This window comes from Marmota monax, unplaced genomic scaffold, assembly GCF_021218885.2.
Source record: "Marmota monax isolate L192 unplaced genomic scaffold, Marmota_monax_Labrador192_F-V1.1 WCK01_AAM20220418_F8-fsc00004, whole genome shotgun sequence".
NCBI classification, from domain to species: Eukaryota; Metazoa; Chordata; class Mammalia; order Rodentia; family Sciuridae; genus Marmota; species Marmota monax.
In genome coordinates this window covers 13,055,739-13,344,096 of record NW_026692881.1, presented here as the reverse complement: position 1 = coordinate 13,344,096, position 288,358 = coordinate 13,055,739, and the positions used below count along the sequence as shown (strand labels likewise).

At 42.8% G+C, this 288,358-nt stretch overlaps 4 protein-coding genes and 1 non-coding gene across 5 annotated transcripts in view; 4 read left to right on the top strand and 1 right to left on the bottom strand.

Annotated features, from left to right (window-relative positions):
- The window catches only part of Pik3ap1 (phosphoinositide-3-kinase adaptor protein 1), a 116,043-nt gene extending 24,016 nt beyond the window's left edge, over positions 1 to 92,027 (top strand). The window contains exons 3-17 of the mRNA XM_046450545.2: positions 29,203 to 29,339; positions 32,568 to 32,712; positions 33,418 to 33,560; positions 33,686 to 33,818; positions 36,106 to 36,302; positions 38,804 to 38,999; positions 52,488 to 52,583; positions 57,017 to 57,214; positions 62,894 to 62,959; positions 64,710 to 64,915; positions 68,096 to 68,168; positions 74,035 to 74,190; positions 81,114 to 81,184; positions 82,465 to 82,583; positions 89,029 to 92,027. Coding sequence (XP_046306501.1) covers positions 29,203 to 29,339; positions 32,568 to 32,712; positions 33,418 to 33,560; positions 33,686 to 33,818; positions 36,106 to 36,302; positions 38,804 to 38,999; positions 52,488 to 52,583; positions 57,017 to 57,214; positions 62,894 to 62,959; positions 64,710 to 64,915; positions 68,096 to 68,168; positions 74,035 to 74,190; positions 81,114 to 81,184; positions 82,465 to 82,583; positions 89,029 to 89,086 — 1,994 coding nt within the window. The 3' untranslated portion in view covers positions 89,087 to 92,027. The remainder of the gene's footprint in view (positions 1 to 29,202; positions 29,340 to 32,567; positions 32,713 to 33,417; positions 33,561 to 33,685; positions 33,819 to 36,105; positions 36,303 to 38,803; positions 39,000 to 52,487; positions 52,584 to 57,016; positions 57,215 to 62,893; positions 62,960 to 64,709; positions 64,916 to 68,095; positions 68,169 to 74,034; positions 74,191 to 81,113; positions 81,185 to 82,464; positions 82,584 to 89,028) is intronic.
- A 3,882-nt stretch (positions 92,028 to 95,909) lies between these two features.
- Tm9sf3 (transmembrane 9 superfamily member 3) lies at positions 95,910 to 160,964 on the top strand. The gene is made up of 15 exons (XM_046450547.2): positions 95,910 to 96,094; positions 105,797 to 105,992; positions 114,229 to 114,351; positions 116,742 to 116,902; positions 117,980 to 118,057; positions 124,097 to 124,228; positions 125,372 to 125,538; positions 128,561 to 128,655; positions 133,104 to 133,234; positions 145,195 to 145,334; positions 148,064 to 148,132; positions 151,694 to 151,840; positions 152,364 to 152,447; positions 152,564 to 152,640; positions 156,862 to 160,964. Exons 1-15 carry the CDS (start codon positions 95,999 to 96,001, stop codon positions 156,927 to 156,929), a joined length of 1,764 nt encoding a protein of 587 aa, XP_046306503.1. The 5' UTR covers positions 95,910 to 95,998; the 3' UTR covers positions 156,930 to 160,964.
- Positions 160,965 to 161,108: 144 nt separating this feature from the next.
- Positions 161,109 to 287,179, top strand: Tll2 (tolloid like 2). Its single transcript, XM_046450269.2, has 21 exons — positions 161,109 to 165,542; positions 191,933 to 192,043; positions 222,797 to 222,874; positions 236,697 to 236,852; positions 239,259 to 239,376; positions 243,021 to 243,199; positions 244,179 to 244,284; positions 250,998 to 251,122; positions 253,608 to 253,723; positions 257,867 to 257,969; positions 265,728 to 265,844; positions 266,885 to 267,030; positions 267,480 to 267,675; positions 272,161 to 272,286; positions 272,787 to 272,947; positions 274,134 to 274,314; positions 274,860 to 274,985; positions 276,390 to 276,517; positions 279,294 to 279,507; positions 281,618 to 281,868; positions 283,350 to 287,179. The coding sequence occupies exons 1-21, from the start codon at positions 164,846 to 164,848 to the stop codon at positions 283,482 to 283,484; spliced, it is 3,570 nt and encodes a 1,189-aa protein (XP_046306225.2). The 5' UTR covers positions 161,109 to 164,845; the 3' UTR covers positions 283,485 to 287,179.
- On the top strand, positions 232,230 to 233,551 carry LOC124096419 (superoxide dismutase [Cu-Zn]-like). The gene has a single exon (XM_046450271.2). The coding sequence runs from the start codon at positions 232,490 to 232,492 to the stop codon at positions 232,946 to 232,948; it is 459 nt and encodes a 152-aa protein (XP_046306227.1). The 5' UTR covers positions 232,230 to 232,489; the 3' UTR covers positions 232,949 to 233,551.
- On the bottom strand, positions 235,680 to 235,752 carry Trnaa-ugc (transfer RNA alanine (anticodon UGC)). The gene has a single exon. It is a non-coding gene; the product is annotated as a tRNA-Ala (tRNA).
- Positions 287,180 to 288,358: the final 1,179 nt, after the last annotated feature.

Below are 288,358 nucleotides of genomic sequence, written 5' to 3'. Positions count from 1 at the left end.
CTCCACCTCACTTCCTCCAGCTCCGGCCCTAAGAGGAAGCTAATGTCATTCTTTCTGGTTCAAAAATTTTAAATCTCAGGACAGGACTAATTGGTCCACCCAAGAGACTTGGGTAGTCTCTAGGCTGATTAACAGCGACCAGGAGATTAGAGGACTGTGACTGGCCTGCTTTGGGAACCTGGGGCATGAGATTTCTACAAAGTTCACAGCCTCCATTCAAAACACTTGGTGAATGCAGAGGGATCAAGAGTTTTCCTGAAGGGGATCACTGTTTTTATCAAGCAATGCAAGAGATGTCCGCCACACTGAGGGACCGGTATCCTGATCTCGGTCTGAGGATGGAAGAAAGAATTCGGGCTGCTGAACCACAGAATTGGGGACTTTGGGGCTGGAATGTGACTAAAGCTCAGCATGGTCAGATGGCTTGCCCAGAAACACTCAATTGGCCAGAAGCTTAGGCCTCTGACACTGAACTCAAGAGTCCCATATTACTTTGCTGTCCCTTTTTTTTTTTCTTTCTTCTTTCTTTTTTGGTACTAGAGATTGAACCTAGGGGTGCTTAACCACTGAGCAACATTCCCAGCCCTTTTTATTTTTTATTTTTATTTTGCGAAGTTGCCAAGGCTGGCTTTGATATTTCAATCCTTATGCCTCAACTTCCTGAGCCGCTGGGATTACAGGTGTGTGCCACCGGGCTCAGCACTTTGATGTCTTGAAGAAGAAGAAGAAGAAGAGGAGGAGGAGGAGGAGGAGGAAGAAAACAGACATGATAATCGCCTTCAAGCATTTGCAGGATTCTGATGTGGAAACAGGTGTAGTGTTGTTTGATGAGGCTCCAAAGGGCAGGTTAGGATTCATGGATGGTGGCACCTGAGAGCAGAATTCTGCTAGATTTCCGGGAGAATGTTAACACCTGGAATGGCTTCGTTGTGGAGCAGGTGTCTCAGGAGGAGATGACCAGAGCCGTATAAGCTAAAAGTTAGGCAACCATCTGCCAAAGATGCTGAAGAAGGAGTTCCTAATGTCCTTCCAATGCAGAGATAATGTACATTAAAGGGCGGCTCATGTTGCTGTTTTCCTTCAGTTTCTTTCCCAGTAATATTAGTAACAATAGTAGCAGCAGCAGCTGTCGCCAGCTGTGGAATGTTTGCAGTGCTAAGTGCCGTGCCACCCTATTCTAGTGATTATCTCATTCAGCTTTAACTTAGAAGCCATTGCTATGTTTGTCTCCATTTTGCAAATGAGGCTGGGAAACAGTCACTTTGCCAAAGGCATGTGGGAGCACCGGGTTTGCTCCTCTTCACCTCTAAGCTCAATGGACTCTCAGAAATTATTTCCAGAGGCCATTGGGAGGCTGAGGCAAGGAGGATCACTTGAGCCCAGGAGTTTGAGGCCAGCCTCAGCAACATGGCAAGACCCCCATCTCAAAAAAAAAAAAAATTTTCCAGCCCCATTTTTAGCAGTCTCAAAGTGTGATCCTTGGGATTCCTGCTTCAGAAATCATGTATTTTTGAGTTTGATGTAAAGCCAAATGTTTGGAACCCCACATTTTTTGTTAACATTCATGATGTTGGCCTCTACCCGTTCCCCTGTGAGCTAGAACGTCTTTTTGGAGTCTACTGGGAATTCATAGTTTTTAACAAATATCTTTGATGATTTTGATGGGCACTAAAGTTTGAGGACCCCTGGCCTCGGGCTTGCAGGGGAGACCCTGGAAAGCTTAACAGTCTCATGTTTCTTTAAGCAGCTTAGACTTCACTCTGAATACCCCTGAGAGCAATCGAAGGGCTGAATGTGGGTCTGACCTCATTAGAACTGATTTTCACAAGGTCGTCTGGTGGCTGTGGGGGGACAGGGCTGCCTGATCTGAGCAGAGGCTGAGCTGTGGAGAGGGAGGGACGCTGTGGAGGGGTGGCAGGCCCAGCAGGACTTGGTGAGTGGTTGTGGGGAGAAGGGAGGAAGCAATTACGTGGGTGAGTTCAGCTCATAAAACTGAGGCTGTCTGCTAGGAAACTGGTATGCACCCAGAATTCAGAAGGCAAGAAGGCATTTTTGATTGGGTGGTCAGTTGGAGGGTTGGATTTTAAGAGGCATGGTTGTCAAGAGTGAGAGGCAAAGGGGTCTGGGTCAGGGGAACTCAGTGGGTGAGGCAGAGGGGCAGGAAAGGATAGGGCCTGTTTGAATGGAGGGCTGGGAGGGAAGGTGGGGAAAATGATTCTGAAGGTCATAGTGAGTCCGTGGGAGATGGGCCTTCAAATCAAGGAGCCTTGCCCACCCTATCTCAGAGGGCTTTCTTTGGCTCCGGCAGCAAGGTGAATAACAAGGCATTGGGAAAAATTGTTGAAGCAGCCCAACTAAAGGATAGACCCAGGTTCTCAAGCCTTTTTCCAGAAGATCAGTTGGATGTAGAACTAAATGTGCATACAGATCCAGCTTAGAGGAGAAGTGGGTGAGGTAATGCATGTTAACTAGCTGGATTCAGCCACTGTACAGTGTATACATATTCCAAAGATTGTGTTGATTCTGATAACTCTCTACAACTTTTGTCAATTAAAGATAATTAAAAAGGAATGGAATCCATATCGGATTTTTCTGATGCAATATTATAGCACATTTTCATGGGCTCATGAGTATTTTGTTGAGATAGCATCAAATGCAAAGTTCCTCTGACATCTTATTCTTGCCCTGTGATTCTTATCACCACCCCCCTTTACCACCAGGGTTTGTATATGGTTCAGATCTTGTGTTTACGCCTTGTCTCCAGAGTGGGTGGGGAACGGGGTTGACTGGAAGGAGCAAAAGCCCCTGACAAAGTTGCCTTGTTGAATAAACACTGGAAATGTGAAAGGGCATCTGCGGGTGGGTGGGTGAGTTGTGTGTTCCTGAATCCATGGCAGTAGGCCCTTGGCAGGTCAACGTAAAGAGAGAAAGAGTGTGTGTGTTTCCGCAGCAAAGGCTTCGTCAAGATCAGTTCCCTACCTCCAGCCCCTCCTGTCTTCCAGGCAGAGAGTCAGGATTGCTCTGAATCCAGCCTTGTGAATAAGTCACCTCTCATTAGCTGCCCAACCATTGCCTACACAGACCTGCAGATCTGTCTCCAGGCCCAAGACTTAGGATAAAGCAGCACAGAGATGGGGAAGGGGCGAGGGGTAGGCACAAGAGGAAGGTTGACCAGGAATGCAAGGAGGCTTGGCTCTGGTTTCCACATCCTACCTGTGGAGGGAGATGGTGCATTACGTCTTGGATGTAGGCACAAGCGTAGTTAGAGCCTGAAGGAATGGTGGCCATGGATTTTTTTTTTTTTTTTGGTATCAGGGATTGAACCCAGGCATGCTTGACCACTGAGCCACATCCCCAGCCTTTTTAATATTTTATTTAGAGACAGGGTCTCACTGAGTTGCTTAGCGCCTCACTGAGGGGCTGAGGCTGGTTTTGAACTCTTGATCCTCTTGCCTCAGCCTCTTGAGCTGCTGGTATTACAGGCGTGCACCACTGTGTCCTTCTTTTTTTTTTTTTCTTCAATTGTTGTAGGCCACTGATGTTCTGTGATTTTTAAAATTTATTTATTTATTTTTTAGATATACATGACAGTAGAGTGTATTTTGACATATTATACATACATGGAGTATAACTTCCCATTCTTCTGGTTGAACATGATGTGGAGTTATACTGGTCGTGTATTCATATATGCACGTAAGAAAGTTATGTCCCATTCATTCTACTGTCTTTCCTATTCCTATCTCTCTCCCTTCCCTTCATTCCCCTTTGTCTAATCCAGTGAATGTCTTCCCCCACCCCACCGCCCCTTATTGTGAATTAGCTTCTGCATTTCAGAGAGAACGTTTCACCTTTGGTTTTGGGGGGATTGGCTTATTTCACTTAACATGATAGCCTCCAATTCCATCCATTTATTGGCAAATGCCATGATTTCATTTTTCTTTATGGCCTAGTAATATTCCATTGTGTATATATACCACATTTTTAAAAAACCCATTTATCTGTTGAAGAGCACGTAGGCTGAATCCATAGCTTAGCTATTATGAATTGAGCTGCTGTAAACACTGATGATGGCCGTGGGGTTCCTAAGTGAGGGATGTGTGTGCTAGCTTTAGGTGGGAGATTGAATGAGGAAAGAAAGAGCAGGCAAGGAGACAAGGTTCTGGGCCTGCGTAGCTAGAAAAAGGGTGTCTCGGAGATCACAGTGGGGAAGCCAGTCTGGGGGAAGATGGCGCATCTGTGCTCAGATGCTCAAATCTTCTTCTGGTACAACTAAAAGCCACTGTGGAGGGTTTATTTGCAGCTGTGGGACCAGCCCTCAGGGGAGGGGCCCAGACAGATGGATTTGTCCCTTCATTCACTATTTATCGAACACCCACCACGGACCAGGTCCTGTGCCGGGGACACAAAAACTAAAGGAGGTGCTGACGCTTCTTCGAAAGGAGGGAATCTTGGAGGCCTCTAATAGAGATTAAGAGACCAGTTTCCAAAGCACAGAGGGACAAGGTGGTGGTTCTCTTTGGCATCTGCCGCAGTCTGGCTGGGCACACAATCACGAGCCACCACACAGCTTGTAGATTCAAACAGCAACTCTTTATTCCCAAACTCACACCAGCCGTCTACAATCACGTTCTGGGGAAATCCACGTTGTCTGCCCAAATCCACCTCCACTGGGCTTCTGTCTCCCAAAAAATACTGTCTGAATCCCGTGAGAACTCAAGGGGAACTCAGGCAGCAGGATACGCCCTATTCCCAGCAGGAATAACCTTAAACCTGGAACACCCTAAACTGGGAACGCCCTAAACCCTATTTCCTAAACCAGGAACACCCTAAACCCGGATCCGCCCTGGTCCTTGAGCAAGGTCACCTACATGCAATGTCACTGCAAAATGTCCTATTTCCACGAGTCCTTCCACTAAGCAACATGGGGTACGCTGGCAAGGAAATTGTCATACCTACTTGGCTAATGGCTCCCAGCAGGCATCGTGTGGACACACCCAGACGTATCCACCTAACCCCTCACAGGGCACAGGGGGCCGATTTGGGATCCGTGGTGAACTTCTATTTGCTAAATGTTCATGAACCACGTTGGTTTAGGTTTGTGTTCCAGGTACTGTGTGGGGCAGGAAGGAAGCACAAACACACACCACATCTCTGTGAGAATGCTGGCTGTGGTGTTTGAGAGAGAGTGGTCAGGCCGTCCAGTAGCGCTGGTTGAGCAGCCACACAGGGCTGGGGGTGACGAGGTGAACAGCACAAAAGCTATGGCTGCCTTTCTCAATACTGTAAAATGCCATCGTGTTCCTTAGAGACTGGGGGAATCCCTATCTTTCCTGGCTCTGTCCATCACCACACGGTCCAAACCCGTTAAATTCTAGCACATGTGGTTTCTCATTTCCCTGGACTCCTGTGCTCATCAGCAGGGCATCCACAGCGCACACTGGTTCATTGAATCACCTCCTGAATTCCAGCTAGATCGTGTGCTCCTCAGGAGCAGGACAGACATATGTTCTTTGGGTCTATCCATTGGGCCCAGTCCAGTGTGGGCGCAGAAGTCTCAGCTATTTGGTTGGTTGGCCGGTTGGTTGAAGTCCTGGAGCCCAGATATTACAGTTATTTTTCAGCTGAAGTAGCTTTAGAACAGAGCGAGTAAATTAATCTCATTAGGGTCACAGTCATTATGTGTCATAAATGTGCATTGACTGCCTACGTCCTGAATTGTTGAAGAAAAAAAAAATGCTCTCGGAACATTCATGATCTAAATAAAGAACCAAAGGCAGATTCACATTTGCTTCAGGCGATCCAGCAGCCCTCCCATTAATATATATTTATTAAACACCCACTCAGAGACTTCAGTGAGGCCCTGGTGCTGTGTTCCACGAGGCAGGGGGATTAGAGATTCTGCAGCAGACATGTAGGTCCTGCTGGCAAGAATCCTGGGGAGCTAAGCTGGCATGGGGCATCTGTGTGGTAATGGCCAGTTTAAGCACCAGGCCCTACCTCAGCAGGGATGGGTTCAGATTTCATCTCCATGGTGTCCCCACTTGCTGCTGTATGTTGTCACAACGAGTGCCCTACTGCTGCTTTGGATCAGGACTGGCCACAGAAAAGGCAGTAAAGCAGCCCTGGCTATGAAGGGAGAGAGAGTGGTCAGGCCGTCCAGTGAGCTGAGGCCCAAGTTCAGACCAGGAGGCTAGGACTCTGGCTGAAGTACCCGGCTCTGGTCCTGGGGAGGTCTCTCAGAGGCTCCTCTTCAGTCATCTGGAGACTGGGGGGACCAGTTTTGGAGAGCTCACTCTGATCACTCTTCTGAACAAGGGCAACTTAGCAAGGCCCTATGCAACTTAGCAAGACCCTATTTCAAAAAACAAAACAAAACAAATAAAAGGGGCTGGGGATGTGTTTCAGTGGTTAAGCATCCCTGGATTCAATCCATGGTACAAAAAAAAAATTATTGGGTCATAGACCCATGAGCAGGACAGGTATGGAATTTTGAGGGGATAGGGAAGAGCAAAGTAGGACCTTGAGCAGCTGGGATCCAGAGGCCACCAAAGATTCACAATACCCTACAGGAAGGAGTTATACATTTGCCTGTATAATATGCTGGTGATGTATGGTTTTGTTCTGGACAAAAATGTCTCTGCTACTAACAACAACAAAAAATAATCTAAGGGCTGGGGATGTGGCTCAAGCTGTAGCGTGCTCCCCTGGCATGCGTGCGGCCCGGGTTCGATCCTCAGCACCACATACAAACACAGATGTGTCCGCCGAAAACTGAAAAATAAATATTAATAAAAAATTCTCTCTCTCTCTCTCTCTCTCTCTCTCTCTCTCTCTCTCTCTCTCTATCTTTCTCACTCTCTCTTTAAAAAAAATAATAATCTAAGAAATACTCTAATAAAATTGCAGGCATCTCAGGGGCTAGATGATATTGGGCTTTGAACTGTCACATTAGGAACCTGGACTTTACCCTATAGTCAGTGGCTCCCTGTTTGGGTTTTAGGAAACTCATCCTGCAACCTGGTAGAAGCTGGAAAGGTATGAGATAGAAAAAAGAAGACCATTTAGAAGACAGTCATCCATGAGCTAGGAGAGAAACAGCTTGTTCCAAAAGAAAATGCGTGCAATCATCCACTAAAACAATTCTGCAAGTGTTTGTGTTATAAATTCAGAGAAGAGGATCAATCAACTTTTTAGAAGTTGCAGAATAATAACTTCACAATGATTCTAGTTATAATGAAAAACTTCTGTGCTGGTGTGTGTTTTATAAATTGCTAAGAATGGGAAGATACACACCAAACTGTTCATGATAGTTCTCTCCACGGAGGAGAATGAGGATTAAGATAAACTGATGAATATTTTCACTTTTTTTTCTATAGACTTCTGTTAGAAAATTGGTTTTGTGTTTTTTTTTTTTTTGTAACAAGTACATATTACCTTTATAATTAAAAAAAAACATTTCTAAGACTTAAGAAATTCAAAGATTACCATAAAATCAAAAAATATTTCTATGATGAAAAATGATTGGGGTCTACAACAAAACCAGTAGCTATGAGAACGGAAGGTGGAGGATAGGGCCTCGCAGACGGATGCTGAGGCACAGCAGGCAGGGGCCTGGCGGGAGGAGGTGTGGCCAGAGGTAGTGGACATCTCAGCTACATTTCCCTGCATCCTGGGAAGTGAGCATTGTTGCTCTTTTCTCTTTACATTGAAGCTTTTCTGATGTTTAAATCACTGTGACCCAAAAGACTGTGAAGTCCTTGAAGACAGAAGTAAGAAGACCAGTTAGAGGACAATTGTCCATGAATAAGATAAAAAAGCAAACTGCAAAACAAAATCTATCCTTCTGGGTCTTACCAGTATCTAGCTCCACGCTTGACACATGTAAATGCTCAGTGATCTTTTCTTCCCTGGAATGCATGTGAGGTGTGGCAGTTCCTTCTGTGATTTTTACTGTAGGAGACATGAAGCCAACTGTTTGCTGCCAGCCCAGCTATGGAGGTGGCAAAGGGGCCAGCAGGAGCTATGGACAGGTACAGATAGTCACCATCCTTTCTTGCTGAACCACACCTGGCTGTCTCTTCTATGAGCTGCATGACCCTGAACAAGGCCTCATATGGGAGAGATTTAGGGGTGCTGTCTCTTTGCTTGGCTCTTTTCAGTGATAGGTTTGTGTATCTTGAATTTAGTGACTATTGGAATGATCACCATATGAGGGTCATTTTAGATATGACCTTGTCATCTAAGACACTCTGGGGGGAAAAAAGATGTAAACAACTCACAAGCTGAATTTTGTGGCTTTTGTGGATATATTTGTATTTTTTAAAAGTAGAAAGTCTACAGCCCTAACATACTCAAATTGATATTCTTTGCTTCTTTTGACCACAAAAGCCACAAGTCTGCATCATTGCCAGGAGGCTGTGATGGGGAGATTATGATCTTCCTATTGATCTTCTTTTTTTTTTTTCTTTTTTTGGTGTTGGGGATGGAACCCAGGGCCTTGTGCATGCCAGGCAAATGCTCTACCACTGAGCTATGTACCCAACCCCCTATTGATCTTTTTTAAAAGCAAGCAATAGCCAGGCATGGTGGTACACACCTGTAGTCCCAGCAACCCAGGAAGCTGGGGCAGGAGTATCACAAGTTCAAGGTCAGCCTAGGCAACTTACTGAAATTCTATCTCAAAATATTAAAAAAAAAAAGAGAGAGAGAGAGACTGGGATGTATTTCAGAGGTAAGTGCTTGCCTGGTGTGTGTGAGGCCCTAGGTTCAATCCCCAGAATCACAAACAAAAACAAAAAGCTGAACTTGTGTGTTGGTTTAATGGTGTGTTGGTCAGGCTTCTCAACTCTTGCAAAAGGCTTACCTTATCCACAGCTTGTCTTCTTCACTGGCAACATGAGATACCTGAGTGTTACCCAAGATGCCCTCATCTCTGATTTTTCCCACTTGATCCATTTTTTTTTAAATGCTTCTTGGTGCATTTTTTTCTAATATGGACTGTGTCTGATGGGCTCTTGTTTTTTTCACAGCAATTTGGAAAGTACTTGTTGTATCTTGAATTCTGCCTACTGTGCCTCATAGTTTTTCTTAAGATTGTCCTTAAGACATAACTTCATTGATCTTTGAATGCACTGGGATTTTCTTTCTGATTATTTGTGTACATGCTCCCTGGTAGCTCAGTGGCTTTTATTTCCCTTTTCCCAGACTGTCTTGTACAGTGAGGCACATTGTAAGATACAGGCTCCCTGATCCCCCATCAGCATCCTTTTTCACTGAGCTGGGAATAAATGCATTTTGCATTGTGATATGGACATGAGGTTTTAGGGGCCAGGGAGAGAATATGGTATGAATACCGATGGATATTGGATATGAGGTGTCCCCCAGAAGCTCCTGTTACTGCAGGAATATTCAGAGGTGAAATGATGATATTATGAAAGCTGTAACCCTATTCAGCCCATCCTAGTTTGAATGGACTGATAGACGGTAACTGTAGGCAGGTGGGGCATGCTGGAGAAGGTGGGTCACTGGGGGCATCCCTGGGAGATTGCATCTTTAGCTTGGCCCTTCCAGCCCCCTTCTGCTTCCCGACCCCACCATGAACTGAGCAGTTTCCTCCACTGGGCCCTTCCCGCATGATGTGCTGCCTCCAGAGCAGATTCAGCCATCTGTGGGCTGAGTCCTCTGAAATCCTGAGCCCCCAATAAAATTTTCCTCCTCTAAGTTATTCTTGTTGGGTACTTTGATACAATGCAAAAGCTGACTAAAATGTGGTATCTGAGCGGAAACCAGTTTCCCATTCTGACATACACTCTTTCACTAAATATGTGAGATTTTTCACTTTGCCTACTGGAAGTTATTGGGAAATAACTTTTTTTTTTTTTTTTTTTTTGCTTACATCGTCCAACCAGCTATGTCAGTGGTCTTGCATAGAAAATAAGGAGAAGCTGTATGAACTGTCTTGCTTTGACTTTCATAATGCTTAACTTACGAGCATTTGGAGGATCTTTATTTGCCTCTGGAGTGGAAATCAGTCATTTCTCTTAAGTGGAAGAGGAACACAAGGAACAAGTCAGGGTCTTTTTGGAAATCTCAAAATAAATATCCTCTGGTGAGGTCTAAGTCTTAACAATAAAAGTGGTAATTATTTGCCGTTAGTCTTGTTCTGGTATCCAGACTGGGGTCATTAAAATGAGTGGCACAGCCACTCACATGACTGGTATTAGCTCCTGTATATAGACATAACCTTGAAGGATTGGAAGATGGGTTTAAATTTCCCTATGTTTTGTATAAAACATCCGTCATACTGTGAATTACAAAAGTGATGAGGTTTTGGATAAAACCTCACTTATTTTTATTAGATGCATCTTTCAGCATTTGGTAGCATCTAGTGCTCGGTATATACCTTATGAATAAATAAATGAACAGTTGGGATACAGTACATGATAGTTTGACTTATAAGTAAACGATCAAATTACTTGGTTTATGGAAGACAATAATTTCATTATCTTAATTTTCAGTGCATATTGGATTGCCCAATTTCTGGCGCTGTGAGTAGTGAGAGGATGAGCTCTCCAGGAGTGATGAGAGGTTGGGTACTCATTATTTTGTCTGTGTGGTTAGTGTTGCCTAAGAACATTTTTTTATTATCTTAGTAAAATTTCTGAAAGACATCTTTTCTGACTTTTTTCTAACTTTAAAATATACATTTCCAAATCTGCAAGTACCCAAGTCGTCCCTTGAACTCATAGAATAATAAAAAACTAGAGATCTGGGGAGGGAGTGGTCTCTGGCTTACTCTCCATTACCTGTGTATTCTCACTATCCTTGAGCCACAATAGCTGTTGAATAGCTCCTCTTTAGCCAGCAGGTGAATTCTAGAAATTTCAAGGGCTTTGCCCACTGTACATTGAATAGTCCAACTGAACCTTGATGTATTTTTGTTTTTTAAAAAACAATAAAGATATCTTTTTGAAATTAGCAGAATTTTCTGCCCTAGCCTGGAGTTATTATCTTTGGGGCACCTATCAAGGGATGATTGTCACACTTAGGAGCCAGGCCTTTTGATTTGGACAATTCTTAGTGGCAGGCCAAATCCTTGAAACTTCAGCAATGTATGGCCACCAGTTGAAGCAATAAGTGATTGGTGCTGAGTGTGTAGAAACCACTTTCCATGTCTGTTTTTGGAACCTTGTTACAGTCTGTTTAAATGTAGTTTCTTCCCAAATAGGTTTGTAATGGTTATTTTCTGAATAGCTTGGATTGCAACTGAAGAGAAATGCAGCTCTTAAAAAAAAAAAAAGATTCTATTAGAGGGGAAAAAGTTGTATCTAATTCTGTGTGATGGTTGCTATGGTGATGATTGAATGTAAATTTCAGTTAATGTAAAACCCTGCTAAGATTTTGATTGGAGACCAAGGCGAGGCTTGGTGTCAGTTGGGCAAAATGGCAAGAAAAAGCATCCATTAATTGGGCAAAAAAAGAAGAGCGGGGTGGGGGGGGGGTCATACAGCTCCATCCGCACTTGGGTATCATGTCTGCACAGACTGATCCCGTCATGGAAAGACAGTACAAAGCAGGGCAGGGAATGAAAAAAGAGGCTCCTCTTCTCCCTTGACAGTTTTTTCCTTGAGGAAATTGAAGAAGGTACTTTCAGAGACAAGGCAGTTCTTGCAAAGGTGATGTCCCATGTGCCGAGACCCATTTTTTCGGTAGGCATTTGGTTTGTGGGAAAAGGAGATTCAAGCATGGGATGTAGGAGCAGTGGCGAGTGGTCTTTACAGACCCTCCAGCCCTTGAGTACCTGCTCTCTCTGGCAAGAAGGCGGAAGCCAGTGAGTGGGCCAGTAGCATCCTCACTGCGCAGCTTCACGCTCTAGAATGATAAATCCACACAGAGAACAGACTTCTAAGGTTAAGCAGTTTAATCTAAGGAGGAACTGTTAAGGATCAAGAATAACTTATCTAATTATGGAAGATGTTTGTCTCACTCTTACTCTTTAGCCCTATTGACTTAATTCTTTAGTATTTATATGTGGTTGCTCTATAGTACATCCGTGTGTGTGTGTGTGTGTGTGTATCCATATTTCTATAGTATATGAAAAGAACATATATAGAACATACAAGTATATTCGTGTGTGTATATTTTTTAAAGATGGTAAAGGGAGAAATTATAGACATTGCTTTCCATTAACCACATCTATAGAAACCTGAGTCTTTAAGTCCCTGGGAAAAATCATTGCCCACCTGGCTAAGTACAGACCAGGGTACTGAAGAGAGACATAACCAATCTATGATATGGGTACTCAGGATAACTTTCAGAGTCCCCAAAATGCAGTGCCACTGCCTGTGTCCCAGGGAAAATTGGAAGCAGTGGGTTTGCCTTCTGATAACCTACTGGCTCTCTTCCTTTAACCTTTGCCATCCTGGCTCATCTCCTGCAGGAGTCCCCAACTGAACACCTTCCTGTCCAGCACCACCCACTGGGACTGTGAAAACACCTCTTTTTGTTCACCTAAAAGTGGTGCCCAGTTTCCAGAATGATCTTTCTTATCAGCATTCTCCCAAACCAGTCAAAATGATCTCAGCATAGCTTCAGGTCGTCAGTTGGCCATCCTGGAAGGAATGTCCAGAGGAAAGCCACAAGCTGTGGTCTTACACTTTGTGTCCAGTCTTTCTCTGCCTTTAAAGGCAAACACAGAAGTCAGACATCACGTTTGTTATGGTCTGAATTGTCCCTTTCACATGCATATGCTGAAGTCACAACACTCAAAGTGTGACTGTGTTTGGAGACAGCATTCCATTCTGGGTGCCCCCAGGAAACTGACCAATTCTAGAATACACCAGAGAAGACAATGAGAAAGGAGGGAACAGTTTCCTATTCCATGCTTGTGGGAGTATTTTTCTCTTTTTCCTCTGGACCTTGTTGTGTGAAGCAAGCCTGCAGGTGCCACAGACATCTGGCTGCCTGCCTGAGAGCGAAGCTCATGCTGGAGAAGAGGGAAGAGAAAAATAGAAGGAACCTGGGGCCTTGGTGATGGTTCAGAGGAACCCTTACCACCTCAAGCCCTGGTTTGGAATAGAGAATGCCAGACTCTATTCTAGGAGGTGAACTTCTTTAATATGTAAGATATCTTGAGTGGGTTTTCCTTTACTTGCAGAAGAACCACTTTAACAGATTGGAATCTTAAGGAATGAGCTTTCAGAGACTGCAAAATGCCCATTGGTAGGGTAGGTCCTTTTCTCAAAGGGCACCCTTGTCACTGTCATATTCAAATAGATGTTGGCCATGATTTTTAAAAATCCTTTATTGAGTGTGATTTTGCTCTAAATGATTCTCTCCAGGCTGATCATCTAAGATGAGAAATAATTCTCACTAAGGTGTGAATGACGGTGAGGCTGAACCTCTCTGCAGAGCATTTGCATTAGCCCCAGCATGATCATTCAGATGAAGCTTTTATTAGTAGAATGTGGAGGTGGGGGAGGTTTTTGTGCCTGAGAACTTTCCAGGTGCTCCATGCCTACTGTGTATGAGTAGGCTACTCTGCTCTTCCTGTTCAGGGGTCTGTGTCTGGTGCTCCTACTTTTGGAAGGTTTCTGAACCCTGACCAAAAAGGAAATAAACTGTAATGTGACTTCTGGGTTGACAAAACATGACGCAAAAAGGACTGCAGTATCATAGCGAGGTAAAGTGGAAAAGACCAAGGTCCTGTGGCCAGTGGGCACAGAGGCTGACGGGAGTGGCAGACAGATGGACAAAGGTCACAATAATTCCAGGGGAAGCAGTGTTTTTTTTTTTTTAAACCTAGAGTCCATGCTTCCCTTTGACACATCTCTTTCCAGATCCTATCTTATAAAAGTAATATTTTTCGCTTTAAAATATAAATTATAATATCAGCCATGCTTTTAAATGCTGCAGACTTTCTCATTCATCATGTTGGCAGGACCTTTGGAAATATCTCCCCTCCCTCTGAGATGAGAACCACAGTGGGTAGATGTTTCTGATCCTGATTCCGGCACCGATCAGGTTCCTGGTGGTTCTTATGATTATGATAAAACAATGGTAGAAACTATACTTTGTCCTCATGCCTGTGACCCCAAACAGGAACATGTGTTCTCTCACTTCATATCTTGAACTTCAACACAACCCAGCTGGACTACCGGGAGAGACATTTGCAGAAGGTCAAAGGGCTGCGTTTTTGTGCTCAGTGAGAACATAGTCAGCAAGGCTGATGGACTCCCAGAGTGTCAGCTGGACAGGGCCTCAGATCAAATTGATTTGTTCACCTTAGAGGAGGACAAGGGCTCTGCCAGGGGAAGTGACTCACCAAGGCCAAGTGGTTAATGGTGGTTAGTGCATAGCTGACCTTGTGGTAAGAGTGTGAGAAGCCCAGGTTTTGCTTTGGGGTATCATTTCTTAAAGAATTTGCATTTACAAAGAAACTAAGCATAGTTGGTTTTTCCATTATGAGAGAGAGAAATGCAAACAGGAGACAAAGAAAGGTGTTGTGACCAGCCCAACTACTAAGTTTATAAATATTGCTCTGTCATGGGTGCAGGAGGTGGCTTAGCCAGTGTTTCTCCCTGAGGCTGCAATTCTGTCTTGCAGACATGAGGCACATCAGGTGCCAGGTTAGCCCAGCACTTCCCTGGTTCTGGCTTGGAGGACCAGAGGAGAAAAGAAGCCGCATCCAGAGCTGAACCATGCTAGGGTTGGAGGCCGTGTGGCAGGTGGTCAGCCTGTTCTGCTGCTCCAGGGAGTGGCCTCCTCTTTCCTCACATGGGAAGACCCAGCTAGGCCTGGTTGGGAGGGCTCAACTAGTCCTTCATGTTGTGCCCTCTGCTGCCTAACCTCAGGCTGAGACAAGGAGGATCCAGCTCCATCACCCAAACTTAAAACTCCCTGGAAAAGTCTCTGTGAAATGGAGATCATTATGGAAGGTGCAGTTGGGTCAGCTTTGTTAAGCTGTTAATCATTAAACAAAATCAATGTCTTTTTTAAGTTTAATTTGGTTACTTTTGGTTAGAAAAACTGAAGGTCGTTCCTCTAAAGATAAAACCCAGGAAGTTTCAGTGTGTGTTTTTGGTGACATTCTGGGAAATGGGGACTGGAAAAAAGGCAGTGGTAGAGGAGGCAAGTGCAGTGTGGGGGCTCTTTCCTGGTCAGATCTTGATCATTACTGCCACCAAGGCACAAGGGGCAGCAAGGTTGGAAGAGGCCTGAGCCAGTTCAACTGGGGCCATGAAACCTCTAAGGACTTCAGGCCCTCGCCAGCCCAACAAGGGGATACTGCGTGACTCCAGTAAGCTGCAGGGGCCAGAGCCAGCAATATTCAGGCTGTGAAAGCTGGCCATGTTTAAAACAAACAATAACAACAAGCCAATTAAGGTTGAAAGAGAACAAGGTAAGCAAGGAGTCCCCAAACAGGTACTTATGACATACACAGCATGACAGAGCCTTGTCTTGCAGGCCCCAGGGATGATCCTGTCTGGTGGGAAGGTTTCCTAACCATGTTTTCTTTTAAAGACAGAAAGTGGTTTCAAAGCCGGCAGGGGACAGACTGGGGACATTGCAGATGAACCACAAGCAAGCAAAAGAGAGGAGGTTGTGACTATAGGTAGATTCTGGCACAGTACAACCCATCCTGGTGGCCCTTCCAGGAAATAGCCGAACTGGGAAAGTCCCTCTGACCTTTCATTTGTAGACAAACTGGTTTGGTTGTTTGAACTGCCAAACCTATGGTTTTAGGCTATGTACCATGTCCCTGTGGTGGCCTCATAAAGCTCCAAAACAAGTTGTGCAATAATGGGGCTATTCTTGGGTCCTAATTGTTAATAGAAGTACTTCATTAATAATAATGATCAGAGAAATGGCAGCTGCCTTTTATTGAGCACTTACTACTGGCAGCCACAGTGCTCAATGTTAACAATTCCGAGAGGTAGGAATTAGAGTCTCCATCATATAAATAAGGAAAATGAGGCTCTAAGAGGGTGAGTAACTTGTTCAAAGTAACCAGCTGGTAAGAGGCAGAGTGACTCCTGATTGTTTAGATCCTAAAGCCATGCTCTTAGGTACTGCCATGTATATGGCAGACATGAGAATGTGCCTCCGAGACCTCCGGCTGCCAGGAGTGGAATTGCCCCAGGACCCACTGCCTCACTCCACATCCATTCTGGAGTTTGAGAAAGCCGCTCTTGCTTCTCATGGGCTGCTTCAGCAGGCCCTCTCCTGAAAGACACAGGACTTCAATGGCCAGAGCCAGTTTGATGAGTTCCTGGTCGATTTGCAAAACTTTCCTTAGCCTGTTCTGTGGTCTAGGACACTTCCCCTCAGCCCTCCTTCCCCATCTTGTTCTTTTGGGCTCAGATGGTCTCAAGGTTCTCCCAGCTTCTCTCCCCATTTTCTATTCCAGGTACTTTGCATAATTAAATTCTCATATGCTTAAATCTCATTTCAGCCTTTATTCCAAGTCTTCTGGAACCATGGGGTACCATGTGAATTTTCAGGGCAGCGTGGTTTGGCCTGTTGCACAAACTGGGGGTTATAAAGTCTCCTGTTTCTCTTCCAGTTCCATGCTAAAAGCCTCCATGCACAAGGCCGTGTAGTGGTCTTCCCCAAGATGGAGGCGGTGTTTTCCCTCTTACTAATTTAGGTGGTTGGTCTTATCTCATCCATTGATTCATCCATTCATGCAAGAAGCATTTATTGGTTTCTCGATATATTGTAGGCTCTGGGGATACAAAGATGAATGAACATCAGGGAATCTGCTCTCCAAGAAACCGCAGTCTAGTAGAAGAACAATTTGGCCAACGGATAAACAACATTAATTGCTTTAATTTTGTCTAGCACTTTTCAATTTTTAGAGGGCTTCTGCATGTTTATCATTTAATCCCGATAAGCCTGTGCAACAGGCCAGGCGGGTATAAATATTCTCATTTTAAAGGAGAGGAAATTGATGCTTGGGAAGTTCACAATTATCCAGTAAATGGCAGAAATGGAATTGAATCCAGTTTTCTGTGGCTTGGATGAATCTCTCAGTAACTTCATTTATGATGCTAGAAAATATTACAGAAGGTGTTCAGATCCTTGGCCTCAGTAGCCCAGGTTTTATCATCAGACCAGTCAGCAATGCCTGGGTTAAAAGAGTTTTAATTTTGAGCTTAATCATTGAAACAGAAGTGCCATTTTGTCACTTCATGTTTCCTTAAGTCCCTCACCAAGGAGTATCATGCCACATCCGACTTGACCAGGCCTGGAAGCCAGCACAGCGTTTTTCTGGAGAGGAGTGAAAGAGTACTGCCCCGAATGTGGAAAGTGAAACAGATCAGCCACTTTCCTGGTTTCGGCTGGTCAGGAGACTAAGGGTCAGTAGCGTGGGAGAAAGTAAATACCCTGGGAGCCATTTGGAGAAGTTGGAGGATGGGGTTGGAGAGCTACAGAGGGAATGAGATTTTCTTCTGAACTTCCTACCTTGGTTTTATTATCACCGGATGCCTTCAAGCCTCCCAGTTCTTGGCTGGGTTGAAAAATAAACCATATTTACGTGGCCTGCCCTCAAACAAAGCCCATTTGTCTGTCCTTACACCTGCAAATCCAGACATCATTGTCTGTTTGGATTAGAATTGATTCCTGAATCAGGAAACCAAGAAGAGCCTGTTAAAAAGACCAGTTATTAATGGCCTCATTACAAGCCTGCATTGTGCCATTCGAGACAAATTTACATAGAGAGAGGAAGCACATTTATAAGTGTCGGAAACAGATGAAGAAAGAGGAAACCTTTCACGGGGGCCGTGGCACCTCCTGCTTTGTTAGCAACACTGGGGTTTCCTGAATAAGCAAACAGGGGCCTGCAAGCCTCCAGACCAGGTGCTCCATGGCTGGGCTTTCTCCCAGCGCTGGCCGTTGGGACAGTGCCTCTTAAGGACTTTGATGAACTCGACCAGGGAAGCTTTCCTGGGCGCCTTTGGTTGCCTGGGGTTGGCCGAAGTAGCCCCAGAAATTCTGAGTCCAGGACAGAAGTGGCTCTGGTGTCCTGTTTGCCATGGTGGGGAAGCAGATTTCCCCTCAACCCTTTCTAGGCTTCTCTCCCGGAATCTGTGGTTAGGAAGCAGCCCACCCAGCAGGATCTTCCCCCAACGGTGGGTCAGCTACCCCATCTGCTAACCAGGTCTGGGGTCAAGAACCCTGATTTCTAAATGCCTACCTACCATTCCACTAACAGTGGAGGAGCCAGGGCCAGTCAGTTCCCATTCCCCTGCCTCCCTGGTTCCACCTGGTAAACGGGGATAGTCGCCTTTGTCACCTGAACCTAGGGATCCTGAAAGAAACAACGGAGAACAAATCAAGAAGTTCTGAAGCTCTGGGTGGAGAGAAACTCCAAATAACCCTTTGCTCTTGGGTGAGGGGGAAGCAACTTGATTACTACTCAGGAGGTTGGAGGGCTTTAGCCAAGCCCCAGCTGAGAGAGGGCAGGGAGAGCCACAGCAGACTTTATCCCCAGTGGACAAGGGGGAGCACACTCTATTGGTTGTCATGGCAGCCTCAGCTGCAGTGCTATTTTTGTTCAAGCTGAAGAGCAGGTAGGGTGGGTTGGGGAGGGGAAGGGAAGAGCTGTCATCCTCTGCTTCAAAACAAAACAAAACAAAAAAACCCTAACACTGAACAGTTCATTCAGAGCGGCGGGGCAGGGTAAAGGTCATAGAGGCCTGATGAACTCTCACCTCCTGTCCTGCCCCCTTTATCCTGAAACTTAAGACCTTGAGGAGGGCCAGGTGAATTACCTGGTGAATGCAGAACAAAAGGTTCTTTGTTCATGTGAACTGGAAAAAAAACGTGGATGGATGGACTGCAGATTCTTGACCAACACCTGCCCGGTGCTTCGGGTCCACTATGTGTTGTGAAGCCAGAGCACCTCAGGAATCTGCAGCTGGCGCAGAACACCTGGATGGCAAGGCAGGTTGGATGTGATAGGTGAGTCAGCCCCAGTTCCAAAAGCCAGCAGCACTCTGCTGGCCTCTGGAAGTCAGCACAGGACTGCAGGGGTGGCTCCCTTCTTTCTTCCTCCCCCTCCTTTCTCCTTGCTTCTGAGGAGGCAGAGTGGCCACCAGAAGTTTACTTAAGTCTGAACTGGGAATGTGTCCTAAGGATTCTGCCTTATGTTTTTGGCATCCTGAAGATGTTGGGGATGATGAAGATAATGAGGATGATGGTTGATATCACTGCAAGTAGTTTACTCTAATGTCACTAAATTATCACCTCCTCCCTTCCTTGATATTCATGCCAGTAAGTTATTTGGTGGGTCAGAGCCTGGCAATTTCACTTACTCTTTTACCTTCAGTTTGATGACTGTATGTGACTTTGGGGACATCAGGTGACTTGGCAGGCTGGGTATACTTGTTACTCTGTTTTAGAGCTTTGTATGTGAAAGGGGTTAGTTGGACAGGAAATTCAATGCCCCTTAACCAAAGTAGGGTGAACAAGGGCGGAGGATGAACTGTGGGCGATGACTGAAATGGAAAAGAAGTTTTGCTGCTTGCCAGGAAGCCAGGGGAGGCAGGGGTGTTGAAACCCAAGATCTGAACCCCACCATCGCAAGCTGTTCCCCTCCACCTGGTGTTACCTGCATCTATTTACAGTGTAGCAAAGGATCCTTCATTTGTGGACTGGGCCAGACTCGAGGTCTCCCTTTTTGCTTTCTAAGGACACAACAGTAGCCAGGACATGAATTTCTAAACCACTAGCCAATACAAACAAGATGAACATGGTGCAAACAGGAGAAATGTTTATGATCTAATTAAGACTCATTTTCTAAGCATTTTATAAACCAGGCTTGTGGTACATTTTCAGACATCAGTTAATTATAGTATCTCACTTGTTCCTGAAAGCAGATAGAGCAGGATGTTGGCTTGGTAACACTTTGGTCACCACCAGTTCATGTTGTTTTAAAGGCAGAGCTTGCTCAGGGTGTGATGGGGTGGTCAGCTGCTCCTCAGTTCTAACGCGACTTTGCAAAAGAGCTGATATGCTCAGCTGGAGTGCCTAGAATTATTTTGAAACTGAATCTTCAATCTGTATTTGACACAATTTCCTTTTCTCATGAAGTCCTTTTGCTAACAGGTCTTCAATATGGAGACCCCCCCCCGCCATTTGCATGACTTTCCAGGGTCGTCTCAGACACCCAAGCTCCCTTCCCCTCTGACACAGCATCCTCCAGTTGATGCATCACTACCTGGCTTCCCAAATCCCCAGTGCATCATTGACTGTCATGTCTTTAACCATGGTTTGCCCCTGTCAGGGAAGTCCTTCCAGCTCTTCCCAATGGTGGTCTCCCCAATACCAGAAGGGACAGAAATTTTCTCACTCTTACCTTTCTTGGGGGGCTTTGGATAGACTTTGAATATTTGTTATTCATTGATGGGCAATGAGTGTTAGAAGAATAAGAGTATGAATGATAAATTATTTTATTAATTTAAATAGAAAATATCATACCTTTCTATTTCAGTTTGATGCCCAGCATCAAATTGCTCTTTGACTTAAGGTAACCAGGCATGTCCTCTTTATCCGCCACAGTTTTTCTCAGCTTTTTCAAACTTCTGTCATATTTTTTCATGTGGCTACACTTTTCAGAACACTTAGGAACATCCATTCACCTAGTTTAGTTATATTTATAGTCTCTTCGTACAGATTTGTGTTTGATGATAAGGTATCACGTGTTCTCTCCATTTCTCCTGTTGGAACCCCATCTTCCCAATTCAGTTAAGTTCCTTATGGGACAAGACTAGGGAGGCTTCATTCTTGGGATTCCCCCAGGGCTGGTGCTGGAGCTTGAGGGATGTGTATATTTATTATGTGGGTATTCATCATGTGATTAGGAAACGTAAAAAACAGATGTTATTACATTTTACTCAGGACTTAGAGAAATCACTGTCTCGGTATCTTGTCTTCATTTGGGTAGTTACGGTTGAGCATCCTAACTGCTAAGAAACCTCATCCTGAGTAGAAAAGCCCCCAGAAGTTTCTCTCTGTATCCTGACCCATTTGCATGGTGGCTAAATTTGGGTCCCAGACTTGGGATGCAGACACAGAAGGAACACAGCCCTCTCTTCTGGGGACCCCAATACTTAGGCTGCTTGGCTACTTATTTCTTCTGTATTCTTCCAAGGAATCTTTGAGTCTTCTCTACTCCTTTCATCAGCCACACTGGAAACCTTGGGTGTGAACTGGTAACCCCCTCAGGCTTCATCTAGCATGGACACACACATTGCCTGCTGGATGGCCGTTTCAGTTCCATTCCTGCTTTGACTAGATTGATGGAAAACTACTAATTCTCATTCAGAAGTTATCGCCCAGATTCCTTCTCTGTTCACTTTCTTTTCTCTTTTCATCTGTAATTTAGAGAAAGTAATTCAACATGCTTACACTACAGGCCTTCCTGTCTTTCTATCTTTGCTTTATCTTATTTAAAAATTAAAAAAATTTTTTTTTTGTTTGTCCAAATGGAAGCAGTTCAGCAAAATGCAGCTTTCCCCAATCTTCAGTCATTTGCAAACCAACAACATGGTTTGGGGCTCATTTTTGAACCATAATCCTATTATTTTTAAAAAACAGCTTATTGAGATATAATCATGTACTATACAATTCCTCAGTTAAGGAGTATAATTCAGGAGCTGGGGGTATAGCTCAGTGGTAAAGCATTTGCCTAGTGGGTCCTGAGTTTGTTTCCCAGCACTGCAAAAAACAAAGTATATATTTCTGGTATACCAGGTTGGTAATTTTTTTTAATTGTGGTAAAATATATGTAACACAGTATTTGTATTTAAACCAATTTTGAGTATAACATTCAACAGCATTGATTACATTTACAATATTGTGCCACCATCATCATATCTACCTACAAAGTTTTCTTATTCTACTATTAGTATTTTCTTTGTCGACTCCTATTTATAATCTAAGTGCATTTACTGTAAAAGGAAACTGCCCCTGTAATTGAAAAAACAGCATTTCTCAATGTAGATAGGAGGTGATTTTAAAATTTAGACAATAAAAACTGAACATTGGTATTACATTCTACAAGATCTGGATGCTTACAGAGGCTACAGACTCAAGGCCTTCTTCCCACCATCAAGTTGTCTTGTTGTAAGTGGGACTGAAAGAATGGAAAGGACTGCTGTCTTAATATGAAGGCCAGTGTAGTTGAGCATTTGTTGTCCACTGAAGACTCATCCTTGTAGCATCTGAGTGTGTGGCTCATGGTGGGCAGAACCCTGGCAGATGGATAGAAATGTGCATTTGGAGGTTAAATTTCCATACAGCACGCACTGCGTGACTTGGAAACTTCCTTAAATTTCGTCTGTGAAATGGGTAGAATCATACCAATCTCCCATGGATAAAGTGGAATCATCTATGCTGTGTTTTGCATGGTCCCTGGCATAACATAAACGTGCAATGAGCGGCAATTGTGGTTGTTTTCAGGAACAGTATCTGTTTATACCTTCTCCAAGAGTAAACATTACCTTAAAGAGAAGTCAGCTTGTGTATTTCAAAAAAAGCTCTCAAGATCAGCAGAGCCATTCTCCCCTACCTCTGCCTTCAGGAGTGCCAGCTGAGAAGCAGGTGCCCTGCAGTACGAGAGGGTCAGAGGCTGCTAGGGCGCTCGGGACCCTGCCTGGCATTAAGTGTGTCTTGACTTACACCCCATACTTGGAATGTGCCCATTCGCCCTGGTGCTGGGTCATAACCCACCTAAGCACAGCAGCAGCGGCAGAACCAGGCAGCAGGCCTCGGTGGCAGTGAAAGCTTCCTTTGTGCAGAGTCACAAGCCCAGACCAGGAACAGCAAGTGACTCTGCCTTCCACTGCCAGGACCACATCCAGAGAGGAGGCAGGGGAGAGGCCAGAGGTACCCTGGGGGTGCAGTGGGGGTGCTGGGTCTGCCCCTTGCCTGTTGCTTGACTCAACTCAGCTATTTCATTCCTTCCAGGCCCAGAACTTCTATCTATAAGATGAGAACAGGTTAGTGACTCTTGTCTGACCACATATTTGGGAGGATCCAGGGAGATGGAGAATATGGAGCAGTCATCACAGTATTCAGCACGTGGTCACTTTCTTTGTTCCCATGATTAGTAATGATAATGTGTCACCAGCCCTCCTGCCTCATAGGGGCTGCTGCATGTGGCTTAGGGGTGGAGTAGGTGCATGTGTGGTTACATTAAAATTAATTGTTTCCAAACCTGAACAGTGTGTAGCCTCTCATAAAGGAAACAACAACAACAACAAAAACCATTACAAACCTTTCGTGTTGACAGATTAATTATTTTGATGTTGTTTAGACAAGTATCAAAATATTTAGTTCCTTCTGCTTACTGTTATTTCCCAACTCTGAAAGCAAAGCAGGTAAACAAGACAAATACAGGCATAAAATAAATAAAAGGCAATGGAGTTCGTTCGTCTTGTTGAAGACAGGGCTGGTTTTCTTGAGCAGTGTTGTGGGCTTGTGCTTCTGGGGGAGGGGGGCTGTCGCAGCTTCCCTGTGGCATTTCCAGATCTTGGATCTCTCGCCACGTTTCTCTATTTAAAGTGGTGCGCAGGGAAACCTTGTGTTCACTAGCAGAATGCCTCATTTACGTATCATCCTGCCCCCTCTCCTTTCCTCATCAGACGCCCGCATTTAGTGTAGCATGATCTAGCCACAAAGTGGTTGCAAAGACACACACAAAGATCGGCTTCCAAAATTCTGATTGTAATGTGACAGCCACGCAGGCAATCTGAAATACTCTTGGGTTGCATTTTAAAGGCGTTATCTAGATGAAGAGCTCAAACACAAATCCCTGTGAGGAATATATCTGAGGGCTTGGGTCAGTCACTGGTTTGAGAAACAGTAATTCACATGGGAACAGATCCCCAGAACATTTGAGGCAGCCTCCAAGATTCGAACCCAATATCAAAAAAGAGAAATAGGCAAAACTAAGGAAGTGGAAAGAGTGTAAAAGAGGTTAAGAACTGAATTTGTCACTGAGCTGCCTGGCAGCAAGGGCAAGAGATGAAACATGCCTTATTAGCTTATTCTTGTTGTCTTATAAGAGAAAGCAAGTGAATTCTCTGCCACTGAATTCAGGTATTTGTCATTTGGCCCTTTATAGGGGCACTGGATGCCCGAAGAGGTATTTCTGTATTTTCTCCAGCAGTTCTCTAGATCTGATAGGAGCCGAGTAGATTTTGTTATATTTTAAGGCAACAAAGTTACTGTTGGCATCTTAATAACATTTTACACTGTGGAGGAGCCATTGGGATTTCCAGGGTGGCTTCACTCAAAGCATTTAGTATTTGAGTCACTGGCAGCAAAGATGGTATTGTCTTCAAAGGGTGGGGTAGGATACAAGAGGGGTCTCCACATTCAAGTGGGAAAGTTTGGGATCATCTGCTTTGTCAGGTGGGTTTCAATGGTGCTCATGTCCGAATTGGCTTTTCCTCCAAAGGAAGCTTTTCATCTGCCGAACTGTTCGGACCCTGGCCCCTTGAGACACCTGGCTTCTCTGTAGTAAGAGGCCACTGTGACTTGTCAGCCGGCGGCGCCATCAGCATCACTCTACGGAGTGAATGACATCCTGCCTGATTTCCTGAAATGAGTGAGCTGCTGGTAGCTATCTAAAGTGATTCCCTGAGTGGACCCGCTGGAAGGAAGTGTTTACATGGCCCAGCTGAACACTGGGGAGTAGCTGCCAAGTGCCGCACTATTAGGATCAATCTCATTTATGTCAAGCTGGGCTCTGCTGGCACAGTGATTAGCCCAGGGATTCAGTTGTTACTTTTCTCATCACCCCACCCCCACAACCAAAGCAAGGCTTTCTCACTGTGGAAAATATGAGAAATGCACAAAAGGTGGGAAGGAGGGAAAATAGGAGGCGGGAGGAAAGGAGTCATGCAGAATCCAGCCACACAATTTCTTCTGACCTTTTAAAATGCATTTTGGAAACACAGTTGAAATCCTGAGGTATAGGAGATATATGATTTTATATTTGCTTTTTTTTTTTTTTTTTTGCTTTATATGTTGCAAGCTTTTACCTGTGTCACTTGAAACTCTACAAAAAGAATGTTTTAATGTTCTTCCAGACAGGCTGCTTTGAGTTTTTTCACTGTTGCAAAGGCATCTTAGTTCATTATCTTTGACTACACTTTGCACAGTTATTCTCCTTCTTAAGAGAGACTTCTGGAAGTAGAAATATGTGACAAAAAAGTGTAGACATTCTAAAGCATTTCTCTCCTGTGGATTGGATGCGTGGCTTTCCAGAAAGCTTACCCTTGCACAGTGTCAAGCCAGAGCATCTGCCCCATGGTGACCTTCAAACAGCACAAGGAGAAAACCTGGATCTGTTTTATAATTTGAAGAGGTAAAAGAACAATGCATTATTTTTACTTGCATCTTGGTGATGACGAGTGAGAATGAGTGATATTTTATTTTACTTTATTTTTTGAATTGGGGAGAGAATTTATACATTTTTTTTTTCCTTTGGGAAATTACCTACTTCCTGGTTATTGGGTGTTTAAAGAGATTCTTATGACCTCCTCTAACATGAAAGAGATTAGCCCCATGTCATATTTATTTCATTTTTTTTTTGGGGGGTAACGGAGGATTGAACTTGGGGGCACTTGACCACTGAGCCACATCCCCAGCCCTATTTTGTATTTTATTTAGAGACAGGGTCTCTAAGCGAGTTGCTTAGTGCCTTGCTTTTACTGAGGCTGGCTTTGAACTCTTGATCCTCCTGCTTCAGCCTCCCTAGCCACTGGGATTACAGACATGTGCCATCACACCTGGCTTATTTCAAATGTTTAACTAATTTGAAATTTTCCATTGGATTTTTTGGGGGTAACACCTTTATTGAGATAAAATTCATATACCATACAATTCACCCATCTAAAGTATACAGTTCAGGGCTGAGGGTAGAGCTCAGTTGGTGGAGTGCTTGCCTTGCATGCACAAGGCCCTGGGTTCAATCCCCAACACCAAAAAAAAAAAAAAAAAAAAAAAAACCACACAGTTCAGTGTTTTTTTGTTTTTTTTTTAGCATATGTACAGATTTGTGCGATGATCACTACACTCCAGTATCAGTACTTTATTTATTTTTATTGCTGAATAATATTTAGTTGTATGGATATACCACATTTTGCTTATCTGTTCATTGATTGATGGAAATTTGGAATTTTTTCCATCTGTTTTGTTTGTTTACCAAGTTTTAAATTCATATCTTCAAGTCTGTGGCTTATTTAGATGGTGATTTCTTTAGTTGTTTGATTAACAAAGCTTCTCCCAAATCAATGACAACATATTTGCCTTGTATTTTTATCCTTTTAATTTTTAAAATTTGTTTTATTTTTGTTTCACGTTTCAATTGGCAATCCACCTAAATTTCATTTTGGAGTTATGAGAATTAGGAAAAGTTTAAATAATACTCCATGGTGCCCCATCTCCCCCAGGAGCCGATAATTTCCAGATGTGTCTGCCAAGTCATCTTCTCACTGACCATTTCCTTTTTTTTTTTTTTTTGATACTGATTTATTTTTTAAAAGACTTCATTTTTTTAGAGGAATTTGAGGCTCACAGAAAATCGAGTGGAAGGGACAGAGATTTTGCACACACTCCCTGCCCCTGCATATAAGCAGCATCCAATGCTGACAGCATCCAGCCCCAGAATGGTAACTTGTTACAATAGATGAACCTCTTGGACCCATCCTCATCCTTCAGGGTCCAAGGCTTATACTAGAGCTCCCTCTCGGTGTCTATATTCTGTGTATTTGGACAGATGTGTAATGACATGTATCCATCTCAAAATATCATGCAGATTATTTTATCTGCCTAAACATCTTCTGTGCTCTGCCTGTTCATCTCTTCCTCCTTCCCGACCCCTGGCAACCACTGATCTTTTTATTGTCTTCATTTTGCATTTTTGTAGTACGTCATATAGCTGGAGTCACATGGTATGTCGCCTTTTAATCCTTCTTTCATTTATTAATGTGCATTTAAGTTTCCTCCAGATCTGTTTGCAGCTTGAGGGGCTCGTTCCTTTTGAGTGCTGAATAATATTGCATCGTTTGGTTGTACAATAGTTTATTTGACCATTCACACGTCTTGGTTGCTTCCAGGATTTGGCACTTACAAATAAAGGTGCTGTAAACATCTGTGTGTAGGTTTGTGTGTAAGTTTTTAACTGACTTGGGTAAACCAAGGGGCGTGATTGCTGGATTGAATGGTAAAAATATACTTAGTCTTGTAAGAAATTGCCAAACGGTCTTTCTAAAGTGGCTGTACCATTTTGCGTTTGCCCCAGCAATGAAAGAAAGTCTCTGGTATTCCATGTCCTTGTCAGCATTTGGTGTTGTCAGTGTTCTGAATTTTGGCCATTCTGCTAAATATGTATTGGTATGATGTCATATATTTTTTTAGGGGGGGTATTGGGGATTGAACCCAGAGGCACTTTACTATGAAGCCACATCCACAGCGTCGCCTCCCACCCCTGCTTTTTGAAATCTTTTAGTTGTAGATGGTCAAAATACCTTTATTTTATTTATTTATTTTTATGTGGTGCTGAGGATCGAGCACAGTGCCTCACATGTGCTAGGCAAGTGCTCTGCCACTGCGCTACAGCCCCAGCTCCCCCAGCCCTTTTTATTTTTTACTTGGAGATAGGATCTCACTAAGAAGCTTAGTAATTTGCTTGCTTAGTAATGAGCTTGCTAATTTGCTGAGGCTGGCCCCAAACTTTCAATCCTCCTGTCTCAGCCTCTGCGTCACTGGGATTACAGGTATGCCTCAGTGTGCCCAGCACACTGTTTTTTTTGGCAGGGGATGGGGTACTGAGGATTGAACTGAACTCAGAGGCACTCGACCACTGAGCCACATCCCTGGTCCTATTTTGTATTTTATTTAGAGACAGGGCCTCACTGAGTTGCTTAGCAGTACACAGATGTTTTAACTTGCATTTCCCTGATGACCCAATATGTGGAGCATCTTTTTGTGCACTTATTTGCCATTGGTATATAGGTGCACGCACACACAATCTTGCACATAACTTCACAGGGAAACCTGTCAATCAGTGAATCCTGATTAAGAGCCCCTGCTTGGGATCTCTGGTAGGTTCTTGGCATCGTCTCCTCTATGCCATGCCTCACATGTCTACATGCCCCTGCTCACTTTCTCTGAACCTGTGCATGCCCTACTTTTCCAGGACAGGTGTTGGCTATAGTATTGATCTGGAACCCGGTTAGACTGACCTAAGGTTTTTTTGAAAATGATTACTTCTCACTGTGGCTTCCAGACGGGAAGACATTGGCCAAACTTGACTCTGAGGTCTCATGACTTTTTGGACATCACAGGTTTCACTCTGTGTTCCAAGGATGACCTTTAAGTAGTATCACCAGCTGGCCGAGCTGGCGATATGAACTGGGTTCAAAGGGGTGGCTGTATCAATAACCAATAAAACGGCGAAGAAACCACGCAGCACACGAACATAAGTTTCTAAGGCAGGACGGCTAGGCTCGGTGACCCCAAGGGTCAGCTCCAGTGCTGGAAGGAGCAAGAGAGAAGGAGCACGTCCTGAACCCTGGTATTTGTTGGGGAGAAAGACATTTGAGAAAGTTCCACCCAAATAAGGCAAGGGATTGGATTTTGGAGGGTGGAGTCTTGCTTGGTGATGTCTTGTGGTCAGCAGATTGACTGACATGTTGGAAAGACACACCCACCTCAGGTGCTGTGTGGGATCAAAGGCAGAGAGAGAGAAAAGGACACATACGTCGCACAGCCCAGTCAGGCAGCAACGTCAGGCCAGTCCCCTCATACGCTCAAATGTGCATAGCTCATACACAGAGCCATGGCTGGCTCGCGACAAAGTAGGCAGTTCCTTTTTGACCCCTCTCCTCACAACCATTTTGACCTTGCAGAAGACCTCGGTGAAGCTTCTGGAAACATGCTGATTGAGCCTAGACTTGACCTTCCCCTCCACTTTTGCTGTCACCCTACTTTGGGGCCGACGTGGTGGTTGACTTTTCCCCACTGGATCCTCTTTTATAACTTCCTGCGTTATTCCCTTCAGCTTGAATTTGCTCGACATTCAGAGCCTTTTCCTATGCGGTAATAATTGGGGTTCTTGTGGGGTGGAACACGCCCACTAGTTCTTTCTTCTGTTCCCATTCAGTGGTGTCCTGTGTTCTGTAGATTCTGGCTGTGACTCAGTCACTGACACAGAGCCTGAGGACGAGAAGGTCCTTCCCTACTTGAAGCAGCAGAACTTGCCAACGGAGACTTCACCTGGGAACCTGATGGTGGTGCAGCCGGACCGCATTCGCTGTGGGGTAAGCACTCCTGGGGGTCTGGGAGATCCATGTCAGAATGTGGGCTTTTCAAATGGATGCTTTTGTTATGGTAAAGGGAGGGGGTCTCATGTTGCACCTCAGTATAATCTCAGCCTTCCCTTGGGATTTCCCTTGGGACCCCCATGACCTAGGCTTTGGACACATCTTGTCCTGTAAGTCAATGAGGAATGTATGTATCATTCATGTAAAACTTCCATTTTATGGGTCATTTACATAGAACATGCAGGACACCAGTAAATATGAATTCTTTCAGATATTGTGCTGTCCTTGGAGTTAGAGGCCTGTGTCTGTTCCTGCTGGTCTGGCACTGGACCAGGAGGTGAGGCGTGCTGAGAGCTTGCTTTTTTTGTCACCTGGCCACTGGTCTGGCCCAATAGACTGCCTTAAAGCTTGATGGATGAAACTCAATAGCCAATACAGCTTAATAAAAAGGTGGATGAATGCCTTAGTATCTTGTGATTGGCACTTTCAGTACAGAGAATATATTAACAGGTGACTCAACTGTGACGGCCTAACAGATGAGGCACTCCATTCATCAACAGATGAGCAATGAACATGGTAGTGATAGTTTTCATTATCTTTCTATTCTTGATGGAAAATATATAGCTTTCTTTTTTTCTTTTTTTGCAGTGCTGGGAATCAAATGCAGGGCAGGCCTTGTGCATGCTGGGCCAGCACTCCACCTCTGAGCCACTCCCAAGTCCCCAAAATGTGTAGCATTTATGACAGTTTGGGGCAGTGAAATGCATTCTTCTTGGTTACTAGCTCATAGTTAAGCTTGCCACTGTGGTCTCCTTGAGATGACAGGGTGTGAGAGTCTTGGTGATAGAATACATGGGCACCAGCTTCCTTGCACTTGGAAGTGGGTTTCTGTGCAGCCATAGCCCCGAGACAGTGGGCCAGGGTTCCTTCTGTGGGGTTGCAATCTGCTCCTTCGGACTCGGTTGGGTGTTTGACTCATAGACATGTTTGGTTTGAACTTCACAGTGTTTTTAAAATTAGCCATAATAATCTGTGCTTCAAGCTTCCTTTGAATCAGAAGCGGGTAATATTAGTCCTGCGGTGACCAGCTGGGGCTGAGCAGCCTTTGCGTGGGATGTGCATCCTCTGGCTGGTGCCTACCACTTCCTATTCATTATACTAACTTCACTCCCTTCCCCTACTGACTGGACCTGGCTGGGCATTTTAGTTTCAGTTTCCCATACTGCTTCCTGACGTCAGAGGGTCATGGGGAAGGGTGCATGTGGGTGCCTGTGTGTGTCTGGAACTCAAGCACGTTTCCCTTCCCTTGCCTCTCTGATTTTCTGGGTTCTCATTGCTTTTCCCATCTGGGCTGCCTATGATCTCGGGACTCTATTTGTTGCATTCTCTAGGTCTCTGGGTCCACGGGTGGCTGGGTCTTGACTATCAACAGGACGGACACACATTATCTTTGGCTTCTTACTTCTGTGGGGTAAGGTGCATGTAGGACAGGGCTCAGCCTGCAGCAGGAGTAACCACAACCACAGTGTGTGTGTGTGTGTGTGTGTGTGTGTGTGCGCGTGCTTAGCCTTCACACCTAGAATTTGCCCCTTCCTCCATCTGCTCTGAAATCCAAGCTTGCTGTACTTTTCTTGTGGCCCTTGTCAGGAAGGTCTATGTGAGGACCTTATGGCAGGACCTTAGAATGAACATTTGGATTAGCTGTGACCAGAAATTTCTTTTTCCCCCTGTTATTTTGGAGCCTAATCTTACCAGATCAGTCTGAAGTGAGCATTTTCCAGTTTAACCAGCACAGTTAAAAAAAAAAAAATACAGCTTGAGTATCCCCTAATCTGAAATGTTGGGGATAGAAATATCTTGTATTTCAAATTTTTTTTGGATTTTGGATTATCTGTAGATACATAGTAAAATATGTTGAGGAAGGGAACCAAGTCTAAATATAAAATCCATTTATTTCATTCATTATGAACATTCATTGGACATCACATGGACATTCATTCATCATGTGTATACACATAGGCTGAAGGTAATTTTATATAATACTTTCAGTGTAGCTGTGTTTAGGCTGCAACCTGTCATGTGAAGTCAGGCGAGGAATTTTCAACTTGTGGCCCCATGTTGGTGCTCCAAAAACTTTCAGATTTTGGAGCATTTCATATTTCGGATTTTTTGTATTAGGGATTCTCAACCCTTAATTCCTTTTGGCAGACTCAGTGTGAGATATTTTTTTCATTTGTCCTTTTTAGTTACACATGGTAGTAGAATGTATTTTGATAGATCATACATGCATGGAGTATGACTTCCCATTCTTGTGGTTGTACATGGTGTGGGGTTTCACTGGTTGTGTATTCATATATAAACATAGGAAATTAATGTCCGATTCATTCTACTCCCTTTCCCCTTCCCATCTCCCCTCCCTTCCCTTCATCCCCCCACCCCAATCTGGTGAACTGCTACTCCTCCCTCCCCCCAGCCTATTCTGAGTCAGAATCAGTGTGAGATCTTACAACAAAGTTAAAAAGAGCTGTTTAAGTTGCTTGATACCTTGGAAAAATTACTGCCCCCCATCCCCTGCCACCCGCCAATGAGTTATTTTTGGCCCTCTAGGAACAGCATGAGGAGCAGAGCCCTGTCCAGGCCAGGGCCTCTCACTCCTCAAGGTGCAGAGGAGTCACCTGAGCATCTTGTTAAAATGCAGACTCTTGGTCAGTGGTCCAGGAGGGACCTGGCAGTCTGCTTTTCTACCTAGCTTCAGGGGTGCCAATGCTGCTGGTCCCTTGGCTGTACTTGGAATAATAAGACTAGTCTAGAACAGCGCTTCTCAAACTACCATGGGGAAGAACTTTCTTTAAAAAAAAAGTCCAATTTTACAATGATGCAGTGATTTTCTAAAAACAATAATAAAAGAATCCTATAAAATGAAATTAAAAGACAATGACGTACAAGCTCCAGTCTTTAAAAATTTATTATTACATTGAACAGACATAAAATAACTCCATAAAATTGCTATAAGGGATTATAAATGTTTACTATTGTCTTTGGCAACTTGTCTTATTGGGGCAGTATCCCAGAGTTCCCTGCCTGGCCCTGGACTGCTGAGCCCATGGTGCTCTGGAGCACCCTCACCAGAGAGAGCTGGGACTCAGGAAGCTAGGGAGACCCTCAGCCCAGCACCCTAAGGAGACCCAGAAGGGAGAGGGGACCATGACCTGTCTCCCATTCCAGGCAGAAACCACTGTCTACGTCATTGTGAGATGTAAGTTGGATGACAAGGTGGCAACAGAAGCAGAATTTTCTCCTGAGGATTCTCCGTCCGTAAGGGTGGAAGCCACTCTGGAGAATGAGTACACAGTGTCTGTGAAGGCTCCTCGTAAGTAGCCCCAAGGTGACAGGTCAACAGTGCTTAACTGTCTTCGGGAATATTATCACTCTCCAGCTTATTTGCCGTTCCAGCACCCACGCGGACACTGGCACTTTGAATAAATAATTTCACATGTTTTTAAAAAGCAGTATTAATTTTAATTTTAATTTGCAGTTTTAATTTGTATTTCCTTGATTACTAATGAAGCTGAACATTTTTCCATGTCCTCTATTTGCAAGCATTTCCTCTTTTGTGAATTGAATCTTTGTGGTTGGTGTATTTTTAGTTTTTTTCTTTCCCCTCAAAACCCCTTCCGGTCTCACCAGCCCAGAGTGGCAGGAACAGTGTCACCTCCCAGGATCCTCCACCTTCTGCAACCACTGGCTTTTGTATCAAGTGCCTCAAACCCAGCTTTTCTTCCTGGTCATTGGCGCACTAGGTCTACAGTAGGAAGTAAAACAGACGAAAATCCTTCCAAATTTAAATCGCATACCCAGTGAGGACATTTGCTCTGACACAGCCCTGCCACTTTGGGCCTACTCCTTTTCCACTTCCATCCTTCCCCCGGTTCCCCTCTCCAGCTGGCCTCTGAGATCTTTCTCCCAACCCTCAATTAGTATTTTCACCATTCGGTGAAGCATCCACTATCTGTATGCTTTTCCCTGGATCCTTGTTCTCCCTGGGCATTTTCACACTAACTTTTCCTCTGTTTAGACCTTTCATCTGGGAACGTTTGTCTGAAGATATATTCTGGGGACTTAGTGGTGTGTGAAACCATTATAAGCTATTATACTGACATGGAAGAAATCGGGAATTTATTGTCCAATGCTGCAAATCCTGTGGAGTTCATGTGTCAGGTAAGGACAGGAAGCCTGAGCTCTCTTGGACGTGTAATTTCTGCTTATGGTTTTTTAGCCTCTTATCTGCTGGGCAGGAGATAGCTGGACATCTTTAAAATCTGACCGCCTTCACTTTTTTTCAGGCCTTTAAAATTGTGCCCTACAACACAGAGACCCTGGATAAACTGCTCACCGAGTCCCTGAAGAACAACATCCCTGCAAGCGGACTGCACCTCTTTGGAATCAACCAGCTGGAAGAAGAAGATATGATGACAAGTAAGTCTACAGTCAGACCCCCGGACCAGCAGCCTGCTGGTTTCAGCATCTAGCAGGTTCTTTCTGCTGATCCCTGCTCTACAGCCCACCCTAGGAGAAGGACTCTTGCTTCCCTGGGTGGCCGAGATTCTTCTCAGTTGCACATCTGAATCAGGTCATGCGTCAGTCACCTAGCCATGGGGATACCTTCTGAGAATTGCAGTCAGATGATTTAATCCTTGTGTGGGGCTTCTAGGGGGCACTCACACAAACCCAGCCAGCATGGCCTGCTCCACACCCAGCCTTTGTGGCTCACATATACCTGTGGGCCAAGATGAGCAGAAAGACTCAAGGATAAATCAGGCACAAGAGAAGATGGTACAAAAAGAAACACAGTAGGCACAACATGTGCGGGGCTGCTGCTGGGGTAACACAGCAGAATATTTTACAGTAATTTTTTAATAAGTATAATCTAAAGTAACAAAAACCGTGGTATAGTGAATACACAAGCCATTTATCATTTGCTGTCATCAAGTGTTATATACTGTGCATAACTGTGCCGTGCTTTTACACAACTGACCATGTAGCAGGTTTGTTCACACCAGCGTCATCACAAACATGGTAATGCCTTGTGCTATGATGTTAGATGGCCATGTGTCACTAGGGGATGGAGTTTTTTAGTGGCATCCTAATCTTACAGGACCTCTGCTGTTGTCATGAGGGACATGACTGCGCTTCACCCCCTTCTAGGAACACATGGTAGTTCCCACTCGCCTTCTGGGTGAAGTTCAAAGCCTCAGCCTGCTAACAAGCCCTTCCCCAGGGCTGCTGCCCTCACCTCTCTCTGCCCGTCCCTTGGCTTCTAGGTCCTGCTCTAAGGATGGGATGACCTTCTGTCACCCGTGTCTTGCCACTCCACTCATGGGAACAGTTTCTTGGTCCCCGCCTTGGTTGCCCCTTGCGTGGCTCGCTTCTCCTCATCTCCCCACAGCAGTTCAGGCGGTGCTTCCCTCTAAGAGGCCTTCTCCAGACGTCCACCTGTTGCACCACCTGCTGCGGGCTCCCCAGCATGCTGGGGCCTCTGTCCTCGAGCTTGCCAGCTGAGTCTGACTTTTCTTTGCTAGGTTCTTAGCTCAGCAATGAGTGGAAATGTTTCCAGGAGGCCAGCTCCTTATAGACCTAAACCAGTGTCTGTCCTGTGAGGGAGGAGCAGGCCTTGTACACTGTGGGACAGTCACACCACTCACACGAGGATGGTGCCCAGTGCTCTGGACAGGATGCCTTTGCAGTTTTCTTGTGGACACCATTCTTCTGTCATACCACGGTGGCCCTGCCCAAATGGAACCAAGTCCCATGGCTTCCCTCTGCCTGCGTCACAGCCTTCCATAGCCTGAGGACCATAGGTTGGAGCTACCTTAACTTCAAAGCCTGGTCCTGAGGGTGTTCTTTCTTGTTACCTCCCCTCACTTTTCTGCTGTGGAATGTTCTTTCATCATGTCTGGTAGATGTTACTACTCTATATGCCTCAACTCAGGGCTCAGGAGAGAATATTTCATGGCCTGACAGTCGGGGAACCTGGGGATGGTTTTAGACCCTTCTTCCCAAGTATCATGACCTGGTGAATAGGAAGCTGGGTTTGCTATTATATCATATATGTATATATACATCTATATAATGGTATATAATATAAATTGTTAGTCCCACAAATCAACTTTAAGGAGAAAAAAGATTTTCCTTCCAACTCCACAACACAATCATATCTACTTTTTTGGTATTCTTATTATGAAATTGGGAATAAGAATTAAAAGGATGGGCTTCTTTCTCTTAGCACAAAACAATAGTTTCAAAGCACTCTGAACTTTGCGGAGAAGGTCAAAATATGATCTTTGCTGCAACTTGTGGTGGATATTTAAGTCCCTAGAAATCATCATCTTGTAGGGCTGGGGTGGAGTTCAGCAGTACAGCCCTTGCCAAGTTTGCATGAGGCCCTGGGTACCATCCCTAGCACTGCAAAGAACGAAATCAGCACCTTCTGAATTGGTACTATTTCTAAGTTTTTCCAATATTTTTGGAGCAAGAAGGTAGGCTATTAATTATTGGTATGCTAATTAATTAAAATTTTATTTTTCTCTGTCATATGAATACATGATCTTCAGGGGTACCCCAAAGGAAGCATGTCAGATGATATGCCAATCAACTAGTAAGTAATAATTCAGTGTCTACTGGGTGTCATGCTAGACTTGGCAGCTTCATCTCCTGTGCCTTCATTGTTATCTGTCAATTAAGTTCTCCTTGACCCTTTTTTCAGATCAGAGGGACGAAGAGCTGCCCACCTTGTTGCATTTTGCTGCAAAGTATGGGCTGAAGAACCTGACCGCCTTGCTGCTCACATGCCCAGGAGCCGTGCAGGCATACAGTGTGGCCAACAAGCATGGCCACTACCCCAATACCATCGCTGAGAAGCATGGCTTCAGGGACCTGCGGCAGTTCATCGATGAGTATGTGGTAAGATCAAGGCGAGGGGACCCCAAGATTGGAAGTGCATCATGTGGCTATGTCTTCCTCTTTACAAAGATACAGACAGATTCCATCCCTGGAATGTCCTTTGGGCCTCTTCTGGCTGTGGGCAGTATGGGGGGTGGACTTGAAATGAGCCCTGAAGTCACATGGGTCCAAATTCCTATATACACTTGGTAGACATGTGACTTCATGGACAGAAGGGAGATCATAACAGTTCTACTCATAGAGTTGTTTTGAGGATAAAATGAAATAATGCAAGCTCTGAGAAGCACCCTCAAAGAATTTAGAGAAGCATTTATAGGGTGGATTGGCTAAAGATTGTTGCTGATTCTCTTCATCACCTACCTACCTCCCCACCTACCTCCAGATCTTCCCAATTACCTGGTCCAGCTTCAGCCCCAGGTGAACTGTGTTAGGATTAATTAGCAGATACCACAAAAAGGTTCAGCACCTGAGGCGGGCAGTGAGGTTCTGACTCTCTGCCTGGATCTGAACTTAAGACAGGCAGATGCACCCAGTTTATCTGCTCATCTGGTTTTGGGACCCCTTTCCTCCTTGATCATTGGCTTCTGTGTCTTTCCCTGAGTCTGATCTCACCCCTTGCCTACATTTTTCCTGCGCGCAATATTGCCACTATTGTCCTGGAGGCAGTTGCTCTTCCTGACTCCACTCATTCCTGCTTTACCGTCTCCTTCACAGACCCTCAGAGGGCACCCAAGAATGGCTCAGTCTTTCACATGGGGCTGTGACCCCCAAGAGAAGCCATGAACACTGACTGTCCAGGCTGGCTGTCTACCTCCAGAAGGGAGTGAGCCTGACAGCTTTCCAGACTCTTAACTCTGCTCCGTATTGGAAAATCTATAAGGCAGGGACCCACCAAGGCACACGGAGGGGCCTTCCTCAGCATTTTTGAATGAACAGAATGGTATAAATCCTGATTTTGGGTCTCACTGACATAAATGGATCTAAGAGGCCCTTGTAGTCTCAGAATATTTCATTTCACTTTCTTGTCAGTTATTTTTACTAAGGACATATGGTATTCATGGTAGTAATATTTATTGAGTTTATTTAATTGGCAAATGCATTATCTCGTTTAATCCTCATCACAATCCTTTGAAGTTGACAGCATTGTGATCCCTGGTTTGTGAATGAGAAAAAAGACCTAGAAAGGCAAAGTGGTTGTGCCTGGAGCCATGCACATGGAAAGTGTGGAGATGGGATTGGAACCTAGTTTGATCCTAAAGCCAGGGCTTATTATCATGCTTTATATAACAGGGAAGTTTATTGACTTATTTATTTCTGCAGTACTGGGGATTGAACCTAGGACCTCAAGCATGCTAAGCAAGCTACACCCCTGAGCTACACCCTTGTCCCACACAGGGAAGTTTAAATATGCACTTTTAGTGTGCATTGAAGTTAATCTGGTTCACATTTCTTGAATCATCTTTGCTATGTCGTCACCTTCCACCAATGTGTCTTCAACCTTGCTGCCAAAAGGTTATCCCCGCATGTTGCTTATGGCCCCTAAAAATCAACCCACCTTTTTTCCCCACCACCTCAAAATCAAATGCCCAACCTGGAATCTCCAATACTGTGTAGCTGTCACCAGTCCACTCAGTCCTACCAGGAAACCAATGCAAAGAATCAGTGAAAGAGCAACTTTCTTGGGCAGTGATGATGAAAATGAGGATTTTCTGTGGGTGGAAATAAGGATTGTGACACACCTAAGTTTCTTACCAGAAAAGATTGTTGCAGCGGTTTCAGAGAAGTGGGCTCTCTAGCTTCACAACCACCTAGAGGCAGAATGACTGCGAGCATCTTTACTGACTCCAGGGCTCTTCCACTAGGACCAGCTCTCTCCTTGGGCATACAACATGAAGCTCTGGAAACCACCAGGCACCTTGAAGAAGCCTGCCAGAAGGGATGGGGTCTGAGGGAGTCACTCTGGGACCCAGAAGCAAGGCTCAGTTGGGCCAGCTTGCATTTCTCTGTGGCCTCTTGTGTCATTTGCTCCCTATTGAGAAACCACTAGGATGAAGTAGAAAGGTCAGAATCCAGGACTGTAACCCCTAAAGTAAAGCACCACGATTTTTCTGAGCTTTGTTTGTAAACTAGGAAATAATAACTTTCTCAAGCAGCGTGGAAAGAATAGCCTGCATCTAGTTATACAACCAGCATCGCACTGACCCATGAGAGGTGCTCATGAGAAAGTAATTTCTTATTTGTATCCTCTAGCTGTTGAATATTTAATCAGTGTCTCTTAAGAGCATAACCTTGATTAGTGTTAGGGGAAGATATGATGATTAAAGCAAAGAACACAATGTAAGGAAAGAAAAAATAACGCCTAAAGCTTGGCCCCAGGGAGAACACAGGTTCCCCAGGCAAATGCAATCCTGACTCCTGCGAATGCCTGCTTCAGGCCCCCTGGGGACCGAAATGCGCCTGGCTCAGTGTCATTGTGCCTGTGGGCCCGTCTTCTCTTGCAGGAGACTGTAGACATGCTGAAGAGTCATATCAAAGAGGAGCTGATGCACGGGGAGGAGGCCGAGGCTGACGCCGTGTACGAGTCCATGGCCCACCTGTCCACAGACCTGCTCATGAAATGCTCCCTCAACCCCGGCTGTGACGAAGAGCTGTATGAGTCCATGGCTGCCTTCGCCCCTGCGGCCACTGAAGACCTCTGTAAGTAGCCCGGCCAGTTCTGGTTGCATGTTTCTGCTGAGAAATGACTTTCTTCATTCTGGTCTGTTTGGGGAAGTCCCTGCTTACCCCTGCCCCACTCAGACAAATGAAGATCCTGTGTTCGTTTTAGGCCTGCAGTCATGTGCTGTGGCACGTAGAACCTTTCCCCACACTTCCCCTGTTGTGGCTGCTGTGAGGGTTTGCCTGGAAGTCACAACTCACAAAGGCATTGTCTTGTGATCCGAGAAGCTCCAGTCCCCCTGCCTGGTCCAACAGCCCCCTTTTTTTTTTAATTGTGTTGGACACAATACCTTTATTTTATTTATTTATTTTTATGTGGTGCTGAGGATCAAACCCGGTGCCTCGCACATGCTAGGCGAACGCTTTACCACTGAGCCACAACCCCAGCCCTGCAACAGCCTCTTTTTATAACTAACATTTCGTAAAGCCCCCTTTGCTACCCTGCATGACATTCATGTATAATATAGCGTACCTACACATGAAACCCTGAGACACTCAGTGTCCTGCCCTATTTGAAATGTTAAATAGAAATTAAGGGAGAGGACATGGCCAGGCATGCCTGCCCATGAAGACACTTGAAACAGTTCCAGGTAGACACCTGTCAATGTCATGGCCTCAGATGGAGATTGACACGCATCCAATATCTTGCTGACTCAAAGGCTACGAGGAATGTTGACATCAATGCCTGGATTTTCTGAAATTGTGAACTTCTCTTCACAATTTCCTAATAAATGAGTTCCTGGAAAATTCAGAGCATGCAAAAATAAAAGGTATTTACATATGAAAGAGTTAGGTTCTAGGCTCAGAAAATAAGCAGGTTTTTTTTTTTTTTTTTTTTTTTTTTTTTTTTTTTTTTTTTGCGGGGGGATAACCTGATTTTACTGTGTTAATACACAGTAAACTTATTTCTAAAATATCATGCTGCAGGACGTGATTTTTTTTCTTATAAATTTCTTAACTAATTTTGACCATTTGGGAGTAAGTATGTTGTTTTTATTTTATTTTTCCACTTTCAAAAGTAATAACATTTTTACAAACACTTGAAATAAAATAGAAATGTACAACTGAGTTGATAAAAGTCTATATGACCCCCCCCCAGTCAATGTAGCATTAATAATAGTTTGGTATTACATCTTTTCCTTATATTTGTTGATATTAAATTTAAAATTTTGCACACACACACGTATATGTGTGTGTATATATATATATGTACACAGATATGCACAAATGTACACATATGTATAAATATGTATTATAAGCTTTTTTTAACTTATATATGTGTAATGGGATAACGAAAGTCATGGGGGACACCAACACTTCATTTTGCAAGGCTGTCCCACACATTGCAGGGTGTCTGGCTTCCTTGCCCCTTCTATTGAATGCCCTTGGTGTCCCTAGTCTTGGTGACAACCCTAAATACTCTTCTAGATCTTCAAAATGCCCCCTAGGGGGCAGTGTGCCACCCTTGAGAATTGCTGATCTAATTAGCATCGGATTGCAATGCATGTACTGGTTGGTGGTGAAGCAGGAGAACCACACAACAGGCCGTCTAAGAGGATTCTTAATGTCTTTACCATCATTTGCTATCAAGTGCTAAGCACTGTCCAAGACTTAGCCCTCCTTTCCTCTGAGTCTAATTAGTAGATTCAGGAAACATGACACAGACCAGGGATGTAGCCAGTGGTAGAACACTTTCCTAGCATGCGTGACACCCTGGATTTAATTCCCAGCACTGTGGGGAAAAAGAGAGAGAAAGAAAGAAAGAAAGATAAAGACAGATACCCAGAAATGTATCAGCTTTATGGGCAGAGGACTTTCTGGATTGGGCTAGCTTGGATGTTGTCACCCTTCCAGGGACTGCAAGGAGGCAGTTCTAAGTTTCTCATGCACAAACTCCCGTAAAGCAGGCACCATGAATGTGCCTTGGAGCAATAGGCATAGGTTCGTTGGGGACTTGGGGTGTCCCTGACACCAGCAAAGTCTTTGACTCTGACCCCAGCACCTGCAAGATGTGGGCCAGTGATTGTTAGGCCTTTGCCATTGAGATCAGCTGCTTCTCTGGGGTAGAGGGTAGTAGAAGCCCCCTTCCAGCACCTAATTGGGAGAACTGGAAGCACTAGTGTGTGCTTTTCCCAAATAGCTATGGCCTGTCAGGCACATGAGAATGGAAGGCATCATTCCTACCATCCACATCCTTTGTCTCATTGAATCCTTAAAGCATCCAGACAGGGCCACTTCATTATCTGCACCTTAAAAGTGGGGAAACTGAGGCACTGAGAAGTTAAACAACTTTCCCAAAGTGCCCCAACTGATAAGTGGGAGAGCCTATATTTGAATCCAGGCCTTTCTCTAGGATCATATTTTTTATTCCAGGCTAGAAATTTTCCTCGAACATTGTAAATTTTAGTCCATTTCATTTAAAGAAACCCTTAACCTCTGTACTCATGCTTCCCCTATCTGTACTTCAGACATCAGATAACCAGACAGCCTCTGGCACCCCTGCACTTGCACATCTGTTCGCCTACATACCCAACAAGCATTCTGGAGCATCTGTGTATTCTAGCTCCTTGCCTCTCCTGGGCGCTGGAGATACAAGATGGACCAAGACCAGTCCTTCCCACTGTGGAACAGGGACCCATTCACAAAAGAACACTTGGAGAACCACGGGAACCCCTTGGGAATCCAGAGACTATGCATCATTTCTGCCCTGTCCCCTAGTTATAGGACTGTCCCACAATGAAAAAACTCCCCACTTTCCTGGCACTTTGTGTTGACATAGTCTTAACCCTTGTTATCCCCCTGGATGCTCCAGTACATGGAGCTCCCTACTGTATCACTGGACTCCTGCAGGGAATGCTAAAGGCATCCATCCCATTACTCCTTGTCTGTTGGGCCCTTCACAGTGGAAATTCTGAGGTTCCCCAGCTCTTCCCACAGCAACGTGTGCTGGGCACCTAGGCTGGTTTGTGGCTGATTGGCAATTTGTAAAGTCCCATGGTGCCTGGGGGTGGGGAGATTTGGTCATTGTGGAGCTGGAAGGGGGCTACCAGGAGAGAGGCAGGCTATAGAATGTGGCTCCATTTTGAGCGAGAAATGGAAACCCACCACATTTTTCATTTGCTAGATCATATAATCTCTGAAATTTGGGATTTTAGACATGTTTGGTTTGTTTCTGTCTCTGCAATTATTAGATTTAACCTTGAGAACGGTCCCTTCCCTACTGACTCAGAAGATGCAGCAACTTGGACCTGGGAAGAGTCATTCATTTTACTGGTGTTGACTATCTGAGTGAGAAGGCAGCTTGGTTCCTAAACAAGTAGGATAGAGACCATACTGATAAATCTAAAATGCTTATTGCAGCACTAGCCAGGAAGGCCATAATTCAGTATCTGGCAGCCCTTTGAAGTCCACTGACTGCTTTCATCTCTGTCATCTTATCTGATGGTCCTTAGGCTTGGTGGATAGAATGATCTCCCTTTTCCAGAGCTCCAAGAGTTAGTAATTAATCTAAGTTCCATCAAGGAAGAACTTGGATCAGGAATCTGGGCGTTTGGATGGGGTTGAGGGCTTTCCTGGTGTGCCCTTCTGGGATCTGCATTTGCCAACCCTGGGATAGGCAAATCAGAGGAAGTGTTTTCCAATGTCTAAATAGCCAGGGTTGTCTATCCCCTTCCTGTGTGGCTGTTTGTGATGGTTACCCTAAATGCCGAAAATAAACACATTACAAAATTGGGCTGTGTTCCTTCACTCACTTGCTCATTCATTCACCTGCTTGCTGGACCAGTATTGTGGACCAGTGGCCTTTAGACCAGTTTGCAGAACTACTTTGGAGATGCTCTAACTGTTTTGGAGACAGATCTGTCTCTTTCTGACTTGAGTGGGGGGAAAGAGATGTGATGAGCTCCCCTTTACCAAAGGAGATTCTAAAACAACAACTGAGTAGAAAGATCGACAAGGGAAATTCCCGGTATTGAGTAAAGGGGAACTGGGAGCTGAACCTGAGATTTTATGATCCTGCTCTAGGCTCTCTTTCCCTGAAACTTTTGTGTATACACACACACATACACACACACACACACACTCACACACACATACACACACACACACACACACACACACACACACCCCTCGCAGTCTTTAGTTTAGATATGCTGCCACCAGGTGGCAACTGCATGTCTTTATTATTAGACCTACTTTGCTGTCAATCCTCTTGAGAATTTTTTGATCAAGACTCCACAGACTTAAATCATCAACTTCCACACTTTACTATGTAAGAAATAAATGTCTTTACGGATAAGCTTATGGAAACACTGATTAAAAATCAAACTAAGCATGTCTGTAGGTGTTTTCACTATCTCCTAATCTTTTCTCCTTTAGTTCTGTTGCCTCTCTCCTTCCCTTCAGAGAATGATGTGATAGTACTGGCGGTCCTTTGATGTTGGTCATTAATTTTATTATGAAAACTTTGCCTAGTGACTAGTCACTTCCCTGAAGCTCTAGGTATGAAGGCCTCAGGAGCTAGTTCTGGGAGGCCCTTGTCAGTCTCCAAGGGAATCACTTGGTGGATTTTGTCTTTGCTTACATATCTCAGAGGCTTGTGCTTCTTCCATAAGAGAAAGGAGCCAAAGAGAAAGGTATAGTGTCTTGTTACTAGAAATTACAGACTCACAAGGGTCTCTCTAATCTAATCTCTAATTTAATAGTCATTCCAGATAGCTATTCTACTTCACAGTAACCTGTTAGAGTTCCTTTGAACTCTAATCCCTTCTTTACCATCTGTGTCAGCTTGAGTTTGTAGATGGCCAGAGCTGCTGTGGCCCTAGCTGAGAACTGGCATCATGTGACCGATCAGTTTGTGTTTTCTTTACTTGAGCTTCCTGATTGCATGCCCGCCCACAACTGGGTTCCCTCCATAATGGAGGGCATGGTTGAGCAGCTCAGCCCTGTAGATCTGAGTGAAGCCAAAGGACAATTCCTAAGCAAAATTACTAAGTTACTTGTTCGCTTCTGCAGCCTGCCTTATCTGCACCCTTTTCCCTCAGGAGCCTCCTTTCCTGCAGCTGCAGAGGCTATCATCCTCTTGCTCTCCCTTTTGGGAAGATTCTGACCCATAGAGACAAGAGATGCTTCAGTGCAGTGGTGCTGGAGGGGGCCCCCATGGTGTTACCAGCTGGGATGGAACACTGCAGAGACAGTGCTGTGAGCACAGTGCACTTTGTAATTTCCTAAGCGTAAGAACTGTGTTGAGATTTACGCACTTAGAAAAGCACTGGATTGATGGTTCTAAAGTTAATAAGTTAATAAGATTGTTGCAGCAGCAGCAGCAGCAGCAACAATCTCCTTCCTCTCTATTTTTACATGCTTGCTTGCGGAGCACTGCATACAAATCCCCTTGGGCTCTGGTTATTCACCTGTTTCTTGGGCTCCTGGCCTCTGTGGGAAGTGTGTCTTGTGACTTTATATCCTCCCCAGGGCTCAATACAATGCCGTGCACAACAGATGTCCAACCAGTTCTTGAATTTGAAGTGCTGGGAAACAAAACGTCATCCCAGACTTCCTGGGAGTCTAAGTGTGAGAGAGTTAGCAGCATTCCAATGCAAAGACTTTGCTTTCTTGACAGGTGGTGGCCAGACATCTGTCAGATGCCCCTTTGTGAGGGATCAGTGGGGGCAGCAGTAACTCTTCCAGCCTCTGCCAGCTGCCTTTGCAGTCATGGCTTTCGTTTTCCTGTGCTGTCCTTCCTGCCTGAATTGCCCTTCTCTTTTCTTAGCTCAGGAAATGCCCAGGTTCCTTCCCAAAGCTCGATGCCTCTGTATGCGTGTCTTCCTTGTTCCTTCACTAGTTTGTTTGCTCAGTCATTCATTCATTCAACAGATATTTATGGAACCCTTTGTGTGTCCGAGTCACTTGGTGCCAGGTGAGGAGCAGTCAATGAACACCTGGCACAGTCCCTGACTTCCAGAACTTGTGTTCTGCTGGGAGACCTGGATACTAAACAAAAACACCATGTAACTAAACGCATCCCTCGAATGGACCCCTGTGTGGCAGAGGGGCTTCGTGCCTGCCCAACAGAGGGACCGCAGAGAGCCCTTGTGCTTCTCCTAACCTTTTCACTCTTAGCCCTTCTTTTTTATCTCCAATGCCAGCCATCACTGCCCAGCGCCTCTGATTTCAGACTGTCATTCTTCTCTGCGCATATGTGTCTGTCTGTCTGTCTCTCCTTCCCATCACTTCTCCATTAGGGCATGAAAAAGTTGGGCTTCCTTATTGACGTGGTCAGTCAAACCATTTGGTGCAAACGAAACTGAGCTGGTTTCAGGTTATCTTCAGATGTTTTACCGTGGGATTCCTGCTCTGAGCCTCTTTTCTTGGCCACACAAGGTGCTTTCTGCAGGGAGAAAAGTCCTTTTGGCTTCCTGTGGGGTTGGAGAGCCTTTCTCCAAGAATAGTCTGTCAGCAACTGACATTTTATTGTATTACATTCTCAGGCTTGATTTTATATTAAATTAACAACATATAATCTGCGTGGAGTGTCCACTCAGCTAAGTGGTATAGATTTACGTCACCCGGGGAGTATCAGAGACATCTTTACTGGGAATTCACTGCTGCTCTTGATTCAGTTCTTAATTAAGTGCCTGCTGGGGTGTTCTCTCATTGGAAAGCTCCTTACATTCCAGGAATGGATTCTTGCTGATTGACTCCTTAAAATATGGTATAAATCAGCAGCTGGCTCTTCTAGAAGGGAACTGTGCCCCACAGTCTCCTTGTTGCTGTCATTATTGTCTTTGCTGAAATGAAATGACTTTGCACTTCTCCTTAGACCAACAAGCTTCGTCGGTGCATTTCCGTTTATTTTTACCTGGCAAGGGGTGAAGCTTATGTGCTTGGAATCTGCAGTACAAACTCTGATCATCCAGGAATGCAAGGATTGTTGTTTTGCTTCCTTTACAAAATACCCTGAAAACAGATTCCCTTTGCCTGAAGAATCTTCTTATGCATTTCAGTCACACCTGTGCTACTGTCTGTAGGCTCGGGTCATATACACACAAACAGTTGTCAAACTTCGACTACGAGAGGGTATTATGGATTATTAACTCCCAACATCTAGGTATCTTTTATTTATTATTATGAAAATAATAGCTGCCACCACCATAAGTTTAGTGCCTAATATAGGTATGACAAATAGTGTTTAAAAAATAATTTTATGTGCCACTGCTAGTTTCCTGGTATTGAGTGCCTGGGTGCTGTGTTGAAAAGGATTATGAGTTCAGAGAGAATGTTTGCCGTAGATATACAATAGGAGGGTGGGGGCCCATACATGTATTTGTTGTTCATGGTCTAATTCAAAGATATTTATGTGCAATTAAATATAAGATTGGCCTTTACCCATGATCCTGGCTGCTTGAAGCAGGGCCAGACTGCAGAGCTGCTATGATTGTCCCAGAGTTTCATTGCTGCAGCCACTAATAAAGCGTGTGATGGGCCTAGGAAGACCCAGGCAAGTGGACAGGGGCTTCATGTCTGGTCTGTACTGCAGCAGCTCAGCCTTGGCCAAGGAGGCTAGAAAACATGGTCTTCAGGGGCCATGAAAAAGAAAATGTCTGGCACATCTTTTCTGTGAGTCAGACTCCTATAAATAAGTCTTCTGTAAAGAATTGGCCTTGTGGGCTGGGGATGTGGCTCAAGTGGTAATGCGCTCGCCTGGCATGTGTGGGGCGCTGGGTTCGATCCTCAGCACCACATACAAAATAAAATAAAGATGCTGTGCCCACCGAAAATTAAAAATAAATATTAAAAAATTCTTTCTCTCTCTTTCTTAAAAAAAATAAGAATTAGCCTTGTGTTAAGATCCCTCATGCTTTAACTATGTTCAGATATTAAAATATCAATTGGGTATAAATCTTTACTAAGGAATATATAACGTGGTATTTCAGACTGTGAATACATGCAGAAAGATTAGAAGACTCGAGTTAAAACAAACTTACGATGAAACAGTGCAAATTCAAGCAACAGGAGCAAAAATAGATAAATGGGGTTGTAGCAAGCTAAGGAACTTCTGACCCCACCCCAAGGGGGGAGGGACAGAGTAAAGAGACAAATGGGAGAAAATATTCACCCAGTAAGGGATTAATGGCCAAAGTATATAAAGAACTCAATAGCAAAAAATCCCAATAATTTGATTAAAAAATGTGAAAATCTGAGTAGACACTTCTCAAAAGAAGATATGCAAATGTCCAACACATATATGAAAAGCACTCAACATCATTAACCATCAGGGAAATGCAAATCAAAACTACAATGAGGTTCCATTTCACCCCAGTTGGAGTAACTATGATCAAAAACATAAAAAAAAAATGCTAGTGAGGATTCTGAGAAGGAGAGCTCTTATATACTGTTTGTAGGATGTAAGCTAGTTACAGCCATAGTGGAAAACAGAATGGGGGTTCCTTAGAAAACTAGAACAGAACTACCCTGCAATCCAGCAAAATCCCACGCCTGGGTGTATATCCAAAAGAAGCGAAATCAGTATGTCTATGAGACTTCTGCATTTCCATGTCCTTGACCCAAGATAATTGTGGGCAAAGAGTTAATATGAGAATCTGAAATTTGATTATCATTATCCATGATAAGCAAGATATGGAATCAACTGAAGTATCCATTGGTGGATGAATGGATGAAGAAAATGTGATGTGTGGGCATGCATGCACACACACACACACATACACACCCACAATGGAATATTATCTAGTCATAAAAATGAATGGAACCATGTCATTTGTAGCAGCATGAATGAACTGAAGGACATTGTGCTAAGTGAACCTAGCTAGGCACAGAAGATAAATGGCACATGTTCTCACTTATATGTAGAAGATAAAAATATTGATCTCTTAGAAGTACTGTCCAAGCTCTATAGGTTAGGAAAGGGTAGTGGGGAGAGGAGATAATGGGAGCTTAGGCAGTAGTACCAAAATACAGTTACATAGGAAGAGTAAATTCTAGTGTTCAGTAGGGTGACTATAGTTCACAATGATTATGTATTTATAAAAAACTAAAAGGGAGGTGTTCAAAGGTCCCCAACACACAAAAAAAGACAAATGTTTAAAGAGATAGGAATGCTGATTACCCTGCTTTTATCATTATGCAATGTATAAATATACTAAATTATCACCCTGTACCCCATAAATATATACAATTGTTATTTGTCAATTTGAACTTTTTTTTTTTGTGGTGCTAGGGATTGAACCAAGAACTTTGAACATGCCAGGTAACTGCTTTTCCACTGAGCTTCATTCCCAGTGTTAAAAATTTTCAAATGATTCTTCCTTTTTCAATTGTTCTCTGCTTAAGACGTTAGCCTCTGTATAGGGATTACTAATAACAAATAACAGTAATAATAATAGTCACAAGCATTCATATATGTGAAGCACTGTTCTTTTTTTTATTGTTCTGGGGATTGAAAACCCAGGGCCTCACACATGCTAGGCGAGCTCTGCATCACTGAGCCCCAGCCCCAGCCCTGCTACGCACTATCCTATGCTCTTGGCAAGCTTCTCATTTAATATTCAGGACAACCCTATGAGATATGTACAATTATCATCACCATTTTACAGACAGGAAAAGAGAAGCTGAGCGGATTAAGCAATTTGACCCAAGATAATTATGGGCAAAGAGTTACTATAACAGCTATCATTTCTCTTTCTGCATGAGAATTTGACCTTTGGTTGACTTCCTAGCTCTGTTACCCTGGTAACCTGATAAGAGCCAAATGTCAGCTGTGTTTCTAGGCAACATTACCTATGATAAAAATGACCCCTGATTGGTTAATTATATCTAGACCTGGGAGGAGCTATACATAAACTATAAATACCCGAAAGGGACCCATACCCAGGGCTTCTCTGAGGGCAATGACTGGAAGCTCAGCCTCTGGGGGTGCTATGGGAAAATGGTGCTCCTGCAATACAGAGGCTTTGCACCAGGGCAGCTCCTACACCTGCCTGTTGGGGATCTCATGGCCTTTCCTCTGGACTTATGGCCTGGCACACCTAGTCAATGAACGCTTCTTAACATTGTGATGGTGGCCTGCATCCTGCATTCTTTTGAGTAGACGGATGCCAGTCATGGTCATTTTGTGAGTCTGAACATTCTGATAGACCTGTAAATATTAGTTGGTGTTGGTCTGGTGGCTGTGTAGTCGTACAACCAGGAGAATGAAAGAGGTAGAAAATTAAAATTGGAACCTGGGAATTCTGATATGCTGCTCAAGCCTCTAACCATTCGGCTAGACGCTCTCAGGGAGGCTCAAGGAGGTTGGTAACTCTGCTAAGGTCACAGAGCACAGGTTTAGCAGAGTCTAGTTTGTCTACTTCCAGAATCATGCGGTTAAGGTATGACTTTAAAGTGAAAAGATTTGTTTCTCACAGGAGGCGTGTTGAGTGCCACTTTGATCCCTGTACCCAAATGTGCATGTGTCATCGGAAGGTGCTTGCCTTGACAGTGTGGGTGGGTGGGACAGAAGCTCAGCACAGGGCCACCAGTGAGTTATGTTTCTTTACTTCTTGTTACAGTTCCTCCCCTCCTCGTCTCGTCTATTTTTCTTCTTTAAAAAAAAATATTCTGAGCAAACTTTTAGCCTTAGAGAAACGTTACAAATATACTAGAGCTCCCGCATACCTTTTACCCAGGTTACTTGATATTAGCATCTGAGTTAGCCACAGTACAAAGGTCACAGTGAGGGGCTTCCGTTGTCTGGGACAGCCTCCTACACTGCAGACCTTGTTCAGCTTTCACTGGTTTCCCTGCTAATGTCCCTTTGCTGTCCTGGTATCCTGCCTAGGATCTTACAACGCATTAGTTATTTCCCTTTAGTCTCCTCCAGTTTGAAACAGTTCCTCAGTCTTTCTCTGTCTAGGTACTTTGAAAAGTGCTGATCCCCTATCTGATAGATCATCCCCCAGGCTGGCTGGGTCAGTGTTTTTTGTGATTGTACTGAGGTTATGAGCTTTGGGTAAGAATGCAGTAAGAATACTGTTATGTCCTCGTCAATGCATAGCGCATCAAGGGCTCGTGGTGTTGATAATGTCTGATTACTGATGTGCCTTCTTTTTTTCTTTTTCTTCTCTTTTGTTTTAATTCATTCTTTAAGTCCTCCCCCCACCCCCACATTCAGCTCACTAAGATGGGGCTGGTGATCCAGGGTAGTTATTATTAGCATGTCAGCTCCAGCCAGGCAGGTCTTGCTGCTACTGTATTCTAACATATTATATTTTGCTAATTTTCTTTGTAGTCAGTTCTGCAGCCACCTCTCAGACATGGAAAACAGTTCTCTCATATTGAACTTTGCTTGTGAAAGTGGTTGGGCTGTCTCATGACCCTTTCACCACCCTGTCAACAGGGATGACAGATTGTGTAAGTGAGGTCTGTGTTCTGCTGTTACCAACCTGAAGAATTTGGTTATAGTGATTGAAACTGTCCTGAGGTTGCTGGGCCCTGGGCCAGGTTCTTGGAGACACTAGGGCCGGAGCCAGCTGTGGGTTTCTAGAGGGTTTTGTGACTTATAGTTTGAAGCTCAGCGATAGGCCTGCAGAGTTTCCCCCATCCTGCGTTTCTGGGGGTATCTGACCCAAGCAGGTCTTTCCTTGGTCCTCTGTGATTTGTTGTTGGGTAAATGAAGTTTCAAAATGAAGAATTTCAAAAGTTGAGCCGGATCAGGGTCAAGGTCAGGCTGTGGAGGTTGCACTATGGACCGGGAGGGGATAGTAACACAGGGTTTTGGTCAATTAGATGAGGGTTCTGCTCCCAGCAGGGCACACACCTGTAGGATACGTCTTCCCAGTATTCTAACTCCATGGGGGAAATGCTCCATAAAACTGTAATTAAATGGACTAAACTGAAAATCTCATAAGTAGAAATTCTGTGGTCTCGAATTTTGCTGGTCTTGAATTAAGAATAAGTTCTTGTCAGAAAACATTTTGGAAAATTAACCAACCCCTAGGTGTGCACTCCAATCTCACTACAGCCTCAGTTGTAGAATTCAGAGGTTCAAAGAGGGGATAGTGACTTACTAATTGGTTCCTTGTTTGGAATCTCAGGGCTTTTGCACTCGAGGGTGTCAAGGCCTATGATAGTCCATGCAATGTGTCCACTAAGAAAGGTAGAGATGAGAAATTGGTTTTGTTTTGTACCTTTGTGATAATAAGGTGACACAAACAATGGTCAGAGCACTGCATTTCTTTCTTCCTCTTCCTCCTCCTCCTCCTCCTCCTCCTCCTCCTTCTTTTATGTTTTTTGAATAGGGAAAGAAAATACTAAAATACCAGTGGAATAACTTTCTCCATTTCTTGTCTTCATCTTTTCAGTTCCCAGGAAACCACTGATTCCAATTTCTTACATCTCCTTCCAGAGTTTTTTTTTTTTTTTTACATATACAAGCAAATACAAAAAAAGAATCTTATTTTTCCCCTTTGGGTAACATATTAATTATTTAAAATATATGTTTTGGAAGATTCTGATTCTTCAGATTTATCAGAATCTTCAAGAATATGTATTTTCTTTGTTTTTGTTTTTTTGGTCTCAGATTTTTTTAAATTAAATATTGTGGTCTCAGGTGCAATCCCTGTTAACGCCTACTGGAATCTAGCTGTCCTTTTTCCCTCTCCAGAGCTAACCACTATGAGGAATTTAATGTTACCATTCTCAGCATATTTATATGTGTACTACATTTTTATGAATTTAGAAACAATTTATAACACTATTTAAAGGCCTTCAGACATTATATAAACACAACATACTGTAGTCACCTGTCTGTAACTTTTTCACCCAACTGCTAGGTTTTTGAGATATCTATGTTGATAGATGTGAATCCAATCCATTCTTTTTAGCTGTTGCATAATGTTCCATTGTTTGAATAACCCACAGTTTATCTATTTTCTATTGTTTCTACATCCATTTTGGTTGTGCTATAGTGAACAAAGCTGTGGTGTATATATTTCAAAATTCAACCTGTTCTTTCAAATGCATATGAGTAACTATACCTTCTGGGGTCTGTGACTGAAAAAAGGGTCAGGGATGGTGAATGTTGCTTTCTTTTATGCTCATACTCACTGCATGTTCTTACTGAGTAGATGATTGGATGAAAGGATGCATGAGATGAATGCTTAAATCTTTTTTATTTTATTTTGTTTTCTGTTGCTGGGAAGTGAACCCAGGGCCTCATGCGTGCTAGTCAAGTGCTCTACCACTGAGCTACACCTCCAGCCCTTTTTTTTTAGTTTTTATTTGGGCCCCAAACTTGTGATATTCCTACCTCAGCCTCCTGAGCTGCTGGGATTACAGGTGTGTTCTGCCATGCCCAGCTCTGAATACCTGGATCTTTTAAGAAAGTTGCTAAATGTTGTAAATCCATGTATAAAGTCACCTTGCCTGTGTGGAAGAACGACACATCAATGCCTAGTCTCCCTTTCCTTCTAGATGTTGAAATGCTTCAGGCCAGTACATCTAAACCTGTCCCTGGAGATGGCTTCTCTCGACCCACTAAGGACTCTATGATCCGCAAGTTTTTAGAAGGTAAGTTGTAACTGTGAACACGGAAGCAAAAACAGAGAAACAGACAGTGCCTGATTCCGTATGAAGGTTGTCCCACTCAAGGAACAGGCTGCCACATAATAGCATCTGATGTGGTGATAGGTACTCCTCCTCCCCACTCATCTCTGCCACCTATTCCTCCTGCCCGGTACCCATGGGCCAGAAGCTCCTGCCACTGAAACCACTCATTTGGTAGACCAGTTGCCTCTAGTAAGAAGTCTTTTAAAATATATGTTTTTATTTTTATTTGATAGATATTTATGTAGTATCTACTACGTGCAGAGCACTATTCTGGAGGTGAGTCTGAGGACATAAGGAAAAGTAAGATGTGATTACTTTTTGGTGGAGGAGGAGAATATCTACAAGTTTGACTAAGTCAAGACTATTTTGATGGTGGACTCTGATCTGTACTCACTTCCTCATTTGGTTAGCTGGGACACCTCAGGCCAGTTACTCATCTCTTCTGGGCCTCAGTTTCCTTAGCTATAAATGTTGTGAGGATTCAATGAGTTATTGTACATTAGGCTTCAGAGCAGGGCCAGGCACATAACACAGGTTTATAATGTTGTCGTTATTAGAATTGAGGATTTCATAGGTGAAAAGTATTGCATTGTGTAAATAATTCCTTAACCCTATCCAGTGATTTATAACTTATAGTGTGCCTGTTGATCAAGTAGATAGATACAGAAAGCAGAATGCTGAAAGGATGAGGCTCAGGAGGGACAGGTGACACATTGTAGGTGTTCAGTACATACTAGCTGCCAGAGCAAAGCTTTCTAACATTTTTTCCTTTAGCAGAGGTTCTCAAACTTGAATGTGCATCAGACCCACCTGGAGGGCTTGTCAAAACCCAGATTTCTGGGTATCTGATTCAATAGGTTGGGGTGCGACCTGAGATTCATCTTCCTGACAAGTTCCTGGGTTATGGTGCTGCTGGTCCGAGGACCCACTTTGAGAATCTCAGGTCTAGAGCAGTGCTTTCCTTTCCTTTCTTTCTTTTTTAAACAGTGGAATCCTCTTTTGATTCCCCTTTGTTTCTCACTGGTTGCTGTTGTTTTTTAATATTGTAAAATATGCAAACAGTAAAAATTCAAGTGATACAAAAAGTTAAGCAATGAAAATAAGTCTCCCACTATAGATTCTCCAAAAAAACTCCTGAACATGTTCATTTGCACATGAATGTATCCTCTTTTCTTTTCATTCACAAGAAATATCACATAAGCACAAACATTCATTTTTAACAGCTAGTGTTCCATTATATATAATATTACCTAACCAGTTTCCTGTTGAGATTATTTAGGTCATCTTCAGCTTTTTGCTTTTATAAACCTTTGCACAATAATAGCTTTGTTGTGTGTACTATCTTTTCACATGTTTGGGTCTGTGTGTACTATAAATTACTAGAAATGGAACTGCTGGAGCCAGGAGTGGTGGCATGCCCCTGTAATTCTAGCAACTTGGCTTGGGAGACTGAGGTAGGAGGATTGCAAATCTGAGGCCAGCCTCTGCAACTTGGCGAGGCCCTGCCCCAATATAAGTAAAGAAATAAGTAAAATGAAAGAGCTGGGTATGTAACTCAGTGATAAAGTGTCCATGGATTTAATTTCCAGTGCTGGGGAAAAAAGAGAGAGAGAGAGAGATAGCGAGCAAGTGAGAGAGCACGCGCACATGCAAGCACACATGTGCAGCTCAGGCAGGGGAGAAATAAAATTGCTGGGTCTAAGGAAGTGCATATTTATGAGTTTGACAGATCACTTTCCTTTGTGATATTCTACCAAGCTTTTATTCCCACCAGGGGTGTCTTGAATATTGTTTTCAAATAAAATTTTACATGGAGGCTTAGTGTACAATGCAGACAAAACTGGAACTGTTCCCCAACTCTCTGCTCAGCCTCTCATTTCTATCTAATGTGATCTCTTAGATTCTGCAGAGAGGAAAGAATGCAGCTTTGAGGAATTTGTTTGGTAACAACAGACCTGGTGTCTATGAAGGGTGGGAAGGGAAGCGTAGAGATAAGGCTGGGACAGGTGACCTGGGGCAAGGCTTTGAGAACTTGTCCCCTCACTTCATTCATGAGGCCAGCAGCCAGTCAGAATCAGAAAGTTGTGAAGAGTTCTAGGCAGGGATTAACTTTCTGTCCCCAATAAAATACAGTCCCTGGCACTAAGCAGTACCTGGACTATATTGGCAAATGTTTGTTGTTTAATTCATTAGTTAATTGTTTTAAATGGCTTGATCTGATCAAGATGAGAGTGATGAGAAACAGGCTCAGAATTCATTCTGGCAGGGACTCCAGTAGCACAGAATTCAGTTCCTTTGAGGTGACCTTCTCCCTAGGGCAGCAAATCTCTTACAATTTTTCTCTTTTGCTTCCCTAGCATTTGTTGGTCCCAGGGAGCCTGGCAGCTGGGGTGGCCTGCAGATTCTTCCTTCAGACGTCTCTAGTTTGCCTAGCAGGAGCCAAGGGAGTAGTTGGGGTGCTTATCTGTAGCTGCTGATAGAATGAAGGAGGAGCAGGATGCACAGTCCAGTAAAAGTGCTTCTTCCTGGCACTTGCAACAAACGTTCCACCTGTAGACAGACGTTGCTAAGGAAGTAGCTGTTATTGGTCCCTAGGCTCCTGACTTTCTTCTATGACTTCTAAAACCATAAATATTTCTCTGCCATGGAGAAAAAGGCCTCCTCTTACCCTGATAGTATAGTATCCTGAGATCTGCCTGAGGGTCCCTCAGAGTCTACCCAGATCAGATCAGGAAGATGTTGGGAAGGAGAGCAGTTCCGGTACGAAGGCTGTTGTGTAGGCTCAAACCTGATGCATGGATCTCTGCTTGTCCCAGAGAGCACGTTCCACCCAGAATTTATTCATCCATTCATTCTAAGGATGTTCCTGAACACCTGCCATGGGAAAGGCCCTGAATTTGACTGGAAGACATTGCAGGGAGCCAGGGGCAGGAGCTGTCCTCCTGTAGCTGACAGTCCAGGAAGGGAGAGAGGCAGGAACAGCCCGAGCACTAAGACAAAGGGTGAAGCACGGTGAGGATAAACCACAGGGTGGACTCAGTTTGGACTGGATGGTCAGTGAGACCTCTTAGAGAAGGCGGCAGTTCAGATGAGACTTGGGGAAGTCACTCAGTTGGCCTGGCACCATGTGGAGGGAAGAAGGTTCTAAGCAGAGGAACAACAGGCCTGAGGCAGGAAAGAGTTTCGCTGGATGAACTGAAGCAAAACCAATGTATCTGGGGACTGTGTGAAAGAGAGAGAGAGAGAGAGAGAGAGAGAGAGAGAGAGAGAGAGACAGGGGCTATGGGATTCACTGTCACCCCATAGGGTGGCCAGCAGCTCTTCCAGGACATCTCATTGTGTTAATATCAGACAACACCCCCCCCCCACCCTGAGTTCCTTATGCCCTTGCACAATATGTTCAAAGATGGGCAGATAAATAGAAATATATCTTGAGGGCAGTGCCCTATGAACTAGAGCCCTCTAATAAGTTGGAACTAGCCTGGTCAATCCCCTGGACCATGATGCCAGAAAGCCAAGAGCAATCTCCCTGCAGCACAGAAACAAATGCAACAAACCAAAAGTCCCCAATAAGTCTCCTAAAGGCCCCGTCTCTATTCATTCCTGTATCTCAAATGGCCATTTAATAATGCCCATTATTAAATGCTAGGGAGAAGAAACTGAACACTGCAGAAAAAACTTGAGGGCTGTTGGCCCCTGGTGGGCAGAGGGTGGGAAGCGTGTTTCCATTTTCAATCTTTTTGGTCAGCGGGGAGCAGCGTTGGGATTAGAGGTTGCAAAAGAAGCAAGAGATTATGGGGGTTAAGAGTACAGCTGTGGTATGTTTCCTGGGTGCCAACCTGGCTCCAAGTAGCTTTGGGCAAGTTACTTACAGGCCCAGTTTATTCATCTGCAAAGTGAGATTAATAAAAATAACTGTGCCACAGCATTATTATAAAATCAAAGGAGATAATGATGAGGCGATACACCTGGGGTAATGCTTGGCATGGAGGAAGTCCTCAGAAGCTATTTCTTGGAACCATTTTGAGGAGGACAAGGAGGATGCTGGAGAACTTGGTGGCAGGTCTTCAGGAATCCTCACACTGGGGATGGACCCACATGACCTTGACCTGTCAGGGTTGTGCTCTCTTTCCCCCAGTTCTAATGGGATAAGTAACAGTAGTTAATTTGATGTATTAGAGCCTGATGCTCACTTCTCCGGCTGCACTGATGGGTGGCAAATGAAGGAGACATTGGGTTTCTCTGAGAAGATGATGCAGAAGGTGATGCAGGAAAGCCCTTTGCCCAAGGCCAGAACTGTATTGATAAGAATGGTCATTTTCTCTGCTCTCATGACTGGCTGTTACCCAATTTGTTTGACCATTGCTTTCAGATACCTTTCTCTGTGTTTCTAGGGAACAGCATGGAAAGGGCTAATTGGAAGAGAGAGCAGCACCATCCTGGTGGGGAAGAAGATGTTTATCACATAGTGGATGAGGACGAAGCCTTTTCTGTGGACCTGGCCAGCAGGCCCCCTGTCCCAGTGCCCAGGCCAGAGGCCAGTGCTCTTGGCACTCATCAGTTGCCGGACAATGAACCGTACATTTCTAAAGGTAAGTGTGGCAGAGAACCATGCCCAGAGGGGTCTTAAGAGTATCCCAGGAATTTCCTGGGTCCCCTGGCTTTCTGAACCATTGTTCAGAGGCTGTTCTCTCCTGAATGGTCTCTAGCCAGCCCTAGGAGCCTGGGTCATAGCTTGGAACAAGTTCTGGAACTAGACCAGAGGCAATGGTGGAACTCAGTGCCAACCTTCCCGAGTGCTGGCATTCATGTGCAATTGCAAAGACAGGCAAATAGAACCTCAATCAGTTCTTATCTTCTGAAACCCTTCTGGGTATTATTGATAATTTTAATAGCTATCATTTATTGAAATCTACTAAGGGTACTCTATCTGGAAGATGACATTTAATCTGTATGATGATATTTTAGATAAGGACCACTAACCCTATTTTACAGATAAGGAATTGGAGGCTTACAAAGGTCACTCAACTACCATGCAGCAGAGCCAGGATTTGAACCCAGAGACTCTGACTCCCCAGCCTTGATTTTTAGCCTCTATGCTAGGCTGTCTACCAACCTACACTAATAAAAATTGGTGAGACTGGTGTTATAACTGTCCCTGGGTCACCAGTTAAATACTGATGGCATTGTCAGTTTTACTTCTTTCAGAACTTGATTGATTAATATGGTTTCAAGTACTATAAGAGTAGAAGAATCACCAGATCTGTGCTCCTGACTTATATTCCACTTTTAATAGTTATAAGTATGCTGTGGAAGTGTGCTAAAAAGAGATTGTAAATTGGGCACGGTAGTGTTCAACCAGAGTGCCCTGTAACTGGGTTGGGGTTGCCAGACAAAATACAGGATGCCCAATTTGAATGAAAGATAAACAGCCAATGAATTTTTAATGTATGTCCCAACTAGGTCCCTTCTTTGGTTTTGTTTTGCTCAATCTGGTAATCCTAAATTGTGTTGCAATACAATTTGGGGATTTTCTGTACTGGCAAATGCCAACAATACTCACATTTCTTATTTCCTTGGGTGTGTCTCCTTTGACATATCCAGCAGAAACTGTTGGTGCCCTGCCCATGTCCCCTTAGCTCTTTATATTTTTGTCCCTACTGGCTGGATTCCACCTGTGTGCACTGGTTCTCTTAGCCTGACTTTCTCTGTGGTCTGGAGCTTCCTCTGTCCTGTTGTGGGACAGTCTGGAGTCACTGGAGAATTAGCACACAGGGTCCTTCCCCCAAACAGTAGAGAAGTTGGTGGAGGAATATCCTTGCTTACCTGCCCTGCTGGTAGGAGAACTCTGAATTGCATATTCTACGTTGCTTTTCAGGGATCCCTGTATTGCTCAGTGTGGCAACTTGCTTGATAATCCAACATTTCTTGCTTCATCTACTTCTTATCTTGCCTTTATCACCTCCTGAATAGTCTACTTGCCCTTGAATTGTCTCAGGGTCTGCTTCCGAAAGAGCTCACATGAAGAAGCATGCAGATATATATTGGTAATTCCTTAACTATACAGGGGCTGGGGGCAGTGTTGATGGCACAGCTCATACAGGGAGGCAGTTGTGAGAGGGGCACCATTGATTCCCAAAGAGCTCTGATGGACTTGCTAGGAAATTGTGGAGAAGGAAAGGAAAGGACAAAGGCTTGAGGTGACAAAAATGGCAGTGGGTTGGAGGCTGGAATACCTGTGTTCAACCCTCAACTCTTGTATTTTCAAGCTGTATGGCATAGGACATTAGATAATCCATTTCAACCTTTTTAACTTTCTTTTTTCATCTATAAAATAGGTACCACAATGATACATGTCTACACTAATACATATGTCATAATAATGCATGATTATACCCTGTCATAACCTAGTTGTGGGGGTCAAGTGAAATACTACATGAAGAACTACTTTCAAACTTGTAAGATACTAGATAAACATCAGTTAGATTATCTAGTGTTTTTTCACTGCCTTGTCTATTGTCAGATTTTGCTTATCATTTTTTTTGGAGGGGGGGTATGGGGTTGAACCCAGGCATACTTTACCATTGAGCTACATTCCATCTTTTTTTAATATTAATTTTTTTGAGGCAGTTGTCTCATTAAGTTGCCAAGACTTGTCTCAAATTTGCAATCCTTCTGCCTCAGACTCTCGAATCACTAGGATTGCAGAGTAGTAGCCACTCTCATATCTGATAAAGAAGACCATAAACCAAAATTAATCAGAAAAGACACAGAAAATCACTGTTAAAATGAAAAATTCCAACAAGAAGATATAAAGATAGTAAATATTTATGCCCCAAAGTTCAGTGCACCTAAGTACATAAAATAGACACGGCTCAATTAAAGACTCAGCTAGACCTCAGTACAATTATACTGAGTTGTTTCAATATACCTCTCTCACCAATAGATAGGTCATCCACAAATAAAGTTAGACTAAATAAACTTAAAAAGTATTATAAACCAAGTGGACTTCATGGACATCTGTAGAATATTTCATCCAACAACAGCCAAATTCATTTCTCAATTGCTCATAGATCTTCACCAAAATAGACCATACTTTAGGCCACAAAGCCACTCTTAGAAAATATTTAAAAAATTGATAAAATTCTTTGCATCTTATCAGATCATAATGGAATGAAATTAGAAATCAACACCAAGAAAAACTACAGAAACAATATAAACACATGAAGATTGAGTTAGCCACCTTTGAACTATGAATACGTAAAAGAAGAAATCAGGAGAGAGATTTAAAAATTCTTAGAATTAAAAAAAAAAAAAGTAGTGGTACAACATACCAGAACTTTTGGGATACTATGAAGGCAGTTCTAAAGGAAAGTTTATAGCTATGAGTGCCTATATAAAAATATCAGAAAAAGCTCAAATAAACAAACTAATGATGCTTCTCAAGGCCCCAGAGAAAGTAAGAACAAACCAATTCCAAAACCCGAAGGAAATAATTAAGATCAGAGTTGAAATAAATGAAATAGAGAATAAAAAATACCAAGAATCCATGAAACAGTCGGTTCTTTGAAAAGACAAATAAAATTGATAACCCCTTAGCCAAACTAACCAAAAGAAAAAAAGACTCATATTAATAAAATGAGTGATGAAAAAGAAGAAATCACCACAGACATCACAGAAATATAAAGTATCATTAGGGACTATTTTGAAAACTTATACTCCAATAAATTGGAAAACCTGGAAGAAATCTCTAGATACATTTGACCTGCAAAACTGAACCAAAAGCATACAGAAAACTAAAATAGGCCAATAAGAAGCAATGAGAATGAGGCAGTAATAAAAAGTCTTCTAACAAAGAAAAGCCCAGAACCAGATGGATTCTTAGCTGAATTCTATCAGAGCTTTAAAGAACTAATGCCAACTCTTCTCAAATTATTCTATGAAATAGAAAAGGGTGGAACACTTCCAGATTTCATTCTATGAAGCCACCATCACCCTGATATCAAAACCAGATAAGGACACATTAAGGAAAGAAAATTATCTCTGATGAACACAGATGCAAAAATCCTTAATAAGATATTAGCAAATCATACTCAGCAAAATATTAAAAGATTATATACCAAGAACAAATTGGTTTCACCAGGGATGCAAGGAGGGTTCAAATCCACAAATTGATAAATGTGCATTTATTGATAAATTAATAGAAGTAAAGACAAAAATCATGTAGGTATCTCAACAGAAGCAGAGAAAGCTTTCAACAAAATTCATATTAACTAGTAGTGCCAAGGCACTATTGTGTTATTGGCATTGATCTTGAAGTTTAAATATGCATGATGATAATGAAATCTAACATTGAACATGTGCTGGACACTGTTCTAAGCACTTTCCTAGTATTAACTCCCTTAATCCTGATGACAACCCAATGAAGACGCCCTTATCACCCTCATTCTACAGGTAAGAAGTGGAGACAGGGAGAGGTCAAGCCTCTTGTGCAAGATCATATGGCTCATACGTGGCAGAGCCAGGATTTGAAACCAGGGAGTCTTATTGAGACCCCAGGGAACTGTAATACCTACTGAGGGAATATTTGTCATTTCCAGATTTTCTCTGTTGTTCTTTATGGGTCTATCCCATGTGAGTGTCTTCATCTTAGTCCCTTTGGAGCTGTGCACATACTTCACCTGCTCCACTGCTTAGAGTTCTGTCTTGTGGCACTTGTTGGCCACAAGAAGGTAGGTACTCCCTTTTATTCTCAAACTACAAGGTCTTCCATGGCTAGTTTCAGGTGTTCTGGGATCTGGGTACATCTCCTTGTTCCCATGATCCTTTTCGTCTTCTTCTTTTTTCAACTCAAAACTGTTTTTTTTTTTTTAGAGTTTATAGTTATACTGGTAGTTGGGTTCATCCAACAAACTCTTACATGCATGCACTTTTATTTCAGTTCATGATTCCCCCCCTTTTCCCTCCGCTTTTCCCTCCTGCCCTCCCTCCTCTCTCCCATTCTCTTTGCTCTACTTTACTAGACTTCCTTTCACTCATCTATTAATTTATATTCGATTGCTTCTTTCTACCTGTGCATAAATGTGAGGTTCCCTATTGTGCAGCTATACATGCACGTAGCATGATTTTCTAAGAATTTATTCTGCACTGCCTCCCCTTACCCACCCCTCTACTCTGCCTCTTGATCTCCTTCTTCTCTATTACTGATCCTTTATCTTTATGTTATCTTATCCTTCCCTCCCTCTTTCCTTAATTTATGTACACACACACACACACACACACACACACAGTTAGTTGTAGTTGGACACAGTACCTTTATTTTATTTATTTATTTTCATGTGGTGCTGAGGATTGAACCCAGTGCCTCACACATGCTAGATGAGCACTCCACTGCTGAGCCACAACCCCAACCCCCTCTTTCCTTAATTTTTTTCTCTAGCTTCTACATCTGAGAGAAATAGTTGACCTTTGAGTTTCTGAGTTTGGATTATCTCACTTGGCATGATAGTCTCTGTTCTCATCCACTTAACCAGCAAAAAACTTAATTTCATTCTTTTTTTATGGCTGAGTAGAACTCCATTTTATATATAATGTATGTATATATACACCACAATTTTTAATCTATTCATCTATTAATGGGCATCTGGGTTGATTTCATAATTTAGCTATTGTGAATTGTGCTGCTATAAACATCGAGGTGGCTATATCACTGTAGTATGCCGATTTTTGATCTTCTGGAAAAATACCAAGGAGTGGAATAGCTGGATTATATATGGTGGTTCCATTCCTAGTTTCTTTGAGTAATCTCCATATGATTTCCAGAGTGGTTTTACTAGTTTGTAGACCCACCAACAATGTACAAGTGTTCCTTTCCTCCCACAACCTTTCCAGCATTTATTATTGCCTGTTACCTTGATCATTGCCATTCTGACTGCAGTGAGATGAGATCTCAATTTAGTTTTGATTGGCATCTCACGATCCTTTTATTTAATGATCTTGTAAATGCTGACCTGTCCTCTGGCTGGCTCTGTCTTTCTAAGTTTGAGATCTTGTCTGTTTGACCTGTCTTTTTTTGACCATCTCTACTGCTTCTCTTCAGTTTTCTCCTTTTGGAGTCTTGGCTTACACAACTAGAAATGGTGGTCTTACATCTTCAGTTTTTTCCCATAAGGTTTTAATACATTTTTTTTTTTTGCAAAAGTTATAGAGTCCTGAAGAAAGAAAAAAGAAAAATGTTTTTTCTTTTACTCAGAATATTATTTCTCTCACAGTTTTTGCAGAAAAAAGTCAAGAGAGGCCTGGAAATCTCTATGTTTCCTCAGAGAGCATCAGAAAAGGTAAGCCAGCTCTGTCCTCACATCCCTTGGATAAATTGAGGAGAGAGGAGAGAGGTGTTCACATCTCAGGGGGGTGGGTTTCCAAGTATAACAACAGTTCCTTGGCATTGCCAAATAGAGAAACCCAAGAGGAGGAGCTGTCTGAAAATCCTGTACTGGAGGTAACGGATGAGGGGGAAGAAGCAGGTTCCCTAGGCTCTTGTACAAATTGATCATACAGAGGACACTTGAAAGTGTCCATTCAGCACATAAAAGCACAATCTAAACATTGAGACTGATGCCAACAGAATGCAAGTGGTGACCCGGCACCCGGTCTTTCCTGTGATACATACCTTTCAGTTACCTGTTTATCCTGTCTATACTAGTTCAACTGTGCTTTGATTCAACTTTGTTTTGAAAGACATTTTTTTTTTCCTGTCGAGTAATAACTTGGACATGTCATTTTTCTAAAAACTTGTAGTGGAAGTTTGAGGAACTAAGTGCTGCCTCTGCATTCCTTCCTGGAGGGTCTCTACTGGAGAATCTGTCTCTTTGCTCGTTCACATTGTTTTCAGAATTTGTTCTCTGTGATTGTAAACCTGAGATCCCCTTCTCCCGCTGGCTGCTAGTGGAGGGCCAGGCCATCCCTAGCTTCTGGTGACCAGCCAGCCATGTTTAGTTCATAACCTTCTTCCTCGATCTTTTTTTCCTCTTGATTAATTTGCATGTGCTACATAGAAGCACATGCAAGATCCCTTCAAGTCTTTTTTAGTACCCACTGGTGAAGCCATCTCTCTATTTCCTTCTTGCTATGTCCCGAAATCACAGTGTCCAAATGGGGTTGTGCTGAAGGAATTTGGAATCAAGTAGCCCTACATGAATTGAGAAGTAAAATGTCAAGTTGTCCTTACATGTCCCAGTGGCCCCATTCTCTCTGCAAGTAGCTCATTTCCCCACAGAACTGAGGTCATAGCCTGGTCAGTGGGGTGGCTGGCTTCATATTTCCCTAGAATCTCCAAAGCAGAGAGCTGTGCATTTGTAATATGGAAAAGAGGTGGGCACAGAACAACCCAAGGATGTAACCCAGCACTTCATTTATACCTGGAGGTATTGGACCTGGGCCACGATTCCATTGGCATTTCAGTCTCCTTTGGCATTTCATGGCTGTCTGTCCACAATTGTTGCTCAGAGACAGGGTGGGAATGAAGCTGGGAGATGCATCCTAGATAGACTCTTACTGTATATTCTCGAAGTGCACTGGAGTCTAAAGAAGTGGTTCTCAAATGGGGGTGACTTTGCCCTTCTTTACCCAAAGGATGTTTGGCAATATCTGGGGACATATTTGGTTGTCACAACTGGGGAAAGGAGTGCTACTGGCACCCAGTAGGTAGTAGAGGCTCGGAATGCTGCTGAGCATCCTCCAATGCACACGACAACACTGCAATAAAGAATCATCTAGCCCCAAATGTCAATAGTGTCAGGGTTGTGGTCCAAAGGCGCCTCGATAATTAAGGCTTGGAAGATCAAGTGACTTCACGCCTCCCTTTAATGTTGCAGCCTCGTCTGCTTTCAGATGACAAACTTTGAAATTATTAGCTGCTTCCCTCTCACCTGATTTTGTGTCACATTTCCCCCTTGTTGGTTCTGCCTGTAATTGTTCCTTTGGGCCATGTCCTCTCGAGCCTGTGACCAGCCTCATTACCCCACCCTCTTCCTCGGGTGTGCTCTGCCTAGTGAGGAACTTGAAGCTGAGTTCTGCCATCTTTTCCAGAGCCACCCGTCAGGCCATGGAGGGACAGGCCCCAGTCGAGCATCTACGACCCATTTGCCGGGATGAAAACACCAGGCCAGCGGCAGCTCATTACCCTGCAGGAGCAGGTGAAGCTGGGCATCGTCAACGTGGATGAGGCCGTGCTGCACTTCAAAGAGTGGCAGCTCAACCAGAAGAGGCGATCCGAGTCCTTTCGCTTCCAGCAGGTAGCCAGCTCCCTCTGCATGCTCATGTCACTTCTCCGCTGGACAGTGGAGTGGGGGCCATGGCCGTCTTATGCGAATCTATACTGAGCACCTACAGCTGTGCCTCTGAACATCTGCATGGGTGTCCCTTTGAGTCAGGAGCCTCGCGTCTGTGTTCCCTTGTCTGGAACCCCACAGCTCCCTGGCTGAGAGCTGGATGGCTTTTGGGGGTGCTGTAGCTGGAGGTTAGGAACAAAGACTCCTCTGTATACCCTAATTCTGTTACTCTGCACTTGGCCCTTAACTTCTGCTTGTGTTTTTTTTTTTTAAATATTATTTTTTCTCCCTCTCCCTATGTCCATCTCTCTATTTCTTACTTTGTTTTGACAAGGTTTTACTAAATTGCCCAGACTGGTCTTGAACTCATAGTCCTCCTGCCTCACCTCCCGGTGGCTGGGATTACAGGCCCCACCGCGCCCAGCTCAGCCAGCTTTCTTCTTTACAGTCTTTCCCTACTCTCAGAGCCAAACCTCTCACAGAAGGATCCCTTTTTAGGACTCAAAGAGAACTTGGAAGGCTCCCAAGAAATATGATTAAATGAACAAAACAAGTTACAAATACAAAACCACTCGAGTTAAAACAACTCCTACACCAACAGGCTGCGTTTCTCCAGGCGCCCGGGCTGCACAGGCAGAGCCCTGGAAAGGGTCAGTGCATGCCTATCCCAGTGGTTACCTATGGGAGGCACTGAGATTAGAGGACAGGGTGTCACAGACTCTTGCTTTAGCTATGTGGTTTGGTTTTTCATGAGAATAGATAATTCCACATGTTTTAAATTATACTCCATGGATATGCTAAAAAGGAAGATATGGGACCCATGAGGCTAAGAGACAGTCCACTTCCCTACTAAGTGACTGAGTCAGGATTAGAACCATTGCCTTTTAATCTACCTCCTGCTGTGTATATTCTAAGTCCTGTTCTCACAGCATCTGAGACACCAGCTACTGGGGCAGGGGAGCTTGTGGCAGCCACCCAGCAGTGACCCTGGTCTTCTGGGGTGGATGAGGTGGTGAGAAGGCCACAGCAGTGTAGCTCTGAGAGCAGAGTGTGGGCGCTGTGCTAGTGTGGAATAGACCTGCTCTTCCTCGCCCCATAGCATGCCTTTAAAGTAATCATCACACCCATTTTACAGAAAACTGAGGCTTGGAGAGGTGATTCCATCCAGCTCCAGCTCCCTCCAACCCTCCACCTTCCTCCTCTTAGTGCTCCTTAAAATGGGGCACCCTCCATGCCCGGCTCTCCCTCCCTCCCTGACTCTCCCTCCCTCCCTCTGGGCTCTGAAGGGTGGAGGGCACCCTGCAGGGCTGAGGGCAGGAATCCAGGCCCCTCCTCACTCAGGATCCCCAAGGTCGTTGCAGGTCTGCAGAAAAAAGACTGGCCCTGGCCAAACAATGATTCCCCCCGCACCCCGTGTCTGTGACCACGTGGCACAGTAGATACCAGCAGCCAGGCTCTGGAGCCATCAGCCTAAGTTTACACCCTTATTCTGTCACTTGCAACCGGAGGACGTTGGCCTTGCTGTGCCCCCATTTCCCCACCTCTGAAGTATGAGGACGGAGATTAGATGTTGTAAACCACGGAAATCCCTCACGTGCCTGGCGCAGAGTAAACACATACTGAATGGAGCTGTTTCTGTGCCTCTCCATCCAAGAGCATCTTTCTTTCCCATGAACTTGCCCAGAACTCCTGGGTAGAGGGGACAACTGAAGTTCAGGTTCAACACATCAGAGAACCCCAGTCCATGCGAGCACACCCTACTCTGTGCCTCTACAGCCTCCTGGTGCATCCCGAGACTGGTGGGGTGGAGGCTGTTCTGAGGCCCCCGCCCCTGTTCTATTTCCTCTGCCTTTCTGTCTGCCCCCCCATCTTCTTCATCTCCCATTTCTACCAGAGGTTCCCTTCAGCTTCTCTGTGCAGGTGACTGTTGATTCTGTGTCTCCAGTGCCACAGTTCCAGCCACCAGCAGGATGTGTCCTTCTGAGGTGCCCTAGACCTGCTGCGTGTCCAACAACAAACCGTCCTTCCAGGCTGCTTCCCTTTTCCCACTCCCTCTTCCTGTTTACTGCTCTGCCATCTCCCAGAGACCTCAGGCCAGATTCCAGGATTCTATGGCTCTTGACCCATGTCCCTTGTGTCTGGTCGTGTTCTGTGGCATTTTTCCTCTCATATCTGCTCCTGTATTTCCATTACCCCAGCTGCATCCCACTGTCAGCTCTGTCACCTGCATCTGGTCTGTTACCTGGTCTCCCGTGAGGCTCCTTATCTTCAGCTCCTCCCCTCATTTCACCAGAACCTTAAAGCCATGACCCCTGCACAACTTCCAGTGTTTCCGGGCTGCTTCTGGACAAGGCTTATTCTACTCATCCTGCAGTTATGAACTTTCTAGTTTTTCCACCTGGGATTCCCTAACAGGGACCTTCTTCTTCAGCCAGATTGTCTGGACATACCCTCCAGGGCATTGAATGCTTAGATGCTTAGCTTCCCTAGAATGCTCAGATGCTGTTGTTGTTGATTAACTAAAATAGAAGCAAATCTTGAGCCTCAAGTATCTTTCCAAAATTTATTGAATGGCTACAGTAGACCAGATGGCAGGATTATAAAAAGGTACAACACCTGGCCTCTCGCCCTTGGAGAGTACACAGTGTCCCTGAAGAGACAAGGCACACACACAGGCAGGAGCACATGCACACACATACACACACACACACACTTGCAAGTCAGCATATCCCCAAGTGCTGTCAGGGTGGACACCAAGGCCCAGAGCAGTCTGGGGAAGCTTCAGGGAGAAGGTGAGTCTTGACCCAGGCCCAGAACAGACTTGTGGAGAGAAATCAGCATCCTTCAAGGTCAGGGTGATAGTGGGAGGACACAGTCTCAGAGGCAGGTGTATGAGGAGTGTTTGTGAGCAGATCAGAGACCAGCTTATCTCTGGGGTGTCTGTGGAGGAGGGCAGTGGGTTATAGGGCTGAAAATGCTGCTGAGAGCCAGAGAGGAGGGAAGAGACTTTATTGTGGAAGAAATGTCTTCTCTTTAGGTACAAATGTGAAAATGTTTTAGGCCTTGCCTATAGCTTAAAATCAGAAGGAAGCTCTCTAGTATTCAAAGAGTGTAATTCTGGAATATACTTACTTTTTTTCCCAGGAAAATCTTAAACGGCTAAGAGATAGCATTACCCGAAGACAGAGGGAAAAGCAAAAATCAGGAAAGCAAACAGGTATGTGGCTTTCTGGGACGCTGCATAGAGGAACAGTTGTCCTAACTGTCGTGGCCTGAATGAGCAGACTGCTTGCCCAGCACCTGTCTCTCACTCTGTTTACAGATCTGGGTCCTCTACTAGACTGTGAGGGTCTTTCAGACAATGATTCTGTCTTGTTGATTCTCTAAACAATCTAGTACCCAGCACACTGGAAACACATGCCCGTAAATGAATGAACGGAGGGAACTCTGCACTGTTCCACTCTCCTGCTCAGAGAGGATGGCAGTCTCTTCTCCTGAGGCACGCCACTCTACCCTTGGCACTTAGGAAGACACATGTTCTTTGAACACAGAAAGCAAAAAGCCCATTCGATAAAGCCCATTCCTGTCTTGAGGGAGACTGATGTCATCAGAGTCCACACTATACATTGCTTCTCGAGGACCTGCTATAGCAAGGCTCCTCTGTGCAGCCCCAGGGCTGTGCATTTCAGCTGTGCACACTGAAGACTGGGCCTCTCTGCTCCCCTTGACTCCCCCTCCCCGAGGCCACCCTGTGGCACCACCACCCTGAGCAAGTACCTGGTGTATTCACACTGCATCTTGTCACCGAGAGCCTCCAGCCTGCAGAGCTTTGATGCTTTTCCCTGGCTGGGCTTCTAGAGAGAGGATCTGGTGAGAAAAGGCTTTCAGAGGCCCTCAGTCCTGAATGGAGCCCCCTTCCCTGAAGAGCTAAGTTGAAACCTAGCCTTGCTTTTGTGCGGCTTCATAGTCTGCACCCAGCTGCCATCAACCCCCGACTCCTCACTAGCTTCCTCAGGCTGGTGCTACCCTGGTCCCCAGCAGGACACTTTCCCACCACAGGCCCCTTGCTCATGCCTCTTCCTTCACACCTGTATTCTTATAACTGGGTTGCGAGACCCCACCTGGCAGCCTGTCTTCCGGGCCCACTGCAGGGCACCAGGTTCCACCCTCATTCCAGCATCTATAGGACCTGCTGGCTCTTCCATTCGTCTGGCACTTCTGTTTTGCTGCTCTGATTGCTCTGACTTCATTCCTTCATTCAAACCACCAGCAATCCCCAGGGGTTCTGCCTCCAAACTGCACCCTAAATCTGGCCATTTCTTTTTTTTTTAAATTTTTTTCTTAGTTGTAGTTGGGCACAATATCTTTATTTTATTTATTTACTTTTATGTGGTGCTGAGGATTGAACCCAGCGCCTTGCACATGCTAGGTGAGTGCTCTACCGCTGAGCCACAATCCTAGCCCCTGGCCATTTCTGACCATCTTCTGTGCCACAATTGCAACCTAACCACCATCATCTCTTGCTGAGACTGTTGCAGTAGCCTCTTCAGTTGTCCCCCCATGTCCACTCTTGCCCCTTTACAGTTAATCCTCCAACTGCAGCCAATGCCTTTTTAAAAGTAACAAATCAGATGATGCCACTCCCTTGCTCTAAGCCTTTCAGGGGCTCCTGTGCCACTCAGTTGACAGCAAACTCATCATGTGGCCTGCAGAGGCCCACATGAAGTAATCCCTGAGTTCATCCTCCATTTTCCTCCCACCTTGTATCCCACTCCACTCCCCCATGGACTCTTTTATGTTGCTGTAACCAGGCAAGATCATTTCTCCCTCAGGGCCTTTGCACTTGCTGTTCTGCCATCTTTCCTGCTGGCTCTTTTTCATCCCCAAAGAAGACTTTTCTGCCATTCCTCCATGATTCACTTCCTGTTGCCTTGCTTTCCCCACTTTTGTGTAGTACAGGCCAGAATTGCCTTGTGGTTATGGCCTAGAACCCTGCCTCCCTCCTGCAGTAAGCTCCATGAGGGCAAGTATAAGTCTGTTTTGTGCTCTGCTGAATCCCCAGTGTGCAGTACAGTGCAATGACGGAGCTCATGAAGTCTCTGTTGGAATGATTGGTGTCAATAAAATGTGACACCATTCATTCATTCCACAAACACTTATTGAGCAGTAGGCCTCCAGCCAAATAAAGAAACCCATGGAACCCTGTCTTTGCCTTCTGGTAGCTCATGAGTTAGTTGTCTTTTTATTCATATAAGTCTGAGTTTCCCTGCAAGCTTCTGTCCTCTGATGCCTAATATAGTGTATTGTGGAAAATCATAGCCTAGTGAATGTTCATGATTTTGACTGTCAGATGGAAGAGGGGTTAAATGTTATAACTGTGGCAGAATCAGAGAGCTCAGCTAAGGCTTCTGCCTCTGTGTCCAGATTTTAAATTTATGATACCACTACAGATTGTTATGTGCTCTCCTGGTGGAGAGGAAGAGAAAGCAGAGATGGCAGAAAGTCTGGCTCAAGGTCTGGTCTGCACAGTCGTCTGAGGGTCAGATAATAGGGCTCTAGGTGGTAAAAGGGCTGAGGTGCATTTTAAAACTAGAGTTCATGAACCCAAAGATAGAAGCCTTGATTAAATGAAACATTGCAAGTTTTTAAATATAGGCAGCACCAAGAAACCTGTGATTTGGTGGTGCTCCCAGTGTCTGAAGCCCAGGAGTTGTAGCGTTGGAGTCACGTGTGCTCAGCAGTCTGAGCCTTCTGAGTGTCATCACATCTTTACCCCGCTTGGTTCCATCTGGCGCCACAGGAGATATTGAAGCAAGAGAAGTTTCCACGCAGGAGAGCAAGGGTCAGATTTTTGCTCACTGCCAGCTAGGAAGCATGGGTAAGATGCATCACAATCTAGTAGCCTCTGTCCCTGTCTGCATAATGGCAAAAGCAAAAAGTGCCCACCTGTTAGGGTTGCTATAAGTAAGCCAGGGTATCACCCGTGCCTAGCATAGTGCCTGGCACGTGGAAGCACTCTAAACCCAGCTGCCCCTGTGATTACACATGCCCACTCACGGGCTGGTATCCTCTCAGGCAGGGCCTTCCACATTGAGTGTACTTCTCTTGGACTTACCATCCAGGAGTGGGCCCAAGACTAATCAGGCTCCAGATGAGTGATTTCTATCTATTAGTCGTAATAGTCTAAATCAGAATGGTCAATATCTAAAATTTTCTAATGAAGCATGTCTTAATTCCCTCCAGCTGCTCCCCAAGAAGCAGACCCTTTGATAAGAAATTTCTTGTTAATTTTTAAAAAATTTTTAATATCAGGTGATTTAATTAAGCATAATAACTATTAAGTATTAGGCTATATATAATTGGACACTTTATTAGTCAGTATTCCATCTCTGTAAAAAAATACCTGAGATAATCAACTTATAAAGAGAAAAGGTTCATTTTGACTCACAGTTTTGGAGGTTTTAGTTCTTAATCAATTGGGCCCATTGCTTCAGACCTGTGGCTGGAGCATCTGGCAGAACAAAAATACCTCATGGCTAGAAAGTAAAAAAGAGAAAGAGGGAAGGGATGAGGTCTGATTATCCTCTTTAAGGGCATACTCCCAATGACCTAAAGACCTCCCACTAGGCCCCTCCTCTTAAAGGTTCCACCACCTCCCACTAGTGCCAAGTTGGGGGCCAAGGCTTTAACACATGGGCCTATGGGGAGGATTCCAGATCCAAACTTGAACAGGCACTGAATATTAATGACTAGGGATGGCAGCAGTCCACATGGGAGAATGTTCTACCCCTAGGCCCCAAAATGCCTCCTTGTTTTGCATTTTTATTATATTAAAATATGCATAACACCAAATTTACCACTTGAACCGTTTTTGAGTACAGTCCCATGGTGCACAGTGCTTTCCCCAGGCTGTGCAGCCAGCAGCACTTCCGTTTTTAGAATATTTCCCTTCTCTGGCAAGGAATTGAGAGCAGATAGCCCGAATGGAAGGTGATCCCAGGGGACAGAGCAGGGGGTGGGGAAGTGACACAGGGAAGGAGTCGAAGGAGAACACCTGCTCAGCGTTACCCTACCTGAGGAGCAAGCATTTATATACCAGCTCCCGCCTGTCATTGGTTGAGGCCTGCTGGGAGGGGGCACTCATAATTTGGCTATCTTAGATAGTTGGAAGTTGGACCCTGGACTGCAGGATGAAGCCCAGGGGCGTCAGAGCATTTGCCAAAGAGAAGGTATCATTTATGGCTGAGTAGATATGATTTATTAGTTAGCTCTGTAAACCTTGATTGTGTACTTACATGCTAGCTTGAAGTTACCTGTTCTGTGGCTTTTTCACATTGAGCTCCTTGAGGGGCCTTGGGGCTGCAGTATGTGTGTTTGTGGGGGTGGGGGTAGGAACTGGGCTGAAGGAATGGATTAGGGTCCTGGGGCTGGGGCCACTTAACTCTGCTTTGATCATGCAGCTTTTTAAAAATCTGTTTTCTGTGTTGAGCTTCTGTTGTCACTAAAGGAAAGAATTCTGTTTCACCGAAAACAAAAACCATTTGAAAATAATTGGCACGCAATCATTGTTCTACAGGAACATTTGGGTTGATGAGTGGCATTTCTGCCTAAAGGGCCTTTTCTAAGAATGTAACCCACTTTCCACACAAAGACTCAGTCTTAAATAGGCAACTTCATTTGTCTTAGCAAAATTGTTATTATTTTCTTTAACTGGGGTTGGAATACTAAGGATAATTGAAAACGGAGCCTCTGCTCACGATGGTGTGCTGGTTTTTCTTCAGCCTCAGAGAGTAGCTTTGCTCTTACTGGGCTGGGGCTGGTGGCAAAGGAAATCAGCCAAGGCTGATGTGACTTGGACCTTGGTGAATGCCAGGCCCCACAGAGAAGACAATTCATATCTATGTTCTGGGTGTATCCTGTGACACAGAGGAGCAGCTGAGTCCCAGGGAACCCACATTTGTGCCCCCTCTTTGTCACTGAATTACTGTGCAATCCAGGACCGTTCCCTTTAACCACTCTGTGCCTCGGTTTCCTCACTGGAGTTACACCTGACTTACCTACTTAGTGGAGAAGTCATGGCGCCCCGGGGGGAATACAAGTGCCAATGAAGACACTTTGGGAAAGTGCTATACCAGATAATAATGATGATTATTCTTGACATTGTACCTTTATTCAAGGAATGTCAGGATTTTGTAAGCATGTAGACTGGCTCTACCTGATTTTTTTGAACTTTTGACTCCCATTTTCTTTTCCCCTGTGTGTTTTACTTTCCTTCCTCATACAACCGGTTGAGGGTAGAAAATTGCCACCTTGAAGTTAATTAAGCAGACAGGAACCTCCCTTTAAAAGATGATTTTTAAAAATGTAGGACAAAGCTAAGATGGAAAAAAAATAATGTGACATCAGTGTGGTCCCTGGGACCCTGGGGCTCATGCCTGGATGCCTGGCTCTTCTCTGCCCAAGTGGCTCCAGACCTGGTTGGGTGCTTCCACTGGACCCTTGTAACCAAGAGAGCCTCAGGAGTGTAAGATTCTACAGCACACCAACAGCTGAGAAGCTGCTTGACACGAGGCCCAGATGGTGCCCCTGGACCCAGAGTTCTGCTGGACCGATGATAATACCATTGATTTCTTGGGTGTTGTAGGGATTCAGTGACCTACAAATATGGAGCCCCTTAGAACTGAGCCCTGTGCATAGGATGGCCTGTCATTACTGCCAATCCCTACATAACCCCCACCTCAGACAAGGGGAGTAACTCAAGAGAGATTGACTGACTTGCGTGATGCACTGCACAGCTGCTATGCGTCAGGGCTGGGATGCCACGGCATGTTCTGTCCACTCCCTGCTGAGGAAGTGCTTCTCTGCCTCTCTCAAGTCTGACTACCCCGCCCTTCTGTCTCCCAGCTTGGCCACTTAGCATTCCCTGGAAGTCCAGTGCTGAAGTAGGCGGGGAGAACAACCCATGGCCCCAGCCCCTCCTCTGGGCACCCCCAGGCTCAGGCATGGGAGGCAGGTGGCCATGAGCAGTTTGGCAAGTGACAGACTGCCCTCTGGAAGCTCATCTCTCTTTCCTCTGATTCCAGACTTGGAGATCACAGTCCCCATTCGGCACTCACAGCACCTGCCTGGAAAAGTGGAGTTTGGAGTCTATGAGAGCGGCCCCAGGAAAAGCGTCTTCCCCCCAAGGACAGAGCTGAGACGAGGAGACTGGAAAACGGACAGTACCTCCAGCACAGCGAGTAAGCAGCCCACCCAGCTGGACTCCAGCCGGAGCCACGGCACCTTCGGAGACATTCCGTTATGAGCCCAGAGATCTCAGTTGGGGCCTGATATGTTTTTTTTTTTTTAATGTATTTTTCATTGTTGATGGGCTTCATTTTATTCATTTATTTACATGCAATGCTGAGAATCAAACCCCAGAGCCTCACACATACTGGACAAGCATTACACCACTGAGCCACAATCCCAGCCCCCTCATATGGTTTTGAGAGGTGTAAAATATGGGGCATGGTTAGCCTGTGAGGTTTCTTCTTATCTTGTGAAGCCAGGTTGCATGATATTCTTCTTCTTCTTTTGGTAGTTGGAGATGGACAGAATGCCTTTATTTTATTTGTTTATTTTTATGTGGTGCTGAGGATCGAACCTACGGCCTCACAAGTGCAAGGCAAGCACTCTGTCACTGAGCTACAGTCTCAGCCTTACTCTTCCTTTTTATAAATGGCAAAACCTAACTATAATAGTTAACATTTATTGAGCATTGGCCATATGTGAAGCATTTTTGTAGATTATTTCATTCTCACAAAACCTCTATAAGATAGGTACTTCGACCTCTGTTTAATGAGGAGAAACTTCTAGGCTTGGTGTCTGTCCTGGGTTGAGAAGCTAATGGGGTCAAGCTGGAATTTGAACTCCCATCTGGATCCAGAGCCAAGATTCTTGACCCCTATTTTGCTGCTTCTCCAGCTATGCTAAGGGGAAGGCAAGGGTGCAAGATCAGAAGCATTAGAGAACAATGGACTCAAATTCAAGAATTCCAGCTTTACTGGTGGTTGAGAATCTCATTAGGAAATGTCTTCTTTTGGCTTGAAAGCTTGAATAGGAGTCTAATTGCAGCAGACATTGCCTGCCAGCAGGCGGGCAGGGGTTGGGAGCTTTGTTTTCTCATCCAGGACTGTGTTAGCCTACGCCAGACACACTGGCTTCACAAGCCCAATAGGTTGGGCTTCTCTCGTTTTATACATTTCCATGTTATTAAAATAGCTAGAAAAGCAATGAAAGAGCCAGCGAGAAGCTGAATTTCAGAACTCATGTCTCCTTAGATGTGAGTCAGAGAACCCCCAAATGAATGTTGGAGCAGGAAGGTCATGTAATTTGAGGTTCTTAATCCTTTCTACATCACAACCCCCTTCAGAATCCAATATGTGTTATGGATCTGTTCTCCAGAGAAATCCACACATCTGTACACACACACATATACACACACACACACAAACACATACACACACACTCACAATCCTAATTTTGCCCATCCGTGGACCTACATCAAGAATCTCTGAACTAGTTGCCCTCTTTATTCCATAGATGGGTTATTTGTGACCCAGAAAAGAAAAAATTTTTGTTCAAGGCCACACAGCTAGAGAGCATCAAAAGTGGGAGTAGAGGGCTGGGGTTGTGGCTCAACGGTAGAGCACTTGCCTAGCACATTCGAGGCCCTGGGTTCGATTCTCAGCACAACATAAAAATTAAACAAAATAAAATTATTGTGTCCAACTAAAAAATAAATATTTAAAAAATAAATAAATAAATAAAAGTGGGAGTAGAACCCAGCCCTTGGTCTCTTTCAGGTTAAGGTTCCTGCCACCATTACCTGTCCAAATAGACCCAAAACTTAAACACTACCACATGGGAAGTCTAGATTGTACAGAGGAGAAAATCTCTCTATTAACAGTGGGGGTGATAATGTGTAGTCACCCCTCCCCATCCCCACCAGGCCATTTGGGAATTCCAACAACTTCAGAAATGGGAAAGAGTTTCCTAGCAATCTCAGGTGGCAGAGGAAGCAAGGGGCAGAGAGTGCTGCTCTGGACACATGGGAGAAGAAAAATGTTAGAGCAAGCTCTGGTGAGGACAGTGTATTCCAGAGTTGGGGAGGGGACTGACAGCTGGAAATTTGACAAGACAAATGCAAAGTCCCCATTTCATATGAAGGGTACTATAATTGAAAAGAGGTTATGTACATGTTTTACTTTGAAATTGGTTGGGGTTAGGACAAGATGGAAAGAATAGACTGTAGTTTTTACTTTGTGTAGTGGTTTATTGTCCAGGGATGGCTACTCATCAGTTAGAAAATGTTACTAAATGACAGACTAATGGATTGTATGCTATTTTGTGGCTATTCGTGACACTCAGTTCCTTTTTTATAGTTTCCATTATCTACTGCTATGTAACAAACCACGCCCAAACTTAGTTGCTTGAAACATAATCACTTATTTATGCCTGATTCCATAGCTTGAGCATATTTGGAGAGAATGGCTCATACCTCCTCTGTGTGGCATTGGCTGGGGTCACTCATGTGACTGCAATCCGCTGGAACATCCAAGATGGCCTCTTATCCTCCAGGGCCTCCCTCCACATAGCCTTTAATTCAATAGCCTGGATTTCTTACAGGGCAACACAATCTGGAAAGGGAACATTCCAAGAGGAGGAGTCCCATTTGTGCAAGTGCTTATCAGGCTTTGGCTTGCATCAGTTGCACTTGCTAATGTTACATTGGCCAAAGCCCACAGTGAGGAGGAATGGGGCACACAGAGGCATGGATACCGTGAGGCGAGTTTCACTGGGGTTCCTACAGGTTGGCCTGTTACCTTGAAATTGAAGACGATGAGGAAAAATATTGCCATGAATCAAATGCTTGCTTTTTGTAGGCATTACCACATGATCTAATTCATCCTATACCACAATGTCATGAGTTTCTACATAAGAAAATTGACTTAGAGAGGTTAGGCAACTTGTCCTGGGTCTCTGTGCAAGAATGTGGAGGTATCTCTGGGGACTTAAAGAACCCAGGGGTGCTTTACTGCTGAGCTACATCCCCAGCCCTTTTTATTTTTTATTTTGAGACAGGGTCTTGCTAAGTTGCAGAGATATTTTTGAACTTTAATCATATTTACCCTTTCTTGATTTCTTTTTTTGGGAGGGTAGGAGGTAGCTAGGGATTGAACCCAGGGGCCCTCAATCACTGAGCTACATCCCTGGGCCTTTTGATTTTACTTTTTGAAAACAGGGTCTTGCTAAGTTGCTTAGGGCCTCACTAAGTTGCCGAGGCTGACTTTGAACTCTCAATTCTCCTGCCTCAGCCTCCCAAGCCACTTGGTTTACATGAGTCTTGTTTTGACTTTTCTTTCTAGCACAGGGGATTGAATCCAGAGACACTCTACCACTTGGCAACATCCTCAGCCCTTTTTTATTTTATTTTGAGACTATGTTTCCCAAGATGGCCTTGAATTTGTAGTCCTCCTGCCTTAGTCTCCTGAGTTGCTGGGATTATAGGCATGTGCCACTGTGCTTGGCTCTCTTGTTATTTGGTTCAGGGGACTGAACCCAGGGGTGCTTTACCACTGAGCTACATCCCCAACCCCTTTTATTTTTAATTTTGAGACAGGGTCATGCTGAGTTGCAAAGCTATTTTGAACTGGCAATCATCCTGACTCAGCCTCCCTAATCACTGGGATTACAGGTGTGCATCACCATGCCCAGTGTGCCTGGCTCTTCCTGTGCTCCAATCTTGGGGAAACCCTGTCTTCCAGATGAAAATAACTCCCAGGGCAGAGAGGAAGTATGAGGGTGTCTGGACTCTGATCCATCAACTATCTCCACAGTCACATCCTGAAACTAGCTCTATTTTTAGAGCTAAATAACTGCCATCTTTGGGAACTACAGAAAAACATTTGCAGATTAATTCTGGTTAGAACTGAAAATTTAGGCCCGAGATATTAGTGTTATGTCTAAGAGAACAAAAGTTCCATTGCAGAGAGTCTTTCTCCTAGACTTTTTGGTCCAGGTTTCGTAAGAGTTGCACTGTATGTATTTCCTTTTCCTCCTCATTCATTCATCCACCAAATAGTGAGCAGAGCTCTATGCAAACTGAGCTGACTGCATGCTGGAGACACAAAGATGAAAACAGAACCAGATCCTGTCTTTAGGGGTTTGTAATAGAGGAGAGAAAATACAGAAACAACACAAGTTAGATGCTCATCTGATCCTTCTTCCCTGATGACGGGACCCGGTAAGGGGTGGCACTGCTCTCCTAACCCCTGGCAAGACTGAAAATGATGGGGGGGTGGGGCCAGGGCCTCCTACTAACTGTTCAACTCAGGGCAGATATGGGCCAGAGTCATCAGCCTAGAGAGGGGACAGGGCTGGGCAGTTGAATCCGGGGGCTGAGGTTTGGAACTAAACATTGGGGTTAAAGATTTAAAGATGCCAAGGGAGTGGACAGTGGGAGCACATATGTATGAATTTCCAGAATTATGGGGCCAGTAGCCATGATTGCTTTTTACTTCCTGCTAGCTAACAGATAACCTTCACAACAACAGTCTGGTTCTTTGGGGAGAAATGTGATGCTCAATCATGAATGACCTGGGGAGATGGCAGGCAGATGGCAGCCCAGGGCCCAGGAGTTGCATTTAGCTGGAGGAATCTGGGGGAGGTTTTGATGACATTTGTCAGTGATGAGGAGGTTTTAGACTTGTGGACAGCAATGAGCCAGGGGGAATGGGGATATAAAGACATTCTGGCCAGGTGGACAGTGTTCTGGTAGATAGGGACAGGATCCCATGTTCTTCGTTTTTTTAGATCCCATGTTCTTTAATAAACAAATTTTAATTTCCTAGTTTACAGATATATTTTGCCACATTATTTGAAATTTAAAAATCCCACATATAAAGAACTCAAAAAACTTAACACCAAGAAAACCAAATAACCCAATCAATAAATGGGCTGAAGAACTAAACAAACACTTCACAGAAGAAGAAATACAATTGATCAAGAAAGATATGAAAAAAATATTCAACATCTCTAGCAACTAGAGAAATGCAAATCAAAACTACTCTAAAATTTCATCTCACTCCAGTCAGAATGACAATTATCAAGAATACAAGCAATAATAAATGTTAATGAGGATGTGAAGAAAGAGGTACACTCAGACATTGCTGGTGGGACCGCAAATTGGTGCAACCATTATGGAAAGCGGTAAGGAGATTCCTCAGAAAACTTGGAATGGAACCACCATTTGACCCAGCTATCCCACTTCTCAGTTTATACCCAAAGGACTTAAAATCAGCATACTACAGTGACACAGCCACATCAATGTATATAGCAGCTCAATTCACAATAGCTAAACTATGGAACCAACCTAGATATACAGATATATGGATAAAGAAAATGTGGTGTATATACACAATGGAATATTACTCATCCTTAAAGAAGAATGAAATTGTGGCACTTGCCAGTAAATGGATAGAGCTGGAGAATATCATGCTAGATGAAATAAGCCAATTCCCCAAAACCAAAGGCTGAATGTTTTCTCGGATATGTGGATGCTAATTCACGATGGCGGGGCATTGGGAAAGAATAGAGTTACTTTGGATTAGGTGGTAGAGGGGAGAGAAAGGAGGGGAGGGGGTATGGTGGTAGGAAAGATAATAGAGTGAATCAGACATTATTACCTTATGTACATATATAACTACACAACTGATGTGATTCTACATCACTTACAACCAGAAGAATGAGAAATTATACTCCACTTATGTATGATGTGTCAAAGTGCATATACTGTCATGTATAATTAATTAAAACAAATTTTAAAAATCCTAAGAAGCAATCCAAAATTACAACTAACCAACTCTTTTCCAGCTAACATCTAAATAAATTAGGTTGAAGTTGATACCATAAGCAGGTCAAAATTAAGACTACTTACCTGCATACTAAAATGATTTGGACCTATTTTAAGAGGAAACTCAGCAAACCTAAGATCTGGTGATATGATCAGTGGCATTATTGGTAAATCAAAGTTAAAATCTTCTTGCAAAATAGTTGATTAACTCTTACTCTTCCTTCTTCACTGCTAGATCACCATGTGATTAGGCAGCTTCTAATGCTGTACTAGACAGTACAGTAGCCACTGGCCACATGTGGGTATTTATAGTGAAGTTAATTACAACTAAATAAAATTTAAAATTCATCTCCTCAGATGCATTAGTCATGTTTCACACTGGCTACCATTTTGGATAGCCCACAATGGAACATTTCTAGAAAGTTCTATTGGGTAGTGCTATCTAATGACAGAGTTGTGATAAATTCCCAACTCAAAAACCTAAACACGTAAACACACATAGTCACAGTTTCTACCATGAGCTTAGATTATACTTTTGAATTTGTGTTTTGCATTTTTTTTCTGTTTGTTTTTATGGTGTAGGGGTTTGAACCCAAGGCCTTGCACATGACAGAAAAGTGCTCTACCACTGACCTACATCCCCATCCCCCCCCCCTTTTTTTTTTCATCCAGGTGTCTCTCCCCTAATTAGCGTGGTATGTGGGGCTGGGGCTCTAGCTCAGTGGTGGAATGCTTGCCTAGCATGTGTGAGATTTGATCGGTTTGATCCCCCAGAACCACAATGAAACTAAACAAAAAAACTAATACAAGGGGTGTATGCATGTGAGATTCATGCACTCATTTCCTGGACTTTCTCAATGAGCACTGCAGCAATAAAACTAGCTTGCAGATTTCAAGAGATACTGAGCAACTTAGAATGAGACCACCTCTACTTCCCTGCCTGTCAAATCAAAGCTCTCTTATCAAATAGGATTTTCAAGGGAATTAAATGGCAATCATGTTTCTGAAGCACTTAACATGTGGTAAGCCCTCAGTCAATGGCAGCTATTAAGCCAAGAGTGGTCGTCAAAAAGTGAACCATTTCATGTCCTGCTGAAAGAAAAACTGAACTCTGATAAAAGGGCATACGATGGACACATTTGGAAGAATCCTGTGTTCACAGCTTATGTATTGTTTCTCTCCATAAAAATAAATAAATGCTAGAGCTCTGCATTTCCTTTCCTCCCGAGAGAATCCAACCGTCTGGCTGATTTTGTTTTTACCCTCTAGGTAGCACAAGTAACCGATCCAGCACACGGAGCCTCCTGAGTGTGAGCAGCGGGATGGAGGGTGACAACGAGGTGAGAACGGGGACTCCCACCCATCTATCTGTGCTAGGTGTTGTTTCATTGCAAGAGACTGAAATCCAGGTGAAGAAGCCAGACACAAAAGGTCTTATATTAGAGGATTCATTTTATATGAAATCTTAGAAGAGGCAAATCCAGAGAGACAGAAGGACCACCGGGGGTTGGTAGGGGTGGTGGGAATGGGGACAAACTGCTTAATGGGCACTAATGGTTACACGATTTCCTTTTGGGGTGATAAAATTTTTTTCTTCCCATGTTGGGGATTGAACCCAGGGCCTCATGCATGCTAGGTGAGCTCTATACTGAGCTACATCCCCAGCCTTTTTTATTCCTATTTTTGAGATACAGTCCTACTAAGTTGCTCAGGCTGGCCTTGAACTTGCCATCTTCCTGCCTCAGCCTCCTGATTTTCTGGGATTACAGATGTGTGTCACCATGCCTGGCTCTGAAATGTCTTGAAACTAGACAGACAGCAAAATTGTTCACTGTAAAATGGTTGGTTTTCTGTTATGTGAATTTTCCCACAATTTAAAACGAAGGAAGGGATGATGGAAGGAAGAGAAGAGGGAGGAGTGGAAGGAAGGAAGAGGACAGAAACATTCAGACTAATTAAGCCAAAAGGGGTATCTGTGGGAAGCAGCTGGGGAGTCTCAGGAGATTCAGGGGCAGGGATCATGCAGGGGCCTAGATCAGGAGCTGCAAGGCCTGCCAGAGGGACAGGGCCAAATGTGTGTGTCCTGTGTGTCCCAGAGCCAAATGCTCTTTGGTCTCTGCCTCTTTGTGCAAATTGGCTTTCTTCTCTCCTGTACTCTGGCTTTTCCTGCTTCTCCATATGTGCAGTGTCGCAGTCCCCAGAAAGCCTCTGGGCAGTGAGGAATTTTAGGCTGAGGCCACACTCCAAGTTGGCCCAATTTGGGTCAGGTTGTGTACCCTGATCTAGTGACCGGTGGCTGGGAGGAGCAGCTGGAACCACTTGCGTCACCACCAACTCTGAAATCTCCTGAGAACAGGTCAAAGGAGGCCATTTCTGGCCTCCTTTAAGCAATGAGGATTTAAAGTCTAGGAGTTTGTGATAATTTGGGCCAGATTATCTTTTTCAGTTACTCCAGGAAGACATAAAAAGCTGCCTGGTGTTTTGGGGTTGATTACCAGTTTATAGACACCTGTACAGTCAAAGCCCAAGAAGGGCTGATGGGTGGTGGGGATATGGGTGTCCAGCTATGTGGGTGGTTTAATGTAATTTTCACCTGTCTTTCTCATTTTCTTTGCTGTAGGACAATGAAGTCCTCGAAGTTACTAGAAGTCGTAGTCCGGGCCCCACACAAATGGATGGACCACTTACTATTCCCCTTGAGAGGCCTCCCAGGGTGCCTCCTCGAGCTGCCTCCCAGAGGTAACATTGAAGCTGATATGAAATATCAGGGAAGGGTAGGATTCAGGGAACAGAGCTACCTGGAATGCCAGCTTTTTCGGCAGTGGGTTTTTCATTAACTTAGGTGATACTTTATTTAGTTGCAGATACTTTAAGTAGCAAATGTACTACTTCATAAATGAAATTCATTGACAGATGTCAACTCTTAAAATAAAGTTTATGTTTGGCTAGAATCCAAGTCCTTAATATCGAACTCACTTGACTGTATTGTGGGGACAGTGCCTTTGGGAACAGGAGATAAGAAGGACTTGGAAATGAAATGAAGGAGGAAGCAGACTGGCCTGTTAGGCGTGCACATGGCTCCGGAGCTACCCTCCTGGGGCCAGGTGTCCAGCTGATGAATTCAGTGCTTGGATGAATTTTTGCACTTTTATGTGGCTCAATATTCTTTTCTATAAAATGTGGTCACTATCAGAAGTCTCTCACTGAGTTATAAGGATCGAGTTCATGGCCTATGTTAAGAGTTCAAAAATATGAATAGTATGTCTTATGCAGAAGAGCAAACACCTGGAGATTTGAAGATGAGCATTAGCATAAAGAGTGTGACTAATATACTAGGCTCTGATGTATGTCTTCCTGCATTTGGTACTGGACCTCTGGTAGGAATCTTCTTATATAGTCTTTGTGGAGTAACAGAAAAAGTGGTCAAAGCTAGCTAGTGTGTCCACCAATACAGAAAGGAGCCATTGGGAATAAAAGTCTTTAATTGTCTTAGGAATTTAATTCTTTGATGTTTAAAATATAATATGCTAGGTGCAGGGGATAAGAAAGGAGGAACCCCCCCCCACACACACACACACAAACCCAGGATGTTTTTGTACATTCTGAAACTTTAACATAAAGCTCATTAGTGGAATTTGTAGGGAAGTGTAACCAGGAGGCTTTTCTTCTAATTTTCTGAAAAGAGAGGCCAATTTTGTGCTTTTCCATTTCTCCTTTGCTATTTACCACTTTTGCAACATTTATGAACTGACACCTGCCTCTCAAACATCCTACAGCCCCAAGCCGCACCACATTCGACAGGTGTATTTCTCTGGTGTGGACGAGAGGGCACATATTAGAATATCACCACTCAACAAGGAACCTGAGTGATAATCTAGTCCAGTCTCTTGAATTTGTATTATGTTCTATTGGTTGAAAATTTAGCTGGTGATTGTGGAAGCACCTTATTAAGAGCCATTATGGTAATAAATGCCATTATTTATTGTGGCAGGTTTTATATCAAACACAGTAGATACATTATCTTGTTTAATTCTCTCCACAGCCCTAAGAGATGGATATTTAATGTTATCACATTTTGCAGATGCAGAAACTGGGGCTTGAAGTTGGGTGGAGACTTGGTCTGTGTGACATACCTGAGCATAACTGACTCTGGGACAGTTTTTTTTGGGGGGAGGGGGTAAATGGGGGTTGAACTCAGGGGCACTTGACCACTGAGCCACATCCACAACCCTGTTTTGTATTTTATTTAGAGACAGAGTCTCATTGAGTTGCTTAGTGCCTTGCTTTTGCTGAGGTTACTGAACTCATGATCCTCCTGCTTCAGCCTCCCAAGTTGCTGGGATTACAGATATGTGCCAACACACCCAGTTTAGGACACAGTTTTTTAGTCACTGTGTCAAGAAAGTCTCCATGTCAGGGGAGGAGACCCAAGATCCAAAACCTTTTATTCCTGAAGGCTGAGGACTTTGGGGGCAGTTGTCTAATTGTGTTAAAACAAAAGAGTTGGGCTGGGGTTGTGGCTCAGTGGTAGAGCACTTGCCTAGCATGTGTGAAGTCCTGGGTTGGATCCTTAGCACCACATATAAATAAATAAAGTAAAGGTATTGTGTCCATCTACAACTAAAAAAAAAAGAGAGAGAGAGAGAGAAAAAGAGTTGTCAAGCTTGAAACTATAGCTATAAAAGATTGTAGGATTTTGTTTATGGAAGAGAAAAAGAGAGTGATCAAGGTTCCAGAAACTAGAGACTGGAAACTGGGATGCACTTAAAACCTAAAAAGCGATGGCAGATGAATTATATTTGGGGAGTTTGAAAGAATGTTGTGAAAATGATGGGAGGAAAAGGGGAAAAATACTCTTTGTTAAAGAGACAGCATTTGCAAAGAAACCTGTAATTGATGGAAGTTGGGGTTTCCACGCATTTTTTTTTTGGTGTGAAATAACATTTGCAAATATGCAATTATATTGTAAGCATGTATTTTCATAATAAAATGAGGCAAACTTTGAGCAGGGAATAAAGTGAGCTCCTCTCCTGAATGGCTTGGATGACTGACCTTCTGGCAGGCTGCAGAGGCTGACTGTATGTCCCCATCTCACTCTCAGATCTGGGAATGGGCGACTGCTCTCAGCCCTTGTTCTCCTGAACCACCATTCCCACTCAAGCTGCACTGTCCAGTACAGCCTTGATCCCACACTATCCCAGATCTGGTCCAATCCTGGGCTCACTCCACGTTTTATCCCCAGAGCCTGAATTGCCATCAGCAGATAGCCTCCATACCTCCATTGTCATCTCCATCTTCATCTCCTGATGTTGACTGGGGATCTCCACCCAGATGCCCCACAGGGATGTCAGACACTGCCTGTGCAAAACTGAGCTCACCAGCCTACCAAACATTCTGGGCCCAAGCTGCCTCCTTCTCATGCATTCCCAGTCTGGGATTGTGGTGTCATTCTTTCTCTTCTCTAAGCCCCAAACCCAAGAGTCCTCCTCAAGATTCCCCACTCCAGACTTTGCCCATTCTGCTACTCTGTCAGCTCTCAGAGCCACCCTCTCCTTCCCATCTGCCAGTGCCTAAGTTCATCTTGTAGGCCCACACCTACCTCCCTGCCTCTCGTCAGTCCCTCCTCCACATGCAACCAGCATGCACTTTCTAGAACAGAAATAGCTGATGATGTCATTTCCTGGCTTAAGAGCCTTCGGATTTAAGTCTGTGTATTAAGTCCCACTCCTCTCCTATATTCACCTATGCTCCAACCCATTAGGAAATCTGTGTTATTTTGTACTGTTTTCTTTCTTCAATCTGTTCCTTTTGCCTGGGAAGCTGTCTTTCTAGTCCCTTCCAGTCTCTGCTTATGCATCCTTTAGGACTCAGTCCAAACATTACCTCCTCTAGGAAGCCTTCCCTGATATTTCCATGCAGAGTGTTTCTACTTTTGTTTCCCCAAATACCTCTATTCTAATACATTCCACATTGCAACCCTTATTACATCCCTGTCTCCTCAAGTGGATGGTGAACCTTGCGAGAGGAAAAACTACTTTTGATTTAATTTTTTAGATGTTTCCCCTGGTGCCCGACACAGGGGAAACTGGGATGCACTTAAATACCTAAAAATACACTGGCGTGTATTAGGAACTTAGTAAATATTTATTGTGTAAATGGATGGATGGATTGTAACAGCTTGGGTTGGACTTCCTAAGCCCTTAAAACAGCCATCAAGCCACCCACCATGGTGCTGGTGGTTTACAGACAGTAGAAGGAGCTTCTGCTCTCACCTACTGTGAGTTCCCAGTACATTTATTTGAAGAGACAAAGAAAAGAAGGAAGATGGTGGTGAGGATTGGAGCAGGTGTGGTGTAACATTGCCTGGTATTTCCCTTGCTCCTTAGACCCCTTAGGGTGGGACAGTGTCAGCTCTGCGTAGGTAATGTCCTGTCACAGTTGAGGGGAAAAAGGAAAACTTTCACTAAGTATTTCCCTTTTGTTTTGAACTTATTTGGCCATTCACTAGTGAGTTGCCATCACTAACCAACACTTGGATTTAAGGAAAAGCCTGTGACCTATATAACCAGAACCTGCTTCTGGAGGCCTCCTACAGCCCCATGAGTTAATCCTTTAGTTTCTGACTGAACAAGGTCTGTGGAAATCCAACGAGGGACTGGAGAGGTCAGGAAATGAGTGGACTTGGGACACAGCTACATATTAACTAATAGGGAAGTTAAAAATTATGTTAAATAGAGTAAATGACCACACAAAGGCATACCAGAAAGGAGCCCTATTTTAAAAGAACATTAACCGACCTCAGGACTGAGTGCTGACGATGTGTGAACCAAAGTCTTCATAAGTGACCTGTCACCCTGAACAGGGAGGAGAAAGAGGCCAATGCCTACATGTCTCTGATCAGTCAACTCCAACTTCAGCTTCCCAGTGTTCTGGAGAGGCAGGCTCTCCACAGACCACTCCCCCATTTGGATCTAGAACCTTTCTACCCCCCAGGTTCCAATACGTGTACAAGTCCCTTTCTCCAAGATGGGGTTTCCAGTCTGTTCCAGGAGTTGCTCATCAGAATGAAACACAGTAGATGAGCATGGAAGCTCTGCAAGCATGATATGGCATGCTCGCAGGTCCACCCAACTGCGGCGTGTGGCAGCAGAACGAGAGAGAGGCATTGGGAGGGAACTGTGTCTTGTAGAGGGAGATAAAAGTACCAGTCTTCCGGGGAAAAGATCTTAGACTAACCTTTCATCCTCATAGTGAAATTTTTAGCTTTACTTCTCAAGTGCCTACTCCAAGCCCCAAACTGTGCTGTCTGCTTCCAGTTGTCATTGCTATGCCACACATACTCTAACGTAGGTGTCATTAACTCTGTTTGCCAGATGAGAAGACAGTCTCAGAGAAGTTGAATTTGCATACACACAGGTGTGCATAAATGTCTCCACTAGATGTTCCTGTATGTTCTTACCTTCCCCTATCAAAACACTCAACAGAGTATCTGAGTTGGGCTATTGTCTGTCTCATCTACACATTTACAGTATCTTAAGGGCCAGATTCATGCCCATTTTACTTGTTGCTACATACCACATGCAGGAGTACATGCATGGTAGGCAAATGTTTGTAAAGAGAGGAAGGAAGGCAGGGAGGGAGGGAGGGAAGATGTTTGGGGAGGGAGGGTTTCTCAACCTTCATTGTTCTCTTATAACACACAGTTTATAGGGCAGGCTGGGGAGAATGGGAGCAGACCACCCTTTCACTTTCACTGGATAAAGTTCAGTTACTCAGCGACAAAAAACACAAAACCATCTATCTCAGGGAGCAGGGCAGGAAGAGGTCCTTCTGTGGTTATTCATTGCTACTTCTACCTTGTTCCTGAAGTGGCCCTGCACTTCCCAGCTCCGTTTTCATTTCCTTGACCTACGTAAAACTAATATTCAGGAGACATTTAGTAAATATTTACTCATTGATTCATTCAGTCCTCGAGTATGCAACTCCCGGGTAGTACAGTTCAATTACAGCATCTGACAAAGCTCTCTTTCTGGACTTATTGACTTGCTTCCAAGAGAATTAAATATTGGTTTTACAGCACACATGTGGAAATGCCATTTGTAATCATTGAACCTGTCTGTAAATAGACTCGCCCTGGTCTACCTGGAGTGTCATTTAGGACCTTACAAAAACCTTCCAGCATAACACGGAGAGAGGCTTTAGGAAAGCAAATGCAGAGTTGAAATAAGACCTAATGGTCCCACAGGAGGTGGTTCTGAGCAGCAGACTAAGTTCTCAATTCCTCTCTCAGCAGGCCTCCCTACCACACGTGGGCTCCTGCCTGGCTGCCTATTTGAATCACTGGTGTTTTAAGATCTAGGTTTCATTATTATTTAGGTGTGGTAAGGTCAACATATCAGGAGAAAATGGCCACTGAAAAAACATAGTTCCCAAGAGCAGGGAACATGTCACAGCATGGCGGGGGGGGGGGGGGTGTGTGCTCACACCAAGAAGCACCAGAGTTGGTTGGGAAGCAGAGGGAATGAAGGGAAGACTTGGGCAGGAGCTTTCATTATGGTTTCCATAGGAAGAAATGAGTGAGATAGGGTTGCTGTTTTAGGATCTGCTAGTGGGATCTGGAGCATTGGCTCTCCCTAATTATCTCATATCTGACCCTGGGGAAAATCCAGATTGGATAATGACCCCAAGGAAATGGATGGATATGGGTGTGGATGAGGTGGTTTGTAATAAAAGTGTGCTTGGTGCTTGCAGATGGGTATCTTGTTTGTGAATCAGTCAGGACCAGCTAACCCTGGAAAACAGTTCCTCCAAGGGCGACAAGACTCCAAGAGGGAAAACATCAGAAAATAAAAGATGTAGTTAATACAGGTGGTTACAGAAGGGACACTATTAAAATGTTTCAATGCTTGAGCCATGTCCTCCAGAGATTATGATGGGATGCATCTCGGATGGAACCTGGGAATTGGTATTGTTAAAAGCTCCACTGGTGATTCTAATGTGCAGCCAGGATTGTGAGCCACCGCTGGCATGCATGTCACTCAGACACTTTCAGGGTGGATCCAGTTTCATTAATTGAGGGATCTGTCCTTTGTATATTACACAAAGTTTACCACAAATCATGGATGCCTAAGAGCTATTTAATCATGTTACTTCTAAAATAGAGTTGCTTTATCTTTCATTTCAGACCTCCAGCCAGAGAGAACTTTCTTCCTCCTCCACCTGTTCCACCCAGAGGTCGCTGATTCCATCTCCTAAGACCTGCCTTGCTGCCGGACTTTTAAGACTTGCAATTTCCAGCCTGTTAATGATGACTTCATGTTGAGTTTTCTGGCATGACTGCTGACTTTAAGATCCAGTCTCATTGCTGACATTGTTGCAACCCTGCTGGCTTGGGTTATCCTTGAAGAGGAATGAAGAAGTGAAAACCAAGGACTTGATTCACCATCATCAAGTATTTTGATCCTCTTTCTTGTTTGCCAAAAGGATGAAGACTCAATCAGGACACTTATCTCAAATCTCTCATATCAGAAATCTAACAAGAGTGATCAGAAATGTACTTTATAAGTGATTATATGGCAGTGCACTTGTATTAGTCCCTATGTATTTGCTAGTCCAGTCTAATTTCTAGAAGGGAGTATAAGACTTTCAGTATTCAAGTAAGAAAAGAAGTGACCTAATTTAAAATAATTCTTCTACTTTCCTGTATGTTCAGGAGTGTGTTTGAGTGGTAGAACTAGTCATATACAAATAACCCGAAAAAGACTTTGGAAAAAAATTAGTCCTAATTCTTCTTATACAGAAGGCAAATCTGGGGTCCCCTACAAGTCTAGAACCAAGAGTGCTTGGTTGGTTAGAAGAAGAGGAAGGTTTAGAATCTGGGTCTGCTGATTCTAGGTTACTACACTCTCCATCCAAAAGGACAGTCCCTCTTTCCTTCAAGAAATGCCTAAATGTAGAAATTCACCAGCAACTGATTATTGGCATTCTAGAAGCTTTTCTCTTCCATATCTTCAAGGCATGGAACTACCAAGTAGCTCTTTCAGTTTAGAAATTTATATTTTCAAAACAGTGATATTTGCCAGGGAACCACTGAAAGTGGTTAGAACCAGAAGCTTGGGATTCCAGGGAGCCCATTTCTTGTTCTCTTGTCTTCCTAAGTCTTAGTTCTGGCTATAAAGAGATAGGAAGAGCCTTGGCTTCCCCCCCGCCCCCCCCCACACTGCTGAAGAGTCTAAAGAGGGAGAAAGAATCTAAAATAGTAATAGTTGTCTATTTTCTTCCAGACTTATTAAACCAGGCTTGGTAAATCTGTTTGTGCAGAGACTTTGTGTAGAGACTTAAATATGTCATGAGTTTTGAGTCCCCATCAAACAAGTATACCTTTAAAGCTCACATCCTTAATGATGCTTAAACATTTAGTAAAATCAGTATCTTAACTGTTGCTTTAAAAATATCAGAAATCTGGTGGTTTCAGACCAGACCAGAGAATAGACTTATTCTCCAATCCCTCACAGATATATAAAAAACACATCATTAATGGGCCATTTAAATACAGTTTTATCAGATCCTTTTCTAATAATTAAAGGTTCTTTCTCAATCTCATTCTTCAGCACAGCAAACAAGAACTCTTATTGAAGTTGGGAGCTTCTGGAGGAGTCTTAGGTTTTGTTTGGTTTTGATATAAAATACAATATTGGCCACACCATATTGAAAATGTTTGCACCGATTATCTTGTGTAGCGCCTGGCACATGGTAGCCATTCTGTGAATGGGCCCTCAAAGGTCCCTTTGCTTTCTTTATCACTTCTTGGGGAGAAACAGAAGTATGTGAGATAAAAAGAATAAGAAATTACAATATCGATACGGTTGTTCTTCCTGTTTTTTATAGACAGTCTTTTATCTAAAAAATATTTGATTTTGATAAGAGATACTTTTTAAATATTCAGTACCTCTAAACCTCTTTTTGAATGCCAAATAACATGGTAAAATCTATATCGGCCAATGGTGTTAGCATCACTGTGCAATATTTTATTATTTATTGTGTTTTGTTATATTAAAATAAGTAGAAGACACAAAATGAAAATGCTGATGAGAAGCCTGTGTCTCATGAATGTGGCCCACTTTAGACATGGTTGGAACTGATCAGAGGTACCCAGTCATAAGTGACAAGTCTTAGGCTCTCAGTGGATCCTCATTGAATATCCAAACTGGTTAGCTGCATATAAAAGAAGGAAGTATCTAGATTAAAAAATGGTAGTGTGTTATCAAAGAATTTTGCTAATGTTGAGGAGAAAATTTTATTTTCTAAAAAGAAAACTGCACATTATAACATAAACTTATTTAATTTCCACATACTCAAAGCATTTGTATACCTTTTTAGGAATACATTATGTGACAAAACCATAGACTGTGAATATCATGAGGATCAGAAACTAAACTATAAGCAGTATCTAAGTAGACTGTTCCAGAGTATTCTCTATGATGCTTTCGGAGACAGCTCTGCTTCCACCGTTCTTCTGCAAGATTTTACAGACTGGCTTAATAGAAAGGGAAGGAATTGGTCATATTCACTGCTATTACTTTTGCCCCTGTTTAGAAGGTAGACTGGCCTCCAATTACTAGGCCAGCACTGTTCCTTCATGTTATGTTAAAAGCCAGGAGCAGATAACCCAACTAAATAAGCCATAAAGTATAAGACTGAGAGATTCTGAACAAGAGGTTGTGTTGCTGTCAAATAATTTAACTTGACTTATTTAATGATGTGAATAAACCCTTATGCTTTGCCATAATTACACAAAGTGATGGAATGTAGATGACTTTAATGAATATTTTTACAAGTCATGTTACCCAACCCTCATTTTTTTCTTTGCTTTGTTATTAACAAAAAAGATCCTAATCAGTCCAGTATCATTTTAATAGCTGGGATTTTTAGATACCTCTCCCACATTCCAGGAAGTAAAAGTTGTTTTTTCCTGCTCCTCCTTCAGCGAATAGTGTGTAGTTTTACAGCTGCGTGGTGGAGGAAGCATTAGTAATATTTATTTTTGAGAAAGACAAGTAGTTAATTTGGATAATTCTAAGATTTATCCTAAACATCAATCCCTAATTTTAAGAAATCTGCTTATATAAATATTTTCTTTGATTGGATAAATAAATTTTGTTTGGTTCATTTCCAAGCAAGTTATTAAGAGTGTGAAATGGTCTTCATTCATTCCTGCTGGCCAGATTCTGTGTTCACCAGGGTGGTAAAAGGAGGAGTGGGAGGTTGAAATGCATATTTTGAGATACAACTTGGAATTCATTTTCTCATAGAATCAGCAAAAAATAGATGTCTAGGCTAGCCCTCCAAAGCTCATTGAACCCCATGGTGTGGGAGAAGTGTCTTATTCATGGACATAGTATGAGCATGGTGTAGGGAAGAGAATGTGGGCTTGGAAGTCTGGAAGCCTAGTTTTGATTTTAGTCTGTTCCTAACTTGATGGCTTCACATGACTCACCTATGTGGCTCTGTGTTTTATCATCATAAAGTGGAGAGATATAAGTCCATGAAACTCTGTAAGCTCAAGTCTAAGGCAAAAGATGAGGAATCTCTCATTCTGAAGAAGCATGGAGATAGTCTTATTTAACTGGCAAGGATTTCCTTATTTAACTGGTGAGGATGCTGAGGATCAAACCAAGGTACTTACACATGGTCAGCAAGGTCTCTACCTCTGAACTACATCCCCAGCCCAAGGATCTTTTTATTATGTGAATGCTGCTGTTGTGGCTTTCTGGATTATTTTACCTGTCATAAGCTCTTTAACCAAAACTGAGTCTTACTAAAATTACAAGTGGCTGTACAGCCATTTCACTGCCATTCCCTCCTTCCCTATTTTGGCATGAGGGAGTTCATTTATTTAGATGAAAAATCTTGTGGAATAAGATATATTGATGTTTTTTACTACCTACTTTGGCAAAACAATCCTAATTTTGATGGTGCTCCTGAGCCCCCTTTTTAGCTATGAAATCATCAGGTTCTAAGGATCTCTGAAGCCACACTTCATTTCCTCTAACCAGTTCCTTTATTTCCTATTCCTGTTTTCCACACTTGCTGCTATCAGACTTATTATCACCTTATGCCATTTATCAACATCATTTCCCTGATAACCTACCAGAGTTCCTGACACATAGTAGAGGCTCAATAGCTAATGACCTTACAAGCCCTGCCCTCTATTATACTTTCCCAAATACACCACTAGTCTCCCCTTTTCTCATGGTCATTGCTCTTAATGCTCATGTAACATCTGTTGGCTACATATTGTGCACATCCTTTTTTGTACTATTACTCTTGTTCTCTGTTGTATGTAAAGTTTCCTGGTTTTAAGTCTATCTTTCTTGGATGAATACTTTATACTTTTTACTTATAATATTTATACTTTTTCTTGTGTCCTCTACACCTCCAAGCATTTGCCAACCCAATTTCCCCCACAAAACCCAGCAAGAGCTATGGCTCAGATCTGTGGAAGCTGGTGATGGATGTTTAAGAAACTACTCATCCATCTTAATGCAGCACTTGCACTGCTTGTTCTTCAATTGCCCATTATCACTTCATTCAAAGGCTCTGTGATTATTCATTCACACAGCATTTACCAAACTTCCCCTATGAGCAAGTCACCAGCTAGGTGCTCGGAAGATATACAAAGATGAATAAGATGCCTTCTCTGATTTCTATAGCAATTACTGATGTACGAGTCATACAGCAATTAATCTTGTACTGCCTTGTGATGTCTCTTATGCTATCTAGAAAGCATTCTTTAAATCCTGCTAGGCTATTTGACTTTTCACTTGTTAATGTCTTCACTCATTCATTCAGCAAATAATTGTTGAATGTATATGGTGTGTCCAGCACTATCCTAGTAGCTGGGGCAGATAGATAAATGAGTGGGTGTGCTGGTACATACCTACAATCCCATCTACTCAAGAGGCTGAGGCAGAAGGACTGAAAGTTTGAGTCCAGCCTGCACAACTTAGACAATGTTTCAAAATAAAATTTTAAAAGGGACTTGGGATGTAGTGCATGATTGCATACTATGTGCAAGTCTCTTCTGAGTTCAATCTTTAGTACAGGGTGGGAGGGGAGGTGGTAACAAAGACAAAGATCAACCAAAAAAAAGTTCCTACCATCAAAAAAAGGTCTGACTACAGTATAGAAGAGGAAATGGAAATAGACCAGTAATTATGACATAATATGCCAAATGCTTCTAGAATCCCAAAGAGGGGATGCTCAAATTCCTAAGGGCATTATGCAAGGTCTCACTGAAGAGGTGATCATTCAACTAGGCCTAGAAGAGTAGTGTCAAATGACAAGGCAAAGCAGAAGATTCTAGATTAAGAGAATATCCAAAACAAAGGCACAGACTATAAAGAACATGTTCTTCACATGGATGAAGACTGGTGGGAAATAAAGTTGGGGAGATGAATTAGGGTCTGATTGTGCAGGTGCATTTTAACAGACTATGGAAGTTGGATTTTATCCTTTAAGCAAGAAACTCCTCCCCTTCCCTGGTTACCTACACAGTCATGCACACTGTAAAAAACATACTAACATTTACAGGCATGTACAAAGTAGAACATTAACCACTTGTGGTTTGGGTCATAATCTTTCAGCTTGTTTTCTACAGGTAAACAAACATACTACCATTTAAAATAAAATCATGCTCTATTTTTTTCTTGATGTAAGTACCTGTTAGATACCAGTCCATGCCAATCCATGCAGGTAATATTTCACTTTTTTAAATGGCGTATAATTCATAATCCATTAGCAGAAAAAGACTGATTATGGGATCAGACTTCATAGTCTGGTCTTGCAGCAAGCCCACTTAACTTGTGCTTGTTAATGCCTCTGTAATGTGAATATAGTAAAGGTACTTGTTGCATAGGATTTTTTGAGGATCAAATCAATCAATATGTGAAGAGTTCAGAATAGTGTCTGGCAGATGAAAACCTTAGTGGTGATTCCATAATTTATTCAATATTCAAGTAGTGTTTTAAGCAAGAGAGTGATATAATCTGGCTTCCTTTTAGAAAGATCACTCTGGTACCTTTGGTGAATGATCAACAGGGAAGGAAGAAGATTGGTGGCGGGGAGCTTATTGAGAGACTATTGCAAAGAATGGCGATTTGGAGTATTAGCTGTTACTGGCCGAGGAATGAGCAAACAAACTATCGAGATATTTTTAAGACACCAAATACTATGATTTGTTGACTACTGACGGCTGAGAAGAGACAACTACAAGTTCCCCATTTTTAGCTCCGAGGACAGTGTAGATAGAAGGCGGTGCCATATTCCTGTGTTCCCTTGACAGGTACTTTTTGAGTCCCTACTCCGGGTTTAGGTACAGAAAATAGGCAACAGGATCTCTGCTTTGAGAAGCTTAAGTTCCAAGAGACATTTATGACTGAAGCTGGGAGACCAACAAATACTTGGACAATAAATGAACAAGAATTTCAGCGTAGCCCACAACTGATTGAATAGCAGAGATCCAATAAATATTCAATGACTTTTAAACACATCTCCAATCCTGAAAAAGTTTTAACAGTCTGCCCTATATGATGATTATGGAGTCAGTGACTTATTCAAAGCGGTAGAGGAGAGCCCGGAATGAAAGGGTTATTTTGAGCTGGTTCCCCAAGCTCGAGGAGCGGCAGGTCAGACGACCAGTCCCGTTTCACAGCCAGGGAGAATTACGCGTTTGGGCCAAGGTCACACAAGCCCTAGCGCCGGGGCGCGTCCGGGAGGTCCCGGCCGGGCCACCGCGAGGGGCTGGGGCCGAGGCCAAGGCCAAGCGGCACCGGCGCAAGTGCCCGCGGCTCCCGGGCTCTAAGTTGTTGCCTGCGGGGCCGGCGCGCGGCCCAGCGGCGGTTGCGGCTCCGCGTCGCGAGGCACTTCCGGCGTGTGCCGGGGTGGCCGGATGACGTGGCTGAGTCAGAGGAAGAGGCTAAGGCCGGGGGGGCGGAGGAGGCTCGGGAGCGGGCGGTGACGGCGGCGGCGGAGGCAGCGGCTGGGCCCGGGCCCCGTGCGTCTGTCCGCGCCCCGTGGATGCGAATCGGCCGCGGCACAAGCGGCGGCGGCGGAGGAGTCGGTGGGCCGGCGCCGGGCCGGCGCGAGCGCGGAGGATGAGGCCGCTGCCGGGCGCTCCTGGCGTGGCGGCGGCCGCCGCGCTGTTGCTGCTACTGCTGCCCCGGGTCCGGGCGGACGAGCACGAGCACACGGTGAGGCGCCCCGGCAGGCGCGGTCGCCCCCACCCGCTTCCCCGGCCGCCGCCCCAGCGGGCTCCGCGCGGCCTGGAGGGTAGGGGGCCCCGGTGCAGCCCGGCGGCCGTCCGAGAGCTCCTTCCGGTCGGGCCTGGCTGAGCAGGAACCGCGGGAGCAGGGAGGAGGCATTTCCGTGCGTTCCCGGGACGGGGCTCCCCTCCCGAGTGTCTGGGCCTCCCATTCCCGCCCCGACCTGGGTGGCGCCGCGCCCCCACGTCTGGGGGCCCTGGGGGACCCGACGGAGCCTGGGGAGTCTCTAGGTTCACTTTCCTGCGGGAGCTAGGCCCGCAGGCCGGTGTGTTCGGGGGTCGTGTCCCCGGGGAAGGGGCTGCTCTATGACTGTGGGGAGCTACGACGATAGCAGAAGATGGATGCATTACAGTTACCCCTCATACAGGAAATACCCACCACTTATGATTCTCTCAAGCCTTCTTTTTTTCTTCCCCCTCTTCCTCCTGCCCAAACCGGATTAAAACCCCGGGGTGGGGACAGCCTTGATAAACTCTAGGTGAGAGCGGTTTACACGTGTGTATGCTCTCACCCTGTACGCACTCAATTGTGAGGCCTTTCTTGTAACTTTCTCCTCTTAAGTCCCCAGCAGCGGCTCCATCCCGGTGGTCTCCAACTTGGGCCACTTCTGATCATAAAGTTTCCCAGTCTAAGGCCTGGCCCCGGAACAATCTCTTGCATTTGGTCTAAAGTTGATTGGCGGTTTAATTGCATTTTCACATTAAAGCATGGATGTTAACGACTCTAGGAGTGGCTTTCACTTAGGACTGTAACTTGATGGTTTTCAGAATGGTGGACGGGAGCAAGGCAGGAAACTCAGGTAAATGGAGAAGGTTGCTTGGTCAGTAATTGTTTTTATACCATTACCCATTAAGTTATGATTTTGCGTGAGAGTTTGTGTACATACTAAATTTTAAAAATTGGGGGAGTTTTCTGTCATTGCTGTTAGATGAGGAAGTGAAGTAATTTGTATCTATTTAATGGACCCGGTTTTAGGTTTTATCTGACAATAGCAAAATTTTTCTCAAGTCTTTGAGTTAGCTGGACTCTTATTTTAGATAAAGAAGGCTCTAAATTTGGCTATTTTACCTTCAGACTCAGCCAGAATCGTCTTACCTGTATATGTAGAATTTTTTTTTTTTTTAAAGTCAAAAGTCCCTAATTGGTGACATATTTTTGTGGTATCCTGTGCTTTTCACGTTAAGATAATTTTGTCTATCAAAATTAGTTTGGGATCATTGATTGCTTTCTATTTTCCACTGGACATCCTTTTAGTTGGTGGTATTTTAAGATTTTTCCAATTTTGTTGACACATAAGAAAAGTTATCATGTAAAACCCGGAACTCAACTATAGTTCTACCACATACACATACAAACTTGAGAGTAGTAGTCTACTTTTCAATACTTGAGGAAGAAATTCTACTTTTTAATTTTGTTTCATAAGGCTGTAAATTGGTATAACTATTAATGAAACCATAGGGACTGGGGATATAGTTCAGTTGGTAGAGTGCTTGCCTTGCATGTACAAGGCCGTGGGTTCAATCCCCAGCAACACACACACACACACACACACACACACAATAAGTAATAAGTTAGGGGTGTATAAAGGCTTTAGAATACTTTACAAATTTAAGAAGTAGATGCCAGTTTCAATGAAATTTTATTGCTAAATTGTCTTTTACGTTTTTATTAGTAAATACAAAATACTTGTGAAAAGGTTTTTGTTTTCTGCCCTAAAGAGAATATGGTATTTATGAAATAGTTATTGTACAAAAATTTAGAATCCATGTCATTTTATGTTTACATTACTCTTACTTGATTACCCATTATTACATACGAAGGCAAGAGTTATATGAAGAATAGCATTAAGATACAAGCATAAAATTCAAATAAATGTCATTTTATTCCCGATGTTTGCTATTAGCCAAAATATTTTACTTTTTCTAAGTTTCATGAAAATATTTCTTGAAAACTAGGAATTCACCTTATCCAGATTATACTGGAAGAGGGCTATGATCAAGTGAACATTTTTTTTTTCCTTTCTACCAAGAAGACAGAAAGTAGCTAGTGAAGAGAGAATGGTACTGAAGAAGGAGGAGACAAATTGCCAAGGGAAGGTTGCTGAGTGTGTGTTTAATAAATACCTGTAGAATTGGATTATCAATTAAAGAACAGCTTTCAGAAGCTATAGAGCTTGCCCTTTAGATTAACTTTCAGTGAAGACTATTTCAGATAGAAATAAAACTAATGATTTTTATAGCAAAATGTGCTAGGTTCTCTTTTAAGTGCTTTACTCACATTAATTCATGTTGAACTTACATTAATAACTATGAATTGCATGATATTATGCCCTTTTTATAGATGAGGAAGCCGAGGCCAGCATAGTTAGGTCACTTGCATGAGGCCACACCCAGTGTAGGAGTAGAGGTGGGATTTGACCCTGGGCATTCTGAGTTAATAGTAGGTACTCTCAACTGATATGCTTTAAAGCCCTTTGCCCTAACAATTGAACAATAAAATCCTTGGTATTAAATTGAGTAGGTCTGTATATTGATAGTATGTTTAAGTGCTTAAGGAAACATTTGGGTGAGTCTAGCTCTATAATGGGTTAGCATTAAAAAGAGACAGGGCTTAAATTCCTGGGCCACAGTGGATGCATGACCTGAGCAGTAACATGCTGGACTGTTCTTGTTTAATATGCAGCTGAAATTTTTATCTTTGAACAAACAGTTTTGCATTTTTGTTTCGTTCTGGGCTCTACAAGTTATGTAGTTGGTCATAACGGATAACTACTTCCTGCTGTTCCAAAAAAATGCTTTTTTCTGCCTTTTTTACTGTACCTGCTGAATTAGGATTCAATTGATCATGTGACCCACAGTATTTTTTTATGTGCTTATTTTTCCAGAGTTTTTGTATATTCTCAGAGTGATGAAAATGAAATATATACTTGTATATACACATCTAGACTATATAAAGATATGTTCATTTTAATTCTTGAATCAGAACTGAGTATGGTAGGTCAGTGGTAGAGTACTTGCTTAGCATGGGTGAGGCCCTGGGCTCAATCCCTAGCACTTCATAAATAAGTAAATAAATAGAAGCTGAATCATATATGGATTATAGGATATATTTTTTGAAATCAAAAGGCTCCTAATTAGTGATTAGAAGGGTTATTAAAAGGCCTCTTGAGAGTAAGTGAAAAGTAGGTGTGTAGGGTTGATTGCACTCCTCTCTTGGTTGAAGCACAAGGAAGCATCTGGAATTAAATGATAACATATCCTAAGATTCCAAATGATTCTATTAAAAAAACTATTTCAAATTGAAACTCAGAATTTTAGAACTGGAAAGACTGGAGATCATTTCATCCAAACTTACTTTACAAATTGCCTATAGAGCTCCAATGACTGGCTCAAGAGAGAATTGGGGAGATTCTGGGCTTTCTGATCCCTAGGCTTTCCTTTTTCTACCTGTCTATATATCTGATTTTCATAACAGCAATATGGAAATATGCCAGCACTAAAACACCAATAATCCAGGGTAAAGAAATCTTAGAGCATTTGTATTTGGAGGTTTGCATTGTAGCATTGTATTTTTGTCATTTTTCAGTGCTTTGGATTAGCCTTGCATTTTTATGAGTTGATTTACTCTACATGATCACAAAGTCACCCCCCCTTGCCCTGCTCCAGTGTGTTAGATATCCCAAGCACTGTGCTCTGCATAACTAGTAATATTTTTTAAATTTGTTGTTATTACATACACATGACAGTAGAATATATTTTGACATTTTATACATATAACTTCCTATTCTTCTGGTTGTATATGATGTGGAATCCCATCCGTCGTGTATTCTTATATACCTATAGGAAAGTAATGTCCAATTCGTTTTACTATCTTTCCTATTCCCATTCCCCCTCCCTTCCCTTAACTAGTAATATTTGACAGTGCTTTGCTGAGTGACTTGAGTAATTAGGGAGCTACTAGGGACAAGGATTTGCAATATTTGAAGCATGAAACTGTTGCTTAAGGCACAGTGAACAAGCCCAGGCCATTGTTAGTTTAAAGTGCATCATCTTGGGTATGACTCTTATGGTTTAGGTGTCCCTACCTAGGCCCAAATCCCATTTCCTTGTGGCCCCTTGTTCTGGTAATGTTGGGACATGTAATGTTGGAAGCACCCCATCTGTGCCTGGGATAGCTTGCTTGGCTTCTGTCGTAAACTGTGTTGTACCACTGCATGATGTTTACTTTGACAACTTTTCTTCTTTGTTGGGTGTATAGGACCTCTTGAAACTTATTTGAAGATTTATAAAGGGAATAAAATATTTACTACAGGTGAGTTTGTGAGTGCTGTAATGCAGGTTTAGTTTTTAGGAAATGCCATAATCATTGATTGCCCTATTTTCAGTGGCAGTCAGCGATAGACTAAACGTTTATTTAAGTACAAAGTTATTTTGAGAGAGAACAGTTTATCTCAAGAGACTATTCAAAAATATACTTCTAATTTGATTGTATTAGAATTCAGATGTGTATTTGAAATAGTTGAAAAACTTTGAAATTATGACTTCTAAAGTATTCTCAAAACTGAATTTTGCTTTCTCTGATACGTATTTAAAGTAAATATGTCCCTTTCCCATGAAAATGGAAGATAGTATTTGGGTGGTTAGTCTTGGCTCTCTGTATCTTGCTGGTCAGTATAAATTCTAATTTCTTAATTCATATTTTTCAAAGAGTATGTCAGCAACATTGTCTACTAAAGTGTAAGTAGATTCTTTCTCTCTCTCTCTTTAGGTACTGGAGATTCAACCCAGGGTGCTTTACCACTGAGCCATGTCCCCACCCCTTTTTATTTTTTATTTTGAGACAGGTTTTGATGAGTGGCTTAGGGCTGTGTCAAGTTGCTGAGGCCGGCTTTGAACTTGTGATCCTCCTGCCTTAGCCTCCTGAGTTGTTGGGAATACAGGCATGAGCTACCATGCCTGGCACAAATAGATTCTTAAGATTTTTTTCCCCCCTTTAGGGCAGATTAAAAGCTCAAATGGAACAGTTCACTATTCAGTGTCATCTTTATTTGCTTTGTACACTTTTTCATATTTCCTTGATTTTGTTTTTGCCCTTTGATTAATGAAGCTCACTAGGAGTTAGCAAAAGCATTCCTAAACTGATAAACTTGGTACTGCTTAGTTATGTATTCTTGGACAAATTATTTAACATCTATTTTTTTGTTTTTGTTTTTAGTCTGTAAAATGAGGGAAATAATAGAACCTATCTTACAGAAATTTGAGAAGATTAAATGTTCATATAAAGACCTTACAACATTAGATGAACCTATGAAGTGTTGCTGACGAGATTTTGTTGCCCAGGCTGTTGTGGTCATGTTATGTTAGGCATTGGTCAGCAAAGCTTCATATGGGGATATGAGAAAGGAAGACTTGAGCACTTCCGAAGATTAAGTGGAATTTGACCAAGTGAAGAAAAGAGGGCATTGTAAATTTGGGGGAATTACAAAAGAAACAAGGTGAAGCATAAAAGGAAAGGAAGACAGTGTTGTAACTGTTTTGGCTGGAGTGGACAGTTCATAAATTGAGAATAACAGTGAAATTCTTCTGGGGTTTGGAAACTGAGTAGGTGAAGAATGCAGGTACCTGAACTGGTCTGCTTTCATGTGGCCAATTTCCCCTGAAGCCTTAGATGAAAAGAATTATTGCCATCCATGCTCAGAGGTTTCCATATCCATGCTGTGCTCACTTGCCACTTCCCCCCACTGGCTACACTTTTTAGGTAAGTTATAAAACTCCATCTTGCTCAGTGTCATTGGCAAGTCTGAAGTTTTTCCAAGGAAAGTATTTTAAAAGAGCTTGATAGGATTTCCTGGAATTTTGGAAAGGAATTAGATTACCTTTCTACCATAGGTTCCTAAGAAATAGGTTGGTCAGGAAGGAGCCCTATTTAGTGATCTCTCAGCCCAGAGTTGTGGGGGCTGAGGGACTTTGTCTATAGCTTTAGGGAAAGGCAATTAAAAAAATAAAATTTTTCTTAAAAAGCTATGTGAAGTTTTCCTTTTTATATTTTCTAACTTCAAGATATTTTAGAACATATTTTCTCTGTGGAGAAAGAACTCTTGTCTTTGGCTTGGGAGCATTTATTTTTTAGGGACAATCAAGATCTGAGCTGGAAAGTAAATGTTTAAATTCATTGTATTTGACCGTAGTCTGTGTGAAAAGGAGAAATAGAAAAGAAGCATAATTTTTGCCTTAATATTCACCCTAAGGCCCTGAATTTGTTTCAGTCCTTTTCCCAGAAAGATCCTTAGACTACAAGGCTGTGTAAGTTTTGTTATAATACTTGCATTGTGTCATCACACCTCTAGCTGCCTATTAAGATTTTTTGGTGTTTAAAATGAGTAACTTAAGAATGTGTAGTGTAATACACCCTGCAGCCCTTAGATTACTTTAATCCTGTGTCTCAGTTTGTATAAAATAAATGAATGCTATATTTTAAAGAAATATTTATGTTCAAAGTTTTGTTTATTTTTTAAAGGAACATGTACATTGATTTACAGAAAAAAATGTCTTTGTATTATTTTCCAAGTTATATAATATTTCTACAAATTCAGAGAATTAATGGCAAGGATCTCATTAATGGGTACTCTCATTCAATGTCTAATCTCTAGAACACTTTTCTTGTTTCTCATTTCTCTAAAGTACTGTTGCAGTCAGTGCACCTACCAGTCAGTGTATATGCTTCAAGCTTTTATTAAGTTGCCAGTAAACTTTACATTTTAGTATTTCTTCAAAATTTTCCCATTTTATTTATCAAATACTTATGTACATTGTACTATGCAGAGAGAGCATTTTGTGTTGTTGAACAGATTTTATTTCTAATATCAGTTCCGGTTAGTTAGTAGTGGTTGGCTTAGAGCATGGTTTTGAGAAGAATTCTGAGGCTGTATATATATTTAGCAGAAAGGAGTACTTGGACTGATAAGTGCTCTAAGACCATGAGCATTGGTTGGAAGAGTGGAGACATATTATCAATCCTCACAAAATTAAAAGAAGAATGAAGAATGGGGGTGTATGAATATATTAACATTCACATCTTTGATTCCTAACTTTACGCATGAAGATTATACGCACTTTTTTTGTACTCACTTGAAGCTGTTTGTTTTTCTGTATTGTTACCCATTTTGACCCTTCTTTGCCAAAGCAGAATTAATCATTGCTACAGTAGTTCTTTATTACCTTAATTATAACACTTATTGCTCCAATGTTAATCATTTGCTTTTTTGGCTCCACAGTGGATTATGAACTTCTTAAGAGAAAGGAGAATATTTACTTTTATATCCTTTGTGTGTGTGTGTGTGTGTGTGTGTGGTGTGTGCTGGGGATTGAACCCATGGCCTTGTGCATGTGAGACAAGCACTCTCCAGCTGAGCTATATCCCTAGCCCTACTTTTATATCTTTAATGCCTAAAACTTGCTTGGTCCATATTTCACATGTTTGAAAAGTGAGATTGTTTGCTCTTTCCTTGATGACCTGGATGATGTCTTACATGAACAGTGACACATTTATTATGACACATTTATTATGTTTGGAGATGATGAAATTGGAGTCTTAGGGTGGTAGTGATGATGTGAATCAAAATGAGGAGGCAAATGCCTTGGGTAAGAGTAGGCAAGTTAATGTTTTTTTTCTGAAATGCAGAAGATCTTGAGGTTTGAGTGTCCGAGTCTGAGAGAATGATAGTACCAGTAGGAAAATAAGTTGAGGAGAGTAGATTCAGGTAGGATGAATTTAGGAAGACAGGAGATAAGGGTTTCATAGTGGACTCATTGGGTAGCTTTCTTTATTGCATGCTCCATAGCAGCCTTCCTTAAATTATAATTGCTTGTTCAATGTCTGTCTTTCCCTTTAGACATCAGTAGAGCAAGGAACACATTCAAAGCTAAACCCTCGGTTATAGACACAGTTGTTGGCGCGTGCTGGGCAATCAGTAAATAATTGTTCAGTGGATAACTAATGCACTATTAAATTATAATATTGTCAGTTAATATTTCTAATTACAAGTACTGGTTTTGAAATTATCCTGGTAATCTGTTTTCACAGAATCATGTTTTAGTCAACTTTTTGTTGCTATGACTAAAATACCAGACAAGAATAATGTAGAGGAGGAAAAGTTTTTCATTGCTCACAGTTTAGAGGTCTCAGTCTGTAGACAGTGGAATCCATAGCTCTGGGACCAAGGTAAGGCAAAACATCCTAGTGAAAAGGTGTGGCCGAGGAAAGTAGTTCATGATATGGCAAGCAGGAAGGGGGGGAGGGGGGGAGAGAGAGAGAGCCAGTGATAGCAAGCACACTTGCATGCACTCCACTTACCAGGGACAAAATACAAACTCAGACTTACCACCACACCATACCTGCTTACAGTTACCACTCAGTTTATCCATATCCATGGATTAACCCATGGATTAGGTCACAACTCATATGATCTAATCATTTTACCTCTGGGCATTCTTGCATTGTTCACACATGAGCTTTTGGGAACATCTCATATCTAAAACATAACATTAGGATTTTAAACATGTAGGCATCTTATAAATCTTGGGCAGACCCCACAGACCCTGGGAAGGTGAAGTCAGCTACCCCCATATCTTTGAACTGCTATCTCTATTTGGCAGTAGTTTTTTTCTTTGGTATTGGGAATTGAACCCAGGGGTACTCTATCACTGCACTACATACATACCCAGCCCTTTTTTTTGTTGTTTTATTTTGAGACAATTTAAGTTTTCTCTCAAACCTGAGACATCCTATCTCAGGCTCCTTAGTAGCTGGGATTATAAGTTTGTGCCAGCTATATGTAGTATTCACTGATGGGTAAAACCATAATTATTCAAAGAAATATGCATATAATATGTCTTTCAGGCTGATAACAGATGGCATGATGACTTGAATGGACTTGGGGTTTCATAGTATGGCTTTTCTTCCTTTTAGTTATTTTTCTCCTTTTAATGCTTTGACTAGTGGTTGTGTGAAAGACTAGAAGGGAGATGAGGTTTTATTTATGTGCGCTGGCAACTTTAGTTTTTGGGGGGTATATGATGATGAGCATGAAGTTCTGGATAAACTGTTGGTTTTGGTTCCTCCTCCCTTGTCCATGTTAACCTGGTGAATTATATTGGTTCAGTGTTTACTGTTCTTTAATAGTATAAATAGTAATTATAAACATACTCTTCTGAGCTGTTGGACTTCATTTAAAACTATCTTCTGTAAAACAAAGTTTGGAAAAGGTGGATCCTGAGACCACAATGAGAGCTTTTTTTTTTTTTTTTTTTGTAGATGGACACAATACCTTTATTTTGTTTGTTTATTTTTATGTGGGACTGAGGATTGAACTCAGTGCCCCACCCTTGCTAGGCAAGTGCTCAAACACTGAGCTATAGCCCCAGCCCAATAGGGTATATTTTTGATATTTAAGTGTGGACATTGATTATGAGATTGAAATAAGCTTCCAGTATTCTAGTTTCCTGAACACCAAAAGTATACTTTTATTTGGAACAGATAACAAATATCCCCTTAATTTGAATTAGATTTAACTATATAAATACACACATACATACATGTAAACATATATAAAATTTGCTTTTCTTGTTTCAGTATCAAGATAAAGAAGAAGTTGTCTTATGGATGAATACTGTTGGGCCCTACCATAATCGCCAAGAAACATATAAGTACTTTTCACTTCCGTTCTGTGTGGGGTCAAAAAAAAGTATCAGTCATTACCATGAAACTCTGGGAGAAGCACTTCAAGGAGTTGAATTGGAATTTAGTGGTCTGGATATTAAATTTAAAGGTAAGTAAATCTTAGTAGTCCCTATGATATGAGTTAGACTATAGACCAGAACTTCTTAACTTTGGACCTATTGACATTGGGGCCAGATAATTTTGTGTAGAACTATCATGTACATTGTAGGATACTTAGCAGAGTAATTAGTAATAAAAATTATGTTTTCTTGACTTTTTCTGAAAAATTTTTCTAGTAAACCCTCTAGTGATTAGACATGTGGGTGGGGAAGGCCTTCATAGATTCATAATAAAGTAATTTCTGGAGGTTTGAGACTGTAATGGGATATGTGATTACTTAAATAATTTTATGTAAATTCTTAAATTCAGACTTGTACCATTGACTTATTGTGTATTTATCAGCGTTGTATTAATTTACCTTCTCAACACCTAAAGGATATTTAAATTATGAGTCAAAAGATTTGTTAAACTTGGTAAAAAAAAAAAAATCATCCTTAGCTGTTTACTATTGTAGTTACCTGTTTATTTGGTCCTTTGAGTGTGTTTATACTTTGTTTTTCTCGGTGAAGTTTGTCAGAGTATATTTCCTGCATAGGCAATTTTTGTGTTCTGAACTAAAGCTTGAGTAATTGAATATTTGCAGGATCTTTAATTGGGTGTCTTGCTTTTTTGAATAGGGTATGGATTTTGTAATCAGGAACTTTGAATTTTAATTCCATTTATTTTATTATATTGATTTTAATAAAGTTTTTTTTTTTTTTTTTTTGGTGCTGGGGGTCGACCCCAGGGCTTTGTGCATGCAGGCAAGCACTCTACTGAGCCTCAATTTTAGTAAAGTTGTTTACTCCATTTTTGACTTCATTGTTTCTTTGTGTAAAATGAATAATAACTGCTTTCTTAGTACTTTAGAGAAGAGGATGTGAAATGAAATATTGTAAAGACAATTTTACTTTAATTTTAATTTGCTAAATTTTATTCTTGTCTTTATAGTTTTTTGTTACTTTTATTGAAAATGAGAATGTATATTTACTTCTTTTCCCCCCATAATGTTCCTTTGGGCTTAATAATTAAGTTCTAAATTTAAGCCATAGTAGTGTGGCCTATAATTTTTGTGAATCATTATAAACATGCCCCATGGCATGTATTTTAATTTAGGTAATTTAAATATTTAATCACAAATTAGGAGGAAATTCAAGCTAGAATATGTAATCTTTGGAAACCTGAATACTATATTTATCTCTTTTTTCATTTTTCATATTTGATAGACATTTCTAGTTTGTTAGAAAGGAACCAGCAAGAGAGAATAGGCGAAATCCTAGAATCCTACTTTGCTAATATGATTTCATCAATTTAAAAAAAAATTCTCGCCTGTACTTGAATTGAAGAGTACTGTTGATTCAGCAGTCTTAACCTTTCTTCTTTATTAGTTCCTTGAGACTGAGATGGAGAGATTGTTTAAATAGAGGCAGATAGCCCTCATGGTCTAGAAAAGTGGAATTTATTTTCTTTTCAGATTAAGCTAAGCACCTTTAGACTGAAAGAAGAGCTAGCCAGGTGTTGTTCCCTGATTGTTCCCTGTTCCTCGGGGTCTTGTCAGCTCTGCAGTGAGTCAAGTGGTCTAGATGAAATAGTAAATATTGATTAGGTTTCTCTTTCCCCTCTCCTGTAAATTTTGCCTTCTCTGTTCAAGGACAAAATTGATCATGCTTTGAAATGGTTCTGGTTGTTACTTATAGTATCAAAGAATTTTAATGTAATGATGCCCCTTGGAGATTGTATCAGCCAGTTCCCTCTCACAGAAGCCCAGAGATGAAGGGATTTGCTTGGGGTATATCATATATACTAATTATGTAATAGAAACTAGAACATCCTGTCTCTGAATGAAATACAGAAATATTTATATTGTTAATTTTTCATCCCTTAAATATTTGATATTTGAAGATTCTTAAGAAGGCATATTCAGTTATAATAAAATTTTGGAAATATTTTGAAAACAGAATAAGCCATATGCACACATGCATGTATGGATACGTATGCCCCACATACGCGCGCGCACACACACACTTTTTTTTAGTCTAGCAGATTTTGTCAGGCTAGATGGATTGTCTAATGTAGGATGCCTCTCAAAATTTTACAGCTTTTTTTCTTATATGTTAGTTCTAGACAAAAATGCTAATTGAGACCATTTAGAGAAAATACATTAATTATAGAAGGGCAGGCTTAAATTAGGCATCTTTGAACCAGGCCTGAATTTATTATCCTCTAATTTTACAGGGTATGTTTTAGAACCTTACCATTACAGAGTAGAAAAAACATGTGCTTTAGGGTCAGAGAGATTGGTGCATCCCAGCTCTGCTTCTACTCACCTGTGTGGTTGGAGGCAAATTATTTAGCTCCTTTGGGAAATTATATCTATTTGATAGAATTGTTGTTACATTTAAGTGAGCTAATTCATTTAACAAAGTTCCTGGTATATAGTTTTATGTTCAAGAATTGGTAGAGATGGTAATTGCTATCATTACTAATTGCATATAGTATGGGTCTGTAGTTCCAACTTAATTTTGCCAGTAATTATGAAACATTAAAGTTGATTGATAATAGGATTTGATTATAAGCTGTTGTGCTAGCCTGTTGGTTTTGCCAGGGTAGGGACAGTGCATTCTTGTTCACCACTCCAGCGATTTAAGAGAAAGTAAGCTTGCTTTATTATATTTTTTTATTTATGATACTGAGAATTGAACCCAGAGTTGCTTTACCACTGATCTATATATCCCCAACTCTTTTTAATTTATTTTTTATTTTGAGACAGGGTCTTTGCTAAGAATCTCCCTAAATTGACGAGGCTAGTCTTGACCTTTCAATCCTCCTGCTTCAGCTTCTTGAATTGCCAGGATTACAGGTGTGAGTCATCATACCTGGTTTAAGAGACAGTAAGGTCTATTTTTTTTTTTTTTTTTGGTACCAGGGATTGAACTCAAAAGACACTTGAGACCATTTAGAGAAAATACATTAATTATAGAAGGGCAGACATCCCCAGCCCTATTTTGTATTTTATTTAGAGATAAGGTTTCAGTGAGTTGCTTAGCACCTCACTTTTGCTGAGGCTGGCTTTGAACTTGTGTTCCTCTTATCTCAAGCCACCTGAGCCTCTGGGATTACAAGCATGTTGTCACCACACCTGGTGAAATAGTAAGGGCTTAATAAATTGTCTTGAACCGGGGTGGTTTGTGCCTACTTCTTACAATAATTGGTTCATTTTAATTATTAATTGATCTGGAGTAATAAATTTTTTGGGGGGCATACTGGGGGTTGAACCCAAGGGCACTTAACCACTGAACCACATCTCTATCCCCTTTTTAAACAATTTATTGCTAAATTGTTTAGGGCCTTGCTAAGTTGCTGAGGCTGGCCTTGAACTTGGGATCTTCTTTCCTCAGCCTCCTGAGTTGCTGGGATTACAGGCATGTGCCACCATGCCCAGCTGGAATAATAATTCTTAACCAGGTGAAGTCACTGCACAGCCCTTCTATTGATAATCCTGTAGTATAATGAAGAATGTTAATTGTTGACAGTTATTGTGCTAGCCTGTTCGTTCTGTCAGGGTAGGGATAGTACATTCTTGTTCACCACTCATCTTAAATAGGTGATTTATAGAGGATTCCTTTCTGTTTTTAGTTGATCTTCCCTTAATTTTCTCTTCCTTGAATATCTCAACTTTGTAGAGGGAAGAAGTTATTCTACAGTATTTCTTCTTATCTAAAGTGAATTGCTAAGTTGAGAGTACTGCAAATAGGGAAAAATATCAAAGATTGCTTAAAGCCTTATGTACTTCTAGTTAAATGATTCTGTCTTGGCTATTCTGATCCTTACTATGCAGAATTTCCACCCAGATATCTGCTTGTGTGGTATAGAATTGACTGCCAAAGGATAGAGAAGAGGTCTTCAGGGTGCAAGACATGCCAGGCCCTCTAATTCAGCAGCAAGATTTACCTAAGGTCATCCCCACTTTGTTTTCAGTTCATAACTTCCACTGTTCCTGCTCAATCCTGTTTCTGTAGGATTTTTTAAAGCCTCTAGAAATTCTCTAGAGGAAGGTCTGCCTCTGTTCTACCACAGAGAATAGAGGGTATTTATCTTGTTGTTTGGTGGGTGGTGGGTGGAGACGGGGACTTGAGCATCCTACCTCTTCATATACACTTGTTTATCCTTGCACATAGTAGTTTAAACATCTCTGAGTGTTTTATTAGAATAAATTTTTAGAAGTGGAATTACTAATTACACACACACACACACACAAAAAAAAAAAAACACCCAAAGGCTATATACATTTTTAATGCAATATGTGATACATTTTACCAAATAGCCAGCCAAAAAAATTGCAGTTTATGATGCTTGTAGGTTGGTCAAAGTTAATCAGTAGTCAATATACCAGTTTGGTCTGTGTTTTCTTTTAATTCTTTTGACAGTTATCAAATTCTTAATTGCATTCTAGCTCTGTGGTAAACTCTGGGTATAAAGAGTTCAACCAGGAGTTTTCACTTCATGGGTCCATGGGCCTTCTGAAGTTATGCCCTTAGTTTGTGTGAATGTGCATTTTGTGGGGACAAGGAGATGTTACTTTCATCAGATTCTCAGAGATGTGCGACCAAGGACACTTAAGAACACTATGAAGAAAACATTGGTACTATCATTTCTTAAAATATCTCTGAGAAAGAGCTAGAACAGATGTTTTCTGTTTCACAGTTGAGGGAACTGAGGTTTACAGAGGTTCAGTGACTTCCTTTTATTCACATAGCTAATAAGTAGCAGAGCTCAGAATAAAACTCACATTTCTGCTCATTTCACTATAGTGATTTCTTGAAACTTTGCCAAGTGCTGCTGTATTTGAGGTAGAGTATTTCTGATTTTCTAGTTTAGTAATGTTATCAAAAGAGAAACTAAACGAAGTGTGATAGCATGATGTATTCTTAAAGAGCTCATAAATAATTATCATATTCTTTTCTCAGAGCTTTCACTGTGCAGTATTAGTCAGGGGTATTATTGGGAATTGACAGACCAGACGGATGGGGCTTGGTTTTTAGATGCTACCTAACCTTGCCTTCTGTTTGAAAAATCAGTGTTAATGTTTGCCACTTTACAACTTGAGCTTTTTGCCCCTTCCTGTGTAAAGTATTTATACTGGTATATTTTCAAGTTTATTTTCTTCAAAATTTATAAGTTTGTGTTTTATCTGAGAAAAATATAAATTTAAATTATTGTAATTTAAAACTGATTTAAGGTGATTTTCCAGATTGTTTTCTGGTTATATAGAATGCTGAATAATGATTTGGCATATTCATACACATTGCATTAGTTGCCTTCAGAGCAGCTTGCTCCTGAGAGAAGTGCTGTTTTGGTTAGGCAACCCGGCTCTTCAGTTATTTGTGTTTGTATTTGCCTACATTCCAGGAAGAAGAATTTTGTTAAAATATGACTAACCAGTGCCCTTTTCACAGCCTGCCATGATGGGTTTTCTCTTTTACCACATTTAATTTAGATTTTACACCAGTGAAAGATAATCTGTAAGACCACTTTGCCAATCCTGTGAGAGACTGCTCAGAAGTTTCGTTTGTTTATATTGACATTTACTTTTTTTACACACACACACACACACACACACATAAATTTATACACATTCATATGCATTTGTGCCTAATATATTTAGAAATTTCATTTGCCAAGTAAATGGCAAATCATATTCTTAAAATTTGTTAGAATGTTTTGTTTGTAGTTCTTACTCTGCAAGGTACTGAAGCAGGTATAGCTGGGGGTAAAAGAATGTAATCAGTCATGGATATTACTCTCCAGGCCTCATGGTGTTTGTTTGTTTTTTTTTAATTTTTACTTGTAGTCAGACACGATACCTTTATTTGTTTATTTTTATATGGTACTGTCGATCAAACCCAGGGTCTCGCACGTGCAAGGCAGTGCTCTACCACTGAGCCACAACCTCTCATGGTGTTTTAATAAGGCATTAAGATGCTGGTCTTGGGTGAAGAATGGTACATCCTATGTACCATAAAGGAAGTATGGAGAGGAAGCCATGGGACTTCAGAGAAATGAAAATGTTGGGGTGTCTACTCTGGAGGAAAGGATAGGGGATGGGAAAGATTTTTAGGTGGACTTTGAATTGGAGTTAATAGAAGGAGCCAAAAAAATCCAGAGGCCAAGAGAATACCAGGTATGTGGAAACTGCAGGTAGTTGAGTTAGGTTAGAATGTAAGGAGAGAGGGTGATAACAGACAGAGCTGAAGTTGAGTTCAGACTGGGAGGAACATTTAAAAAGCTTTACACAGGTAATTGTCATATTGTGTATCTTAGAACTCCATACTTTAAAACTACCACATTGTTAAAGACCATTATCAATGAATGTCTTGTAGTAACAGCAAGAAATTTCATGCTTTGCAGAGGTAGCTATGAGGTCTCCAGCCATTTGTTGCCCTCCAAAGGACTTCTTTGTTTCTGAATGTCCGCTCTGTAGCTACAGCTGCCTGCTGCCCTTAGTTTGTTATCACACTCCATGGAGATCCCATTTGGGAATGTCTTGCCCATGGTTCTCCTAGCTCCTGCTGTAGGAATCCTTTATAGCAATCTCATTTCCTAACTCTCCCTTTCTTCACTGCTCAGCTTCAGTTTTTTACCATTATAAAAATCGTAAATGCCTTGCTGCCCTGAAAGGGTTTGGGTAGAAAGGAAACCTGTGTGGGAGTCATTGCTGGAAGATAAAGTTATTTTCTTCTCCTACTTTAAAGGAAGGGGTATTTTCCTGCTTCCTTCCATGGGACTTTATTGTTTTTCATTATTTTGAGGGTAATACCCACTCTGAGCTGATCTATAAGTAGAAGCTGTTCTCTTGAGGGTTGGGGAGACATGTTGTGGAGCATCTTAAATTATAACTGATTGCTATTTCTTATAGAAATAATGTTATAGGCAGTCATGGTTCAACTAGTTTTTCTGTAAGAAATTTTAATAGATATTTCAGAAATTTAATGTTTTGGGAAAACTGCATTTCAGATGCTAAATATATCCGGTATTACAGTATGAGAGAACTTAAATCTGTGCTTCCTTATCTTAAGATTTATTTATTTATTTTTCTAATTGTTTAATTAATATATGGAAACAGTTTAATTCTTTTGATTGACATCTGGAGACTTGTAGTTCTTCTAGATTTTATTAGAAACATAAGCACATTTTTAAAAAAATATTTATTTTTTAGTTTTAGGTGGACACATATATTTATTTTTATTTGGTGGTGAGGCTCAAACTCAATGCCTCACGCATGCCAGGCGAGTGTACTACCACTTGAGCCACATCCTGAGTCCCATAAGCACATTTTTGAAACACGTGCATTATAAGTTAGAGACCATCTGAACAGAATTGTGACAGTAGTGTTTTTACAAACAGTCAAGAGTGGAAATCAGTCATTTGGTAGAGTGCTTGCCTTGCATGTACAGGGCCTTGAGTTCAATCTCCAGCACAAACACACAAAAGAGTGGAAATGATTCCTTTTTTGGGGTAACTTTTTGGGTATTTTATAAATAGAGATGCCTGCTGGATAGAGGTTTGATTTTTAATCTTCCTAATTATGAAGAGTCACTGGGATTCATCATAGAATCTGTGACTTCTGGTATATCAAAGAATGTTAAAATGCATGTTTATTTCAGAGCTCTTATCTTACAGCTAGACATTGTTTTCTGTCTCCCTTCACCCTACCCATGTACTGGGGATTGAACCCAGGGATATTCCCGCTGAGCAGTATCCCCCGCTCTTTTTTTTTTTTTTTTTTTAAGTTTTTTTGAGACTGAGTCATAGTAAGTTGCCCAATCTGGCCCAGAATTTGGGATCCTGATGCCTCAGTTTCTTGAGTGGTTGGTATTTCATATCATATTATTAAATGGAATCTTTCCTATGTGCTTAAACTTTTTTTTGCTTTCTAAGTCAATATTAATTTTAAAGTTACTTTGTTAATGTTCTTGTAGTTTTTTTTATATGAGGGATTTCTTCCATTAGTGACGTAATCTTTGATTATAAAGATGATTAAAGTACTTTTCCCATAAAAAATTTAAGATATGCAAAGGAAACAATAGTATACTGAACTCCTATATATTTGTCACCCAGATTCAACAAATATGAATAGAAATTTTAACTTCAGGAAATGTTGGGTTTTTTTTAATATATATATATACTATTTTCCCTGCAACTATTTTTGTAAACCAGGGCTAATTGGCTATTTTTATTTTATGCAGATGATGTGATGCCAGCCACTTACTGTGAAATTGATTTAGATAAAGAAAAGAGAGATGCCTTTGTTTATGCTATTAAAAATCACTACTGGTACCAGATGTACATAGATGACTTACCAATATGGGGTAAGTATTGCATGTTATATTTAAGGTTTGGGAATATTTGTACAATAAGCAAGAGTTATGTAATGACTATTAAGGTGATTGCAAACTAGATCATGATATAAATGTGTTTTTACTATTGCACAGGACGATTTTTGTACTGATTTTATGACTCCTCCAGATGATTTTTATACTGATTTTATGGCTCCCCATTTCTTGAGGGATTTTTGATATTGCCAAACCTTACATGAAACTCCTTCAGAGTGTAAATTTTATACGGTGTAACTTTTCAAATTCAAGGAATCAAAAGATCAAAAGGTTCTTGGAACAATCTGAAATATCCTTTTCCTCTTTTTTTTTTTTCTCTTTTTGGTAATGGGGATTGAACTCAGGTGCTCAACCTCTGAGCCACATGCCAGCCTTTTTATTTAGAGACAGAATTTCACTGAATTATACTAAGTTGCTAAGGCAGTTTTGAACTAGCCATCCTCCTGCCCTCAGCCTTCTAAGATGCTGGGATTACAGGTGTGTTTTTTTGCATTTTTAAAAAATCTTTAACTTGTTCTTTTAAGTATAGTTAGGAGGTGCTAAGTCGAATTTTGGAATTTAACTCTGTCTTTCTCTCATGTGGTACTTTGGAAGTGTGGTTGTTGGGTATGATAGTTTCTTGAATGGCTTGCTGTGTTATTTTCCAAAAGCTCTTGCTTGTCCATACTGATGGAGAAGAGCTATGGCATAGTTAATACAAACTTATGCATAATCTAAAAGTCATTTGTGTTAGACTTGATTGAATTATTTAAAATGAAAAGCATAGCCAGCTATTGTAGTCAACATGTTTGATCACATTTTTCTTTTAGTGATTTTTCTTTTTTGTTCCCAGACATTTTGTTCTTATATATAATTAATGTTTCTTCTAATTCTTAAAATTGTTAGCAGACTGTTATGTTCATGAATGGCAAATTATGAATGACTAAGCATTATCAGATCAGATGTAATATTGTACTAAGATAAAATTTGTAAGAAAGTTAATCTTAAGAGATAATTGCGTGAATTATCACCAATGTGTCACATGTTAATTAGGTATATATAGTAAAGAGTTCATATAAATGATGGTAATTAGTGTTACAGTAACACATATGTGATCCGCTCTAAGGGAAGCAGGAAGATGTGTTGAATATTCACTCAAGATTTCTGAGTCTGTAGTTCAGAAGAATCTGTTAGGCTAGGCTTTCTTCATTTCTCCATCTTCCCTTCTAGTCATTGCTGTGGACTTCTTTAGCAACAGTGACAACTGTGCTTTCTTGTCTCAAATAATTTTTAACCCTGGAATTTCAGAGTCCACCATATTTGGGGGATGCTTTTATATATCCTTGAATGTCTGAACCATGGAAAATTCTCATCAGGGGAAAAAAAATCCAGTCTGACTTTTCTTGTGGTAATAATTTCAGAATCTTTAAAAAGCTTTTTAGAGAAGAGCTGCTTATCAGGTATAATTGTGACTTTACCCCCAAGTCTGGTTTCCAGAGTACATAGTTAAATAAATTATAATGAAATTAATTGTTAGAAGGATTTTATTATCTTCTACAACCCCAAACAAAACAACTATATTCCTTGAATTTGTACTAATCAATTAGATTCACTTCAGTTTAATAAGCAAATATTCCTGAATAAGAAATAATCATATTTTCCCCTAATATTTGAATGAGATGCTTTAAACATAGGGGGAAGGCCGAAGGAATAGTTTCTAGAGCATAAGGCTCTTGGGAAGTGTGTAGGCTTAGGTGGAGAACATGGACAAATAACTGGCAGTTTGAGGCATAAAAGATGGGTCTCCAGCTATCACCTGTTGCCTCACATTGTTTAGCTCTTCCCCATCTAATATCCCAAATTATGATCAGTGGTCATTTTAAATTATTGCCTTATTGTCATTTATCTATAACATTCCTTTAATTTGATGACTTACCCAGTGATAGTTTTCATACTTGAGGCATAAAGAGAGGTATTTTAAGTTTTGGTACATTTTATACGCATACACATACAAACATATCTTTCCAGAGATGGTTATTAAAGAAAGTACTGGATTGGGCCTCTGGAAACCTTTGTTTTAATTTTGCCTTTATCACTAGAAGCTGGGTAACCTTGACAGATTGTGACATATTATGAACTTTATTAAAAATTTGAAATGTTAGAGAATATGCACACGTAAGGTGATAATTGCCTGAACTTTGAGGATTAAATGAGTGATCAGTTATGCTGAGCTATTATCAGTTTTTCAGCATGATCTGACCATTGTGTGTTTATTAAGAAGTGCATTTGCTTCTTTGTATTTAAAAAAGTGTAATGAACTTTTAGCTTCTGGTGTGTTTTAAATGCTAAGTAGTATTACCTTGTATAAAGTGTTTTTTCTTTTGTAGGTATTGTTGGTGAAGCAGATGAAAATGGAGAAGATTATTACCTTTGGACCTACAAAAAGCTTGAAATAGGTTTTAATGGAAATCGAATTGTTGATGTTAATCTAACTAGTGAAGGAAAGGTGAAACTGGTTCCCAATACCAAAATACAGATGTCATATTCAGTAAGTATTAAAATAATTGTAAGTAGGAAGAAATGTTTGTGATTGTGTTTTAAACATTAAAATTAGATGCAACAGAAAATTATTAAAGTTGTATTTACTTATGGTATTTGAGTAAGCCTTCTAAAAGCAGGGAGTAGATGAATTTCAGGTCTGTTGTATTAGATACCCATTATGCATTGGCAAGACCTATGTACCATTTGCCTTAGAAGAGTTTACTGTTGTATTTGGGTAGGTCAGTTAACCCAGCCATGTATTTTCATGGTTACATTTTTTAGACTACAGTAATTTATGCTGTTTTTCCTTCCATTTTACTGATGTAGATAGAATTGATACTGTATTGGGGGGCCGGGGTTGTGGCTCAGTGGTAGAGCGCTTACCTAGCATGCGTGAGGCACTGGGTTTGATCCCTGGCACCATAAGAAAATAAACAAATAAAATAAAGGTATTATGTCCATTTGTAACTAAAAAAAAAAAAAAAAAAAATTGAAAAAAAAAGAATTAATGCCTGTGTTTAATCCCCAGCACCCCCAAAATCAAAACAGAACAAAAAGCCCTTTTTCATTCTGTTGTTTAAATCAATAAAGAGGAATACAGTACATGGGAAGACAAAATGCCACTTTTATTATTATTGATGCCAATATTGGAGAATGTGGCTTATAGTCATGGTCAAGTGGGCTTCTTACTACTGAAACTCTGAATTAGACTTAACCCAGCCAGTGCTGTACAACTGCAAGCTACAGATTCTTATTTTAATTGATTTAAAAACTTGTGACATGAGCTTGTATTTATTCAGTTCTTAACACATTTATCAGGTGAGTCAACATCAGTAAATAGTCCTTTAAAACTGAAATGACTTTGTTAAGAAAAATTTTAAGATTTATTAATACACAGAGAAGAAAAGTGTAGTTTTGTGATACTGTTTCAACTTTTTAAATGTCAGTAACTTTACACCATTTCTCTAGTTAATTTTAATTAACTAAGTGTGTAAAATATTTCTAAATTTTGTTCAATTTTGTTATCATATTTTAATGTATTTAATTGGTCTTGGTTTTCAAATGAAAAAAAAATTTTTTTCAGGTAAAATGGAAAAAGTCAGATGTAAAATTTGAAGATCGATTTGACAAATATCTTGATCCGTCCTTTTTTCAACATAGGGTAGGTAAATTTTAAGACATTGTATGTGTACACAAATCAGTTTCACAAATATTGAGTGTTTACCCTATGTAGGGCACTGTGCTAAGGCTGTGATTACAAGATTTAGATAATGGTGATTTCAAATGTGTGCTTGGAGTAATAAGGGTGATAGGTAGTTTTAGAGGAGCAATTGAAAGCTCTCTCTTGCTGGATGTGGTGGCATACGCCTGTAATCCCAGCTACTTGAGAGGCTGATCAAGTTCAAGGCCAGTCTGAGTAACTTAGACCTGTTTCAAAATAAAATAAAATGAACTTAGGATGTAGCTTAGTGATGGAGCACTTGCCTAGCATCCCGAATTAGACTTAACCCAGCCAGTGCTGTACAGTTGCAGGCTTCTGTACAACTTATGGTGTGGAGAAACAGCAGAATGAGTACATCCTCTTGGAAAGGATTGGATTGGAAAATGGAATGAGGCCAGGAGTTTTTTCTAGTGGAACCCTTCCACATAGAAAGAAATACCAAGAATGGGAAGAAATGCTTCCCCCATTCCTCATCCCCCACTAGCAGATAAAAGCCAGGTCTTGGTTCATAAGACCAGTGGGTGGCATTGATACTGGTTTTGTTCAGGTAGTTTTGGTTCTTTATAACAAAAAAATAGACTTTATTTTGTGACTTCTTTCTTTAACCGAATAGACATAAAAATATGACAAAGCATGAGGGGATATATATATTCTTAGAGTCTCTTCCTAACTTGCCTTTTCATTCTTTTCATCTAATCTTTTGGACTGGAATTTTGAAGTTTATTAGTCACCTCTTTTTGAGATGGCCCATAAATTTTTGTGGTCTCAGATTTATATCATCACTGCTAGGTTCCACCCTTAGGCTACATTAGAATCTATCACTACTTCTTCCTTGGGGTCCTAGGACTTAAAAAAAAAAAAAAAGAAAAAAAAAAAAGCTTTGGGGGGATTTAGACCTCACTGAGGGATTTGGCACACTGCCCCTGGAGCTACACTACTTCTTCCTCTTCCCACCATGTGTTCTGAGGTATAATGTTCAGGCAGTCCTAAACATGGGAGTCCAGTTACAGGTGTGGCCACAGAATACTTCAAGGTTTAATAACATTTAAGAATATGAGAGCTGTCGACTAGCACTCCCTGCTGTAACTCATAAGTCTGCCTTGTTTCCCATTGGATATTAATGACTTGGGGAAAGATTGCCTTCTAGCATTTTTTTTTTTTTTTAACTGCAGAGCAGTATAGCTTGTTTATTTTTTCAACATATGTTAATCGAGCATCTGCTGTGTGCCACAAAATATCCTAGATAAATAGGACACTAAAAAATAAAAGCAAAAAGCTTACATTCTATTCTAGTAAATAAAAAGTAAGATGTATATTGTGGTGGTAGTCCACTGGGAGGCAAAAGAAAAGAGGAGAGCTGCTGAGCAAGAGTGTCACAGGCAAAGTGAGTTGCAATTTTAAATATGGCAGTCAGGGTAAACCTCTGAGAGAGACTTGTGATCAAAATCTTGAAGGAGTTGAAGGAAACAGTGTGGATATCTGAAGGAAAGGTGTTCTAGGTATAGCAACACCATTGAAACACCTGTAAAAGTGGGAACATGCTTGTTGATTTGAAGAATAAGCAAGAAAATGAAATTAGGGAGATAACAGGGACTAGATAATCCATCTAGGAGTTTGAATTTTACTCTTAAAGGCAAAGGGTAGGGTAACATTGTAGTTTTCAGCAGGGGAGTGACAAAAGAACTGAGCCCTTTGTCTTATTATCACCTTAGAGTTTAGGGAGAATGGGAGAATCTAAGGGCTTTGAGGGGAAAAAATAAGAATGTATTGTGGAAGCCAAGGGAAGAAAGTGTGTCATGGGGGACAGAGAGATTAATTCTAAGTTGTAGCTGATGGTTCATACAAGATACCTTTGTCAGCTTTCTTTCACTGTAACAAAATATTGGAGATTTTCAATTTATCAAAAGAAAAGATATATTTTGGCTCACCATTTCAGCATTTAGTCTATGGTTGGCTTTGTTGCTTGAACCCCATGGCAAAGCAGCACATCACAGTGGGGAGCATGTAGTGCAGCAAAATGCTCACCCCATGGCCCAGAATTGAGAGAGAGAGAAGAAGGAGCTCCAGTAACACTATTCCCTTTGAGGGTGTGCCCCCAGTGACCTAAGACCTCCCACGAGGCCATCTCTCTCATAGTTTTCACCATCTCCAAGCCAAGCTGGGGACTAAGCCTTTAGTTTACGCGGACCTTTACAGGATATTCCAGACCCAAACTTGATGGACTATTGGATTCATTTAGAGTTACTGGTGAACTTGAAAAGGAGTTGTTTTTAGTGTAGTGATGGGGCAAAATATGAACGGAACTATTCTAAAAGCAAATGGGAGGAGATGAACTGAAATAGCAAATATAGTCTGTGGGCAGTTTACCTGTTACAGGGAGCAAAGAAATGGCACAGTAACCAGTAGAGAAGATGGAGCCAGGTTTCCTCCCCCAAACCCCCGGTGCTGGAGCTTAAACCCAGAATCTCATCCATGCTAAGCACTCTGTTTCCCCAGTCATTTTAAAAATTTATTTTGAGGGAAGGTCTCACTAAGTTGCTGAGGCTGGGCTTGAATTTTTCCTGTCTCAAACTCTGGAGTAGCTGGGAGTATAGGCCTGTGCCAATGCCCAGTTTTGTACACACACACACACACACACACACACACACAGTTTGCCTGTAAGAGTTAAAACTACCCACAGACTATACTTCTTTTTAAGATGGACATACAATAACTTTATTTATTTTTTTATGTGGTGCTGAGGATCGAACCCCGTGCCTTGCACTTGCTAGTGGCTTTACCACTGAGCCACAACACCAGCCCTAGATCTATATTTTAAAGAATAAGTGGAGAGAGGGTCAGCAGAGAGAGGAATTACTACAATGTTTTCTAAAAGTCAGTGGGAGGGGATGGGATCTGCTGTGTAGGGCTTGTATAGAGTTTGTGTCTAACTCATTGAGTAAAAGCACTGAATAGATGCTAGAGCTGAATCCAGCAGTGGCTCTGGTATCCCCATAACCTTAGTTAAATGACTCCGTTCTTGAGCTTCTTTTTCCTGAAGGTGTGGAGCGGGGATTATAATATCTTGCAAGGTTGCTGGGCAGTTAAATGTTTCTAAAACATTCATTTGGTGTTTGGCATGCAGCAGATGCAGTGTGAGGTTAATTGTTATTTCCAGCCAAATTTTCGTGACAAATTTGTATGGCTTTAGGTTTCTCAACACTAGGGGGTGCTGGAGTGCAGTAGTTAGTAGGGTCAGTAACCTCTTTGTGATACCAGAATTTTTATTATTTTTAAGAAATTTTCCCCCTGGTATGAAAATTTAAAAATCAAACCATATTTCATAATTTTGGAAGAAATATTATAAATATCAGGTTATTGGTAGTACATTATAACAGGTATAAGTTTAAAGTTTATATCATAAGTTGTATATGTCTTAGATTAGAAAATAGCAGAAAATCTTGTTAGAAATTTTGAATTTTTTTTTGTTGTTTAATCCAAATTTGTGTGTGTGTGTGTGGTGCTGGGGATTGAACCCAGGGCCTTATGCATACTAGGCAAGTACTCTACCAACTGAGCTATATCCCCTTAAATTTAAATTTTTTAAACTGATACATAAAAACATAAAATTATACATATTTATGGGGTGCCATATTATATTTTATACATGTAAACATTGTGTAATATTTAAATTCAGTCAAACCTCTGTCCTCATCATTTCTTCATGGTGAAATCATTAAAAATTCTTTGTTCTAGTTTTTTGAAATGTATATTATTGTTACCTTTAGTCACCACTCTGCCGTGGCACATCAGTAACTGGGCATTCATTGCTCACTGTTTCCTCTTCCTTCTCTCCTCACCTTCTGATGGCCACCATTCAACTCTCAACTTCTACAAGATCAACCTTTTTATATTCCACATATGAATGAGGTCCTGATACTTGTTTGTCTGTGATTAGCTTATTCACTTAACCTAATGCTCCTAGTTCCATCCAAATGTATCTGTATAAAATTTCTTTTCTCTTGACCTTTTCTGGGTTATTAATTTCTTATAAGTAGGAATAAAATCAAATCTTTGGAAAAGTCTGTCACAGACTGCTTTTATAAATCTTAAGCAACACATTTATAATAAATTTAAACTTTTAATATAGTCTTTTGGGGACAAAATTTCAAAATATAATGGGATCATTGTTTCCTTTATGATTTTAGTAAGTACTTAGTAAGTAAGCTGTTGAATGAAGGAAGGAATGATCTTATGCAGAGGCAGAACAGTTGGCTGTCTCTTGCTTTTCAGGAAAAGCCATAGTGTGTCCTCTCCCTGAAACGTCAAGGTGGGTAACAGCCAGTACTGCCCTTCACCTTAGTGTACATCCTTAGCACATTAGCCAAAGTTAAAATTTTCCTAATTGTATAAGACAGTACATCTGTATGTTAAATTTTCTCTGGATTTACCTGTAGAAATTTAGAGCAGGAGGATTTCTAAGGAAAATTGTAACATGGAAGATGGAAAGTTCTATAGATGAGAGGATACTGCTTGAGTTGGAATTTAAAGACTAGGTAGAATTTACAAAGGAAAATAGAAGCAGATCCCATGTGAGAAGAAATTAGGAAAAAAAACAAAAACAAAAGTGGAATTGAGTATGCTGTACTTGTGGGTCATTGAGCAAGGGTGGGCCTATTTGAAGTCTAGGATGTAATAGAAAGGTGACTATGGAATATGGGGTGGCCATATTACAGAGAATATAGAATATTAGGAAAATATTTTAGGTTTGGTATGAAAAAAAGAGAATATGATGCTCTTAAATTTTAGAATATAGGAATGATATATGAACATGAAGTTTCAAAAAAGATTTGTTTGGTAACTTTTTATAGGATACATTGGAAAGAAGGAAAGTGATCAAAAAAGAAAAATCCAAAAGCATACCACCAACCTTACAAAATACTTAAAATTATTACCTGTGAAAGATTGAGAAGGAAAAGCCAGAGATAGCTCTGAGTTTTCCAAGCAATATATTAGTACCATTAGCAGAAGTTAAAAGAATCAGAAGTGATTATATGTGAAGGAAGATTATGAGTTTAAGGTAATCTGAATCTGAAAGTTCAGCAAGACATTCAAGTGGAAATCATGGTGTTTAGCGAAAGTCTGAATCATGAGTGAGAATCAAGACTGGAAACTTGGAGCAGGGCGGAGCAAGGGGTGTGTCACCAGCTTCACTGGAATGCTAGTGAAAGGTTCTGAAAGCCCAAGAAGTTATAGTACAGTACCCCAAACTGGAGCACTTGGAAAAGTTCACACAGGGGTAGGAGGAGCAATGTGGAAGATGAAAGAGGAGATATGGGATGGGAGAGTGTCAGAGAGGTTAGAAGTGGTGGAGAGGTCAAGGAGAGTGGACAGAAAATTGACTGCTGAATCTGTTTAGAAGTTCATTTAAGAAGAAGACCTGAGTCGATGACAGCAAAGTGTGATAGTGGACTTTTGTGTTTTAAGGAGCTTTTCAGGTTGTTGCTCAGTTGTGGGGAAGAGAAGAGAGCTAACATTTATTGAGTACCTACTTTGCCAGACATGGTGCCATTATTTTTAATATATGTTGTTAAACCTTACAAAGCAGTCAAGAAATAAGGGTTATTTCCTCTATTTTTTTTTTTTTTCAGATAAGAAAACTGAGGCCACATAGCTAGAAATTGGCAGAGCTTGGGTTAAAACCTAGGCCTATTTGACAGGAAAGCCCATGTTCTTTCTGTGCAATGCTGAATATGCCATGTGGCCAAATTGCCCTTTATTGGTACAATAAAATTGTGAAAATCTGTATAGATGATAGCATATTTTCAATGTATGGAAGCTTACTTTAAAGAAAGCCAATCCCTTGGCATAGTAAATACTCAGCCCCTATGTGTTTGGCTTTTTATGTAAGAGATTTTAAGACTTTTTTGTTAACATCTTGAAACTTGTGGATCTTGTGTCTCTCTCATGTTGGTGACATTTTGTTTTCTGTTATTTTAGATTCATTGGTTTTCAATCTTCAACTCCTTCATGATGGTGATCTTCTTGGTAGGCTTAGTTTCAATGATTTTAATGAGAACGTTAAGAAAAGATTATGCCCGGTACAGTAAAGAAGAAGAAATGGATGACATGGTAAGCAAACAGTTTACATTGTATTTATAAAACCCATTTATCTCAGTGTTATTTTGAATTTTGAAATGGTCACAGTTTCTTACCTGAAGTTCTGAAGCCAGAGGAGTTTTCAAAATTCAGACTTTTTAGGTTTTAGAGAAGTGTAAAATTCCAAGTGGGATTCAGGACTATGCCCAATAATCAAATAACTGAATGTTTTTTCCACAAAACAGAGAAGTGTAAGTGAGATAAATAAGCAGTATAAATAACCTCTTGTTTGATGTCACAAAATTAGGACACATCAGACTACGTAAATAGTTTCGAGAGCATTTGATTTCAGAAGTGCACTGGGAAGTTGTAGACCTGTATTGTCTCTCTCTAATACTGTTAAATATTGCATAAAATTCAGGTAGTGGATGGAAATATTATATTTGATTTCGTGGGTTAACTTAGTGGGTTCATATTTGTTTTCTATATGCTTTTAGTAAATTGTAGAACAAAAACTGTATTCCATAGAATATTAATAGCTATTCTACATAGGTACACCTTATCTTTGAACAAATTTGGGAACCAGTTTAAAAATTTAAATTTTAATATGCCCAGCTACATTGTGAAGTGTCAGAGGTTAGATAAAATATTTGGTCCTTTCTCAAAACATTATCTTCACCCCAAAACCTATTAAACATACCCACATCTGACATTTTCCCCATAATTCTTACAGAATTCTACAGTCCTTAGATTGTAGGCTATAAAGGATGTTTCTTCATTTTTACAACAAGCTCTGTTCAAATGCATGTTCTTTTTTGTTGTCTACCCTGGTTACTTATGAGCCAGTCATGAAAGTAAGGGTGTAAAAGTAACGGTAAGAGAGTCAGTACCCTGTTCTCCCGATTTCTTTTTGCATTTCTTTTTGCTCCCTCTTTCTTTTCCTGTTGAGATTCTCTGAACACAATCAGGCGTTTCCTTCCTGAATCTCTTCACTTCTACATTATAAGTGACTGTTTTAAATTTGAAATGTCTTTTTCTCAGTGTTTTGAACCCCTTTAAAAAGCTGTAAGTTTGTGGGGAGGGAACTTAATAACTATTTTTTTTTAACCTGTCTACCATGTTTTAATTTGATTCTGAATTGTTTTGTTCTTTCTGTACATATGTATTTGTACATAGGATAGAGACCTAGGAGATGAATATGGATGGAAGCAGGTGCATGGAGATGTATTTAGACCATCAAGTCACCCGCTAATATTTTCCTCTCTCATTGGTTCTGGATGTCAGATATTTGCTGTATCTCTCATTGTTATTATTGTTGCAATGATAGAAGATTTATATACAGAGTAAGTGCTTATACTTTTATTACTTTTTTGTTCTTTGAATAGTTTTGATAATTGAAAGCTTTGAAGGCAATCATAATTAAATATTTGCTTATTTCCCTTATCTTAGAATTTAATATAAATGTCATTATTACAGACAAATAATCTTAATCTATGAGTACCTTCCTCTGCTCATACTAAAATATGCTAACATTACTGAACAGTTTGGATGGTTACAAAGGTTACATTTCATTAGAAATGAGCAGAGGTTACTTTCATTCTAGAGTTGAATGAACAGGCTTTTTTTTTTTTTTATGTTGAAGATTCAATTATCTTCATGAAGAAATATCAGTATTTCATAGTTACTAAGTTATTACTTCACATTTTCCTCCAAAACTGGGAGCCTCTTTTAAGAAGAAAAGAAAGCATTGGAAATAATGGCAAAAAGAGTGACAAAAAATATCACCTGGGTTAGAAAGATAATTTGATAACTTTTTAAAAAAATTCTTAGGCCAGTATCCTCTCTTTACATGATTTTTGGCACATTTTTTTCTTTTGCCAATAAAGACGGTTTGCAAGAAATTCTTGATTTGAGGTCTTTGAATTGTTTAAAAAAAAAAAAGTTGTATACATTCACATAGATCTGAAGTCCCTGTTTAGGGTTTAATATATTTTTAGATGAACTGAATCCTAAATATTAGAAAAGCATTTCGAATTTGCCAAGAAGACACAATTTACATTAAATACTGTCTTTAAGTTCATTACTTTTGAATTGACATTGAATGTACTATCACAGTTTTATGAACCACTAGAGAGTAACCTTTCCTAGAATTTAAGTTTTTGCTTTGTTAATCTGTTTTTGGTTTGCTTTTCAAAATGTTAGTGTTACAATTTAGCAACTTACTTTTTAATGCAGAAGCTCTTCTATATTCATTAAATTTCATTTCATAAAGACCTTAAATCTCAAATAGATGGTAGTAGCAGGCAAGTCATGGATTTAAAATAAATGGTTGTTCTATGTTGTGTTTATTTGAAGCAAATATAATTAATTGCAAGCACTAAGTCAGTAAATAATACTATGATATAAAAGAGTCTAATAGTATTGAGGTTCCGTGTTTTGTGCTTTATGCATATTAGCACCTTTAATCTTCACATGAACTTTGTAAAGTATTTACATACTGTAGACAAAGTAAAGCTCAGAGAGGTAAAGTAATTTGACTGTTATCATACAGCTACTACTGAAGGGTATTAATAAGCTGGGATTTGAAGTTAGGCAATCTTACTTCAGAATTCTTAAGTTGCCTTGTTGCAGAAATGAAAATAGCTATAATAATAAATTGAAGTGGTGAGAAAATAAAAAATGTACACGTAAAATTGGGATGAATCACTCCAGAGAAGGAATGATCCTAAAGAATAAAGAGTAGCTAATGTGACACATGAAATTTACTTTGTCTTGGGATCACCATAAGAATCAGAGAGGAAAATGTATTTTGCAGGTGTGGGTAGAGGATCTGTATCACCATGGGTACCTGTTAATGTGTGGTATTAATTCTTGAGAAGTCATAGTGTTTGAAAAGTGTTGGTGAGCCTGGTAATGCCACTGCTGCTGCTACTCTGAAACTTTCAGGAGAGAGTGGTAGGGTAGGGGCAAGTGTAGGCAAAGCTGCACCAGAATGGTTCCCCTTTATAGTCATGGGATTGGAGGCTCCCCCAGCAGATTTTTCAATGTAGATGAAAATGTTTTATTTTGGGGGGTGAGGATGAAATGCCCATAGAATAGTTATGAACAATGAAGTGGAGAGTATGTCTGCTTTTTAAAACTTTGACAGATGTCATATTTTCATTTAGTAGAAATGTCTTTGGGGACTGTAACTTTAAATACTTTGGTAGTCATTTTGTACTCCTTTCTGCTGGTATTAGGAACTTCTGACGGGTATTGGACTGGTCTTACACTGAAAGTAGCCTTGCTGTTTTCAGCATTGTTAGGTCTTTGTCTGCCGTAACACACACATTTATAACAGAGAATGGGTCAAAGTCATCAGCAGTGGTCCGAAAGGAGTAAATTAGTGCTTGCAGTGTTTAATTGGGTACTTGAAATAACAAATTTGGCTTTTGAAACTGATTAACTTTGGGACTCATGATCTTTTAAATTTGAGAATGACAAATCTTTATAATATACTTACATTTAGCTGTGTACTGGTGAGAATGAAATATTGCCATGTTTCCACTGTTACTCATCTACTTTAGGAAGGTGAGCATAGGTGTTTGGGTAGTAGAGTGCTACATATTGCAAGGCTCAGGCATTGAAATATGTAATGGGTTAATAAGTCCATTTCTATATTATGGAAAATGATACTGCTATTTATCATTGTAATATTTCTCTTTGCATCTAGCCTTTTAAAAATGTTTTTTCCCTCAGTTTGCTGAACAGAAAGGTTGGTCTGAAATTCCTAGATATCATTATTGGAAGGGGAGGTTAAAGATTGTTAATCTGAGTTAATGTTGACATGTGGACCTGTACATTTTTTAAAATCATCTTTAACAGCATAAGGAAAAGTAGATCAAGAAAGTTCAGTGTTACACCACTTAAAGTCATAGTGCTTAATATAAATTGTCCTACTTCCATTTTATTTCTGCTAGCAGGCAAGAATCTTAAGCAGTTGATTCAGGTTATCAAAGGAATGTTCTAGTCATTTTTTTTTTTTTTAAACAGATGAATATCCTGTTCCATATGATGGGATTGGTTTACAGGGTTGCAAAACAGTTTTGGTGCCAGCCTGCTATTTTTGCCAGAAACATGTGAAATATTTATTGAGAGTTGATTATGAGATTTAACTGCAGACCAGAAAAAAAATAGTACTAGCCTGATACAGTTTTAACTAGAAATTCGTTCACTAGAGATAATCTTTTGAGGCTTTTTGCAGTCCAGGATGTGATATTTTGTGTTTCTGTCAAAATTTATCTTTGAAATTAAGTTAATGCTAATAGGATGATAATATGATATTTTCTTTAAATTTTCAGTTTTACATGTTTTTACTCTTTTTAGGAGGGGATCAATGCTCAGTACAGCCATATTTGTCTATGCTGCTACATCTCCAGTAAATGGGTATTTTGGAGGAAGTCTGTATGCTAGACAAGGAGGTAACTTATGAGTTAATACTGTGTATTTTAAATTATAGACATTATTATTTTGCCATGGGTTATTTGGAATTTAAAATAGGTAGTACAGCTATTGTGAAATCCTCTGTTATTTCATTTCACATAAACTCCAATAAACCTATTATGTGCTCTATCCTGTTTTATGGAATCCTTATATTTTATTTCTTCAATTATGAATAATTAATAGATTATTCCATTGTGAAATTAGCCCTGTAGGAGTGTGCATTTAAGTTGTTGAAATTATTGCATTGTGATACCAGCTTCCTAGATGTGCCCCATATGGGGACCCCATGAGGCTATAACTGTATAGTGAATATGAAGACCTGTTTAATGGCTTGTGGGTAAACCTTCTGGACAGAGGAAGGAGAAATTTATGTTTCTGTTGTCTTAATATTTATCAAAGGACTGTTTGCAAAGATTTCTGTTATTCAGTGTCACAATCTCTTGTTGAGAGCATTTCATCCTCGGTATCCCCTTGCTTTTCTAATGTGACTGGAAATGATGGGAATAATACATAGATAACATTATGGTACTGCTCCTTGATTTCTCCCCCTCCCGCAATGGAATTTGGGGGTCTTTGAGTTCTTTTATTTTCCTGTAAATAGTCTGGGGTTCAAAAAGTGCTGAAAATAGTAGATTTGTATATTTTGGTTTATGAATGAAGAGTCGTTAAAAGATCTTAAAATTATAGCCCCAAGGATGGAGACTTTCTAATGTGATTTTCCACAACCTGTCCTAAGCATTAAGGGATCCTGCCTTCCTTTAGGAGATGAGAGAGAGTTATAGGTTATAAGAAATCAGAGTATGTGATCATTAAAAATTTCAAGATATTCTGGTTTACCTTTGCTTTTTTTCAATAGGTCCTACTAGACTATTCTCAGTATAGATACTACTTTTATGTAGATAATTCTTGGGATTGTCTGAGGGAGTAGCATTATGGATTCCTGATTATTCTAGTTAGGTGTTTAGCTTCTAAATTCTATTTCCAGTTTTAGGAAACAAAATCCTATCATATAGGACTAAATCCTTAAGGAAATAAGGATATCTAAGATAATGTCTAAGATACATCCACTTCTACTTTGAAGTTGACTTGTAAGTTAGTTAGACTAAAAATTTTATAGTTTATGGACTCCCCAAGAAAAGTCTCCATAGCAGAAACAAATTTATGTAAAACAGGAAATTTATTCCTACTTGGACAAAATTTTTTTAATCTGATTGCAAAGTTAAGAGCATTCAGCCACACTTTTCTTTACTATATTTGATTTTGAAAGCTGACAGCATTCAAGTTCAAGTCTAGGATTATCAGGTTTTAGAAAGTATCATCTGAAATTTTATTTTGATTAATAGAGACCTTAGAAATTAAGAATTTCTAAGCTCAGGATATTCAAATCCTGTAGTTCAATATAGTGGGACTCAAGATACCTTGAGTTCACTGTCCCCAATAATGCTCTAGACCCAATGTGAAGCCAGGGATAACCTGGAACTTGATTAGAGTCTCCATGAGTGTGGGGAGCAGTAGAAAGTACAGCATAGATAACTGGGCTACTGATTGTACCCATTGGAATGTACATGGAATTCTTTCTATTAGAAGGAAAGGGAGAAATAGAGTTGGATAAAGAGCTTTATTGTTACAGGTCTGAATCTGAGAAGATATGAAAAGTGCAGGAAAGGAAAGTGCTAGGAAGGAGTTGGAAGAAATATTTTAGTTGCCACCCTTTTTGTGGTAATGTTGAAGTGCTCAATATTATTGGGAAGAAGGGGTTCTTGAAAAAGAAATAGAGGAGAAGGTTCCGAATCAACGAGTTTTTCTGGAGGAATGTTAAAACTTGGGGGTGGTAATTCTGGGAGATGAATGTTTAAAAAGGGTTTTATAGAGAGAAAAACAAAAGTTAGAATATTAGTTGTTCCTCCTGTGGCATTTTCTGTTTGGGGCCCTATTGCTTATGATTGTGGGTTTGAATTTTCATAATGATGTGGTGTTAGATCTTTACATTCTGTCCCTAAGTTGTATGAAGATGTTTTCCATTGGCAGTACACTTGTTTGTTCACTCTGCCGTATTAGAAAGACAGCTAGCTCCCTGTGTTGTTTTCCTTGTTGATATGAACATGATTTAAAGTTTGTTTGTTTTTCCCCCCTGGGTATTGGGGATTGAACTCGGGGGCACTCAGCCACTGAGCAACATCCCCAGCCCTATTTTTGTATTTTATTTAGAGACAGGGTCTCACTGAATTGCATAGCACCTCACTGTTGCTGAGGCTGGCTTTGAACTCATAATCCTCCTGTCTAAGCCTCCTGAGCTGCTGGGATTACAGGTGTACACCACCGCACCTGGCTGATTTAAAGTTTTTTTTTTTTTTTTTTTTTTTTTATTGGTTGTTCAAAACATTACAAAGCTCTTGACATATCATATTTCATACACTAGATTCAAGTGGGTTATGAACTCCCATTTTTACCCCAAATACAGATTGCAGAATCACATCGGTTACACATCCACATTTTTACATGATGCCATATTAGTGACTGTTGTATTCTGCTACCTTTCCTATCCTCTACTATCCCCCCTCCCCTCCCCTCCCATCTTCTCTCTCTACCCCATCTACTGTAATTCATTTCTCTCCTTGTTTTTTTTCCCATTCCCCTCACAACCTCTTATATGTAATTTTGTATAACAATGAGGGTCTCCTTCCATTTCCATGCAATTTCCCTTTTCTCTCCCTTTCCCTTCCACCTCATATCTCTGTTTAATGTTAATCTTTTCTTCCTGCTCTTCCTCCCTTCTCTGTTCTTAGTTGCTCTCATTGTATCAAAGAAGACATTTGGCATTTGTTTTTTAGGGATTGGCTAGTTTCACTTAGCATAATCTGTTCTAATGCCATCCATTTCCCTGCAAATTCCATGATTTTGTCATTTTTTAGTGCTGCATAATACTGCATTGTGTATAAATGCCACATTTTTTTAATCCATTCATCTATTGAAGGGCATCTGGGTTGGTTCTACAGTCTAGCTATTGTGAATTGTGCTGCTATGAACATCGATGTGGCAGTATCCCTGTAGTACGCTCTTTTAAGGTCTTCAGGGAATAGTCCAAGAAGGGCAATAGCTGGGTCAAATGGTGGTTCCATTCCCAGCTTTCCCAGGAATCTCCATACTGCTTTCCAAATTGGCCGCACCAATTTGCAATCTCACCAGCAATGTACAAGTGTACCCTTTTCCCCACATCCTCGCCAGCACTTGTTGTTGTTTGACTTCATAATGGCTGCTAATCTTACTGGAGTGAGATGGTATCTTAGGGTGGTTTTGATTTGCATTTCTCTGACTGCTAGAGATGGTGAGCATTTTTTCATGTACTTGTTGATTGATTGTATGTCCTCCTCTGAGAAGTGTCTGTTCAGGTCTTTCTTTGGCCCATTTGTTGATTGGGTTATTTGTTTTCTTATTGTTTAATTTTTTGAGTTCTTTGTATACTCTGGATATTTTGATTATAGTTAAATATTTCTTCCCTTGGTTACTTGAATAATATGTGCTGTGTGAATTTTGGCAGTACACAGAGGCACAAAAGTAGTGAAACTTTTGTAGTTATTGCTGAGAGTGGGATCATGAAACATTTCTTTTTTTCCCCCTTTTAAACATAGAAATGCATTTAAATACATATTTACGTATAATGGTAGAGCTAAAAGTGAAGTTAGAGGTCATCTAACCCAGGGATTTAAAGACATTTTTTTAAAGTGGTGTGAAACTCCCTTTTCAAATAAAAACTTATGCGAAACTCCATTGTGCAAAACTGAAAATTAAAGTGTGATTGAAGCAGGGCCAGGGGACCTGGGGTTTTCCTTTGTCATGGACCTCATGGGCAAGTCGAAAGCTCCATAGCTCTAATAGTTTAAAAACTCCTATCTAGGCCAATTTAAAACCCAGAGAGATGGAGTGACTTACCAAAGTTCATAGCATTTCATTGGCAGAATTAGAACAAAATAGGGTTTTTTTGTTTTTGTTTCTTTTCTTTTTTGGTACTACATGCTTTACCACTGAATTATATCCCCCACCCTCTTTAATTTTTTAAATTTTGAGACAGGATCTCACTAAGTTGCCAAGGCTGGCCTCAACTTGTGATCCTGCTGCCTCAGTCTCCTGAGCATCTGAGATTTTAGGTGTGTGCCACTGCACCTAGCAAAACAGGATCTTTTACTATAGGTCTTTGCTGTTTTCCAGTACACCGGCTTCAAAAGCTGTGATTCCATTTCACATACTTGAAGAGCGGGACTGGTCTTTATTATAAAGTAGTTATTGTTTTGAACCAATTTAGGATGTAAGAGTTTATGATCTTTATGTTAAAATTTTAAGTAAATAACTTTTCTAAATAGTTACATTTTAACATTAATATGCTTTTGTCTGTCTAGCTCTAATTTTTATAGTTTCCCTTCTCTTTTAGGAAGGAGATGGATAAAACAGATGTTCATTGGGGCATTCCTTATCCCAGCTATGGTGTGTGGCACAGCCTTCTTCATCAATTTTATAGCCATTTATTACCATGCTTCAAGAGCTATTCCATTTGGAACAATGGTAAGTTGCTTCAGTATTACTTTTTAAACTGCTAATATGAGGTCTGCTGTCTTTTCAGAGTATCTTATCTTTTCTTGGATGTTTTGATAGTTTGAGCCAGTCCCTATTCAGTCCTGAAAAGTTGGGTGAACAGAAAACTATTATTGTTGATCTCTGTAAAGTTTTAATTAAGTTTAAGCCTATAGTTGCCCCTGCCCCCTTTTCTTGATTCTGTAAGCCAGTGAAGTGAAAAGTTTAACACAAGAGAACACTATAGCTTTTTACCAGATATGGGAGAAATTGGTGAATATGCTTTCAAGAAAAAACTGACATATCAAAAAACTTGAATATTTAAGGTTAATAGGAGAGTATAGTGGTAGAAAATAAAGCTTCTACCTAACGTATTTTGTATTAACATGCTATTTTTAGAACTTCGTTAAGCATTTATACTGATAACATATTGCTATAGATATTAAAATTCTTTTACATGTCTTAGTTGTAATCACAGACTTTGAAATATTTTAAATAATTTAAAACCAGAACACAGATATAATGGTACTTTATATGATTAACCCAGTCTCCTAACCATCCTGTTGGTTTTTATTAGAAACAGAATTTTAGACCTGGGTTAGATTTCAGTCTTAACATATACTTGGGCATAAGTATACAAATGTATGAAGTCATATAAACATGTGTATAAGAGCTCAACGATTTGAGCAAGGTCACACAAGTAGTTTATGGTAGAATTACAACTAGCATCCACATCTGTTTTATCTTGTTGAGGTTTTTTTTTCCTGTTATATGGGAATTATCAAATGGTTTCACAGTAATTCCCGATGACTTTAGTTGTTTAAAATCCATGTTTTTCAAAGACACATTGAATATGAAATTTTTACTAAATCTTTAATACATTTTAGTCAAAGGTTAGGAATATTTTAAAACTTGCTTTAAAATTGAATATTTTATTTTTAAGCCAAAGAAAGTGATACTGGTTAGAAAAGGATAAAGTAGTTAATTGCATGTAGATTAAAAGAATTTGCTTCCATAGTAGTTCCAGGGTATCAGAAAGTACATGTGAGGAGTCAAGTTACTTCTTAAAGATGTTCATATTTTTTGCTTGCTGAATAAATTATTTTCATAGTGCTTTAAAAATTAGGAGTCTGATTTTGTTATAATGTTTCTCAAAAGTTTTTTTGAATTTAATAAAAATTAATTTTAATGTTGCTTTGTCTCACTAAAATATTATAAATTTAACTGCTTTGTAATGGGGTTTTGTTTTTTTTTTAATACTTTTTTAGTTATAGATGGACATAAGATCTTTATCTTTTAGGGATGGGGCTATAGATCAGTGGTAGAGTGCCCACCTTGCACGTGTGAGGCACTGGGTTCGATCCTCAGCACCACATAAAAAGTAATAAAGATATTGTGTCCATCTATAACTAAAACATAAAATTAAAAAAAAAAAAAGATCTTTATTTTATTTATGAGGGTCAAACCCAGTACCTCACATGTGCTAGGCTCTTGCTCTACCACTGAGCTACAACCCCAGCCCCTGCAATGGTATTTTAAATGATGAGATGTGTAAACCCTTTACTGAAGTTGTAGTGTTCTGGCAGAGGTGCTTGAAATTAGATTGATTCTAAGAACATAAAACCTTTTGTGAATTTGTACAATAGTGATATAGGTGTAACACCCAGAGGTTCTGGTCCTATTAGTTACTTGGGAATGGATTTGCCTGGATATTCTGAAGAAAGATTTTGGGCATGAAATCTTTCCTGAGCTCTAAAATTCAGATCCTGAATTTGATGTTTTGTAGACTTTCAAAGGTCAAAGAAATAAGTTGTAAAGTTTTAAAACTCAGAAGCAAGGTAGCATGGGAATGAATCACTTTTATGCTCTTAACATTATTCACCTGAACATGCATTCATAAATTGACTTACTGTATGCTTTTGTCTCTCGGTAGAAAAATTGATAAAGGAGAGCTAACAGGTGTTATGGGTGAGCCATGTTGTATTGTCATCTTATGGCTTTTTTCAGTGTGAGAGGGGAATCTTGACCTTAATCAGAAATAAGCCATAGACTTTAGAAACCAGATTGCACAGAAATTTAGGGAAATGCTTTCTCATAACTTAAGACTTGAGCAGTAGTGGGAAAATGACATGAGAATTGGATATCAAAATGAAGTGCATGATATGAAATGAGAAATAACCACAGTGAGGAAAAAATGGAGACCAAGATTAGGAACTACGTATTACTTTTTGATGCAGACTTCAGAGTGCTGTCTCTCGGTGGTCAGAAGAGTACAGCATATCCAAACATAAAAGAATAATGAAGCTTTATTAAAGTAATGTTAGAAAAACTCCTCTACTTGAGCTGAACTGTTGACAGATGCTAAGGCAAATGAGGATTTTGTGAAGATATTTTCACAGCAAAGCCTCCTTAATGAGATCAGCGACAATATCAGCATCAGTATTGTGTAAAAGTTCCAGTTGCTTCATACCAGTGCCAAGACTTGATTTTAACCATTTTAGTAAGTGTGTAGTGGTATCTCATGGGTTTCATTCCTAGTGACTAATCAGTCATGTTGAAGATATTCTTGTTTGCTTATTTGCCATTTATATATCTTCTCTGATGTCCAAATTTTTTTGCTTTTTTTTAAAAAATAGGTTGCTTGGGCTGGTGCTGTAGCTTAGTGGTAGAGCGCATGTCTTGTACGTGTGAGGAACTGGGTTTGATCCTCAGCACCACATAACAATAAATAAATAAAGATTTTGTGTCCATCAACAACTAAAAAAATATTTTAAAAAAATAGGTTGCTCATCTTAGTGGAGTTTTTTAATATATTGTAGACACAGTCCTTTGTCTTACATAGTTTTACCTCTTAAATTAGGTCCATGATCCATTTTTGGCTAATTTAGTATGCAGTGTGAATTAAAGGTCAAGGGATTTTGTTCTGTTTTATTTTGCATATGGCTATTTACTTGTTTAAGCTGCACTTATGGAAAAATTATCCTTTTTCTATTGAGTTGCTTTAGCATCTTTATTGATAACCAATTTATATATGCAGATATATAAATTGTATGTACATATGTATAAATTGGTTTTGGAGTTTTCTTTTCTGTTTTATTAATCAGATTGTCTCTTTATACCACTGTCATACTCTCTTGATTTTTTTTTTTTTTTTTAATAAATCTTGAATCAGTTCCTTTTCAAAGTTTTGGGTTTTTTATACTCGATGCATCTCCATATAAAGTTTAGAATCAGCTTGTTAATTTCTACAAAAAGCCTGCAGAAACCGCATTCAGAAGCACATCAAGGGGTTGGGGATGTGGCTCAAGCAGTAGCGCGCTCACCTGGCATGCGTGTGGCACGGGTTCGATCCTCAACACCACATACAAACAAAGATGTTGTGTCCGCCGAAAACTGAAAAATAAATATTAAAAAATTCTCTCTCTCTCTCTTTTAAAAAAAAAAAAGCACATCCAGAAGATAATACAACCAATATCTCTAATGAACATAGATGCAAAAATTCTCAATAAAATTCTGGCAAATTGAATATAAAAACATATCAAAAAGATTGTGCACCATGATCAAGTGGGATTCATCCCAGGTATGCAAGGTTGATCCAACATAAGGAAATCAATAAACGTAATTCATCTCATCAATAGACTCAAAGATAAGAATCATATGATCATCTCAATAGACACAGAAAAAGCATTTGACAAAATACAGCACCCCTTCATGCTCAAAACACTAGAAAAACTAGGGATAACAGGAACATATTTCAACATCGTAAAAGGCTATCTACTCTAAGCCCCAGGCCAACATCATTCTAAATGGAGAAAAATTGAAGGCATTCCCTCTAAAAACTGGAACAGGACAGGAATGCCCTCTTTCACCACTTCTGTTTAACATAGTCCTTGAAACACTGGCCAGAGCAATTAGCACTATTTGCTGATGATATGATTCTATACCTAGAAGACCCCAAAAGCTCCACCAGAAAACTTCTAGAACTAGTAAATGAATTCAGCAAAGTAGCACGTTATAAAACCAACACCCATAAATCAAAGGCATTTCTGTATGTCAGTGACAATGAGAGGGAAATGAAGAAAACTAAGCCATTTACAATAGCCTCAAAAAAAAAAATAAATAAATAAAATACTTGGGAATCAACTTAACGAAAGAGGTACCATTGGTCTACCAGTCTGTTTTGGTGCCAAAACCATGCTGTTTTTGTTACTATTGCTCTGTATTATAGTTTAAGGTCTGGTATAGTGATGCCACCTGCTTCACTCTTCCTACTAAGGATTGCTTTAGCTATTCTGGGTCTCTTATTTTTTCCAGACGAATTTCATGATTGCTTTTTCTATTTCTAAGCTAAGAATAGAAGGAATTAGCCTCAACATTATAAAGGCTATCTGTATCTGGAGAAGATAATGCTAAGTGAAGTTAGCCAATCCCAAAAAAATAAATGGTGAATGTTTTCTCTGATAAAAGGTGACTGACTCATACTGGGGTAGGGAGAGAGGGAGTATAGGAGGAATAGACAAACTCTAGATAGGGCAGAGGGGTGGGGGAGGAAGGGAGGGGGCAGGGGATTAGCAATGATGGTGGAATGTGATGGACATTATTATCCAAAGTACATATATGAAGACATGAATTGGTGTTCATACTTTATATACAAACAGAGATACGAAAAATTGTGTTCTATATGTGTCATAAGAATTGTGATGCATTCCGATGTCATGTATTTAAAAAATAAAAGCAATTAAAAAGAGTATTCAAGTTATCATCAAAAAGAAAGAAGAAGAAGGTTATACACCATGATCAAGTGGCTTATATCCCAGGGATGCAAGGTTGGTTCCACATACATAAATTAATGAATACAATTCACCACTTATATAGAATTAAGGACAAGAATTACATGATTGGGGCTGGGGTTTGTGGCTTAATGGTAGAGCACTTGCCTAGCACATATGAGGCACTGGATTCGATTCTCAGCACTGCATATAAAATAAAATAAATAAAATAAAGGTCCATCAACAACTGAAAAAAAAATATATATATATATATAAAAAAGAATTACAGGATCATCTAAATAGATACGGAAAAGGCCTTTGATAAAATATAGCACCCATTTATGTTAAAAACGCTGAAGAAGCTAAGAATAGAAGAAATTTGCCTCAACATTATAAAGGCTATCTGTAACAAACCCAAAGCCCATATCATACTGAAAGGAGAAAAACTGAAAGCGTTTCCTTTAAAATCAGGAAGAAGACAAAGATGGCCACTTTCACCATTATATTCAATATAGTTCTGAAAATACTAACCAGAGCTATCAGGCAAAAGAAGGAAATCAAAGTGGGGGGGATACAAATAGGAAAAGAAGAAGTCAAATTGTCTCTGTTTGTGATGATATGATTCTATATCTAGAAGACCCCAAAAAACCCCACCAGAAGACTTATAGAGCTGATAGAGGATTCAGCAAAGTAGTAGAATACAAAATCAGCACCCATAAATCAGTAGCTTTCCTGTACTACAACTGTGATTCTGGTGAGGATGAAATCAGGAAAACCATCCCATTCACAATCATCTAAGCAAACAACAAAAAACCAAAGAAATAAAATGCTTCAGAATTAATATAACCAAGAAAGTGAAAGATTTCCACAATGAAAATTATAAAACACTGAAAAAAAAAACAACGAAGGAGACTTTAGAAAATGAAAAGACCTCTCATGTTCTTGGATTGGCTAGGATAGGTAGCATTAATATTGTCAAAATGGCCATACTACCAAAATCAGTACACAGATTCAGTTTAGTCTCCTTCAAAATACCAACACCATTTTTCGCAGAATTAGAAAAAAACAATCCTTAAATTCATTTGGAAGAATAAGAGACCCAAAATAGCCAAAACAATCCTGAGCAGGAAGAGTGATGCAGAAAGCATCACAATACCTGATCTGAAATTATACTACAGAACATGTTATTGGCATCACAATAGGCATGAAGACCATTGGAATAGAATAGAAGATACAGAGGCAAACACACATACTTAGAGCTATCTTATACTTGACAAATGCCAAAAATGTATATTGGAGAAAAGATAGCCTTTTAAACAAATGGTGCATGGAAAACCAGAAAGCCATATGTAGAAGAATGAAACTAGATCCCTATCTATCACCGTGCACAAAGGGCAAATAAAAATGGATCAAAGACATAGGAATTAGACCCCAAACCTTGCAACTGCTAGTAAAAAGCATAGGGTCAACATTTCATTATACATGTGGTGGCACCAACTTCCTTAGCAAAGACCCCTAAAGTGCAAGAAATAAAGCCAAGAATCAATAAGCGGGATGCCATCAAATGACAAAGCTTCTGAGTATGAAGAGAGAACCTACAGAATGGGAGAAAATCTTTGCCAGCTGCTTTTCTGACAGAGGATTAATATCCAGAATATATACAGAAGACCCTGTCTCAAAATAAAAAGGACTGGGGATGTGATTCAGTGATATATACCCCTGGATTCAGTCCCCAGTACAAGAAGAAGAAGGGAAAAAAAAAAAAAAAAGAAACACAAATGTTCAACATGAAAAAATTAAAAGTCTAACATCTCTAGCAATCAGGGAAATGCAAATCAAAATCCCTTTCCAGTTATAATGGCAATCATCAAGAACACAAACAATAAAAAAATAATAAATGCTGGCAAAGATGATGGGGGGGGGGGAGTATACATTGCTGGTGGGACTGCAGACTAGTTTAACCACTCTGGAAAGCAATATGGAGATTCCTCAAAACACTAGGAATGGAACTGCCATATGATCCAGCTATCCCACTCCTTGCTATTTATTAGAAAGAACTAAAATCAACCTACTATGGGGATATAACCACCTTGTTATTTATAGCAGCACAATTCACAATAGCCAAATTATGGAATCAGTCCAGATGAATGGGTCAAAAAAAATGTTATACACACACACAAAATAAAGTTTTACTCAGCCATAAAGAAGAATGAAATTATGGCATTTGCTGGTAAATGGATGGAAATGGAGAACATAATGCTAAGTGAAATAAGCCGTTGCAGAAAATCAAGGGTTGAATGTTTTCTTTCACATGTGGAAGCTAAAGCAAAATAAAGGAAAGAAGGGAGGGAAGGATCAGATATAGGGAAGATCAGTAGAGTAGGAGGAGACTGAGAAGGAGAGAGGAGGGATGGGAAAGTGGAGGAAATGGGGAATAAATTTTTTAAAATCATACTATGCATATAAATATACCACAGAGAATTTCACCTTTATAAGTAGAAAGAACCAATCAAAAATAAATAAATTGATGAGTGAAAAGATCAGTTAGAGTAAAGAACATAGGAGGAGGGACGAGGGGTCGGAAAAGTGGGGGGAGCATGAGCTGAAATCAAATCCCATGCATGGGTGAATTTCTTTGGATGAGCCCAACTACTATTTATAACTATAATGTTCTCATAAAATAGATAAGTAAAACCAAAAGCCCACTGGGATTTTAATTGGTATTACATTGAATCTCTAGCTCAATTTGGGAAGAATTGATCTTTCTTTTTTATTTTTAAGTTGTAGATGGATACAGTATCTTTATTTTCTTCATTTAGTTTTTTGAATGTGGTACTGGGGATTGAACCCAGTGCCTCATTCATGCTAGGCAATTGCTGTACAACTGAATCACAACCCCAGCCCAAGCAATGACATCTTAATGATATTTGAGTCTTTTGATTCATGAACACAGTATATGTCTCAGTTTTTGTATCTTTAATTTTTCTCAGTAACATTCTTTAGATGTTAGTGTTCCAGTTTTATACATCTTTTGCTGAATTTCCCCAAGTTTTTCATATTTTATGCTGTTTTTCAAATTTCAAATTCTAATCATTTATTGCCAGTTTATAGGGAAAAAATTTATATTGTTTTGCATATGACAACCTTGCTTAAATTCACTTGTTAGTCTTAGCTGCTTTATTGTAAAATTTGTTGTTAGATCATCTGTAAATAATTATCTGCAAATAAAGATAATTTTACCTCTTTTTTTCTAATCAGTATGCCTTTTTTCTTCCTTCCTGTCTTCCTGCCTTCCCATCTCCTGCCCTCCTCCCTCTCATTGCACTGGGCTAATTCCAGTACAGTGTTGAGTAAGAGTGGTAAGAGCAGACATCTTTGCCTTGATTCCAGTCATGCAGGAAACATTCAGTTTTGTGCTTGTTAAGATCTGAACTACAGTTTTTTTCCAGATGCCTTTTGTCAAATTGATTGTTTCCTTCTATTTGTAGTTTGCTGAAAGTTTTTATTGGGGATGGATGTTGGATTTTGCAGCAGCTTTTTCTCTATCCTTTTGAGATGATGATGAATAGCATTAGTTGATTTGTCTAATTATAACAATTTGCATTCATTTGATAAACCTCAGTTTGTTGTGATGTGTTATCGGTTTCATATTTTATTGGATTTCATTTGCTAAAATTATTGCAAATAGAATGATTTATGAGAGAAATTGGTCTACAGTGTACTTATAATTTTTTTCTGGTCAGGCTGGGTTTATAGAACAAATAATTCATGTAAAATCTGGTGTTTCTTCCACTATAGTATTGAAGTACAACCTAAGGAAGAGAATGATGAGTGATATATTAATATATTATCTCTGGATAAAATAAATGGGCTTCTTAGATGCTTTTGTGTTTGAGTTGGTAATGCCCTAACCAGTATCATCCCATTTGTCCCTCAGGGTGGTGGCTGAAATGCTTAAATCAATGCTAAGCCCTTCTGATAGAATCATAAAATGTTTGAGTTAGAAAATGGATGGTAAAAATCATCTTTGAGCAGATGTTGAAGAAATACTTAACCATACTTGCTGTCAAGAATGATGTATTTTCTGAGAATCTTACCAATAAGTAGTTGCTATCTATTACCTTAAAAAAATAATAATCTTTTCTATAGCATTCCAAAATAGTCCATCTTAGGCCATCTTTTCCCTTTCCAACCCATTCATACCAACGGCCAGTCTGTAGAACAAGTAATACTCATATTCATGGTTTCCAGTTGGTAGATCTTTAGGGTATTAATACTTAGGTTTTTTTGTTTTTTTTTTAGAGAGAGAGAGAGAATATGAATCTTTTTTGTAGATGGACACAACACAATGCCTTTATTTTTATGTGGTGCTGAGAATGGGACCCAGGTCGAGCCCGTGCTAGGCGAGCGCTCTACCGCTGAGCCACAATCCCAGCCCCAAGTACTTAGTATTTTTTTATAACTTCTTTTTATGTAGATAGGAGAGATCCTCCATGTGAAGTCTTTCCTCCCACCCCTGCCCACTTAAACTGTCTTTCTAGGGGCATGGGAAAGACCTGTATTGGTTTGAATTCCAGAGTTTCAACAGTGTATTAGACCAATAGTTTTTGCATTCTTAGCTGCTAAATTTCATTTTAAAATGTAATAGTGTGGAAGCTCAATAAAGAAAACAGATATAACATGACTCCTATTGTTGTAAATATATTTTAACACTTTAAATTTAATGAGAGCAATAAAGTTGTGATGAATACAAATTTGTTAATTAGGGGTATGAATAACAGGTTAATCCTATCTCCTTCAATAACCAGTTTATTTAGTTGAATGTCAGTAACTTCACAAGTGAGTTAATTCCATGTGATTTTTTAACAGCTTTCCCTGAAATCTCAAGATATTCTTCAGATAAACTCATCTAGAACTTGAAATAAATTGGTTTCAGAGATTAATCACTACAATTTTTAACAAACTGCTCTATTTTAAAATCATGTATTAAAAGTCAGAAGAGGAAAAATTTTAAATGCTAAACATTGATAATGTCTTGATGAGACTGTGTGTAGGTTACTTGATTTGATTCTTGCTCTAGGTACAGAAGATCCTCCTTCATCTGCCACTCAATTATCTGTGCCACTAAGAGGTTGTAGTAGTGCCTCTCTGCTTGTACAACTTCAAGGAGAGCAAATCTGTAGAGGCCTGAACTGGGATGGGAGGGGGAGATAGAATAAAAGATATAAAGTGTAGCATCACAAACCATCCTAATTGATGACATTTACCAGAAGTTCAAATATATACAGATACAACAGGAGAAACTTTATTCTGAGTTTTGTGTAAAAATGAGTCAGTCGGGCTGAGGTATCCCTAATTCATTAAAATTGGTGTAGAACTCATTTGATATTCTGTATATTTTTAATTATGGTTAAGAATTTTTAAAAAAACTTTGTCCTTTAAAATATTTAGTTTGTTTCAGATTGCATATTAAAACAACAACAAAAATGAAAGAAAACAATGCCACTGCTATTCTACCAATCTATTTATTTTTCAGTATTTCTTCCTATGAGCTGTTTTTATAAGAAATACTGAAAACATGTTTCTATATTCTTAAGTTGAAGCTAATAAAACCAGGAAAACCAAACAAGAAATTCAGTTTTAAAATTGAAATTAAATTCATCTTATTTGTAGAGGTTTTCTTAGTTGACTCGTGAATATTGTAACAGATTCAGAAAGAGACTTTTCTCTCAGTAAAAATAACTAACATAGAACAAAATAACATCAAAGTTCCTAATGATTTTTTTCATTTTTTCATGCAGTTTGATGACATATAGAAATTTCACAAAGTTCTTAGTACTAGCTACAGTGAAGCTTTAATAATTTCCTGTCTTTTTTTTTAAATTTATTTTTTAGGTGTAATTGGACACAATATCTTCATTTTATTTATTTATTTTTATGTGGTGCTGAGGATCAAACCCAGGGCCTCACATGTCCTAGGCAAGTGCTGTAGTGCTGAGCCACAATCCCAGTCCCAATAATTTCCTATGTCTTAAAAATACTTCCCATCATTAAAATTTATTATAGCCATTTTCAGGGATTTTTTTTTAATGTTGCTTCAAAAGCAGTTCTTTCCTTTTCATGTAATCACTGGATTTTCCACCCTATACTTGTTCATTTCTCTCAGTTTCTTCAGTTTTCATGCAGCTGTTTTCTCACTGTTGCTGCTGTTTATTAGAATTCCAAAATGTATAATTAAAAGAGATTTTAGAGGTGATTCAATTCTACTCCATTTTATAGAATTTCAGTGAAGTTATCTGTACTAGATATTAGCCAGAGAAGAGTTTGCATGTCCTTGTATACCCAGATTTCATAAAAACCACAAAAATAAATTTATTTTCCTAATTATCCACTTTGGTAATAGAATCTGTAGATGACCTTCTCTATAATTATCAGGCTGGGATTGTGGCTCAGCGGTAGAGTGCCTGCCTAGCATGGGCGGGACCCGGGTTCGATTCTCAGCGCCACATAAAAAATAAAGGCATTGTGTTGTGTCCATCTACCAAAAAAAAAAAAAAAAAAAAAAAAAAGATTCTCTCCCCGCCCCCCCCCCTTTGAAAAAGAAAAAGAAAAGAAAAATATTTATCTTACTTTTGTAAAGGCATATATATAGAGAGATGCTTTTATTGTTAGGATTCCAACTAAGGTATTGTAGGACAGAAAAGGACATGGGCTTTGAGGTTAGCAGATCTGAATTGAAATTCTAGACTTTATATCTACTAGCTGTGTGATCATGGGAAGTTAGTAATTTTGCCTCTCGGTCTCATGTACTTCATCTGTAAGATAGTAAAATTAGTACTTGAACCTCCATGTGCAGTAAACTATAGCTAAATAAGTTGGTTATAATGATGAAAGAGTGAGGTTAGATAAGTTAAAAGCAGACAGCTGAGAAGAAGAGAAAAAGAATTCTATCTGGGACAGTATGGAAGAATAGGAAAAATAGGAAACTAAGTGGATTAAAAACAGTTCACCTTGTTTGGTTCGATTCTAACATTTTTCCTATTTTCATTTGTGTATATCTTGTATAATTTTAGCCCATTTTGAACTAAAACATTTTCTTCTGTGATCAAATTATGAAACTTAAATTTTTAAGTCTTTTATTTGTTTTTATTGTAATCATACACGTTTTTGTTTAATTTGCAGGTGGCTGTTTGTTGCATCTGTTTTTTTGTTATTCTTCCTCTAAATCTTGTTGGTACAATACTTGGCCGAAATCTGTCAGGTCAGCCCAACTTCCCTTGTCGTGTCAATGCTGTGCCTCGTCCTATACCGGAGAAAAAATGGTAAAGTGAATGTTAAATCTTATGTGATTGTTTATCATAATATGAGTTCTTAAGACTGTTGTATACATATAACTTTAGAATTGGTATGTATTTATGAGAATGTCTTAAATTCGAGAGCTTAAGAATGTGTTTGACTTTTCTGTCAGTCTACATTGTTTGAGTGATGATGTTATATCTTTATTTCATTTTCTGACTATTGTGCCATTTACAGATATGCCAAATACTTTGCTATACTAGTGTGTACAGGTGGGAGGGAAGTAAAGCTGGAATTATGAAGGCTTACTGCCCAATTTTGTAAATAAGGTTTTATTGAACACAGCCGTGTCTAATTGTCCATTTACTCTCTTTGGCTGCTTATACTTTACAGCATCAGAGTTGACAGACCAGTAGTTATGTCAGAGATCATATTACCTGCAAAACCCAAAATATTTACTATCTGAACCTTTACAGAAAAAGTATGCCAACTCCTGGCTTATAATTTCTTTTTTCTTTCCATGTATCTTATTATCATAGACAATATTGACACACATTTATAGACATATACATCCTTTTGAGAGATGAATTAAGACTGAAACCGTTAAAATTATCTGACAGTTATATTGTTTATCTTTATTCTGGGATTGTATAAAGTCTCTCAAATTCATTTTTGTCACATTTTATGCACAGAATATATTCTTAAGGACTTCCGATGATTCACAATTAATCCTGACAAGGGATGGCAAGCATTTTTGTTTAACAGCTGAACAGATGCCTCTCTGGCAATAGTATAAATATAGTACACATTCTGTTTGACCATTAGGTTTGAAATTATGATTCTTGATGGATTTTTGAGATAGTTTGTCTTTTTTCAAAATTTGCACATAAAGTATTAATATATTTATATTCCAAATTTTATGCAAATTTGAATAAAATATAGTATGTATTTTACCTTTTAAAATTAGCACATTAAATATTTGCTGATTTCTGCTAGTCTGATTCCCCCCCACCCCCAGTATAAAATAGAACAGTCTTACTGTACTTTTATTTCATCTCATAACAATAAGTAAACAGTAGATTTTTGATTTTATAAGAATAGCTGAACTGACTACATCTTTACAATAATGATTATATAATGAAAAGCCTTTGTTCTTAGCTATTTTACCACATTATAAATATAACTTGTATGTAAGATACTTATACAAATAGATTATAATTACTCTTTGATCTTTTCTAGGTGTGAAAGCATATAGCTATATGTAGAAATGGAGGTTGAATAAAATAGCCCCTGTAGTTTAAAGGAGAGCAGTTAATTCTAGTCTCAGGAATTGGCCAGGTTCTTTTCTTTCCTTAGATTTGTGCTTGTGAGGGACTTTGGATGAAATTATTTTTATTAGTTATATGATTTATATAAAATCACATAATTACATAGAATAATGGGTTTCACTCATGCAAATAACATACCCTTCCTAATTTTCCCTTCATGCTTCCTCATCCTCCTCAGCCCCTCTTCTTTTTCAGTAGCTAGCTAGAAATTTTTTTGAGTTTTATTTTTTTTCAACTATTTTTTTCTAAATTAATATTAGACTATTTAGGTTCAATAATATCCAGTGTTCGCCTCATCACTAGAGGGTAAGGTTAAAGCCAGAAGTCACAAAAGTTCTTCTAGTTCCCTCCCTAGGACTAGTGAAGGAGAACCATAGGTGACCATCCTCACAAGAGAGGTGTCACGTTTAGATGTAGGAACATGGGAAAAAATATCAATACTGTGTCTGACTTTCACTGATTGTGTAACCTTGGGAAGATCACTTTTAGCTTTTGTATTTGTTTCCTCTAAAAAAATGAAAGACTAGATTAAATGATCTTTAAGTTATTTATTTTTTTTAGCTATCAATTTTTAAAATTTTCTTCTCAGTGTTTTAGTTTGTTCATCCTAGTACTATTAGTTTAATGTCTTTTCTATTCCAGATGCTGTGTAGGGACTGAAATCCCTAGATGAATAGTTTCTGTCTGCTAGAGTTTATAATCTAGTGAAGTCTGATGTGTGTAATTAGTTACAGAATAGTGTAGCAAGTGCAGCAGTGGACTTAAGTTCACGAGGTGATGGAAGAACAGGAGAAAGGGCCACCTCTTCTTGAGAGGCTCAGGAGAGGCTATAAAGGGCATCACTTGAGCCAGTGCTTGCAGGGAGAGAAGTGTGAGAGGAGAGGTGTTCCAGGTGGGGAATTACAGATTGCAGTCAGTAAACATTTGTTGAACAAATAAGTGAAGTTTGAATTTTTTTTATTCTTTGACCCATTGCAGATCAGAACTTCTAATAGCTTAATTGTATAATTTGTTGGGGGAAAAAAAATTACAGAGCCAAGGAGAAAGTGAATACGTGACAAAGCCACAGTTTAGGACCTTCCTTCAGATGGGAGATCTGAAGACTCTCTCCTTCCCTATGGCTCTCTGTGTAGGTGCCTATAGAGTCTTAGAAGTTATTGAAAAGAAGTAACAAAGTAGAAGTAAACACGTAGTCCTGGGGTTTTGCCAGTGCCAAAGATTTTGTTCCTTAAATACTACCTCAGGCTTTAATGTTGAAGGAAAATTAATTATAACCTATGGCTAATATGAAGTCTTACCTACGTATTTTGTGCCTCTTTGGAGTTTGGTTTTTCTTTTACTTTTTTTTTTTTTTTAAAGTATTAAACATCACCTCTCTATTATCAGGATCATATTAGAAGTTTACTGTTAATTTTAATATTTTCCAGGTTTATGGAGCCTGCAGTTATCGTTTGCCTGGGAGGAATTTTACCTTTTGGCTCTATCTTTATTGAAATGTAAGTTTGGCCATTTGCTTATATTTTGAGGGATTTGATTGTAATGAGAATTTAGTGGATAGGATAGGTATAGAATCTTTAGATGAGTTGGCATCTGTATTAGTCCACTTGTGTCACTATAATGAACTACCTGAGGCAGCTAATTTAGTTCCCAGTTTGTGAGGTTCAGAGTTCAAGATCAATCAGGTGAACTCATTGAATTGGCCCCTGATCTGGGCAGCAAATGATGATACATCATGATGTGTGTGGGAAGAGAAAAAAGGAGAGAGAGAGACTGTGTGTGTGTGTGTGTGTTTTTAAGAGCACACCCCCAGTAACCTAAAGACCTTCTCCCAAACCTAGGCCTCCATCTCCCACATCTTCCACCATCCTGGAGACTAAGACCTTTAATCACAATGGATCCTTAGGGGACACCCAGTCTACACCCATGCCATTGTAGCATCTAACAGTCTGTTAATTCTATGCCTTCCAGAAAGGGGTCTGCATAGGCTGTCTAAAGGTGTTTGCCCTGTTTTCAGATATTCAGGTGAAGTGCATACTTTTTGTTTTGTATTCTAGGCCTCTCTCACTTAACAGGAGAGCTAAAAATTCAAAGCATATATGCTAGAGAATGGTAGGCCTGCTTTTGATCACATGTATGATGGAAGGAATTTCTGATTTTTATTGTATTTTTGAATATTTTTGAAAATCCAAGGAACTAGATAAACTATTACCTATTAGTCTAGATCCTGAGATCATTTGATGTCACTCTGAGGTTTCTTCCCTACAGACCTCAGGAGTGCTGGGAAGGTAGTAGTATATGTGTTTGGGGATGAAGGTTTGTGCCCACTTATTATGCTTCATGTCTGCATCCTTCACCATTGCAAAATATAGGCCTTTATTTTCTCTGTGGCCCTGTATTCCTTGATGGCAACGTTCTGTTTATTTTAGGCAAGGTATTTCTTTGTATAGGACTTTCTCAAATACTACACTTGGCTCCAGCCCAATAAATTCCAGTCTAAGTACCCTTACAGGTTTTCAGATGCCACTGAGTACAGTAGAAGTTCCATAACAGACATGATTGGTTTGGTAGTGGTTAATTTAAAAGGTTGGTTTATGTAAGAGAAATATTTAAAAAGATAACATCTATAATATTTTAAAATAATTAAATGTACATCTATCCGTTGATTTTTTTTTTTAATATATAGAACCAAGATCTTACTTTGCTTATTGGTTGCAGTTTCAACCGTTTTTTTTTTTTCTATGACATTCATAATATAACTTCTGTGTTTTTGAGTCTTAAAGTAGAACAAGAACATAAAGAACCATCTGAAGCATTCTAGATTTGTCTATTTGTCTCACAGTCTTTTTTATTTTATTTATTTATTTTTGGGGGGGTAGATGGACGCAATACCTTTATTTCTATTTATTTATTTTTATGTGGTGCCGAGGATCGAACCCAGTGCCTCACCTGGGCTGGGCAAGCGCTCTGCCACTAAGCTACAACTCCAGCCCTGTCCTTAAGTCTTTTATAGCCATCTCACCTATACTTAATTTTATAGCTTTTTTAAAAAAAGTTCACCTTATTAAATCTTTCCAAAACATTCAACACACTTCATAGCAGCGACGCATCCTTTTTATAAATGCTCTAATGTTTATTGGTTCGTGTAACATTTAACTAAATTGTCTCTGTTAGTCAGTATTCTAACACTTGACAAATGCCTGAGATGAATCTACTTATAAGGAACCAAAGCTCATGGTTTCAGTCCATAGTTTCTTGCTCCCCTTGCTTGCCGAGGCAGCTCATCATAGTGGAAGCACGTGGCAGAAGAAACTTCTTTACCTCGTGGTAGCCAGGAAGCAGAAAGAGAGAAAGAGGACTGGGCTGGAGTTCCACTGTCCCCTTTAAGGGCATCCTTGGTGTAACCTAACTTCCTTCTACTAGGCCCCACTTTCTAAAAGTTTCATAGCACTACAGACTGGCCACTAAGTAATCAACACATGGTGTTTGGGGGATTTTTAAGTTCCATATCATAATATTGCTTAATGATACTATGAGTACAACTAAATAATACATATGGTTGTCAGCTACCAGCTGCGAGTACACTGAGCATTAGTTAGTACTTTAGAGGAAAACTAGAATGTGTGTCACTAACTTATGGTTTCATTGCACAAGTTTTAGGAACTACCTTTGTACTTCTAATCTGGTACTGCTTTGTGTTCTCACTCTGACTTGACCTCTGTGTTGTTCCTCTTCTGCCCTTGACACCATATTTTCTGGATAATGTCACTTTCTTCTTTCCTAGGTACTCTGTTCCATTAGATAGCTTCTCTGTTCTTTCTTTAAAGTTGCCTCTATTTTGAACACCCTCAAATTTATTCTCATAGCCAAGGGATCTTTTTAACCTATCAGTCTGTTTGTGTTGCTTCTTTGTTAAAAACTTTTCATTTTTATTGAGATGGGGTCCGAACTCTATAGCATGGCTTTCATAATATGAGCTGATCCTGTTCACTGACTTAGCTCTTGCCTCTTCATTTAAAGTTCTGGCTATACTGAATTCTTTTGAGTTTTTCAAAACACAGGGGATTCTTTTATTTATAAAGTCCTCTGCCTTTTCTGTTGTGTTCTTTTCTGTTTTCTTTTCCTGTGTCTAGATCATTCTGCTGGCTTTCCCCACTCCATGCATGCCCTATCCGGATCTTCTTACTGACTCCCACAGTGTGCACCCAACCAAAACTAGGAGATGCCCTCTTGTGTCCATTGGGGTACTGCGTATCACAGTGGGTAGTGATTGTCCTGTTCTGATGTTTTCCGATTAGCCAGGAAATGTCCCTGAGGGTAGAGATATTGTTTTCACAGTGCTATTTTTACAATATTTTTCCTACCTTCCTAGCTGATATGTGGTGTAGGGCTCTTGTAAATATTTGTTGCAAGAATGAATGACCATCAGATTAACCAACAAACAGAAGAGAAAAAAAAGAGGCCAAGCTAAAAGGCCCCGTTCTGATTTAGTGATGACTTGAGTAATAGATTTAGAGTAAAAAGTCTTTTTTTCTAATGAAAAATCTTTCTGTTTTCCCTTACTGTTGTCTGAAGACAGGGTAGATCTTCTTTGAATTTTCTCTTCCTAATCTTACATCATACTATTATTCTACCAAACTTATTTTACATACTACTATATTACTCTACCAAACTTATTTTTCTATTTGATAGGATGTTTATAAGATACCCTGGATAGTGTATCTACAGGCAAATGACAGAATGAAAGAATTGACTTCATTTTATAAGTACAGATTTTTCACTGTTTTCATTTGTTCTTTTCCACATTTAACTCCTTTAAGCTTCTAGTTTATTCAGTTTGCTTAGAGATGAATACCTTATTGAAGAATCTTGAAAAACTATAAAAAATATTTTTAAGATAATTTTCAAAAATTTGATAAGAAAGGGTAAGGGAGACTGTTGGAAGTTACTAAAAGAAAGATATTGATATAAGTGAGGTGAAAATGAGAACTAAGATGTGAGAGCAGAGTTAGCTTCAAGAATGAAGACTAGAAACCTGTGTCTATATTGCATTTTCTTAGGTATTTCATCTTCACGTCTTTCTGGGCATATAAGATCTATTATGTCTATGGCTTCATGATGCTGGTGCTGGTCATCCTGTGCATTGTGACCGTCTGTGTGACCATTGTGTGCACATACTTCTTGCTAAATGCAGAGGATTATAGGTGGTAAGTACTTGTGAGCAGAAACCCTTAGGTTCATAATATTTTATGATGAGTTTGCCTGTGAAGTGTATCAAACAGAGGAAAAGATCTGGATAAAAATATTGTTACTTAAGATAGCATAGAGATTTTTCTTTTTTTTTTTTTGGTTATAAAAATAAGGAAGATTTTAGAGGAAAAATAATATCAATCAGATTTTTTTGTGCTAATGTTAGAGAGGAAATATTTTTGTAAAGTGCTTAATGTGGAAGGGTTTTATGAGGAAGCATCTTTTCATTTTAAGCAGGAATAGCATTAAGTCTGAAAAAGGAAATTTTTTTATATTTCATGTCACTTACAATAGGGAAAGTGAGAAAATTCATGATCTCCCCTAATTTTTAGGCTCTCTTCTTATTGACTTTAAGCACTATGTACAAACATTTGTTTTTTTAACATATAGAATTTTAAAGGATTTTTTTAAATAAAATTCTTTGCTTTAAAATTCTTTTTAGTGCCGTTCATTTAAAAGTGTTCTCTCTTCTTTTTCCAGGCAATGGACAAGTTTTCTCTCTGCTGCATCAACTGCAATCTATGTTTACATGTATTCCTTTTACTACTATTTTTTCAAAACAAAGTAAGTGGAGACATTTTCTTATTTTTTCTTTTCAGTTAGAAAACTAAGGAATAAGACCTTATGTCGAAAGCAAAAAAATATGTATACTATATGTAGTTATTTTTGTTTTATTGCAGGATGTATGGCTTATTTCAAACATCATTTTACTTTGGATATATGGCGGTATTTAGCACAGCCTTGGGGATAATGTGTGGTAAGTTCTGAAATTCTTGGAACATTATGAGTAAAAGTTTAAGTGTTCAAAATTAGAAAAAATAGTAATTAGAAATTAAGAAAGTATTCTGTTGCTTTATCAGGACACCAAAATAAATGACCTTCAGTTCTTTTTACTCTTCCTCCAAACCTATTTTATCACCTTAATTTCTATTTTCATAGAAATTTTTAATAATTCCATACCACAATTAGTTTTTTATTCATGTTAAGAATTGGAATTTTTAAAGTTTTGGTTCGTTGGAAAAAATCATGTGTAGGCAGGTTAAGGTGTTGCCCAGATGATTTCTGTTTGGAAGATCCTCAGACTGTAGATAAGAGGTACCAGTGTGTCGAAGGCAGCATGGTTTACTGACCGTGACAACATGGTTGTCTGCAGACTGGGCTTCACTTCTGACTGTGCCACATGTATGCTCTGCACCTTTATCTGGTGCTCCCTAGCTCTCCAAGCCTCTATAAAATGAGAATAATGCTACTTGTTTCATGGGTCTTATCACAGTCTTCTACCAAAAGGAAGAATAGTTGTCACTACATGATACAGTCCCTATCAAGTGTGAAATACCTAGAAAATAAAGAACTTTTGGAAGCAGCATGTTGAATGGAAAGGGCATGAACTTTCCAAAAGTCCAAAAGGCCTAAATGAGTTTCCATGCTGCTGCTCACCTTTTTTGTGGTCTTGGAAATTACATTGACCTACGACCCCTTCTCATCTGTAAAATGAACATATCTTTCAGAGTGGTTGAGAGGAATAGTGTCATGTGCAGGCAGCATCAGAGGTAGTGCCTGGACTGTTACTATAAGAGAGAGCTGGTTTCACAGGAGAGACATGGTGAGGAAGGGGAAAAGCTGAGCTGAGGCTTCTGGGGTCAGTCAGCCCTGAGTATGAATCCTGTTATCCCTACTTAACAGCTGTGCTTTTTAACTGTTCTTCCTCACCTTTCCTCATTTACAAAATTTACAAAATAGAAATAAAACCTACCTCTTTGAGTTGTCAGAGAATTCAGTAACTGAGTATGGGTGGTAAGTAGAGTTCTTACCTAGCAGATGAGAGGCCCTGGATTTGACCCCCAGATCTGGGGGGAAGAAAGCACCCCCCCCAAAAAAAAAAAAAAAAAAACTAGATGATGTCACGTACAAGCATCTTAATATCCTCAGGCAGTTAGATGATTCCTTTAGTGTTATTGGCTATCCTTTCTTCAGAATATTGCTCATTGGACTCCTCTTTATTTGAGCTCTTTCTTGATTGTCATCAGCATTCAAGGAGGTATAGAATTAGGTGATTCTGAAGTGTGTGAAAGTTTTTTTGGCCTTGACTTTTTCTATATGTGATCGTTGGAAGACCTAGAGAAGTATTAGCTTGTCATTTACAAAGAAAATGGAATAAATCTAGCTAAAATTTTTTTTTAGTGCTTTTCCCAGTGAAATTTCATCTTGCTTCCTAGAAATCTTGGCAGTTCCCTGCCACTTTGGCAGTGTACCAGTGTTCATTCTTGAATGGGTTTTGTATGCCTTTGGAGCTAGGTGAGGGGGTAGAGATTACTATTCAGACTGGAACTGATCATCATCATACAAAAATTATGCATACCCATCAATTTATGTTGCTGTAATGTTTAATTCAGTAATTAAAAGAAAGCTATGTGTTTATTAAAATGTAGAAAAAAGAAACGACTACATCAAGTTGTTATTTGTTTAGATTGTTATAGTTTGTATATAATGAGCATAGCATTTCTATTTTAAGGAAATTAAAAGTGCATCTCTCTTATTCCTAAGACATTTGCTTTTCTAGAGGGCATATTCAACATCCTTTATAATAACGTTTTATAAAGTTATACTTTTATGAGTTTATTCTTGAGATACTCGTAAAATTAGGAAAAATGATTCTCTAGGTCTATAATATTTTGATTTTAAGCATATCTGTTCAAAAGGGAACAATATTTTGTACATCTAGAAAATTAGATTTGGTTATTGAATTTGTGTTTTATTTTTCCAGTGAAGTTTTTTTGATGGTAATTAAAATTTTATAGATATTTTTATGTTCTAAGAATCCAGGTTTATTTTTATAAAATTGAATGATTTTTATCTTACATTAAGAATTTTATTAGAACTTTTTAAATGCATTATCAGTATTTTGAAGTGTAATATCATTATTTCATATTATAAAAGAAATATCTGTCATTGCAAAAATATAGGTTTATATTGTCATTTTGGTGGACTTTTTGCATTTTTAATATTTCATTATAAGAAAATTTTCAAACATACAGAAAGAGGGACAATAATGTATACAATGAGACCCCATGTACCCAATACCCAATATCAGTAATTATTGTCTCATGGCCAATCCAGTTTTATTTATATCCTCATTGCACTCCTTTTATTCTGATATTGATCTCAGGTTTTATGTCATTTTAGCTGTAAATATTTCAATGTATCTATCTCTCTAAGCATAATTTTTTTCTTTTAAATGAACCTTTATTTTATTTATTTATTAAGACCTTTATTTATTTATTTTTATGTGGTGTTGAGGATCGAACTCAGTGCCTTGTGCATGCAAAGCAAGCACTCTACCAACTGAGCTATATCCCCAGCCCTCTAAGCATTATTTCTTAATATGACAAAATATTCAGTGAGTATTCAAATTTACCCAGCCTGTCCCCACTTGCTTTTTAGTGCAGTTTGTTTGCATAATAAGCCAATTAAGTCTCATCCATTGCTTGGTTTAAATGTCTCTTGGTGAGCTGGGGATATAGCTTAGTTGGTAGAGTGCTTGCCTCACATGCACAAGACCCTGGGTTCAATCCCCAGCAACATACACACACACACCCACACACACACACAAAATACACAAATGTCTCTCGGCTCTTCTGATTATATATGGTCCTTTTCTTTTCTCTTGCTGTTTATTTTCAAAGTATTTATTTATTTAAGTTTTCCATATTCTGGTTATATCCCTGCTGATTGTATCTGTGAGGTGTCATTTAATGTTTTACCATGAGTGTCCCCCAACCCATAATTCCTATTAAGTACTAGTTAGAGCTTTAACCATTATAATCCCCAGTACTCGTTCAAGAATACTTAACAGCTTAACAGGTGGTTTGTAAACTTTCATTACATCGTGTATGTCGTGTCTGGGCCTCTCTGTATGTGAGGTTAGCAGCCATTGACAAATATTGCCTACCTGAAATAATTAATTAGTGGTCATAATAATCTAATTCTGTTGTTACTTTTGTATTTATTAGGTGGGATACTCCTATATGGAGAGCCTGCCTTCATCAGCCATTTGGTTACCTTGAGGGTACAGTTCATGTATAGGAGATGCAGGGTAGATACATGTTTGTTTCTTTGCTTTCATTCACCAGTTGGGTGAATAAAAGATGGTTCAAAAGTGACCAATTAGGCACATGTGTGTGTACCATTTTTAACTCATGGACAGTTTACCTTAAAACTAAGAAAACTGAGCTAGGTAGTGAATTCCTAAATCTAGTAGAGAATTTTCTCTGACACTTATTCTAAAGAATCCCAAGTATTTGTAGTAAGGAACTATCCAATTTGTTCATTCGTTCAACAAATACTTATTGAGTACTTTTTCATGTACCAGTCACTACTTTAGACGTGGGAGGTAGATACTTTATTAATAAAATGACAGATATCACTGCTTTCAAAACTGCTGATTTACTTACCTATATCTCTTGTCCATTTCTTCAAATATATTATCCTTTCTACCACAGACACACAGCTTCTAACTTAAGAAGATGTCAGAAAGTACCTTTTCTCTAGAGCTATAGAAGCCACTGGGCCAGGGTTCTATGTTCCTCTTCACTTCTTACTTTTTTTTTTTTTTTAATGTTTTGTTTTAGTTGGACATAATACCTTTATTTTATTTTTATGTGGTGCTGAGGATGGAACCCAGCACTTGCTAGGCGAACATTCTACCGCTGAGCCACAACCCCTAGGTTCCCCCCACTCTCGTGATGTATCAGTTTCATAGTTACTGATTATACAAGTAATAATTGCTATTTGATCAAAAAAATTACATTAGTTCAGACTTGGTATCTGATGGTAACAGATACTTTGCAAAGCAAATGATATATAGTTCAGTAAGTTCAAAGAGAATGCTAATGTAAAGACATTATCTTAGAATAATGTTTGTGTAAATAATGGATACTGCTCTATGTTTGTTTTAAAACATCTTATTTTATTTTTGCAGGAGCAATTGGTTACATGGGAACAAGTGCCTTTGTCCGAAAAATCTATACTAATGTGAAAATTGACTAGAGACCCAAGAAAACCTGGAACTTCGGATCAATTTCTCTTTCATAGGGGTGGAACTTGCACAGCAAAAAAAGCGCAAGAAGAGATTTGGGCTTAACACTGGGTACTTTGTGGGTCTCTTTCGTGGATGGCTTAAAGTAACATCTATTTCCATTGATCCTAGGTTCGTACTGACTGCTTTCTCCAACTGTTCACAGCAAATGCTTGGATTTTATGCAGTAGGCATTACTACAGTACATGGCTAATCTTCCCAAAAACTAGCTCATTAAAGATGAAATAGACCAGCTCTCTTCAGTGAAGAGGACAAATAGTTTATTTAAAGCATTTGTTCCAATAAAATAAGTAGAGGGAAACTTGGATGCTAAAATTACATGAGTAGAAATCTTCCTGGCACTTAGTGTTTCTACATTATTGAAAAATGATGTTCCAGAAAGATTACTTTTTTTTTCTCTTATTTTTACTGCCATCGTTGACCTATTGTGGGACATTTTTATATATTGAATCTGGGTTCTTTTTTGACCTGTTATAGGTTTTTTTCTCCTCCAGTTCAACTGCATCCTTTTTTTTTTTTTAAAAAAAAGAGAATTAAAAAATATTAAATTCTGCATGTAATATATCTGCTGTCATCTTAGTTGGACCAGCTTCCCATTTATTTATCTTAAAATTTTCCAGTTATATCTTAATTCCATCCAAAGAAGATACAGTCTGAAGATAGAGGTGTACTCTCTACAATGCAATTTACTGTACAGTTAGAAAGCCAAGTGTTAAATGGAGAAGATAAGTTGTTTTTATTAAACATTTTGAGATTTAGATAAACTACATTTTAACTGAATGTCTAAAGTGATTATCTTTTTCCCCCAAGGTTAGTCTTAAAATCTTTTTTTGAGTTTGAATGAAGGCTTTACATAAGAAATTATTAAAAGCAAGGGGGGTGGGTAATAAATGTACATAACATTAAATAATGTAACGTAGGTGTAGATTCCCAGATGCGTTTGGATGTACAGATGGACTATGGAGTACTTTTTTCTGATGATGATTGGTGTAGAAATGTGTGAATTTGGGTGGCTTTTTACATCTTGCCTACCATTGCATGAAACATTGGGGTTTCTTCAAAATGTGTGTGTCATACTTCTTTTGGGAGGGGTGTTGTTTTCTTCTGTTTCTTTTCTGAGACTCCTACAGGAGCTAAATTTGTAATTTAGAAACATTTAATTTTGTTAATCCTGTCTGGGACACTTAAGTAACATCTAAAGCATTACTGCTTTAGAATGTTCAAATAAAATTTCCTGACCAAATTGTTTTGTGGAAATAGATGTGTTTGCAATTTGAAAGATAACTGTTCAAAAGGCAATATTACTTAATGCCAGTTATTTTTTAATAGATTATAAAATATGCCTTTCTAATACAGAGGACTCTCACTTCAAAATCCCCAAACTGTCGTACATCTAGATTATCCAGTATAGTCACAAAGTGAATGACAAACCTTTTGAATGAAACTATGGTGCAAAATCTGTTAGGTTGGTATACCCTGTAAAGTTGGGTGGGGTATAAGTGGTTAGCAAATATAGGTTACAGTTTTCTAAGAGATCTTAATTTTGATTACATTTTTCCCAGAACTATCCATAATGTAAAGTTTTCCTAGAACCACTGAGTTTCTAGTTTAATGGTTTGCTATGCAAATGACCACCTAAAACAATACTGTATATTGGTATTTTTAGAAAGTCTCAAATCAATTGTATTAAACCTTAATGTGAAAATCATGTCAATAATAATTACATTAGATGTTTTCATTACAAAAATATATTTCTATAAAGTAATGGACTCCATATCCTATGTTGTGGCATATAAGACCTATGAAGAGTGAATTTTTCACCTCAAGTGTGGTTGATATAAACAAACAGAAACTGTAGGTAGAACTTCTTTTTCAAGACAGAATGTGATATTAAATGTAATCTACTGGTTCTTCCACTTTGTCTTCTCACCTGCCTTTATGATCTTGTAAGAAAAGAAACTAAAAGGCAATATTTAATTGCTTATATTGTGTAATTTTTTAACATGTTAGAGCACTTTTAGTATAAGAACATAGGCTATCTGATGGAGTATAAACTGAGTGGCAAACTTGTCTTAATCAAAATGCAGTTTATTTTTGTGATATGATTCTTGCAGGTAAGATATAAGGTTGAGAATATGTTTAGCTGCTTTCATTTGCACCAACTCTACTAAGTTGAGCTGTATTTGACATTCTTTGGAATCTGAAAAGTGATTTTCTAGTTTCCAAATACATTAAGAACATCAACATTAACATAAATCACTTTGAAAAGTCCTTTAGGAAAAAGGCTCATTGGTTTGTTGCTTCATAGAGAGGTAAATATATATGTGAGTCTTGAAAAAGATAGTTTACAAATGGTTTAGCTCCCTAACACTCATCAGTTGTAGAATAGTAAAGTAGAATATTATTTAAGTTAATTGAAAGGTGGGGTTTTTCTACACTCCATCAATGCTGCATATGTCTTCAATTTGCTAATGTTGGCTCAACTGACACTTTGGACACTATCAAAAACTAAGGATAAACTTTCTCTGTCTTTAAGCATGCTTCTCCTGAAATTTAACTACATTAGTAGTTTACATTGCTTCATATATCTGCTCATCCAAGGGTAGGATAAAGTAGAACTGTAACAAAAGGAAGGTGGTAAAGTTTTCTTCAGTATGTACCATGTTGGGTTCTTAGATGGTACTGGGTTTGCCCATAAATCAAATCCCATACTCTTAAAATTAATTTATTGTGGTGGTGTCTGAACCTAGTGAATGGTATACTTGGGTATTTTCCTCTGAAAGTGGATAGACCTCTTTATAAAGGTGGTTGCTGCAAATTCCAGTTCTTCCAAAAGCCACTTTTAGGGTTTATTCACAAATTATATTCATTTTGATATAGCTTTTGTTTCCCAAATGTTTACCAACCACCATATGCCAAATGTCTTGCAAATAAATATTATTTTAAAGTGTCCTCAATTTTTACAAATGTAAAAAGATACAGCATATTAATGTAACTTGTTCAGGAAAAGCTACATACTGAAGGGCTTCTGTATATGAATTCTAAGGGGGAAAGGCCTGTTTGTAAAAATCTATACACCGCAGTTCCATCTGGGTTTTAAGTTTAGATTTCAGTGTGTCTTAGTGCTTCATTCTATTGGTTTATTGGAACATACAATAAGTAGGAGTAGTGCTGTATAAAAACAAATATTCATTAATATTTTATAAAAGATCTTCATTAAAGTTCTATAATTATGAAGCTATGTTTTAATAATCAAGAGTTAATCAGAGAAGTGGAAATTTAGGAAGATTGTTTGAAAATGTGTACAGAAATAGACTAGATTTGCAGATAGAGTAGATCAGAGTTAACATTATACCTGCAGAAATTTTGTAAGATTTAAATTCAGTCTGAGTAATAAGTCTAGTTCTCTCCTTTGAGCATTCCCTAAAAGGTATCTGATTTGACATTCTTAGAGCTGCAGATAGAAATATACAAAGACAAAAATAAAATTAAGTTCTCATTCACTGTTAGAAAATGGCAACAAGAAACTTGTGAAACTGACTTATAATGAAGTATTGGTGAACTAGGCTCGTAGTAACTGACCAACTAAGCATAGTTTGTGTTTACCCTAGTTCTTCAGTTTAGGTTATTTGAGAGTTATAAAGGTTATTAAGAGCTTAAGGCAAGGAAGAAAACATGGAATTCTGTTGGAAGGACAACAGAGCATTCTTGGAAAAGCAATCTCACTTGGGCTTTTCATCTGTGTTAAACTGGAACCTATAAATCCCCACAGAGCATGGACAATCGACAGAGTTGGAAGGAAACAATTTTTGCCCGATGATCACTTCCATTTTGTATACACCCTTGGTTTGTGTAGGCCATATTCTAGCTGGCTTTTCAGTCATAAAAATCCAGTATATAATGTATCAGATACAATTGAGGTTCTAATCTAGTCTGTTAATTTATCTGAAGTTGGATTTTTAAAAAGTAATAAAAAGTTAAATGTACTTCCCTTGGATGCTTTGTTTCTTTCCTTTTTGAAACAGGTGAACCAAGTGTAAGGGATCACCAACTAAATTGGCACACATATTAAGAGATTACTGATAGCTTTCCGCAGTTAAATAGAGCAGGAGTCAGAAACTGTTGAGAGCCAGGTAGTAAATAATTTAGTTATTAAAGGTCCTGCGGCCTGTCACAAGTATTCTGTCACAAAGCATCTATCACAGGTAGTACATACATAAACCAGCACTACTGTATTCCATTGAATGTACAAAAGAAACACTCTGGCCATAGTTTGCTGGCCCATGAAATAAAGATTTAAAATTTAGGGTGTGGGTTTTTTTCCCCAAGATTTATATTTTGGAAAAAAAAAAAAGTCAATGTACTGAAAAGTTGGAAGAATAGTTTTGTTCCTTTAAAAAGATGATCTTTTTTTCCTTCTATTACTATTTCCTTTGACTATAAGCTTTGGATCCTGTACTCAAGCCCCTCACCCCTGTCCTGATTTTGTCCCTCTCCTGATTGATAACACACTGCCTTTTGTCTACTACTTTTTACTTCTTCAAAGACGTTTCATGTGTATCCTTAACCATCTAGGAAGCTGGAAGGGTACATTAGAGTCTAAGTCGCCTAAAGAGGCTCTTATTTTTAGTCCAAAAATAATCAAGATCAAGGTCCTGTTGTCTTGGTGATTGTAACAGTAAAATGGAGGTGTCAGCTTCCCAGCCTAAAGCAATGGATAATTCCTGGAAAGTCACATTGAATATTAGTGTCCCTGCAAATAGAAGGGATTATTTGTAATGTGCTAAGGTCTATTTTTACTTTTTTCTTTTCATATTTTTAACTAGTTTTCAAGATCTTTATTAACTTATTTCGTTCTTTTCTCCCTCTAATTTTATTAGCTGCCTTTATGTTCGGCAATTTCTGTTAGCCAGATTATTAGTACAAACTTGGATTACTTCTGATTTTTAATGAACATTATGTCTGGTTGGAAGACTAAAGGTAGAGGGATCTACTATGCAGTCAACTTCTCCATTTCAAAATTTAAGTTGTTAAGTCTATGATATAACATTAGAAAAGGAGGAAATAGACCTACACTGGGACCCATGGAGTCAACAAATCTAAAAATGTATTTAAAGTCATTTGATTGTTTTAAATGATTTTCCTTTTCAAAGTCTGCATACTTTATGGTGAAAGGAGTTTCAAATGAAAACAAATGGAGGTAGTTGTAGGGAGAAGTTAAGTCATTTTAACTGGCCAGTGTTAACTCCATATAATAACAATCTAAGTCACTGAGGTTACTTGACTTGATTCTGAAGGTTGTTGAAGGAAGGTGAAGGTCTAGAGAGTGAGACATGGAAGGTGACTCCTAGCTGGATTTGGTCAGAGAGGTGTGCTACATACAGTTAGAGACCAGTAGGGTAGGGCAACCCTGTTGAATAGGCAAGGACTGTGGATGTAATAGTTGCTATATTCAATGCTGGATGTAGGGTCTGTGGCTATCAATCTTTCCCAGGCAGAGACTTGGAGATATGAGATGGCAGGACCCCATTAGGATGACTAGGTGTTTACAGGGGCAAGAGCATTGTGGGAGATGGCAGGAGCCAGTGCTGGGAAGGTAAGAGAAAGGCCTGAAGGTGAATTCAGGGCCTGGTTTGTTACCTCCAGCAAGGACAAAGGTTTTGAAGAGCTACAAAGGGTCTTAAGTACTTGCTAAAAATATTAACAATTATTTTAATTGCCTTCTGTAAAGAGCATAGCTCCTTTTCAGTGGTCAGCAGTGTAAAGGAAGAAATGAGCTGGTAGGGGAAAGTGCCCACTTCATTGTGGAAATTCTACCCTCTATGCTGAAGGAGATTTTGATATATAGTGATCTGGAAAGGTAAAATGATAAGTGGCCAAGATGATATAACTACAGAGGATCAATTCAGTTGTCTGGAAGGGGTCTGAGAGCACTGAAATGAACCTAGTTACTTTGGGCATAGGGGTACAGATGGAAGAAGCTGGCAGGGTAAGACATCTCACCAAGCAACGAAAATCCACTTGCAGGTTTTCTACTGGACCTGGAGGTAATGGGGAGGAAACTCTCACATAATTAGGAATGTAAAATGGAACTAAATTGATCAGCTTTAGGTCATAGAGCCTTTTATTTTAAATTTACTCAGGTTTTTTTTTTTTCATGGGATTTAAATTAAAAATGTATTTTTAAAATTATTCAAACCCAGAATTTATTGTAAAAATGATGAGTGAAATCAGGAGCTGTAGAATTGAAAATATTGACCCTCCCTGTTATTCCTAACAATATAAATATTTTATTGCTGTTTATTGATAGAGCAAAGTAGCATCTAAACATGCCTTCTGACATAAAACTGTACAGTTTGCTCATCCAGGAGCACCAGCCTTCAAAATATTTGGACAAAAGGTGTTGATGAGAAGATCTGGTAGCTCCTCACTAGGTGGGTTGCAGAGGCAATAAAAGCTCACAACCTCAGTGCATCACAAGAGGTGGTCTCTCATCTATTTTCCTCTATTTAGAGGAATTCCCTGCTAATGAGGAAGCCAGTTGGCTGTTTGCCTAGTGCCATCTGGAGACCTGCAAGTGTCACAGAAGTTTGTTAGGCCTTTTAGATGTTGACTTTGTGGACTTGTCTACTGACAGGTGGTGACCTTCACTGGGGTGAACTCAGAGAACTATGGCGTTGGGTTTGACTCCTTTCAGCATTCAAGCAGAAATGCTGTTCAGTTGCCTCCCACACCTATTGCCTATTTAGTGGCCACTTGGCCTTCCCTGCCATTTGGTGGCATTGCCCCTCCCCCCTCTGCATTCCCTCCTCCCACCTGCCAGTTTCTAAACAGATCTTGCCCAATCTGGCTCCATTCTATGTGTACCCATTTGAAAAGAACTTGGGTAACAGGCAGAGATAGAGGAGGCTCTGCATTTCTTTGAAGATTCAGGACAAAATAATCCTACAGTACCTTCCAGTGGTTATGCTTTTACCTTTTCCTGGTTTGAAGGAATTATCTAGTTAATAGGTGAGAAAACATAAGAAATTGAGAATCTGGTGTAAAGCCCAGCTCAGTGTCTCATGTGAACTATTTTGTCATTAGTGGTTGTAAAACCATATGGAAACTCCAAAGAAAAGTTCAGTCTAATTTTCTGCTTTCAGTCTGAATTCAAGAAGATTCTACTGGTGTGTTGATAAAAGCCTCTGCGTGTACACATTGCTGTGTTATACTTAAGGCAATTCTGCTTGCATAAAAAGATTTTTGAAAAGCAAATGATAATGTCTCTAAATCAAGATGGCTCAGTTCTGACAATTTTTACACATAAGGTACAACATTCAAAACATAGGTTTCAATTTTTTTTTTTATTGTGCTCCTAAGCTATCTGGGCATATGTTTTTCATTGGGGGAAAAAATTCCAGAAATTGATCATTTTTATTCCACTAAATTAATGGTGAGGAACTAATTTGATAAAACATGTCTGTAATTCAACACAAAAAGCACATTCATTTGTTCTTTTTGCCTGTAGGAAACATCTTAAGACTATTTTACTAAAGGATAGGGTCACCTAGAGGGGAAATCTGTCGTCTTAAATCGTTCTTCTTTACACGTCATCAGCCAATACATGAGCTTGGGTGGGTGCTGCAACAACTGGAGGAGGGGATGTTGAGAGAGCTCAGAGAATCCTTGCTTTTTCCTGCGGTGAGAGGGACTTTATCTCTTCAGAGAAGCGATGGTCTGAAAACACACTGCGAGTTGGTAGAGACGCGAACCGCTCAAATAGGGCTGCTGGCCGTGTTCCTGCCTTCGTCCACGTGTGCCTCGGGGAGTTGTAAAGTGAGTTTTGAGAATAAGGCGGGAAGCCCAGGTTTGATATCCTGGAGCTATGTTCCCGAGGGCCGAAGGCCAAGGTGGCATCCGACCAAGGGCGCCTTCCACTGGGTGGGCGCGCCGCTGGTCCCCGGCCCTTGCCTTCAGCATCTTCACCTTGCTCCCCTTCCTCCGAAGTTGCGGAGGTGCCGGGAAGAGGAGGGGCCTCGTCTCGGGCGCCCGAGTGATTGGTTGTCCGGGGTCCTTGGCGAGGGCTCTGTGGTCCAGCCCTGGTGGAGAGGGGCGGAGCGGCCACTGCTCCAACCACCGCCGCCACCGCTACAGTCGCAGCCGCCGCAGCCCCGGCCGCTGGGGAAGTCACTCCGAGCGGCTGCTTTCCGGGTGCCCCGACACGGACAGGGAGCGCCGCGCTCAGCTCGTTTTGCGCCAGAGCCATGCCCCGCAGCCGCGTGTAACCGCCGAGCTTCGACCGCCGCGAGCCCACCTCGTGCACCGTCCCTCGCCCGAGCCGAGCTTTCTGTGCACGCAACTCCCTCGGCCCCCGCCGCCCCGCAGAACCATGCTCCGGGCGACTGCCTTTGGGGCCCCGGTGTCACTGCTGCTGCCGCCCCTGCTGCTGCTGCTGTTGCCGCTGCCCCGCGGCACTGGGGGGCTGGAGGAGCGCTTGGACGTCGCCTCGGACTATTCGGCTCTGGAAGGCGAGGAGGGCGCGGAGCAGCAGCTGGAGCATTACCACGACCCGTGCAAAGCCGGTAGGTGCCGTCGCCTCCGGGGAAGTCCGGCAGAAGTTTGCCTTTGAAATGCAAATGAGTGGTGGGCAAGCCTGCGCTGCAGTCTGTGGGGCTGGTCTCCCCTCCCCTCCCTGGAGATGCCCCGGGTTCCCCGGGAAAACAATGCTTACTAGGAGCTGCTTAAACACCCCTCTGAGCCCTGGACGTTCCGGCAGGTTTGCTGCGCTCACCGGGTGGTGGCCGCAGGGACGTTCCCAAAGCGAATCGGGTTGAGTACCCGAGGCCGAGAGGGCGCTGAGGGTCCGAGGCTGCCTGTCAGCCGAGGGTTCAGCACCAGCCGCCGCCGGACGCTTTGGGCTGTAGCAGAGCAACCGGCTGGGCGCGGCGCTCCGGGGCTCAGATGGAGTTGCTGGCTCTAGCTTCACAGCATTTGTAAGTTTTGCTCAAAGTTTCCCAAGATCTGTAGGTACTCTTGGGAAGAAATTTTAAGAAGAAAGAGAAAAGCTTCACGGTCTGTAGAAGGAAGGGTCGCCTAGGAAGAATGCGCAGGACTTGAATTGCGGCAACTTCCCGGTAGTCCCCTCACCATCGTCCCGGCCCGGAGTTGCCCTGGGCGTGCGGAGATGGAAACCAGCAGGTGCTCTAATCCCGCCAGGAAGCGGCGCCCTGGACGCACGGCTTCTGCTTCCCGCTAACTACCATCTAGCTGGGGGTTCTCTGGGTAGTGGCTTCTGAGCAGGAATCCTTGAGTTGTCAGCCCCAGAAGGACCCAAGCGCAGGTTCCAAAGATAGCTGAAGGGGCAGTTCCCAGCCAGGCCAGGGGGTTGCTCTCCTCCCGGGGAGGTGCTGGGCTCAGAGGACCCCACTCCTGCTCTGTGGCCAGGGGCCCGTGGGTAGTGGTGTTTATCTCTGAGCATTGTCTAGCCAGTGTCACTTAGCGGCCAGCTGAGAGGAGCAGAAAGAGGTAAGCCCTCACCCTCAGAAGGCTGGTTGTGTCTTCCAGGTCTGTGCCAGTGTCATGGTCCAGAGCTGCATTCTCTCCTTCCTCTTTCAGCCTCGTTTCCTCATCTCTAAATTGGGGAACAAATAGGAAGGCTCAGATGATTTATGGAAAAATTCTTTTCCAATGGAATGACGATGATAGCATTTTAGTTATTTTTATTGTTACTGCAGTGGCTCTGGTATAGCCTGGGTGGAAACCAGAGGAAGTCAGGAAAGAAAGGGTTCCTAAGAGGCTAGAGGACCTAGGGAATTTGTGGGACCTCAAGATTACATAAAGGTTGAAGATCAAACCAGGCATGAGGAGCCTGGTTTTACCACAGGGAAGATTCTTGCAGAATATCCACCTAGTGCTATGTCTTGTGGGTCTTCTAAGTTCGGAAGGTGGGCAGAAGTAATTCAAGAGAATGTCAGCAGGTAGCATGCAGTGCCTCAGGGGACATCACTCATAGCCAAGGGAGAAGGGTATCCAGAGTGCTGTTGGGATGGCGGTCTGGCCCTGAAAAGAGGGTACTGAGTTTGGGAGAATGGGGCAGAGGGGATCAGCCACCAGCAACACCTGTCAGGTACTGGTCTCTGCCAGGTGGGAGCTGGCACTTGCGGAAGGCAGTACAGCAGCTGGTGCTCAGGAATAGGTTGCACCTGCAGTATGTTGGATGCTGGCCTGGACACCGCAAATCCAGAGGTAAAAAAGACACAGTGCTGTCTGTGAGAGCTTCCCAGCCTTGTCTCAGCCTTGAGGGAGATCCCTGAGGCAGTGTAGCCTGATGGGACCTCATTTTCTCTAGCAGTTTTGGAGAGAATGTTGGATAACCAGGGGCAGGCATGTTCTGCAACTGTTGCCCACAGGATGGGATGGGCTGGCAGGGCGAAAACGTGGAGGATCCTGGGAGTGTGGTTTCTGTTAGCTCTGCATCCTCCCAACCCTCTGGCCTCTCGGGGCTATGTGATGCTAAGAGCGGCCAGAAGAGGGCAATGGCAGGGGAGACCTAGGGAGAAGGAAACAATCTCATTCTACCCAATCTCATGGAAATTCCTTGATCTAGGGAACAGCCATATGGAAGGGTAACAAGCAGTTCAGAGGGCACTGAAGTCTCTCAATGAAAGGATTTGCCTTTGGGCTCAGCTGAAGGGAACTGCACTTCCTGGTTGGTATTTAAAGCAAACTTTTAAGAGCAGCTCATTCCTGTCTCAGCCAGAAGCCCTTCTCCTAGGATCTGCTTCAGGGTTTCTAGTCTAAAATAGTTCCCACTTGTCTCTTCTCCATTGTTGGTCTCCATTCTCTGTGTATCCCGCATGCAGAGGGGAGAGACTTGGATCTGTTCCTGGCCTCTCAGTAGCTGTGTCACCTTGGACGCATCCCCTGTGGAAGGAAGATTTTGGTCTTGTTAAGAATGACAGTTCTGGGGTGCTTTCCTCTTGGTTCTCATCAGCCATCTTGCCCTGGGACCACTTCACACCTAACAGGCATTTGAGCCCCCCCAGTTCCTTCCTATTCAGTGTTTTATGGTTTTGTGACCTTTGATTCCAGCCAGGCTTTCAGAGGCTGAGCAAACTTGCAAGTGTTATATGTACTGTTTACAATGTTAATGTTTATAGTTCATCACTTTTTCAATTTACTTTTTACCATTTTTACCAGTTTACCATTTATTTTACCATTTGCTCTGCCTTTATAAATTGCATGACCTTGAACAAGTCATTTGATTTATAATTTCTGACAGATGGAAGTGCTTAGAACAGTGGTTGGACACATTGTTAGGTACTTTATAAATAGATTTTCTAGAAATATGTGGAAAGAACATCTTCATGCAGATCTTTTGAAGCAGATTTTAAGCTGTAAATTCTATATTTACTAATAGACAGTCTTTGATGCTGTGAAGGGGGATGACTTTTATATCAGATGATTATGGAGTGGGACTGAATCTGTGAAGCACTCCTGGCCTGGGGCTGGTGAGGGACGTTGGGTTTCTGGGGTACATATTTTTGTCCAGTGGTTTATAGCTCTGCTGTTTTGCTTTTCCTCTGATTCAGACAGAACAACCCTGTACTATACAGTAAATCATAACACCCTCCCACCACCAGGCCTCTGAGAGCAAAGCTTGGTGCGCCTTCTGCTGCTGCCTGACCTCATCCATAGCTCTTTAAGTAGATTCAAGCCAGAAGGCCTGGATCCTTATCAGACCTTGCCTCTTACTCTCTGTGTGACTGTTAACAAGTCATTTTACTTCTCCATGCCTCATTCTCCCCATCTGCAAAATGGAGATGAGAGCAAAAATACTTGTATTGTAGGCTAGATATAAGGCTAGTTTTATTTGAATTCCTCAGAGAGCAAGGCCTTATACGAGGACTTGTGTGTAGACAGTGTGTTTGGAAAGCAATCCCAGGAACCAGAGGGGAGGGAGCAGGAAGGGTGAGATAGAGAAGGAAATTCCATGTAGGGAGTGGGATTGAGGTAGCTGTTTTATGTGATGGGATTTTGACCCCAATGGGACCTCAGAGAAGCTTACAGAATATTTCCTAGAATTATCTGCCAAAGGATAGGAGGCTGAAGCATTTATCCAGAGGCTGCTCCCTTCGTTGTTTGCTCCCTGATCCAGTCTCTATTCCTGCACAAGAGACCACCCCCAACTCAGTGGTGTAGAACAATCACCATGTTCTTATATCTGGAGTCTGTGGATTAGGAATTTGGAAAGGACCCAGCAGCATGGCTTTTGTCTGTTCCATGTTGTCTGAGCCTCACCTAGGAAGATTTGCAGGCTGGAGTGACTCACCAGCTAGGGGCTAGAATCCTCTGGAGGCTCGTTCACTCACATGTCTGGCAGTTAAGATTGGCTGTTGCCTGGTACCTCAGTTGGACTGTTGGATAAAACATCTGCAAATGGCCTCTTGTGGTTTCTCTGTGAGTGCTAGTTGGGCTTCCTCATAGCATGGCCACTGGACTCTAAGTGAATCCATGAGAACCAGATGGAAGCTATAGTGCCTTTGATGGTCTTGCCTTGGGCTTATGAATCATCACTTCCACTGTGGTCACAAACCCTCCCAGACTCAAGGGAAGGGAACAGAGACTCACCTGTCCAATGGGAAGAATGTCACAGTCACATTGTTAAACGAGAATGTAGGATAGGAGATATTGTTGTAGCTGATTGGGGAAACTGTGACCTGCCATCCTCCTGCACATCCAGGCTTTGTGGGCCCTCCAGGTTCAGAAAGTCCTAAAGCAGAAATGTGGGGAGACATGGAGTGAAGGCATGGAATTGCCCAGAGTTGAGCTGAGGGCATGTGACTCAGGTCACCAAAATTGTTTACATGAGGCTCAGATTATGTGAAAGTGCTTGTATAGCCTTTGAATTTATTAAATCCAAGGGAACCTGCGGGCAGCCAGCTTTATGTTTCAGCCAGTGATTGGACAGGTGCCAGGGCTTCCTCACAGCTAAGTCCTGGGTTGGTGATATGATAAAGTTCGTGGCACCTGATGATGCATGGCTCAAGAGCCAGTGGTGAGGGTTGTGGCCTGGGAACTGGTCTATTTCTTTGTGAGCAGGTTTAGATCCCTTTCACACTTTCAGACCTTACTTCTGCCTAGAATTTGGGGCCTCACTCCACCTTGTCGTTCTCTCCAGGATGCCTTACTAATCAGGTGTGTTTTGGAAGGGGTCACCTAGAACACTCTCTGGGGCATCTCTTGCCAGCAGCCATCACATTGCTGATGTAAGACTAGAATGTTAAACTTTACAGAGTCGGGGATTTTGTCACAACGCCGGTACCTACCGTATCCAGCATTCTGAAGGCATTGGTCATCATCTGTTGTACCAGGGAGGAATGATTCAGGCCCTCTGTGGGTTGGGTCCTTTGCTGATGGAACTCCATACTTGCTGTCAGCCTGACAGGAAAAGTAGCCCTGGCCAGAGGGCTGCAGACCTCATGAGAATTCCTGGGGCTCTTGGGCCCCAGGGCAGGGCTTCTCCAGCCTTTCTACCATTCATGGCAGGCACCAGCACTCTGGTTCCTATGCAGAGCTGAGCAACTGGAAACCCAGTGGTCCCCCAGGAGAGTCCCACGGGCCACGCCCTGGTTAAGGCCCCTGGCATTTCCACAGCTTGATTTTCATTCTCACTTGTCATGAGGTGCTTGCTGATAGGCAGGTGCTGATTTGATGGAATTGAAATGTTTCAGGGCCATATTGGACTTATGTGTTCGTCTTCCCAGTCTCCAGGCAGAAGCAGCATCTAGTCTACCTCTGTCTCTCCTAGTTTATTCCATGCAGTGTCCCAGAGAAGACTGGTTAAAGGTACAGGATCTGACACCTGCCAAACATGGATTCAAAATCTGCCCCTTGAGCTGGGCATGGTGATGGCACCTAAACAACCAGCTATTTAGGAGGCTAAGGCAGGAGAGTCACTTGAGCCTGTAAGTTGGAGACCACTTTGGGCAAATATAGCAAGACCCCATCTCAAAAACAAACAAAAAGCCCCCAAAATCTTTCCCTTTGCAAGACTTTATGACCTTGAGTAAGTTGCTTAGGCTCCCTGAGCCTCAGTTTCCTCACTTGAAAATAAGTGCTAAAATCTACTTGCTATAAGCATTATTCGTTAATTTTTCAGCAGTTTCTGGTGTGAGGCAAGTGCTCAATGATATTTATATAATTATAGTTCACAAGAACTTATTGAACTTATTAGCTGAAATGCTGTAGAAGAGTTTGAATTTTTGCAATAAATAAATTAATAATTTCATATAGTATAATTAGAGTTGGGGATTCTTTTTTAAAAATTAAATACTTTTTAGTTATAGGTGGACACAATATTTTTATTTTTTTTATTTTTATTTTTTATGTGATGCTGAGGATTGAACCCAGTGCCTCATGCAAGCTAGGTGAACGCTCTATCTCTGAGCCACAACCCCAGCCCAGAGTTGGGGATTCTTAATTTCAGATCTGCTAATTGTTGTTAAACAGTCTCAAAATTAGGTGAAGAGGACTGGGCATAGTGGCAAGTGCTTGTAATCCCAGCAACTTGGTAAGCTGAGGCAGGAGGATCCAAAGTTCAAAGCCAACCTGGGAAACTTAGCAAGAACTTGACTCAAAAATAAAAGAGGACTAGGATATAGCTCAGTGGTAAAGCACCCAAGTTCATTCACTAGCACCAAAAAAAAAAAAAAAAAAGGTGAAGGGTGAATTTTATAGTATAGGAGTTTTGTATCTCAATAAAAATGCTTTAAAAAAATAAGGGTAAATAAAAATGAGGAGCAGGGGCCGAATTGTGGAAGTAAATTCACTGTCTTGGCTTCTGAATTACAGTCAACTAAGAAATCAGCTCATCCAAGCAAGCCTGATGTGTGGCCATCACATGTCAAATAGCCCAGGGCTCCCAACAGTGGCCACTACTCACACTGCTTGAGCAGTGTCTGGAAAAGGGGAGACTGGCCTGGGGAGCATGCCTGGTACGTGGGGCTGCTCTGAGAGGTAAAGATAATAAGAACTCCACCCGTGACCCTCAACACTGCACCCAGAGCACACAGCATCTGTTTTGCCTTAGAGGAAACTGAGCTTTGGGCCTGGACTTTCTACCTGACAATAATGCTTCTTTAACTTCCAATGCTCTACCTGTGAACAGAGCTCATGTTTGCAGACACAAAATCCAAATTGACATCATCACAGATAGGTCCCCAAATCTTTCTCTTTTTTTTAAATATTTATAGTTGTAGATGGACACAATAACTTTATTATTGTTATTTTATTTTTGATTTTATGTGGTGCTGAGGATTGAACTCAGTGCCTCACAAGTGCTAGGAAAGCACTCTACCACTGAACTCCAACCCAGTCCAGGTCCCCAAGTCTTGCAGTGGAGTCCATTTTTCCTTTTTTCTGTACCCAGATGTGCAGTGGTTGACATTGCACACCTGTTTTAGTCCCCTTTTTTGCTGCTGTGATTAAAAGTTTTGACCAGAACAACTATAAAAGAGGAAGAGTTTATTTGAGGGCTCACAAAGAGTTTATTTGAGGGCTCACGGTTTCAGAGGTCTTAGTTCATAGAAGGCCAGCTCCATTCCTTAGGACCCAAGGTGACACAGAGCATCATGGTTGGAGAGTGTGGCAGAGGGAAGCAGCTCACATCAGAAAGCAGAGAGAGACTCCACTCTCTAGACATGAATATATACCCAAAGCCACGTACTAATTCCCACCTCCTGCAGCCACACCCTACCACTCAGTTACCACTCAGTTAATCCCTGTTAGGGGATTAAATCACTGATTAGTTAAGACTCTTAGAATCTATTCATTTCTCCTCTGAACCTTCTTACATTGTCTCACTTGTGAGCTTCTAGGGGATACCTCACATCCAAACCATAACAACACTCTTCCTACAGGTGGCATGTGTGTCATAAGAGTGTCCTTTCCTTTGTCCTGCAGAGTGAGACAGGAGGAGGGGAAATAACGTTATTGCAGAGCCACCCACAAAGCCCCAGATCTGCAGGGCTTCTGGCACATGCCAAGCTCTGCACTGATGATCTATGTACCTGTCAGACCTCAACACTACCCCTGGCTCCTCCTGCCTGTGCTGGACACAGCTGGCTGCCTGAACAGGAAGATGCTCTGAGATGGAAGCTGAATATAGGCAGGTCAGCCAGGCGTTTCATTCCCCAGCACCTCTGAGGTCAGTTCTGAACATCTGGCTAACCAGTGCTTCTCTGGACACCCTCATGGTGCTCCCCTGCCTGGGCCATGGTTGTTAGGGTACCTGGCTCCTCCCAGGTCCACAAAGGACAAGGACCTTGTGGCAGCATTGTGGTTCCATACCATGATTTGGCATCAGGCTGACTTAGGTCCTCCTTCTCCGCTCTTACTAGCTGTGAGAACTTGAGCAACTCCTCAACCTTTTAAGTTGCAGTTTCCTCATCTGTATTATATGGTTAATAGAAATTCCTATTAGCAGGCTGTTGAGGTATGAAAGATAATTGATATTGTGCCTAGCAGATAGAAGCATTTGATAAATATGCTACATACTCTTAGCATAGATTCATTGCTAGAATTGCATGGGGCTGCTGAAGAACCTGTCATGGTCCCCAAAATGTATGGATGAATTGGTTCACTTAAACACCACTGCTTTCCGTTCCTGTAAGGCAGCAGGGGCGAAGCAGGCAGACACTATAGGCCATTTGCCTAGGTTCAAGTCCTGGCTCTGCCACTAATAGCTGTGGGACTCTGAGCAAACCTGCTTAAGCTTGCTGAGACTCAGTTTTCTCATCTACAAGATGGAGATACTAATGTCTGCCACATAGGGTTACTATGAGGATTGAATGAATTCATATAGGTAAAGTACTTAGAATAATGCCTGGAGATGGTAGATGTTTAGTAAATACTTTTGTTTTTATTATCATCATCCTGCAGAAATCCAACAAGATTTCCAGCTGGCAGGAAACCCAATATCTGAACAACCAAAGCCCGATGATGTTTTAGGAGTTTGATGTTGACTGATGACACAGGTAGCTCCTCTATATCTGGAGACCTACAAACTGAAACCTACCTAGAAGCTTGGGAGCCTCCTTGGGGGACGGTTAGGCTGAGAGTTTCTGTATCACCAAGACACTGACATCTGGTCCCACCTGAGAAACCGGCTCCTGGCTGTTTGGAGATGTGCCTCCTGGCCACTTTTCTTCCCAAAGCAGTGTTCCTATGGCCTTCAGGTTCCAAAGAGCTCCAGGCACCAGCCTATACCACATTGTTGGTGGCACACAAGGTCTCCCAGGAGACCTTGCCCCTCAATCTGAAGAGAAGCTATAACTTCACGTGTCCTCAAACCAAGAAGACTTGGCTCTCGCCAGTGTTTTCCAAGAGGAAAAATGAAGATATTAACCCTCCCATTGCCAAATTTCCTTGATTCTGGCTACAACTAATAATTTACAAAGCTTCTTTTCTTCCATTCCCTCTACTGATCTCTCAAATAGATCAGATTATGCGGATGCCCCTAGGACATGGCCTGGCCTCATGTAATTTCGTGGGCATTGTAGGAAATGGTTTGGGTGCCTGCCCAGGATTGAGCTTGGAAGTGGTAGAACAAGGATCTCAAATCCCTGCTCTCCACTCCAGGCCATGTGGCCTGTCCTAACTTGGATCCTCTATCTTTTCTCAACTCTGTTACCCACAGTAAACAAGCATCTATACTGCGCCTAGTCTGAAGGTTATGTTTGTGTATTTGTTCCCCAGACTACCATAACGTACCACCTTGTCTCTGCCCTTAGCATAGGAATCTGACAAGGATGATAGAATTCTGGCCTTCAAAGCACTCTCAGTCCCAAAGCACTGAGAATAATAACGAATAACCCAGGATGTTGAAATACATCTGTCCCTCCGTCTTTCTTCCAGAAGGCCCAGGGGCAGTGCATGAGTGTCAGGTCCAGCCATGCTCTTTCCCCTAGATAACCTAGATGATCAAGTTTCCCAAGGAAGCTCTGGGTTTCAAGAGCAGAGGCAATGAAACACCTTGCAAGTGACTCTTTTTGGGCATCAGGTAACCCAAGGCTAGAAGCCCATCTCTTCCCTTACTATCAATTTGGCTTCGATCAAGTTTCTTAACCTCTCTGAGCTTCAGGTTTCCTCATTTGAAAAATGGGAATGATATGAAAACCCATCATATGGGTTTGTTTGAAGATTAAATGTTAATGTGTTTAGCAAGCTATCATTCATTGTTAGCTCTTCTCCTTGCTATTATTAGTATTCCTATTATTGTTCCCCACTTAGGAATTTCCCTGTAAGTGACAATCTCAGTGGCCTGCAGATACTTATTTCTCCCTCTCAGGACTGCCAAGAGTTCTCTGGGGATCTGCAGCATGTGGCAAGTGATAATGTTTCCTTCCACTGCTCGCTCACTCTCACCCATGAAGCAGGGAGAGGATGACAGATAAACCAATGCATATAAACAGGTTTATCCTGGTACCCTCAGCCTGTTCATAATCCAGTTCTGCCTGGATGCAAACATAGCAACAGGAACCGAGCTTTCCTGCTGATTGGTTATGGACCTATCTGTGATCACGCCACCCTCTAACCACTTCTGCCAATTACCAATAAATATTCCCAAGCTCGCCTGCATGAGCACTTGAGTGTTGATGTTCAGCCTAGGTCTTTGCTGCTCCGCCAGCTGGGCCACTTATCTCCCACCTCATCCTGCAATTTGCACAGAGCCTCTTCCCCTTCCTCCCACCTGGATTCCTAGCCTAGAGTTGCTGCGAGTCCTCTGAGCTGTTCTCACAGAAACAGCCTCAAACTACCTGCCTCCTGAAACTCTTTTTCATGTCCCTGGACTTGTTATCTCTCTGTTGATCTGGGCCTGGTTTCCCATCGTGTCCTCCATGGCTCACAAAGTTCTGGACCCCGTGGTCACAGTGCCAGAGTCCACCCAGGTGGACTGGTCGCCAGCCTGGCCACCTGACTCTCTCTCCCTGTGTCATGCAGTCCAACCCAAGTCTTGTCAGTTCTGTTTCCAAAATTGAGTCTGTCCATTTCTCTGCATCCCTACTGCCACCATGGTCCAAGACCCCACCAGCCTGCATTAGAGCCTGCATTAGAGCCTGACCTGACGCCACTTTTCCCTCAGGAAATCTGGTTTCCTTGTTGTAGGCAGAGGGATCTCTGTGAACTCAAATCTGAGCATGTTTGCAAAGTTGGACCTGCTTAGGACACCTTCATGATTTCCAGTGTACTTGGTATGAGAGCAGTCTGCAGCCCTGTGTGTCCTTGGTCATTGCTCAGCCTCCCTCTCCTTAGTGATCATGCTGTGTTTCAAGTAGGTTCTTTTCCTGCCTGCATAGATCCCCTGACTGTCCACATGGTGAACTCCAACTCCTCCTCCAGGACTCATCTTGCTGTCACTTCCAGTCACAATTAGGCCCCTTCTCTTAAAACACTCTTCATCCTTGTTTTTCAGCATAGCACTTTTATACACCTAGAACTGTAGAATAGTCACTGTGACTTGCTCAGAGACTATTTCTGCCTTGCATAATGAACTCCCAGAGTGAGAAACTGGACTCATTTGGTTTTCCAGTCACTGACACAGTGCTAGCCCCTGGCGGGTGCTCAAGAAAATACCATAGAGATTCAGAAAAAGTAGCAATCACCGTGAGACAATTAAAGAAGGTCTCCTAGTGAAAAACGTGGGAACCCCTGAGCTTGGCTGAGAGAATGGATGGCATTTGGAAGAGCTGGGATGCAGGAGAAGGCATTTCAGGTATTGTGAAAGGTGAGGCCACAGGGGTATTTGAGATCTGATTGGAGCTGGTAGTTTACTCTGGTTTACTTTGCAGAATAGCAGTGACAAGATTGAAATAAGCTTGGAACGGTGAATGTCAAGCTGAGGCGTTTGAAACATATCCCTAAGGAAATAGGGAGCTGTTGCTGAGCTTTGAGCAGAGGACTGTTGTACTGAAGGATATAGAGCTTAGGATCCACAAAAGCAGGAAGCAGAGGAACCGCCAGTCATCCTGGCCTTGGGAACATGAAGACTGGCTTGTGGCCTTGAGGATGGAAAGGGAAGGAAAAGATCATAGTTTTGTGGGTGGGAGGGATCCTGAGCTGTGCTGTGCCTCAGGGTCATGGTTGAAATATGAATTAAGTCATCCAGATATGTTCAGCAAGCATTAAGGTACCCTTGAGGTGGAGAGGAAAGGGAGATTATGTTTTAACATGAAACATTTTTTCTGAAGTATGTGCAAGGGCTAAATATGTTCAGTAATCCTGTTGCTTAGAAGTAACTGTTAACATTTTATTCTATCTTCTTCCAGATTTTTTCTATGAATATTTGTAACATTTTTTTTCCCTGAAAATACTGCACACAATTGCTTTGAACCATTCTTCTATTTCACTTTCTCTTAGTTCCATGAAACTTTTTCTATGACAGGTAATAAACGCCCTTGTAGAGCATCCATTTAAGTTGTTTTGTACCTGGTTGCATAGATGCTCCATCATTTATTAAAACAATCTCCTTTGTTGGGCACACAGATTTTTCCCCCCCTGGCAGATATGCTTTTATAAACAATGATGCTGGATCATCCTTGTAGCTCGATTTCTATGTGCATCTCTAATGATTTCTCTAGGATAGATTCCCAGTGGTGGAACTGCTAGGAATATAGATGCTTTTAGAGCTTTTTAAACTACCCTTTGGACTGGGAGCTTAGTTTAGTGGTAGAGAGCTTGCCTAGCACTGCCAAGGCCCTGGGTTCCTTTCTTGCCCCTGCAAAAACAAAACCAATCAAATCTCCCTTCAAAAACGTCTGACTCCTGGGCCGGGGGTTGTGGCTCAGTGGTAGAGCATTTGCTTAGCATGCATGAGGCACTGGGTTTGATTCCCAGCACCATATAAAAAAATAAAAATAAAATAAAATTATTGTGTCATCTACAAATTTAAAAAAAAATTCTGACTCCTTTACATTCCCATCAGGAGTAATACTTTGTATTCTAGTTTTTTAAAATTTTTTGCCTTATTTGCCACTAGTAATTTTTGGAGAGAAGATTTTTTTAAAAACCCTTCAAAAAACTTATCTGTACCTTTCACTGACTTTTTTCCCATGAAGGTGAATATGGCTGAATCAGTTAAGATGAAATCACTAGTAATGGACCCAAATTCATTGGCTGTGTCCATCAGGGTCCAGTTGGGGGAATGGAATCACACCAGTAATTTGAACAGTAATTAGTAAATCTCATATCAATAATTGTTAACTCACAGAAGAGGATTGACTACTAAAGGAGAAGAGAACTTGAAGGAAAGCATGACTAGCAGAGGAAAGGAACAACTACCAGGGAGGGAGCCCACCCAGCCTCCCCCTCTGGGCTGAAATTCTAACTTCACAAGGGAGGGTGTGGCTGTGGTCTGCTGAAGGTTGGACAAGTTTGCTGAGAAACAGCACCCACCCCCGTTTTGTGTTAGTCTACTTTTTGTTGCTGTACCCAAACACCAGACAGAACAACTTAGAGGGAAAAAAAATATATTTCGAGCTCACAGTTCCAGAGGTTCAATCTCACTCTGGACCTTGAGGTGAGGCAGAACTTCATGGCAGAAGGGTATGATGGAGGAACACAGTGCAGGAAGCAGAGAGGGAGAGAGGAGTCAGGGGGATGAGATCCAGTCCCCAAGGGCCCACCCCAGATACCTACTTCCTCCAGTCTTGCCCTACATGCCTACAGTTACCACCCTGTACAATAGTCCTTTCAAATTATTAATCCATCAAATGATTAATCCACTGATTAGGTTATAGTTCTCATAATCTAATCATTTTACCTGGCATTCCTGCATTGTCTCTGACATGAGCTTTCAGAGAAAACTTCATATCCAAGCCATAACACCACTTATCTGCAGGGGAGATGTTTCAACACTTCCAGTGACGTACTCTGAAGCACTGCTATGTAGTACCAGAGGTAGTCTGTCCTGTGTTTTATGTCCTGCATCACTACTTTTGCTTTGAGGCCAGTGTTAAGTAAAATAAGGGTTACTAAACACAAGCCCTGTGATACTGAGATAGTCCCCTGATATCTGAGATGGCTACTAAGTGACCAGTGGGGCAGTAACGTATACAGCATGGATACGCTAGATGTGTTGGTCAGCTTTTGTTGCTGTGACCAAAATACCCAACAGGAACAACTTAGAGGAAGAAAAGTTTATTTAGGCTCATGATTTCAAAGATTCCATCCATGGATGACCAACTCCAGTGCTCTGGGCCTAAGGTGAAACAGCATCATGGTGGAAGGGTGTGGAAGAAGAAAACTACTCAACTCATGGCAGTCAGGAAGCAGAGTGAAAGATGGAGGGGCCAGAAGAAGAGAGATAATCCCCAGGGCATGCCCACAATGACTCACCCCCTCCAGCCACATACCACCTGTCTGCATTTACCCAGTAATCCATTCAAATTATTAGTCCACTAAGTGGATTAATCCACTGACTAAGTTATAACTTTCCGGATCTAATTATTTCACCTCCTGCATTAACACAGGAACTTTTGAGAGAGATCTCATATCCAACCCAAAACCTTGAACAAAAAGATAAGTCACATTCTAAGCAGGAATGGGGCAGGATGACATATGATTTCATTATGCTCTTCAGAACAGTTGCACAATTTAAAACTTGTGAATTGTCTTTTTCTGGAATTTTCTATCTAATATTTTCAGGCCGTAGGTGATGGTGGGTAACTGAAACAATGATGGTGAGGGAAACAACAGATGGTGAGGGAGGGACTACCATACTGCAGGAAAAGGCTGGCCAGTAGAAATTTGTCCATTGGAGACTGGCAAAACTCTGAAGGTTGGTACCAATGGTTCTCCTGAACACTGTCAGCAGCCATTCCTATAGAGTAAGACAGACGAGCTCACCAGAATCAGGATGAGAAGTCCTCTCTGCTTGCAGTGTCCCTGCAGTGCCCTCCACCTACAAAACCTAACATTGTGCCAGCAGGTGGAGAAAGGTTTACAGGGCCCAGCTCCAGTACTACACAGCATGATGAAGAAGGACAGACTGGGGGCTGAAGGCAGTATATCAGTAGCTGGGGGAGTGGCTTCAGCAAGCCGGAATTCTATTTCTTTCTCACATCAGAGTCTGGAGGACTGCAGTCTGGGGCCTGTATGGCCGTTCATCCCCAGGAGTTCCTCCAGGACCCAAACCCCTCCCCATTGACCACTCCACTCTCCCTAGCTTGAAGCCCTTGTCTTCGGGGTCTAAGATGATATACAGTGCTCAAACCATCACAGGCACCATCTAGACATGGGAGCCATGGAAAATAAAGAGAGAGGGGGCTGGTGGGGGGACAAAGAAGATTTGTTCCTTGTACCTCATCTCATTGTCTGGAACTTGGCTGTAGATGTGCCCAGACGTGGGCATCTGGAAGATCTTGCCTCTGGAAGGCCTGGAACTAAAAATCAGAGGTTTTGTTAGTATAGAAGAAGGAGAGAAAATGTGCTGGTGGGCAATGAAGCAGTCTCTGCCACAATAGACCAAAACTGCTGGACGTTTATGCAGAAGATTCAGTCAAGATAATAAGGGGCCACTACCATTTCTAAAAGTTAACCAGCTGAACCATGTAAAGTCTTTTTTAAAAAAAAATTTTTTAGTTGTAGATGAACACGGTACTTTTATTTTATTTATCTGTTTTTATGTGGTGCTGAGAATCAAACCCAGGGCCTCACACATGCTAGGTGAGCACTCTACCACTGAGCCACAACCCCAGCCCTGAACAATGTAAAGTCTTTGAGTCAAAGCTGGTAAAATGTTAGAGCTGGGAGGAGCCTATGGAATTGTTTATTCTAGGTTTTCTGTGTTTCCTACAAGAACCCTGAGGGCCTAGAGGGGCAGTAACTTATCCAAGAGCACATGAGTAGCTATGGGTCTGATTGGAGGTAGACTTTAGGCCTCCTTGGTGCTACTCCTACTGTATCTTTCCACTCTCTGCATTACTTAGGGTCTCCAATGGCCTTCATCATCAGAACGAGTCATGTGTAATTACACTCATAATTTATGGCTCTACAGAAGATCATTCCACAGTGGAGATATTAGTGTTTATGAGATTGCCTAGTCCTGGAATCAGACACATAAGAGGAAAATTACAATCCAAGAAGCTTTTGGCTTTTAGGACCTAAACTGAATCCTTGTCTCCATTATTGAGAGGAGCCCATATGAGCTTGCACTGTGGGAACACAGCAGGTGTGAGATAGCAGAAAGTCATATTCTGCTGGAATGAAGCAGTGAAAAGCATCTTTTCAGACTGAAGTAGTCATCCCTGTTCCCATCTTCCTTTTTAGCTATAGAAATAATGGAAGGATTTTCTTAGAATAGCTATGTAAGTCAGGAGCCCAGTAGGAAACAGAATTTAAACCCCATGTTTCCAATGAAGAGACACTAGGGAAGGGACTAAATAAGAGAGGTGAGATACCCAGAGACTGGACAGCTACCCTGTAGGGAAGGGACAGGGGAGGAAGCAGCATTCTTACAACTGGAACCAGGTGGGAGGGGAAGTGGCAGAGAGAGGCATCTACTGCCAGGCCTGCAGACCAGAAAAAGGTCTCCTCTTCTCTCTAGTTTGCCAGAGTCTTCTCGTTGAGTGCAACCAGAAGCCAGAGCAGGCAGGAAATTGGAAGATGAAACCTATAGCAGGAGTCATCTCCCTGGGCATAGAGCAGAACAGAGAGGATGGAGAATAAGCAGACAAAGAATAACTGTAATCAGAGCTCAGGACTTGACACAGATATTCATTTACATAGGCTGAAATTTTTCAGTATTTTTACAATAATTTTTAGGTGGCAAATGTGTGGCACATACAATGCTGCCACCTCCCCACCTCCCCATGCCAGTGGCAGACATTGCTCATTGATCGTGGGTTCAAGAAGTCACCTCATAGTGCTCAAGGAGACACCATCAATTGAGTAGTGTTGGCATGGGCAACACTACTACTATTTGGAGCTATAAAACTTCAATAGCCTTGCATGGCCCACCTGCCCATGCCAATCTGGTACATATTTTTCTTTCCACCCACTGAGCAGATATTTGTTGAGCCAAGTTCTTAGAAAGCTGAATTGTGGCATGGCTCTGGAATATATTGGTGCAACCATATTGTGACATACAGATGAAGATGTGAGATAAGAGGCAAGGTGGCCACCAGCCTAGGCACCAGCTAGACCCTCGTGGCTCATCTGTAAAGTAGGATGATGCCAACTAGGTCAGGGAGCAGTACCGGGTGTTCTTTTGAGATGTGATCAGTTCTTGAGCTGCTCTATAGGATGCCGCTGGATAGGGCGCTCTCCTAGGTCCTGATCGACCTTTAACACAGGAATCTATGGAGTCCTAGTTCCTGTAGGGTTTCTAATGTGCACATACAGATTGGAGTAGAGTTTCCGTTTTAAGTGGCTTTGAATAGCTGGAATAAATAGATAATAGGCTTTGGATATTGCTGGTATGACATAGGGTATGAATGACAATAGGTCTCAACTCCTGCCATTTCTATCAATTTGTGCTGACCCTTCTGTGGCAGGCATTGTGTTGAGATGGACTCAGAGGCTGTGTCCAGGTTGAATGGACAGTTGGGGATATTTGTCCTGGGCAAGAGTGGGTAAGAGAAGGCACATGTTAGTCATATCTGTCATTTCTGGTGTGGTGAAGAGACTTGGCAGACACAGTTTCTACATGTGATATTTTGAGTGTGTTGTTTGGCCTTCCTGGGTCCCAGTTTCCTCATATGGAAAATAAGGACATCCCTTAGATGACTTTTAAATTCTCCCCATCTTAGAAATTCCTTGATTCAAATTAGTTTTTTAAGTCTCAATATACAACTTGCAACAAATCTGCTTGATCCAATTAAAATATTTACAACTTCCCACTCCTCTCTGCCATATGCTCGAATAACTAAGCCATCCGTCCTTCAAGAAGGCCATTTCCCCAGGAGCAGCTGGGGACCCTGGAGACAGGAGGCTTCCCATACTAAACAGATCCTACCCTTTAATCTCAACCCAAAGATCCAGGCAGTGATTCACACTCGCCCCTTTCCTCTCCTCTGTCCTCTGCAAGCCCGAACCTCTCCCCTCCTGCTCTGCAATTGCGCCTGAATGCAGAGTCCTGAAATTTAGGGTCATGGTTTCAAAGTTCATGGTCCTGAGAATAAACAAAAAAACTATTGTGGTTGCATAGAGCTGTGGACCCCATTAACACCGTCCCATGAATATTTATAGTGTGGAACTACAAAAGAACATAGAGGCCATATTGTATTTCCTAGAACTTTCCTTCCATGGGGTCCTTTCTCTGTGAGTCACTTTAATGTAAGCTTTGCTTATTTAGTTGCACACTTTAAGCCGATTAACTTTTTACTAAAAAAACCCTCCCTGTTTGTTTGTACATACACTCCCTTGACAAAGATTCACAGAAAACTGCTTTAAACCTGTTAAATCCCTCTGCTGGAAACTTGAAGTGAACTAAATGCATCTCTGGGTAGGATTTCCCTGTAATTCTCCCTGCCTCTGGCCCCTCCACCCCACCTCCGCCTGTTTCCTGAGAGGAATTCCAATGGTTTGCATGCTTCCTCTTTAGTTCCTCCAATAACCTAGGCTTATCTCTAGGTGACTACCTGGAGGAACTTTAGTGAGGTCCTTCCTCTCTTCTCAAGTGGCTTGCTATTGGGTGAACAAGCAGCAGGCCCAGGCAGAGGCACAATACTTCTCTAAAATCAGAGTGAAATTAATCGTTGGCTCTGGGGGGGCCACAGAGACCAACAGCTCCATAGGTTCCTGAACTTCAGTGTGTGTTCCTGATCTACAGGGGTGGGGCAGGGCTTGCATTTAAAATGTATGTTCCTGGGCCCTGGCCCAGGAGATTCTGATTTCGTAACTCTGGGTTGGGGCCTGGAGGTCTGCATTATCAACTCTCAGACATTTCTAATGCTTGTGGGTTGTGCGTAGCACCTTCAGAAATACCAAGCTGGTTCAGCTGTCTCATTGTACCGGTGAAGAAAATGACACTGAAGGTCAACTTGACCAAGTCACTCACAGCTTCCAGTGTAGACCATTTGAGATGCACCCTCACTGTGGAATACCTGTGGTTAGGACCCTAAGTAGAAAGTGACTTGAAAAGCACCCACACTTTAGTGCAGCCCCAAGTTATAAGTGTAGATGTGAAAACCAGGAAAGGACTGGTTGGTGGAGGTGAGGTGAGGTGAGTGAGCTGAGGTACCTGCTGGAGGTCTCCCTTGGTTTTGGAGTGAACCCAGGACAGTGTAGAATATGTGACCAGGATGCACTGGAAAGGTCTTGCAAGGAGCTTCCCTGGGCCTGCCCCGTTCTGGGAGCCAGGGAGCTGAGTCTTGGGGAGGGTGCAGTTAGCCACAGAAGGTGGCAGCAGAATTGAAGGAGTCCCCCTCTGACTGCCTGGGCTGCTCCCTGCCTCACAGACCCCACACCCCAGCTCTGCAGGCCACCAATCAGGAACCTGATTGCATTCAACCCTGCCAGGATTCCTCAGCCCCAAGACTTTTGGAATTTCCACTGGGGAGGGCTGTAAAAGACCCTCCAGGACCCCCTTCCTCTACCCAGTCCTAAGCAACTGCCAGACTGTCCAGTTTTTGCCAGACAGGAAGCTCCTCTGCAAACAGAGCACCTCTTGCTGACCTCACCTTGAGTCTAAGTCCTAGAAACTGGATCTGAGTGGGGCAGAGAGACAAGCTCTAGGTTTGGAGTTTGGGCCCAAAAAGTCTGAGTTGAGGCCCTCCCTCTTTGATATAGACTCCCATATGTGTTGTTCATTCATTTCCCTAAGCATCACTTTCCCACGTAAAATCAGGGTTCTGGCCCACCTTCCCTCCCCTAGGACTGCTGCAAGGAGCACTCTTTTCTTGTTCATTCATTAAAATGTTCTGAGGGTCAGTGCCAGGCCCTGTGCTGAGTGCTGGGGTCCTGGGAGTCAGAGGGAGGAGGATGTGTACATGGAAGCGGTGGCAAACTGTGAAGTGTTGTACCAAAGTGAGGGACTCCTTTTGACCCTTCCACTTTAGGTGCTCTAACAGCCTTGGAACTTGTTCCCTGTATCTGAGCCTCCATGCCCCTGCCCAGCCTCTGTTCCTGCAGCCTCGTGTCTACCTTGCTCTTGCCATCTTCTGTAGTCCTTGCATCTGGATCCCCCACTCCAGCTGTCCCCCTCACTGCCCACTTTCAACCCCTGCCCTGAAAGAGCCTTGCTCTGTCACCTCTGGACCTTTGCATGTGCTATCTCTTTGGCCCATATGACCTTTCCTCCTATTAGCCACCATCAAACTTCTGCTCATGTGTCATCCTCCTACTCAAGTGTCACCCCTCAGGGAGTCCTTTCCTAATTCCAGCTCAGAGGCTGGGATCTGTCACTCCTCCTTGTCAAGGTCACCCAGGGGGACTTTGTATAGAGGATAGCAAAGGCACATGGCGAATAAGTTAGAATTCAGAATTCAGCTGGAGCAAGCTGCCTAAGCTGGCTCAGCCCTCTCCTCACCTGAAAAGTGGAGCCAGTTATGTGTTGATTGTCTGGCTCATGTGAAGGTAGAAGGAGGCCAAGAATCTGCGTGTGGCTGGTGCTCAAGACGGTGTCTTTTCATCCCTCCAATGCTTTGCTTCTGAGAGAAGATCCAAACACTGGATTTGGAAAAACATAAGGGGGATGTGATGGAAGGGTGTGAACTCCATGTCTCTGGATGTGTGTCAAAAGAGACTGCTCAGATGTCAGATGGGAGATGGGAGATGAGACCCTTTTACCTGCTGGGCCCCTGCTAGTCCCAGGAGTCTATAATTCCTGGAGCATTGCTGAGTAGCTCAGCAGTCTTTGAAATTTTTCCCTTAGGAGAACAATCTCAGTGAAAAGAGATTCCAGGGGCAACCATGTTGGGAAATGAGTCATTTCAGCCTTTCTCTTGGCATCCTGATAGTCGTTAGGATTTTAATGGCTCTGAGTAGTCCTGCAGGAAAGAACACGATTTAGCACAGCATCCTTCAGAAACTTCTTGGAATGTAAAAGTTTGGGAAGTGCTGGTTCAGGGTATGAGGGTTCTGATTTGGGAATCAAAGAGACTTTGGTTGACTTCAAACGCCTGTTCTTGCTTGCATGATCTTGGCCTAGTCCTACACCCTCTCAGAGATGAGGCTTTGTTTGCCTATCTGTGAAGGAGGAGCAAGCAAGGCTTCCTCACATACTGTGAAAGGATGGATTCAGGTAAACAATAGAAGACATTTGGCCTGATCCCAGAGATAACAGTGAACACTGCATGCTTCTGCTGTAGATGGAGACAGACAGACTGGACAATATGCGGTGCTGTGCAAATCCTGGCTGGGGCTGCACTGAGCGGTGGGGCTGCACTTAAGGCCCAGAGCATGGCTATGTTTTGCAGCTGTGGGGGTCAGGCACACACACACAGGCATCAGATGGGGGAAACAGAGCTTGGAGACCATGAGATACTTTGCACATATTGTTGTCACTAGAGTTGTGTGCTGAAGCTGGCTGTTACTTGCTTGTGAAGGCCAACTGTGCATAACTCTTCCCCACTCCATGTTCAGTGACTCTTGAAATCAGCCATGGTGGATGTTTACTCCAAGGACATCAGCGAACACTCTCCCAGCCACTTGTTAAATATCAGCCTACCCCTGAGAGAAGATATGGTATTTCCACACTTATTATATAATAGCTTTTCAACTGTATTTGGCTAATTTCTAAGGATTTCTATTTATGATTTCTGAAAAGCATTTTTCCTATTGTGTTTCATTATCTGTTCCTGAAGTGATGTTTATTTATGAGCCAGAGCTTCCTAAGCAAACACTTCCACCTGATGGCAGTGACTTGAATTGCAGGTTGAGGTTCCCCTGCAGCCAGCCAGTGCTGGATTGGAGGGCATTTTCGTTGTTATGTATTTGAGTTCTTCCTGTGACCTCTCCCTTCAAATTCTATATCTCTACAAAGTATTGTCCTGCTTGACCTTTTCACTATAGCCATGAAATGCATAAGAGAGATGGCGGTGAGACCGTGACAACAGGGTCACAGTTGTTGGAGATTGTCTCTGGTCCCTTACTTCAGTGCTTCTCAACATGTCATGTGCATATGATTTACCTGAGGGATCTTGTTAGCATGCACATCCTGATTTGGCAGGTCTAGGTTCTGAGATTCTGCATTTCTATCAAGCTCCAAGATGATGCTGATGCTGCAGGTCTATGGATTGCACTTTTAGTAGTTGGAGATGGAAGAGGTGATGAAAATAATTTGTGAGTCTTCTGCTAGCACAGGTCATGTTTGCCTTTTAGTAAGAATTCAATAGCTGTGTGTGATAAATGTGCAAATTGTCCTGTGGTATCTATGGGGTGTTGGTTCCAGGACTGTCCTTGGATATGGAAACCTATGGGTTCTCAGGTCTCTTATAAAAATGACATAGATTTACAACCTTCTGCACTTCCTCCTGTATACTTTAAACAATCTCTAGGTTACTTCTCATATCTAAGGCAGTGTAAATATGTAATAGTTGTTATACTGTATTGTTTAAGGAATAATAAGAGGAAAGATAATCTATACATGTTCAGTATAGACACTGTGTTTTCCAAATATATTTGATCCATTTTCAGTTGAATCTATAGATGCAAAACCCATGGATAAAGAGGCCTTACTGTATAAATTTAGCTCATTTGCTTCTAAATATTTTTGAGCCAATTGTTGATTAAATTTTTTTATTTGGATTTATTTTGGTGTTTTGTTTGAAGTTCAAAGCCAACTTGATTTTTCCTCAAATAGCTAACCCATTTGTTTTAACATAATTCATTCATTAATCTCTTACTTTCCATAAATTAACGAAACCTCATTTAATCACAGAGTCTTCTTATATAGTCTAGAGACTGCTTCCTGACTATTCTGCATGGCAGGATGGTTGAAGCTTTATCCCATTTTGATGTCTGATGAAACCAGTTCTCCTTTGGTCCTCTTGTTCTTACTGTTATCACCTACTTATGCAGATGAAATTTAATATCAGTTTTTTAATAATAAAAATTATTGTGATTTTTTTATTAAAGGGTATTAAATATACACATTAATTTGAAAAGGGTAAACATTTTTTATTATATTCTTCCTTCTTCAAGAATATAGTAATATGGGAGTTGAATTAAGCCTTGTGGGGGCAGGGTCTTCTGGAGGAGGAGAGGGAGCAGGGTAAAGACAGGTGTCTAGGCAAACTCAGTGAAAATTAGAGTGGCACCACTCATTACCTCCAGTGTTCCCTGTGGTCCAGGTCCTGGACCGAGTGCTCATCTCATTTAATGAGTAATCAACACATCTCATCTCATTTCATCTCACACAACTCTACAAGGTATTTCCAACCCTGTTTCAAGATGAGGAAACTATAGCTCAAAGGGATCAAGTGATTTTTCCTAAGATTACACAGCTTTTAAATACAGAAGGGTTTGACCCCAGATCTTTCTGACTCGAAAGTATGTACTTTGAATGCCCCTACTTCTCCCAATCTCTGTGTCATCACCACAGAGGAATACGACTCACCTCACATCTTCACTCGTGTCCCAGCCTGTGGAGCCACTAATTTATGAATCATCCTCCTATCGATGTGGGAAAAGGGAACATGACAAACCTTGTGCCAGGTCTCAGAGGTTTTGCTTAGAAGTGACTCATGTCACTTCGCTCACTTTCAATAGCCAGAAAAAAAAAAAATCACATGGCGAAGACTGACATCAGAGAGATGTGGAAGCACAAATTTATATCTAGGAGAAAGGATAAATTTACAAACAATAATAGATTCTATCATTCATCTCCTCTCCTCTGGTGATTAATATTTGCTTTCCTTCTCCCATATACACAATGTATTTATCCTTCCACAGGGGAGACCCCAAAGTCCTGTGCAGTCTTGAAACCAGCCTCAAAGTCCTGGGTCTTGTGATCCTCTATACTGAGTCATGATGTGACTCCTCTTCCTCCAGAGACTTGCAAACTAACAAAACAAAACAAAATAGAATTACATACTCACTCCCTCCCATCTATACTCAATATTCAGTGATAGATCAGAAATAGGATAAGTGTAACAGACATTTCCATACAGAAAAGGGACGACTGGGAGCAAGAATAGTCATGGTTCCATAAAAATGCTGAAATCATGTTGGGCAAATATTGCAAAAGGCCCTACAACTATTAGGTCTCTTGTAGTCATGTTCATGGCCCCTTGGGCACTGTGCTGTTCTGACGTGTTGGTCATCTTCACGTCTGTGTGGACCACCTCTGTACCATGGCCACACAGTGATTTCCTAGCCAGGTGTCTCTGCTCCTTTGCTCTTATTAATCTTCTGTGAGAGAATTTCAGGATTAGTCTCTTTTACTTGTATCTTCCTTTTTTCAATGGAAAGGATTTACTGGGCACCATCCTGATTGGTCCTTGCAACAAGGTTGAGTTTATTTTCCTCTAATAGTTTCCTGTAGGTGTAACTTTCATACTGTATAATTCTGCCCTTATTAAGGGTGCAATTCCATGATTCTAGTAAATTTAACAGTTTCTTGAATCTAATTTTATTTTATTTTATTTTTTTTAAGAGTTGGACTACTTTTTTATTAAAGTAAATAAAATCCAAAACTTTTGAATTTAAGTCCACCACATTACAGTGTATGCAACTTTTCCAATTATTTTTTTTTATTGGTTGTTCAAAACATTACAAAGCTCTTGACATATCATATTTCATACATTTGATTCAGGTGGGTTTTGAACTCCCAATTTTACCCCAAATACAGATTGCAGAATCACGTCGGTTACACATCTACATTTTTACATAATGCCCTATTAGTAACTGTTGTATTCTGGTACCTTTCCTATCCTCTACTATCTCCTGAATCTAATTTTAGAGCATTTCTATCAGCCTAAAAGTCCTCCTCATGCTCATTTGTAGTCAATCCTTATTCCCATCCCTGGTCCTAGTCAATTTCTAATCTTCCTCGCTCTATCAATTAGCCTTTTCTAGACATTTCGTGTAAGTAACATCATTTAACATGTAGTCCTTTGCATATGGTTCTTTCACTTAGAATGATGTTTTTTGAGATTCATACATGTTGTAGTACATATCTATAATTTATTCCCTCGAATTGCTAAGCGATGTTCCAATGTATAGTTATGCCACATTTTATTTATCTGTTCAACAGTTGATGGACATCTAGATTGTTCTAAGTTTGAGTCTACCCTCAATTTGAGTCCCCCAAGTCCTTATGAATAAGGAAGCTACAAACATTGAGTATATGTCTTTGTATGAATTTGTTCTCATTTCCCTTGGGAAGATCCCTAAGAATGGAGTTTATGGTTCTTATGATGAGTTTATATTTCATTTTTTAAATAAAGGTGCCAGTTTTCCATTCCCATTAATAGTGGATGAGTGTTCTTATCTACCTATACCATGAAGCTGAGTTTTAATCAGTCCTTATGACTCAAACTTCTCAGTTTTATTGTTTCGTTATGAGAAGATTGGCTCTTTCAACTCTCCAAATCCCTAAATTTTTGCACACTTCTTGTTTATTTGTTTGTTTTATTCCTACTAAATTTTGTCTAGTTCTTTTCTGAGCTTGTTTCTTTCTTTAGGACCTTGTTAGCCATAGCTAATAGCAACCAAAGCAGGCAATTAACATTCTGAGTTTCAGTCCCTTCTCTTAAAGCCATATGCTGATTCAGTCCGTCATCTGCCTTCCAAATTAATGCAGGCGACAGTTTACCCGATGCCTCATCACTTCAAACATCCATCACCTCTTTTCAGCCTTTGGTAACAATCTCCTTGACAGCTGGCCTAAAGATAGTGGGTTCTTATTATACTGCCAGACCACCTTTGATAGCAATTTCTATATTAATTAGGATAAAAAAGTTGTGCTCTAGTTACAAATGTTCCAGAATCTGAGAGGGTTATAAAAACAAGTTTTTCTCCCCCTACCTCCATCCATGCTACAATCAGCTTTCTGTTACTGTAACAAATACCTGCAATAATCAACTTGTAAAGAGAAAATGTTGATTTGGGCTCACAGTACTAGAGATCCAGTCTGTGTTGGGTTGGCCCTGTTACTTTGGGCCTGTGGTGAGGCAGCACACCATGGTGGGAGTCCATGTGGAATAAAACTGCGCACCCCATCACCAGTGAGCAAAGAGAAAGAGGAGGAGGCCAGGGTCTCCTTCAAGAGCATCCCCAGGACCCAAAGCCCTCCCAGAGGACTCCACCTTTTAATGGCTCTACCATCTCCCAATAGTGCCACCCTGGGGACCAAGCCTTTAACGCATGGACCTCAGATCAGAGCCGCACATCCATCCTGACAAGCCCTGCCTGTGCTTCACATCATCTGTGCTGGAGATCCCAGGGTGCTGGGCTTACCCTGTGCAGAGCCTTGTTGTCTTCTGAGAGAGGGAAAGGAGAACATGGTGAATCATGCGCTAACTCCTAAGGCCTCCTCACACACTGGATTAGTCACCGCAGGTTATGTGGCCAATCCTGACATCAATGGGGCAGGGAAATATAATCTTCCCCTGGGGAAGGGCAGCAGATATTGTGAACAATAGTATGAGTGATGACATTATGCTTTTTTTTTATTGTTTATATCCTGGGGACCAGAGAAGAGAAAAAGCTTTCTTTATATGGCAGCTTTACCCAAGGTTGCCTAGAATTAGGGTAAGTTGGGGGCCTTTCAAAATGCCTTGTAGACCAAGGATTTGGATTCCCATGGATGTTGGCCCCTAGCCCCATGGCTTTCATGTGCAGAATAGCTGCCGTTCCTCTTTCTCTGCCAGCAATTTGAGTCCCCCAAGTTGCTCAAGGAGAGATTTGATTGGGGGGGGCTGTCTTTTCTAGAGTTTGCTCCTCAATGTCCCACACCTTCTGGGGCCTTTGTAAATTCATTTTCTTGACTTCCAGCTTTAGTTGAACCACTTTCGTTTTTCCTTCCTAGCTGTCTTCTGGGGAGACATTGCTTTGGATGAAGATGATCTGAAGTTATTTCACATCAACAAGGCCCAAGACTGGACCAAGCCATCAGTGGAGGAGTCGGGTCACAGCACGGGTAAGTACTGATTCCCATTCTCCTGCCCCAGCTGGCAGGGATGGGGGCTCCAGCAGAGGGAATGGGGTCACAGGTCTTTGATGTCTGACTGTAGGTCCAGGGAAAGCCAGGGACAGGTTACCCTTCCTTCTCTAGGGAAGAAGTGCAGTGGGGCCTCCAAGTTGGCGGGTTCTTCTAAGATGTCTCCACTTGTCTCTTTATCTGAGGGTGTAGGCTAGAGCTCTGTGTTGGTTCTTAGGACTCTGGCCAGGGGTCCTCCTTATCCCAGACTGGAAAGAGTTGCCCATTGGACTGGTTTAGGGCATGTCCATTGAAAATGTTAAGAATGACCACCCAGGGGGAGATGTTTGCCCGCAGGGTATTGTGTGCCTGTTTGGCTGACAAGCCAGGTGATAGTCACCTGGGGCCCAGACACCACCCAGCCTTCAGACTCTGGTTGCCTTCTCCCTCCTTGCTGCCCACCTTAGGTGAATACTACTGAGACTGGTCTTCTGGGTTCTCCTCACCTCCCTGCTCACTGGGTCAATGGCCTTGGCTTTGTGGCGTCTTAGACATAGTCCAGGGAGCTGAGTATGGAACTGGTGTCTGAAGTGGCAGGTGATAACCTGTTATTTGGTGACCGACAGGTAGGAGGCACCTGTGACCCTTTTTTCACCTTCCCTTCCTTTTTGAGCACCTTCCTGGGCCAGCGGTGGTGCTGTGGAGGGAAAGAGGAGACGATGCAGCTGCTGCCTTTAGGGAGGCTGGTGTGGATCTGGCCCAGCTCCCTGTACAATGGGGATGAGACCAACCTCATGCCATAGAGGTTTGGGGGAAGGACTCCAGAGGTAACAGGCTGCCCATGGCCTGGCACATAAGATCTCAGGAAAGGGCAGGGATTTTACTAAGAAACTCCTCTGGCAATGTGTAAGGAACCAAGGGCAATAGGAAGAGAGAAGGGTGAGCAGAGCCTGGCATCCTGTGAATGGCACCCTTGCGTTGTGTCCTGAAGGACAAGTAGGAGTCCCTAAGTGGGAAAGGGCATTTTGGGTGGAGGGGAAGCCAGGTATAAAGACAAGGAAGGTAAGAGGTACTCTCTTTCTTGGGGGGCCTGGGATAAGGCATAGGTCCCTGGAGGGTGGCCCTTTGAGGTGGGCCTGTGGGAGATGTATCTGGCTGGGTTGGACTGGGAGGGGCTTTTCTGATCAGTCAGTGAACTCGGGCTTTACCTGTGGGCTGCAGGGCTCCTGCCCTTTCTGAATAGGTTTGTGTAGGACAGAGTGCCTTGGGAGAATCCCCTCCCCCACTGCTCTCCTGAGCTAGGTTCCTGGCTGGAACCTGGGCAGCCTTGCCATGCTGATTGCTGGTGATGGGGACAGGGTGTATCAAGCAACCCCTTCCCCAGCTGCAGATGGACTTGGTGACATCCAGGAACATCCCTGAAGCTTGGAGGGATGAAGGTGGGAATGTGACCAGATTGGGGCATTGGGAAGGGAGGGTGGTGACTTCTATGGTTCATGAGGAACATGAGCAGCTAGAGGGACCAAAGCTCTGCACAGGGCCTGGTGGGTGAGGGGTCAGGGTTGTCAGGAGGTCAGGGGGAACATTGCCAGGGACTGGGGAGATGGAGGTCCCCTTAGCCACACAGACCTTCTTGGTGGCATCCAGTTCTATGACCAGTGTTCTTAGAATTTCTGAGGCCTCTTTCATATGATTTGGAGTCTTAAAATTTGACATGAAGTTTTAAATTATTTTTCTTAACAGTACATCCACAGTCTTAATTGAGCTCCACAAAAAAGGAAAAGTCTCTTCATAATTCTACCAGCTACCATGCCATCAAATCACTCTTCTCTTGCTTTTCCCAGAAGCCTAGAGAAATTAACCTCACTAGAGTCTGTGTGGTTAAGATGTTTTCTTAAACTTTTCATGTTGCAGTATTACTTAAAATTAGTGAACTTCACATATCTCAAATGTACATTATAATAAACTTTTATGTAAGTAAATGCCCCTGTAACTACTACCCAGGCCAAGATGTGGAACATTCCAGGGCCCAGAAGCCTCCTTTCCCCCAGTCAGCTCTTGTTCTAAAGTCACCTCTAGTCTAACCTTCATCACCAGACTCATTTTCCCTGCTTACAGGGACCCTATAGCATGTGTTTTTCTGTCTTCTTTCACTCAGCTTTATGACTGTGAAGTCCTCCCATGTTGCTAGGTGGTATTCTATTGTGTGAGTGGACCCTGGCTTCTTCATTATGTGACAGACATTTGGGCAATTTACAGTCTTTGGCTATGAGAAATAAAGCTGCTGTTGACATTCTTATACGTATCTTTGGTAGACACGGAATCATTCATTGCTGCTGGCCACGTACCAAGGAGCCATGGCGGGTCCTAGGGTATACTAGTTTAGCATTAGAGGAAACTCTCAAACTATTTTCCAAAGTAGTTGTACCAATTTACACTCCACACCAGTACATATTTGCTTAGAAAGCAGGAATGATGTTCACACAGGGTCTGTGAAGGCCTCTGGTCTTGGGCTTCCCAGCTTGGGCCTCTTTTTGCCCTCTGGGCCTGAACAGCGATCAGGTGATGTCCATTAGTCATTGCAAATGCTCAGACTGCTCCTAGCTGCTCTCTGGCACAGCTTAGGAGCTCAGGGTTGGCAAATATGAGTGAGAGGCACCAGAGAGAGACTGGGTGGTGGTCAGCCACCATGCCAGCTGTATTCCCAGCTGCTGGAGAGACCCTGTTAAGGAAGTTCTCCTGAGGATGCCATGGCAAAGGGAAACCTAACGCTTCGCCTGTCACTGCACTTCCTCTGGCTGGATGTGAAATGTGGTGGTGGAAGTTTCTGTCTTTTTCCCCCTTGAGGTGATAGAGGGCAGAGGCTGCATCACATTTAGCTTTGGACTCCGGAGAGGTAGGCCAGCTGTTTTAACTTAGAAGGCAGTGGCCAGATTGGTGAAGACAAGAAGAGGTGGACAGAGATTGCAGACCTTGGAACCTTCTTCCAGAGCATGAGAGGAAACCAAAAACTCCGCACATCTGGGAAGGACGCTTAGAGAAAAATGGTCACAATCACAGCCTTAGAGTTACGCTGCCTGGGCTGAATTCTTGAGCTGGATCTTAGTTTCTTTATCTGCCAATGGGAATAGTAATAATACCTACCTCAGAGTGATGTTATGAGGACAAAAGAAAAAAATATGTGCAAAGTGCCTGGCACACAATAAATGCTCAATAAATAGCAACGGATATCAATAAATATCAACAGTCTTCTCATTCCTATTAACATTTCTAGAAAGAAGATGAATCAAAGAGGGTCTAGGATGAAAGTGGGAAGTGGAGATTTGCTACGTGTGGAGGGAATGTGGGGGCTTGGGCACGCATCTTGAAAACATAGACCTGGTGTTTCCTCCTTCCCAAGCTAGTTATGTATTTTTTTTTCTTTTCAGTGTGTTTTTAGGGCAAGGTAATTTTTATCCTGATTGCTTTTCTCTGCAGGCCAATAGGACTTTGCATCTATTTAGAATAGTTATTTTATTTTCAGAATGGGAATATGTTTTATTGTTTGGGCTGATTAAACTAATACCACTTGTAAAAAAAATAAAAAGTTCAATAGCTCATAATTGTATAAAGCATAAAGGGAAAATCCCCTGTTATCCCAGCCTCAGGGATCCCTATTAGTAGTTGCTGCATTTTTCCACTATTAATGTGCGTGGGCCACATGTGCAAATATGTACACATTTGTATGCATATATTTTAAACATAAAAGAGATACCTACTTTTTAAACATAAGAGATTTTACTGAACATACTCAGTGTAGTCTGTGCTTTGCTTGACACCGCATTGTGGATCCTCTTTCCTGCAGTACCTTGTGATCTCTCTTATTATCCTGTGGCTATAGTGGTCCATTGTGTAGTTCTGCCACACTTCATCTCACTAAGCCCTTACATGTGGATGTGAAGGTTGTTTGTCCCTTTTTTTCTAAAAAAAAAAAAAAAAGTCTTCTTAAGAAGGAGCCATACCTTGACCCCCTCTTCCTCCATCCAAATGAGCAAAAGATGCCTTCCTAGACAGAGGGTACTGCATTTCTGAACTTTGGTAAAAGCCCCTGTTTCCTTTGTTTGGAGGCTGGGGAAGGGAGCTCAGGGAAGAGGGCTGAAGTCCCTCACAGGGATGTGGGGGAAGGGCCCAGAAACTTCAGGGCCTCCTTTCCTGGTCAATGCTATGAGCTGAGCTACTTCCCTGGCTGAAGAATGAAGTTGTCATTTTCCCTAGATGTGGCCTGGTCAGCCTCATTTCCAGCATTCCAAGTTCAGTCAGTGGCAGAGTCACACTAGAGTCCGATTTCCCAACTCCCAGGTTGCTGTCCTCCACAATGTACCAGCCTGCCTGCCATATTGCCAGCTGGAAGGAACAGAAAACCACCTGGAAGTAGGCTGAAATGTGGGTGAGCAAAGACCCTGGCCTGGTTTAGGAGCCCACTCAGGGGTTGCACTGGGCACAGAAGAAGCCACTGAAGGCTTTGGGGCTCCCAGCAGGGGGCACCATTCTATTCACTTAGGGGCAACTGTTCTGTCCGTATCAGTGCCTCTAATCTCTCTTTCCCCATCCCCATTATCTTCCTGTTAACATTGCAACAATTGTGGGTGGAATAGCACCCCCTCCCCCCAAAAACTCTCACCTAGAACCTCAAAAGATGACCTTCTTTGGAAATAGGGTTTTTGTAGCTCTAATTAGATCGTTAGATGAAATCATCCTGGACTCAGGCCCACCCTAAACCCAGTGACTGAAATCCTTATAAATCCAGAAAGGCACAGGGAAGAGGCCATGTGAAGATGGAGGCAGAGACTGGAGTTTGCAGCTGCAAACCAAGAACATCAAGGATTGTCAGGAGCCACCACACCTAGGAAGAGGCAAAGGATTCTTCCCCAGAGCGTATAGAGGGAGCACAGCCCTAGCAGCCCCTTAAATTTCAGACTTTTAGTGTCTAAAATTGGGAGAGAGTGGAACTGTTGTTGCCACCCAGTTTATGGTAACTTGGACCGCAGTCCTAGGGATCTAATGTGACACCACCCTAGGAGCCCTTCAGAGCCCCCCACGGCCTATCAAAAACATTCCTTAGTCTGCCTCCCAAGGTCCCTGTCTGCTCTGTCCACATTCCAGGCTCACTTCCCTCGGCTGGCCCTCCAGCCAAATGCAATGACATCGTGTCTGCACACGCCCTGAGTTCCTTCCTTCCAGCCTTCTGTTCCAGCTGCTCCCTCTGCTCCAAGTCCCCATTATACAGATCAAGAAATGAAGGCCCAGGGAGGGCCAAGGACTCATCCATGGCCCTGCAGCTGAACGCATCTGTGACACCTCTTCAGTTAGCACAGCTGCCAGCTATGGGAAACTGCCTGGCAGACAGTGCCATGAAGAGTGGCCTGTTGTGTACTTGGGATGCCGAGAGAGCTGTCTTCCCCCATGTGGGGAAGGGCCCATTCCCCTGCTGTGGGAGCTGCCAGGGGATACGGGGAATACATGGCAGCAGCATTTTGGATGTGTGTGGGGCAGGGAGAGCATATCCTTTGGACAGAGAAAGTCCTTCTGTATGCATTTTATTTGCAGTGAGAAGAATGGGAGCTCTGGGCAGGCATGGGCCAAGCTGCCTGTGAATGGGGCCCTTGAATTAACATTGCAGAGTTTCCTAAAGCTGCTAATCGGATTAGCTGTGTAGTGAAGGAAGTACTTAGCGGGAGGCACACACACTCTCCGACTCTCTCGCATCCTCTTCAGTGTGATGGTGGCAGAACCTGTCGCCTCATTTCTGAGTTCTTAGATACTTCACTCAACCTCACAAGATGTGGAGAAGGCTGTGTGGTGGCTTCTTTGGACTTTTTGCTTGTTTATTTCTTCCCGAAAGACCCAAGGAAGCTATCTTTGCAGATGTACCTAGAGAGCAGTTGTCTCTGTCCAGATAATGGATCTGATTTCTTGATCTCTGTAATGAGGACTCTGAAAGGGGAAGCGGTTTTAATTACTTATTGGCTCTGATGGAAGCTGACATTTCCCGCCTCGTTTATTCTGAGCCACTGGGCCATAGCCATCTCTGTTTAAGAAGCCAACCTTGTTCTAAATCCTTGCGTCCTAAACACTTGCCTTCTGTATAGAGCATCAGCAAAACCCCAGCAGTTTGACATCTGGGTTCAAGATAATAAATGAGCAGGAGAGAGTCCAGGATGTTACTTTGGATAGCCTGTGTCCTCTCTCTGGGCATCAGATCTCTGAAGTCACGAGGTCTCTTCACCCACCACACTGTTGTCTACTAACAGAGAATTCCTCTTCCAGCTCTGGCCAGGACGTGGAGTGGCACAGGATGCCCCCATCAGGTCCCCAGTGTTCCCATCTGAATAGAGAGGCTGATGAAACCTTATCCTCCTTTATCTCAAGCCTGCTCTGAATTCAAGCTCCGCATTTCACATGACAGAAAAGGGAGACCGAGGCTAGCAGACATCACTGGGCTCACTTTTGGCATCAAAGGCTACTGCATACCTGAATCAGAGAACTGTGGTTCAGTTTCTGGGCTCTGCTTTCTAAGATTGAAGGATCTAGAAAGAAACTCAGATGTCTCAAGGCTCTTGAGAGAACGTGTGTGCAGGGTTGTTTTAAGCAGCCTTGTTGACTGGCTGTTATTTCTCAGCCTCTAGGCCCATGGACACATTCCCCAGGCTTGGTAGGCAGTGTTTCAGAATTTCACTCATTTTCTTTGTTGGGGCAGGAAAATGAACTAACAAGTGTCTGGGTGAGAGGCAGCTGGTGGCTCCCTGTGATATTCTGTGGAAGGAGCCATGTCTTGAGTGCATGAATAAATGCCAGGTGGACTTCTTGCTGGGACAGTTCATTGGAATCAAGTCTGTCTTCTTTTGCATCATGCATTGCCAGATGCTACCTCTGAGGAACCTGGTGGCCTCTACTGCTAGAGCCTCTGACTTTGGAGGGATAAGAGTATGACATGGGCCTCTCTTCCTCATCCTAATTCTACCTACTGTCTCCATAAGAGCTGGGTGAACAGGGACCCAGAGAATAAGGTCATGGTGATTTATTTTTTCCTAGTACGTTGGACTTGACATTTTGAGGTTCTTGGACTTCTTTGAGAGTCTGATGAACATTATGAGCACTTCTCTGACACAAATACACACACACACACACACACACAATTTTTCTTGCAATTTCAAGAGATTTAAATTATCCTATGGATCTCAAGTTAGGAAATTCTGTTCCTTGGCTTCCCTTTTCTGTGGGCTTCCACCTGTTGGCGATGTTCACGTGTACATCTGCAGTGCAGGACATGGCAGGTATGGAGTCAGGTAGGCCTTGGTTTGTGTCTCTGGCTCTGTACTAATTTGCTGTAGGACTTAGCTTAACTCCTTCCTTATTCATAAGATGGGATACCTGCCTTACTGGAGGATGAAATAAATGTGATAGGTAAAGCATTTTTCCAGGTTGCTGGCTCCATTGTCTTCTTTTCTCTCTAGTCCACTTCTGTGTCCAAGACCCTGTGCTCCCCAAGTGTGTGGCTCTCTTGGAGCTCCTCATTGTCATACTCTGCCAGGACCTTGGGGAAATGCTGGAGCTGGGCCTGCGGCAACACACTCTGGTCAGTCCTTGGATTTGATCCCACCAAGCATACGTGAAATCTCTGTCAATCAATCCCCCAATAAGGACTGACTTCATCATCCTGAGCCAACCTCCAGGGTCACAAGGTCTGAAAATCAATTAGGTGCTGGTTCCTCTTCAATAGCCACAGTGAAAAGAATAATAACAACGACCATTTTGTGGGTGTTGGATTATGGATTAATTGCCTTGTACACACGATCTCACTTAACCTTCACACAGTAGCTCTGCATGGTAGGTACTGTTGTACCTGTAGATGTGAGATCCAGGGTTCAGAGGGGTAAGTAACTTGTTTGTGACCACACAAATAATTATTGGTAAAGATTAGGACTTTTATCTATCCAGGTCTCTGTTGTCTCTAGAAATAGCCTCCGGCATCACCACCAACCTGGTCCTGCGAGCTGATGGACACTTGGTCTCTCCATCACCATCCAAGAGGTGATGTAAAAGACAAGCAGAGCTGCCCCACATCCCACCTTCCATTGCTCCTACTTGCATGCAGTGGTTGCCTTTCTCCATCAGGCTGTCAATAGCGGTGACTCATCTTTGTTGAGTCGTGGGCCTCCTGCGTTCCCGCAGACTGGGTAGAAATGATGCCCCGCAAATACTCAAGAACCGTGGATCCCATGTGCTGTTTGGATTGTTTTAGTCAGCTTTTTCACTGCTGTGACCAAAACACCTGACAAGAACACTTTTCAGGAGGAAAAGTTTATTTGGGAGCTCACAGTTTCAGAGGACTCAGTCCATAGACGGCCGGCTCCATCCCTTGAGGCTTGAGGCAGAACATCATGGCAGAAGAGTGTGGTAGAGGGAAGAGCTAAGGACATCACACCAGGAAGCAATGTGAGAGAGAGAGAGAGAGAGAGAGAGAGAGAGAGAGAGAGAACGAGAACGTGGGCACTTGAGAGAGCATGTTCTGTTCACCATGACAACATAGAAACCCCAAAGGCACACTCCCAATGATCCACGCCCTCCAGTCACACCCTACCTGCCTACCATTACCTTGCAGTTGACCCCTACCTGGGGATTAATTCACTGATTGGGTTAAGGCTCTGATAACCCAATCATTTCACCTCTAAACCTTGCATTGTCTCACATGTGAGCTGTGGGGAGACGCCTCATATCTAAACCATAACAGGGATCAAATCCAAGGGTCTAACCAGGGTCTCAGGACTGTATAGAGGGTTCTTCTTCTCCCCCACTTGCCTAAGAGGCCGTCGGGGTTGGGACTGTTTGCTTGAAGGTGTGATCCTGCAAACCTTGGCTTGGGGTGGATGCCAGCAACAAAATGATTCTCAGGCCCAGGATTGTGACCTTGAGGCTGAGCATGCCCACATCACTTTGCAGGGAGTGCCCAAAAAGGGCATCCTGTAGCCACATGCCAGATACTGGGTCCCCTGTCCAGATTCCCAGATGGAAAACATGGTTCTTAGCACTTCTCTGAGTCAAAGAGCATGTACTGGAGTTCCTGCTCACTCCTCCCAGCTCCTCTCAGCCTTCCACCTCCTGACAGACAAGGCATCCAGGTGACCACCCATAGTTATCCTGTCCCTGCTATATGCCTTCTCCTGGGCTCCCACAGGGTAGAACTTTATCTTCCTGCGCTGGACTCCTAGTCGTCCTCAACACCCTCCCCTGGGGTTTACTCCACAGCTTTGCTGCCTCTCTGATGTCAGCTTTATGTTTAGAATCACTTCCTCCCCTCTTTCCTTCCTTCTGTAGACAGTGCTAATGGGGAACCCCTTCTGTGCTCAGCACCAAGGATATATCTATATCCACCTTTCCCCCATCATTGAGAAGACTGAGCTTTAATGATGAGAGTGATTATTGTCATGCTTTGTGTGCACTAAAGAAATGGAGCAGGCTGGAGGAGTGGGACCTGGGATCAAAACCCTGCTGGCATGGGTGGTCACCTACCCCCGAAAACAGGCAAAGTCCCCACTTGGACGGAAGGCTCTAGATGACAACTGTCATCCAGGCTGGGAATTGCTCAGGAATCCAATCTGGGAATCCAGAAACCCAGGAAAATAGCATTTAGCAAGCTTCTAGTTCTATGCTGGGAGCTCCAAATAGCAAGGCAAGGATCCCTGGGTCTTGTGAGAAGTGAGAGATAGTGAGGACGCAAGCCAGAGTGTTGGACTGGGAGACGAAGATGGGGACAGAGTTAGAATAAATCAGAAGTGCACAAATAAAAGTCAGGGGCCAGGTTAGAGCCAGACCAGAGGTAATGGTGATGTGCTACCCAGCCTCTTTGAGTGTGGAGTCCCAAATCCTTAAACCCTTGCCTGAGGACAAGGCTGGCCGGAGCCAGTGCCTGAGCTCAGCTGACAGAAGTCAGCAGGCCCTGGCAGAAAAGGAGGACCTCAGGACAGGAACCAGCAAGGCCTGGCAGCTCCCCCACCCAGAAAGTTTTTAATTTAATAAGTTGATCTGAGATGATAAAGAAGCATCTGATAAGTGCACATCTGCTCTTTGGGAAGGACAAAGGGATACAACATAAGGATGCTATCATCTCACTCTCTGGGGCCTCATTTGGGCTGACTTACAGCTTGGACTGAAGCCAGAGTTCACTGAGAACTTGAAGGATTGGGAAAAGCAAATTTACCTTTGAGTTGCTCTCTATTATGACTACATTTGTCAGGATTTGAAGAAGCAGTGCTGAGAGTCCACCTGGAGCTGTAGAGGATGCACAGCCAGCCAGGCGGATGCTCTTGAGTATGCATCCAGACTGCCAGGAGCCTCCCAGGCACGAATCTGGGAGCCTGAATCAAAATTGGGAGATTAGCTTGAGAGGCTAGGACAAATGAAGAGCTAGCACCTGACATGATAGCCGAGGGTCTTTCAGTTGTAAGATATAGAATCCCTCTCAAGGTAACTCAAGTTAAAGAGTTTATTGTAGCAGAGGCAGAGAATGGCTATAGCTATCATGCAGTTGACCCCTATTAGGAGATTAATTCACCGATTGGGTTAAGGCTGTCATAACCAATCATTTCACCTCTAAATCTTCTTGCATTGCCTTACACGTGAGCTGTTGGGAGGCACCTCTTGGGGACAGGAATAGGAATTGGAAAGAAGGGAACAAGGCTAATTTCTCTTCTCAGGGGCCAAAAATGTCTCTTATTTTTGCTTTTTGTCTCCTCTTTTTTGCACCTGTCCCAATGGCCACCATGCCTAGCTCAACATCAGGATCCCTCAGCTGATGCATCCTCCATTGAAATCCTGTGGTGTTTCTCATCCTGATATAAAAGAATGCAATGGTGAATTCTTTTGGTAAAAATAAAGGATGCTTTCATTCAATAAGTATTATCCCTTAACTTTATTTTTCTTTTTTAAATTTTTTAATTTAATTAGTTATACACGACAGTAGAATGCATTTATGTACTTTGATATATCATACATAGATGGAATATAATTTCTCATTTTTCTGAGTGTACATGTTGCATTCTACTATCTTTCCTATCCTCCTCTCCCCTCCCCTCCCCTCCCCTCCCCTCCTATCACTTGCCTCTACCTAATCTAAGGTAACGCTATTCTTCCCTAGTGCCTCCTGCCTTCTTGTGAATTAGCATCTGCATATTAGAGAAAACATTCGGCCTTTAGGTTTGTGGGATTGGCTTATTTTGCTTAGCATGATATTCTCCAACTCCAATCATTTACTGGCAAATGCCATAATTTCACTCTTCTTTAAAGCTGAGTAATATCAGAAATTCTTGAAATGAAGGAATCAGTAAGCCAAATTATAAATTCATTAGAAAGCATCACCAACAGACTTGACCACTTGGAAGACAGAACCTCAGACAATGAAGACAAAATATATAATCTTGAAAGTAGAGTTGAACATGTGGAGAAGATGAAAAGAAACCATGAACAGAATATCCAAGAATTATGGGATAACACAAAAAGACCAAATTTAAGAGTTCTTGGAATAGATGAAGGAACAGAGATACAAACCAAAGGAATGCACAATCTTTTCAATGATATAATAGCAGAAAATTTCCCCCAACTTAAAGAATGGAATGGAAAATCAAATACAAGAGGCTTACAGGACCCCAAATGTACAAAATTACAGCGGACTCACACCAAGACACTTTATAATGAGAATGACTAACAGAGAATAAAGATAAAATCTTAAAGGCTAAGAGAGAAAAAAAATCAAATTACATATAGGGGGAAAACCAATTCAGATCTCAACTGATTTCTCAACTCAGACCCTCAAAACTAGGAGGTCCTGGAATAATATATTTCAAGCTCTGAAAGAAAACAGATGTCAACCAAGAATTTTATATCCAGCAAAATTAAGTTTAAGATTTGAAGATGAAATTAAAACATTCCATGATAAACAAAAATTAGAAGAATTCACAACTAGAAAGCCTACACTACAGAGCATTCTAACAAAATATTCCATAAGGATGAAGTGAACTTTTTTTTTGTACATACTTGTGGTACCCAGGTCAGGGTACTGCAGAAGTCCTGAGAGTGGAAGAGATGTCCAAGGGAGGGGATTATATAATAAGCTGAGCAGAAGACTGACAACCTCCCGGGGGGAGATTGGAGGTGGAAATGAAATAGCAATGAAAGCATGCAGTGGGTTCAGATCTGTGGCCCAAGAGAAGAAGTAATAATGGAGCAGTTTTTGGTTTGGGGAGGTGGTGGATGAGTGAACTGACCCCCTGTGATGGCCCAGTTTTCTTTGGAGTTAACTTGGCTTTTAGAGACAAGCCTGGTAATCCCATCTTCATCTTGCCATTTATGATGTCATTTTCATGGAAAAATACTTTATGAGTTCCCATCAGCCATCTTAATACATAGAATTTGGGAACACAGCCTCACAAGAGCTGGAGACAACTTTTATCAAAGGAGAAGCCAATATTTGCTTCCTAGCTTTGATGACAGAAAGACTGTGCCTCACCTTCACAAGCATTGTTATTTTGGTTCTTCTTAATCTGACTCTCTCTCTCTCTCTCTCTCTCTCTCTCTCTCTCTCTCTCTCTCTCTCTCTCTTTCTCTTTTTCCTTCAGTGCTGGAGATTGAATGTAGGACCTTGCACATGCTAGGCAAGTGCTGTACCACTGAGCCACATCTACATCCCCAGCCTTTAATTTACACTCCTTTGACTGTATGTTTTGTTGAATTGATTGAATGGGATTTTATGTTTCCTGATCTTAGATTAAATAGCAGGTGATGTCTAAAGTAGAAATAGATGAAATAAACTCTACAAAAGTAACTCTTCTTATTTATTTATGTAGCCCTCCAATAAATATGTCCAATACCAGTGGCCTAGATTTAAAAAGTGTTTCTCATCCTGATGTAAAAGAATGGGATGTGAATGCTTTTTGATAAAAATAAAGGATGCTTTCATTCAATAAGTAATCTCCCCTTAACTTTTTTTTTTTTTTTGTAGGACTCAGGGATGCTTAACCACTGAACCATATTATGAGCCCTTTGGGGTTTTTTTGTTGTTGTTGTTGTTGTTGTTTTTTGAGACAGAGTCTTGCTAAGTTACTTACGGCCTTGCTAAATTGCTGAGGCCAGCTTTGAACTTGCAACCCTCTAGCCTCAGCCTCCTGAATCACTGGGATTACAGGCATGCACCACAGTGCCCAGTCCCTTAATCCTTTTTGACCTATCATTTTAGTTTTTTTAAAGTGAGGTACCTTTGTTTTTGAGTTTCTCAGCCCCTCTTAATTGGTGCATTTGCTATGGCTGGACACCAACCTTCCTCATGCATGCACTGACTGTTCAAGCATATTTACTGGAAATGATAACAAATTCAATTGGTTTTTGACAAAATCAGTGCTGCAACCCTCAGTGACCTATGATAGGGAAGACTTTGGGGATGTCACTTCACTCTGGGGGATCTCAGCTTCTTTATCTATAAGATGGAGACTTGGACTCAAAGCTTCCTGAGCGCCAACAATGAGTCTTTTGGTTCTTTGGTGAGCTCCCTGAATGCAATGCGAAGGGGACACGTGGTGTCTGCTATAAGAATTGCTGATTAGACACCCATGATGGCTTTGATTTTCCTTCATTTGATGTCTCATGGAACTTCAGAACAGTCTGGTTAAATCCAATATAATCTGGGGCCTTCCAGGGACCCTCCAGGGGGCTCCCAGAGATACAGGCAGAAATATGGCTTTGGCTTCCCTTGTCCCTCCTTAGAAAACAACAACAGCCATGGGCTGGAGGGAGAAGGTTCAGGAAGCCCAGCTTCTCCCACAGCAGAGCTGCAGGAGGGATGGGAAACCAAGCACCCATTGATGAGCAGGCTGGACCTTCAGAGCTGGAGACAGCTTGAGGGGTGGCAGGTGGCCTTGCTGGTGTAAGTTTGGGATGTGGCTCCCTATCCTGCTGTCCTGTGGCTGATGTGCAGGATGGCCTGGATAAACCCATGTTTTTCTGGGGATGTTTTCTGGTTTGTTATTTCTGTAGTTTCCAGGGAGATGCAGAGAGAGAAGGTGATGATGGTGGTGGAGTTGCCAGTGGAATCTCACTTTGTGTTCTGTCATCTTATTTCCCTTTAGTCTCCTTTAATGACCCTTGCTTGCCCACAAACCCTGAGGACAAAGCCCCAGCTGACCTTGGTGCTGAGCCTGTGGACTTTTAAAGCTCCTGCTACCGCTTGCTTCTGCTTCCCTGGTTCTCCAACACCTTTGCATGCCTGGGGCTTGGCAGCCTCAGCCGAAGGCCTCCCTCCCTTCTCTGACATTAGCATTGCCCATAAACATGGCTGTCCCATCCATCCTCCAGCTCAGAGGTCTTAGCGGTCAGCCCACCAGCCAAATCTGGTCTGCAGATGTGTTTTGTTTGTTTTGTAGTGCTTACTTTTTTGAATTTACTGCCAACATTTAAAAATCTGATTTCTCATAAAAACCCAGAACTCTGGCTTCTCTTGAAAAGTTAGAAGATGTGGCCATGCTGGTCCAGCAATCCCACATGGCAACAATCAGTGGGGTTGCATAACGATGGGCTGGGCTCTACAGGGGCAGGTGTCTGAGATTTGCTGTCATCCCCATCACTCCCTAGTCATCTTTCACACCCAGCCTCTCTCACCCCAAAATGTTACCTGCCTGACCCCCAACTTTAGGCCGGTGTGCAATGGCACCATGTTGGGCCCTATTTCAGGTCCTAGGACACTGGTCAAGGTCACTTCTCTCTTCTCCATCAGAAAAGGAGTGTCCCGGAACTTCAACTATGACATGGCAGCCTGGGAGATGGTCCTTTTGGGGGTCTTCTTTTCTTCTTTCTGTTAAACATTTGTGCTCTGGCACCTATTTATAATGCAGCATGACATGCCCCAGGCTCTGGATGGTATAGGGTGGGGGGACAGAAAAGGCAGACGGGGGCATGGAGGGCTTGGGGCACTGCACGTGTGCTGGTACCAGAACAGATTCTTCCTGACCCAACAAATGCAATGATGGAACCATGAATAGGTGTCAACCTCTCTGGGACAAAGGGGTCATTGTATTTTACTGATTAATGCCATCACCCCCAACCGCTTACCTAAGATCCTTAGTCCAGTCTGTCGTGTGCTGGGAGAACTCAGGTTCTTGCTGATGCCCTCAACTGTCCCCTGCTGATGGATCAAAGTGGCCACTCCTCTCAAGGCCTCCACTTATTTTCTTGGAAACTAACACTTGATCTTGAGAGCCAGTTCATTTGTGTCCTTCCTTTGATGAGGCGGGATGCTGATGGCCAGACACTTCAGATGAAGCGTCTATCATGAGCCCATCGGTGAGGACTTGAGGAATCCTTGGGCCCATCAGTGTGAATGTCTCTTCCCTCTGTCTTCTTTACTGAGGTGCAGTTGATCTCGTAATACACCAATCTGTGAATTCTTCTACTCACCTAACTTTATTTGCAATGCTAAAACCAATACAGCACTTTTGTGGTTGTTCATAGACATGCAGACTGAGAACAATTTTTAAAAATATCTTTGTGGTAGATGGACACAATACCTTTATTTTATTTATTTATTTTTATGTGATGCTGAGGATCGAATCCAGTGCCTCATGCATGCTGGGCAAGTGCTCTACCACTGAGCCACAGCCACAGCCCCTGGAGAACAAATTTTAAGTAGCTATGCTAAGGCCGGATGATGTACCTTCAGACCACATTTCAACCCTCATACTGTGAACAGGGGTCTCTTTTGTGGTGTACTTAATGCTCTGTTTTTGTTGATGATTTTGATGTTTAAAATGGTCCCCAAGTACAGCGCTGAAGAGCTAACTAGTGTTCCTGATGGCAAAAAGGCTGTTATGTGCCTTGTATAAAGGTCTGTGTTGCTTTCAGGCATGAGTTACGGTGCTGTTGCCTGTGAATTCACTATGAATGAATCAATGACAAATATAAAATAAGGTGCCTTTAAACAGAAGCAAATATGAATCGAGGTTATGTACTGATCAGTTGGTGGAAATGTGAACAGCCCAGTGCATTACATAATACTTTATGTTTTTCTGTTTAGTAGGCTATACTATATATCTGTTCCCTAGGAGCCATTGTTTGGTATTATCTAATTTAGTGTTCACAGCAAGTTCATAGACCATAACCCCTACAAATAATGAGAACTGACTTTATCTTCTTTCTGCAGGATGAAAGCACCGAACTGAGTATTTTGCATTGTCTAAGATTTCCCTCTTCCTTCTCTGCTCCCGTTATAACACTAGGGAAGAAGCAATGAGGTGAAGAGCAAGGGCTGGAGTCAGACTCTCAGTTTTGCCAGGTACCAGGTGGTGACCACAGATCAAGTGCTTTACCTCACCGGACTTGTTTCCTCATCTGTAAATGGGAATAGCAATAATATGGCTGACCCAATTGAGTCCACTTTGGCTGAACCTGCTAAGGATCTGCTATGAATAGCTCGTGGTTAGAGATTTACAGGATGATATCCTGGTCCTCCAGGAGAACATTGTCCTGCAGGGGTGACACCTAGTTTACAAAGTATTGTACTATAGGCATGATAGGATCAGGGCAGGAAGCCCCTTGAGGGCAGGGACTGTGTCTTATCTGTTTTCTGCCCTGGTCCCTGGTACAGTGCCTGGCACAGAGAGGCACCCTATAGAAGCTTGTTGGGTGAAGGAAGGAAGGAAGGAAGGAATATAAGGTCATGAAAGAGATGAGAAAGCACAGAGGAGGGACATAGCTTTGTGGAAGAGGCCGAAGTGGTCTTGCTGGATTTTGCTTAGGGTTGCCATGGGGTGGGTGCTGCAGGTGGAAGGTGGAGCTGGTCAAAGGTATAGAAGTGGGAACTGGGCAGTGAGAACTGAGCAACCCAGGAAGTAGATGGTTCAGGGTATCTGGCAGGTGGGTGAGACGGTGGGCATGAGGGTACTGGGGGGTATTGGAAAGGCTTGTTGGGATCAGCCCAGGGGAGACCCAGGGCAGAGGCCTCGGCTTGTCCTCCACAGTCTGCCCTCCTCTCCACCTTTGTGCTGGAAGGTCCCACCCTCCCCTCCGCCTTTCCCTGGAGCTCACCAGCTCTTCTCAGGGAGGCCTCTGGATGCTCGTGTCTTCCTCTTTCTCCCACACTGTCTGAGGCTTGTCAGTTATCATTGTCTGTGCATACCCAGTGCCTTAATCTCATGAAGAGCACATTTTAGATGCGTGCCAAAATTTGCCAGATAAGTGACCCCACCCAAAAAGAAAATTAAACCTCCACCAGGATCACCACAATTGTTTGTTTTATTTATTTTGTTTATTTTACTAATTTAATAGCTGAAAAATGGTGCCTTGTTTTGGGCTTTATCTTCATTTCTCAAGGCTGAACTTCTATATGATCATGTTAGTCACTTTTGTGTCACTGTGACCAACATACCCAACAAGAACAAATTAGAGGAGGGAAAGTTGGTTTTGGCTCATGATTTCAAAGGCTTAGTACATGGTGGGCCAAGACCATTGCTCTGGGCCCAAAGTGAGGCAGAACATCATGGCGGCAAGGCATGGCAGAGGAGCAGGGCTCCAATCGTGGCAGGTAGGAAGCAGAGAGAAGGAAAGGATGAAGGGGCCACAGGGAAGATGAACTCTTCTAGGACATGCCTCCTCCAGCTATTCCCTACCTGTCTCCCGATACCCCTGACACCCCCTTCCCTTCTCCAGCCATGCCCTACCTGCCTACTGTTAACACTCAGTCCATTCAAATTGGAGGGACTGATTAGGTTACAGCTCTCATAGTCCAGTAATTTCACCTCTGCACATCCCTGTAGCAAGATAGGAGCTTCTGGGGGACACCTCATTTCCCAACAGTAACAATGATCATCTACTGCTTTAGTCCTTTGGGCTACTGTAACAGCACACCTTGGACTGGGTAACTTACAACCATCAGGTATTTGTTTCTTACTGTTCTGGAGGTTGGGAGGTCCAAGATGAAGGCCCTGGCAGATTCCATGTCTAGGGAGGGCTCACTTCTTTGTTCATAGGTGGCACCTTCTTCTCTCTGTGTCACACTTGGAAGAGGGGATGTGGGAGCTCTCTGGGGTCTCTATAAGGGCACTGATCGATTCGTGAAGATTTGGCCCCCATGATTTAATTGCTTCCCCAAGCCCCCGCCCCTCCAAATATCATTAGGCAAGGGGTTAGGATTTCCACATTGGAATTTTGAGGGAGCCACAAACCTTCAGTCTGTAGTATCTACTTAATTATATTTATCTTCTTTCACATATTTGCTCATTTCCTTCATCTGTGTGTCTACTGGATACAGTTTTTTTCATTGATTTACACAAGCTATTTATACAACTTTATTTGTGGATAATAATTGTTATCCTCAGTGCAGATATTTTCCCTTGTATAGGAGATGTATTTTCATTTTGGAGAATTCATCTTTCTGACATCAAAGTTTTAAAGTTTCTGAAGCTAAACTATCAAACCAAGTTTTCTTTTTCTTAAACTTTTCAATTTCCAAGATTATTTCTACCGTAGCTTTGGAAAATAACTTTATCTCTCTCTCTCTCTCTCTGTTTGTAGTTTTTCTATGCTTGTTAAAAATTACGTTTTTAATCCATTGGGCTTTTTTGGGGAGTGGGCTAGACACCCCTCCCCCTAATTTCTGAAGCATGCTCTCAACACCATCTGTTTTATATTCTTTCCTCATGTTAGGTGACAACTCCTTTATCACATGGTGTGCTCTAATGTGTGCTGTTAGCAGTTTGGTCCCATTTGTCTGTGTGTCTCTCTGTGTTAGTTTCTTTATATGCTTTAATATCACTCTTCAATTTTAGAACTGAAATGTCTCATATTGTTTATTCTTCTGGATGATTTTAAGGATCACTTTCTACAAAATATAATAGGATTCCAACAAAATTCTCCTAGAATTTGGGCTGTGATGGTGTAAATCCAGAGTTTGAGAAGCTATCACAGGTATCCGTCTTGCCTATCCATCCGGGAGCAGGATGTCTCTCCTTTACTTACTACTTTTACAAATTGCAATAAAAATGTATACTGCTCCTCCTGCGACTATACACATTTCCTCACCAAGTTTATCCCATGTCACTTATGTTGACTAGTCTGAATGGACCCTCTTCAGTTTTCCTTTTAATTGGCAAATTTCACTGTGTAGAATGGGCAGGTGGGTGCCTTGATCACATCCCTGAAAGCCTTCCCTCCTCCTCCCCTCACATCCACCCAGGTCCCTGATTTTGTTTTGTGCTGTCACCTCAGCAGCTCTCCTAAGCATCCCTCCCTCCTCCCCATGGCCCTGCCTCCCCTCAGAACATCACCCCTTCTTGCAGGGAGAAGGGTATTGATGTCCCACTTGACCTCACATCCTCCATCCTCCCTCCTCCCCATCCTCTCTCCCACCGGCGGCCCATTGTTCCTACACCTCCCATAAGCCAGCACGTGCCAGGGCTGGGGACACACCAGTGAAGGAAACAGAGCTTGTGTTTTCTAGGCTGTGAGGGAGACGGGCTGTGAACACACAAGCAAATAAATGAGATCATTGCTGATCCTGCCCAGTGGACCCCAGAGGAAATTAAAGGATCATGAGAAGATTCTTCCAGAACCTTCTCCTATGCTTTAGCTTTTGGTGCAGCTTTTTGATCTTCCATGTTTCAGGGAAGAATTTAATCAGTGTCCCCTGTTCTTTAGTCCCTACTGCTCCCTTCCTGCTTCCCCCCAGCCATGAAGACTGTGATTCTGATCTCTCCCCAGTGCTGCCACCCCAATCACTCCCTGCTTCGGAAATCACCCTTCTCAGAAGCTTCTGGAAGACTGGGTGAAGCTTCACTCCCTGAAGGCCTCTGAGGATCAGCAGTTTCCCTCTAGAGTTTCACAGAACCCCAAAGAGCCAAATGCCCTGTCTGTTCAGGTGACAGCCATTTCTGTGAAGGAAAGAGCTGTCACCCCCTTCCTGTCTGTTGTCCCCTCCTTCTCACACCCTGCTGACCTGTTGGCCTTGGGTGGACAGAGACAAGCTGTCACCTGTTGGGCAAGTTCAGGCCAACGCTTCATCTAGCTGCAGGTGGGGTCCGGAGAGCTGCATGGGGGAGATGGTCAGCAGGGGTAGAGCTTGGGCCACAGCATGGTCATCAAGATACGAGGTAGCGGCATCCTAAGGTGACCTGAAGAATAATCAAGGCTATGGGCCCCAATGATTGTGCTGCTCGCAACCTAGAAAATTAGATCCTATTATACCCATTTTATGGGCTAGAAAACAGGCTCAGAGAAGCCAAAGATCAGTCAGGTTATAAAGGCTGGACAAGTTGACTCACTCCCATCGCCATTTGTTGAAACCCTTCTTGTCCTTCAGCGTCAGCTCCAGTGCTCCCTGCATCACCTCCAGGAAGCCCCCCTGGGCTTCCAGGTTGGGAGTGAGATTTCATTTACCCCATACCCAAGGGGATGGTATGAAGAGGTGGGGGTTTTAGGAGGTGCTTGGTCACAGGATGGGCCTCAGGAATGGGATTGGTGCCCTCATGCAAGAGGCCAGAGGGTGTCCCCAGCCCTTCCAACAGGGAGGACATGACAAGAGGGAACAGGCCCCCACCGGACATCAGTCTGCTGGTACCTTGATCTTGGCTTCCCTGCCTCTGAACTGTGAGCAATAAACATATTGTTTATAAAAAAAAAAAAAGAGAGAGAGAGATTTCATTTACCTGATAGTTGTCACTCAGCTTCTGCCTCATGGCTTCTGCAGTGGGGCAGAGTCTAGTTCACAGCCGGGTGTCTGTTCAGTATGGCTCAGCACACCTGGAGCAATGGGCCTTGATTCAAGGCAGGTGGTGAACCCTTGCTAGAGGTGGGCATCTTGGAAGACTCTGGGGAATCCTGTGGTTCTGAGATCAACCAGAATTGAAGAGCGAGGCTTCCTTTGTGTCCAGAGGGGACTGTTTTCTATTGCTGAGGAAGGACCTGCTCAGCTTTCGAGGGCATGGGCTGAACCCTGGTTTGGGGTCTGAGAGCACCTGTATCTAGGGCAGCCCACTGGTGGTGGGGGATCGAGCTTCTGGGGGAGGGGACAATGGCTTGCTAGAGGCAGCGTCTCTGGGGTCTCAGACTCCCACTCCTTCTCTGCCTTCTCCTTGATGCCCTCCTCTCTCATCTACTCCTCTTCTTCAGAGGCACTGCCCCTCTCTCCTGGGATCTTAGTATCTCAGAGTATACATAAGGCTCCCTGAAGCCCGAGAACCATCCCTGAGAGGTACACTCAGAAAGCTCTCCCAGGGAACATGATTCTTTGTCTTCTAGATGCTCCGGGAGGAAGAACCTGTGATTTTTCCTGACCTTTTCTATTGGGATATTAGCTGTAGATAATTAAGGTTGACTCTCTAGCCCTGTATTGCAAAAAGCACTTGTGGAAACGAATGGGTCTGGTATTGCATCTGGGTTTTGCCCCTTACTTTGACTGTGTTAAAGTTTTCTAAGCCTAAGTCCTTACCTCATAAAGACTGTGTAAGAAGTACATGAGAAAATCCAGGTAAGGCAGCAAGTCCAGCATATGCAAAGTATCCAATAACCATTCATTAGTACTCTCCACGAATGCCAGCCTGCAACTTAGGAGCCATTACACAGGGAATCTTGGCCAATCAGCTCTACTTTCCCAGAGAAAACAGGATGACCGTATATAAACTGGTCACGTAAGCCTTTTTAAAAAGTATATCTTCAGTTAATTTTTTTTGTACTGTTATTTAATATTTCAAATTGTTATGGGCAAGCAGCACCATATGGAGCAAGATTTAAAGAAGTTTCATGCCTAGTTATGGTGGACGCCTTCCTTTCACTGATTGTCAATGACCATCAATGGATTCTCAGCCTGAGCTTGGTTTCGTTAAGTCTGCTTTAATGAGGACCTGAACTTCAAGTATAATAACATGTTTTTCCCTATAGCATATTGCTTCATTCCGTTGGGTTCTTCAGATGTCAGAACAGTTTTGGAGTCAATAATGATGATAATAATAATAGTAGTAATAACTAACTCAATGAGTGCTGATGAGAGCCAGACATCATGCTCTGTATGTATTATCCCTTTCTTAATCTTCATAAAAACCCTATGAGGTGGTTTAGTTTTTATGCTGCAGTAAATAAGTGGACATAGCCAAGAAGCCAGGGCCAGGCTAAGTGTGAACAATATGGACCAAGGAGATAAGGATACCTGGAGCTCAGGGATCAGGAGAAAACTGGAGGTTTGAAGCCAGGTAAGCAATAGGTATCCCAAGAGCATGCCTGTGCAGAAGGTCTGATGGAAACTCATCCAGCAATCAGGGAACAGGAGGAATGCAGATACAAGCATTCAAGATGATCCAGTATCAAGCAAATGGACCGCTGAAAGAGGAGGACTCAAATTTGCAAGTTTAAAAAGTTTCCCAAGAGCCTCTCCCTGGGGCAGGAGCAAGTTCTAGGCCTCATCAGCCAGTGCCAGGCTGCAGGTATTTGCCCATGAACTTGGCTGGAGAAGGAAAGATGGGATCTTGGAAGACACCACTGATTGAGAGAAGTTGCTGAGGGGTCATCCCTTATTCTCACCAATGAGCTTTCCTCTCTTCCACCTTGACAAGCTGTGGACTCTGTTTCTTTCTGTGGTCAGAGCAGAAAAAGGGTTATTAGATTACAGCTTTCCCATCTACATGAACACATCTGTTTTTTTTTGTTTGTTTGTTTATTTGTTTTTTTTAGAGAGAGAGAGAGAGAGAGAGAGAGAGAGAGAGAGAGAGAGAGAGATTTAATATTTATTTTTAAGTATTTGGCAGACACAACATCTTTGTCTGTATGTGGTGCTGAGGATCGAACCCGGGCCGCACACATGCCAGGCGAGCGCGCTACCGTTTGAGCCACATCCCCAGCCCCCTGTTTTTTTTTTTTTTTATTCTGTCAGGAAAAGGTTTTCCTGGCAACTCTGTGTGTGCATGTGTGTACATGTCCACCTGTGTGTGTGCACGCCCACTTGGGTGTGTGCACACCCACCTGTGTGTGCACTATAAAGTGCAGAGCACACATTCTTAGGCACAGTGTATGCTGTCATTTAGTTCTTCTTTTAGAAAATCCTTTTACTTGCTGATTATGAAAATAATGTGTTGAACAAAATTTGGAAATTACAAAAAGTAATTTTCACCAGACAATGGCCCACCAGAGATGACGACAGTGGTCATTGTGGGTATTTCCATCCAGTATGTTTTTTGTATACATTTTCTATGAAAAATAGAATTATACAGGTTTCTATGGGAATCCTACTGTGTACCAGCTTTTTTTTTCTTTTACTTACAATATGAACTTTTTTTCATTTAGGGAAACTTCTAAAACTGTTTAAAAGGTGAAAGTGTTCCATTATATCATAATTTATCCCATTTGTTGCTACAGTCTTTTTTAATCATATTAAAAATTTTTGAGATGAACTGTGTCTTCATTACCAATTAATTTCTAGTACAGATACCTAGAAATCATATTATTGCCTTGTTTAAAAGATTTGGATACATCTTTCAAAATTACTTCATAAAATATTACCAATTTATGGCATTTCTTCACCAGAAGTGTATAAGAATTCCCATTTTTATTACACACTTGCCAATATTAAGTCATTTCATTAACAAATTCTGGCAATGATCTTTTAACTCATGTTCCCTTTTCTTTCTGTAGCATTTGAAATTTGGCATGGATATAAGAGTCACTTGGCATTGAATTGCTTAAGATTACACATTAATTACCATAGTGATCAGCTTGTTTGTTCCTAAATCAATCTTTTAAAGGAGATTTGCCTTTGTTTTGTTTTTTTTCCTAGTGAATAAGTGAAACCTCAGCTGAGCAGATATGGCTTGTAGGTAGTTTTTCGACAGAGGCATGCAGATAGATGTTTCTTCCTCTGGCCTTGCCCCCAGGAAGCTGCTCGGTCCACACCCGTGCACATCTGAAGTAGAGGACAGGGTCGCAGGCAAGGGTTCTTGAGTCAGGTGGACTCTCTTGGCCCGGACAGTCCAACCACGGGCTAGCTGGGTGACCCTGGACAACTTACTCACTTATTCATGAACCTCAGGTTTCTCTTCTGTGAAAGAGGAATAACATTACTTACTCGCAGGATTTCTGTGCATAGTATGTGTGACCAAAAGGCCCAGCAAATTAAGACGAGGTTGTGAAGAGAAGGCTTGTTCAGGTGGCCCTCTCAGGTGTCAGTCCCTATATGCTGGCATTAAGCCCCGGTTCCATCCACACTGGACTCTGTATTTTCCTTTCTCAGGATTTTTTTTTTCTCCTCAAAGTTGTGTGTTGTTTTTTAGGCTAATACTCTCTTCAAATGTCCACTTCTCACTACTTAGCTCAGATGTCACCTTCCCAGAGAGACCTTTCCTGGGCTTAATTCCCCATTGCTCTTTCATAAAACTGTTTCAAGTTTCTTCAAAGTGCTTCATCATCCCACAAAATGATCTCATTGCTTATTGCTAATCTTAAGCCCCTCCCTTAGAAGCAGGCCCCTAGGCACTGTCTGCAGGAACCCAGAGCAGGTGCTTACCCAAGAGTCTTGAATGAATGGACTAAGAAGCAAAATTGTTTTTAAGATCTTGCACTGAAGATTATTTTCTGTTTTCTTAGGGTAAAGCAAAGCAATTTTATGCTAGATTTACCTGGGATGGATCAAAGGTGTAAATACAGCTGTTATCAGTCAACATAAGAACTGGGGATTCCCCAGCAGGGTGGCTTTGACATATGATGTAGATGAAGGGTTTGGGCACCAGACTGATCCAGACAGAATCTCAGCTTCTGCACTCAAAGACTGTGAGTACTCTAAGCCTCAGTTACCCTGCAGGTAAAATGGGAATAATACTCACTGGTTGTCCTGAGGATTAAATGGATAACATATGTGATATTCTTTCAAATAATCTGCAGATAAAAAAAGATAAGTAGTCTGTGTTTAAGAAAACCAAGGATCAAGTAATATCAGGCTTTAAGAATGAAGAACGGAAGGAATAATTAATACAGGTTTTTTTTTTTTATGAATGTCCATATTAATGAATATTCATAGCCACTATTGTTCAAATGGGCAATATTGATCTATGGCACAGGGGCTTTGGAAAAGCCTTTCTGTCTAGGCTCTCTCTCTGTCTAGATGTCTTTGGATGGATATCGTTAATATTTCATTAATTATGGTGGAGGGGCATTGTGTGTACATCAATGTATCATATGATGCATATAATTAAAGGCACATTTTGTTGGGAGCGGAAGAAAATTGGGCTTTCCCAAAGAAAAGCAGCTTGCTCCCAAAGTTGCTAACAGATTGCTTCTTAATTGAACTTGGGAGGTGAATTATATGGTGAATTAGAAAAAAGAACAACTCTGAATTTAGTGAATTGTTCCATAAAGGAAACTGTGGGATTGAATTGCAAATGCTGGATAGAAACATTTCAGCAGGGCCCCATGCATCACGGGCTGCTGACCTCTGCTATGTTTCAGTGAGAGCCCGAACAGGCCAGAGCTCTCTTTTCAAGGCCTGGAAGGCATTCTTTCCCAGAGACCAGCTGTAAGCCTGGGTTTCTTATGCAAAGGAGGCGTTTGAATAAACCCCTGTGACTAATGAAATCTACAAGGTCTTTGCATATCCTCTCACTGAAGAGGTAATTAAGCAAAGACCAAATATGGGGAGCTATTTTTATTTCAATTTTTTTATCTTGCAATCATACACCAGGAAAAATATATCTCCATACCCAGGATGCTGCCCACTTTGCTCCCAGTCATTGTCTACATCAGGCTCTATCTTCTTCCTTGTTCTATGGTGCCTACAGCTGCAGGCCCAGCCTGAGCCTCACCTATCTTACACATTAGCCAGCTTTTTCAGAAAACAGAGGCACACTTTTCATCTATTTAGAGGTGAGAATGGCTTTTCCTAGAGTTTGATGCGTCTGCCTCCATTTCCACATCTTCCATTCCTGGTGAGCTTTGGAGACGGGAGATCAGCTGTAAGGAAATGAGATGAGGATTCTGAGTGGCCAGTCTCCACCTTGCCTGCGCCTCAAGATCACCCAGGAAGATTTTCAAAGTTCCTGTGGCCAGACGCTGTCCCAACCAGTTAAATAAGAGCCTCTGGGGGTACGGCCCAGATCTCAGTATTTTTTTTTTTCTCGAAATTTTTTTCCCTAGATCATTCAATATTGCAGCCAAGGTTGAGAGCCATTGTTCCAGGAATAGCTACCTCCCCCTCTCCATAAAAGCTGATGAGGACAAATGTTTCTAATGGTGAAACTGAGCTAGGAATTCTAGTCCTTCTTTTAAAACTGGCTCTTTTGTTTTCTTATTCTCCCATCTATCGATTGTTACTGAGTACCTGCTATGTGCCAGGCCTCTTCCTTCAAGACGCTAGAAGCTAAAAACTAGCCCACAGGATTCTGTGCACTACAAAGGAGATCCCAGTACCTTGTGCTGAGGGATGTGAATGAGCCAGGGAGCTATGGGAGTGGCAGAGGATAAGGGCTCTGACGGAGGAGGAGTACCTGGCAGCTTCCCAGAAGAAGTGGTGTCTGAATGGAGACTTGAAGGACCAGTAGGATTTGGGCAAGTGAAGAGGTATTTGTAGCTAAGAAAGCTGAACAAGAGGATGAAAGTAGAAATTCAGTCACTGTAGGTGCTTCCTGTGGCTAAGCTTGCAACGGGAGTGGGAAGTGGCAAGAGATGAAGAGCATGAACTCCAAATAGATCCCACTGGACCACACTGGAAACTTGAGGTTTGCTGCCCTTCTGGGGGGAAAAAAAAGATGGAGCCTGCATCTATTGAGGATAAGGACAGAGGAGGAATTTATGTTCTTAACTACTATGGCCCCGACCATGTCTTTAGGTGTCTTCCATAGACCCACTGGGCAATGCCTTATGACCCTTGGGAATAAATGGCCCCTATCAGGAGCCTCCCCTGTGCTTGTCCTCATTCCTGGGGAAGGAGCACAGGTGTGAGATGAGACAGCACCCACTTCTAGCCATTATCAGTATTAACCATCTCTGCACCCTCAGAACAGGCAAGTCACACACAGAGGCCCTCATCTGTCAATGGTCCCTGTGTTAGTGGGTCTCCATGAGGCTAGAACTGGAAAACTCCAAGGAAAGTACTTAGTGCTGTTCTTAGCACATGATCAGCACCATGACTGGTACTTAGTACATGGTGGGCTCATGCACTTAGGGCACCTGGTTTTCCCCACCTCCAGGATTTCTGCACCTACTCTAACCCCAAGCACCAGAAACCCAAGTAAATCAGGATCTTCTCCTCTCCCCTATCTGCTGCTGAGCTCTTAGTCCCTCCCAGCCCTGGCTCTCTCCATTATAGCTTGTGGCTCCTCTTGAGCCCGTACTGCTCCCAGACACAGCTAGTGCTCTCCCCCTGTCCTCCATCTTTCCCTTTGTAGGAACCAAGGAAGTCTAAATTGCTGACCATCAATACTGGACTTCCACTGCTGTATGGAATCTTATTTCAATCCCCTTCTATTCACCTTTTTGTTTTTCTTTCTTTTAGTGCTGGGGATTAAACCCAGGGGAGTTCTATTACTAAGCACATCCATAGCCCTTTTCTAATTTTTATTTTGAGGCAGGTTCTCACTAAGTTTCCTAGACTAGCCTCAAACTTGTGATCCTCCTGCCTCAGCCTCCTGAGTAGCTGGGGTAATGTACACCATGTACACCATGCCCATCTTTTCTTTTTTTCTTTTTTGGTTACCCCTACCTTTTAATATTTTATTTAGAGACAGGGTCTAGCTGAGCTGCTTAGGGCCTCACTAAATTGTGGAGACTGGCTTTGAACTTATGATCCTTCTGCCTCAGCCTCCAAAGTCACTGGAATTAACAGGCATGTGCCACCATGCCTGGCCTTGTCCACTTTTAATAACCCCTGTCACATACAAAGCTGGTGCAATTACAAAGCTCTTTCATTGTGCTCTGGCTCCTATCTACATCACTCAAAAGTCCAAGTCCTGAAAATGACTGGCAAGGCCCCACATGAGCTGGCCCTGCAGACCCCTACTTCCCACTGACCTCACGGCCTACCACTCTCTCATCTCCCTACTGCCAGGCACACTCCCGCCCCAGCCTTTGCACCTGCTGGCCCCTCAGTTCGGGATGCTCTTCCCCTATAGCCACAGACTTTCCCTGTTCTTTCCAGACTTCTGCTTTTCTACCTTACCTGAAATGGAAAACCCCTGTCCCCCTTGCCCTCACTTATTTTCTTCATAGCACTTATCAACAGCTGTCTTGAATAGTTAGCTGTCTATTTGTTTATTGCTTTTTTCTCTACCCTGCATCAGAATATAATTTCCATGAGGTCAGTGTAGAGTTTCTGCAGTGTCGTATCCTGAGCAGCAGAAACAGTGTCTGGCATGTAGCAGGTGCTGGATAAATATTTGTTGAATGAACGAATGCCTAAACAAACCTATTACCTCATTTGGTCCTTGCTACAGCCCATTTGACAGACGAAAGATGCTACGGCCCAAGTTCTTGTCTGCAGTTGCTCAGAGAGTGGAGGCCGAGCCGGCTGCAGCTCACCTTCCCTCCACAGATGGCACATTCCTTGGCTGGTGAAGGATTTCAGACCATCAGGATTTCCCCCGACCTTTAGCCTGAGAGGAAATGATATCGCAACTGGAAGAATCCCCCGAGGGCCGGGAGCTGGCAGCGGAGGCCCCCGCAGCTGCAGGGAGTGTGTGAGTGGATTCCCAGTTGGCCAGAAAGGCAGCAGAAGGAGCAGGATGCAGTGTGGAGCCTCCTGTCCCCGCCTGGCGTTACCGGGACCTTTCTCTACAGGAGGCCCCGCAGCTGCAGCCCTGCTAGGTCGGAGTCCTGGGAGGGAGGGAAAGGGCTTCCTGGTCAGGCATCCAGCAGGAATTGTGTGGGGGTCACCCGGTGGGCTCCGGTGGCCCAGGGATTAGATTTTATGCTGAGAAGCACTGAACACCCATGGGCTGTGGCACAGGGAAGATCAAGGGGTTTCTGGCCAGGACACTGCGTCCTGACCCCTCAGCTCCCCTTATTGGGTGGGTGACTCTGGGCTAATCATCTTAGGGTATCTTTTCCTCTGTAAAATGGGGGTTCCACTCCCACCTACCACAGAGTGTTCTAATGGGGATCAAAGGAGAAAGAAAACAGGGGAAATGCTTTATAGACTCTAAGTTTCTAAACAAATGAAATATGTGTGTAATATATATATATATTATAATAATATATACATTATGCATAATATATATATATAAAAAAATATTTGTTGAATGAACGAATATATATATATGCTTGTAAATAGATTATCCTTTGAGAGCCTCCATGTGGCTTTCATCTGTGCAATTGTCTCTTCTGGGCACAAGTCTGCTCCCTGGTGCCCTGCCCACCAGTCATTGGTGGTCCCTCTCACCCTTATATCCACTCTTCCAGCCCCTGCTATTGGCTCTGCCCCCAGCTAGGTTCCTGATCAGCAGGTGCCAGCACCTCTACTGCAGTGTGCTGTCCTCCCACCTACCAGGGCAAATCTCCTAAGTGATACCTGCCTTCCACTTCTGCCTGCCCCAGAGCAATCTTAGAAAAACATACACCCTCCTCCCTCTGCTGTTTTAATACTTCCACAGGGTTGTGACAAAGGTCACAGCATGACTGGCAGGGCCCTGTGGATCCTGCCTCCCTCTCAGGCCTTCCCCCCCTCCACATGGCCAGCTCACTCCGGATCCAGGTTCTTTCTCTATCCTTCCTTCTCCTGAGGATGCTCTGGCCCAGATCTCCATGTGGCCGGATCCTGCTGGTCTCCGATTTCAATCCCAGTGTCACCTCTCCAGAAGGCCTTTTCTAACCACCTTACACATGACTCCTGCAGTCGCCCTGGGCACACACTGCACTGGATCTTCAGAGCACTTTCTGAACCTGCAGTTATTTTCTTCATCTGTTTTCTCACCTGCTTATTGTCCAGCTTCCTCTTTAGAATGTACACACCTCGAGGACAGGAACCCCATCGTCTTGTTCACAGCTGGACCCACAGTGCCTGGAACTGCACCTGACACTCACAGTAGGACTAGGAAGCACTTGGTGATTGACATTGTCCTGGTGGAGAGGAATGTAAACCAGGTGTATGGATGGTGGCCACTGGCAAACGTACACCAGCCTCACTGTCCTTGGTGGATGCAGAACCCACAGGATCTAATTATATAGTGAACAGCAGTTTCTTCAAGGTTACTCTCCCCCAAGGGAAACCAGAATTCCTAGAGAACACCCAGAGCACCAGCCACCGCATTCCTTCTGGGTGGACCCCAGACAAGACAGCTTCCTCTCGCTTCTGGGCTTTCTTTCCTTTTTATTTGTTCTAATTAGTTACATATGAAAGTAGAACGCATTTTGACAGATGATACATAAATGCAGAATAACATCTCTTTCTTCTGGTTGTACATGCTTTGAGCCTTTCTTATGGAGGTAGGAGTCAGAAAGTGGACTTTTGGCTTGCCTCTTTGTAAATTTGATTCTGAGTGCTCTTGAGTTGATCAAGATTAATTGATTAATTTGTGAATGATATACATGTTTATAAAAAAAAGTAGGTTCTCTTTTTTTTGCTATAGTATCTAGAAGAGTGCCCATCACATGGTAGGTGCTCAATAAATCTTGATGGAACAAATCACTGCTGATGACCAGGTATGGTTCTTCCTTCCTGAAGCTGGTGCAGAGAAGGCTGATGTGTCTTCCTCTTTCTTTTCTCTGTTCTTATAGGTGGCCTTGAAGAGCAGCCATCTGAGAGCTGGCCAAATGCTACCGCCTTGAATACCAGCAGCCAGGAAGCTAGAAAGGGTAATGTATGTGAGGCCCCACCAGGTCTTTGGGTACCTTTTATATTTTTTAATGGCAAAAACCAGATAACTGCAAATTCACCATATTGACCATTTTAAAGTGTAACTTTTAGTGGCATTGAGTACATTTACAATGTGGCGTGACTATCCCCACAATTTATCTAGTTCCAGAACTTTTTAATCACTCCCAAAGAAGAACTCATACCTGTTAATCAGTTCCACACTTCCCCAGTCCCTGGCTTGAGAGATGACGAGACATGGGGAATCAGGCATCTCAGGGAATGAGAGGTCCGGGAGGCCAGGAAGAGGGACAGCTGGGGTGGGGATGGAGGGGTGGCTTAGACCAGAACCCCTAGAGAGGGGACGGGTGAGGTTGCAGGCTGTTTGTGGACAGGGACCACCTGTCAGCCTGGAAGTACTCCCATGGCCTGTCTGCACACAAGGCTCAGACATGAGTGTGGCCTACCAGTCCTGAGAGCTTCTAGCTTGGAGATCACTGGAGGCACCTCAATTTTGGAGAAGCCTTTCCCATTCAGAGTGAGGGTGGAGGAGAGAGCCTGCATGACTCTCCTCTGGCTGTGGCCTTCAGGATTCGGCTTATGGTCAGTAATGGCATTTCTTCTACATCAAGCTAACTGCAGAGCAAAGCAATAAATTTTTTTTGGTATTGGAGAGTGATTCCAGGGATGCTCAACCACTGAGCCACATCCCCAGCCCCTTTTTGCATTTTATTTAGAGGCAGGTATCACTGAGTTACTTAGACCTCAATAAATTGCTGAGGCTGGATTTGAACTCCTGATCCTCCTGCCTCAGCCTCCGGAGGTGCTGGGATTATAGGCGTGTACCACCATACCTGGCGGGAATAATTTTTAAATACCAGAATCCTTTGTTTCAAGGATGTAGCGATGAAATAGAAATAATTATTTGCTTTACTTTATGTTTTTGCTTTAATGATAACTTTCGTACATATTCACGTGTATATATAATTTCACACACATTCACAAATGCATAAATGTGATGATGTCATCATATACTATTTCTTAGTGTTTCTTTTTGTTCTTTTCCCTTTAATTTAGTACCCCCTTCATCTTCTTTTTCCCCTACCACCCTCTACTCTCTCTTGGATAATGCCTGCTAATGACTTTGTGTGTACCATGCACCTATGTTGACATATATACTTATATAGAAATGCACATATGTAAGCAGACATAAGCATATATACAGGTATAGGCTTTGTCATTGTTTAAAATTTGATACATATTCTTAAATGCATCATGCTTTTCTCGTCAATACTTCATGGGAAACCCCTCCAAGGTACTTGTTTTAACTTAAATTTATGCTTTTGAATAGTTGCAAAATATTCCTGGTACGGATGGATCATAATGTGTTCAATCGTTCCCTTCTTAATTAGCATTCTTTTCACTTTTGGTTCTTGACTCCAAGAACAATGCCTGACATTCCCGCACAGATAGCCTTTAACACTTCATATGTTTTTAAGAAATGTTGCTAGATTGCAAGTCTACAGTTGTGACAATTCACATTTCCATAGCAACTTATAAGTGTGCCCCTTTCCCCAGATCCTCACTAGTACAAGGTGTTGTCAGTGTTTTTAACCAGTGAACAACAGCTTATTGTTACTTAATTTATATTTCTCTGACTGGTGGTGGTTTTGAGCATCTTTTTCTGGGTTTGCCAGTAATTTGGATATGCATTTCTGGGATTTGCGTATTTCATTTTCTCTTTCTTCTCCGTATGGTTGACTATTGGGCAAAACTACCTTTAAACTTGATGACTTCAAAAGGTGATTTGTTTTCTTTCATCACTTTGTGGACTGACTGGGCTCAGTGGGGCAGCTCTTGGACTGACGTTGCCTGGGGTCACTAACTTGAAGGCATCCATCTGGCAGCTGAATGGGGCTGGAAGGTCCAGGAAAGCTTTAGTCACCCCTGGTCCCCCAGTGTACCTCCACATGGACCCTCTCCCCATTCAGTTGTCTAGACTGACAAGTTCTACAACATGGCAACTGGCTTCCCCAAGGGAGGAAGCAGAAGATGCAGACCATCCAAGGCCTGGAATTCAGAACTCCAAACATGCTGCTTCTGCCACATTCAAAATGGATTCCACAGCATGCGAGAATCAGCGTGAGCTCACGGAATGAGGGGACTTGTGGGGGGCCATACCTGGAAACTATCACTGCATCTTCTCTGCTCACCAGCAATAGAAATTATTAGAGTTTTTTATGCTTACCGTTTTTGCAGGTATAAAATGACCCAACCAAATAAACTGGGATAGTCAGACACGCTTGGGTTTGAATCCCAGCTCACCCATTTAGTAGCCATGGCTTTGATGAAGTTATTTCATCTCCTTATGAGACTCGGGGAGAATTAGAAATTATATTTATGTAAAGTGCATAGCTGGGTGTCTGGAACTTAAAAGGTGCCCATGAATATAGCTCTTCCACTTTTTCCTCCCCACCTCCACTTCCAAGAATTATATTATCCAACATTGAGAGTGCATCATTTACCTCTGGACTGGGATTCCACAGCTGTTCCACAGCTGCACAGAAACACAATTACAGAGGACAGGAAGGAACAAGTCTGCTGCAACCCATTGAAATTCTGTCTCTAGTTGGGCTGCACATGGGACCCACACTGCAATAAAAGGTCTTGGGCTTTCTAAGGAGGGTGAGGACCACACTGCCCTCTCTACACATATACCTCTGAAACTGGCTGTGTCCATAATCTGCAGCCTCTCAGATGATCTTGGTTTGTTCACAGAGGTTAGTGATGTCAAGGATAGGCCAGTCTCTACTTGGCATTGCAGGGGCAGACAAGCGGGTCTCTAGGCATCCAGGGCAATCCAGAGGAGGAAGGAGGCACCAAAGGTGAGGTGAGGATGGGCTGATCCTTCCCATCCCGACCCTTCAGGACAATGTTGGGCACCAGCCTGGTGTGCCTCTTGTTTTTGCTTGAATGATAGATAAGTGTGCCAATCTCAGATTCCTCTTTAATTGCAACCTACCCCCCTTCCGCTCCCCGAGAACAAGAGACCGCCCAAGCAGGAGAAAGGCTCTGGGGGAAGCGTCCGGGCCGCTGGTTTCAGCCACAGGTTTATTTCCTGGCATTATGTGGCTCCCTTCAGCCCTGACGGTGGGGATTTGTGCCTGCAGCATTGTGTGTGTATGTGTGTGTGTGTGTGTGTCTGTGTGTGTGTGTGAGAGAGAGAGAGAGAATTGCTGAACAGCTCTCTCAGCACCCCCTGGCAGAGGCTTTGGTCAGAGAAGCCCCTTCCCTTAGAGATGGGAGCTTAGCTTTCGGTGGCCGAGAATGAGATGGATGAAATGGAGTCTGTCACTGCTCCACAGTGGAACTGTGGCTGGACAGAACTGTATTTCTAGAATCATATTCATAAAAGAGAATGGAACTTTCCCTTCAGTTGTAGGCCCTCAGGCCTTTGTGCTGCAGTAAAGAATAATGGAATCTGGTTGCACCGAGGAACAAGGGGCCCACAAACTTGGGTGCAAAATGCCCCTGGCATGTCACCTGTGGCTGTGCATTTGGGTGTAATCACCAAGCCTGACTAGCTTCAGGCCCACATTTTAACCTGTCCCCAATCCAGACCGTCATAGTAATCACTGTAGCTCACACCAAGCCCCTCCTCACCGCAGGTGTTCGATGTCCTTTGGCCAGCTCAATGCTCACTGGAAGTCAGGTTCAGAAGGGGAAGTGGTTTATTCAAAGCCACACAGGTAGCAAATGGCAGCACTTTTCTTGAGCTTAAGTTCCCTTGCTCCCAAATACCTTTGTCTTAACCTTTGAGCCCTATCAGTGGTTCCCAGACTTCACTGAGCTTGGTCAACAGTGGGGAGATTTAAAAACTGCAGATGCCTTTACTCTAAGATAGGCCTGTTGAGTCGAAATCCTTGGGCAGAGGACCGCACCAGCATTTTAAAAAGCTTCTATCTGACTCTTAGCTGTGCAGCCAGGTTGAGAACCCTTGTGTAGGATAATCTACTATCTTCCTTTTTACCAAGGGGCTGCTCTTGAGTTTTTCAGGATTGGGACAGGTAAGGTGTGGATTCGTCCATCTGTTATGGGGTGAGGATTTTGCAGATGGCCGGACAGTCAGGTGCATACTTTCAGTGTAGGAGTGACCCTCTGCTTAATCTGAAGATTGCGGTTGCTTGCTTGAGAATGCCGGACCAGGCCTGGTTCTGTTTATGACATGGCTGTGCCTTCAGCCGGAAATGGAACACTGAACAGTTATGCCGTTTTGCTCTGTCAGAGAGGAAAGGGCCCCTCCCAGAGCCAGAGAATTTAAATGGGCTTTATCCCCCTCCCTCCTCCACCCCCAGCGTGTTAAATCCTTTCAGACGCCCCTGAGCTCCTCTTCAAATGCAGGACTCTTGGCCATAATAAATAATTACATCCTTCTATTTGGACTCCAATTCCAGATAGTAGTAATCCAAGAAAATCCAATAATGACAGTTGCATTAAGATCCTCCTTCCAGGCTAAGCAGAACATCTGTTTAGACATATTTTTAATCGGCAAATGCTTCCTGTGTTGAGTCCTCAGCAAATTAAATTTCTCACTGGACCGAAGGGGAAGCTGTCATTCAATAACCCATCTCTGGAAATTACACCCCAGTCTCTTTCCAGGTGCACTTAAGATTTTCCCATGCTGACTCGGCCGCATGAAATCAACCCTTACAATACTGGGTCACATGTTTATGTAGCACAGCTTGTCCGAGCGGCCTGGGATGTCTTGGTGTTATTCCCTCGAATAGAGAAATATTTTTGCCCAAAGAAGAATTGGCAGCAGAGGAAAATTAAGAGACTTGTTGAAAACCATATGGGAAACGAATAACAAACTTCCACTTGCTACATCGCTGCCTGTGATTACTTAAGACATGATGATTCTCAGGATGTAAACATTAAGGGCTTCAGCCTTGCCAACATTTCGGAGAGGTTTCCGCCACAGAATTGTTTGGACTGTTGGGCTGTTTATTTTTAGAATGGCTCATCCATTCTTTCATTCATTCAAAATACAAATATCCTGGATGCTTAGCACCAGCCAGGCACGGTGCGGGGTCTGGAGCATGGAGGGTGAACAAGCCCATCACGGCTCATGCTCTCATGGAACTTCCATTCTACTGGAACAATTCACACTGGAAACCTTGATGCACCAGATTCTAGGGCTGGGATAGCAAATTGGAATATGCATAGGGCCAGGCAGTCGGGGGAAGTGGGCTGAATGGGGCAGCATGAAACGGGGAGAGGGGTTCTGGCAAACAGGAAAACAAGTCCCCGTCCCCTGACTACCGGGAACAGGTGCTCCTTTACTCCAGTGGGTTGTACTATGGTGGAAGATGGACTCACTGTTGCCAGATCTTTCCGTTTTTAAAGTAAAACTAGAAAATCTGGATTGTTATGTGAAATCCCTTGATTTTAAAACTTTGGCTTCCAAAGTGAGATTTTTTGAAAAAAAACATAGTGTGGGCCAGAGTGTCTAGGCCAAACAAAACACATCTGTGGGTTGGGTTGATCCCAAGACTGCAAGTGTATGACTTCTGTTCTAGAAATTCTAGCAGTTAAACAATTAATTTCAGGTTTAAAAATATATTAAATATCAACTTTCTGCACTGGGAAATATGACCAATTAAACTAGGTAACTCTTACACCAGCGTAGAAATGTTGGGGGGAAAACAAACAAACCTTTCTACCACCCCAAATCAGAAATATGAAGTGAAGTTTAAGGGGGAGAAAAAACCCCAGTAAATGGCCATGATGAGAAGATAATAGGAAAGTTAGCCTCATAGAACTGAGCTTCAGATGGTTGTGAAACTATGCAGAGGACACAGAAACTGGACTGGAATATGAGGAGCCAGGGACTGCTGTTTTATTGGCCATGTTATGTCTATAGAGATCCAGAAGATGTGGCTTTTATCCCAGGTGAGGCAGGAAGTAGAGATGGAGATGCATCAAATGCCCTCAGAGGGCTCAGAGGAGTGGAAACAAATATTGTTATCTTTCACAGGCTCTAATTTTGGAGGCAAAAATATCATTTTCAAGAGACTTAATCCCCAAACCTGTTTCACATGCAGGTATGATACTTCCTGTATATGGAAACTCCAAAGTGAGAAATCAATATAAAAACTGATCTGGGATCCATAGAATCCCAAGAGCTCTGAAACAAATGTAAACTAGGGTCACACCCGTGATCCAGGGCACTTGGTATTCTTGGAAGAAAGGAACACCTTTGCTTTAAAATGAACTTTAAAATGTTAGAAACACAAAAAGCTAGTCCATGAAGGAGAATCAGCAGATACAACAAATTGAAGAACTGGTATCTCAAGATATTCAAAGATAAGACAACCTGAAGGAATGGCAATCGATGTAACTAAAATGAATAATGAACCAGAAGAAGATCTAGACACTGTAGTGGAGGGGAAAAACAAGACAGTATGGAAAAGAGAAGACTTATTTGAAAAAGCACCAACATAAGTCTTCAATAAATGATGACTGTATTAATTGAGACTGGAACAAGATTAAAATCCTATGTTGAACACAACTAAAGAAAGAAAAGGGGAGGTAAAAATAGATCTGAGGAAATATACAAAGAGATGTAAATAAAATGTGAAAAACATGTGAAGAGACATGGAGGTTAAAATGGCAACGTCCAATGGGTAATCAGTAAGAATTCTAGAAGGTGAGATGACGCTTGTGCAGAGACTGGGGGAAAGGCCAAATAAAACCTACGATGAATAGAATTTTCCAGAATTGAAGGAAGATGTGAAATTTTTAGAATGGTACTAAATCCCAAATAGAGAAGTAAGATAAATCTACCTATATATAGACAATTATAGTGATGCCAAGGAACACCAAAGACAAAGGGCAAAAGAAGGAAACCAAGAAAAGATGAGACATATGGGAAATGAAATGACCATTAAACTAAAAATACAGTTCCCACTGGCAACAATGAGGGCCACAGGCACTGGAATACACTCTTACCATGAAAGAATATTAAAAGAGACATTTCCAGGTAGGAGAAATGGGATGGAGGAAGTAGCAGTGAGCAAGGAAATGGGTGGATTTGAAGATAGCTATACATCTATATTGCAGACACACAAACCAGGCCTTGATAATAGAGACTGATTTTGGAACTTGAAAGCAAGTAACCAATAACACGAAAAATTGGAGTTTTCTGTGTCTTTAAGACCCTTTTGTTTTTCAAAATGAAACAGGGGCCTCTGGTTTCTTCTGATTCATCTTCTTGTTCACTAATTCTTTATACTTTGTTAAATCAAACATGAAGTTAAAAATCAAAGGCAATGCTATGTAAAACATAAAGGGAACAATAGAAGTAAAAAGGAAGTCTATAAAATGTAGAAATTCAATAGAAATCAGGAAAGAAGAAAAAAGGGGGAAACGGATAAAAGGAAAAAAAAAGAAAGCACAAAATGAAAGGAAGGCAAATATCCAGGCATATAACTTATAAAATACATAATGGAATTCACTTGTTAAAATAATCTCAGGAAATACACTCTGGATATTTACTGTTTAAAAGAGCCCCACCTAAACCTAGCTAAGCTTACATGCAGAAATCCTAAATAAAATATTTGCAAATCAAATCCAGTAATGTATAAAAAGAATTACATACCGTAACCAAGTGGGATTTATTCCAGGAATGCAAGGCTGTTTTAACATTTGAAAATCAATATTTATGTATATAGCCCACTGTATCAACAAGCTAAAAAAGAACAATCTGGTGATCTCAAATCAATTTGATACAGAAAAAAATATTTAACAAAATCTAACACTTATTCAGGATTAAATGTCAGCAAGTTAAGAATAGAAAGGATTTGTCTTAATTTGATATAAACTCTCTACAGAAGGACTTAGAGTTTGTGTCATACTTAATTGTAAAAAACTCAATGCTTTCCTTACTGAGATCCAGAACAAGACAAGGATGCCTGCTCTTGACACCCTTATTCAAGATAGTTCTGGAAGTTCTAGACACTGCAATAAAGCAAGAAAACAAATAAAAGACATACAAATTGCAAAGGAAGAATAAAAATGTTGTCCGTATTTATAAATGATGTTTGTCTATGTAGAAGAACCCAAGGAATCCATAAGAAAACCAAATTAAAAACTCCTAGAACAAGTAAATGAACTTAGCAAGATGGCAGAATACAAGACCACCAAACAACAAATATGCAAAAGCAAAAATTTTAAAACCAATACCCTTACAGTCACTACAAAGAAAATGAGATACTTAGATATACACTTACCAAAATATAGGATTTGTATGATGAAAATTTACAAATGCTGACAAAAGAAATCAAGGAAGATCTAGATAAATGGAGAAGCTTGAGTATTCACAGGAGCTTTATCTGGAATAGCAAGAAACAACCCAGATGTCTTTCAGTAGTTGAATAATTAAGCAAAACTGTGGTCCATGCATTCTAAGCACAGCTACTCAGAAACAAAAGAAACTTCATAAACACATCCTGGATGACTTTCCAAGGAATTATGCTGAGTGGTAAAAGCCAATCCCCAAAGGTTATATACCACATGATTCCATGTATACGTCTTTGAATGAGAGAAGTTTAGAAATGGGGCAGACAATGGGTAGGTGGAAGGAGGGAGGGAGGTAGATGTGATTATAAAATAGCAACATTAAGAATCTTTGGTGATGGAACTGTTCCTGTTCTGTGTCGTGAATATAGTAGTAGACACACACAAAGTCCATGTATGATAACATTGTGTAGAACTATGCGTGCGCGCGAACACACACACACACATACACACACAAGTAACAATGATGAAATCAGTGGGTTGTGTCAATATGCATATCCTAGTTGATATTGGACCATAGTTTTATAAATGTTACCATTAGGAGAAACTGAGCAAAGCGTACACAAAATCTCTCTCTTTTATGTCTTATATCTGTGTGTGAATCTACAGTCTATCTCTATAAAAATTTCATTTTACAAGAAACTATTCTATCATTGCAAAGTTCTATTGTTCGTTGTGGAAAGTTGTCTGACTAGAAAAGACATAATTACACAAAAAGATTGAAAATAAATGGATGGGAAAATGACATCTGAGGTAAACAGTAGTGGGAAAAACCTAATATGGTAAAAAATAATCTTTCATATAGGTGAACATTATTATTATCATTATAAAGAGGGCCAGTAATGATAAAACAAATAGTTTATCTATTTGTTTTATTTAAAACAAATCCTAAACTTGTATCACTTAACCAACATAGTTTTAAGCAATCTAGAGCAAAAATGAAGAACAAAGGAGAAAACAACAGTTCACCTTAGGTAGGTCTGGAGGTTATCTAAAGCATTTTTCTCAGTAGCTGTTGTTAGTACATTTTTATCACTATAAGGAAATACCTGCAGCAGGCTACTTTTAAAGAAAAAAAGATTTAGTTCAGAGTTCTGAAGATTGAAGAGCATGGTGCTCAACTCTGGTGAGGACCTCACGGCAAAACAATGACCAAAGCATGTATGAGAAGGAATGATCCTGTGCCAGCATCTCCTGCGACATTGTCACAACTACTTAGCAATGTTTGGGGTCAGACTGTCGCACTCCTCTAGTGAGTTATGGCAATGAAGGCCGTGTGCATGCTGAAGGACAATGGTCCAGTGCAGGGCACCATCCACTTCAAGCAGAAGGCAAATAAAGTTTTAGTATCGGGACACATTATAGGATTGGCTGAAGGGCAGCACAGGTTCCATGTCCATCAGTTGAGAGATAATGCAGAAGGCGGTACAAATGCAGGTTCTCACTTTAATCCTCAGTCCAAACAACATGGTGGGTCAATGGATGAAGAAAGGAATGTCAGAGACCTGGACAATGTGACTGCTGACATAGATGGTATGGTCAATGTGTCCGTTGAGGATTCTTTGATCTCACTCTCAGGAGAGCATGCCATCGTTGGCCGCACAATGGTAGTCCATGAAAAACCAGATGACTTGGGCAAAGGTGGAAATGAAGAAAATACAAAAGTGGGAAATGCCAGAAGTTGTCTGGCTTGTGGTGTAGTTGGGATAGAACAGTAAACATTCCCTTCCATGTGGCTGAGTCCCAGAAACTCATCTGTTATCCTGCTAGTTGGTAGAAATTTAACTTGGTAAACATTAAACATTGTAATCTTAAAAGTATAACTGTGTGACTTCTTTTTAATTGCTCTAAGTATTTGTAATGAGAGGGAGTGATCACATGATGCGGCAGAAAGCTGAGATTCAGGGCTCAGGCTCACTCAGATTTTATAACATAATGCTCTTTTGAGAGCTCAGGGGTACATTTTTGCTCTAGATTGCTTAAACACAACTACCACATTCACTTCCATATTGTCTTTGACTGCTTTTGTACCATAATGGCACAGTTGAGCATTTGCAACAGAGAATATATAATCCACAAATCTTAAAATATTTACTATCTGACCTCTTGTAGAAAAAAAAAATGTTGATTCCTCTCTTGGACAACAGGTCCTTGGAACACAATGCAGTGTTAGAAATCAATGACACACAGAGACAAATATTTAGACATTAAAAATCACACTGTTAGGTGAATGGATAAAGAAAATGTGGTACATATACACAACGGAATATTAATTACTCAGCCTTAAGAAGAATGAAATTATGGCATTTGCAGGTAAATGAATGGAGCTGGAGAATATTGTGCTAAGTGAAATAAACCAAATCCTAAAAACCAAAGGCCAAATGATTTCTCTGATAAGTGGATGCTGATCCATAATGGGGGCAGGGTAGGGAAGAATGGAGGAACTTTGGATTGGGCCAAGGGAGTGTGGGGAGGGGAAGGTGTGTGGGGGTGGGAATAAAATGGATATTATTACCCTATGTACATGTGTGATTACACAACTGGTGTGACTGCATCATGTTCAGCCAGAGGAATGAGAAGTTGTGCTCCATTTGTGTATGATGTGTCAAAATGCATTCTACTGTCATGTATAACTAATTAGAACAAATTTAAAAAATTTTTAAAAATCACACTGCTAAATAATTCCAGGGTCAAAGAAGAAAGTCTAAATGGAACTTATAGAATGTATTAGTACCTAACATTGAAAAGGTACATATCAAAATGTGGGATGTAGGTAAAGAGAAGAGAAAAAATGGAAGACTTAAAAATGTTAATATTAGAAAATAAGAGGTCTGGGTTGTGGCTCAATGGTAGAGCACTCGCCTGGCAAGTGTGAGGCCCTGAATTCGATCCTCAGCACCACATATAAATAAATAAAATAAAGGTATTGTGTCCACCTACATCTAAATATACATATATATATAAATAAATATATATATAAATATATATATATACACACATACATACATATATATAAATATATATATATATATATATATATGAAAGGTTGAAAACTTATGTGCTAAGCATTCATATTTGACAGGTTTGCCAAAACAATTCCATGGGGAAAAACTAGTCTTTTCCAAAAGTTGCTCCAGAATAACTTGATATCCACATGCAAAGGAATAAAGTTGGACCCCTACTTCTTACCATATATAAAAATTAACTAAAATTGATCAGAGACCTATATATAAAAGCTAAAACTCTAGAACTCTTAAAAGAAAACACAGGTAAAAGTCTTTGTGACCTTGTATTAAGCTATGGTTTCTTGGATATGACAACAAAGGCATAAACAAGAGAAAAAAATAGATAAATTAGACCTCATCAAAGTTTACAACTTTTATACTTTAAGTGATGCTAACATAAAGAGTGATAAGGCAATCTAAAGGATGGGAGAAAATATTTAGAATTCATGTATTTAAAGATTTGTGGTGCCTAACATATTACAAGCAATTAAGGCTAGGTATGCAATTCAGGGGTGGAAAGCTTGCCTAGCACGCTCAAAGCCCCAAGTTTGAGCCCCAGCACCAGAAAAACAAGCAAATAAAAAGAATAATTATTGTAATATAATGAGAAATAAAACAGTTAAGTTGTGGACAAAGGATGTGACTAGATACACAAATAACCAATAAACATATCTGAGATGTTCAATGTTATTTGTCGTCAGGGAAATACAAATGAAAACTACAATGACATACCACATCGCACACATTAGGATGACTATAATAAAAAAAAGACTGACAATACCAAGTGTTAACAAGGAACCTGGTGCATTGCTGCGAGGATTTGAAACAGTGCCGCTGCTGTGAAAAATCTGGTAGTTCTACAAAAGGTTAAATAGAGTTGCCTAGGACTCAGCAAGTTCATGCCTAGGCATATTTGCAACAGAATGGAAAAGTCAGTCCAAAAAAAAGTGCATGTGAATGCTTTTCACAGTGTTGTTCATAATAGCCAAAAAGGGGAAACAATTCAAATGTCCATCAGCTGAAGAATGGATAAACAAAATGTGGTATATCCATACAATGGAATATTATTTAACCATAAAATGAAGTGAAGAACTGATTCATGTTACAACATGGATGAACCTGAAAAACGTACCAACTGAAAGGAGCTAGACACAAAAGGCACCTGGGGCATGATTCCATTTATGATAGACACATCCATAGAAACAAAGGAGACCACTGGCTGCCAAGGTCTGGAAAGGGAGCTGTAGGGAGAGACTGAACAGATACAGGGATTTCTTTGGAGTGATGAGAACATTGTACAACTGGATAGTGGTGATGCTCGCACAACTTTGTGAATACACTAAAAACCACTGAATTGTACACTATAAAAGGGTGAATATTATGATTGTGAATTATATCTCGATTTTTTTTTCTTGCTGCTTTTTTTTTGGGGGGGGGGGGCCGGGGGGGATGCTGGGGATTGAACCCAGGATCTTGTGCATGCAAGGCAAGCACTCTACCAAGTGAGCTACATCCCCTGCAATATCTCAATTTAAAAAAAAAAAAAGGAGAAGAAAAGAAAGAAAAAAGAAGCTAGAAAGGAAACATCAGAATAAAAAAATGAAAAGAGAAGAAAATAATAAATAAATAAAATTAATGAAGTAAAAAAAATGAAAAGAATTTTTTAAAAAACCCTGATTTTTAGGGGGTGGAATGAAAACTAAAGCAAAAATGCCCCAGGTGAGACCGATGAGGGATTCCAGGCAAGCAGACCTTTTGTTTTTACAAAACCACAAATTATCTGAATGATGAATAACACAAGTGTGGATTTAGGTATGCGTTGGCCCCAAGCTTACACATTCTATTCCACCTGTCCACCTCTGCTATTTCCAGAAGTCTAATGCTTGGACTCAGAACCTTAAATCAAACTTCTGTTTGTTTCCTACATTCTTCTCTTACCGGTCCAGATGTAACCAGACACTGGGGAGAGCTGGGAGGTTTTATGAGGCTCTGTTTTTTCCAGGGTTTATCTTACAAATAATTTATTTTTGCAGCATCACACTCTGGTGCACTTTCTTTGCTGTACTGGACAAATTATTTCAATATTTGCAACATTGACCATCTTGAGTCAAGGCAAAGGACTGACTCAGCTTGCTCCCCCAAAAGCTCATGGCTTTGAAAAGAAAGTTCACCCCAATCTGGCCTCACACAGAGGGATCTAGTCTGTGGCCCCAGGGGGCACCTTTCAATGCCTCAAACAAGCCAGACCCTCTCCCATTAGAGGCTGGTCCATTACTATACTTCCTCTTCCTCTCATTTGGAATGCCACCACCCAGGACGAAACCCTGCATGTTGAAATGCCTCCCCCACCTTAGTATGCAGGTTTTAATGCCCCTCTGTGGCTTCGTGGTTCATGCAGTCTTAAGGTAATGCACAAGAGAAATCAGAGGGCAAAGTACATGTTGCCCTGACTGTCTTGCAGATGGCAAGGAGGACATAATGCTTCTGCACAGCCCTGGGACCTTGGATGCCACAGCCAAGACCTTCTCTGCCCGGGTCCGAAGAGCCACAACTTCAAGAACAGAGAGGATATGGCCTGGAGGCGTCATCCCCTATGTCATCGGAGGGAACTTCACTGGTCAGTAGCCCCAAATAAGGCTGCTTTGGGGCTGGGTGCTCTGGCTCCCAGGGTTGAGAGCATCCTTCCAGGAGGGACTTGGGAGGGACAGAGTGAATACCAGGACCACAGCAGTCCCAATCTGCCTAGGTTCTCTTGTTCCCAGGGAAACCACAATCTCTTTTAGGGCTGTATTCTCAAAGTGGTCACCTTGTTCTCAAGGATTAGGTAGGGACAAATCACCCTGGTCCTGAAGGACAGATGGGGTTTGCACTATAAGCATATGAAGACAAGCCAACTCCCACCCCCAGACACAAAGGGCAGCACAAGTGGCTGCACATGGTAGCCTGTCATCTTCTGCCCAGATGAGCACTAGTAGTCCCTTATCAACACCCATCAGAGTAGTGCTCTCCGGGGCAAGCAGGGGGTGCCAATAGAGGTGACACGATGTGGCATGACTCCCTGGGTTCAAATAACGACATTTCCCATCCCACAGAGATGTTTTCAGAATCAAATAAATTAATATAGATAAAGCACTTAGAATTGGGTGTAGCACATAGTAATTAGTATTTCCTGTTAGTATTATTGTCTTTAGAATATGTGAGTCATCCCATTGGCTTCCCATTGCCTCTGAAACCACCCATCACGGCCTACCAGGCTGTCCCCTGGTGGCCTGCCTCCCCCGCTTCCTGGTCTTCTACCTTCTCCTCCTTTTCCCTAGTCCCTATGCTTTGGCCTCAGCAGCCATCTTCCCGTTCCAGAACATGCCCACCTCCAGCCCCCTTGGCACATGTAGGCTGGCACTTGCCCTTCTGTTTGCCAAGAGCTTTGCATGGCTGGCTGCTTCTAATCAGTCAAGTCTCACATGAAGGTACACACATCCATAGAAAGTCCCTCTGCCTCCCCATGACCCCATCAGGTGTCCCAGAGCCTAGTTTAGAACCTTTACGGCACTTATCATCACCCAAAATGACTTCCCTTCTTATTTCTGGTTGCTTTTCGCCTCTGCCTGAGCTCTGTGGGGGCTGGGTTTTTTTTTCCTTCCTATTTTCTCTCCCACATCTCCAGCACCTAGGACAGGGCCTGGCCCAGAAGAAGCAAAATCTGTCCATGGCAGGCCTGTGGCCAGTACAGCCAGAGTTGAACACCTCAGTGAAAGCCACCGAGTGAGCCCCCAGGTTCTCAGTGCCCTTTATGAGTCCTTCAGATCCCTGTGACTCTGTGACTTCTACTATAAGAGGTATTTGATAAAAGGAGGTGTCCTGATGACCTGCCATGGCCACTGAGAACCACAGATGAGCAAGTTGGTGAAAGAACTACACAGACCTGGAGAGTGGTCCCCTGGAGCCTGGAAGGAGCATGGAGCTGCCCCTTTGTCTCTTCTTGGTGGCATTACCCACACTTCCTAGAGCCAGCTGCATCATTAAGTGCTGCAGTAAAGAGATGACTAGGACTTTGTCCTGCCCTTGGGGAGCCCCCAGTTCTAAAGCAGAAAAGTATATATGCCTAAGGAACCGAAAAGTAGGATTATGAATGGCTGCTATTGTTTTTGGTATCTTAATTGTGTTCTGACCATAGATTATATTACCTTCTGTGATCATCTGACCACAGATTATATTACCTTCATCAGAATGAACTAATGGTATATATTAGGATTTTGTTGTTCTTTAATACGTAGGATTGCTATTTTGATGAGTAATTTAGCCATCAACAAATTGAACTGAAAATGTCAAGATGTCAAGAAGAGTGGACAGCTGTTATTCTTTATTCTGTGTCTATGTTTTGGGGGAAAATATGACAAGGTGCCCACATCTTCTAGACTATGGCAGGAGTTTATTTCAGTTTTTTATGTTTTAATTTAATTTAATTTAATTTACTTATTTGTACCCCTCTAACACTCTAACTCCTAGCCTCAGCCCTGTTTGTACTTCCCAAATACCTATGTTTTTTGAAAGCTTCTTCTAGACTATGGCAGGAGTTTATTTCAGTTTTTTATGTTTTAATTTAATTTAATTTAATTTACTTATTTGTACCCCTCTAACACTCTAACTCCTAGCCTCAGCCCTGTTTGTACTTCCCAAATACCTATGTTTTTTGAAAGCTTTTTGAAAAGCTGAAAGATATTTAATTGATAAAATTATATATATTCAAGGTGTACAAAGTGGTAATTTGATACATGATTCCATTATGTAATGATCACCACAATTAAATTAATTAACACATCCATCACCACCTGTAGTTACCATTTGGGGTATGTGTGTGGGGATGGAGCAGATTTAAAATCTGCTCTTATTACATTTCAAGCAAACATTACAATATTATTAGCAGGTCTGTTTTCTTTGATCATCAGAGCAGACTTAGGCCAGCATGTTTAAGGAAGGCATGGCCCCAGGTATGAAGTGATCAGCCCTTGCCCTGTCGTTCCAGGCAGCCAGAGGGCCATTTTTAAGCAGGCCATGAGACACTGGGAAAAGCACACCTGTGTGACCTTCATAGAGAGGACAGACGAGGAAAGCTTTATCGTTTTCAGTTACAGGAACTGTGGGTGAGTACACAGAAGCAAGACCCTCTTAGCAGAATCAGAGGTGCATGAGTCTTGAATTCCTCTGTAACACTAAGGTGGTGATTTCTAGGTGTCGAGGGTTTGCTGGAAACTCTCCTTGCCCTCAGTGAAATTGCAATCCATTTACAAAGCAGATGAGTCCAGAGTGACTCCAGGAAGACCTACTCTTAGTGGGTCCCATTTCTAGGAGTGCAATAGGTTGTATTTTATATGAAGAAAGGTTAGGCCCGTGGCTTTTAACTTCTGATCCCACTGAGAAGCCGATAGCTGGAAAAAGCTGTCCTTTCTCAAGAATGAATGTACATAGATGCAAAATTCTGCATAGCCTTACACACTTCCTACAGAAACATTACACACAAGAAAATGACTGAATTATGAAAAAAGATATCTGTTATGCTGATAAATGTGTGAGGTACTCTCTAGTGAAAAAGAAAGGTTTCCATTTAAGGTCAAAAATCAAAATCGAACTGCATGCTCTACATATAAGCTTAGAATCATGAGCCGGGTCCATAACCCAGAGAGGTTTAAAAGCAAAAGAAAGGAGGTGTACAGACAAACACTAGCAAAGGGAAGTTGGCATCCTGATTGTAATTATAGATGAGGCTTTTCTTGTTTGGGTTTTTGTTTTTATTATGCATTTATTTATTTTGTGGTGCTGGGGATTGAACCCAGGGTCTTCGCCCATGCTAAGCAAGGTCTCTCACTGAGCTACATTCCCAGCCCTGTTGTCATTTTTGAAGTTAGAAAGTGTTAAAAAAAAAAAGTGACACTTTATAATAAGGAAGGGTACAAGTTATGGTGAGAATATGTGTCACAAATATTTATGCACTAAATGGCATAGCATTAAGAGTCACAAAACAAGCCTTGGGTATCCAAGGGGAAATTGACAGAAATACCAGCAGCAGGAGATTTACTTCACTTTCATCAAGTAGGTTAGCATCAAGTTGACTAAAAAAATAAGTAGAGAATTATAGAGGATCTAAAAAGTATAATTAATACAGTTGGCAGGAGAATGAAATAAACACTATGAATACTGACTCTGTAGGTCTGTTGTATTCTGTAACATCTTTTTAAAGTGCATGTTGAAGGTGTATTGACCTTGTCCATCTATTCAGCATTAAGAACATCTCAGTAGGCCCTAAAAGGCAGAAATAACATTAAAATATTCTCAGATTCAAAGCAATGAAACTGGACACAATAATAAAAATAGAATTACCATTACTTTTTTTTTAATAGCTCTTAGGTCTTACAAAAATCAAGATTAACATGGCAGAATGTCTAGATAATGAAAGCCGTATGGTTCAAAATGAAATAGATAAGGCCAAGGCCTTATCCACAAAATATCCACACCAATACTTAAGAAATAAGTATCCAATTAAGAGAAGTAAGCTACAATAAATAAAATAGATATAAACCACAGTTGTCACAATAACAACAACAACAAAAAAAACTAATGAGAGCACAAGGAGACATTATAAGGCTAATAAATTCAAGAGTGAAATCTTTGAATAAACAAGAGACAACGGATAAACCACTTGTTGGTGTAACTGAGACCAAAAGTGGCAGCACAGAAACACACAACATTAGAAATGGAAAAGATTTTATGATTATAAAAGAGTACTTTGCAACATTCCAGGGCAACAAATGTGAAAATCTTGATAATGTGAATGACTTCAAGGTAAATATAAAGTACTGGTGCACATCAGTGGCTTTGAAAGAAATTGAAAAATGGAGGTAAAAAAGCTTTCTTGCCCTAAGAACCAAATGCAGAGTTTCATAGGGGAATTCTTTTATACCTTCAAGAATCGAATATTCTGATACTACTGAAACTTTTCAGAGCATAGAAAAAAAAAACATTTTCAAATTCCTCTAAGGAGCTATCGTGGGCTTGCTTCCCTAAAATGACAAGGAGGGCATCAACAATAAATAAACAAATAAGTTATAGACATCTCACATATGAATAGTCATGAAAAATATCAAGTAAAACATTAGACTCAGCAGTAGGAAAAAGGAAGAGTAGTTGCCACGTAGGCTAAGGAATACAGGACTAGTTCATCATTAGGAAATCTACTCACAAGATTGATAGGCCAAAGGAGGGAAACCATGTGCATATCTCAATATGTGCTAAAAGGCATCTGCAGGTTTCAACATGCATTTTCTGTCTTCAAAAAGGAGGTAGCACAGTACTAGATGTCAATTACAAAAAGATATATATATACACACACACACACACACACACATGAAATACATTTATATATCATTGCATTTGAAACCACAAGCCAATATTGGTAACAATCCTAGAAGCATTTCTGTTGGAATTAGGAACAAGCCAAAGATGTTTATGGTCACTACCATGATTTGACCTTGCTTTGGAAATACTAAGTGATATAATGAGGCAGGAGAATGAAATAAACACTATGAATATTGGCAGGAACAAGGCAAAGTTCGTGTTATTGGAAGTTAATGTGATCATGTGCCTAGAAAACCCAGAAAATCAATTGAAAAACCATTAGAAACCCAAAGAGACTCTACTAAGGTGGACTGATCACAAAAGTAACTGGCAAAAAAATGAATTGCTTTTGTTTATACAAGAACTAGCATGATGCGTTTTACAATGGAAAAAAATATCGCTTTATAATCATTATCAAAATTTCAAACGCCCACATCCTTTTGTTCATTAATTCTATTGCTTGGGATTCACCCTACCGTGAACAAGAGAGATTCCAGCTTTTCTTTGTTTCCCTTTTGTTTTGGTGTGGTTTATTTGTTTTATTTCTCTCTTGCAGCTTTGTTTAAATAGCAAAAACTAAGTGTATTTTGGCAAGAGACCGATGAAGTAAATTTTAATGCTATAAAAATATTTAGTACCGAGAAATAAACTTGGTACTGTATTGCTTTGAAAAGAATTAATGAAGTCTACAGTGGGCTCTTTAAAGCCAAAAATGAGGGAAAGAGGCAGGCTGAAAAACAAGGTCCATAGTGTATTGTGTAATTTAAATATATACTTATATAAAGATAGCTTTCTGTCTCTCTGTATTTATATCTGTCCATCTGTCTGTCTGTCTTTCTGTCTTATAATTGTCTGGGAATACATCCAAGAAACTGTTAGCAATGTTTAGCTTTGGATAGAGATTGGATGTGCGGATGAGAGACTTCGATCTTTTGAAACATGGTCAATAGACGTTATCTGGATGATAAGATGATGGGACATTTTAATAGTTTGACAAAATCAGTGTTGGACAGTGTATTAGGAATAATGAATAAATAGTTGAAAAAAGAATTGTGCCAAGAAGGGAGTCTCTGTTTCCTCTAACAATGGTACTAAGAGGCACACTTTCCAGAACTTCTGCCTCCTTCTCTCGTCTCTTTTCCTCGTCCTTATAAATGGTCCAATCGAGCCTCAGGTGCATGTGCTTAATTCCAGGAGGGGAAACTCTTTCTTCAGATTCCCAGAAGGTTTGAGAAGCATCTTTTGAGGACATCTCTGTATTCGGCAGGGGGTCAAACAATGGGAGGACTTTTACCTCTGAAGTGTGCCAGTGGGTGGGTGGGGAGGGGTGGGGTTCTTGCCTCTTGCCCTGGATATATCCTGACCTGCTGACCTGAGTGTTTCTATCATTATCCAGCTGTTGTTCCTACGTTGGGCGTCGAGGAGGGGGACCCCAGGCCATATCCATTGGCAAAAACTGTGACAAGTTTGGCATCGTGGCTCACGAGCTGGGCCATGTGGTTGGTTTCTGGCATGAGCACACCCGGCCAGACAGAGATCAGCATGTCACCATCATCAGAGAAAACATCCAGCCAGGTAAGGAGGCCTGTGTAGAGTCTGGAAGCCACATCCAGGAAGGTGGCACCCACAGGGTCAAGAGGGAGTGGAGGAGAGGGCCTGCTGGGAGCTGAGCAAAGCTGACAGCTAAACATGGGGCAGCGACCCAATTGTGTGGGCACTTGCTGCCAGCACTGCCACTGTCCGTCCTACTGTGGCCTTCTTGGGCAGTCACCTGCTCAAGTTTGTAGAACAGAAATGAAATAATGATTTTCCCATGTTGTAAAAGACGGTTCCCTAAATAGAACAGAATCAACCAGAATTCTGTTGCAGCATCAGGGCTGATCAGCCAAAGAAAGTTCTCCCGGCTGCCGTCGTGAGTCATTTTGCTGACTTGGGCAACACATGGTTTTGAAACTGCAGTGCAGTTAAGGTACCAGTGCGTGTAAGAGCCGTGTTTCTGCCTAGAAGCCTTCTGCCCCAAGGCAGCTAACGCATCTAGATTTTTAAAAAACATATCTTCTCACGTTAAATAATTAAATTTAACCGTTGATATTTAACAGGAAACTTGCTTGTTGAGTTATAGGGTTGCCTTCAACATGCTTTAGAGATCTAAACTGTGAAGTCCTTGGGATTGAATTTAACTCTGATTCATTTTCATTTCCTCCTTCAAATTGCAAGAATGGAATTTTTGATTTTTAGCTTAACTTTTTTTTTTTTTTTTTTTTTTTTGGCAAGCAGATTGAGTGCTAATCAGCCTGCAAATATAGTTCAAGATCTTCAAGTGGCATTTGGGGAGGGGTGTTGGGTGGCAGGGCTGGGAGAACACAGGGCTTGCGTTAAGTTTCCAATTTCCAACTTCTGTTAGAAACAGCAACAGGAAGCTCTGTAAACCCTGTTATTTGACTGGCTGGGGTAAGAGTGGCGGGAAGTGCTACGGGCCCTCCCTCTCCCTCCTCTGCCTCCTTTCAGGTGCTGCCTTGGTTTTCAAAGTCCTTAACAGAGTGTTGTGTCACAGGTCAGGAGTATAATTTCTTAAAAATGGAAGCTGGGGAAGTAAGCTCTCTGGGAGAGACCTACGACTTTGACAGCATCATGCACTACGCCCGGAACACCTTCTCAAGGTCGGAACCCTTGCTTGTGCTGTCTGTGTTTTGTCGTGCCTGCCGCAGGCTTGGGTCAGATTCCTGAGGTCTGTGCAGAGTGAGCGAGTCTCTGCATGCTCCTAGCACGGCTGGCCTGTCTGTCCTTGAAATACAGTGGCCCCTGGGCTGCAGTGAAATATAATCTAATCAGGTTCCTGCTAATAAGATTGTATCCCATTGTGAAGCTGGCGTTCCATCATATCCTAATGTCACAAGCAGCAAACTGGAAAAGGGGAATTACTGAGAGTTTAACTGGGATAATAACTTAGAAGCTGTGTGTAAAATTTTTTGGGGGTGGGGGAACCTCTTTAAAGCATGTCCTTGTGTAAGTGTGGTGGTGCTCACTGCTTCTCCTAGAAGAGGTTTGGTTTATTGGAAGCTAGGTCGTGTCAGAGGCTGGAGGGCTGTAAATCACAGATTCACCTTAGAGGTAAAGAAAATGAGGCTCCAGCCAGCTCAGAGGTGCACAGGTAGCTGGGGTTGGAGGGAGAACAAGGATCCAGGTTCTCTGCCTGCCGATCATGGATGATGGAAGGTATTTTACTGAGTGGGGCTGGACCTGTTTTTTTATGGTTGGCATTGGCAGGGTCTGAAGAGCCGGGTCACTGTTCTCCTCCTTACTGTCCTGCTTCTAGGCCACGTAAATGTTTTTTTTTTGTGTGTGTGTGTGTGTGTGTAGAAGTTTTTCCATACCAGTTCCATTTTTTGTGGGTCTTCCCGCTCTTGAGTTAAAGAAGATACACAGTTCAGATATTCTCTCTCTTGGCACTTTCTTTTCAGTGTCCTCTTAAAACCAGCTGTTTGTTTATTTAATTGTTCCCCCAGAAAAGGTTTGAGGTGACTTCCAATACATGCATACAAGGAAAAAAATGGATTGAGAAAACTGGGGGAAAGAGAGGGGAAAAAAATAAGAATAGAAAGTTACATTGAAGCCTGGAATAACTTTAATACTCAGAATACATGCTGTAAGTTCTTGTACATCTTGATGGGGTTGACAGCAGACCTTGCCCTGTGCATCCTAGCAGTCACAGCAAAAAAGGGAAACAATCTATTTTGGGAATTGTCATTGTGCATAAAGATTAAAGGTAGCCATTGGCTCAGGAGACCGTTTCTAGACTGAAATAGATACCAGTCACCAGGCCTCCTTTGTTCTGGTGAGACTGGTGGAGGTACCCTGTTGATGCCGTCATAAGATTAGTAAATCTCAGCATCCCAGGTTCTCCAGGGCACTGTTCCCTGGCCACACAGCTGAGTCAGTCCTGACCCGTCTCCTGAATCCAGGAGGGAGCTCCTGAGCTCTAATGGGAGAGTTCAGTCAAGTCAAAATCTTTGACAGCATTTCAAAGTGGCATAGGCCTAGCCACCCTTGGTTCTTCTTTCTCCTCCTGGCTCTTCTTCAAAGACACAAGGGGCAGTGGAGTGTGACCAAGAGGCCACTGAACTGAGAGTAGGAAGACTGGGTTCCAACCCGAGGTCTCTCACAGCCTGGCAGCTGAGGTAGGTGCAGACAGCAATTAGGGGGAGCTGTGTAGTTCGTTCAATTTCCCATTCCATGGGGCTCAGTCTTTCCATGAGTGTCCTCTGAGCCCCTTCCATCTCTAACCTTCATGTTTCACTTTCTTAATCTGGTGTAGATGGGTGAGAGGTTGACAGATAGGCTCTTACCTGATTCTGTACAGGAAATCTGGAGCTGGCTGGGCTTTCTCTTCCATGTTGGGAGGCTGAGACTTTGAGAGCCCACTGTGGGGCTTTGTGTGCAGTCTCAGGAAGCCAGTGGAGTGGGCAGGATGAGAGCCTGTCGGGGGTGCATGTCCCTGTGTGTTGGGCTGACCCTCCAGTTTGGGAAATGGCACAGGGAATAACCAAGTATCACTCCATCATCCCATCATCTGTCATGTAGAGATCAAGTACTACAAGAGTAGGAACCTTTGTTGAGTTGGCCCCACTGAGAAGCTGGTACCTTGGATCTTGTTTCTGTAACTCTTCATGTTGCTTTTTAATTAATTATGGAATTATGATTGATCTCTTATTATTTGCATTTTGTATTCCTCTCTCCCTTGGTAGATGAGATCTTTGGGGAGAGTCTATCTCTTTCTCTTCTAGTCTTCAGCACTCAGTAGGGTGCTTGGCACATGATAGATATTTGTTAAATGAGTATACTAATGTATGAGTTCCAAGGGGCCCAGGAGGTCAGCAGTGTTGTTGCAATTCTCTGCACATTTCATGATAAGTGACTTCAGTAAGGAGAATCTGTGAGCTCTCCCAGCCTGAGTGTGCTGTGGGAACTGCAGTGTCTTTGGGCCTGTTCTGTGCCAGGTGCTGCACAAAACTTTGGAGCCAGAGGCCAGACATGGGCTCTTTTGACATCAGCACTTCTTTCCTTGTCTTTTTTTTTTTTTTAAAGAAAAATTCCTTATTTTTTTCCCCTTGAGATTTCTAGCTCATAATCCCATCCCTTTTGCCCCTCAGGAGAAAACCATTACTGCTATCTATTATCAAAGGCAACCATTTTATCAGCATGAACCAGGGGAAATCCATGATCCAAACCCATGAAATAATCTCTCCTCATCCAAAGTACCCACAGTTCCTAGGAGGGAGATTGACAGGGGCAGCACTGGGTGTGATGGGCAGCTTCCCCAAAGGCCATCTTCCCTTCTGCAGCTGTTACCTTATCTATTATTGCAGAACAATTCTCGGCCTAACCTAGCAGAACAATCCGCTGCAAAACTTAGGGACTTAAAACAGCAGCTCATTCTTTTTTCTGGTACTCTGGGTCAGTCCGGCTCATTTTTCTCTGGTCTGCCCTGATATCACTCATGCAGCAACAGTCATTTGACAGTTTGAACTGGGGGTCAAGATGACCAGTCACATAGCTCACAGTTGGTGCTGCTTGGCCGTGCCAGTCGGTCCCCCTTCCCACGGGCTGTCATCCTCCAGTAGGTGGGAGCAGGCTCTTCTCTGCTTGAGGACTCAGCTCCTGGGGGCGAGCTGGGAAGCAGCAAGGCCCAGGCTTAGAACTTGCATGACATCTGTCTCTTCTGCTCCATTTTATTGGTCAGAGCAACCCACAAGGCCAGCCCAGTCTCTGGTGAAGAAATAGATTCCACTTCTGAACGAGAGAGAGGAGTGGCAACTTCACATTGCAAAGGGATATAAATATTAGGAGGTGTGATAATTATTTTATTAATCTATCACTGCTCTCTTTTTACCTCTGCACCAGAGTTTGGAATGTTTTTTTTTTTTTCCAAATCTATTTTGCTACAGGTAGATACCTAAATTGTCTTTTCTGCCAATTTTCTGAAAACCATTCTTTTCTTTGGGCCCTTACTAGGGGGCTTTTCTGGAATTTTGTCCAAAGTTTCTCAAGTCCCAGTGGCTCAGGAGGCTGAGGCAGGAGGACAGCAAGTTTGAGTTCAACAAGTTCAAGTTCAGCCTCAGCAACTCAGTGAGGCCCTAAGCAACTTAATGAGACCCTATCTTAAAACTAAAAAAATAAAAAGAGCTGGGGATGTGACTCTATGGTTAAAGGCCCCTGGGTTCAAACCTTGGTACAAAAAAAAAGTTTCTCTACTCCCTAACTTGAGGTCATTACTCCTGTTTACATATCCCTGAAACCATACTGTACCTTGTCTTTGATTCTGTGAGAGAGCAGAAGACAGCCTACAAATGTATGCTCATCTAAGGAGACAAAGGCTTTTCCCGCTGATGGGAAACCCGGTCTTTTTTTCTCTTTACAACTGAACCATCTCCTTACAACTTTATTCCCTCTGGTTTATTGTGCTGCTTCTCTGCTCTCCCTTAGTTGGACCCAAGCTGTGGGGAGTGATATCTTTGGAGACGTTTTGTTGGGCATAGATCCAGGGAACAGGAGGAGACAGTCTCCTAGTACAGGGATGTCTTTGTTTGGAGAACCCAGAGCTGACAGTTTTATTCCCTATGGCATCTGCCAAAGCCTTTCTTAGTCTAGCAGAATGTCAATTTCAGTGCTAGGGGTTGCCCCCCATGAGAGGGGGAAGGATCACTATGGCAATGTGTTACTCAGGGCAGCTCTTCCAGCAGACCTCTTTCAGTGTCCTGTGCCTTGCTGGTAGCTCGGAGACGTACAGGAATATCCCAGCTCCAAAACCTGTTCTCATGTGAGCCAGTGTGCCTGTTTGAGGTCTCCAGGGCTTTAAGTCTCCTAGGCACTTAATACTATCATTGAAGGCCCACTGTTTCCTGTCCACTGTTTCACTAGCTGGGAAGGAAGAAGATGCTCAGGGGTGGGTTCCAGGGCTGCCTGGGTTCCAGAGCTGGCTGACCACTGGGCAAGTTGTGTAAGCCCCACAGGTTTGGATTTCTCACCTGTAGAGTGGGAAGCCTAGTGATAGGGAATCTGCCTTCCAGGGTGTAAAGAAGATTAAAAGAGAAGATGCTTGTCAAGCTCCCGGCCCCAGGCAGGTCTCTTATCACTAGGCTCAGGGATCAGAGCACAGTGGGCTTCAAGAAATGGCTCTTGAATTAAAGTATGCAGCCAAGACAAAGGGCTGGCTTCAAAACATTTGCAAAATAGCTATTTACATCCAGAAGGAAATGCTGAAATGCACACAATCACCTAGCTACTAACTGTGCACTCTCCTTTTTCCTGGCTCTCTCACTTTCAAACACTGTTTCTCTTAACTCTGTACTAACCTAGAAAATGCGTATTATCTGTATTTCTTCCTGGTCACATTACTTTGTCATATTTTTGCTCTAGAGGTGCTTGTTTTTCTAAATCAGACTCCAAGCTGACTTTCTCTCCAACACTAGCACGAGAAGTCTAGACCATCTGCTGATTTCCCTTTCAGCCTCTGGGTGCCCAGCTTTCTCTAAATGTGCCCTAGCTTTCTCTAACTCCTCCTGTCTCCTCTCTGGGCCCGCAGTCCTCTAGAGAAACCTCAGTGGAATCCTTGGTCTCCCTTAGTGACCTCACCAGGTTTTAAACCATAAGTAATGACTCTAGAGAACTCTAAATTCAATCACCTATTATTGTAAAAATAGGCACCGCTGCTCTCACAAATGATGTGTCCATTTGTAGATATTTCCCTGAAGAAAGGAATTTTGCAGCACAAACGTAATAATCATCACATTGTCCAAGCAGCCCAGGCTCACACACCCTGCCTGGCAAAGTCACCAACAGACCTCGCATGTGGAGACCGGGTCTCCTGCCCTCCCTCACCATTCTTAGGACACACCTGAGCTAAGGCAGTGGCTTGGGAATGAGGAGAAGGGTAGGGACTGGAGGGATGCCATCATAGAAGGCGTGGGACCTGGTCATTAGTCCAAGGGAGTGTGAGGGAGAGGGAGGAGCTGAGGCCTCTTTGGTCCAGTCTCAGGAGACAAAGGTCATGGAATTAGCAGGAGAAGATTGGAGCAAATTTGTTTTGGGACATGTTGGGTAAAGAAGCCCCTAGGATAGCTCGGGTGTCAGGGGCCTGGTAGATGGTTCTGAGCTGGAAACAGAATTTATTGTGTGTCTCAGGTGGTGGGTAAAATCCTGGGAGTAGGTGGAACACGGAGAGAGGAGAACAGAGGAAGTGGGCAGAACCCCAAGGGACAGCATTAGTCAGGAAGCAGAAGTGACTCCTGTAGCTCAGCTTAGAGCAGTGCTCTGGGAACAGGGAGAAGAGAGTGAAGAGGGTTGGAGGGGTGACAGGTCCCAGGGCTGTAGAGAGCACAGGCGAAGTCTGAGAAACACCCATTAGTAGGTGAGTGGTGACCATCACGGATGGTATCAGATAACAGGTGGAGTGAGGAGTGAATGATAGGTGATCATCAAACAGGGAGGGGATGCAATTCTTTCCAGAAACTCAGTTAAGAAAGAAGAAAACAGGTGGTACCAAGAGGAGCTGGTTCAATGCAAGGCCTAACCTCTAGGAGAGGCCCCCCACAGATGGTCTGGAGGCAGAGAGGAGGCTCAGAGCTGGCAGCAAAGCAGGTGGGGAGAAACCACGCCCACACAGGGCGATGCAGATAGGGCCGGGGCTCAGCCAGGCATCCTGGTTTCCATTTGTGTTTTAGAAATGAAGCTGTCATTTTAGATATCATTCACATGGGAGTAGAATATGATGCTAACCCTGGGAAGGGCTGCCACAACCATCCAGGCCAACCTCTTTCAACTTCCTCTTGTTCTCTGCATTTCTCTCTGGCCATCACGACCCCTCAAGCTGATTTACCAACTCATTTGCCTTCACTTGCTGGCCAGCTGCCCAGAGCCACACACTGCACCAGCTCCCGTGCTCCCTCCGAATGACTCCAGAACTTATCTATGCATAGCACTGCCCAATGCACACCTCCAGGGGGCGCCACTCACGCCGCCATCTATCTGAATGGTGCTCCCTGCCTTGTGCAGTGTGCTGACCCCAGGGCTAGGCTTCTCAGGGACTTCATGAAATGCTCAGTACACATCAGTAAGGAAGGCTCTGGCAACCAGGCTAGGGCATATTTTTCCACTTGGCAGTCATCTTTCCTTGGAAAGTGAGCAGGCAGCTGATGAGATGAAATGCTGAAAGGCCAGCCAGAGCAAGGAAGCTGCTCCCGTCATGGCAGCCCGGGGAGAGGCAGGCGGGGAAGGAATGCTGAGGAGAATAGGGGCAAGGAAATGAAGACTAAAGCCCAGGTGCACAGGCTGACAGTCTGACTTTTCTTCCTCTCTCTCTTTTTTGTTCCTGTAGAGGAGTTTTCTTAGACACCATCCTTCCCCGTCGGGATGACAATGGCGTCAGGCCCACCATTGGCCAGCGTGTGCGTCTCAGTCAGGGAGACATAGCTCAAGCCCGGAAGCTGTACAAATGCCCAGGTAACTGTGAGCCGCAGGGTTCCCAATACCTCTGAGCATCCCACAGAGCGCAGCTCGCTGCTGTTTGCAAATGGCATTCTTGTGATAACTTGGGGAACCTAAAGGGACTGTTCCTTGGCAGTTATTATTTCTGAGATCTGTCTTAGGAGGTGTGAGATTGCATAGAAAACCAAAATGGTGAGGAGAATTAATAGGTTCTCAGAGCCTATAGCAAGACTTGTGAAGGTCTTTGGACTTCTCTGGCAAAGCCCGGGGTCCAGAGGGGAAGAAGTCGCAGTAGGAGAGCAGTACACAGGCATCCAGGGTGGTTGGCCCCATAACAGTCAGAGCACTGGACGATTGGGACTGGTGATGTGGATTTGGCAAGACAAGAACCAAGGAGCTGGGCAGGAAGACAGAGTGAGGGAGAATGCTTGGGGAGAATGGAGATCTGTTTCCCAAATACTATGGGTAGGGGAAGCCTCAGTGCTATAAAGGAGGCCATTTCTATGGCCTTAGGTCAGTGACCAGTGGCTGCTATTGAAGACTGGGCAGTACCCATGGGTTGGAGCAAATGCCTATTCTGTGGCCAGTTCAGCAGTCCCCGTCCTTTGAATTGGCCCTCTTTGCCTTTTGTCGTCTTACTTTCAGCACCATCTCAACCCCTGCTACCCTGAGAGTGAGGTCTCCTTTCATCCCCTGAGCTGCTGGGTGACAGTGCAAAGCATTGGTTGCAGCAGCCAAAATTTTACCACGGATGGGACAAAATACATTCCTATGGTTTGGGGAGGACAGTAGGAAGTTCCATTACCAACAGGTCCAGTCACTTTCCAAATGCAAGCCTCTGGAGAAATGCTGGGCTGTCACATTGCTCTACTACACAGGACCATGGGACCTGCAAAGGACTCTGTGGGGCTTGCATCCTCATGAAACTAGGAAATATGTCCATTCAGCTATCAGTCATCTGGGGGCATGTTGGGGCCGAAATACAGAACACGTATATCATATAACCTTGCTGAATTTAAAGGGAAACCTTATAGCTCTCCCTGGGAAATGCCACAGTATTTATTTAGTTATAATGTATATGCTGCTTATTTCCCAAAAGGGTCCAAGGCAGCTGGTAAATACCACGGAGCTACACAGTAATATATCTGTTGTTGCAGAATGTTGATGATTATTCTAAAATAATTTCCATGGAACCCTCGGGGGTGTTGACTGCCGGGCATAATCCTCGTGATGCCTGGCAGTTGTTCGGTAATATGATATTGAAGCCCCGATATCCAGGATTTCCTGAGGCCAGGGATGGGCCGTTCTCCACACATCTCTTCCTGAAGTTCCAAAAACTATGGATCTTCAAGTCGTTTCACAGAGTGACTGAAAGCTAAGCTGTTGTCAGGCAGAGGTTGAGTCACATGTAGGAGAAGATGTTTAAGGACATTTGTTCCCACGCTTTGGAGGTGTCCCCATAAGATGAGAGGCACCCAGCAAGCCAGCGTCTTTGTCTTTGGGGTTTAAATCCCTGGAGCTCAGAGAAATCCAAAACCTAAAGCTCCCAATATACAGGTTTTTTTTTTTAAGGACAAATCTGGGGAAATATTTTTAACATCCGTGTTCTATGTTTTAGACTCATGACCAAGTACCCTTCAAACACACAAGGGCAGGATAGCATACGGTAGAATATTTTAGCTTCCTGTGCTTCTACATTCTTCTCTGTTTTCTTGACTAGATGATAGCTTGTTTGGAGGTGTGTGGCAGGAAAAAAAAAAAGAGGGAGGAGGGGGAGGTGTGGGCAAGTTTCAAACTAATAGCTGAGGGCTGGGGATGCAGCTCAGTGGTAGAGTGCTTGACCAGCATGCTTGGGGCCCTTGGTTTGATTCCCAGTGCTGGGGAAAAAAAAAATGATTCACACTAACAGCTGAAATGAGTTTAAAAGTATTTTTTTTTTCTTGCCTCACTGACTGGCACTTCCATATTCTTCCTGTGGCATATGTTATCACTAGCAATCATAATGGCTGCAGTGTATGGAGCACTCAGTAGGTCCCAAGCACTGAGCACACCCACTTCACACAATGCAAATGATTCCACTCACACTCTGAGTGAGGCCCTGCTTACTTTACAGGTAAGAAAACAAAAGTCCAGCACACAACCACACAGCTGGCCAGAAAGCAGATATTCCAACCCAGCTCTGGGCTGTCCTCAGTCCTGAGAGTCTCAGCAGAGCCCCCTGGGTGTTACTCTTTGTACCCTGATGCTACTTTCACTTATGTTAGCTAGAAAAATGTCAACGTGCCAGAAAAATGTCAGCGTGAGCTTTTGGGAGACACTTCATATCCAAACCATAGCAGATGTTCACAGAAAAATGTCAGCGTCCAAGATTGCGTCTTGCCAGTGGTTCTGAAGGCTTTGGGTGGTGAAGGGTGTGTTTGCCCTGCATTCCTGAGCAGGGGCTGCTTGGGCAGGGACCAGGTGCATGAGCCATGTCACAGTTCTTGTTTTGCTTATGCAGCATGCGGGGAGACCCTGCAGGACACAACAGGAAACTTTTCTGCACCTGGTTTCCCAAACGGCTACCCTTCTTACTCTCACTGCGTCTGGAGAATCTCTGTCACTCCAGGGGAAAAGGTAGGTGGAGCATTAACTGCCCTGGTTGGATCATTGCACGTGGTATATATGTACTGAAGTCGCACAGTGTACTCCATAAATATGTACTATTATTATTAATAAAAAATAATTAATTAAAAATAAATGTTTAAAGAGATGAAACTGTTAACTACCCTGATTTGATCATTACACACTCTATACTTGTATCAAATTCTCACTTTGCCCCATAAATATGTACAATTAAAATAATAATAAATAAATATTAAAGGTGAAAAACCTTCTTGTGAGTTGGGTGAGATAGGAGGACTTATTTTTACAGTTACTAGTAATCATAAGAGCAGTTTTCTTATGAGCACACAGTACGTGCCAGGTACTTCACCGGTGCTACACATTCATTATTTCTGGACTTCTCCACCAGTCTCACCTGTACACAAGGAGGCCTGGCACATACTAGATATCTATGTAAGTTACAAATCAAGCTAACTGTAAAGTAGATTGTATCTCCTACCTTGATAAGCACACTATTATTATGCCCTGGAGAGCAAGGTTCATTTCAGAATTTATTGACAGCTCAGAGTGCTACTCTGGAAGGTGTCAACATGGCAGAACTGGCCACAAACCCACTGTTGATTGCTTCAGGAGCCTGTGTTGACACCCTGGCCACAATCCCAGGCATCAGCCACTCCTACTTTGCAGACAGCTGCTCCTTGGCTAGTGGATGTGGGTAGCCACCCTCAGGAGGATGGGTCCAAAGAATAGTCCTTGCATGCACTGCAAGTGGGCTCAGAGCTATATGGACAGGGAATTCCAGGGTCCTGGATCCTTGGAGTAGGGCTTTGAGACCAAGGAGTATAAGCTCTGGGTTCACATGTTCCTTTGGCCCTGAAGATTCCATGACCCTCTAGAGCTGAGCCTAGGGCAAGGGCCTCTTTACTCTGCAATAAAGGTGGCATGTTCTCAACCCTACTTCAGGGTGCATATTCAGGGTGCATATTCATAGTCTATGAAGGAAGAATTTTAAGCTCAGACATTAAGGTAACTGCCCAAATTCATGGTGAGATATAGAACTGGGAATGGGAAACCAGACCTTGTACTCCAAAGTTTATCTTATTACTTAATAACTACAAATGCAAGTGTTCTTCAAATTGTCTTAGATTTGTTTTAGTCAGCTTTTTCACTGCTGTGACTAAAAGATCTGACCAGAACAATTTTAGGGAAGAAAAGTCTATTTGGGGGCTCATGATTTCAGAGGTATCTCGGTCCATGAGTAGTTGGTTCATTCCTCAGGGTTCAAGGTGGGGCAGGACATCATGATGGAAGAGTATGGTGGAGGGAAGCAGCTCACATGGTGATCAGGAAGCAGAGATACAAATATATACCCCAAAGCCAGGGCCCCAATTCCCACCTCCTCCAGCCACACCCTACCATTTCAGGTACCATTCAGTTAATCCCAATCAGGGGATTAACTCATCGATTGGATTAAGGCTCTCACAACTCAACCATTTCTCTTCTGAACCATCTTGCATTGTCTCAAACGTGAGTTTTTGGGGAAACCTCATATCCAAATCATAACAGATGTTCACCGATCTCTGTAATCATTCCTGTCACGGGATGTCCTACAGTTCCGTGACTGCTGATTTATTTGTCTCACTTCTAATCCTTCAGCTCAGAGATTGTCCCCACTCAATCCCAGAGGCTCACATAGTCTGTGGCATAAAAACAGTCACACAATGGATATTTGTTGAATGGCTATGTGGACACCTGAGGGGCTGAGTGACAGCAGGTGGGGGGTGGCAGCAGGCAGCCTTCAGGCATTCCTAATGCATAGCTTTAAAAAAGTGTCCATTTAAAAAGTGTCCATTTAGTGTTGAGTTAAGCATAACGTGATGAAATTTTCTAAGGGCTGGATTCTATTCTTAGCATGTAACGTAGATCATTTGATTGGATCCTCACATCAACCTCATATGCTAGGTGCCCTTACCATGCTCATTTTACAGGTAAGGAAATGGACTTGCCCAAGAATACTGTTTGTTGCACAGTTGGGATTTGAAACTGGGTAACTAAACTGGGAACCCACATGCTTGACCATCATCTTATGTTATTACCCAGACACTGTGTGTGCATTTATACATATACATTTGCACACATACGTGTGTGCTCACACATGTACACTCTTTCTTTGACTCTGAGCATTTAAGATGGTGTTGTTGCCATCTTGTATCCAAGACTCCAGATCTTCTTCCTTGGGCAGATGGGAGGTGTCTGTGTTGGAGGTGCTAACAGGGAGGAGGCAGGGAAGAGGAGGAGGAGGAGCAGGAGGAGGAAGGAGTCTGGTAATCTCCAAATTGTCGAATTGCCCTGCACAGCTGAGGCTGTGATATGTAAGCCTCAATTATTTGTGCTAACTGGGGGCAGGGAGAATATACATCATTGAAATTCCTACACCAATTATTCCAATTTCTGCTTCACACAGCCTTCCCCAGAGCTGCTAGTAATTAGCAAACTTGATTGATTCAAGTATCACCTCTCGTTCATCACCTCTTCCCCTATGGTCTTTATGGTTCACTAACACACTTAAAATAATTAGCCTGAATAATTATCCTGTTCATTCAGATCATGAATGTGTTACCAGGGAAGTTGTACTAACATTTCCTTTCTGTAATTTTAAAAAGCAAAGACTAAAGAATTATCGCGCAACCAACTTCTAAGTATTGTTGAACTCAATCACCTGAATACAGGCACTGTGGGGGATGTGAGAGAAACCTAAGGTAGATCCCTATCTTTAAGAGGCTTAGCGTTTAGTTTGGGCTCCCCCTTGCTCCCTAGGAATCTGGTTTAATGGAAGGAGGGGCATTGGCTTGGTACCAGCTTTTTCCTGAAGTTTCCAAGGTGATTCTAATGTATAGTATGGTTGAAAAACACTAGTTTTAAAGGAGAATGACATATCTTACTCACGCATGCACACACGCACGCGCACACACACACCCAGTGACAGAGATAAGCTGGCCTCTTATTTTCTGGAACACACTCTTCATTTCCTAGGAGACTACAGGGCTTTGTGAGAGAAGATGCTACTTGTCCTGGGATCTTGTGGGCACCCCAACACCTTGAGATGGGCAACCTGTGAGGGTTTGTGTCAGTTGTGTTCTCTAAGTGCACACTCTTGGGACCTGGTTTTAATTGCCACTTATGGGGTGCCTCCTACATGCTGGGCAGGCTTCCGGACAGTGATCCCCAGGGCTGTTTGAATATTAAAGAAGTACCCAGTGGAGAAGCAGAGAGTGAAGGTGCTGGGGACAGATGAGCTGTTGACAGCAAGGTCCCTGGAATTGTAAAAGGAGTAGGTTCTGGGTGCAGGGCAGGGGCCAGGGCCAGCTGAAGAGCAGGAAGAGCTGAGGATTGAAGGAGCAGGGACATGCTGAACGTGGGCAGAGAGCCGCTAGAGAGCTTGGACGAGAAGGCTACTGCTTCTCAGTGTGACAGCCACCCCTCGCTCTTAGGTTTTACGTCAGAGTGTCCTGGTTAGCTTGTCACACCTGTCCTACCTTCCTTCGCTGACTTCCCTAAAAGCAGGACATCCTCTTACTGATCTCTCTCAGTCACTCAACACAGACTAGCACACAGTAGGTGGTCAACAAGCCATGGTGGAATGAATGAATGCACTAATTATAGGAAGGCTATTAGATACACCATACCTCGGAACAGTGAGGTCATGGCCGAGGGGACATTGATCACGGAGGTGCTCAGATGCACTCAGGCTAACCCCAGACCCCCCAGAATGATTGATGATGTTATAAGATCTTTCCGTATCTCTGAACTTCACTGACCCCTTACCTCCTTCCAAATCCCAGTCTCAACGCGCCCTGGGCTGTCTTTTTAATGCATTGTGCTCTCTGTAAACCACCTAGTGACTTCAAAAGCTCAAGTGATTCCCCAGACAGAGTCTAAGGGCCCATCTCCTTCTGTTTACTCCCCATCCTGCCTAAGGTTTATTATTTAATGTCATGAGGTTTCCTGTGCCTGTATTTTTGAGAAAACACTCCTACTGCATTCTGGGGGCTCTGTATGCTAAACGGTAACATGAGAACACCAGTCTGTGAGACACATCGTGCAGAACTCTTCGGTCTTTGTTGTCCAAACTCACTTTATGGTAATTCCTCACAGATCATCCTGAACTTCACATCCATGGATTTGTTTAAGAGCCGCCTGTGCTGGTATGATTACGTGGAGGTCCGGGATGGTTACTGGAGAAAAGCCCCCCTCTTGGGTGAGTGGACTTCAGACAGCCTTAAGAGAGAAGCCATCAGGTGTTCTCTGGGATGCTCCCGCTGTCTCCAAGGGACCATCTTGTCGGCAGTCACAGGAAGCTCTCAAGGGCCTGTGTCATTGTAAAACTCTGAACACTCCATTTGGCCACACATGTTAAAAGCTTTTAAAACTGCTTATACCCTTTGACCCAGCAATTGCACTTCTTGGAATTTATCCTAGGGAGCTAATTAAGGAAGTGCGTAAAGCTCTAGCTACAGGGATGTGCACTGAAGCAAGGAAAATTGAAAGCAATTTAAACGTTCGATGGTAGGGGTTAGCTGAAGAAATGATGATACATCTTTCCCATGGAAGACTTTCTAGCCATTAAAAGTTGGAGGTGGCTGTGTGTTAATATAGAAAGGTGTTCATGGTATGCTATTACACAGAAAGAAAATTGTGACAGAATAGAATATGTAGTAGCATTAATTAAAAATATGTGTACTGATATACATACATGCATGCATACCTAATGTAGACATTGCAAACTTAGATGCCCTCGAAGGTGTAAAGGAATGAGATGGGATTGGTGTAAGAAGTGGTATGGATTGTGATGAACTGAATACCAAATGTGCCACCCCAAATCATTCCAAACAAAATGACTTTAAAAAACATTGTGCAGGCTGAATCCCACTGGAAGAAACCATTTTGTTACCTAAAACATAAAAACCAAGTGAAATTATAAATGTTAATGAGTAATAGTAGTTATCTCAATATGGTGGCGTTTTTTTAAAATTTTTTATTCGGTTCTTGGTTTAGAACTTTTTCCCCTTTTCTATGCTGGATATGTATTTTTGTGAGATGAACAGGGTGTGAACTCTATCCATGAAGAGGCAGCTTGGACCTTGGAGTGAGGGACTGTGAACAGGAGGCATAAAGAGAAAGCTGAGTTCATTCCAGGCTTGTCACAAAAGCACAGACCCCTCATGAGTGACCTGGGAAGATGAACACTGTTGAGGACCAGTGGATCAATGACTTGGGAGCTGACATTGGGACTCATTCGGCTCAGGAATGGCAGTCATGATGGAGCTGGAGTGAGAAGCAGATGAACAGGAGCTAGAGGGAAACGTCCCAGCTGAGGGGGCTGTCCTCCTCATTAGAGCCGGCTGTAGGGTGGGCTTCTGGGTTGGATTGGCCTGGGGGCTCAGTGAGGACTTGGTCTCTGGCGTATCTTCCTATGAGCAGAGAAGCCACTCCTGCTAGGCTGAGCATGACGAGCCTGCAAGTGAGCTGCTGCTGCTCACTGGGCTGAAGATCATAGTGGGAGCTGAGGAGAGGGCTAAACCCCGAGTGTCACTGCTACACGGAGCCCTGGCATCATGCTGGATCCTGGGGAACCACCTGTGGGATACGCCAAAGACACAGTGACAGAAGGTCTGGTTGGACTCAGGAGGGTCCCTGGTAGCTATTGGGTTTCTTTATGACTAAGGGTTTTCCACCTGGTCAGCTACCACTGTGAATAGCGCACAAGCACCAGTGTGAGGAAGGCCATGAGTTTAGATTTCTAGAGGTAAAACAGATAGGCATCCATGTCCTTGGGAGCTCCAGGGAGCTGGGAAGTAACCAGGCAGGCTCCAAGTGGGGGTTCCAGGTTGCCACCATGAGGAGGAATCTTCTGGGTAGATAGCAGCCCAGGTAGACAGGACGGGAAGGTGATCCCCAGGCCAAGCATGCACAGGAATGTGTCCACTGCAGGACAAATGGGTTGTGCCACCCAGTGGCAGCATAGAGGCTGTCTGTCCCCACCTGTTTGCTGCCTAACATAAGCAGACGTGGCAGGTGCCAGCAGCACTAGTGCTTCACGGGCAGCACTGATCAGGTATGGCAAGATGACAGAGGGCGGGATCCCTGGGAGCAGAGGTTCTCAGACTCGGCTGAGCACCAGCATGGCCTGGGAAGAGTTCCCTGAAGAGAGATTCCCGGGAGAAGACTGAAATGGGTCAGAGAATGGTCCAGCTGACCTAATACAAAGAACGGGGGCTGCAAGGACACTTATCAATGAAGTGGTTGCCCTTGAGAAAGGAAGTTGGGCTGGAGTCGGCTTCAGGTTGTGTTTTGCACACTTCTCGATTGTTTGGATTTTTCATAAGTACATTTCACAGGAGCTGTTTGGGAGGAGCCCACCAGAACAGGGACCCATAGACCCCCCACCCCTTCATGAGAAAGCCAAGCTCCCCAGTGTGCACTAACTTTCGAGGGTCACAGCTAGTAGTGACAGATGAGAGAGGTGATATTCAGAGATCCAAGTGACGGGGAGATGGCTGCTGGGTCTGAGCAGGATGTCCCCTGAGGGTTGTCATATAAATACATTAATCTGTGTTCCTCTGAAATTTAAATCTGACTGACTTCCTGGAGTTCTGTTTGCTAAACCTGGCAGCCTCTCCCCCAGGGAACGCATTGGGCTTAAGACTCAGGAGGAAGAAGCTTTCTGTTACCCGGTTTCCCCAGAGAGGGCCAAGGCACGTTCCTGGGAATGGGCACTGGCAGAGGGCCAGGCGCTCCCTTGGTTGGAACTTGAAGCAGGGATTTTCTTACTTCAGGTCCTGGTGTCTCCGGCTACGCTTTCATTAATAAGATAGGACTTTTGCAGCTTATTGGTGGTGGCGATGGTTTGGGTATTTTTGTTTTGTTTTAGGAGACCTGGGGTATATATTTTACCCACTAGTGCAGTGTGTGGTGTGTGTGATATGTGTGAGGTGTGTGTTTGCTGTGTGGTGTGGTGTGGGGGGGGTGTGGTGTGTGGTGTGATATATGTGGTATGTGGTACAGTGTGTGTGTGTGGTATGTACGTGGGGTGTGAGGGGGTGTATGTGATATGTGTGAGGTGTGTGTTTGATATGTATGTGGTATGTGGTGTGGTGTGTGTGTAGTGTGGTATATGTGGGTTGTGGTACAGTGTATGTGGTATGTATATGGTATGTGGTGTGTGTGGTGTGTGCTGTGTGGTATGGTGTGTGTGTGTGTGTGGTGTTTGTGTGTGTGGTGTGGTGTGTGTGATGTGTGTGGTGTGTGCTGTGTAGTATGGTGTATATGTGTGTGGTGTGTGCTGTGTGGTATGGTGTGTGTGTGGTGTGTATGTGTGTGTGTGGTGTGGTGTGTGTGTGTATGTGGGGGGTGTGGGGTGTGTGTATGTATGTGTGTGTTGTGTGCTGTGTGGTATGGTGTGTATGTGTGTGTGTGTGTGATGTGTGTGTGTAGTGTGTGCTGTATAGTATGGTGTATATGTGTGTGGTGTGTGCTGTGTGGTATGGTGTGTGTGTGGTGTGTATGTGTGCGTGTGTGTGTAGTGTGTGCTGTGTAGTATGGTATATATGTGTGTGTGGTGTGTGCTGTGTGGTATGGTGTATGTGTGGTGTGTGCTGTGTGGTATGGTGTGTGTGGTGTGTGCTGTGTGGTATGGTGTGTGTGTGTGGTGTGTGCTGTATGGTATGGTATGTGTGTGTGGTGTATATGTGTGTGTGGTATGGTGTGTGTGCTGTGTGGTATGGTGTGTGTGTGGTGTATATGTTTGTGTGTGGTATGTGTTGTGTGGTATGGTATGTGTGTGTGGTGTATATGTATGTGTGTGTGGTGTATATGTGTGTGTGTGTGCTTTGTGTATGGTGTGTGTGTGTGGTGTGTGCTGTGTGGTATGGTGTGTGTGTGTATATGTGTGTGTGGTTTGTGTTTGGTGTGTGGTGTGCTGTGTGTAGTGTGTGATATGTAGTGTGTGGTGTGTGTGTGTGTGTGGTGTGTGGTGTGTGGTGTAGTATATGTGTGTGGTGTGTGGTATGCTGTGTGGTGTGTGTGTGTGGTATGTGTGTGGTGTGTGTAGTGTGTGTGTGGTGTGTGTATGTGTGTGTGGTGTGTGTGTGTATGTGTGTGTGGTGTGTGTGTGGTGTGTGCTGTGTGGTATGGTACGTGTGCGCGTGCGCGTCCTCAGCTTCTGTGACCGCCATTCTTCCTCTGCGGCAGTTCTCCTTTGCCAACTCTTTGGCCCGCTCTGATGTTTCCAAATGCAGTTGTTAGTGAACTTTTGTGTTTGGAACAAGTGCACCGTGTCAGCAGAGCCGGTCCCTGGGAGGGGTCAGTGCCATGAAATCTACTGGAAGGAGGCAGGTCAATGCCCCTTTGGCAGGAGGGAGAGCGGATTAGGGTGGATTGTGAAAGTATGCATCTTGCTCTGAAAAACTGTGCGTGGCATTTTTTCCCAGGGCAGTGTGTGAAAATCCAGGCATAATGCGCGCATAACTTTTTATGAATGAACCCTTTATGACTCCCCATGGAGCCCACTTGTAGTGGTCCTCATCTGCATTTCCTCTTCTTGATATCCTTATTAAACTCCTCCTCCAGATCCGGGAACCAGATTTCAGTTTAGGAATTTGATACCTTTTCTCTATTCCAGTTTCTCTCCAGCCTATTTATTCTCCCTGGAAGGAGGCTGTTTGGGACCCAGATTTTCACATAGTGATTTCAAGGGAAAATTAAGGACATGACTGGTACAGATCTCAAATTGTTTTTTCAGTTTCAGGGGCCACTTAAAAGATTGTGCTGAAAGACAGGAGGCGATGTTGCATGGAGAACCTGTCCAGTATTTCTAAGCACTGTCCTGGAAACTGAGTTCCTCTTGCGTATTTCTGTTAGAGGAATTACTCTAAGAAAAAAATCCCTCAGAAGCCTATAAATTTTCAGTAATTGATATCCTTATTAAACTCCTCCTCCAGATCCAGGAACTTCTGTACCTAGTTTTGGGCATTCTGGAACTCTACCATACACACAAAAGCCCCCTTTCCCTGAAATGGGGAGGAAAGTTCAGAAAGGCCAGTCTGGCTATCAGTGTCGTGTGGCCTCACTGTCGTGGAGTGCCCTAAGCCGGAGCAGCTTCCCGAACCAACAGGAATGATAGAGTGAGGCCAGCAGCCAAGACCGCTATTTCACTAGACTTGCTTCCTGGTGTGAGGCTTTGACCTTCATTTGGAGGAACTCGGCTGTTTCCAATCTGGGAAATGGACATGATGCTTACATTCCTAGAGGGCAGAGTCCAAGTCTATCTATCCAAAATTGTGCAGTGTTCAGAATTTCACCCAAGTTCCTTTTGATGGTGGTGATAATGAAAGAGGTAATATTGATGATGAAAGGCCAGATCTCAGACGATGAGGTACAAATTCTGCTTCCATTTCCAGCTTTGAGAAAAGTTCTCTGATCCTCAATTTTTTCCCCTATGAAATGGGTTAGCAATAGCACTGAAGTCAGGGACTATAGGAATGAAGTGAGATAAAGCCACATGAAGTGCCTAGGACGGTGGCTGGCATGGACATGGTCAGTGACAAAGGGACTTTTCTGAGAGCCACTGTGGTAAAGCTGAGAATGCTGGGGTGTTAAGAATGAAACTGGGGTCCAGTTAAGAATGAAAAAGCAACTGGGGGAGAGCACTTAGATTTTTAATCTATCCGGTCAAGTCTGGCTTTGCAGAGGCTGCAAATATACTCAGTCGCAGTTCCTCCCTTCTCCAGGGTCCAGAGCAGAGGCTGCTGATCCTCTGATCCTAGGCTGGTGGGTGGTTCTTATCCGGTTAGGTCCTCGGGCAGTGAGGCAGCCAGTGTCCCTTTTTCTTTTGGAAATAGTCCCCATTGACTGTGACAGCTGGGGTTTTAAAAGCAGGAACTTGGACTTGAAACTCGGGCTAGGCTAAGAAGGAATTCCCTTTGTGGACTGGCATTGTCTACTGCTGTTCAGCGCGCTGTCTCCCCGCTGGCGAGTGCTGGTATGTGTCTTTTTCCAAAAACTAATCGAAACTAATTGGCCACGCCAGAGGAACAATTACCGAAAATTTATAGGCTTCTGAGGGATTTTTTTCTTGCCAAAGTCTCTGCAGCGGTTTTATCTCATCTCTCTGAATATTAAGCTTACCAAATCCAAATGTCTACAGGTGCCCAGAATCAAAAGGAAGCAGAGATTAGCGGCTCTCTATCCCATCTCTCCCCAAAGAATACAAACCAGAGTTGACCACTAAGAAATGCCCCTCGTGACATCTAGACCTCCCCCAGTCTCGCTGCTCCCCTCTTTCTCAGGAAGGTAAAGCAGAAGTACAGCTTCAAGTGGTCTGCCCCGTGCCTGATGTGGCGTTGACAGCGAGTGTGCACTAAATATCTGTTAAATGGACTTTAAATAAAGTTGAGATAAAATTTACAATCTGTGAAGTTCATAATTTAAATTCAGTGGTGTCTAGTATGTTCACAGAGGCACACAATCAATTTTAGAATATTTCCATCATCCTCCGAAGGACACCATATTTGTTGGAGTCTCCCCACTACTCCTGTCCCCAAAGCTAAATAAATTCTTTGAGGACTGTGCACAAGTAGGTGCCTGGCAGAACCACAGACTTTCAGTCCCCATCGACCTGGTTGCTTTGTGTTTTGACCAGTGAGACTCAATCCATTCCTGCCCCACCCCATCCCTGCCCATGACCTTGGATCACCATGTACTAGGAAGGCATCCTCCATAGAGGGTCCAGATTTCAGACCACATATACAAGTGTCTAAGAAATGTTGGGTTTTTTTTTTCAAGAACAAAAATATCTATCTATTATGAGCCCTTTTTCTATCAGGTATTAGGAACTTGATTTCATTCAACTTGTGTTTTCTTCCCCTGGGTTGGGGGCATGCTTTGTGCCAAGGCATGGCAGGGAGGCCTCCATATTGCCATCCTGACTGGCCTTGCTGGGATGTCCTCATCTCCACCTAGTCAGTGCTAAATGGCTACCGAGCCTCCTCTTTGCCTCAATACTAGGGCAGTTCAGAATGGTACCACGTCCACATCTCCCTCCAAGCTAGGGAGACATTCTCTGGCTCCCCAAATTCTGTGGACTGTGAGAAAGTTGCTTCCGCAGCCCCACAGCAGCCTAGAATTGTGTTGCTGAGCTATATCATGCTCTGCAGAGGAGCTCTGCATTCCTGTCTCATGGCCAAGTGTCTTGCAGAACCATGTAGACACATCTGCTCTGACCCCACAAGGGGCAGGGGAATCTTAAGGTCCTGTTGCTCCTCAGACTCTGGCCAAGGACTGGTGATGCAATTTTCTGCTTCTCCCAGATCCTAAAACCTGCCTGAGGTTTCTGTTGTCCTTTTTCATACAGTCTCAGCTCAGGGTGGGACAGGGTACAGATCCTTTAGGGGTTGCATGGTGCCTTCTCCAACCCTGCCTCCTAGTCCATTCCCTCCTCCCTCCTAGGAACCTTTCTAAGATTCCAAGGGTGAGGAAATTGCACTCATCACTGTGCGGGCTTCCACATCTTCTGTATTGTGACTCGGCTTGTGAGATTCAAAAGCCAGGATTTGTTTTCTTTGTTGTGTCTTCTCTGGCCTCCATTCTTGAGGCAAGGAAAGCAGAATGCCCCCTGCCTTTGGGGATGAAAGAATAGGAAACAGCAAAGAAGCAGGTCTCACTCCCTGACCGCCCTTCTGCCACACCTGCAGAGCTGCCACATTTGGCAGGGGAGGGGCCTCAGTGGTACCCCGGGTGCTTAGAGTGATCAGAATCTGGAATTCTCCTGCATGAGGCACAGGAGAATGATCACCAGACATTCAATCCGTCTCCCAGTCCTGTGTGTGCTATAGGTCAGCTGCCACGGGTTGGGTTATTGCTCACTTCAATCCACTTTGAAAGACCATGATGGTCAGTCTGCAGTGAGCACCTTCTTGGCGTCCCCGGGTATCCTGACTGTGTCTTTTGCACTTTTTAGGTAGGTTTTGTGGCGATAAAGTCCCAGAGCCCGTGGTCTCCACCGACAGCCGGCTCTGGGTAGAGTTCCGCAGCAGCAGCAACATCCTGGGCAAAGGCTTCTTCGCGGTGTATGAAGGTTTGTTCCCCTCAGAACCCGAGGCATCTACCTGTCACCAGCCTGCTGAACCCTCCTTCTGGACCATCCAGGGAGTGTTTTACCCACACAGGGATAGTGTCAGGGTTATAGAGCAGTGGCCTCTGAATAGCTGTGTGAGCCTGAGCAAAGAACCTGACCTCTCTGGGTCTCTGTTTGTTTCACTTGTGAAAAGAAAACTCTAGACAACATCAGGGAAGAAACTGCACTTCTTAAAAGTGCTGCCATAGAAAGTAATACTGCTGCTGCTGCTGCTGCTGCTGCTTCTTCTTCTTCTTTTCTTTGGTACTGGGGATTGAACTTGAAGCACTTGACCACTGAGCCACATCCCCAGCCCTATTTTGTATTTAGAGCCTATTTTTTATTTAGAGCCAGGGTCTCACTGAGTTGCTTAGCCCCTGGCTTTTGCTGAGGCTGGCTTTGAGCTTGCGATCCTCCTGCCTCAGCCTCCCAAGCCGCTGGGATTACAGGAGGGTAATGCTGCTTCTCTGTGCCCAGCTTCTCTGGCTCACTCCTCACACCACCTGCCCCACCCTAGGGGAAAAAAAGGGGGGACACTGCTAGAAAATTATGAAGGCTCCTGTTGGCCTCAAATTATTATACTTTTGGAGAGGCTGGAGGGGTTTTTTCGTAGAATAATAAAGTATTATTAATAACACTAATAATAATAACAATAACATTCTTGTCTGTGTGAGCGTGCATACATGTGCCCACACAGTGTGTGTTAGAATCACCCCAGGACACTGCTGCTGCGCAGCGCTCCCCAGAGCCACTCAAATCAGAACCTCTGGGAGTGTGGCTCTGACATCCACAGTTGGAGTGATCTTCCAGGTGAATTTGATGCCCAGGGAAGGCTCCATATGGTTATTTTCTTCATATGAAAAAAATCCAGATGCATTTGTGCCTTTCTGAGGCAGTCTTTGTTGGATGCAGATGAAAATGTTGGTGCGTGGAGCCACCTACTGGTGACAAGTGGCCTCCTGCCTTCCCCTGACCTCCTTCCTCCCACACTCTTTCTAAAGCTACCTGTGGAGGAGACATTAACAAAGATGCCGGCCAGATTCAATCTCCCAACTACCCAGATGACTACAGGCCTTCCAAGGAATGTGTGTGGAGGATTACGGTTTCCGAGGGGTTCCACGTGGGACTTACCTTCCAAGCTTTTGAGGTAAGGACACTCGAATTGTCTTACCTGGGAGGCAGTAAGTGGCAATTTTTGTTGGAAAAGCGCTCTGTAAAGATATGTTTTCATGTTAAAAACAGGAATCCAAGAAGCCATTTCAAGCCCCTTGTGAGTTGTGACTGGACATCTGATATCAAAATTTTTGTCAGTTTTGAAATTTGGTTCACCTCCTTTCTGCAGGCTGCTGTGGGCAGGCTGAGGGCCCCAGGTCGGAATCCAGGGCAGTTTTATAGAATCCTTCTTCCCTGTTTCTCTGATTCTCTTCTCAGCTTGATTCGCCCTTGACTTCTGTAACAAGGAAACAGTTTGGAGAAGTTCAGGACACGCCGGCTGGGTTAGATCGTGAGGGTGAAGTCTCGGCTTCATTCTCAAGTGGGACACCACGAAGCCCTGCCATCTGCCACCTTCCGCACTGTCTTTGTTTCTCCATTTAGATTGAAAGGCATGACAGCTGCGCCTACGACTACCTGGAGATTCGGGATGGCCCCACGGAAGACAGCGCCCTGATTGGCCACTTCTGTGGCTACGAGAAGCCCGAGGATGTGAAATCGAGCTCCAATAGACTGTGGATGAAGTTCGTGTCCGATGGTTCCATCAACAAGGCGGGGTTTGCAGCCAATTTTTTCAAGGGTATGAATTAGCGTTTCGCTTCCCCTTTTAGTCACAGGAAGAAATATTGCTCCCCCAGTGTTAGAATCATAAAACCCATATGGCACCTCAGCACCAACCAGACTCCCTGCAGGGCGGAGGCAGCGACCCATTTCAGAGCTGCGTGTAGGATCCCTTGGAGCCCCCAACTGATCCTGAGCAGGCTCAGCCTTGGCCTCTGCAGGGCCAGTGGGTCTGTACTTGGAAATTTGATTTAGCAAGCTGACAAGGTCAAACCACACTTGAGGGAAGCCGAACATCCATAATAACAAATATTTGTATAGAAGTGATCATCAGTTGAGCACTTACTGTGTGCAAGAGCTGTGTAAGGTACTTGATTTGCTTGATGTCACTGAATTCCTGATAGCCCCCTGAGTTAGGTTTGGGTTACATTTGATCAGCACTGAATAGGGCTGCTCAGGATCAGCCAGGAAAGTGGCAGATGGAGGAGCCCAACACAGTGTGACTTCCCAGCTCAAACTCTTCCTAGGGTGTTGCCTTGCACTCCTTAGTGTGGGCCAGAGGCAACCCAGGACTTCAGCTCCTGAAGCATTAGCCCCCAGCCTCCACGCCTACCCCTGGGGGAGTGTGGGGGGAACAGATCAGGGGATGCTCTGGGAACAAATCTCCTTGTTTCCTTGGGGACCTGCTACTGTGCAGGATCTTGGTGGAAGCAGCCCCAGCATACTTGGCCCCAGTGTGGGCTTCCAAGCCTCCTGTGAATGGTGGGTCTTCCTTGTCTGCTCTCGGGGCCCCTGACATCCTGCAGACCACACTCTAGGAGGAGAACATAGATGTTGCTCAGTGCATTGTGATTGGCGCCCAGTAGCATTCCTGCAGTCCGCGTAGAGACAGCTCTGCAGTGGAGACCCCTTAATAATTGCCAGCACTTCCCGAGCTGCCCAGCTACTCCCGCCCAGCGAGGCTGCTTCCCTGCCTCTCCACCTCTCCTGGGCTCCTGGCCCTGCCAGCCCAGAGATCCTGGCCCCTCTTCCCTTCTCCCTTCTGCCTGCTTTTTAGACTCCCTTCCAGATTCTACATGAAGGATCTGGGTGTCCGAAGAACCCTCTTCTAACCATACCACCCAAGCAGGCAGCCACGTGTCCTTCCTGAAGCCTCAGCTGTCCCCTTTGTAGAGTAGGGAAGAGGATATCTGCCCCTTTTCTCTAACCAGTTTCTGTGAAGCCCCTGTGAAATGGCATCTGTGGAGGCATTTTATAAGCTGAGAGTGCCACACAAGATGTGGGGTTACTCTTTTTCACTTTATGAGGCATCCTGGGGATGGCAAGAAAGAGAACAGGAATCATAATGGCCAGCTTCCTCAGCCCAGCCTTCTCCCAGCCAGACCAGCTCGTGTGGCAGGACCGAGCCAGTGAAAGAAACTGGAAGTGTAACTACAAGGCCTGCAGGAGAGCTGGAGCGAGAAGAGGCTCTTGCCTTGGTGCCAGTTGGCAGCAGGCTCTGCCCAGGGCCCAGCTGGCCCATGACACTGGCCAGGGTGCCAATTGGCCTCAGCCCTCATCTCTTGATGCCAGATGGCAGCCCCTCTGAGGGCCTGCTGGCTGGGCAACAAGCAGAGCACCTTGGGCTTCTGTTGCTTTGGGAGATGGCAGTGGCTTTCAGGGGTTGGGTGGGCCAGTTGGTCCCACACCCCCTACATGACTAATGCAAGGATTCCACCTTGAGCCCCGTGTTCCACTGTCCAGTGCAGATGGGCAGTGCTGGGTGTCTAGTGGTGGGGACTGGCTTCCTTCAAGGCATTTCCTCAAAAGTTCTCTTGCCCCTTTCCCCAACTCTCTCTGAAACGATTTTTTGGGATCCTGCCTAAACCATCTCTTAGGCACAGAATGGCTCCATCTGTTTATTCCACCTAGAGCATAGAAAGAAGCCAGAGCTGACCATACTGAGCAGAGTCCTGGCTCCAGCCTCTTCTCCTACCTACCTCTGTGCTCTCCCTGGCTGGTTGGCCTCGGCCACAACAGCCCAGAGCAAACAGGAGCCAGTGGACTTGGAGCAGATGCTACTTTGTGGCAGCACGGAGGTGATGCAGACAACCAGGCTCCCTCTGAGAGCAGGGCCCTGAGACACTTTTGTACATCTATGAAGTGGTGAGACGCCACCACCACCGCTCTTGAAAAGGCCGCCCTTTCTCCCCCTCAACGGCTCAATGCCTTACCCTTCCCGTCTTTGTAGGAATTGCATTTCCTTTGCTTTAGGCTTAAGTCCACTCCACTGGACTCCCTCCTGCACCTGGCTATGGCACTGAGAAACTTATCCATGGATCTTTCCTGTGTGTTCTGCCCACCGCCACTGTATCTTCTGGCATCAGAACTCCTCCTGTCCCTGCCTTGGGCTTTGTTTGTCTTTGTCTACTCTGACAGACACTCCTTGGTTTCCTTCTGCCCTTCACCCATTTTTTAGCGTCTGCTGTGCATTCCTCCTGCCCATTTGGTCTTCCTCCACCGGTCCATCCTTGATGTGTTTTCCATCATTCTGTTCCCCCCCCCCACCACCTTGGCTCCTTCCCCTCCCCAGGCCTGCACTGCTCCACTCACCTGGTTCAGGTGTGGCCAGGTAGTTTTCTGCTTCCACTCCCCCATCGTTGTGTGTCTCTACCCACTGAATTTCAGCAGCCACTCCACTGTTGTCTGTAGTGATCTCCCTGAGCCCCGTATGCTGGGTACTTCACGGGCATCATTTCCAATCACCCCCTGGAAGCAAGGACCGTTCTTCTCCTATTCCTGCACAGGAGGGAGGCTCAGAGGGGTTAAATCCCAGTGGTCACCCAGTTTGCAATGGAGTGGGGAAGAGCCCCTGGTGGACCCAGCCTGATCTGTCTCACTTGAAGGCCTGGATTCCGTCCACTGCTTCTTGTTATCTGTTCTCTTCTTTCTATATTTTCTAGCTGAAAATGCTTTTCCTATTGTAAGGTGAGGAAAAAACAATTGCCTGATGGTTACTATTTCAAAGTACTTAATGCTAAATTTATTGGAGGCCACGGATAATTTCAACTCCCTGCCTGGGCCATCTTTAATCCCAGTGGCCCCTAACTGGCCACTGCTGAGCCCAAGAACACCCCACCCTGAGGGGTACCTCAGTTTCTTAGCGACTGTGTGAAGCGGTGGGGTGTTTACATGCCATCCAGGCCGGTGAGAGATTGGTGCAGCCCAGAAAGGGGAGATCGGCAGCTCACGGGCTCATCAAGTAGGGAAAGCACAGCGGAGAGGGTGGGGTGAGGCTGGAGGACTTGTGTCTTTGCAGGGCCATTGGGTTGGGACTTGCATGGAGTCAGACAACCCAAGAAACACCTTCGAGAAGTAGCCAGAGCCCTGCCCTGGACTTTTCAGGCAGGATCTGGAAAGCCGTCCATTGGGACTGTTAGGAGAAGGACCCCTGCCTGCGGTGGGAGACTGGGTGTCTTTCTTAGATGTCCTGAGTTCTGTCATTACAAGTGTCACGTCTTCTTCACAGTTTGGGGAACAACTCCTCGTCTGCGCTCTTCTGGTCTTCCGTGGTGCTCTGGAACAATACTCTCCTTCCTGCCCCGCTCTACCCTTTCCTCTTCCCAGGCTGGACTTTCTGTCTTCAGTTTTGTTGTCCCTCGGCTAGACTCCTCTACCTCTGTGGACTGCAGCCCACAAGCTCTTTTTCAGGGCTAGATTCCAGGGCTCGGCAATGCAGATATTTTCCCTTTTATTCCTAATGCTCTTTGGAAATGCCAGTTGCTGGGATTTGTCTTGTTTTCAGTAGTGCCTGGGCTAGCGTGCGGGGAGGAGCCTCCAATGGCTCCTGTGCTCTTCTGGATGGCACTCATGGTATTCCACTTCCTGTTATTTAATGCTCCAAACGCACCCCTAGGAGCTTGTCCCTCAGGCTCCCCAACGCTTCCTCCCCCTGGCTTCTCCCTGCAGTTTCTTCCGGGAGCAATGAGAAGCCCAGTGGTTTTTGTAACCTTTCAGATCTCCCTACATTTATTTATTGAGGCTATCTATAAGAAAGCTGAATGACAGATTTCACTTTTAATGTCTATAGTACTTACACATCTTCATCTAGAAAAGTGTCCTTTCATTGTTCCCTTTTTGTGAATGTCTCTGAGAAGTTCTATATTAGGGGGTGGGAATCCTCCATTCCATGGCATTAAAATGGTATGGAACCCTGTGAGACTTTTTTAAAATCACACACATGCACACTGCTTACTGGACACCTTGTAGAATTTGATTGTCCAGGAATGGGCTCCCCAGGAGGAGCCCCACGCCGGCTGACCAGGTGCTCCTGCTTGGGTTGTCAGGATCCCATCCAAATCACAGCTACCGCCAGTACAAATGTGGACACAGGGCTCCTTGGAGGTGGTCAGCAGGACTGCACTGGTTCTTGGAAGACTTCAACTGGGTCCCTGGGATGTGAAGGGCGGGGAGCTGGCTAGGTGGCTGTGTGATGATTTTAGCAGGTTGCCCTCCTCCCCAGCAGAGGTGGATGAATGCTCCAGGCCGGAACATGGCGGGTGTGAGCAGCGCTGTGTGAACACGCTGGGCAGCTACAAGTGCGCCTGCGACCCCGGCTATGAGCTGGCCACCGACAAGAAGACATGTGAAGGTTGGTGCTGATCCTGCCAAGCTGGAATGGCAGGGGAGGGGGGCAAGTTTTAGGAGAGATGGGGCAGAGATGGGGCAGCTGGCTGGCTGTGGACTAATAGCTTATTTCCTCCGTCCCTTTTCTCCCTGGCCGGGGTCTGTGCACCTTGCCCACCTGTTTGAATCAGCTTGCTAATGCAAGCCAGGTGTGGTGAACAGCTTGATGCAAACACTTCTATTTGTCCTTTGCTCCAAGTTATGTGGAACCCCCACCTGTGCTGACCACAGGTCAAATGCATGGTTGTCATTTTTAAAAGCAGTAAAGACTCTTCTCAGTTCTGTCCCTCCAAATCCTCAGTCGAAGCAATGAGGTTAGAAAACAGGACACTACATTCGTCAGTTCAGATTGCCTAACTTTTTTCATTATTACTGAAGAACAGCAGGGCTTATTGCTGCCTGGGGGAAACTGCAGTCACTTGGAACTAAAACCAAATGAATCTTGTTTCTGCTTCCCTCGTGCAGTGGCCTGTGGCGGTTTCATTACCAAGCTGAACGGAACCATCACCAGCCCTGGGTGGCCCAAGGAGTATCCCACAAATAAAAACTGTGTCTGGCAGGTGGTGGCCCCTGTTCAGTACCGCATCTCCCTGCAGTTCGAAGTGTTTGAACTGGAAGGCAATGACGTATGTCTCTGCGCTCACTGATGCGGGACTGTGTTGAGAAGTGACTCGGAGCTGGGCACCGGGGAGGGGCCCCCGCAGGCAGGGAGGTGGCTGGTGTTGGAGCTGCTGCTTTCAGAGTCATAGAATCCTGGGGCGCATTATCCAGCGGTGTTGGCTGCACATCCTCTGTGAATAGTGCCTCAGGTCCTCTTGTCATTGATAAATCCAAGGAGAAGGGGGACAAGCATGAAGGAGGCAGGTGTTGGGGTTTGGGGGTGGTCAGGACAGGTCTGAACTCTGGGGTGCAAATGTGGGGGTTGGTGTCCAGCTATTGAAAACAGAGGAGCTGAGGACCACCTAGACACAAGGACCTCTTCCCTCTCTCGAGAGTGGTCTTGGATGACCAAGTCAGGCGAGGCCCAGGCAGCGTCCTGAATCAGAGTGCTTGTTGGAAACGCTCCCTGTCTGCACCTGGAACTGGAGGGACACTGGGGGCACACAAGCCCTTTCCCATGTTCCCCCTGCCCCAACCAAGCTAGGATTCTCACCCTAATAGTGCCAGCCAGGTTGTCACCTAGTCAGCCCTTTGGGGTACTCAGAAGAGACCCCAGTGCTAATGATCCTGATACACAGGGACTCAGGTGCCAATGAAGGGTTCACCACCAAGTAAATACTGCATGGGAAAAATAAACCCTTGAAAGTAATTGTTCAGACCATTCAGCAGTGAAGTTGCTTTTGAGAAAAATTATTGCTACAGCAGGTAACACGAGCCATTCCAGTCCTGGCTCCACCACTGGCTAGCTGTGTGACTTCAGAAAAATGTCTTTCCCCTTCTGAGCTTTAGTTTCTCTCCATGGGAATATGATGGAGTTGGATTGTGTCCTCCTCTTCTCTTCCTCCTTCTCCTTCTCAGTGGGGGCCTTTCTTCAAGCAAACTCTCGTGTAGAAGCCCAATATACAAAATAAGTAGAAATCGGGCTACAGTTAGCCATAAACTATGGTGCCAGGTACAAGAGCCTCAGCTGGAAAGCAAAGTCCCTGTCATTGCCCTCTGGGACTCCCTCTAGTGACTGGCACAGAGAGTCAAGGGGAACCTCCCCTGGGTGGGCTGAGCCCATCAGGCTCCATGACAAAGTGCAGCTCTCAGAAAGAGGCCTGGGGTGGGGACATGGGCGTAACAGGCTGCTCTGCACCTTGTTCCCTGTAGGTTTGCAAGTACGACTTTGTGGAGGTACGCAGTGGCCTGTCCCCTGACGCCAGGCTGCATGGCAAGTTCTGTGGCTCAGAGACCCCCGAGGTCATCACCTCGCAGAGCAACAACATGCGCGTGGAGTTCAAGTCTGACAACACCGTCTCCAAACGCGGCTTCAGGGCCCACTTCTTCTCAGGTGTGTGGGTTTGGAGGTGAGGCCAGGGACTGGGGGTGAGGTGGCTTTACAGGCCTCCCGGGGGTCCTGGGCTCCTCCTGTCTCCTACTCCCTCCCTTCTCTCTTGGGCCCTCTGCCTTGACAGTAACGAGCCTGCACCTAGAGGTTCTGTCTGGTTTGGTTTGGTATCAGTGGCTATGCTTCTTACGGCTGCCATAACCAGCTCCCACACCTGGGTGGCTTAGAACAAAAGAACCGTGTTCTCTTAGAGTTCTGCAGCCAGCAATCTGAGATCAAGGAGTCGGCTCTGGAGACAACCCTCCTTGGCCTCTTCTAGCTGTGGTGGCTCCCTGCAAGTCTGGGCATTTGTTGGGTGGTGGCTGCAACCCTCCCATACACAAGCCAAGTGACACCCAAATCTGAGCAAAGAGACTCCACATCAGGAGAAAAGCAGGGGTGGTCTATCAGGGAGGCCACTGGAGGAGGCCACTTTGGGCAGGTTCTGTACTTCGAGGGAAGTTCCCAAGTTGGCCGCTTCTCTTAGGAGAGTCCCTTGACCTCCCCAGACAAGGACGAGTGCGCCAAGGACAATGGTGGCTGCCAGCATGAGTGTGTCAACACGTTTGGGAGCTACCTGTGCAGATGCAGGAGCGGCTACCGGCTGCATGAGAATGGACACGACTGTAAAGAGGGTGAGCCGGAGCCTGCAGAGGTGGCGCTGCCTCGGCCACCTGCCCTGCCTTCGGAGTGCGCATGTGCTTGCGGGAGGGCGTGGCGTGGGCGGGAACAGACGTGGGCAGCCTCCTACCCTGTGCCAGGTTGCCGCAGTGTTCCTAGGCTGGGTCTTTGCCCTCCTCCCAGCGACCACTTGCGGCCCTCCTGCCAGGTCTTAGCAGGCACGGGGCAGCCTCAGGGGCTTTAAGCTGAGTTACAGTAGCAGGGTGGGTATACCTGTGGGCAGCAGAATCAGACTACCTGGGTCTAAATCCTCTGTCTGCCATTCACTAGCTGTGTGACCTTGAGCTAATTACTTAACCTCCCTGAGTCACAGTTTCCTCTTTTGTTAAAAAGGTGCTAAATATCTCCTTCCTAAAGTTTTTGTAAAAATGTCTAGTAAGTATTTCAGGCAGTCTGATACGTATTATACCCTTAGATGTCAATAAATATGGGCCATTTATGCCTGTGGTATAGTATTATTTACATATTACAGTAATACAGACCTCATAGTGAAATATATTTTGCTCCAGCCCCATTCACTGCTGGGAGTTCTTCAGGGCCAGAAGGCTATCAATGCCCAGTCATTCTGGGAAAAAAACCTTCCCTCTGTTCTTACCCTGTCAAGGGAAGGGAGTTTGCCCCTCTGTGATCAACACAGACTTCATGCCTTGGCCCAGCCACGAAGCCCAGCACAAGAAGTCGTGGGTGGGGAGGATAGGAAGACCACAGGCCCCTTCTAGTTTCTTCTTTAGACCTGGGAAGGATTGAGTGAGAGGATGCTTACAGAACACTCACCACAATGCTCAGCACAGAGGGAGACGAAATCTAGCCACTGGCCAAAGTGCTAGGCATTGAGCAAGTCGTGGGACCACCGTTTGCTAATGCACTGTAACCAGGACGAAGCAGGCCGACTCCAGGTGAAAACGCTTTGAAAAGCAGAAGGAAGCGTGTAGGTAGAGGGATGAAGCGCCCGGCTCAGGCCTCTCACACACATGATCTCATTTAATCCACGCGTGCAAGGTCGGCCCCACTTCTACAAATTAAGACACAGCCCTGAGGACCGTCCGTGGTAGAACCAGGACTCGAACCAAGCTCCAAATGAGCCCGGGTCTGTGCTCTTAGCTCTACCAGATTGCAATGATGACCTTGATGTGAACAAAGGGAGGAGGTGACCTGGCTGCTGAGCCACAGCCAGGAAGGCAGCACAGCCAGTTCAAACAGATAGGCAAGTCTCTGCACCAGGGGACACTTGATCCAGGTTGGCCACCCCTATGTTGATGACCCTGAGACAAGGGAGAAGGGGGGAGCTCCCCTAGAATGAACGCCTTTGGTGCTACCCGCAGTGAATGATTCTCTCTCCATGTGTCCGTCACACCCAGCTGGCTGTGCGCACAAGATCAGCAGTGCAGAGGGGACCCTGGCAAGCCCCAACTGGCCTGATAAATACCCCAGCCGGAGGGAGTGTACCTGGAACATCTCTTCAACCGCAGGCCACAGGGTGAAACTCGTGAGTCATTTTTGTAGTTTGAGTCTCCACTCAGCCACTTCCCAGATCAGAAACTTGGGCGAGTCATTCATTTCTGGATCTTGGTTTTACTATCTGGAAAATGGGGATGCTAATGAAACCCACTTCCTGGGGGCTGTTGTGCAGATGAAAAGAGAAAACGAAGAACAGCTCTATAAACGTACCAGTTTACAGGGGCACCTGGGTGAGGTGGTGCCCAACACACAGATCTGCAGTGCTGTTGGAGATTTGAGTGTTTCCAGTTTTGACTTTTTACACAATGTTTCATTCTCAAGGTAAAGAAAGAAAGAAGGAAAATTAGTAAGTACAGAAGGTTGGGAAGGGGAAATCAAAAGTCCCCAGATCCCATTGCACTCTAGAAATGACCATTCTCAACCCTTCCTTGCAAATTTCTCCAGAAATTTCCTATGCACGTACAGTGCATACATATGCATGGGAAAATAAAGGTCTTTTTTCTTAGTCTTCTCAAAGGGAATATTATTATTCATTTTCTTCTATAACCTACATTTTTCTTCAATTTTCAATAGAAGCATTATGTGACTGCTTTCTTGAATCAAAAACAACAACCTTGCATCATTTATTTAAAGCATCTGATGTGTAGTCACGCTCAGTTGTTTCAAAGGAGAAATGAGTCTCTCTTCCAATTCTCATTCCTCAGCCCCCAGAGGCTCTCATATCCTGGAGTATTAGAGAATTTGTTGTACTCCTGACAGACAGACATTTTTAAAATGAGTCCTCTGCAGAGATGAGGAAGATTGGCCCCGAGACTGCCTGAGCCGTAATTCAGGGAGAATGGAAGAGAACAAAAGAGACCGTGGTGGTCCGTAGACTATGGCACGGGGACTTGGGAGGGTGTTGACTGATGAGAGCCACGAAAGAGGAGCAGAGGCAGGAGAATGGGCTGCCGGGGTATGGAGGGTGCAGAAAGGACCCCTGACTGCAGGGCGCCCTGGGTAGGCACCTCCTGTGCATGCACTGCCCGCCCGGGGGATGCTACTCTGCTGCGCTCCCAGGAGCTGCTGCCCTGGGTCAGCCAGAATGGCCCGGAATCTGGGTGAGGGCGAGTTAGAGTCAATGCAAGAAAGGCAGTCCTGCTGTCTGCTGGAAAATGTTCCCAGGGGCAACCTACATCCCTGACAACCCGAGGGACTGGCGCCCCCTGGGGATGGGATTGCGAACCTGCGCAACCGGAAGCTTTTATCCAAGGTGCCTGCACACACCTGTTCCTTTAAAAAGACATTCCCTTGGAATCCCATCTTTTGCTACTAATAGAATGTGAATTGAATGCTTCCCAAGGAAGCTGGTGTTTCACTGCATGGGGACAGTGACATGGCAGACTTGGACTTTGGGGAGCTCCCCACCTCCTTGGCCTGCCTTCTCCTTCCCATTGCATGGCCCACCCAGGTGCCCTGCTCTCCTTCTCCTGCCTGGTGTGTCTACCCACTCCTCCCTCGTCCTAAGGCTCCCTTTTTCCTGAGGTGTGAGAGCTTTTCCCATTCATGGTACTTGCCATCCTGGTGAAGTGTTAGAGGGGTCTTTCTCTTTTCCCCTCCCTACCTTCATCTCTGTCCTGTTACCCTAGCCTCCCTGTTTTAAATTGAGATTCCCCCAACTAATGGCCTCACTCCTGCTTTGTCCTTCAGTCCAAGACTTCATCCAACACTGTCCTTGCTCACCTTGTCCTGTGTCCTTGACACCATAGGCAGCCCGCCAGTTGGTCCTCTCTTCAGCACCCAAGCAGCCTGCACTGGGGCTGCAAAGCCTGTGTATTGCTGAAGTTCAGGGGTCCCCTGAATACCTTCAGGGAATAGTTTTTAGGGGGTGCAGGTAGGAGAGAGGTGATACAACCTTGTGATCATTAAGAGTGCGGGATAGAGACGGCTGGCTGGGGTCAAGTTTAGCTCTGTCTCTAGTTGCATTATTGGGCAATCCAGGTAGCTTCTCTAAGACTTGGTTCCCCTTCTGCATACTGTTTTTCTTATAGCATCACCAGAATTAAGTGGGAAAATGCTCATAAATACTTGGCATGGAAAAAATGCCCAACAAATTATAGTCACTCTGATCTGGCATGGAGCAGCCTGTTTCATCTGTAGAGCAGAGTTTGAGGATCAGGGTCTTCAAAGCCACAGCTTCTGGGTCATGGCCAAGCTCTGCCAGTGGATGACCTTGGGCAAGTCAGCTGACATCTCCTTGCCTCAGTTTCCTCATCTGTAAAAGTAGGGATTGGACACGTGACAGGATTATAAGGACCCATTAGGTTCTGAGTTTTCAATTCTGAGAATGTTTCAGTGAAATTGACAAAGGTGCTTTTAAGTAAGTTGGAAATTATAATTTGGAGCTTACTTGTTATAGTAATTAGTATTATATTATAACATAATCATATTCTTGTTTTTATATAATTTGTTGTAAATTATGTATTTAAGTTTTTATGTATATTCCACATCTGGGACAATGAGACAGAAAGGGACTTTCAATAAGGTGATATTGTGAAGCTGTGAACTCGGCTGCTGGCTCCAGGAGCACAGTCGGTGCCAGCTCTTAGGATGAAGCAAGGGATGGAAGAAGTCAGCTCTGGGTGGTCAGTAGCAAGAGTGTAGGTAACTCATAGGTTGCTTTGGGGACCAAAATGGAGGCCTAGGGGAGACCCCACCTCTGCACAGTGGCTGGACAGGTGCCTCTGGGCACTACCTCCCGCCTTTTTCTCTGGCCTCGGCTGAACACCAGTCCCTTTCCTTACTTTCTCTTCCTTCTTCCCCAGACATTCAATGAGTTTGAGATCGAGCAGCACCAGGAATGTGCCTATGACCACTTGGAGATGTACGATGGGCCCGACACCCTGGCCCCCCTCCTTGGCCGGTTCTGCGGCAGCAAAAAGCCAGACCCTGTGGTGGCTTCGGGAAGCAGCCTGTTTCTCAGGTTTTATTCAGATGCCTCCGTGCAGAGGAAAGGCTTCCAGGCAGCATACAGCACAGGTATGGGGCCTCAGGCGATAAGCACTTTGGCTGGAGGAGAGTGGGGACAAAGACAGGGAAGGACTGTCTTGTGTCTCTTTGGGGGAAGGGGAGGGGAGGGCGGCTGTGATAAAATGTCCCTGTTAAAAGGAAACATTGGCCACCACAGGCAGAGGGTGGTTTTCTATTTATGTTAATTAACTGACAAAATTTGACAGGGAAAGCGTTTCTTTCCTTCCTTCCTTCCTCCCTTTGAACAATGTATTTGTGATTTTTTTTTTTTCTGGTCTGCAGAACCCAAGTCTGGGAGCTGGCTGGTGAGAGCAGCCCTCTTTATCTCTGAGGACTGATTCAGGAAAATGAAACATGTTTCTGCTCCCCATTATTTTTTCCTCAAGATATCAGTAGTTATATTGGGTCCTGGGAAAATGTATATGCTAGTGACTTGTTTACTTTGCTAGGTAGAAAAAGGTCAGTAAGTCAACTGGCTCTGCTCTTTAGCCATTGCTCTGTTAGCTGTCACCTGGGACCAGCACTCTGGGGGCAGTGTTGGCTCTTTGATCCTGGCTTAGATTGTGGCAGAGCCCAGGGCTACCTGAAACTGCTCAGCCACCTGAGTGTGATGCTGAGTCTGAGGTCATGATCATGGGACCCTGTGACCCCTTTTTTCAGAGGTAGAAAACAGGAATCAAGTCAAGTCAAATGGCAGCCAGCGTCCCCAGGCAGCCTCACTTGCCCCCGCCTAGCCCAAAACACTGGGTGGTTTGTGAGACTCTCTTCAGCACCTTGAGGATTTCTGGCTTCCCCCACCGAAGTTGAAAGGCCACTGACTAGTGACATTACCCTCTTGTCCCTGTAGATGGAAATTGGAATGTGGGTGTTCAAGGAGGGTTAGGAACCCAGCAGGAAATGGAGACACACTCAGAGTTGTTATTTGTGAAGAACTTAATAAAAAGACTGTTTACAAAGCATGGGCAAGGTGTGGGGACACTGCAAGGGACAGGGCAGTCACTAGGACTACAGACCCACAAAACTTCTATCACTCCAGGCACAGAGGCCCTGCAGCCCAGCAGTGACTTACAGGAGGAGCAGGCAGAGAGGAGCCTGGATGTAGTACCTGACTTCTCTCCCTGCTCCCTCTGACTTTCCCATACTCTCCGTGGCTGGACAGAGCTGGAAGTGAGAGAGCAGTAAAGGGGCCTGTGCAGGTAGACTAGAGTCAGCCCCTAGGGCCCTAGAACAGGCAGGAAGGAGGCCTCCTGCCTTGCTCTGTGCTCATGTCATTGCTGTCTGCATCTCAGGAATTTGAAATTTCCCAGACTCTGAAGAAATTGTAGGCAGAGCATGGCAGTAAGAGCTGGTAGTCAGAGTGGGGCCCAGGTTGGGGTGCAACTCCAGCTGGGCCTGGGCATTCAGAACAGAATGGCCGGAATCCACACCAGGGGAGCTGCGGCACATGGGAGGTGCAGCAGTTTGAGGGGCAGGGTGGAGGAATTTGCCTCCAGGTGCTTCTGATCTAGCCCCATCTGGTCTCATTTACCCATTTTATTTTAGTAGCCTAGATACAAGATGGTACAGGCCCAGGGCATCCTGGGCTTCTGTCCTAGTAAAACACAGAAGCCAAGGCTATGGAATCCAAGCCCAAAGCTGAGGTGTGGCTGTGACACCGGCGTCAAACCTCTCAAATGCAAGAGCGAGTCCAGTAGATTGAGGTCTCTGGGTTTGGGCACTCAGCTGCAGTTCTGATGTGCCTTTATCGCCCTCTGTTGGCAGAAATGAAAAGTGACAGTAAGTCTAGGGGGCTGCTGAGCCCATGTTGAGCTGCTGGCACTTCCAGGACTTGAAATCAGATCCCACATCCTAGCGACCAGTGGGGCACACAGTTCATCTACCCCCTGTCTTCTTAAGTTTGGGGAGAAAAACAACAGCCAGCTTTTCAGCACCATGCTCTAGGATTCCCAGAGGCCTTATGTGGCCCAGCATGGGAACATGGAACCTTGTTTTGTGAGGGCCAGTTTGGCCCCTCAGGGGTCCCTGACCTTGGAGTCCTGGGCCTCTGTTGACTCCTCTGTGATGCACCAGGCACGGGGGTTCTGGGTGCCGAGGCAATATCTCATTCTCTCTGCTGCAGAGTGTGGGGGCAGGCTGAAGGCCGAAGTGCAGACCAAAGAGCTGTATTCCCATGCCCAGTTTGGGGACAACAACTACCCAAGCCAGGTCCACTGTGACTGGGTGATAGTGGCAGAGGACGGCTACGGCGTGGAGCTGATATTCCGGACCTTTGAGGTGGAGGAGGAGGCCGACTGTGGCTATGACTACATGGAGGCCTACGACGGCTATGACAGCTCAGCACCCAGGCTCGGCCGCTTCTGTGGCTCAGGGGTGAGTCCCGGGTGTCAGTACCATGGGCGAAAACCAGGGATTCGGAGCATGAGTGAAACAGGCCTGGGTTTGAGACCTAACTGTCCCTAATGACTTCTAGCAACAGTCAGGAGGCCCATATTTCCTGCAGGGGAGGGGGAAACAGGAGGCTCCTGGGAGAGGAGGTTGGGAGGGAGCCAGGAACCAGTTCATGAAGGCTTTGGACTGAGGTCAGTCCAAGGAAGAGCACTGGGCTTTTTAGGCCCCATTTTTACAAAGGATCCTCTCTCCCATTTTTATTTGGCTTTCAAGATTTTCTTACTATTTAATTATGATTCTGTGTATTCCCTATACTCATAATTCTCTCCCCCAAGCAAAACCAAATGCTTATGAAATCACTGTTACTATAAACAATACTTATACTCAAAGTCATTGTCACTTTTCTCATGATTGTCTCTTTCCTGGGCCACCAACCCAGGACCAGGACAGGCCTGTTTTGTTTATTCTTTTCCCAGCATGGGGCTCAGGGCTTGGCTGTGTACTGTGCTCAGTGATGTAGTGAGCCAACCAGTACAATGCCCTGGTGGCTCCCTGGCCCTGCCACACCGCACACTGTGCACACTGGGCTCCAGCCCTTTTCTCTGCCTCCAGAGCTCATCACTCAATCTTCTTTGCTATTGGCTGGACTTATGTCAAAGCCTTTGGAATCACGGGAGCTCCTTGTACACAGAAAACTGATATAGTATTTACGCCTTTCAATAATTTCCCTCCATCTACCTTCACCCTACAAAAAAGAAAGAATGGATGTACTGCCTGGGATACAGTCCTTCCGACTGTGGAGAGGAGCCTTGGCGGGTCCCGAGCACAGTGCTCTGTGGGAAGCCCCATTTGGCTCTACTAGGACCTGGCAGGTGGCAGTCTTGGAACTTGCCAGAACCTTTCTGACAGGTGTAGTCAGCTCCAGTGCACATTTTGTCCTTGGACAGGACATAACCTAAAGATTAGTCCTTGGTTTTGGTCCCCTGGGAAACACAGGGGTGAAATGACAGACCTGGGTGAGGCGTGGCACGTAATTCACAGTCAGAAAGAGCTGAGCTCAGGTCCTACCCACCTGTATGCACTTGAGTGTTGGTTTCCTCAGTGTGAATGGAGGGAGTACCTGCCTCATAAAGTTCTTGCAAGTGTCCATGAGGTCAGATCTGGAAGTGCTGGGCACAGTGCCTGGCCCACCCGTGCACCTCATAAACCACAGGTTCTCTGTGATTTGTGGGTCTAGGAGCGTGTTTGGAAAAGCAGGGCTCAGGGAACTTTCTGGAGAATTTGCAGTGCTTTCCTTTGGAAAGGATCTCATTTGGATGCCCTCTGTCTGCAGTGCCAGGGACACCTCGTGGCTGCATTGGCCATCCAGTGTCCTTGGGTGTGGTCCTGTCCCATCCTCGTTTAAACTCCAGTCACAGCCAACTGACCTCAGGTCCCCTGGTTTCCCTTTCTCCTTTTCTTAGCCACTGGAAGAGATCTACTCTGCAGGGGATTCCCTGATGATTCGCTTCCACACGGATGACACTATCAACAAGAAAGGCTTTCATGCTCGATATACCAGCACCAAGTTCCAGGATGCCCTGCACATGAAGAAATAACGCCCACGTCCTCGAAAGATAGGAACTGAGAATGTTCTTACAACAGCAGCACCTGGCAAATCAGCCCTGAAACAGTGTACAGGATTTTTTTCAAGTAAAAACTCAAAATCCAGTCTTGAAGGTCTATATTTGGATGAAGCCCCACATGCATGTTTGGCCAAGGAGGAGAGATGTCCCTCTGGTTCCAGTGACAGTGTTGTCAGTGGTGGGCCTCTGGAGATTACGGCCTGAAGTCCACTCAAGCTGTGCTTCTTCCTGCTCGCTCTCCTTCCTTTGTTCCTGGGGGGCCAGAGGCCAGCTCTGGAGTTGGTCAGTCCTCTTCCTCCTGCTTCCATAGGTGCCAGGAAATGTGACCAAATCCTGGAGACGCAGGTTACACTGAGCAGTGAGAATAAAAGCTTGGCCGACTTGTTACAGCTTTGGCTGGAAACTTTCGCCTTTTCTCCTCCAGGGACATGTCAACCAGGAAACCTGAAAAGGTAGACATCCAGGGAAAAGAGACATCACAGCAAGCAGCACACACAAGAGCTCTGAGCACCAGCATTATCATCGCTAAGGTGGAAGACCTCAGGCATGGCCCTCCCTGCCCTCTCTAGGCTTCTCCATCCCTCATTGCACTAAGGGACCATAGCATCCACTAAACTCCAGCAGAACATTTGCTGTGGAGAATTCTTAGTTTGCCAAGAATAAAACATCCTGGCTCATTCTGTTAGTCCCTCGATCACTGACTTGAGGATCCCCATCTGTGCTTGGGGGAGGTCCCTGGGCCTGGAAGACCCTCCAGCGATGGAAACATGCGCTGCTGTGAACCTTGACTCCCTGACAGCGGGTTCAAACTGCACCTGCAAGACGTGCAAAGACATCTCAGGAGGGGCCCGTTCAGGTCCCTCTCGGGTGAACACTGTGGAAAACTGGTTCATTCTGTTATGTAGGAATCATCACCTGGTGGAACAAGTCCACTTGTGACCAATCTCCTGTAATCAGACAGGTTCAAGAGTGTGCTGGTGACTTTTCTCAGATTAACTAGCATCCGATCAATGGAACGCTAGCATTCGGTCAACTTGCAATCAGGATTCACAACATGCGGCACTTGTTCTAGGGAAGTATGGGGGATGATGTTTACATAATTTTAGCACCTCAAGGTATAATTTAAACAGTGATGTAGTTTTGAATGGCATTTCATTAAGGCATCTATGGGCATTATGAGCTAAAAGCTGTGGTATGTTAGCTTTAAAAGAGTATTTATGTTGGAATAATTTAAAAATAATGTTTACATGACAGTAAGTCCTGTTTGGCTGGTGTGTTGAAAACAGGGCGGCCCCTGAGAGTACTTCCACTCAGAGCCAAGACGCTCCCCAGCCCTGGAATTCCTTTGGGATCAATCATCGTGTTGAACACAGTATTTGTAAAAGGCTAGAGGTTCTATTTTTAAAAGATCAGAATATGCCACCAGAAGATGATGTTCCATTAAATGATGGCTGGGAGTAAAAACTCAAATAATACAAAGAAGAGTAAAAGAAGTGCAGGGGAATACTTTTTTTCCCTTAAAACAGAAAGAAATCAAATTAATAATAATAATAATAATATATGTCTGTATATATGTAAGTATGTAAAGGATCAGCTGTCAAAGCCTTAATCAATGCAGTGTGAAGAATGCCCACCCACTAGTGGAGCTTTGTTGTACAGGCCCCGGTGCTGGCCATATGTGTTTTGCTGTCACCAAGCTCTCCTCTGGCTTTCCTTGGCCCTGGACTGAGTTTCAGCCTCCATTCTCACATCTTGGTAGATGGCAGACCCTGCCCAGGATGAACTTTGAGGTGACCAATGGAGTCCCTATTCTCACGGTTCAGACCCCTCCTGCCTGTTCTGGTGGGTTCTGCTGCTCAGATCTATGGATCTTCTGAGGTTGATTTTGTCCCATTTTGTCTGTCAATGTTGAAACTGAAATCAGAATGCATAAGGAGGACGCTAAGGGTCTCTCTCCAAGGAGATGAGAATTCTGCATTTTTAACCTTGAGAAGTTTTAAGTAAGATGAAGAGATTCCACGGAGATGTGGGAGGGAGGGAGAAACAGGGCTGGTTTCAGCATTGGGTACCCTGGTGACACACTGATGATTCATTGCTTTAGTGTGAATGTTTCCAAAAATACACGACTCCAACCACTGTCACCATGTGGCCAATTCACAACAATGGGGCCCTTATGAAAACCTTTATTTAGGCCTGTGAGTGACGTAGACCCAGAAGACAAGCTCTAATTCAGCTGGGGCTGGACAGGCCCTCCTCTGGAAGCCTGAACCCTTGGGGATCTACGCAGGACACAGTCCTGCAAAGAGCTTCAAGGCTGACTTCGCAAGGTAAAGTCCATTAGGCAGAAAGACCCAGGCCCCTGCACGGGCTCTTCCAATTGCTCAGCAACCTGCCTGCAGATGTCTCTGGAAGTGGACGGAGGAGCCAGAGGATGACCCTTCATCTTGCTTTGTCCTTTAACTGGGTGCCATGCCTTGGGTGTCACAGAGCTTCAAGACTAGAGAATTAACTTCAAACGAAGTTACCTGGTGGAGTTTGGGATCTGGGTCTCCAGCCTGGTCTAATTTTAGTGTAATCAGAGCTCACAGAAGCCAGGGCCTGCAGCCGAGAGCAGGAGAAGGGTCTCGATTTAACATTAGGCAGTAGAATTTCTTCAAACAGAGGAGGCAAGGCTGTGTACTGATTCACTATTTTCTCTATTTTCCTCTAAAGTTTCCATTTCTATTTTACTACTTCCCTCAAAAGTGTCATAGAATCCACAAATGGCTCAGCCTGTTTAAATTATTTGTTAAATATGGGCTAACTGGCAGATTCACATAGGAATTTACCATCCACCTGATCTGTTTGATAATTCTTGGTATTGTTAGTACTCAGTTTGGGAACAAACGTTTCCTCGGCTTCGGCAGATGTTTTCAAGTTTTTTCTTTATAGATTGAACTTCTGAAAAATAATCCCAGATGCCTAAAAGGTTTCTTTAAAACAAAAAATTAAAGCGTTATCTATAAATGTATGGGTATTTTTTATTTTGAGTAACTTTACATTTCAGGAAATGATGTCAAGGAGAATGTGTGTGTGGAGGGGGGAGCTAACATACATCTGTTTAGAAAGGATGCCTCATTAAACGATGTGGATTTATTGGTGTGTCCCAGGTGTGTGTTACTAGTTCAGACAGAATGGGTTCTCTTCATGATCATTTTCTCCACAACCACCAGCACTCGGGCAGGGTGTGGCAGGGGGCTTTCTCTAGAGCCTTCTATCCCCTGGTGAGTGTCAAGCACATAGCCCAGAACACAGTTCCCTACTGGACTCAGAAAAGCACAAGCAAAGCAAAGCAGGCAGCTCTCACACTTGCCCCTTAGCCTTGCACATCCCCAGCCTGGCCAGAGGGTATTGGGCCTGAAACTTCAGTTCTTCAGCACAGGTTTGAATCTGCATGTGATAGAAGCATAATTGGCGCCAGTTGCACTGATTCAAATGGTGTAGTCATTGGAAACATCCCCACTTTACAGATTAAGAGACTGAGGCTGCCAACTGCCTACGAGCAGACAGCCACCAGCCAGTAGGGTCTCCATGGCCTTAAATGCAGGTCCTACTGTATTCTCTGTCTTGCGGGTACCATCAGATTCAGCTTAGATGGTCACTTTGGTCCTGGGAACTGGAAGGACCCTGAGGCAGAGACCACATTGCTCTTGTTCAATACTGTGTCCCATGCCTGGCCCCTCAGAGGTGACTGAGCCCTGACTGTTCATTGTGTCCCCTGAGGATGCCCTTATTTCATTCTGGGCATTTCAATTAGTCTCTGAAGTCGGACCCAGGCACCAGGGTTTTTATAAGCCTCCCAGGTGATTCAGGTGTGTAACCAGGATGGAAAACCCACCTAGTTCCAAGATAACCTGGCCCCCTCCATCATGCCACTAATCGTCCTCCTCAGAGTCACTAGCAGCCACCAACTGAGAAGCAGATGGCTGCTCCAACCTTTCCTAGGCAGCGACTGGTACAGTCAGCTGCCACCCCCTCTTCTTGAAACAGGCATTTTCTGTGACCCCAGACCTCGGATTTTCCTCTCATGCAGCCTTTCTTGCTGACTATGCCTCCTCTACCAGGCCCCTAAAATGTCCGCAGCCCTGGGTCTCTATTCTGGTCCTCTGCTCTGCCCACCTGCAGCTTTAAACCCATCCACAGGCCGCCACCAAATGGACATCTTCGGTCCCAGACCCCCTTTATCTCATTGCCCAGTCAGCACCTCCACCTGGCTGCCTCAGAACTATTAAGGTTATAGCACCCGATGTGGAGCTTGGGTTCCCCCATCCAAATCTGCTTTCCCAGTAGCACGACTGACCCTAAGCAAACTGTGCCTCGAGCCCCATCAGTCAAGCCCCAAGCCCGGGAGCTGGCTTTGTTCTGCCCTTTCCCTCACATTCTCTCCTCCCCTGCCTCAGATTTCCCCATCATCAGCTCTCGCTGCCTTAACCTCCAAAACAGCTCACAAGCCCATTCCAGCCAGTCTCCTGCTTCCACTCTTGTCCCTGTGATCCATGCTCCAAGGAGAAGCCAGGGTGAGCTTTGTTGGTATCACTGGGTTCATGCGCTCACATGAAACCCTCAAAAAGCTTCCTGCTGCCCTCAGAATAAAAATCCCCCCCGCACCCCGCCATGTCTAGTCCTCGGGCCTCAGGCTCACTCATTTGCCCTTACCCTCTTTCCAGGGTGCTCCGAGGTTTCTGTTGGCTGCGCTGGCCTACTTCCCCTTCCGTGACACATGGAGACCGTGGAGCTTTGCCTTTGCTGTGCCCCGTGCCTGGGGCTCCCCTCAGCCCTCACGTGTAGGCCTCTTCTCGTTTTCCATG

Bases quoted from the DNA above. Each gene is read 5' to 3' on its own strand.
- Tm9sf3 (XM_046450547.2), top strand. From the start codon at position 95,999: ATGAGGCCGCTGCCGGGCGCTCCTGGCGTGGCGGCGGCCGCCGCGCTG. The intron at 133,235-145,194 runs GTAAGTTGCTTC...TTTAATTTGCAG, and splicing joins CTATTCCATTTGGAACAATG to GTGGCTGTTTGTTGCATCTG. The intron at 145,335-148,063 runs GTAAAGTGAATG...AATATTTTCCAG, and splicing joins CCTATACCGGAGAAAAAATG to GTTTATGGAGCCTGCAGTTA.
- LOC124096419 (XM_046450271.2), top strand. From the start codon at position 232,490: ATGGCAATGAAGGCCGTGTGCATGCTGAAGGACAATGGTCCAGTGCAG.
- Tll2 (XM_046450269.2), top strand. From the start codon at position 164,846: ATGTTCCCGAGGGCCGAAGGCCAAGGTGGCATCCGACCAAGGGCGCCT. The intron at 165,543-191,932 runs GTAGGTGCCGTC...TTTCCTTCCTAG, and splicing joins CCACGACCCGTGCAAAGCCG to CTGTCTTCTGGGGAGACATT. The intron at 265,845-266,884 runs GTTTGTTCCCCT...CTCTTTCTAAAG, and splicing joins CTTCTTCGCGGTGTATGAAG to CTACCTGTGGAGGAGACATT.